The sequence below is a fragment of the Salarias fasciatus genome, chromosome 8, assembly GCF_902148845.1.
Source record: "Salarias fasciatus chromosome 8, fSalaFa1.1, whole genome shotgun sequence".
Taxonomy (NCBI): Eukaryota; Metazoa; Chordata; class Actinopteri; order Blenniiformes; family Blenniidae; genus Salarias; species Salarias fasciatus.
Genome location: NC_043752.1, coordinates 11,097,200 through 11,316,905, shown reverse-complemented (window position 1 = coordinate 11,316,905; position 219,706 = coordinate 11,097,200). Strand labels below are relative to the sequence as shown.

The window sequence follows — 219,706 nt, the reverse complement described above, 5'->3', positions numbered from 1 at the left end:
ACCTGTGGAAAAGTAGTGAAACATGTGGGGAAAAATACACAGTAGACGAAAGTAGACGAAATGGGAATATATGTCAGAAACAGAGGAGATGAAATGGGATGTTACCTGGATTCCAGCTGGGCCCAGAGTAGACGATTTTATATGTCTCTTCGCTTTGTCAGAACACTGTGTTGGACTGTCTGCAAACCAAGATTATTTCTCTAAGTTTTTTGCATTTTTAGAGTCACAAAACACTTCATTGGATGAAAGAGTTCCTGGAGAAAGCCCATGCCTGCACAGGGAGAAGGTGCTAACTTTCTCTTGTCTGTGAACCACCTGTCTCTACGATTATTTCATATCCAGCAGGAACGTCACTTAACACGCACTGCTTTGTCACCGCCTTGTTGATGCCCGCTCATTCTGCGTCCAGGTCAAACGGCCCCGGTTCAGCAGAGCGGTGCGTCGTGTCAGGCGTCGCTCTCGCTGATATCCATCACACACCTGCCAATCAGGGCCACATTCATCAGCCGAGGTGTCAGGAGGCATGGGGCAGAGAAAGTGCTCGGCCTTCCCTCCATCCATCACTCCGGCTGTAAAACGTCATTTCGCATCAGGCGTGGGTTCGTTTCACCTCGCAGACAGAATGACCAGCTGAATTCTGCTGAGACTGATTGGCTCACTTTGTCTAAACTGGAGATTGTGAGACCAGGACAGATGCCCTTAATGCTTTTTTTTTTTCTTTTCTTTTCTTTTTTTTTTTCCCCCTTTTTTCTTTTTCTGTCTCCCTGTCCCAGCCAGGTAAAGTGGAGAATTGGCTTCAGGTGATTTGGAGAAGATCTTATCTTCTGTTAACAGAGGAATGACACCATAATGGAGCAGCAGGGGTGCAATTACCTTTTAGTCTTCCTCCTCCTTCTCTGCTCCCTCCCTCCGCCTTCACCTCAGTCTTCACTGACAAATTAAGATTAATGATGGAGATAAGTAAGGAGCCTGCCCACCTTCCACAGTCACATGGTCAGGCTGAGTGCAGAGCGCCTTATGAATACTGCAAGGAAACATCTAATGTAGAAATCAAAGTGGAATTCTCGCATGAAGCCAAGGGGTTGCTGCAATGGAATAAATAAAACATTAAATACAAAAAAGAAATACAAAATAAACATGTAATGAAAAAAATACATTTTTTTTAAGAGTTTTTGTTCTGTATTCTTAATACACTATAATTTTTGTACAGTCATTTCTTCCTAGAGAACAAAGACCAAAGAATAGACAATACAGTAAAGAAAGCATCCAAAACCATAAAAAAAACACGCCACTGTGACGTGTCTGCTGTGTAAAATGCGTGATGCGCCTTGTTTTGTGCTGTTGTTGAGGCGCGGCGTCAAGACGGAGTGTCAGCACAGCCATAAATGTTCATTACCTGCAGGAAATGCATCAGTGAGACACGCCTTGACAGAAAGCACACTTATCTTACTGCCATGGTGGAGGCAAAAGGTCACGCAGTGGCAATGAAGACTCCATTTCAAAACATTATATAACTCTATTTTGATTGTATGGAGCCATTCACAGCTGTTTTTAACAGAAAAAGAAGCTGAATGTTTCTTCGACTTCAGAGCCATTTCTTAAAAAAATTGGATTACAGTGAAAAAGTATAGTTTTTCTCATAATTCAGAAATACTGTTGCTAAAAACATCACATTTGTTACATATTTTATTCAGAGACCATTTTGATTGTAAATTAAATTAACTAGTTGCTCCTTTCTGAATCCCCTTGGGGGAAATTCCTTCTTATTCCCACACTGACCAATCATATTTCTAGGATGCGGCGGTGCAGCCACATCACGGCGCTCCAGGGAGCTGATGGGGGGGTCAAAGGTCTTTCTCAGGGACCCGCATCAGTTGTCAGATTCAAACCTTCAAACTCCTGATCCCAAGTCTGCTCCCCTAACCTTACAAACTGACACAACGATGAACTTTTCAGTTATATTTGGATTACTCCACCGACAATAATCTAAAATCCGAATGTGGCCCCTGACCGCTCCCCTCGCCGCTCCATCCTCGCTGATGCCCCCGCCGCCCTGCAGCTGGAGGTGTCTGTTTCACAGGCCTCTGTTATGCGGAACCTGTGAAGGATCATGTTTCACAGGTACAAAAGTTTCCGCTTTAATCCTATCACACAGAGTGAGTGGTCAAGGGTTTAGGGCTTTCGCATAATCCCGGGTTTATCCATTCAGGTGAGCTCTGAGACTATGCAGAGAGAGAGGAAGAGATTACTGCTCACCTCTGATTTTATTCAAGCGGTGTTTGCACAGCAAACTGCAAGATGGCTCTGTTAAAGGTAATTCAGCCATTCTACACCTCAGCGCACACTGAAGAAGACTGATAATGTATGTGGTTAGAAATCACCTCTGATAGCTTTTAAAATATGTTGACCAAAGAAAAATGAAGATTTTAGTTACTATCAGGGCAACAGTGTGATAAATACTCTTTAAACACAAGTCAACCACGTAAAAAGAAGGGTTTTAGTGTTGAAATCTGAGGTCAAATGGTTCATTTGACTTGCAAAAGCTCAAAAAGGAGCTATAAAGTTCCTCTCAGGGTTGACAAATCTGTGCTGAAAGGCCTTTAATTCTCACAGCAGGCAGTTTTGCACTGAACTGGCTTCCTCTGGAGAATACAACCTGTCCCGGCGTTGCACCGTGTTCCTGCCACAGCTGCAGAGTGACAGCAGGCTGCGCTGTCCCGCAGCACTGTCATGCTGGCAGCACCGGTTTAGAGACACGTCAGAAAACAAAGGCACGATCTTAAACATCAATCACGGTGATTTAAAGTTGGAATCAGAAATGTATTCGACTCATGAATGAAGCCACACTTTGAAGACGCTGGAGTGTCTCACCACAGAATCGCTATCAAGGTAGATTTTCTTTCCAGGTCGAAAGCATTTGTTCTTAGAAATTTAATACATATTCGCAGTGGTGACAACAAAAGCAAATTGCTGCATCGTTCCACAGCTCTCTTGAAGTGACAGACTTGAAGGAAGAGTGGTTCTTTTGAAGGCGGGTAGAAGGCGTTGCAGGGCTGAGAGGTGCTGCAAAGGGCATGTCCAAACAGACTTTGGGTCCTGAGTGATGGGACACGGGAAACGGTAACGGGACACCTCGCCTTTGCGCCCATGTCAACACAGTCATGTGAATCACAGCTGCGAAGAGCGTCTGAAGATCCCGGAGACAATAGACGCCGACACTCGGCGAGCCCTATCTGAGCTCCGACTGGATCTTCCTCTGCTGTATTTGTCAGCAGTAGCTCGTGTGTGTCTGTGTGTTTTAACCAACTGGAATAGCTCAAACGCATTTGCAATAAATCTTTATCTCTCATCAAAGCTTTTCCAAGTTGATCCCGCACGGAAGGGGATACAGTTAAGATGCAATGCATCACTGGAGTTTGAAGGACTGAAGCACTGCCTCCATCACGAGCCAGGGACTGATGAAGGGAGGCAAAGTCACCAGTGTGGCCAACGCCAGTGATTTAGTTGATTTGATCCCAGGATATTTGCGCAGCTGCCAGTCGGCAAAAAAAAACAAACTAAAAAAAGAAGTACAAGTGGGCAACTAAAGCAAAACCAGTGCAGTTATGAGACTTTATTTTACAGGAATCTGAATGTCATCCTTTCGATGACAGACTCATAAAGAGAAAACATGACTTGTGTCATACTGGCTGCAGCAGCAGGAATGGAGGCATCACGTTGCAGTTACTTCATCTAACTGATAGAGGGCAGCAGAGGTCAGAGAGTCTCCTGCTCTGCTCCACAGGCTGAAGCTCAACTTCACTGTTTGAGTTTGTCTCCTTTGTACTATTTCCCCTGGTTCAAGCCCAGACTTGAAACCTTTCTGTGTGGCATCTGCAGGCTGTCCCCATGTGCATTAGGGTTTTTTTTTTCTCCAAAACTTAATTGGTCATATTTAATTGTCTGTAGGTGTGTGTGTGAGAGTAGTGTGTGTCTCCTTGTGTCCCCTGTAATTACAGAGTTCCTCCTGAATGCTAGTCCCAGCTTCTTTCAACTCGAATTTGGATACAGAGGAATAGAAAATGCCTGGATGCATTTTGTCCCTGCTCCTGTTTAGTTTCTCTTTCATGTTAGGTCATTTTGTTATTTTACTACATGCTCTGTCAATGTTTGTTAGCCAGTGTTTGGAAAAATGTAATAAACACACTATAAAGTGAGGATGGTTTTTAATACATACTTCGGATCTGACTCATACTTCATCATAAACTTACATGCGATTTTGCTCACAGGAAAGTAAAAATCTGAATCTTTATACACCAAATAAATAGGCTTTCATGAATGAAATCTCATGAAGTAAAAGTGATTCACGTACAAAGGAACTGAATTGCTCAGAAAATACTTACAATGCAACTTTCCCATCACCTGTGATTAAAACTCTGGAATATGGTGAACGGTATTTGATCTTTGTACACTGCAGTGTGTCCACAGATCACTGCACAAGCATACAGTCTGTAATCTTCATGCAAGTTTCCTCAGAGGGTACTGATGAGCGGCTTCCTCAGTCAAGGCATGGCTAATACATCATGATCTCCTTTGGTGCATCCTCTGTAGGCTTCTGCTGTTCTCTTCTGTGTGTGTAGGCCGCATGGTCGTACATGTAGATGGATCCAATGGCACCAAGATTGAGCGCAATGTTGGGGATGATCATGAAGAATCCCACCTGCATCTCAGAACTTAAGTCCTTCAGAGTTACTTCAGAACTGGAAAACTTCTCCACCAAGCTGTCCGCCATGCCGGTCACGCTGATGTTCACCACAAATAAGATGAGGGCCAACGCTGCTAAGCATACTGCCAGGGGGGAAGAGAGCGCCGTTAGCTCTGTCTCAAATCAGAGAGTGTGTGTGTGTGTGTGTGTGTGTTTGTGTCACTCACCACTGACAGAGCAGCAGGTGTACACTCCAATAGGCCCCATGTAGGTCTCATAAGGGTTTGCTACGCTGTTGTAGAGGGAGATCAGGATGTTGCCGGCAGAAAACAGCAGAGACAGGACCAGTAGGAACACGACCAAGATGTGCAGGGCACTGGAAGCACCTCCGATGTCAATCAGCGTTGGAACCACTGCAAAAACATTACAGGTATCAGAAGTCCAGTATAGTTTATTCATTCATGGATCTATTATATCACACCATGTCACGAGGAGGCCGGAACTCATTCCAGCTGACGTTGGACAGTTTTAACGCCAGACAGGTGGCCATTCAGTCACACACACATCACATTCACACCTATAGGACATTTATAAAGATCAGCTACACTCAAACACATTATTTTGGACTCAAAAGAACCACAGTGTCCAGAAAAAAACCCACTCACTCACACTCTAACTGGTGATATGCTCACCGTGAGGTGAGAGTGCAAAGCACGGGATCACCTGTTTAGGTGCTATCTAATGAAACCCAGAGTTATTCATTTATTTTTATTGTTATTTTATTGGACATTTGACAAAATGCAAAATGTGCTCTGCACAGTTTCACTTGTCATCAAGTCTTGTTTAATTACAGTTCAAATGTCTTTTTTTAAGTCATTCCTTTTTATCGAGAAGAGTAAACTATATTTTAAATTCAATATAACATTTACTTTCTTGGCTTTTGGAGACAAAACACATACTGTGAATGACAGGTGAAAATGACCTTAAATTATTGAATAGAAAATGGCACCTACAGTCAGTAATGTTTCATCCTTACCTGAGTGATGTTGTCTTATTTCAATTGAGCTACAGTCAAGCAGGTGATGTCAGGCACATTTGTGTTTGGTATTTGAAAAAATATATTTTTTTAGAAATGCTTTTCACACAAAATGCTTAAATCTCTGTTAAATCTACATTTATTTTCCCCTTGGAATCAGCTTGTCTTCACAGCCAACAATGTCAGTGGTGCCAAAGTGAGATTACCGCCTGTCAAAGGAAGTGAAAGGCTGTTTGATAAAGGAAGTGTGGGGCTGGTCTTATCATGTTTTTCATTCCAAAAAAGGCTTACGTTAAAGTCATGATATTCTATGTGATGATAGACAAAGCTAATACATTGTTTGGGATTCTATTTGAAAGCTTTAGCAACTGAAAAAAGTGCTGGATCCACAGTGCTGTGAAAAGGAAATCAGCACACCTGCATCGCTACATTCTGGTCTTATGTGATTGAACTTTGCTTGAATCTGTATTACTTAAAGGGATTCTTCAACATTTTGGCAAATTGGCTGATTTATCGTAATTCCTTAGTCATTTCGAACAGCATACTTACTTTTTTTGTGAGGGCGAGCTGTTGTTTATTCAGAGGTGAGTCGGGGAAGGTTTTCGGGACGGACACAATGGAAGTGAATGGTATTTTTGGTTCCCCTCATCACACTCATCAAATACACAATCCAACAACCCCAAAACACTTTGGTGGACACGTTATAATCCGCACATTTACTACGCTGTGAAATATTAATGCAAAATTACGAGATTGAGTTATTTATGCGAAGATTGCTAAGACGGAACTACTTACTAAACATGGCGTCTGGGCGTAGTGATTTCAAAAGAAAAAGTAGTTCCCAGTATTTGCTTAAGTGTCGTAACGCTACGATATTATTTGTTGGTGTTCCACAGCGTAGTGAATGTGCGGATTATAACGTGTCCACCAAAGTGTTTTGGGGTTGTTGGATTGTGTATTTGATGAGTGTGACGAGGGGAACCAAAAATACCATCCACTTCCATTGTGTCCGTCCCGAAAACCTTCCCCGACTCACCTCTGAATAAACAACAGCTCACTCTCACAAAAAAGTAAGTGTGCTGTTCGAAATGACTAAGGAATTGTGCTAAATGGGCCAATCTGCCAAAATGTTGAAGTATCCCTTTAAGTGACTTTTGATTTGACCCTTACCTGAAAAGTAATCAGTACTCCCAAACAGAGGGCAGTCGACTCTCTCCAGCTTCCCTTCAAACAGAGCTAATTCGATCTTAGCAGTCCCGTTGACCAGGATAGTTCCACCGCAGGACGAGTTGGATATAGCCCACTGCGCTGACATGCCGAACCCCAGCAGCCCGACGGCCACGGAGGTCAGCAGGGCGCTGGCCGTGAAGTGCAGAATCTTCTTACTGGAGGGCATTGTGACTGTATTCCAGCTGTGCGTGTAAAATCTAAATCTCAGTGTCTCCTCTCCCAAAGCTCTGATGAAGCCTCGGAAGCAGATCAGGGTCCTCCGATACTCTAAAGAGTGTGTGTGTGTGTGTGCACTTTTTTCCAGGGTGGAGTGATATATAAACTGCTGGTCATAAAATCCCTCGTTTATGGCTGTGACCTTTGGTTGGGAAGGAAAAGACAGAGCTGGTTGTCATAGTAGTTTCACCAACAATCTAAAGGTGTCAACTGTGTCATGTTTGGTCTGAGAACATAAAGGTAAATCATATTGACTGAATCTGCAGGAAGTGTTTGGTTCCTGGTGGCATAAATAAGAGCAAAGAAGAGATGGGTCTTTTGAGTTATTTAGTGAGCGTACACACCTTTTTGTGCACACTGAATGAATCATGTTCAATATTCTGGATTCAAAGTCCCACTCTCATTATTGTGGGGCAATAAAACCCAAAGCAGGTAAATTATTTACACAGAAATAAAAGTCACTGGATGAGAGATCTAATCAGGAAGTACTGAATCTATGATAACAGGCGGGCTCATTTCAAAGAAGAAGTGGTCATTTGTTCATTTCATGAAAAAAAATAAACTGAGTAAACTGAACTGGACATCTCACACTGTTTCACTGTATTGTTTCAATTAATTTCAACCTGGATTACCCCTTCTTTCCTTTTTTTTTAGTGATCCTTTGGTTATTTCTGAGGCGGCCCAGTCCTCAGGTGTCAAGAGGCTGCAGGCTGGCAGGCTGTAATTAAGTTTGCGGCCAGACTGTGGCTCCCTCTCTTCGGCAGACAGTGTGGAGCAGCCGTGTGGTCCCTGACAGCCGATCGCGTTATGTTGGAGTAAACACAAACTCCTCCTTCCCGGTGACAGGCGGCAACGCCGAAGCGTCGCCTCGCCTGTTCCCAGACAATCTGCGCTCAGGACTTACTGTAGCAGCCATCCAGGTGAGTGTGGAGATCACTTTATTCCCTCACGTGCTCTTTCGGGGTGCGCGACGCGCCAAATATCCAATGTTTTATTTATTTTTCCTCCTGTCACATGTAAGGCGGTGTTACCTGTCCGTTACGCACAGCGGCGCTTGGCTGATTTTTTCCTAACGCACCGTCCATTTTCAGGTGGGCTTTTTTTTCGGATCCGAACGCGGGCAGAAAATGCGTCTGTTTGTTGAGATTTGTCGTTTTGTTTTTGAAGCTTGACCGCTTGACAACCTGCAGCGGCGCCCAGTCGAGCCGGCGGTGCGTCAATGTGGGTTAATGGATCAGGCGTGTGGAGTTCAGCGCGGCTCACATCCTGCACGCGCTCCATTATTTAAAAATAAAGGAAAATCACAGCATTATTTTTCAAATGCGTCCAACACAACGGATATTATCATTCTTGTCTTCATATCTGACAGCTGACTCCAGGTCTCAGTGGGCTCCAGTTGCCAGTTTCAACATGTCGGTGAGCAGAGAGCTGGATATACACTTCACATTATTATGATGGATCTGCAAAGACTTGCCACCGAAGGAGCATCCTTCCCTGAGTTTTTTTTAAGTTTCGTTTTGAGATTTCACTCTTGCTTAACATTCTGCTGTGCAATGTAGGATTGGTTGTGGAATGATTAACTAGTTGTAATGCATTAGCACTGGACATGAGATTATTTAACTAAGGTGAGGTTCCTCTCAGGAGGGGCGTCAGCAACAGATTTCCATTAATGCAACAGATTCTCTAAAGCAGGCTCCTGAATGAAGGGAGGAATACATTTATCCTATCAGATCCTGGAAAAACAGAGTTAAATGAACCTGGACAAAATGAAGATTGCCTTTTTTTATTCATTAATATCAGTGGGGAACGGTGTTTCACTGACCTTTAACAAGAAAATTGACTTTGACAGCGTGGAGTAGTGGGTTCTAATCGTCTCATCCCCTGAAGATGTCACAGATTGCCTCAAAGAAATAATGTGGACTCCCTTTCTCTGATCTCCGATTTATTAAAACATTACAGTGAAGCTAAAAGCTGGCGGACACACCCACTCACACAAAATCTGTAGCCTCAAGGTCTGGTATTGATTCTACTAAATGCCATCTTCTAGTTTTGTCTTGGCACATGCAAACCTGCCGCATGAAGCTGATGAATTTGAGCTGTTTCAACTGCTGTGTCTGGTTGTGGTCAGGGTGGCGTTGCCAGAGCGGGGCAGTGGTTTGCACTGTCACGTCACCACCAGTCAGTTTCAGTCAGCCGGGGCCCGATTCGGCCTCCGGGTTTCTCTCACAAGCCAGAGACTTGCTCGTCCGGGTAATTGGTGCGTCTTAAATAGATGTGAATGTGCGAGCGTCCGTCTGCGAGCATTAGCCTTGTGATGGACTGACGACCTGCTCGGGGTGTTCCCAGCCTCTCCACTGGCTGAAGTGCTCCACTCATTTAGAGGATGATGGAACTTCAGCCTGTCTGTAATCAATAGATAAATGAGGTGGAATCATAAACTTGCAATGTTTAAAAATTACGATTTTGGATTTTAGCAGCAAGAAATTAAAGAAGAATCTGAATTTAAGAACCAGAATTTGCACGAGACTTTATTAAATGATGAACAATCTCACGGCTCCCACTAACAAACTGAAAAAGTGTCTTGATAATTGAATAAATTGAGTATACGTTTCTAACTTTGCTCCTTGGATTAAATTCTGTCCATTAGTGCCATGTTGCTGTTGCAGCCTCCTTCACCCTCGTTTGAATTCCCTCGACTCCTTTGTATCTCTTGCAGACAGCGTGTGTCTGCCCGCGTTATTTTATTATGAATTCCATTTCAATTATGCAGTTCCGACCTCAGGAAGAATCGCGATGGCTCTGGCAGGAGCTAATGAGGATGCAATGAAATAAACAAATAGTCTTTGCTCGCCAAGACAAATGAGAGTGTGTAAGGCCGCAGGAAGAAATAACGTTTGACTGCCGAGTGCTGTTGGCAGATTGATTCTCCTTTCATCTCCTCACCATTCATATTTGACTCCAGTGAAACGCTCTTCGTGGAGGTTAATTCCTATTCGCTGAAGAGGAGAAATCTTCATCAAAGGACACCTGAGATGAAGGAATCTCTGAATATATTCAAATATTCCTGGAATTTATATTTTATGCTTCTCTTATTTGTAATGTCTCACGACTTAAAAGCACGTATGTATTCGGTGTATTTGATGGAAAGCTCCAAAAGAGTTGAAGGTACCATCATCTTGGTTTCCTAATAAACCGTTGCAGCTTCTTGACAGGTTTTTCGCTGCAGCGGTTGTTTTCAGCCAACATTTAATTGGTGTTTAACATTGCCAAGATGTTCTTTCTGGTTTTTAACTCCCCGCTATCGTTGGAACTGTAAAACGCTATATTGGATTGCTTGTGAAGTGGCTGTTATTTGCGCGTGGGTGGGTGTGCTGTGTGCAGCGAACAGATGTGGTGATTAATGAAATCCACGGCGAGGTGGAGAGGAACGAATCGTGCATACCTGGAGTTTCTCGCAGCTTGCCGGGCATAAACCTGAAATTGCCGGCCCCCGGAGTTAATCCCTGCAGCTCGCCCACCCTCCTCCGCTCTATCTGCCGCTTCTCTCCAAGTCCTGGAAACAAAATCTAACTTTGAGCAGCCGTGGAGAGAATGACAAACACATTAACTATACTCTGCTTGAAGGTTGGTTCATGTACGAAAAACTGATTGGTGCGAAGAGTCATAAGTTGGTTCAGCGCTGATATTTTTCAGTAGAAATGGTGGAAGATCTCATAAATAAGGCATAGAACGATCTTTCTTTTGGTCCAAGCAGCATTTATATCCAACCTGTTGTGGCGCTTGCTTGCCTCAGTGGAAACTTGCTCAAGCACATTACGCTCCACTGTGTTGCAACCAGAGGCTTGTTTGTGCTTGCGGCGAGTGCTGCAGAATGCAAAGCCTGCTGTCTGCCTTCGGATTTTGCCATCACGCCTAAATAATTTAGCGATGACAAAACATGTAATACAGACTCGGGAAATAACTACTTAACCCCCGCTTAACCAGGCAGACTCATTCAAAACTGTTGACTAATATAGAGTTGATGCATCTTACATAAAGTTGTATTTAAATGAGGAGAAAAGGTCAAGTAGAAATAAGGAAAGTCCTGCTGAAGTCTCTGGCATGGCGTGGCACGTACTGGGTGAAGATAAGCAGCTGGAGCTGTAACAGAGTCGGGCAGATCACAGGCCGCCTTCGCCTCGGCAGAGGGCTGAACGTACAGTTATCGCAATGACGTGTGAATTCCCGTGGTAGATAGTGTTCAAGATAAGATAAAGATAAGACAAAAATATTGATGGGATTTCAGAGTGTGTTTGTTTCCAGTGCTTTATCGGTTTGAATTTAAGATTGATCGGATTAAAGTAATTATTGAAAATCAGATTAAATGTAAAATCCAGATGAAAATAATGGTAATCATGATTAATATTGATGCTTCATGGACCTGATGAAGAGATTTTAACATCGTCCTATGACTGGATGGAAAAAGTCTGTAAACTCAAGAAAAAAAAAAAAAAAAAAAAAAAAAAAAATCACCCATGAAGAAAATACTTTATTATGTAACCATCTTTTGAGCTGTTGGGTTTCCGTCAGAATAGTGGCCGACTTTGTGTGAATAGGAAAGCAGATCGCCCGGGGAGCTGCTAACTGATGTCACTCCACAAGTAGCTATATGAGCGCAGAGCTCTCCATTGTATTTCTGTCACTCGCTACATGAGCGCATAACGGAGAACGCTATAAAGCTATTTGAAGACAAGTTTTGGGACACTGAGCCGCGTCTGGACACACATCCACGTGTCTTGTTGGACAAGTCATTTCAGCCAAGACATCCCAAACCTGATCCTATAAGTGCTGTCAACAGTCAGAGTACTCAGTCATGCTGTGATCAGATGTAACTCTGACATTAAAATATATTAAACTGGACAAATCAAATATTATAAAGTCATTTGGTGGCTTCATTTATACATGGTCACTGCAGACATATTTCATTTCACTTGACTTTATCTGAATAAATGTAGTGAGAAAACAACAGGTAGCCCGAAAGCGGCAACCAGAGAGAATAAAATCCAGTTGTTTTGAATTTGTTGAAGGATCTTTGTTTGATCACGCATAAATCTGATGCGGAGTCTTGAGCACGTGGGACGTCACACCCACACATTTATTAGATAGCTTGATGTTTATGATAATGCAAAGCGTCTCCAGAGTTAAGTGAGGCTGTAAACAGCGTGAAAGCCCAGCCTGCTTCTGTACAAGTGTTGGAATTATTGATGCTTCTTTAATGGTTCAGGCAAAGCAGGACAGATTACTGGTACAGATTCGAACATGGCAAGAGGCTTTTAACTGATTCCAGAAGTAGCAAGTGTGTTTGTCCTGTGGAGATCACCCCCCCTTCTCCCACTTATCCTGTATTGTAAACTGAAGTCAAGCAGAAGATGCATTAAGACGTCGCTCTGTCTGCCGCCTCATCTTGTTTAGACAGGCAGTTTCATTCTGTGAAATACTGACGCCAGCACTGACTTTAGTCTCGCGCCTCATAAAAAGGCTCATCCGCAGCTGCTTCTGTTTTCGCTGAAGTGTTAACGCCGGATCGTGCTCTTTCGCCTTCCTGACGTCAGAAACCTTTGGCCCGGCGCTTGTTTGATGCTTTTGAAGTTCATATTCTCCAAAGCGTTTGGCTGCGGATCTTATAAAGATCACATGAGAGCCGGGTGTGACTGGTTAAGAGACGGAGTGAGTGAAGGGAAATAATGGTTTAGCTGTATCACTACAGAGGTTGTTGACAGTGCTTAATGAATAATGGATGCTTACTGAAGCAGCCCACTTCCTATTCATTCTCTCAAGGCTTCTGCACAGGGTGCTGTGTGTGTGATCGTCCTGTCCGTCCCTCAGTGTTTTCATTGTTCTTTTGAGCTACATGATGCAGTTTGGAGGCACTGGCATGACCCCAGTAAACAGCACCCATGTAGAAATGGATCATGCAAAAGGGCAGCGGCAGAGGAATTTAAACACACAATAAATCACTTATATCCTGACGTGTGCAGAGGGAAGGCAGCCCTGCTGTTATTTTATTCATTCAGTGTCTCATCTGTTTTTAGGTTTCTTTTAACATCAGCATTTCTGCAACCTGTAATAATTAGGAAAGTGCTGATCGTGTCAGGACGACCTGTATCGACGGAGACGGGCATTAATTCAGTGTGGGGCTTGTCTCTTTTTGCGTTGGGCTTAAAAAGGAAGTGGTGTGGCAGCTGGAAAGAGAGGTCAGCTCTCTTTTATTAAAGCACCTTTTAGCTTCTGACTCTCTGGGACGTTTCTTCTTCTTTTTCTTCTTTTTTTTCTTGACTGTGATGAATGTGTATGGATGAGCGCAGTCGGATACGGCGGTGCGTCCAGAGACCGGGGCCGGCCGACGCCTGCTGCATGCTGATGTGCATGTAACGCTCAGCCAAGTGCCAGAAAGCGCTAATGTATGGGCCGATAATCAAAGCTGTCCGCTGTGATATAAATGACCAAGGTTAGAGGCGGGGTGGGTCGTGTACTACGCTGGAAATTAGATGAGGGGAGAAGCCTTGAACACGCTTCACCTGAGCGAGTTCCCGTCTGCGTGCCCGGACGTTATTTCTGCTGCCGTTAAATGGTTTTATAGCGTGGCTGCTGCGTCTTTGTGTGAAATATAAAGAAAATGTTGAGTGAGGGGCTGGACTTACATAGCGATTTTTCCACCGTTTGGCCAGTCCCCAAAGCGCTTTACATTGTCAATTACATTCACCCATTCACACACACATTCACACACCAGTGGAGGCGGCTGCCATGTAAGACGCTCAGTCCATCCACCTGAAACAGTTATACATATATTTACTTATGTTACTCTGTAATTTACCTGCTTATTAAGTCACTATTTTATTTTCTCTGTCTTTTTGTTTAATTTTGATTTTCTATATTTATATTTGTCATATTTTTAAAGCAGTTTTTAGCTTCCTGTCATCATTTTATCTTTTCATTTAGCTTCCTGAAGGTCTGTAACAACACAGTTTGATTAACGGAGCGATTCGTTGTCATCAGAGATCGTTTTCCAGGTGTCAACTGTCAATGATTTTGTCATAGCTGAGAAGTCCTTTGCATTTCATTAACAGCATCGTTTTGCTTTTTAAACGCGTTGGACGGCTTCACACTGTTTCTACTGTCATCACATTACGCAGTTTCCCTCAGAAAAATAAATCAATAGTGGCACAAGTCATCAATATTAATTCGGAGTGGAGACGATAATGGGCCCGGCGCTCATGGGAAGATTGGATTGATTTAAAAACGCAAGGAAACGCTCACACGCTGACTTTGTCTCGCCGACCTTCAGATCTGAAAATCTAATCCGTGAACCATTTTGACTTTGCAGCAGGGCGTCGTGTACGAGGACAAAAATAAAAGGGTTTAAATGAAGTGGCTACATCTCGCAGCTGCATGTGCATGATCTGCTTTTGTGGTGTGCAGCGTTTCTCATGCTAATGAGTCAAACTGCGCGGTGCTGTATGCGGCTGATCATCGCAGCATTTGGTCATTCAATATGTTTTCTCGCTGGGAAAACACACTGTTGACAATAACACTTGTCTAAATACTGCCAAAGCCTTGTTGTGCTCAGCCGGAGCCGCGGCCAGATCCACACCATTTGCCTACAATGATGAGACGTTGATTTATCATAATTAGAGTCTGTTTTGAAGCCTGCCGAGATACAAGAGTAAAAAGAGTCATCGAGGAGGCTGTTTGTAGCCGATTCCTATTGAACACACTCTGAAAATCACAGAAAGGAAAGAAAACAGATTAAAGAAAAATTATACAACTGTTTCCAATGTCTTTCTCGATGATATGTTGGGTTTTCTCTGGATTCGAGTTGTGAAAACGACTCCCAGAGTGGATAAATCTGAAAAATCCCTCTCAGCATCTCGGTCTTTATGGGTGAAAACACTGAAACGATGACGCGAGGCCCACATCTCTTAACCCGGATACGGTAGCCCTGCCAACCAAAACAACAATGGTGGACTTGTGGTTTGTTTTCCTGCCAGTGAAGCCCCTGAGCTGTTTTGGCTCTACTGTTTTGTCCATGTTTGTGCTTCCTGTCCTCTCTGTTTTGAATGCGTTCCTATGGGGCTGTTGCAGCGTTTTCTGTGGTTTGGTGCAGACAGATGCATGTACCGTAGTCTTCACCTGGGAAGGGTCTGCTAGTGGTGAAAGCGAGTGCCGATCTCTGTGTTTCTGAGTTATGATGGACTGGTGAATCAGACTGAATAAAGTAGCATGAAGATGGATGAAGAAAACCTAAAGAAACCTGTTTGAAGTACTGGCTGACAGATTGAGTTTCTCGAGGCTTCAGAGAAGCCATAAAGGATGTAAACAATGTGGCGGCGATGCAGTCTGGGAAAGTTACAGCCTCTTTTATTTCTCCACACGACGTTGAGGTATGGCATGTGTTGCATATGGTGATAACACTCCGGCAACATGCGCTATCGGCCTCCTCTGATATCCGCCCACGCTGTCTTGGCCTCCTGGATTCACTGCGCCTCGTGCCGTTGTGATAGTTGTGTGTCAGATAACGAAGAGCGGCGAGCGTCATCGAGAAAACCCCTGAGTGCCTTTTTCTCCGCCGCTCCTGCAGAGCCGAGGCAGGGAGGAGAGGGAGGTTAGAGATCAGGGTAATCATAATAATGATGTGTCCCAGGGCTGGATTTCACAGTGTGGCTCTTTGTGGGTCGGGCCGAGTCGGTGGGTGGCTCCTCACACAAGCGCCTATTTTACCGTCGCTGAAGTGTGGATTGTTTGAAACTTCTTCCTCTCCACTTGCTCTCACTCTCTCTGCATCTGGAGCCTGAACTCAAAGCAAACAGGCCTGATAGGGTTCATATTTTCACTGTAGCTCTGCCATATGGCATGCTTTAGCGCAATGACTAATTTGTTATCCTGTGAGAAATGTAATGCATTCCGTTGAAAATATACTGGATGACCCAATTTATACGTCTGTGTTGTTTTTACATTTAAATCCCACTCCTGACTGCGATGGTGGTACGTGTCTTCATAGTTTAAAAACCCCTTGCCTTTACATAGGAGAGTAGGAGATTGTTATTTTATGTTGATAGCAATCGGTGCAGAGCTTTTGTAATAAGTTTCAGCAGTTCGTTTGCTATTTTCTGTGCGTATGGGTACTTTGCCATGTGGGACATGTTCATGCTTTTATCAGAAAGGCTGGGCAGTGGAGTGTGACACATGGCTGACATTACAGGCTGAAACAGATATTCTGTTTGCTGTGGAGGGAGAGAGAGAGAGAGAGAGAGAGGGGCTCAGCAAGGAGACAGGAAAGGATTTGATCATCAGATCTGTTCTCCCCGGAGAGGGAAAACGCCTTGCGCTCTCAACACACTAAGGCACTCCCTCATTTGCAGTCTTTTATGCCCGCCTGAGATGAACTAGTGTGTGATGGAAAAGATAATAGATACTAGTACAGCTTGACTTTTTTCTTGAATGTACTGCGAAGCTGGGATTTTTTGGCTGTCCTTTCTTTGATTTGAGGCAAATGTTGGGTCTGCTGTGTCCTCGGCAGCATTTAAAACCAGATCTGACACGTGGACGCCGTGCTCCGAGCCTTCAGCGATTCCAATCCGGCTTGGCTGGCGTACAGCAGGAGATAAATAAAAGGCCCGGTCCTGCTACCAATTCATTACTGTACTATCACATTCAGCAGCTGGGCCACAGCAGGGGACTAGTTAGCCGCTTAGTTAGCCAGGGAGATGCCTTCAGCCTCGTGGCAAAAAGTCATTAGTGCAGACTAGTTGGAGTCCATTTTCATTACGTTCAGCTTGAGCGGCGCGCGGTTTCGAATGTGCAGCTGCTCCAGCGAGTCTCTGGTCCTCCTGAAACCAGCCTCAACTACCACGTCTCTGCTTGATCGTGTTCATCAGCGGCGGCCGGGTGTTTCTGTCCGTGGATGTCGTTCTCCGTGCGCTCCAGAAGAATGCGGCAGAGGTGATGCAGACGCTTGTTTTCATAGCTTCCCCACCCCTGCTGTTACTATCATATCAGTCTGATATAAAATCCAGCGTGCTCCAGGCCACACATAACACCCTGCATTCCTGCGCCTGTAATTGGTTATTGTCAAAATATGCATGGGGGTTGGGTGTGAGCCGGGAAGGGAAAGTGCAGGGAGAGGGGAAAAAATAGGGGGTGGAGGAGGTATGTTTCAGTTCAGACGACAACCACAAGCTCAACTGGGTGAGATGCTCGGTGCCAAAAACCAACCCCCCCGTGATGAAGAGGAATTTTTAACACATCTTTCATTTGCATGCGTCCAATTAGGTTCTCTTCAGATCCTGCTGGGGTGACGGTGGCGGGGGACGCCACGCAGCCGCTGGGCTCTTTTCTCTTAAAATACAGCGCTTGCCACCAGCAGCATGGAGAGACTTGGGATATCAACCAATCTGCTGTCATTTGTTTTTGGTGGAGAGTCCACAGCGGTGCAGAGCAGAGGAAAAGCTTCTCAGGCTCTCTCACTAAGTTTCTCCTCGCCAAGAAACAGACAAGCAGTAGTTCAAGTAATTTAACATGAAGTAGAACATTTTCTGGTAAATGCAAGGAGTTTTTTTTTAATTTCTTTGGTTGCTTTCATGCTTTGTTTGGTGCAGATATCTGGAGCAGATGAAATATGTGCTTGTGAGGATTATTAAATGAGGTGTTCCTGATGTTGTTGTGGAGCAGAACAGCCTGTTTTCATTTTGCACATCTTACCAGAGTTTCAGTGCTTTTGATTATTGCGTTCTGACTTAATTGTGATTATATATTTTCTTTGATTCTTTATTTGCTGAGATCCACATGGGTACAAGAAAAATGTTACCGTTTAAAACCCAAATTGAAAGTCGGATTATAAACTCTGTAAATTTGAGTTATTATTAACAGTCATCAACGACATCCTTCAAGATGCCAGAGGTCAAAAATTTAAAATGTCTTCAAAGTACACAAATGTCTCCTGTGAGACAGAAATTATCCACGTTTACTGTAACCACTAAAGTCAGTAGTTATGTCACGTGAATGAATCGACCAGGAAGAGGGATAGCCAGAGGAAACCCACACACACAGGGAGAACATGGAGCCCAGACTCAAACCAGATCTGTTCTGGTTCCAGCATTAACAATGAGTTTCTCTTTGTACAAGACTAACTCCCTGATTTGAGACGGGAGTAAACAAAAGGGAGGTCTCTAATAACGAGCAGCGATTCCACTCAATAAGGAGGTGATGAGATTGTTGGCTTTGAACTGACAGCAGTGGGAGCGTCTGTGTCCCTGCCGTTTGCATCTGCGTTGTCAGTAAAGACTCTTCTAATTAGGCTCGTCGGAGCAAAACCATTTCAACCAGAGTTATCCAGTTTGCATTTTTCACAATTCATTCCTTTTAATGTGTCTGGAATTTAATAGGCGGCGTCTCGCAGTTTCGCTTTCCTGAAGCGATCGTTGTACAATGAAGAATAATAGTCTGTGCTTGTTTATTTGCTGGAGCCATCAGCGTCTGTCAGAATGAAGGATGTTATTGTTGATTTCGTAAAACTACAGCTACGTCTGGGTGCGTTTACCCGCCGAGTGATTGCAGAGGAGCGTTTTTTGTTTTTGTTTTTTTTTTTTTTTCCCCCTCCCGTGATAGGAGCGTCAGGAAAAGCTGCGCGGCTTCGAACGGCCTTGCAGCGGCTCTCTCAGTCACATCAGCTGATTGGCAGCTACTCTGATGTCATTTGTTTTTGTGGGGCAAGGACAGGTCACACTGGCTGATCTGTGCTCCCTCTCTCTCTCTCGCTCTCTCTTTCCTTCTGTCTGTTTCTCTCTCTGGTTGGGTTTTTCTCACCTCCCCTCCATCCCCCCAGGCTTCACATTTCCCTGCCTCTTGAAATAACAGCACGTTATATTTTGATTGAAAGCCAGTTGAATGACAACTCATTTATTTAATCTCGTCAGATTAAACCAAGATTCCCTCTTCTTTCCTGTCCTTCAGTGCAGTTTAGTGCTGGGTTCAATTTTGCAGCAAAGTGAGCAGCTCTTTCGTCAATCTGCCAGTCTGGCCCGCTTCGGCGCATAAAACTGGTTCAGTTTCAGAGATCTCAGTGTAAATCTGAGACTTTTTTGTGAGCGGGTGATAAATTATGCATGTAAAGCACGACGCCTATACAGACTGCGGATGTCTAGACTGCTGAGTGCCATTGTTGTTGTTAAATAGTCCCACAAAGATGATTTCTGTTAAATAGTTAAACAAATGTAATATAGAAGAATGTTAAAGGAGAAATACGAGAGTCTGTCGCTAGATTAACCCTTTCATGACAGATAACCGTGCTAAAAGGCTAATTGGAGTTATTCATGTCATAATCGGGCGAATCCAGTGTGATTGCGGGGGATTCGCAGGATCTTGGGTTTCTCTGTGTGCTGCCAGGGCTGCTGCTTGTCTAATCATTCCTGACCCTATTAGAAATCAGTCCTCCTTTGTTACTGTGCGGTGCTGTCAGTTCTCGGGAAACAAAAAGTGCCATTGTCGGGCATTGCCGTGGCTGGGGTAGCAGTAATCTGCCACTATAGCGCAGCCTCAGGATTGCTATAATCCAGATTCGGTATTAATGACAGTCTAATCCGCACATTTTTGACCCTCTGGAGAAGCTGACATGGCATCTCTGTTGTTATTTGCTTGTGTAATGTCAGGGATTTAAAAATTGAAGGGGGCTGTTTTCAGCTTATGTCATGAGGGATGCAATATCCTGTTCAGATTTTGTGTGCGTGTGCTGCGCAGCCAAGACGCTGCACTTGCTGATACCAGCGGCCGCAGCCCGATCATGTGGCTGGATTTGCCTGATATCCATGGTGTCGCTCTAAATTCAAGCAGCTTTACGGACAGCAAATGAGAATTGTTTCTGTCTATTTGGTTTCCATTCATTCCCGAAAATATCCCTTTCCTGGGAGCCTCTCCTTTTACAAATGCTGTAATTGCACGCTGAAGGACCGTGGGGTGTGTTTGCTCATCCATGCACGGCGTGCAGCGAGGGCAAATAACTTAAATGGCAAGATGGTGATCCTCCGCACAGCGTGCGCTCAGAAGGAGCTCCTTTAGTCTCTGTTCATCACAAAGGGATGCAGCGATAGAAGAGAAGATGTGTGAAATCCATCACACAGCTGCGAGCTTGGCACAGTGATCAGAAACCCCCCCCCCCCCCCCAATCAAACCCCTCCTACACTTTCTTATCTCCTATTCTCAGAGCTGTGCACGTGGGCCTTTTGTTTACAGCTCTTGACACTGATCCACACCAGTAATCCCTGTGACAGGTAGCATGACAGGCCTTCACCCCAGCAGCCCCTTAATGAAGCCAAGACTAACACCAGCGTCGACACCGCGGCCAGCCGCTGGGATGTTTTCAGAAATCTTCCATAAAGACGTTTTTCCACAGTAAATCACAAAAAAAAAAAAAAAAAAGCCTAGAAGAAAACACAGACACCAGGAACGTTTGGAGATTTCCATGCACAGTCATAAAATTTGCAACTGCCCTGCAAAAGTAATCCACACTCAGGTTGAATTGTTCCACCGTTAGTGTGTGTATTAGTGTGTGTGTGTGTGTGTGGCTTTATTTCTGGGTACTGCAATTTCCTCCCACAGTCCAAAAGCATCCGTCTGAAGTGTCGCTGAATCTCCCGTCGGCATGAATGTAAACCCTGGCGTGTTTGAATACCGTGCTGTGATAAGGAAGTCGGGGAGATTCCCGGCGTTCGGTGTGAGCGAGCGAAGGTTAATAAAATAACCGAGGCCCTGTTGACTAGTGAAAATGAAGAACTTCCTTTGTGTTTCGGCTGTTTGTTTACGCAACAGCGACCTGAGGAGTCGCTGAAAGCCGAACGTTTTGAAAATGGCTTGTGCAACATTTTCGAAACTCATGTCAAAACTACCTTCATGTGTGAAAGTACACCAACAACAGTGGATCGGATTAAAAGTGTGATATAAATGAAGCCACATGTCTAACAATAGACTGTAAAAACAAAAAAATCGACTCAAACAAATAATAAATCAGCTGATGGAAATATATCTGGCCTGTCAGTGTCGCCGGTGCTCATTTTATCAGTTTCGTCTGCACAATTTATCACCGCGATCTCACAGCGAGGCCTTTAAAAATGTAACATTATCTTGAATCAGCAGTCCTGGGTTGCATGAGGAGGAAATCAATGGCGTCGCAGTTGGAGTGTGACTTGCCATCCATCAGTCCTCCGGCTTGCCGCGGCTGCTTCTGCAGACGATTCGCTGAATGGCCAATTTCCTGTTACCTGTTAAAGATGGGGTAACGCCGCACTGCCTCAGCCCCTCTGGGTCACTGCAACACAGGTGGGGAATTACACTGGAAGAGCACGTCGCTGTTTCGGCATCAGTAATTCAAACTGCATCTTTGATTGTTTATAAAAATATCAAAATGTGATCCGTTTGCCCTTCAAGCTGCAGCCACGAGCTTCCAGTATGTTTCACATTACATGATCGTACTGCGGTGTATTTACAGAGTATTTACATGGGGACTTCCTGGAAGGCAGGGCAGGGTGGGGGATGCATGTTTCCCTCTGTCTGATGACTAGATTGCAGTATTTACTCGTGCACGCAGCCGTCCCCTCTGATCAGCTGAAGCAATGCCTTTGAAGAAAAAAAACACAAAGCGGCTGGAGGACTTTTACTTCAGGCGTGGTTTGTCACTGCTGCTCTGAACAGTGGATGTTAGCCTGTAAATCATCCTTTTCCTGTTGATTTAGGTTCAGAGGGCGTTCTTCCTATGAGCTTTCACTTCCGGTCCCAAGCAGACTTTATGTAATGCAGTTGTTGGGGTGTCCAGCTGTCCAGGCACGGAGAATTAACTCAACAGTCCTATTGTATGGAGTCTAAAAGTTACTTTTTTGTTAATCTAATTAAACAGACTGTATTTCATTGTACATTTGTACTATAGTACAAACAACAAACAGCTTGAAGTACTGTAATATGCGCTCATTTTGCATGCACAGTGCATATTTTACAGCACGGCTTTACGTATCTTCAAGTTCACCGCGTCAGACATTGATATCGATTGAGAGAAGCAAAAGCAAATGACAATAAGATGTCAAGTGTTTCTGTTATGATGATACGTGGGACACACACACACAAACACACATGCTTCCATCTTTACTCATCAGTTAACCTCAGATGCATATCTCTGGACTGTGGGAGGAAACCAGAGAGCTGATAGAAAACCCACATTTGAAAGGAGAGCCCATGCAGAACAGCTGCTAAACGGAGACTCGAACCGGACGACAGTGATAACCACCATTATTCCATATCACTTTTTTTTTTTTTTCCATAATAAGCCACCAATTCTGTATTTTTGAATAAAACTTTATCGCAGGATGAGTCATTTTGGAAAAGTAGTACTTGGTTTCCGGATGTGAGACTCACCCTCATGTGCATGCTCTCAGCTCACAAATGGGCCGTTTTCTTGTTGCCACCGTGTTTCCTAATCTGGCTTAACGCGCCTCTCCGCTGAGCCAGCGCCGAGCGGAGGATGACATGTGTGTTAGCGGAGCCGGGGTTGTCACACTTGACAGGGAGACTTTCAGCTCCAATTATGGCTCTTTTCCCCCCCGTCTCCTGTATCCTTTTGTGTTTCTCTGACTGAATCACCCCCTCCACACCCCCCCCCCCCGTCTCTCTTTCTAGTTCTCACAGTCCAGCTAATTTTATACCCGCACGTTCGCCTGTAAAACACAGCTCACACACAGGATGTGACCTCAGCCGTTCCTCTTCCTGCCTGTGGACGGCCGGTCCTCTGAGTCAGCTCCATACAGTGACAGAGATGTTGCACTGACAGAGGTAGGGAGGGAGAGGGAGATCTAGATTTGCATAAGAGGAAAAGTTGCGCAGAAATGTTCAATATGTCACACTCCGCGGTGAGAACGAGCTCCCGCGCTTCGCACCCGTGCCTTCCGCCCGTACGTGTTAATTATCCACTGAGCAGGCCGATTCCTCGCCCCTTCCAGTGTGGGTAAACACACCCGTTCCTGAAAAGAGCATTGTGAGCTCACGGCGAGACCGGCGCTCACTTTTCTCACCGCGGTTCCCGCTCTGGCAGTTTGTCTTGTGGAGGGAGTGGAGGCGTTCGTGACTTTTTCCCTCCGATGTGAGAAACCTCTCCGGTCCCAGACAGACGAGGCGCGTTGCCTTGGGCAGGAGCTGGATATGCGCACAGATCGCTGGAGAAATCCACAGGGCTTCTTTCCCCTTTTGTGTGGGCGTACATGTTTTACATGCCCATTAATGTCAGTCTGTGTGTGTGTGTGTGTGTGTGTCGCCGTGTCTTTGTGCACTTATTAGAAGACGGTTTGTAGCCGCCTGTGTGAGGGAAATGTGTTTGTTTCGCCCTCCGTTGTCCTGGAATAGCACAATTTCTCAGTCATGAATATTTACCACGCGGGGAACTCTCGGCTGGGGACTTGTTTAATCCTAACCCTGCTCTGTCTGAACTGCTCCCAGGCGCCGGCGAGAGAGAAAGCTTTTGGGAAAGGATGTGAGAGCAGGAAGCAAAGAGAGACGCCACCACCGAGGGGGCGTGTATCTGATCGCTGAACGTTGTGTGTTTTTCATGCTGCACCTATAATGAATCGCGGCCTCCTTCGGGTCGTAGGTCATCTCTGCGTCTCTGGACTCAGAATTCAATCGACAGTCATTTCACACAGATCCTTCTTCAAATTGCAGTTAAACCACATCATTTAATGCACACAGTGAAGTGTGTAGGTGGCTTGAATAACTTAAAGATGTGGAGTCCCACACATTCTAAACATTACTTTGCTCCTTTTTCTTTTGAGAGGAAACATAATAAGTGGAAAGTATCTTTATACAGAGACAGCTCAGTTTGACAACTGATGTGTTTATAAGCAAAAAGCTGCTTTGCTGAATAATTACCAAACATGTTCACAGTAACAATCATGTCATTTGGGGCTTGAAGAATCCAACAATCTGAAATTTATCACAGCAAATGGGTCAGTATTCAATTCATACCAAGATATTTTGACACTAAAACAAGGCAATGCGTCATGATTTTTAGGAGACATATGAAAAGTAACAATCCAGACTCGAACCTGGTGTTTCTTATAAGGGGAGAGAACCATCCACTACACCGCTGTCTGACTTCCTCACCTTTGAGACCAGCTGTTTGGAAGTTGTGGAGCAACTGAAACCAACAACATGACAGTTTGTGAAGTAAATTACAAAGTGTAGAAAGTGCTAAGATCATTAACACCGTCCCAGGCAGCACATGGCGGAAAGCTTCTCCATTATTTAAAGCTGTTAAAAATAGAAATACCAGCAAGAAAAGTGCATCTGTACAAATCTTTACAACCTTTTTCCTCATCACGGTTGTTAAGATGTCTTCAGTGGTGCAGTGATTTCCTGTCAGTGGCGTCAGTCAGTATCGATAATCTTACGTCTGATCAGAATGATTCAATGTTGCAAAATAAGTCATAGCTTTGTTGTCATTGTTATGTTGTTTTTTCAGTATAAATATTGGAAAAGACGGATGTTTTCATACGCTGTACATTCATACTGCACTGTGCCTAGGGATGGGTACCGAATTTCGGTAATTTTTTGGTACCGACCGAATTCCCGCTGAAGTACCGAGTATCGATTCACGGGAAATCCGTCGGTACCACATTTCGGTACCTGAACGCACCTTTTTTTTTTTTTTTTTTTTGACCCTGAACGCACCTTGACATTATACATCGGCAAGAGCGGAGGACGCGGTTGCGTGGGTCCAAAATCTTAGGAGTGTTTTGACTCGCAGACCGGGAGCAAATATATAATATACCGGGAGAGCGGACACGCACACGGGCCGTGAGAGCAGGCGGGGGTGGGGGGGGGGGCGTTCGGGAAACCTCCCGATGGCCACCCCGCCCCTGTTCGGAGTTGTTCGCGGGAGGGACAAGCCGCTTCTGTTTCTGCGATGGTCGCTCCCGCTGCATGTCACTTCCTAAACAATGCTCTGCGCATGCGCGGCTCGAAACAAGAGCGCGCATCGAGGCGGCGACTCGACATGATATGTCATCACGCAAAAGCGGTCCCACGTGGCGTTTGATTGGCATTATGACTGCCCAATCACGAGTTGGAACCATACAATTCTGATCCTCCAGTATAGGCTCTATGCACAACTCAGCCACTTCCTGAACTTCAGGAGGCTCCTTGTTTCCTGTCTTTCATGATAGGATGAGCTGATTAATGCAGGTGTGTCTGAAGCTGTTCCAGAGGTCAGACACACCTGCATTAATCAGCTCGTCCTATCATGAAAGACAGGAAACAAGGAGCCTCCTGAAGTTGTGCATAGAGTCCATACCTTTGAGTGTTTGTTTACTGTAGAGGTGCCTGGTGCTGCTAATGTGAAACATTTCATACAGCTATTCATTTTGAGTCTATTTTTATTGTGTTATTTATTATTGTTATTTATTTAAATTTTTTACTTTATCCCCACACACATTTTTCTCAAGTTCTATGTTGGAGTTATTTCAGTTGATGTTATTGAAGCATAAATGTTGAAAATTCCGAAGTTTTGACTATTTTTTTAAATATACAAAATAACTTTAATTACCAAATGCATATTCCCCCCCCCCCCCCCCCCCCCAAAAAAAAAAAAAAAAAAAAAGTATCGAAAACAGGTACCGAAAAATATTGGTATCGATTCGCAGGTACCGAGTATCGGTATCGTATCGATTCAGATGTGAAAGGTACCCATCCCTAACTGTGCCAGGTTTCACTTCTTTATTTCAACTTCACACCACATCTGGTAGAAAAAGACTTGAAGTCAACAAACTGTTTCTCTTCTGATACGCTGCTGATGGGAAAATACACATTTTAAAAGAGTAGAGCGCACGTCGCCTCAGAATAATTGACAGCATTATGCTGTATTGCATGTTTCACTGATATCATGCAGCTCTCGCTCATACATACATTTCCGAAGCAGCTGGGAGTCATTCGACCTTAAGCAGCTATTTTTCACTCATGTTCATGATGCACTCTGACTTTTTTTTTTTTTTTTTTTTTTTTTCAGCTCAGAAGTTTCTTCCATTAATCTCTTGGTTATTGATCTGAGAGAGCCACGGGCGAGTATTAAATCAGGGTTCTCGTTGAGCTGCCCACTGCATAAATAACACTATTGATGTAATCTGTCGCGCACACAGTCTGTAAACGATCTAGTCCTGCCCGGGCTCTGGAGGATGTTTCCAGACACTTGATTATAACACACATTTTGAAATTTGGCGGATTGGAGGTGCTGGTATATGATATTATCACACTGACATCCTGCTTGCTCTGGCGACGGGCCACTCGGCGGTGCACGGCGGCCCCGCATGCCAAGATGCATGGGCGAGTTCAGTGGAGAGGTGGACAAGCGAGGGAGTCTCCGCTTAACAAGATTACACTTTTTTTTTTTTTTCTGGCTGTCTGTCCTTTCTCTCTGGAACATTAAACCCACGATGTGCAGGTTGCTCATCAGAGACACAGCTCTATTCACATGTGATCGCAGAAGCGGAACGTATACACACACACACACACACACACACACTCGCATTCGTTTCCTGCAATGCCATTTATTATCATTTCAGCAGCTGAAGTTTTCATCTTGGGTCTGATTTTGTCTTTTTTCCTCTGTGGCTGTAAACACCATTAATCACAATATGTCTTGAATCTTCTCGTGGTTTTGCGTTTCTCCGACGCCAACTTGGTAAAGTAGAAAGTGGAGAGTTGTTCTTCTGCTCTGATTGAAGTTTTATTCTGAACTAATATTCCAACTTCTTAGTGCTGTGCATTTAATTAGTTTTCGTTTCGCAGCATTCATTAAATATTTATATAAAACGGTCTCTTTTCCTTTCAAATGTCTCTAAAATCTGATCTGTATGTATCAATTCTTCTGGAGTCTGTCGCCTTGAAACAGAACCTGTTTAAAACTTTGAAGGTCATCCACTGAAAGACAAGAAAATGAAGTAATGAAATGAATTTCAACCTATTGAAGGGGTTTTCTACTGTTTTTTCATGGTAATAATTTTAAAGAATAATCTCAAATATCTAAGTTAATGTAAAAAAAAAAACACAAACCTTTGAAAGATCAGGCTCTCAATCACATGCACTGTATTATTGCACAATATTATTACCAGTGCATCCGCTGACATCGAGTGAGAGATGGCGGTGGCGGGTCGGAGCAGACGTCTGTGAGCGCCGCTGTGCCAGACCGACGCTGGGACCCGATAGTGACTCAGTGGGTGAAGTAACATCTCATCTGTCCCCTCTGATCAGTGTGTTGCTCTCCGAGCTTATCTGGAAATGGATTTGTGTCGGGGCACACAGAGATGTCGGTGTGACGCTGTAATCTGATTGACCACGACCCCGAAGATGTGAACGGGTAAAAGACGGGCAAGTGTGTGTACGCCCGCGTGTAGGTGACCATATTAGGTCTTCCACGTATCATAAAATTTGCTTTTGTTTTTCAGTTAGTTGCAGCTTCTGAAGGAATGCCAAGGTGATACGCTGGTGCGAACAACGCCCATGTTTATTACAGACACTGCGGTGACCGCGTGACTTTGAGGAAGTGATACTCTGATCGCTTCGGACGGCCACGATGAGCTGCGGCCTTGTTTACCACACACTGCTGGCTCTGCTCTAAATGGCACCGTTCAGGCAGAAGGAAATGCCTAACTAGAACTTGTAAATGAATTAAAATGAAGCATTGAGGCGACGCTAAGTGTTGTAATAAACTGAAGTGGCCGTGTTGATGTTTTCTTGAAAAGAACATAAGGATAACAGAATAAGCTATTTTCTTTTGATGTGACTGAACATAATACATGTGTTTGACCTTATTTTTTGCACTTCACAGTTACCGTTTCCTTCTTTTTCAGTGATCAGCAGGTAATTAATTATTTCATATTGCACAGATGATTTCTAAGCTGCACTCAGCAGCTCTGGTTTGTTGCGCTCTTTCTCTCTGATGTTGTTGCGCCGCATCTGATTGCATTACAGGAAGGTTCTTCTATTATTCAGGAGTTTGGTTGATCTGACTCAACACTGTCAGACCCTTGTATTATTTATTTATGACCTTTGAGATGATCTGTGATTGTAAACACCCCTGTGCAGTGCTTTCAAGGAATTTAGGCTCAAATCTGAAACCATTTCATGCAATATTGACAAAGTCTTGATGACTGATTCGGTCCGTCATTTAGATGCCTCGCTGCCTGAGTCTGGCTTCATTAGCCGCAATTTGCATAATTTCCCTCTCGTGTAAATCCTCATACACAGCATCTTATTTACCGGGACGTCACAGAGCAAATGTTGACAGCCTGTTTCTCACGGAGCTCCGGCGGTAAAGCAGAGGAGGGATGCGGGAGACGTGTCCATTAGTTTACCGTTTCAGGCTAGAAAATGAGAGAAAGCACAGCGAAAGAGAGGCAGGGAGACCACCCCCCCCCGCCCCCCACCCCCGCCACCCCCCACCACCAGCCAGCTCCCTCCACACCTTCCCGGAGCTCGGTTAGACCAGAGTCACCATGGCAACCGGCCGGCATGCTCCCCATCGCTGTCAAATGAAAACCTTCTATCTCCAAAAATGAAGTTGCAAAGCGAAAAAAAAATGAAGACTTTCAGTTTGTTGTTTTGATTTTTTTCTGATTTATTGTCAAAATTTGAAAGACTCCATGAATTATGGGAAAAAATATTTAAATATCTCTTGATATTGGGCAAATATTTCTCCTATTGATCATTTTTTATGTATTGTCACATAAAATTCATAGTAAAAACATAAAGTCAAGTGATCACTGAGTCTTCCTGCATTGAAAAATGCATCTGCAGCTTTGTTGTCTCCTCTACACAACTTTGAATAATGTCCTCAAACTGGTGGTTTCAGGTTTCAATCAGATCTAATTTGGCGGAATTACCGGTAATTAAAATGCAGAAATCACTCAGACATTGTCTCATAATAATCAGAAAAGTTTGAACCCTGGAGCTGAAGAAGAACTTGTGATTTATGAGCATTTTGCACGAAGAAACAAATGTCCCAGATTATTTTGCTGCTCAGCGTTTCCAGGTATATAAATCCTGCTCGTTGTCCCCGTTTTCGTTTCCACCATCTCTCCTCCCCCATATCCTCATGTTTGGTTGTTCCGTCACTGAACTGAAACCTCGGCGGATGCTCCAGACGCACCGACCGACTGCAATGATACTTTTTTTCCCCCACATATTCGGGTTTTAAACACTCCAGCTTCCTTTTTAACAACGCTCTAAACCTGACAGATTTATAAATCTGGGAAATCTCTCTTTTTCTTGCTCGCCAACGATTCTAGCCTGAATACCAAGTGATGCGCACGACGAGTGAGTCTGTGCTTGATTAGAAAAGCTCATTTGCATTGTAGACACTCGGCAGAGTGTTCAACCCTCAGATGCACTGGGTGAACTTGTGAAAGTCTCCTTCAGCTTGGCTGCGTTCTGTGGAGCCGCCCGTGGGAGCTTTTTTTTTTTTTTTTTGACTTGGTGCCATCTCCTTTACTCCTGAGAAAAAGTGTTCATACTTTCTTTTGAATTCTCCTTAAAGCTAAATAGCATCACTATGCATGAAGGGCATCTCATAGATGGCGTTCTCGCCGTTTCACAATGCTCCAGGGTCTCGTTACTTAACAGCCACCTCCTGAGGGTGAGGTTGTCTTGCTTCGTACCGTTTCTGCCGCACACCTTCTCGTCGCGATGTTAATTTGTTTCTCATCTTCTCGGTCCCTCTCTCTTCAGATCTTCAAACTGGCTGCAGCTTGATAAACTACTGGAGGGTGAGCTGAATCCGGGAGTCGTGTCTCCTCTCTGCCCTGCCTCACGGTCCAACACCTCCAGCCTCTGTTTGGAGACGGCGACGACGATGTGACCGTCGGACTCGGCCACAGCCATGTGACCTGCTATTATGGATCTGAGAATCAGCATACATTGAATCAACCCTCATCCAGGTAAGAAGCCAAACTGTTTTATATGATACGCTTCATTTGCTGTGTTTTTCTCTTTAAGTAAATACTGAGGTTCGTGTGTGTGTAGTTAAACTGTTTCTACTTGTGTCAAATTTAATTATTATCATTTTTTTTTTCCAGTTAATGCAAGCCGCTCTCAATGACTAACAGGAATTCCATGAAGTTGATTTAATTTCTGAAGTTTTCATAATTGCACAAACCTCTCAATGCCATGTCTTTTCCTGTGTTTAAATGTTTCACTCGCTGCTTTCGAGTGTTTCGGTCCCTGGCAGGCTGTTGAATGGCATGTGGAGGTGTGTGACCGTGATAAAATAAGGACAAAAGGAACATGCAGCAGAGAAGAAAACAAAATCCATAGTCAAACATGGAAGGAAAGAGGGGAAGAAAAAAAAGAGACCATCTGTGTGTGTGTTAGAATGTGTGGCGCAGTCTGTCCAGCTGTGTGTGTGTGTGTGTGTGTGTGGTTTCATGTGTATGTATCTTATCCAGGGCGTTTGTCTGGAGTGTGTGAGTGTGTCTTGGGCTCCCGTTTCCCCTCTGGAGCAGAGTGGTACAGGAAGACTGGCTGGTTGGCTGGCTGCACAGGAAAGGAAACAGTCTCTATCAAGCAGCAGATGGAGGACAACTTGTGCTTACACTGCAGAAACACACACGCACACACACACACACACACACACACACACAGTCCTGCACGCTCATCAAACTATGCGCAAATACAGTAGCTTTTATTGGGAGTGTGACCCAGAATGGTGCAATGCAAATGTCAGCTGTGAGAATCCAAAGCTCTAGAAGAGAGAGGACACTCTGGGCCTTCAAATGAACTTTTACATTTTTTATTTATTTTATTTTTTTCTGCAATGACACTTTTTCCGGCTTCAAGGTTGTTCTGCACTCCCAACTTTTGTGAGAGCTTTTCTTCCTGCGTTGTGTTTCGGTGTTACGTAGTGCTGCAGTCTCCTGTTGCACTTTGACCTTCAAATCTTCCATTCACTCCTGGGAAAAAAAAAAAAAAGGCCTGGATAAAAAAAGAAGTAGCGAAAAAGGCTTATTTTTATTTGCATAACATTGTAAGAATAAAAAAATGTGGCCTGAAAGTGACTTTCTGGCAGTGTTTAACCTCAGTTTACTGATGTGGTTTGGTTTTCCTCTTCATGTCACATCTATGTTCGATCCGTTATGCCTGCTCCTGTGTGCATTCATAGTTCCCGATTCCCTGCCTGCCTCTGTAAAGAGTTATTAATGAAAGGAAAAGGCCTACCCCGCCGCCACAGCCCGCCCCACAAAGCTCAAGTCAGACGGGCTGGAAGTTGCACTTCCTTCATCCAAGAGGGAAGTGAGCACTACAAGAGGCCTGTGACTACGGCTGCTCATTCGCTCTTGGTGTGTGTGTGTCTGTGTGTGTGTGTGTGTGCGCGCGTCTTTCCCATTGGTTTAACAAGCCTACTTAGGAAGGAGGACAATGAGGCTCACTATGGCCACCAAGGCTCCATTAAATGACTCATATTCCTATAGAATTCAGGCGGAGACTGAACAACGGAGTTACACAATCTTAATCAACAAAGTGCTGCTCAGATTGTGCTCCGCCAGAGGCGTGATCCTGCCAAAGAGGATTGTGAAAAATGTGTTAAGTCGAGGTGAGCATTTGGGTTTGAGCGGCGTAATACCTGTTCCTCCTGTGAGGAAGGTCGCCCTTGAGAAAATCTGCGTTTTCTGCACCAGAGAGGCAGCGTCAAGTATCTTTTGCTTTTGGAATTTGCAAAACCATAGCCGCTGAACGCTGCAGAAACTGTGGTGCAATAGGCGTAACCAACGTTGGCCTGAAGAGAAACAGTGTGGCAGTGAAGAGTTCAGGTCTTTCAGCCAGATGCGTCAAGTCAGTTGTTGCATTTTTGGATGCAATGATAAGGAAAACAAGATAAAATATGAGCCTTAGCTACATTTCAGTCTATTATGCAGGAATTGCATCATTAAATATGCACGACAGAGTTATAATGGCCTTAGTTTTCTTTGGCAAAACGTGTTTGTCACTTTTGCAAAACTATCTAATTAAACAGAGACTTTTCATATTTAGATGTTGTTGTTTTTAGGTTATTGTGGTTGCTAGTCTGGTCATCTCAAGATCAGACTGCGCTGTTTGTAGTCTGCGAGCCAAAAAAAGCTTGACACCCCCGTCGGAGGAGAAACACACCGATGCCACAGAAAGAAATGCTTTTTGCAGTACCTGTTGTCTCTGGACTTCAGAGTGAAGCAGAGGGGCTGTTATTCCTGATGATGAATAACAGCCCCTGAAGTAAAGGGTTTTTTTTTTTTTTTTTTATATATTTTTGCTATGGCAACTGGAACTGTGTAGCAGTAAAACCCGGCTTCCCCGTGCAGACAGTCTGGGGACATGTTATGAACCAGAAGACACAGTCATCATATCCCTGTTTAAAGACTCTTTAAAGTGAAAGGTTTTATAGTCTGTCTGCGCCGAGCAGACATGCCTGTTACAATCTCTGCAGAGCAGCAGAGGCGGCTTCTCGCCCTCGCTGCATGGGTCGTTCACTCATCCCTCCTGGCCTCTCATCTCCTCTCCTCCTCCTCCTCCACCTCCTCCTCTCTTTTCCTTCCACAGAATCAAGTGGCTTTTTGTTCTCCTGCAGCAGCGCTTATCACTCGTTTCTCCACCGCTGCCCGCCCGCTCGCCCTCCTTCCTCCTCCTCATCCTTCTCTCTGGTAATGAAAGGATATTTTTGGGGGGTGGATAGATCGCGTCTGTCCTGAGCAGATCCCCAAGGAGCGCGGTTATCTGTCTCCGCTGTGCATGAAAATGGAGGTTCTGTGGAAGACCCTCCCACCCCCACTTCACTGGAGGGTGTCCTTCAGTTCCCCACCAGAAGAAAAGCTTTGTGGACTCTCATCACTGCAGCCTCTGACACTGCAATTCGTTTGGAATCACTTGATTGAAGTGGTGAAGGTTCGTCCTGCAGGATTTCTCAATTGAGTGTCATTTCTCTGCCGGATAACGCGACATAAATATGAGCCGTGCACCATCTGGAGAGACTGTCTAGTGGGCTGTAATGCGCTCTAAAATCACACTTGCAGATAATAACTGAGTCAGCTGTTATGATTGAACTTTTAACTTTATTTTAACGTTGTCCCTGAAACACTAAAGCAAAATTATGGTCTGTTAAAGAGGCACTATACCCATCAAGGGACATCTGTATCATTGATCACATTACAGTTGTTAGCCAAATGTAAGTGCTATAGTTTAATTAAATTAAAAAAAGGCCTGATTTCTTGTATAAAGTCAATGTGGGCGGCGATTCAGAGGAATTAGGAAGTAAGAATACTTCCAACAAACTCCAGATTAAATATTACATGCCAATAGCTTGAGAAAAGAATTGTGGAGGAATTAAAGGCAGATATTTGCAAAACAGTTCTCGCAGGTTTTCCCAACAACATATAAAATGAACAGGTCGACCTTAGTACCGCTATGTTTTCCCAGTTCTAAATGTTTATCACGTTTTGCCTCTGGTCAGACTTTACAGCAGCATGATGCTAAAACAACAAATTCTCCCCATTCAGCCTCAGACCTTCAACAATAACTCTACAAGTGGTCACTTGATGAACAGGGAATTTAACATTTTGACCCTCTTTTGTAAAACTAAGTGATCGACTTCATCATTTCTGCTCCTGTCTGCATATCTCTCTGCATTGTTCCCGTCCTCTCGATACGCCTTTTATACTAACACCCGTTCAGAGCAGAGTGGCGGTGATCACTGTTAACACGGGCGCTAATGAGAAGTGTCACAAAGCTGGTTTCACCGTTTTCTGCCCAGCTGCAATGCATTAACGCGGACTATCGACGGCTCGGATTCCAGGCAGTAATTGCTCTGCCTCCGAATAATTGAAAGCGGGGCGGAGGTAAATCCCAGAGGCGTCGGGGTGAAAGAAAGATGGATGCTGCGGTGTTCGTCGCTGTCAGGTTGCGAGGCGTAAGGCGCTGGGAGGACATGATGAGGCCCTCACGGGGAGATTGTCCTCTGCCTGCGCGTTTGGGTGACAGACCGCCGGCGAAATCGTTTCTGGCACGGTGGCCCTCACGCCGCCGTGTGTGTGTGCGCCCCACGGATCCTTGTTGTTTACTCTTCTGTGGGCAGGTTGTGAAAACTCCTCCATATAATGTGTTTATGCACACGTGTGAATCTGCGGATCAGGAATAATTAAAGCGGCTCCCGACTCCTAGCCGGGGCTGAGGGTGGCTGTGTTTGACACACACAAACGCGCCGACTTAATGAGACTCCAGAAAGTTGACTGAGTGGGACCTGTGATGTGGTGTTTGCGAGTGCAGACATCAGACTGGAGTAAATATTTACTACCAATTACGCTCTTGGTTTTCATCACCGGAGTGTGACTGTAGCCTCCAAGCGCAATAAACGCAGACGGCGCGAAGCGAGAGCTGCTCTCAAATGTTACAGTTATGGCTGGAATGCTTTAAGAGGATTACAAGCAATCGCTTCTGATCTCCTACTTTGTTAGTTTTTTTTTAACCAATATGCAGCAAATAAAAGACGGCGGTACTTTGGGAGTCAGACGAAGAAGCTGCCAGATCTCAATCAACAGCATGTTTTCACCTCAACCTGGCAACCAAACACGATATTTCCCCCCCCCTCTGGCGTGAGCCAACAGAGCCTTCCTTGTGTTTCTGTGCAGTGAATGCGTCTCTCCTGCGCCGGTGTAAGCCGGTGTCGTAAAGTGCACGAGCACGTCTGAATGTTGCGCCGCTCCGGGCTCAGATCTCCACGGGAGATGTTACTTTTGTTGCAACAGAGGTGGAAGGCTGACGCTGCGGACCGAAGGCAGCGGGTCCCCAAGGTCATTACCACTGCCACAGCGTCTGGGCGCCCTGGGAAGGAGGCAGGAATTGATTAATGACGACGCTGGGAGCGCAGGAGGGGGGAGGACCCACATAGGGAAGTGAGCTGTGCTGCAGAGGTGGAGTTGTTACTGTAAAACAGGCTATAGATAGTGTTGACGTGAGATACTGCAGAGTGCGACATAACGCTCAACCGCTGATGTTAATTATAGTCATCTTCAATCATCGACAAGCTTTCAGAGCAATTTGCTATCGATCTTGTTAATTTCGCTCATGTTTATTACATAAACCGATCAAAGTTTGTATATTTATACATTGAAAATTCACTCAAAGTGGAGTCATGTGCAGTGCAGGTGTGTTAATGTCTCCTTTCCACCATTTTACCAAACGTCAGAGTCCCGATTCAGAAAGAGCAACACTCAGTGGTGTTTCCAAGTAGGCTACGTTGCGTGGAGACAGTCACACATCTGTGTGAACAGATGGACATCCCAGCACCGCTTCTGCAGTCGAGGCTCTGAATGTAGTGCACTGTCCTTTAAATAGCTAACCCGGCCCAGGTCTGCACACTGCAGCTCCCCAAAGTCTGACAGCACAGAGACTCAGCGAGGTGGTGTGAGGCTGACCTCAAATACAAGGTTGAACTTCCTGAACCCAATCTCTGGTCCAAACACAGAGATTCTAAAAAAAAAAAAAAGAAAAAAAAAAGACTTTTTCTGGTGCTTTCTTCTGAGATGGCTGCACAGTAGATTTCTTTCATAAATGACCGGAACTGCTCTCATAGAAATCCTGATTTTTATTATTTAAACTAATGCAATCTCCATTGGAAACTGCATATGTAATTCTCATAATCCAACCCAAGCTGCACAGTAGGATGTTCTCCAGGTGCTGGAGTTCCTTATAATGTGTGCGTCCGACTGGAGGCTTTAAATTTCTTGAATAACTTGAATAAAGCGATACGGAAGGTGTTTTAACATATTGCACATACAGCACACGTTTTCTCCTCACACCTTGAGCACCCTGTTTTCACGTTTCTGCCACATTAACCAGCGATCACAGCTCAAATAAAAGGCATGCCTCACTTGTTGCTTGTAGCCTTCATCCCCCATTCTTTAGTAGCACCAAGACATATAGAAGCATCAAAAAAGAATCCCACGGATCACGGGTTTATTTGCGGGTTTTTATGAAAAAACTCTGCACTGAAAAACCTTCTGGCAGGAAGAATCCAGTAGATGATCTCGCCGTCTTTCCTTTTAATGAGCCATCTTTTTCCTTTTAAAACTTTGCTGCCCAAAGGGTAAACAGTCTGACATCTTCTTTTTTTGCGGTGAGGACACAATGTACCTCCTGCCTCCTGCCCACCCTGTCACACTGCCCCTGCACCCACATCCCATTTTCTAAATTCCCCAGCTGATGTATTTGAAGGGACAGAGAGGCTCTGTGCCCGGAGAGAGCACATTCAGTGGAACGGACAGCGCGGGCCACGCCGCATTTCCTGTCAGACGCAAAGCCGGCCACATTTCCCGTCTGATCTTGCAATTGTACCGAGCTCGTCCTTTCTGATGGCGAGGACCGTGCAGGGGCTCATTAGGGAGACAATTGTAGGGAGCTGCAAGGGTGTCATTATGTCACTTGTGTGTGTGTTTTTTTTTTTTTTTTACTTATAGTGAAGGAATGACTGGCAAATGCACTTCCAAGGCGAAAAATCATCCTTCCTTTAGAACAAATCACGTCAAGAAGAAACATTTGTCAGCTTGTTTGATTCAAGACTGGACTCGGTATGAGTCTGTATACCTGCATTGCCTTTTCTGTGTGTGAGAGACAATTTAAAGAGACAGAAGCGAGCTTTGCAGTGGCCTGCTTGCCTGTCTCTGTATTCTGACTTGCTGGAGTTTGTGCGTGTTTCTTGTTTGCACGCTGAGAGGTGTGCTGGTGTGCGTCGGAGGCAGGTTGTAATCAGTACAGACGGAGCGGTGACTCACACTGCTCGCCAGGTGTTGGAGGTTCGTTTGAACCGATAGACAACAGTGGCCGGGTGTTGACATGTACAGTGCGACAGAAACAGGAACGAGCTCATGAAGTGATTCTTTTACCTTCCTGCTGTTCGCAGTGTTTGCCAAAGAAGTTATTGATTTTTTTTATTTTTTTTTATTTTTAAAACGAACTGTTGAAAATGGATGCAGCTAATGTTTTTAGCCTGTTCACTCTGTGTCCATCCGTCCTTTATTCTGCTTTATGGACTAAAATAAGGTGCATTGGTCTCCAGTCTGTCACAAGGCAAACACAGAAACAGACAATTACACCCAATTTTCCCACCAGTTGACCTCAAACACATGTTTTTGGACTATCTGGAGGAAACCCACCCACACAAGGGGTGGACGTGCAGCGATCACCAGCCTGGACTGGGCATTTTCTCGCTGCGAGGTGAGAGTTCTAACCGCTGCGCCGCTCTGTGCGGCCCGAATCTCTGTCCTCAGGGTGTATTGTGTGATTGCCACTCACGCAGGGGGCACGACTAATGTGGGCGATAAAAGCTGAGGGGTGTGTGTGTGTTGTGGGGTGGTGGGGTGCGAGCTGAGGTAAAATGAAAGAGAAACATCAAATAAAGATTTACAGCTGCACTATCCCGTTAAACTGTTGTAATAAAATCAGTAATGCAATGCAGACTAATTGGAATGCAAGACTATAATAAATGTTTATAAAGAGTGAGCTGCTTAAACAGACTTTTATTAGCTTTTACTTTCAAAGTGTCAACAAATGTCATTCATTTCCTGTGGATCTGCTGGTTACAATTAGGTTTTATTAAAAAGAAGAAAGTTTGCCTCTTAGTCGGATCAAATGGTGTAGAAACTGGTTGGAATTTAACATGAAAAAAAAACTGTCTTGTTCAGTTTGCTGTAGTTTAAGTGAAGCACCGTCTATGCTTGTCACATTTGGTCAGTGTGTGAGCGCAGTTCCTGATACTGACGCTCAGCCTTGCCCTTTCTGTGGCCCCGCGTGACACCTACCCGACATGACTAGAGCCAGAGCCAGCTCTGCGCTCGGCTCGGATCACACCACTGAAATAACTGGCCTGTGTCGTTCTCCAAGACAATACCCTTCCCCAAAGCCACTCGCAAATGTCTCCTCTCGCAAAATAAGGACGCCTCAGAACTTCCCCGGAGCTGACATCTCCCATGACCTATTTTCATTACGGCTAATGGCTGGTGACTGGCTGCTGAGTGCTAAATGGAGAAAGGACAATACACAGATGAGCGCACACACAATGTGATGATGACAGTTTGACCAGCGTCTGACCCGCGATAAACACGGACAATGCTAAAAGTCTAATTTCAGATTTGTCCTCCAGGCTGGTCAATGAAGAATTTTGGGAAATTAGATTGCATGCATAGTGATAAAAGGCGGCTATTAGCTGTGTCGAAGGGCCTTTCCTTACAAAGACGGGGAAAAGGAAGCCTGTGATTTCCTCAGAGATGTAGACGGCGTCAGGCTAACTGCGAAGACGAGATGGAAAAAGCTGGAAAGCAGGGGTTGGAACGGCGAACGGTCCCCCAGGAGTAGCTCAGCCACGCAGTGGGGGGGGGGGGGGGGGTTAAAGGGTAAAGCATGACAGGGTGACATCTCCAGAGAGGAAGAGAGCCAAAGACTCGGGGACACTGGCACAGGAAGCAGCCGCGCTCAGCCTCGGGGCTCGCTTCAGGCGTTCTGTTGGATGTCCCCGCTGAGTCGTCACATGGACAAACAAACAGAAACAGGAAGCATAAAATTTGGTGCAGCTTGTGTGGCGGAAAGTCCCAAATGACTCCGCAAATGTATTTCCACATCACAAAACTCCCAGGCCGTATATACACAGCCTGCGACTCTCAGGAATCACAAACTCAGCTCTATATCCTCCCCCTCACCCGAGCTTGTGACATTTAAAAGAGAAACCCTTAAAGAGGGGAGGATTAAACCTCGAGGAGTGCTGGAGAAGAGGGCGAGGGGGGGAGAGCGCCGCGCTCCTCCTCTCCTCTCCTCCCTCATTATAATTCTCTCATCAGTCTTCCCCATGAAGCAGGGGCTCGACATGTCAGGGTTTATTAATCGCTCCAGGAAATATTATTGACCCGGACCTTCTGCAGCCTCTCCTCCCGCTGCAGTCGGTGTCTCCGCGCTGCTGCCTCCACATTCCTCCGGTGGCCCGCCCGGACACATTGCAGGACACTGCGGCACGGCGTGGAGGCTTCCACACAGTGTCTTCATTGACGACGCACTTGGCCCGGGCTTTTCTTTTCACTGCAGCTGCAAAGCAACACCAACACCTCTCTCACTCTCTCTCTCATACACACACACACACACACACACACACACACACACACACACACACACACACACACACACACACACACACACACACACACCTGCAGCCTTGGGGAGAGAAAGCACACTCTGGTCTGCTTCATTATGGTCTGATAGCAGCTTTTTGTTGCTGCACTTTGCTGCGATTCCAACTTTTGGAGCGGGAAAAAAAAAAGACAAAAAAACCCTTCAAAGCTGCTAACATCTCAAGGCTTATTGGTTTTTAAATGTTACCAGCAGCTTCATAAGGAAGAGCACGTCAATCAATGTGATGTGAAACCCAGGCTGAATACTCAAACAAGGAGAATCGATCAGACGAGATGCTCCTTTATCACCCTCCTCTTCTTCATTCCTCTGCTAGGAGGAAATGAGAGGATGAGCCTCCTGTCTGTGTGGAGGAGGTCTGGACCTGACTGCTGTGCTGTGTGTGTGTTTATGTGTGTGTTTGTGTGATGCTATCAGAGGAAGCATGGGGTGGAGGCGAAGAGCCGGACATGGAGGTGAAGCCTCTTGCTGTTAGACTCTCGGTTCGCGCCTCTTAATCTGATGCAGGGAGTTTAATTTGGTTTAAGCGCTCATTCATAAAATGATGCCAGATGACATCTCGTGCTCGGGAACGACATGGTGTGCAACTGTGGGTGTGTGTGTGTGTGTGTGTGGGGGGGGGGGGGGGGGGGGGGGGGGGGGGGGGGGTTTGTAACACGCAGCTCTCTAAAACCCTATACATGCTATGTCCTGGAAATCACTTGTTTTTATCTGAGCAGCAGCAGGATGACACCTCTTATCAGCTTGAAGTGGAACTTCTCTCTATGATTACACATCGTGAGTGTGTGTTTTGCCGTGGTCAGAATTGCACTGAATTAGGAAGATTGCAACCTTTTCTATTTGCAAGCACAGAACAACTTCTTCTTCTTCTTCTTCTTCTTTTTTTAAGTTAAATTAGGCTTCTTTTTTTTTCTCTCAATGGCTGTGATGAGGAAGCTTCCAATTGTGGCAGAGCTTTTCAAACACTGGAGTATTGTGCCCCCTTGTGGAGGGGTCAGCAGCTACATCTGGGCCTTCCAAGATTACTAATGAATGACCAGGATATGATTGTGTTGTTCCATTGTGTCTGCATGAACTTTGCGCCGATGAGCACATTCCTGGAAGTGGCCGTCACGAATAACGAAAAATGCCTCAGAAGTGTCAGTGGCTCTTGTGCTCCTTCAACGGCGACATTATCCAGCAGCTAACGTTCTCATGAATCCTAACTCTGCAGACATGTCTGGCTCCAAATTTAATATCCGTCTTCATTTTGTTTTCCTGCAGCCACAATGGTCCCACTTCTGTTTTTGGTGGCAACCACAACAACATCCAATTCCACTGGCAATGGCAACCATACACAAGGTAGGAACAACAAGGCCGACTCGACACACGAGACTGACTATCGGCAGAGGAGCAGTTTTAGATCGCCGTGAAATCCCGTTCCTTCCCACTGCAGCCATCACTTTAGCCTAAGATATGATTAAGATGCGTCTTCTGCAGCGCATGCATCTGCTTGATAACAGCTTTGTTGCACAGCCTTGTTATTACCAGATCACAATGAACTTCAGCAGACCTGGACAGTCATTTAGGGCTTATGGCACATCTTTATAAACACAGCTAATGGCTGGTTGTGCGACCGTGACTCTTGGTCTCCCCTTCCCCTCAGATTTTGTGTTAGACTATCAAAATACGCTGATGCTTATTTTTGCCGAAGAAAACCTCCTGCAGCCGGTTATTAAACCGTGCAACGTCGTCTGTGGAGTGAAAGCAGGAGCTGCTTTACCTTGCATTGCCAAGTATTGATTTGATCAGGTCACACAGTATAGACGCGACTTGAACACGTGAGTGCAGCTGAGCGTTTGCACACGCAGACCTGTGAATCGCAGGCCTTGCTCCCTTTTCCTGCTTCTTTGTTGGCGGCGCTCCTTGACCCCCCCCCCCCCCCCCCCCCCCCCCCCCCCCCCCAACTCTGCCTCTCCTTCTTCCTCAGAAGACGTTACATTCCCCAGCCACCACATCCTCCCCACCGTGCTGGTCGTGTCCCTGCTGCTGGTCATCATCGCACTGCTTGCCTGGTACTTCCTCAGGTAAATTAAAAAAATTAAAAAATTAAAAAAAACAAAACAAACAAGGACTCACTCGCCTCACCTTGCCCCCTCCCTTTCCCTTCCCATTCCCTTCCCTTCCCTTCCCCGGGCCTCGCTGACTGGCCGTGAGCCAGGCTCAGGGGGCAGAGCTCGGGGTGACAAACACTTCCTCCTTTTAGTCATTGAGGCGGAGCCCCGTCAGGAAGTGCAGCCAGCAGACTCCCTCTCATGTTCAGTGAGAACAGAACAGGCTGTGACACAGGAGCTGCACAGGCGACTTAACTGAGAGGAGAACTCCTTCACTACAGCCCAGCATTTCCAAGACATCAGCTAATGAGAAAGAATAGCTTCTCAAGCTTCAGATGGTAGGATGGATAAAGACCTGAGATCTAAGTTGTGGATTATGCAGAATCGTTACTGCTGTTAGGCTTTACTTGTCTTGTGTTGTCTTAATTTAGTGTGTGTCATTTCTTTCTCATCTTCATGCATTTTTTTTTGGACTTGCAGGTTAAAAAACCAGAGAAAAGCAGTCGTCACAACAGTTGACAAGAAGATACCGAATGGCATCCGGGAGGAACAAGGTAACCTTATTAAACCTAATGGGACAGATTAGAATCTGTGACAGCAACGAGCCGGCCGTCAAAACGGGCACAATGAGGAGACGTGCACACAGCTACTCATCAAATATAGAGGAATTTTAAGATAGTAGAAGGTGCAAAAGAGATTTAAATTTATATGTCTTCATGCGGATTTACCCAGCATGACCTTGCGGTGTAGTTAAACTTCCTGTGGTTAATGTGAAGAGTGTTATCTCCACTCCCTGTTGTAGCTTTTCAGAGGGTGTATGCAGCGAGAGCACACAACATCAGTAACACAGCGTGACTCTTTTCGAGCTGCATCTTTTTTGCACCTCAGAGATGATTTGTGAGATATTTGACAGCAGACCTCACAGGAAGCGGCATGTGTGACTGCAAATGTTCTTTAGGAAGTAATTTATCTCACAATGAAAAAAAAACTGAGTGCAGAGGACGCTGTTTTCTTGTTCGTGGGAAACATAAGGTTACATAAAGAACTTTATACATTCTATCAGGATATGTGAACCAAATAATGTGTACACAGTTTGACTGTAATGTGTTTTTGTTTTCGATGATACTGGGTAGAAGTTATATGTCGATACACTGACCGTGTTTAGTGAATATAGGTGTAACAACGTCAGTGAAATAACATGTTTAATGACTGTCTGTGTGAAGTGACCTGGTGTGTGTATTGTATTTTTTAGAGCTTGGATACAGCTCTGAGTCCTTATACACCATTGTACCACCAGGTCAGGTATACAGGGTGGCGGTATCAGGAAGCTCGTGTTACTAACACTCCTTCGATACTTTTCCAACCTGTATTTTCCAAATTTGGAATGCTAACAGTTTGTGAAGTGGTGAAAAACTCCAGAGTGCTTCTCCCTGGGTTCCTTTGGTTCTATAACACCTGCACATGTACTTTCTTTATGGAGTTCAAACACACACCAATCTGTCATAATGTTTTTTTTTTTAAGTCCATGTATAGAAGCTTAATAGGCTGTTTTAATTCAGTGATTCCCAACCAGATGTGAAGGGATGCAGCCGCTACCGCCAAAGGCAACATGGGAACTTTATTGCTTTTTAATATCCTCAGACATAATAATGACCTGAAGGCTGTGTGATAATAGGATGCAATGAAGCGTAACAGCCTAAAGAAACGAATGTTAGAAACGGCTAAAAGTTTCATCAGCTGGACAAAGCAGACAACTAATGATTAAATATTAAAGTTGAAGTTAATATAAATGGGTTATAATTAAAAAGGATGAAAAGTAAAAACAGCTCAGCTTGAAAATTGATCAGTCTGTAATTTTTAATGTTATAATCAATGAGAGAACATGTTCTGACTGCTCCACAGTGGATTCTGTGATCCACATGTTTGATTTTACAGCTACTGATGAGCAGCTGGTTGTTCAGACTAAGCAGCTCACTTCCATGACCTCTTGTCCAAGCCGAAGTCATTGTTTTTTTGTTTTAAATCTAAACATATCAATATTTAACTCATAGTGTTAGGATTGTGTTTGAGAAAAGGTTGGGAACCACTTTCCTAATTCAACCCAATTATTATTTAGGATGACAAGACTTCACTCGAACCTTAATTCTCCAGTAAAAGATCAAATTGAAAAATGATAAACTCAAACCTAAATCAGTAATTTTTATTAACACAATGAATAACCCAGCATGGAAACGTGACAGCGGGCCAGAATCCTGAAGTCAGAATCCTCGCTTCCCCGCAGAGCAACAGACGGTGGTCCTCCTGCCCAGATCCCCCTCGGCCTCAAAGACCTACTTCCCCATCCCGGTGGACCACCTGGAGGAGGAGTACCGGCTCCGCTCAGCCGACGATGGCAAGCTCTTCAGGGAGGAGTACAACGTAAGCAACACACACACACACACACGTACACACACACACACACTCACACACATCCACACTTTCCCTTCCTGGAGGTCGCAGACTAACTAACAGGCAGTCATGGATTCTGAAAGTGTTGTTTACGTCAGGCCTGTGAGTCACCGTCGTCGAGGAGCAAACACACTCCACGGTTTTTAGGATTAGCTCAAACATTGTCAGTCTGAGTTCTTGTGTCTGTCTCGGCCTGCGGTTTCAGGCTGTGTTGATTTGATATCTTTGGAGAGACGAGGTAATCTGTTTCATTTAAACATTTATATTCCGGGGGGGGGGTTTGATTCAGAGTTAGAGCAGGGGTTTTCAGCGTGGAGGACGAACCCCCCCCCCCCCCCCCCCCCCCCCCCCCCCCCGCTGTGTCTGAGCCACATTCTGCCCCCTCAACTCTCACGCCACACATGTTTTGTGTTCCACAAGCAGCTGATAGTCTACAACTGTTGCATTTCTTACACCAATGAAAAATTAGGTTGTAAAATGTGTGTTTTCAGAATATTGTTGCACTTTTTCATTCTTTCTTTTTTTTTTTATTATTTTTTTAATTAAATTTGGATTATTTCACAAGAATAAAATGAAGTAAAGGTTTTGGGGAATAGCACCTCCTGACCCCCAGATTCTTCCAGCTTACCACTCCCTTTCTGAACTCTCTGGCGTCCCCTACAGGGGACCTGCGCCACATTTTAAAATAACCTCTGATATAAAACAACAGGACATGCATTTTGTCATTTTAATGAGATGTTTAAAAAATCTTGATACTTTGAGTGCTTCGTGTCCCATAAGACATGTCCATATTTAATGTTAAGGGGTTTTCCAACACAGGTATGATGTGCATTTCTAGAAGAGAAACATATTTAAACCATGACTTATTTGTGTATTTTTATAATGGAAAACTACTGCAGTTACATGTGTCACATTGTCCATGCATGAAAAATACCCCCGGGGCTATTCGTGTCCGCGATTGAGGATCTGAGTCAAAATAAAGTGCATGCTGCAACCCATAACGTATGATTTTATTCAGACATTCGTCAGCACAGACAGAGGAAGCTGAAGTTCTCGGCTGTTAATGGAGGGCTGTTTACTGTAGGTAGCAGAGGAAGCGCCGACGTCGGGGCTGAACAAAGCCCCACGCGCTGCGGAACACAATGCCCCGGCCCCGAGCTGCTGACAGACCATTTCTCAGTGCGCGGCGCTATGTGAAATCTGTAATTTCTGCTGTTGCAGTCCTTGCCGGGGGGCAATGCCCAAGGGACGTACGAGGAGGCCAACAAGGACGAAAACAAGGAGAAGAACAGATACCCCAACATCCTCCCCTGTGAGTGCACTTTCTGTTCTGCCGGAGCTCGGGTTTCTTTTGACTACACCTCCGTCTCGAAATTTCCTGTGTGTCAATGCACGTGATCTCAGTGCGTGCTTGTGACTTATTTTTTTTTTTCCAGGTAAAGTGTCAGTGTGCGTGTTCATTTACAATGAAACTCCTCTGCTTGTTTCCTCATGATTGTTCCTTCTTGCGCTTGTAGTTCCTTTTTCACTGTCATGCCATTTTTTTAAATAATTTTTTTCATGTATGGATTCACTTCGCCTACAATCTTTCTGATTTGATTCATACTGATATTAAAAGAGCCATTTCATATGTATTCTTCAGCTAAGCCATCATTACTATTTCTTTCATCATTTTATTCCTTTTTTTCTCACCTGGTTTATTCATGCAGCTCCTGGAAAGAAAGCAAATAAGCATGTTTCCCCCCCTAATAAATCATTCTATGTTCTTTTTCTCAGCCTGTGCAGCAGCTTGAGTTGCGCTCTAAGCTTTCCAATTGTATTTTCACCAACAGATGATCATTCCAGAGTGGTGTTGACTCAGCTGGATGGAAATCCCTGTTCAGACTATGTGAATGCTTCTTACATTGACGTGAGTCTCGCTGTTTTCCCCCCTCGCACACGCTTGAGAATGTTCATTTGTTATTGTGCAAAAAAAAAAAAAAAAAAGGAAGCTGATCTTGTTTTCATTTCTTGAAAATGTTCTGCTGGACAGTTTCATAAAACTTGACAACTTAAACAAGTTTCCTGCAGCTTGCGGGGCACATTCAGTCAAATTGTGTTGTACGTTTGTGCAACATGTTTAAAGTTAGTGACGCAGAGGCTTTAGATCCTTGTCAGTGATGCTTGTGTTAAAAGTTAAATTTGAACATCCTGTAGTTTCAGAGCGGCGGCTCACGTCGCTGTTACCTTCGAGTTCTATTCTTTGATCTGATACGATTCTTCTCAAACAGGGTTACACGGAAAAAAACAAATTTATAGCTGCGCAAGGTGAGTTACCTTCAGAAACAAAATAACACTTGAACTTTGCATGCATTTAATACTCTGATTTATAGCCTGATGCTTGAATAAACTATGAGAGATGCATGTTTTTTACTCAAAGGTCCAAAGGAAGACACGGTAGCAGATTTCTGGAGGATGATATGGGAGCAGAAAGTATCGACTGTTGTCATGTTGACAAATCTGAAAGAAAGAAAAGAAGTGAGTAATTTCCAGCTGAGATTTTGTCTTTATCCATGAAAGATTTAGCTTCAGAGAGACCTTGAGACAGACATGTACAATATATATTCTAATAAAGGGCTTTTCCCAAGAAAGTTGGGTTTTCCTGTTCTGTTTGATAATGTATTAAAAGAGGAGAAAAAAAGGAAAAGTTTCATTGGCTGAAATTAACAGTTCAAATTAAATTCCACAGCATGATCACAGACCCATAATCTGCTCTCTGCCATTGGTTTTTCCTCTTATCATTGATCAAAGCTCCTTCAGAGAGGGAGAACTGCTCAAAGGATCAATGAAAAGAGAACGGCAAAGATTTGAAAGACTGTGAGGATGGGATGGAATCAATGGCTGTATAATGTGTAGTAAATTCTTCCCAGGCAGGATCATAATCACCCTGCTAAGTTAGGTATCGAGTGGTTTCACCTCATCTGGACTGAAACATGGAGGCTTTTAGTCAAACTATTAACTCATTCACACGAGCTGCTTTGTTTTGACAACAATAAAAGTTAGTTGTAACCCTTAACCCGAGGATATGGTTTGTTTAACATTGAAAATAAATCTACAGTATGTGTCATGAATATAATGAAAGGAATTGTGATTTTTATGTAGCCAATACAAGTCAGAGGTTGGAATCAGAGAGCAACAGGAAGGCTGACTGTACTATTAAATAGTTGGAAGAGTATTTTTCAAAAAGAGGCTGCGTCTCAGAGGTAAAGATGTCTAGAGGTTTACAGTCTGTGTGTGATCATATTCCACGGAAATAATCTCTTTGCAGGACAAGTGCTATCAGTACTGGCCAGATCAGGGCTGTTGGACCTACGGAAACGTGAGAGTGGCCGTTGAAGACTTTACTGTCCTGGTGGACTACACGATACGCAAGTTCTGTGTACAATATGTAAGTTTTACTTGTGGCTTTCAAAGAATTGTTAGTTTTCCTTTAGATTCATCCGTCTTAAACGGTCCATTATAGGAACGCACAATTTGGGAGAACCAGCAAACCTCACCTGCATGTTTATGGACTTTAGGAGGAAGCAAATGCACACACAGTGAGAACATGCAAACCCAACAAAGAAAGTATGCATAACATTAGAAAAGTTTTTGAGAAAAATAGATGCTTATGCAGTGCCCCCTGGTGGTGAATCGGGTTTTGACCTTGAGTGTTTGTGCGTCCAGGTTGGTTCATCAGCAGTGATTTACTGTAAAAGAGAGCAGCTGAATCAACGCCACAATACACCGACGTAATTCACCAAGTTTTTGTTTGTATTTTTCTGGATGTTATCAAATGCTATGTAATTTTCCAAAGTGTGCACAATGTTATTCTCCTACTCTCCTGTTAACGCCTTGAAGACAGGCTGATATTCCACATCTTATTCAACAGCTGCAGATTATGTGTAACATGTATAAAAGACAAAGCCGCAGCCAATCGGTGAATTTATGCCAAGGTCGCTTCTAGTTGGAAAAAATGCACCATGAGCAAACAGGATGTGTTCAGAAGGTTGTCTTGTTTCACCATTTTTGACATTCGTCTCAGTCTGGATCTTTAAACCGCTACATTTTCACTGGCAGTAAAAGAAATATTCTTCTTCTGGTCTTCTCCTGCAGCAGGCCAGTGATGCTGCTAAGACTCCTCGCCTCGTCACTCAGCTCCACTTCACCAGCTGGCCGGACTTTGGGGTTCCTTTCTCCCCCATCGGCATGCTCAAGTTCCTCAAGAAGGTCAAGGCGGTGAATCCCCCCTTCGCTGGGCCGATCGTGGTCCACTGCAGGTAATGCGCCTCAGTCTTTATCACCCTGTTTAAACACTCCGTCAGCTAAGGTTGGAAATATTTCGAGTGATCGTGGGAAATCATGTGTCTGCGACCACAGCTGTGGTTTTGTTTCGCTCGTGTTCAGATGTCGACTGAGGGCTGAGCTTCTCTCAGTGCGTTGTTTCTTCTGTGTCCCCAGCGCCGGCGTCGGGAGGACGGGAACCTTCATCGTCATTGACGCCATGATTGACATGATGCACCCGGAGCAGAAAGTCGACGTGTTCGGGTTCGTCTCCAAGATCCGGGAGCAGCGCTCACAGCTCATTCAGACAGACGTGAGTCACATCCGGCGCCTGGCGTCAGTTTTCGAGATGTGACTGATTCAATAACTGATTCCCAGATGTGTTAATGTGTCGTCCCTGCGTGTCCTCGCCGCAGATGCAGTACTCGTTCGTCTACCAGGCGCTGCTGGAATACTACCTCTACGGAGACACGGAGCTGGACGTGTCGTCTCTGGAAGGACATCTGCACAAGCTGCACAACACCTTCGCCAACGGCGACCGTGTTGGCCTGGAGGAAGAGTTTAAGGTAGAAACTCACAACTTAAACTTGATGATCGATGGATGAAATATAAAATCCCAGAATTGACTGTGAAGCGGAAGCGGCTCCCAGGACTGGGTGTTGTGAATAGGATGAGCTAAATACAGAGAATGCTTTAACGGTCCAATATTATCAAATTAATTTGCTTTTTTTTGTTTGTTTATTAAAGTAACTGTGTTTCAGTGACACTTTCAATATGTCATGGGAGTCATAGAAGCAGAGAATTCAAAATTTCATAATATGTGAAAGCTTTTCATTTAAACATTATCAATAGTGCCTTTTTTAAATGAAAAATTGAATTGTTGTATTCAGCAAAAACATAAGGGTTAGTGTAATAAACTGTTATAAAATGCAACTGTGCAGTCACGAAGGGAAAATACAAATGTGGTTGCACCTAACAGGGCTGTGATTTAGAGTTTATATTCACTTTTTTATTTATTTTGCAGCCTCTTCCCACAGCTGTTTAGAAAAAATGCATAGTACACTATAAATATATGGTCAAGATTTCTACTGTGTGCATCAGAGACTAAATAAAATATCAGGTTTTAGTGCAAAACCAAACGTTTAGCAGTTAAGAAAAATGCAGTTGTGTATATATACACACTTATTATTCAAAATTCAACAAGAACAGTAACATTTGTGTGGATCTCGTCATCTGTCAACAATGATACATTTTAATGTAATGAATGAAGCATTATTAAGTCTGGTATTCAACTGAAAATTTCGTGTTAGAAATTGGGTGTAAGAGCAATCGAGTGAATATGTTGACGCAGCATAATTCCATAAAGTTCATATGTGGATGAAGTAACTTGGAATTCAGCCATTATCTGTGCAGCACAAAAAGTATTGATCTCAATGATTTTAATCTGGAAAAAATTTTTTTTTTTTTTTCAACAATGAAGCTGGTTTTGTGCCTTTAAATGAAAGTACGAAGGCAGCTTTGACTTTTTTGCCATTTTTGTTTAGAAACTGACCAACATGCGAATAATGAAGGAGAACATGCGGACGGGGAACCTCCCTGCCAACATGAAGAAGAACAGAGTCCTGCAAATCATCCCGTGTAAGACAAGAAAATGAAAAAAAAAAAAAATAGAGGATTTATTGGATTCTTGTCTCATTTATCATTTCCAGCACATGATGTGCTCCAGATTGCTTTGCCTCCAACTATGTTTAGAATCTAAACATCCCGCTTTAATTACTGCAGCATTTATGTTTCTCTCAGTGAACTGTCACTTCCAGATTGCATATATTTCACTAAACCAATATATTCCCAAGTTATCTGACGTCTGTGGTGCTGTCTCCATTCCAGACGACTTCAACAGAGTCATTCTCTCCATGAGAAGAGGTCAAGAGTTCACCGATTACATCAATGCATCTTTTATAGATGTAAATATCCTCTTAAACATCCACTTTAAAAAAAAAATTACATTAATTTACTTTCTGTATCCGTGAAACTAAAGTTTCTTTTGCTTTGTTTGGGTTCAGGGTTACCGACAGAAAGACTACTTCATCGCCACACAGGGGCCTCTCACTCACACGGTGGAGGATTTCTGGAGGATGGTGTGGGAGTGGAAGTGCCACTCGATTGTCATGCTCACCGAGCTCCAGGAGAGGGAGCAGGTGAGCTGCAGCAGCAGGCTCCATGGATCTGCTCAGCATGGAGTGGAGCATCACTGACCGCCTTTTTTTAATATTTTTTGCCTGATTCTTGAAAAAAATGAACATTAATGTCCGTTTCCTGCAGGACAAGTGCTGCCAGTACTGGCCCATGGAGGATTCCGTCACCTACGGAGATTATGCAGTAGAGCTGAAGGGAGACACTCTGTGTGAAACCTTTAGTCTACGAGACATGGTACTCACCTTTGTCCCGGTGAGCCAATTCACTCCGCACTATCACAGAGGCTCCAGTCACAGATAAAATGACTTTGACCGTTTTCCTGTTTCCACTGCACCCAAATAAATTACCTTATTAAAACACCTTATTATTATTGTCACTATCGACATTGTGTAGTTTGTACTGACATGGCGACGATGGCACAGTTTTTCTCTGATCCAAGCTATCTTAACTGTTTAACTGTGACAAACTATACTCTAAAAGAAAGAAATTACAAACTTTGATTATTGATTGTTTCATGAACCCTGAAAGTTGAGAGCTAAACATAGACGTCTTACAATAGAACAAAACCCAACTGAATAAATAAAGCATCCGGAGGACAGGAAATGTGGCGTGCAGGATGTGTTTAGGGTGATGAAGCAGGAGCCTCCCTCTCACACTTTATTAAATCTGACCCGGTCTTCACTCAGAGGCCTGGTCGTTCGTTCCTCCCATCAGTCCACTGCTCACTTCACCTACACCGACTTCACACCTGCCTTAATGCTCCCACATGCAGCTAATAAATCACATTTGAAAGGTATTATGATCTCTCTCCCGCCCGTTCATTTCCTCTCTCGCAGGAGAAGCAGACAAGGATGATCAGGCACTTCCACTTCCACGGCTGGCCGGAGATCGGCATCCCGGCCGAGGGGAAAGGCATGATTGACATCATTGCCGCGGTGCAGAGACAGCAGCAGCAGTCCGGGAACCACCCCATCGTCGTTCACTGCAGGTAGGCCGCGGCTCATGTTGAAACGGCGTCTGCAGTCCACCGAGGACTTGGATGAAGAGTGTTTTGTTTCTGTGTGCGCTGCAGTGCCGGTGCAGGGCGGACAGGTACATTCATCGCACTGAGCAATATCTTGGAGCGAGTCAAAGCAGAGGGCCTGCTGGACGTGTTCCAAACTGTGAAGAGTTTACGAATGCAGAGGCCTCATATGGTCCAAACTGTGGTAAGAAACACAGCAGCACAAATCCCAAATAATGCAGAATAATAATAATAAAAAAAAAACACACAACCAGCCTCTGATCTGTGTCTTCTCCCGCCTTCTCACAGGAACAGTATGACTTCTGCTACAGGGTGGTACAAGACTTTGTCGACATTTTCTCAGACTATGCCAATTTTAAATGACGAGATCTGCCTTAAACATGGTTTTTAATGTTGTTTTCTAAAGGTTTGTCGGTTTTGTGTGTTTCTCTTAACTTTGTCAGATGATCTTCTATTTTGCTATGCACTCGTCCTACATTAACTCCAGCTCCTCTCTCGCTGTAATATACGGTATGTCAGTGGATGTAAACTGTAAATGAGAAAAGATTAATAATGTATATTTCACACCATGTATGATAAATACTTTGTCATCACGTGTTGTTTCAAAGTTGGTCTCTGATTCCAGTTTTGTTGTATAATATTGTACTTTAAACATTTATCTAAGTGTAATTTTGAATTGACCACATAATATTTTTAAAAGTTATTGTAAATGTATTTATGTATTGACGGAGACATTCCTGTCGTGGCTTTGGAGAACATAAGAGAAATGTTGATATGTTTGCTTTTTTTCTTTTGTTGATTATAAACAGGCATCCTTTCATTTACTGAGACTTCTTAGATCAGAGACGATTCTCAAGCTTGATGCTACAAGCCCATCTAAGTGAAATATTGTTTAAAAAGAAAAAAAAGAAGAAGAAGAAGAAAGAATCACTTCAGCCATAATATGTAAAACATAGTTATGCAACAAAGGATAAGCTGATCATATCCAGGTTGATTTTTCAGTCTGATTCAGGCAGGAGTTTGTCGGTTATTCGTCACAGCCTCATGGAAAACCATTCAACTGGTTTTGTACCTCAAGAAGTGGTATGCAACTGCATTTGACGTGGATGTAACATGACTACAGTCTGCCTTCTGTCTGTAAACAGCAAAGAGAGCTTTGCTACGACTGCACATGAAAAAAAAAAGCACATAATAACCAAGCCTTTTGCCAAGAACCTATAATATTGAAGAGTATGTTGATCGCTTTATTTGTATTTATAAATGACAGACTTTTCAAAGAAATTAGTGCCATATGTACTTTTTTAAAGAAATAAGCATAAGCTGGAGGCAGAGTATCCAAATGCAGTAGAGCCAGTATGTTCCTTTTTATGATGCACAATTAAAACACAGGAAAGCATTTAAAGCGTAACTTTATCCCCGAGTCTCGTAACGGCAAAAACCATGTTACACAAGCAGTGGTGCTTCAGTGCCTGTTTGACAGCAGAGGAAAAGAAAGAGAAAATAAACCATCACAGCTGTTCAATGTGCTTTAAACCAGAGTTTCTAAACCTGAAACCTCAGCCTGTTTCTTGAACCTAATTTACACTTTGAAAAACAACTGAAGTGGTTCACTTGACTTCGACCTTTGACCTATGCCACCAGGTTTGACGTGTTTTTGAAGTGATGCAGCGAAACGAGCTCTGTCCTCATCACGATCAAGTGCAGTAATTCTGATGTGAGATCTGACTCAAATCACATTGACTATAAACTCGCCAAGTTTGTGCAGCCCCATTGGAAGCCGTTCTGTTTGGAGTTTGCATGTTGGTCCCGGTTCGTACGTAAATGATCTCTTCTTTCACTCATAGTCAGCTGTGATCGGATGAGGGTCGATCCACTCTGACCCTGCAGTATTTTAACTGGATAACAGGAACATCTCTGGTGTCTTTAACTGAGAACTTATGCAGCGCAGCATAAAGTCGGTGGCTTCATTTGACAAGGGTAAAACTGAGAAGCGAGAACGTTTCAAAGGCGGCGTCTCGTTTTTCTTTCATTCTTTGCAAACTATCAGAATTTTGAGCCAACTTTTCCTCTGAACTAGTAACTCTGATCCATGCGGTACTCCCGACGTTAAACCAGTGGTTTTGCTGACGCTGTGTGTAAATACTACATGACAAAGTGCTGATGTTGTGAAAGTCGCTGAGCAGCCAGGATCTGTCAAGTGATTGGTCTTTTTTTTTTGTGTGCTACATGTAAATGTCTGGGAGATGTGAGGTGCAGCACAAGAAGAAACAGACTTAACGGAACGACGTGTGTGTTATTTTCCCGGGACTCTGTTTTGTGTCCTTGCAGTGATTTTAAGGAAACTGACGAGGGTCCGTTCAAACTACAGCTTTTTGCCTTTGCTTTTTCTGTGGGTGATCAATGCCCTTTTGGACTCTCAATGTCTTTGAAATGCAAGTTGCAATATTAAATTTATCTCAAAAGATGTGCCGGGTGTCAGAAAATTTTAATTTCTTTTTCTTTCCCTCCAACTCCACTCCTAAATTGCCTAAACTGTGTCCTGCTTCTTTTAAAATGATTCAATCCATTGTTAGATATGTGCGTGTCCATTTTTTGTGGAATGTTTTATGGATTTTAAGTAAATGCAGTGCTCAATCAACAGTGAAATAAACGCATGTGGCATCGTTTTGTCGATCCATCTGCTGCTTTAAAACACGCAAACTAAAACCACAATTTATAGTAAAGACCCCAAAGATTCTGACAATATGACGATGTCTCATTTTCAAGCAGAATTCTAGAAACTCTGCTCTGTTTCAGTGAGTTGACTCTTTTTCATGCCTTTTGTTTCCATGAGGTTAATTCTGTGTCAAAGACTAAATATTTCACTGGTAATGTGACAAAACACATTTTCTGACTTGCGTCACTAACAGTAGAAGCCAACAGGGGGCAGCGCACTTCAATTTATATGTAAATCAGATTATCTTTTTGAAGTTACAGCAGTGACTCAGTCATTTGATGAATTAACCCAATCCTCATGAACTGACCACCAAACTCAGTTTACCTGCAGGGATAACAGTCTATTTAAATCTTTTTTTTAATCAATGTTGAATTGACAACACATGTCCTTTAATCATTGTCTATTGAGGAAACATTGGCTATTATTACTTATTCTTTGTGATTTTGGACCAAAATAATATTGCTTTAATAATTAAAAGCAAAGAATCATGTTAAATGAAAATGAAACTTTGACATCTAGTTTGACATATAAATAGTGGATCCCTCCAGCATGAAAAGCTAAATATTTGTGCAAAAGCTCAGCATTCATCTCCAGGGAAGGAGGCAGCTCTGTTTTTGTCGTCCTGTATGAACAAAAGAAATCGATCTGCTCTAAAAGCTCCGGGTGTCAGAAGCTATTGTCCCCGTGAGCGCCGCCGGTCAATAGCAGAGACGGGTCAATTTCAGCTATTTTCACCAAACCATCATGTTTCCTATTTTGAAGAAAAAACATCAAGTGACAAAAAGCCTCTTTGTTTACAATTTCCACTTCCTCAGGGACTTGGCGTCATGGTAACGCTCCTCAGCAGGAGACACTGAAGCCCCCCCCCCTCAAAACCGAAAGGGTCAAAAAGAGCAAAGAGGTCACATGAATTATGCATTAACCTTAACCTATGTCTTATTTTGATTGACTCCCAACCATGTCTATTTTCTCATTCACAAAGCTTCCTGTTGTTTTTCTACTATAATGCGGAACATGAGCCATTTGCAGGCGGGTGGCCCGAGCTGCGACCTCGCCACAGAAACGCTTTCATGTGTGGCTCAGGGAACAAACTTCTGATTATCTGGGGGTATGCACATGTCAAACAAAGCCTTCTCACTGATTCCCCTCCGTTTAAAACACGCTGTAGATTCTTCCGCTATCTCCTGAAATAACGTAAATCAACATCTCCGATCGATTTGCAGCCTCAGAGAATAGATGAGCAGCACGTCTGTTTCAGAGGCAGAGAGGAGAAAATCCACGCGTTAAAAGGCCGGGTGGATTCTTCACGTTGACAGCTCATATTTCTCTTCACTGAATAAGCATTATGTCATATCCAGCGACGCCACAATAGAAGTCAGACGCTTAAAAAAAAGTGAAAAAGTGAGAGGAAATGATCAAAAAAAAACGATTGAGTCAACAACTTCTGCTGGTGGAAACTGCAGACGTGTTACTGAGCAAGAAGACATGACCGCAGCGATTTCGTTAAGCCGCCGGCACCGTGGGTGAACTTTACCCAGTGTCTTGAAGATGAGAATAAGTTCTGAATCAAACCACCTGGCTGGATGAAGATGAATAAATAAAAGTGGCATCTGGCAACAACTTCTTGTAGGTTTTATTTCCACAGTTTGAGACAAAAAACATAGATTAGGTAGAAAAGGTCTTCTGGAGGAATTTCAAGAAAAGCAACCGATAAAACTAAACAAATGAGATAATATAGCAGAAGCCGCTCATAGAAAGGTGGAGTCAGAAGGTTGTATATATGTGGTCTGTACAGTGTTGTAGCGCGTGTGTCGGGTTTTCCCTGGGTAGTCTCGCTTCCTCCCACAGCCCAAAAGAACATGTTGTGGCTAATTGGCGACTCGAAAACTGTCCAGAGGTGTGAATCAGAGTGTGTCTCCATATTTGCTGTGTAATGGACGGTTTTCTGTTTATCCAAAACTGACAAAGCGGTATAGAAGACACATGGGTGGATGTATACAAAAGGAAATTGCATGTGCAGATGTTTTTTTTTTTTTTGTTTTGTTTTTTTTTTGTGATTTTAGTTAAGTGCCAGAGGGCATGCAATGTTATTACAGTGTCTTTTTTTTTTTTTTTTTTTTTCTAAATGAGGGGAACATACGTGTTTCAGAGTGGTTTATACACAAAGCAGCTAATGTCAACATCTTGGACATGGACGTGGGCCAAAGAACCAGTCCATTGAGGAAAAACATGCTGCTAAGCATTGTTAGGAAAACACAAAAGCTCCCTTCAGCAAAGGAAGAGAGAAAAGAAAAAAGAAGACTTTGTTTTAATTTTGTATGCTACATTTCAGGTCTCTCCTCCACCATGTCTGCACGCTTGTTTCTGGAGCCTCAGCGTGGCTGCGGCTGATGGAAAGAGACAAGCACAGGCTGGAGCAAGGAGGCTGCACCATTAATATCCTAAGAACGAACCGGAATTCCTGTCTGTCTGTCCGTCTGGATGTTTTCTGCCGCACATCTCTTCGGATCCTGGCTGGTTTCATAATGACCGGTTAAGTTCGTTCTCTCACTTTCCCTTCCTCTTCAAGTCTCTCTTTCACAGCGCAGCATCTTGCCACACTGAGAACCTTCTCGGCAGACGGCTGCAGGCTTACCGTAACTCAATCAGACGGCTCTTACTGGACTGTTAATGTGACACAGTGCCCCCCAAAAGTGCATTACAGCCAATATCCTCTTCCTCCCTTGCTATATCAGACCAATGGGCTTTCAAGTAGCTTTTTCAGGAAAACCCAGTGTGTGTGTCATGAACATTCACCTGCTCTGTGATAGCACTGCATTTTAGTTTGCTAATGTGTGTTTTATAGTGTTTAGACAACAGAGAGAGAGTGAAACGCTATGATGGAGATAAATCAAACTTGTTTTCTGTAGTTGCTCCATGATTGTGCTACTGATCAGTAAGTGAGTTATCAAAGTCATCAGCTGAAGATTAAGAGCTGCTCAAGGTTTTGTGCTACTGCAGTTACCTCGAGAGATGTTCAGATCATTTGAATGAGTGAAAAATGGGACCTGCTGGGTCAACGGTTGCGCTCAGACACGCAATTCGACAGGATGCAGAACAACCTGATACGATCAGTTGGGTGCAACACGAAGTGATGCAAGAGGACAGGATGGGACACAGTGTGACCTGATGCAGTGCGATAGCTTCCTTCTGGCCATGCGCAACAGCGTCGACGTAATTAAAAAGCAGAATATTAAAAAAAAATAATTACTCTACTGAGTGGCAAACGGTATAAGTCCACACACAACGACAGTGCACATTTAATCTAACTAAAATCTCTCTAAATAATAAACCAGTGCACCAGAAATATAAAGTGAATCAGTAATAGGTTTTTACCCTGCAAACAGGCCTTCCTTCAATCCCAAGATGTATAGATTAATCCCAATCTGTTCATGTGTCGAACTGTTCCTGGGCAAATTACTGCCCAATTAACGGCCCAAAAAAACAAAGGTGTGGAAACTGTGTCTCTCTCACACACGCACACACACCACAACAACAACACGCCAGAGGACGTGTGCGTCGCCTCAATAACCAAGGCTCGAACCTCCGTCCTGCCTGGCTGCTCCCAGCGGCGCGGAGGTCAGTCTCTCAGAGCCTGTTTGTCGCTCTGTCCTGACACGCACCTGAGCAAGCCGGAGACCAGGCAATTAGTAAACACCTGTGGCAAAAAAATACTCCCTCTCCTTTCCGGCGTCCTCCCCTGAGCCGGCCCGCTGTCCCTCCACCCTGCAGCTGAGCCGAGCCCAGCGCCGATGCTGCAGGCTTCTTACGACCACAGGAAGTCTCGCTTGCGCTTGTGGAAGGCCTCTTCCTGCGGTGAGCCGCTGCGCTCCTTTTCCACTTCAGAGTTTCAGAGGAAGACGTGAAAGGTCCGTCTTTCCAATCATTATCAATCAGAAGACAATACCCTCAACGGTGGCATCACAGTCACTGATAATTGATAATCAGTTGATTTTGATGCATTACTGCTTTGTTAAAATTGTAAAAAGAAAGACCGCTTTAACGAAAACCAATAAAAAGTTATAGGACATAAGAACATCATTATTAAAACCAGAGAGAAGAGGAAAACACATACAGTAGATTAACAACAGACCCCTGAACCATGCCATAAACCAAGTATGCAGGAGGCATAACGGACAGCTTCATCTGGTCCACAGACCAAACAAGAATGTTTAAGTTGGAAAAACAGCTTTACCGCAGCTGTCAAGCCCCATTTATATAAGGCTTTTATAGAAAAGCCACACTGTCACACATTTGGTTTTTTTCATTCTAATGTTCCTTATGTCTCTTTGAGGTTGCTGGTAATTCATCCATCTCTTATATTCTCTTCATCCGAATGAGGGTGCGGGGCGCCTGTCGCAGATTCCTATGATCAAGAGGGAAGTTACACCGTGGCGAAGCCACCAGTTAGTCACAGGGCTTACGAAGGCTATTGCACACTCACGTGCACGCTCATCAGCAACATAGTGTCACCAGTAACCGACAAACCAGGACGGAGCTACTGTACCTGATGCGATAGATTATTATGCTGCTTATTTTAATCTATTTCCAAGAACACTGTAAAATTAAGCTTCAGTGAGCGGCTATTTGTCATGTCACAGTACATGGAGAGCACAGAGAAGAACATGCAGACTCCAGAGTCTGAAGGGTCTGAACTCGAACCCAAATCGCAATAATTTGCTGTAAATACCTACCCAGCAGACCTGCAGAACCATGGAAGCACACATCCTGGGAAAAAGGGCTAAAACAGTCTCACACACAGAATACTTTATTGACGATTCTCAAGATCCATGAAAAAGCCAAATCAATCCAGTTTATCTTGTCCTAAAAACACTTACATACAATGGTTCGGCATCCGAACCATAATATTTACACAAACTGAGAAGCAGCGGACTGAATCTGCAGAGTTGGAGGCCTCTGAGCAAATATACACACATTTTCTAATGTCTCTGATGCATGTTTTAAAAGGGCGCCTCAGCCAGGAGTCTTTATGGACAGTTTCTGTCTCAAGAGGTTGAGACACTGATCCTTTAAAGCCACTGCAGACGGGGACCTTTGATCTGCTTTTTAAAATAATGATCTTGTCGTCTGCTTCCCATTTGTAAGCCAGTTAAAACTGCGGTGCCATGACACCACATTCCTCCTTCCCTGGGCTTAAGTAAACGATGCTAGGATGTGCTGTTCCACCTGATAAAATTCTGCCAGGATATTGTCTTGTTCTTTGCAAATTAAATGCAGATTGCTTTATTTAATCTACTTGGACAAATTCCCAAAAAGTTAGAAGACACACCATCCACATTAGAGGAATCACATAAACATGAACTCAGTTTTAAGGTCTGTTAGTTGCAGTTGTTGTTGTTTTCATGGATCGTCCAGGTCCCATTTCAACCAGCAGTTGAAATCGTCACGCTGTATCTGCTGCTGAAGAAAACCCTCCACATCAGGCAACATGAGCACATAAGGGGGATTCAGATCGAGGGGGCTCCAGAGCATAAGCAGCAGAGGCAGTCGTCTCACTGCGCACACCACCGGATGGATACTTACTGTTCCTAATGAGGATTTTCATATTTAGTGACAGACTGATGGAGCGTTCACACATTCGAGCTGAACAATAGGAACTTATTCCAATCTTGAAGGAAATGTAAGAGCTTGTCACTCAGAATGTCATTAAATGAGGATTACTGTTGTCATAATAATGTGGGTTTTTTTTTTTCTTCGATCACTGCACAATATCCTGAGAGAGAACCGAACAAAATGAAACCTCTGCAATCCCGCCAAATGGAGAAGAAGAAGAAGAAGAAGAAAAAAAGAAACCACTTCCCCATACCACTTGTACTAATTATGCAGTCCACTTCAGCATGCGCGCTGATCACACTCGTATATTAGCTGTTTTTTCTGCTGAGGGCTGCAAATTTTATCGCACAAGTAGCAGAGCTGAGTACCGGCGGTTTATTGTTGTGGTTAAAATGTATCCTGGTGTGTGAATTTTAATTGGAGCTCTTGTGACCGTGACTCAAATGCAGCCTTGTTAAACATTTGTCCGAAAGTCACACAAACACAGCACACAGGTACCAGTGTCCAGCTCCTGACCCCGGCGCCGTGATCATCCCATAACTCCGCGTGGAGAACGCTGATTTTGAAGTTTACTGTCCGTCTGAGGTTTATAGTGGAACCACTGAGAATTAAGGAAAGGAAAGAGATTACATCTTTAAAGAGTAGAGTGCCGGGCATGACGGATTTAAGGAGGAGAGTCAGTTCGCCAGCTGCTTTCTCTCCAACAAGCCTCCAGGTTCAGCTCCCATCCAGATCTAACACTGCTTTCATGTTTGACCCACTTATACAAGACAGAGACAATGACAGAGAAGAGGAGGCAGGAGGAAAATGATAAGAAAGACACCAGTGGAATAGAGTGGGAGAGATAAAGGAGATTAAAAAGAGAGGGGGGGGATGCAAAAAGAGTGGAGGGAAAGTGGCAGAGAGAGAGAGAGAGAGAGAGAGAGAGAGAGAGAGAGAGAGAGAGAGAGAGGGAGGGAGAGAGAGGTAAATAAAAAGCAACAGGAGGGGAGTGGGCTGAGCAAAAGGGAGGCTCTGCTTCTCCTAATAAAGCGAGTGTATGTGAAAGGAGGTGCTGAAAAACGCCAGGCAGAGCAGAGAGCTGTGTTACCAGAGAGAGAGAGAGAGAGAGAGAGTTAGAGAAAAGGGGGAAGACAGAGGAGAGAAGGGAGAGGGGCAAAGAATAGGAAGAGCATTGTGTTGCTGCTGAGAAAGAACCCATGTCTGCACAAAGAGGTAGGTGTACTGCTATGACTGGCACACACACACACACACACACACACACACACACACACACAGCAACAGGAAATCCTTTGCACCCAGTGTTCCCATCTGTTCCCATCCCATCATGTACAGTTAATGTTAGGTATCAGGTGAGTGTGTGTTCTCTTCTGAGTGTGTGACATGTTCCACTGCATGTAGCACCTGCAGCATTGTGGGGCAGGTTTGTGACTTTTCCATAGCAAGTGTCCGGTCGACCCAAGTAGATGACGGTGTGTGTGTGTGTTTGTGTGTGTGTGTGTTTGTGTGTGTGTGTGTGTTGTACATGTGAGAGATGGAGCGTCTGTGTGATTGCATGACTGAAAATAAACACGGTGGCCATCGCGGTGAGGAGATTGTGAGAGCTTTACAGTTTATGATCGGGCATTGCATGCGACCGGGGACAACAGTGCAATCTTAACTGATTAGCTAGATTCACCTAATGGGGGTTGGTTAAAGTTTAATTGCCAATATATCTGTCATTGTGACTCAGTATTTAGATTAATGGCCCCACAAGGCAATAAGATAGTTTCAGTTTCAGCAATTTATAACGTGGTTCGCCTCTGCTTGTGGAGCAGACTTCCAGTGACAATCCCACTGCTGGAAATATGACAGTTTAACTGAGAAAAAGCATCACTTTACATTAATTCAACAAGGATTTCTTCAATATCCTCTTGATTCCACTCCCACACAGTTTGACCTTTGAATGCACGCACACACAATAGTTATCAGGAAACTCAACAGTGATTACTGTAGCTTTATATATAGATTCTCCTGTGTGTTAAATTGATTCAATAAATGTTTTGAAGTGCTTACTTATCGTATTTATTCTGGGAAAAGGAAAGATATTATTTATTGGACTGTCGTAATGCTGCAGAAAATATGGCAGTTTTAGCATGATGGGGATATCAATATGTGCAGTATATTATCTTTACATGCGGCGTGCACCCGTTCGCTTCAAACTCAAAATTACAACATTTTGAATATGAAAGATCACTCTAAATTAAAGAAATGTGTGATTAAGTCTGCAGTTTACCTAATATGTGTAGTTTTGCAGTCTGGGATGAAACCACCACACAGGTGAAACGTGGGAAACTCCCCACAGGAGGTGTCGGGTTTGTTTATGTGCATATCAATCATCCATTTTGGCTGATCGACCCATGAAAACCATGCCATCATATCAGTGTTGTGCTGTTGAGGTGTAAAGTTCACTGAAGTAATCTCAAAAATGTACACAGAAGTCAGAATTTGCTAATGTTCGAAGGCGATACCTTATCAGAATGTTGAGATAAGGCAGCTGCTGTGAGGTAAAACTTCGATCCGGGGAACTTTTTCATTAACTTTGAGCGAGAGACAGGTGGATCTGCCACAGCAACAGCAGTTTATTCATCCTCTGCTTGAGATCACAGTAGATGAGCTCAGTTCGGAGCAACCACCAGTCTATCTCGGAGGGTCAGGGTGGATCTCTTTCCTGTTGCAAGCAGAGATGCTTCCTCACTTGATTCATCACATGACGCCTTTCAGAAGTTCCCTTTTCTCCGGATGCAAGCTGAGCCGTTTCACAATAGCCCTGACAGGAGAGTTCGCACAACTGCTAAGTGAGGGATGTTGTCTCTTAAGAGTTCAGACAAATGTGGACACAACAGGCAAGGCCAACGTGATGAAGTGATACTCGAAGCAGAGAAGCTGAATAACAACTCAAGGACGCTGAGGCCCGGTTCTGTGTGATGTGTGAGGGGAGGGTGGGTTTAGTTACAGGGAGGGGGGCAGGTTGCATTGATTTTTCTGAGTGCATGTGCATGTTTCCCACACACAGTCAGGGAATTTGCTTAATGTGCTCAACACAACAGTACGTCAGCGTATCCAATGATCTGTGCCAATTATTCATATTAACTATAATCCATCCGTCTCCTACGCTGCGTTGACAAACTCAGGGCTGCAGGGTAATTTATAATCCCCAACGATCTTCAAATACGTGTTTTCGGACAGTGGAAAGGAAACGCATGCATGCACAGGGAGAACATGCAAACTCAGAACCAAAAAAAAGGCTCCGAGCCGGAATTTTCTTGCCACGATTGTTATATTTCTGACAAGTTGTTGAGTCTGTTTTGGATAAGACTGACTCTACAGGTTTAAAAATGTCAAAGAATATTTTAGTAGTGGTTATTGTCCTACAACACCTCAAAAAACTTTGAATATCTTTTCATTGTCATTTAATGGCTAACTTTACACGACACTATTTCTGATGTCACATACTTTTATCTCTCCCAATCTTTCCATTTTTATCTCAGTCAATCTTATCCTTCCTCCTACATATCTTTATGATTTGTGTATCTAATCTAATCGAGTCTGGTTGACGTGCCTCTCTGTGAGATGTTTCCATGTATAGGTTTTCTGGTTTGTGTTTTGCTCTTGGACGTGAATGTGGTGTGAATCTGCCCGTTGTCATCTCGGATCAGTTACAGCCCTTCCACATCTATTAATTAGATAAAGCCATGTTTTAAAAAGGATGGCTGTGACAGCGTTCTAGTAAATACGACCATAGAAACCAAGGGTGTTGTGGGTATAAAACCCCCTCTAAATAAGACCGGACTTCCTGTCATATCCTAATAAAATTCAGAATTATGAGACACTGCTGTTAACAGCTTTTGGGATGGAAATACTAATATAAATTTTAGCCGAAGCGTGCTGTTGGGAAGCTGATATATATCGCTTGTCATTTTTACAGTTTTGCAATGTAGCTTGTTTTATTTTGGAGTAATTGTAAAAAGAAACACATACACACACACACACACACATACACACACACCGAGACACACAAAACACTGGTCTGAAAGCTTTTAAAAGCCTGACCACCAAAGCAGAACAACAAATGCGAGCCCTGCCTCGCAGGGCTGTTGTTGTCTCGTCTTTCCCTCATTAGAAAACCGCAGAGTCCATCACCACGTGTGTCACCCATTGACTCACCGCTGCATGTGAAGAAACAGCGCTCACAGCACGTGCTGGTGGAAAACAGCGGCCCTCGTCTCCATGTTCACTCTCCTCTGCATTTTTACATCGCAACATTTACGGTTCGCGTCATGGGTGTGGAAACCTCTGTTATGTCATTAAAACCCTACTGCTGATAAGACTGATAGACAAAACTGTAAACTCTATCACTTTTGGACTTTTGTGAGTCTGGGACTCACAGTGTACATCAGGTTTAAGATCAGGAGTACAGGTTATGATCATGTGGAGGAAAGTTTGTGGGAATAACAAAGAAATATGTAATTAGGGTCCTGAAAGTTGCTTTTTTGGTTCAAACCTGCTACAAATGTTACTCTAGATAACTTATTTTATTCCAACTCAGCTTTTTTTTTTATTCTGAGTGAAAGTTTGTTCAAGTTCATACTCAGCTTGGGTACATTTGCAGATGTTATGCTTCTACTGTCTGATCTTTTTTCAGCAACTTCCCTCATGTTCGAGTTAGATGCATCCTGGTCTCATCGTATTGCTACATTTTTGGGTTATGGAATTAAAAATAAACAGATGCACACGTGTGTTTTAAAATGTTGCATCTGCAGATTTACATTCCCGGGAACAAGCGACTTCACAGCTGAGTTTGTCTGCCTTGGCCTATTTGTGTGCTTTGAAGACAGGACAATTTATCGTTGGGCCTCATTTCGTGCACGGCCGTATGCGGATTTCACCGCAGGGATCCAGGCTTAAATTATGTTCAGGTGAGATGAATGCCTCATTCCCGGCTGGAAAAAGTCCCTTAATGAGAGCAGCATGGCCTAACGTGACGTCAAAAGTAATGTGTTACTGTAATAAACTAATTTTGGCAGTAACTCAGCGATTACTATGATGAAACTCGGAGCACAGTTATAATTACAGGAGTTTTAGTGAGAGCATTTGTTGTTTCTCTTGTAGACATGAAGAGATGCTGTCTGTGATTATCTCATGTCTGTATTCCTGAACTAAATCAGACTCACTGAAAGATGTGTCATGCCTGACAGTACCTGCATTAGCAGCTTTATTTATTGTCACTGCAATATCAGTGTTTTCAATACAAATATTGCAAAAGTCTGGCCATTCCTCCATGCTCTGCATGTTAGCTAATTTATCCAGTCAGATGGAACCCGACTGCACTAAATCCTGCTGATAACACATCTATTCCACTAATTATTTCAACATTACGTCATAACTGCTGGCAGCAGGTCAGAGAGCAGAAGATTCAAAGGCACAAATTAAGAAGAAAAAAAAAAACACAAAGTCAACAAACTGCTTGGCCTTCTGAAACGCTTCTGGTTGGAGCTGCAGGTGATCGAAAAGATAGAAAAAGAAGTTCTGATTTAAACTGGGTCCAAGCAGAGAAAGAGAACTGTTATTTGGAATCTCCAGGATAAAAGACACAAATGTCTCGCGCGTGTCTCCTGAAAACCTGCAGATGCAGCAGGAGCAGGATTCCTCCATGATCTCATGCTCTTAACTTGTCGCCCTGTTTTCCGTCTCAACAAGTGTGTTTGTGAGTGTGTGTTTGCGTTTGTTTAGTCAGCTTTCAGCGGCGTCATCAGCGTGTTTTCCCACTGCGCCCTGGAAGACTGAGACCATCACTCCAGTCAGAGAGTTGCTAAACAGTCAGACATCACACAAACTGTAAGGAAGTGCCTTAAGAAGACTGTACCGTGCTTCTCTGTGATCATTTTCATGACATATTTTTATGAGTTATGCAACAGGAAAGAGCTTTGAGTTGCTTTTTTTATTTTTTTTTTTTTATTTGACTGAACTGGAGCCAGCTGCCATTGTGTTACTCATTAATGCAAAGCCTGGTTGTTTTCTTCGTCGGCAGACACACTACAAAGGTTCACACATTTCAGACATGTAGCTATGGCTTTGTGGATCATAGGAAGACGTATTGGGCAAACAGATGTTGCTTCAGTCCTGCTTCGTTGGGGCTTGGTGGATCCCATTATTCCACTGAAGCATGATGCTGGTCCATGTGGCTCCGATTAGAAGACAGCTGGGTTTGTGGTTGGACCTGCAAGAGGCGCCAACATAATTCAAGAGCCATAATCCAAACATCCATCAATCTATAACATTTATCTAACTCTGGGTTGATGAAGTAGATCAAAAATTTCAAGCTTCATCAATAGGAAATTAACTGAAAGTTTGTAAATTATAGCAATTATTACGGTAGTTGGAATTTTTTTTTTTTATATCTTGCATATTAAATTTTGTCTCTCTATACAATGAGACATTACAATAAAAACCTTAGATCTTCTAATCTGCACAGTTACAAAATGCTCTCAGTGAACAGTTTACACAGCGATAGTATGAAAGCTGCTGCCAACAGTATTAAAACAAAGAACATCCTGCAACAGGTTTTCTTGATGTCGTACGGTTTCCTGTGGCTGTTTCATATCTGTAAAAAACTGGCAGTAGCAGCACTTTTTGAGCAGATTTTAATTTCAAGCTTCACTGAAACCCAAATTGAGTTTGTGGTTTCCGATGCGATCAAGAGACATTTATATTTCTGTGGTTTCTCCTGTCTTTAGTTCTTACCAGAGATTAGGCGTGCTATTTAACTGCGCTCAAAGTATTTATGGAAAAGTCAAAGGCTTTTTTCCATTTCCCTTTCTTATGCTTTTAGATCATAAAACAATGGAATAATTTCAGATGAAAGACGAGCTATTCTGGGCTTTCAAAAAGGTATACCTGGATTTGTGATGGGAAACAAAAAAAAAAAGCATTTTGGTTTAACTAACAATGACAGGAAACTGTGGTGGATGAGTGCATGAGTGTATGAGTAACACCTAACACAAAGGATAAAAGTCTGTCTATAACTGAAATAAACCTGAACGCATCCATTTTAGATTATCTGAAACAAATCAGCATGCACTTGAAATTAGGTCTCAAAATCACGAAGAACAACAATCCGAAGTGAGTTCTTTGGCTAGATTTCAGTTCCACAGAAGTGAAGCGTCTCCAGTTTCGAGCACTGCAAGCTGAAAGCTAAATTTGCGGTCTGAGTCAGCAAGTACAACAGTGATACGCCGTCACTTACATTTAGAGGAAGTGAACTCTTCCAAGCAAGAATGTAAAGCCAGGGTGGAAAGATCAATGCTGGAGAGTTTTACACTCTCTAACCTCAGTCCCCATTAAGAAATAATCCATGAACTACTGTCCAGTCATATGAATGTTCAACTGAAGTATGTTAATCTCGAAAGCTCTTTAAAGAGAACTGCACCTACATTGTATCTTATATGTGAGACGAGGAGCCGCCCAGTAAACACCAACATGGAGCTGATCTGACTCACTTTGAGCAAGATACGCACTGCAAAGCCGAGCATGTTCATTCTTGGTGTCAGATATGCTCCGGGTCCGCTGGGAGGAAACCAGCAGACCCGGAGGAAACACATGCAAGCGCAGGGAGAAACGGCAATCTCCACAAAGTAAGAGCTCTGAGCCGCAGATATTATCCCTGTGAGAGAACAGAGCCAACCACTGCACCACTGTGTGGCCCATACTGTGATCTTTAGAGGCAGATTTACGTCAAAAAGGCTTTTAATTAAGGCAAATGCTGCTTCATTCGCTTAGTAAATGTCTTTGTGCTGATATAGCTGATCTGAAATGAAAATCATTGCCAAGGTATTAAAAGATAAAGTTGTGTACATTTTTTTTTTTTAAATGTAATCTTGTGATTCTGCTAAGAAAGGGAAAAACCAACAATGGATTTGTGAATGGATCGGCTATTTGCAGGCAAGTCATGTGTCGAGCCTGCGTACACAAACGCACACAAGTTCTCCAACAACAGACACGCACACACACACACACACACACACACACACACACACACACACACACAGAATAGGAGGGGATTCCGATCCGTCACTGAAATGACATCACAGCCTGCCAGCAATAAAAACAAGGAGTCCCCACTTCCCCTCCTTCCCTCGTCCCACAGAATGAACAGAGAGAGAGAGAGAGAGAGAGAGAGGAGGAAAGAGTAGTGCTCCAGAGAGTGACGCTCATTAGTTTACAGAGAGGGAGAGAGAGTCCCTTCTAAGGGGTCCACATGCACACCGACACACGCACAAACAGGCTTTAGCTGTGTCTCCATAGTGACCGGCTTGCTGCCCCAGCTTGGGGAGGAAATGCCAAACTCGGTGCTTCAGAGCCCCCTCCACTAGAAACACACACAGCTCTATTCTAATCCTCCGTCCGGACACGACGGAAAAAACCTCTCCTCATCTTATCACCTCTCTCTGTCCTGCACATATTTTCCTCTCTCTTCCACTTGCCTGCACTCCCCGCCTCTCCTTCCCTCCCCGCTGTTGTCTTCCCTCTCTCTCTCTCTCTCTCTCTCTCTCTCTCCCTCTCCCTCCCTCTCTCTCTCTCTCTCTGTGTGCTCCCTCTCTTTCCCTCCCCTGTCAGTGGCAAGTTCATTGAAGTAGACGACAGAGGTAAGCGCTCTCCTTTGCTCTGCGTTCAGCACTGGCTTGTCGGTTTAATGCGTTTAACTGTTTTCAGGTTTACCGTCCGTCCAAAGCAAATTGCTACACTTTAGTCAGTTTGTGTATGTGTATGTGTGTGTGTGCGTGGGCGCTTGCGTGCAACAGTCATGTGCTTCTTAGTAGTTTCTCTAAGTTTACTCTCTCTGGCAATAATCAAACAATCATGTGTGTGCAAGCGAGTGGCTCTATGAGAGTGTGTGTGTGTGTACTTTGGACGTCAACGGACTATTGTGTACGTCTGTGTCTTTATGGATGTGATGAAAGTGACCGACTGAGAGAAGTGTGTCACACCCTGAACACACACCTCCTTCTCATGCTTTGAATCTGATGTGCAGTGTGATGTGTGTGTTTGGGGTCCCGGTGGTTCAGTGACTCAGTTCTGTAAAATGGACAGGAAACGAAAACTACAACCTGGTGAAGGTTGCAGATATATTTAGGTTTAAAGCAATTCCTGTAGCAGGATGCTGGAATATTGAATTACCGAGAGCTTTTTTGTTCCATGAAGTCAACAATGCCCGTGTTCCTCTTTCCACTGAAGCCACTTTGTTTCTATAAACAAATTAGCCCTGTCAGAATGATGAAGTTCTTTCAAAATGTTCTCAGTGAGGAAATGTTGCTAATCCTTCATCAGTTTCTAAATCCTTTGATGGGACTTCCCTTTAAGAAAACACCATGGCTGAAATAACAAAGTCTCTCAGTATCCTCGAAAACCCTGGCTCAAGTTCAGAGACTCCCAATAAGAAATGCATCTGTTGTCCTTGGTTACAAAACACAATTAAAAACTCAACACCACAACACGACACACTCACCCCTGCGAGACACACACATGCTCTGACATCACGCACATCTGGACACAAGACCTGCTCATGCACATCTTCTTCCTATTTATCCTCATCTTCCCTTTTCTATTTCGGCATCCCCCGTGGCCTCCCCTTTCCCGCCTGCCTGTCCGTCCCTCCGTCCGTCCGTCTGTGCTTCCGCCCCCGCTCTCAGACATGAAAGAGAAGAACCCCTGGCACACGCCTGTCACCATCATCATCACTGTGATTGGTGTCATAGCGATCGTTGCCCTGGTGACAGTGGCGGTCTTGCAGAACAAGCCTCTCCTCCAAAAGTACAAGGTATGTCAGATGGAAGTACTCGCCGCGTCCCCCCGTCTGCGGGAGCTCGCCGAGCCGCGCTGGGATCAGAGTCCAGTCTGCCAAAGCCAAATATGGTGTCTTGTCAATATGACCTCAATCTGAGCAACTGGTTATAGAAATCCACCACCAAATATGGCTGCTGAATGTAGACAAAGATATTAAATCAAGACCGTTTTTATATATATTCAGAAACCCAGTTTGTGTTGCACAGTTAATATCAATGATATTATCATGGATGCACTAAGTGACCGTCTTCCTGTTTACACTCTAAAACGCAGCGCCGAAAGTCTGAAGGTCATCCAATCATTTCACAAAAAGCTTAAAAAGGACACGTTTGGATGGAAATCATCCCGGGCGAACACACACTGAATCCCTCCCCTCTGTTTTCGCCTCAGTATGGAATCGTGCTGGACGCCGGATCTTCCCACACAGCTCTCTATTTATACGAGTGGCCGGCAGAGAAGGACAACAACACAGGCAGAGTTGAACAAATACATTCCTGCAAAGTCAAAGGTAAAGTCACAACTTCATTTTATTGACTATCACTAAACCTCTTGCCTTTTATGGAGCAGCTGTTGGGCATCGACAGTCAAAATCTATTAGATACTCCTTAACATTTACCACTTCAGATGTGGTGGATTGTTGCAACGGAAGGAACCCATTAGGGTTTTCTTCATTTACGAGGTGCAAATGTTATTTGAAAGCGTTTAGAGTTTCAGCTCAGATTTCCTGGCTCTGCTTGAAGCCGAGATCATTGAATTATAAAGAATCAGAGCTGCAGTTCTGTGGTCTGCTCGGAAGTGGGAGTTTATTAAAAGTGAGTTGTGCTAGTAAGTTGCGGTTACTCAGTATCGTCACTAATATGATGCGTTTATAAATCATTGCAAATTACTCAGAAGAACATCTTCTCCTTCTACTCTTATAAGGCCTGAGGACTTGGATACTCTGTTCTGTGTTGGAGCGGCTTTGGGGAAACCAGAGGCAGGCACTGTACTGTTTACAGAATCCTCTCCATTAAGGAGTCAGGGATGCATTTCAAACATTTGATATGAGACAGAGTTTATCCTTCACATAGCTGCCGACCAGCAGGTGGGACAGCACCTTTTTACTGCGGGTATGAAATTACAGGCTCATAAGAAATCTTTGTTTCTGAATCCATCCATGGTACTTAGTACAATGTGTTATGTAGGAAATAAAAAAAGGTCATTTTCTGTGTATCTACGTCTGATTTGGTCCTGTGAAGTGAACATTCTGAAACATAAAAAGCTGAACAAGATGTCCTGAGCCAAGAGAAGCATCAGATATCAGTCTACACACAATGACAGTTTCTGATTTCACTTATTGGGAACATTTTCTATATTTTCTCGTTCCTCTTAAATCATACAATACTAATCACAAATGATACTGCTATTTTGAAATACCAGTCTTAAAATAGTCTTTCAACCCAAAAAAACCCCTGAACAATCTGTTGTTTTCCCACAAAATACTTAAACTGCTGAACGTACTGAAGTGACTCAGAGCTGACATGAGTTTTGTGAAACACATATAATGAGGAACACCCCCAGCTGCAATTTCAGGATTAGAAACTTGCTCAAGGGATTCGTCAGTCATGTGTACAGTGAAGCAGACAGCTCCTCTGTCTCCTGAAAGGCTTTCTTGATTTTTTTTTTTCTAGGTGACCTTCAGTCTCTAAAGCTCTTTAGAAACATGCCTCGAATTCTGTGTCATGATTTCTAAAATTAGACCGAGCTTCACCCTTCTCCTGACATCTCGGTTGGTCTCGCAGGTAAAGGCATTTCCAGCTACGCGTCTGAACCGTGGAAGGCGGGAGAGTCTCTGACGCTGTGCATGCAGGAGGCCGAGCGGTGGGTCCCCAGCAAACGGCACCGGGAGACTCCGCTCTATCTGGGAGCGACCGCGGGAATGAGACTGCTGAAGTACGGCACATTTCTATAATACCATTAAAAAAAAAAAAAAAAAAAAAAAAAAGAAAGAAAGAAATCGATAAAGCTAATAAGCTATAAATTCCCATTTCTCTGCTGGCGATTATTTGATTTTAGCCCAAGTTAAAGCCTTGAAATTCTGTTTGCACGCTCAGCTAATGCACGGTTCTCTGTAGCCTTTCCCCATTCACAAACGCTTTGATTTATTTCCACATGAACCTTCCTGCCAGGGAACTGAATACTTTACTGTCACATCCATTATATACAATAGAGTCTATTTATTATTTATGTGCCGCTGTATCGATCTGAATTATGGATGTGAGTCGCTGTAATAAATTTGTCCTTTGGTATAAACGCAGCATGGAGAACAGCTCGGCGTCAGACAAGGTGTTCCAGGCGGTGGAGGGAGCCCTGCAGAGGTTCCCCTTCTCGTACGAAGGCGCGAGGATCCTCAGCGGACAGGAGGAGGGAGCCTTCGGCTGGGTCACAGTCAACTACCTGGACGATCGCCTCAAACAGGTTTAGATCTACCGACAGGCCCGCGCACGCTCGCCTGCTTTTAGACGTATTTTGTGTGCACGGGGGCCGTCCCGCTGGGCGCTGACGTCAATGCCTTTTTTGTTTCTGCTGCAGGGCTTGGAAACCACAGGCGCTCTTGACCTTGGCGGGGCTTCAACCCAGATTAGCTTTGTGTCGGATAGTTATGACGGATCAGAGTCTCCCAGCAACTCAGTCACTTTCCGGCTCTATGGAAACGATTACAACCTTTACACTCACAGCTTCCTGTGTTACGGGAAGGACCAGGTCCTGCGGATGGTGCTGGCACAACAGACTCAGGTAAACTTCTGCATCAAGTTTTCACGCCTCCTTTAATGGACTGTTTAAATCCAATCAAATCCCAGATAATTAGAGACACAATCATCTGTGAGAGACGTTATGTGCTGAGACATGCAGTAACACCAAAGATTCAATTATCCTCCTCACTCTGTCTGTGTCACGCCTCTTTATCTCACTCTCTCTCCTAGTCAGGTCCAACATCAATATTAGATCCCTGTTTCCATCCAGGCTACAATGTGACAAAGTTCTACTCTGAACTCTACGACAGCCCCTGTGTGTCAGACAGGAAGCCCCCGGGAGCCCCTGAAGCCTTTGCCCACAGGGGGGACGGCAACTTCCAACAATGCCAGGAAGTGGTCAGAACTGTCTTCAACTTCTCTTCCTGCAGATACCGCCAGTGCTCCTTCAACGGGGTCTTCCAGCCACACTTGCAGGGGTCATTCGGGGTAATGTTGGCACTTTGTGGATTCGTGTGCTTTATGACGGTGTGTTTTGAACCAGTCTGGATATAAACCACATGCAGACAAATCTTTACACTCTACTGTCATTAAAACGGTGTGAGCCGAAGGGGACAAATCAGGAATAGCTGTTACTTTTTTCCCAAATCTTAAGGACTCCATAAAACCTTGATTTACGGACACTTTATTAGGCCAGTTTTGTCTCATAGACCATGTTCAAATCTGAAACATGAATTATGCATCTTATAGCAATCAACTTTCAAATTTGACAGCTATTTCTAGTACACCAAATCAAAATCTGATCACTTTCAGAAGTATCCCCTTTGTTCAGAGTGACTAAATTCCTTTCCAGTCTGCACATAAACAGCTTGAAATTAATAAGACCACTCATCACTTAGATGTAATACAGTCGCTGTTTTGTTTGTGCTGTCTCTGGCTATTAGTCTTTTCTCTTTAAACACTGCAGTGCATGATGGTAGGCATGACTTCTCTAAATGTGCGAGGCTATTTATTTTTGTATTTCTTAAGAAATCCTAATCAAAAGAAATAAGTGGGTGGATAAAATCCTTAGTGTGGTTTTGGTTACTGACTTTGTTTCAAGTGAAATGGATTTAAACATGAATTTATGTATTAAGACCTACCAGAATTCACTGAATGATCAAGAAAATGGTTTCTGGACTGTTAATTAACACCTACGATCTGGTTTTGTCCTGTGACGACATTCACCCATAAATATTTTGGCCTCACATCTACTTGCAAAGTGAGCAGTAATGCAGTGTGAGTCAGCGGGGCCAGTCCGATCTGTCACGCGATAACAGCTCCGTCTCTTTAAACTGGTTACTTCATTCTCTTGATATGAGATCAGGTTCCGTTTTCCTTTCTCCTTCATCCTCTCCTCTCCTCGCTCTTTTTCTTACAGGCATTTTCTGCATATTATTTTGTGATGAATTTCCTGAATCTGACCGATACGTCCATCCCTCTGCAAGCAGTGAAGGAAAAGCTGCTACAATACTGTGCTACCTCATGGGATCAGGTCAGAGCGTATTTATCTCAGGAAAATAACTGTTCTGCCATATTCATCCTTTTTTTTTCCCCCTCACGTCTTATCTGTGTCCTCCAGCCTGCCTATATTGTACGCTGATGATATCACGGCATTTGAATTGAACAGATAGTGCAGCAACATCCCGGCGTAAAAGAGAAATATCTGGCTGAGTACTGCTTTTCTGGCACGTACATCCTCACCCTGCTGACAGAAGGATACAACTTTACCTCGGAGAACTACTCCAACATAAAATTCATCAAGAAGGTCAGTGGATCCTGATGCGGTTCCTGTTCCACACACACACACACACACCAGAGCTCCAACCCCGTCTGATTGAGGTCACATCCCATTGACATTAAACTTTGATGTGCTTTGTCTGTGTCCATACGAAGAGAAAACACTTAAGGAGAGTGGAGGAGATTGAAACACCTCCAGCCAACACAAACAGTTAATCAGTTCCTGCTTGATAATCAGCCGCTGGAAGCAGCAGATCCCTCAAAAGAGCAAACCTGCCCGTCGAATAATACAGAGCATTAAGGAAATGTTACTTCTTAAAGTCCTCCAGTGAGGGAAGTCGGTAATTACTGATTAAGACTACATGTTGCATTGCTAGATGTTCTTAGTGCGATCATTAGACATTTAAAGTTAATGGACTCTATGCACAACTCAACCACTTCCTGAACTTCAGGAGGCTCCTTGTTTCCTGTCTTTCGTGATAGGATGAGCTGATTAATACAGGTGTGTCTGAAGTTGTTACAGAGGTCAGACACACCTGCATTAATCAGCTCGTCCTGTCATGAAAGACAGGAAACAAGGAGCGTCCTGAAGTTCAGGAAGTGGTGAACTTGTGCATAGAGTCCATTAATTCCTGCTGTTGAGCAGCACAGACCAGATGAATTCCCTGTTTGTTATATTTAAACTAGAAGATTTTGTGGTTTTAGACTCAAAAGTGATATGAACTGATATGAACAATATACACATCACAAAAAACCTTCTGTTTTCATGCATTCGTGCTCTGAAAATTGAAATTGAGAATATTATAAAAATGAAAGAAAAGCACAATTATTTAAGATAAATTAAAAATGCAACTGAGTAATTAAAGATTTAATTCGATTTGCATATCTGGTGGCCAAAGAGCAAAAGTCAGAGGCACAAATATCAATCAAAAATGACCTGAAACAAGGAAATCGGAAAACTGTGTTAAGTCTGAAAGCTGCTGAAAGGAACTGCGGGTTTCAAAAGTGTTTGTATTTATTTCAAATCCTACTGTTATTGCAATACTCACCACATTGTTGCAGTATTCACCTGATATGGTGCAACCTCAGTTCACAACGCCGTGCTCTTCACTTCTGAGAAACTCTACTGTCAAGTGAAGAATTTGAATTTACACTTTTACTCCTACCAAAGTCTCCAAAGTAACTATATTTCTACTTGGGTGAATAATGTAATTATGAATCTACTCAGGTGATAACTTGAGAAAGTATAATAGAAAATCATCACTCAATAAATGTTTTTACAATCAACTGAACAAAGAGTTCATTTGAAAGCTCTGCGGCATTTTCCCAACATTGTTCTGAGGCCATAAAGCGCTCTGCGGTCTGATTGGGGTCGCATCCTTTTCACAACAGAACTCGGCGGGTTTGTTTTTTTCTTTGTCTGAGAGTTTTAGACCCACAATGTCAGGACATTTAAAAAGAACAGTTGTTTTGAATTATCTTCAGCGTGCTGTAATTAGAATTATATTGTGATAATCTGGCCAGCCAATTCTTTCAAACAGGAAAGGCCAGAATTAAAAAACGCACAATGATTTCACAAACCCTGTGAAGACTTCAGTTTTAAGCTGACTTGTTTTATTCCCCATGTTCTGATGTTATATCAAATTTAGGGAGAATTATAGCTCAAACACGGCCAACACTTGGACAAATCTATCCCAATCTCTCATCATGTATCTCATGAGACAGTGAGAAAAATGAAGGGATGAATTAATAACCAGTTGTCAAATATTTGATCCGATCATGATAAGATGTGTTGCTCTGGTGTGGTCCTGATTATGTAAATTTATTGACTTTATACGACCACTGGAGGATGGTTTTTCCCACATTCCCAGTACAATATGATGCTGTGGTCGACTCATGTCACAGAGGATTTGAATATGTACAGATTATTTTCTCTCGAATTAGATCTTGTAATTTATAAGACGCCTCGAGAACACATCAGGATTTTTTTTTTTTTTTAAATTCTATCACAATAAATGAAAACCAAATTGGAAGCTTAATGCAGTTCGGCTCTTGTTTCCAGATCAAAGGCAGCGACGCCGGCTGGACGCTGGGCTACATGCTGAACCTCACTAACATGATCCCTGCCGAAGCTCCCGACTCCCCGCTTCTGCCCCACGCCGGGTACGTCTCCGTGGTCACCATCATGGCAGTGGTGCTCTTCGTCCTCCTCATCCTCAGCCTGCGGCCTCTCTGGCCTCGCTGCTCCAAGCAGCCGCAGATCGTATAAACACACACTGTCATCTGTATGTTGTGTGAGTGGTGACTCAGAGGAGGAATGTCAGCCATGGCCTGTGTGTCTGAATGTGTGTGTGTGTGTGAGTGTGTGTGAGTGTGTATGTTGACATGGGATATTGTACCTGCTTTTGGAGGTTTTTTGGTCAGCACATGTTGCATAAAACACTCCTCGAGGATTTTTTTTTTCAAAAAGACAGATGTTTGACCACACCGGGAGGCAGCTCTGCATCCCTGGTTGAAGGAAATTTACTGCAATTCATTTTGTGTGTGTGTATGTGTCTGCGTGCGTGGCTGTGTGTGTGCGTGGGGGGCTTTAAGGTGTAAATTCGGAAGCACGTCTGAATGTGTGTGTGAACCCCCATCAGTCTGCATGTATGTGTCTTGAATTATAATGTGAATATATATCTGTATAAATAAAATAACACAAGTTTATATAAAATATTCAACTTGTTTGTCAATTGTACACATGTAAAACATAAATAATTATTTAATGTTTAATGTTGTATCTTTTTTTTTTAATTTACATCTTATCCACAAAGCTGCGTGGATTTCATTAAATACTCTGTTTCAAAGTGCTGCTCTTTTCATTAAAACCCACAAAACCACAATTACAATGAAAACAAGAGCGAGATACGAGGAGAAGGTGGTTACTTTGATCGACTTTAAAAGGCACAGTCAAGAAAATATTCCCAATACATTTTACAGCGGCTATTTGCTGAGATGACAAAATTTATGGGAAGCAAATAAACTTCTTCTTATTGCATGTTTTCTTCTCCAACCCTCCACCTAAACACAACATGTTGATATGTCTGGAGAAACACAGCACTTCACTGCGTGAGGAATAAATTAACCATAAAATCATAACGTGAGTGTAACTGTAGCATGGAAGTGCTGCCCCCTCGTGTTGAAAACAAGCACTGCACTATTGCTGCAGGAAAAAACAGCGAGGAGCACACACACACATGCACAGGTGATTTAGAGTCATCAATTAAGCTCAGATGTGTGTTTTTAGACTATGGTGTGTGTGTGTGTGTGTGTGTGTGTGTGTGTGTGTGTGTGTGTGTGTGTGTGTGTGTGTGTGTGTGTGTGTGTGTGTGTGTGTGTGTGGCAGACACCTTGCACAGAAAGTCCTGCGTGCTCCTCCTGAACCCAGGCACCGCTGTTCTTCTCAAGACGTCAATCGCCACCTGAATGAAGCGCGGAGGATGTTTGTTTTCTTTCCCTGACTTCCTTCTCGGAGTCCTTGACCCTAATCTACACTATAAACAAAACGCTGGTTTGGCTGATTCTGCTGGCATTTCACTATTTCCAAGAAGGCACATTTTTTTATGCAAATACCTTTGATTATACAGTGTGTGAAGAGTCGGCGTGAAATCCTCTCAGGCAAACAGAGGCGCCTTGGAATTATGGCAGCAAGACTTTGGCAGGATGTGGAAACTTGTGGGTTTTCCCTGGTTTAGGGGGGCCCATCCCTTCCTCTGTCACAGATTTATATCTGCCCGGGAACTGGAGGAAAAACAACGCCGTGCTGATAAAGGAGGCCGTATCGGTGATATGTGGGTAGCGCCTGCTTTTACGCCACAGATGTGTGTTGATGTTGGCGGTCGTGGACAGCAAACACCCATTAAACAATTATTCACGTTGGTGTGACCCAAACAGAGGTCAGATGAGAGTCCAGATCAGCAGCAAGGGTTCACAGACCAGAGTCCTAATGAGTACAGGGACTTCCCCGCGCGGCCTGTCATCTGGCTTGCTGGTTGATGGTGGATCCTGATGCTGGGGTGTAAGGCGGCGGGCCGCCGTCCTGCCGCATCGACGCGGCCTGCTCCAGCACCGAGGAGAAGGCCGGCGGCTGGGGCGTCCCGGGACGCGCCGGCTCGTGCAGCTCGTCGCTGGCGTGGTCCCGCTCGATGATGTTGGTGGTCTCTGAGTCCAGCTCCCGGACTTTTTCCAGGTAGAAGCGCTGCCTGAAGCGTCTCATCTGGGGCAGTTCGTAACACGTCTCCATCACCACCAGGACGCACACCAGGCCCACTAACAGGTAGACTGGAAGAACAAGCACACAGAGGAACGCACGATGGAACAAAGAGCCTGCAGTATGACGAAGAATAAATAAAGGCTTGGTGTATGAATAAGGACTTAGCAGCTAATGATCGCTGCTATATTAAGCTTTGTCAATCAAATAAGCCTGAATAGCAAATCGTAAAAAAAAACAAAAAAAAAACATCCTGAACCTGTATTTAACACATTCCACTGTTTTGGAAATGCTTCTGTGAATTATTTTCATGCCAGGTAAAACTGTCAAATCTTCACAGTTGTTTTACCTCAAAGTGTGAAGTGAGAAAAGGAAAATAAAGCGAGAGAGAACAGAGATTCATCAGGTGAATCTGCTCTTCCTCTTGACTTAATGAGATTTATAGCATGTTTCAACTGAGTGTTTTTTCTGTCTGGACCATAACAAAAAACAGCTGGTTTTTTCATTCTTGGTCCACAAGACCTGAAACTCATTTCTAAGTGGGACACTGTGTTAGCAGGTGAACACAGTCAAGCATTTAACTGCCCCAGAGCCGGATGTTCCTCTCAGGAGTTCATTACGATGTTTGAAATGATTCATCCACAAGGCCAAAAACATGACAACAGCGTCCTGCGTAACTGATCGGTGTGTGTTCAGGCACATTCCAATATGCGGTTTCCAGATGAGGAACACGTCGCTTTATGGCCAAATAGCTGTAAAGCTAACGACATTCCCATCTGCCTCAGCAGACATGGCTGTGTGTAGCGGGTCCCAAATGGGAATAATGGTGCCCTCTGCAATACTTTGGGGAGCTTTAAAGATATATAACAAGGTTTAAAACAACAACACTGCAATATATTGGAATTTTAGAAATTGCCAGGTTGTTACAACAAAGTTAGAACATGTGAACCACACCAGCAACCATTATACACAGACAAGCTGAGCCTAATTCAACATGCAGTCAGTGTCTGTTAGCCTCATTAAACTATTTTTAAACAAGTGTAGAACCACGATCTTCGCTTTTTGGAAATGTATGCAACATGTTTAGCAGCCTGCTCACCTGTAATGGCCAGCCGGTACAGCTGTGGGTGCGGGTTGTCTTCTTTACTGTGAGTCTCTCCAGGGACGTAATCCCCCAGGCCAATGGTCGTCAGAGAGATGAAACAGAAATACAGGGACTCCAGAAAGTTCCAGTCTCTCTCCATGGTGATGAAGATCCAAGCGGGGATAATGAGTAAGAGCAGGACCATGATGAGGGCCAGGCAGGTGGCGTGGATAAGAGCCAGCTTTGCTTTGGACATGGCCCATCGCCTGTGGAAGTACGACACCGGGCGCCGGCTCACAACGACCATGATCCTTTGAACGACAACGGAGAGGAAGAAGAGGGTGGCGGGGACGCCGAGGAGAGTGTAGAAGATGCAGAAGGCCTTCCCTTCGTCGGAGAGTGGGACAGTGTGGCCATAGCCTGAAAGCAACAGGCAGCACAGGTCAAATCCAGGGGTGTGTTTACATTCTTCAGAAGCCAGATGTTCAGTTTTACACGTTCAACCACAATTACAGAGGCTTTAGCCTCAAGCAGACATTACCAACCAGACATAGACTTCTCCCCCCCAAACAAATATCTGCTGTCCCAAATTCATGAGGGTGTTTCAGTGAGATTAGCAGACATAACACAATGCTGAGACCCTGAAGTGAGCAGTCAGTCGCACTGAGATGTTGCAGTAAAAAGGAGCTACTTTTTCAACAAATCTATTCTGTGAGGTGGAGTGTGTGAAAGAGGCGTCTGCTAAAGGCTGCTGGAAGCTTGTACCCTGAAAAGCAGCAGGCTTTTGCCCGCATTAGTTTGGGGAGTTAAAAAAAAAAAAAAACTCAAATTCAGACTGAAATTTTTCAAGACATCTCAGGCTGAAGAAAAAAAAATGCATGCCTGTACTTCTCTGCTGCACTAAAGGTAATGGAAAAATTGTGAGTTTACTTTACTCATATGTTATCACTTTACTGGTTAGGTGAGATAATGTGAGGCTGGATGTGCTCCTTTCCTTTGCTATAAATCTACATCCTGAAGGTTCTCCAAAGCATCAGGGTTGTTGTCTTCCAACTGAAGCGGGAAAAAAAGACACCGAATCACTTGGAGTTGTTTTATAAATGTCACACTTAAGCAACATTTGCATTTTGTGAGGGTATAGAACAAAACACAACAATAACTTTTCTTGAGTTTAAATGTCACAAGAGAAAAACTAAGACTGCTCTCTCTCTGTAATATTTTATGTTATTTCATAATAATGTATTGTATTTAGATGTTTTTTCAATATTACTGTGATTTTACAGCACAAAACCTGCTTTCATGTATTGTTTTTTATAGTACTCTATTTAATTTCACTTTAATCTGTCAGTCCATGCTACTTTTTTATTTCATTTTTTTCTGTTCCTGTTCTGAACTTCTTTGCTCTGTTGATTCATGCCTTTGTGAATTTCTAGTCCTTTGACATTCTACTGGCTTTTGATCTTTTTTTGTGTGTTATAGGGGCATTTTCTTGTCAAAGTTCTTTGTAAACTTTGGTTAAAACATGCTGTTTGAATTAACACATTATGATCTGGGAGCATTTTTAGAACAGCTTGGAAACAGTTTATGGATTTAAGGCTTGACATGAGGAATATCTTATTAAGTACAGACATCATCATCTGTTTATTAGGTTGCTATGTGATGATAATATGCGTTACTCAATACAATTTGCCTTTGAAATATCACTAATGGATGAGCATGACACTATGCTGACTTACTGGGTGAGCAGGAAACACTCACCAGCAGGATCTGGTGACACTGTAGCTCTTTGAAAGGCATTTTTGTCCTTTTGTATTTAATTAAAACAATCCTTAACGAGCTTCTTTATAAATTAGGATACACGAAAATGGGCGATGCTCGTTATATTTTCCACATATTTGTGGGGAATCTTCAAACCATTAAGCAAATAGAAAGAGAAAACACCCCGGGTAAGTCATGTAAGGTAAATTTACACAGGTAAGTGGTTACACAGCCTCATGATGACAGAGCAAACACGCTCTTCCCACCGTTGCTCTTGTGTACATGTTCTGCGGCCTCACCTGTGGTGGTCAGCACGGTGCTGGTGAAGAACAGGGAGGACACGAAGTCCCAGTTGCGGTGCGTGTCGTTATTCAACACGGACACTCCATAATTGCTGGCGTCCAGCGCGCGCGCCAGCAGCTCCTCCAGGCGCGCGTCGGACACGCAGGTGTTCTCGCTCAGGAAGTCCTCGCGGGCCGCCCGCAGCTCCTGGCGGAGCTCGCGCTCGTAGGGCAGCTCGATGGCGGTGAAGATCCCCGCGCCGATAACGAGGTACAGGATGTAGGCGACCACCAGCAGCCCGAAATTCAGCCCCGACTGGTGCCGCTCCGCGAACCGGGCGCAGCAGCCCCCGGTGCAGCTGCGCGCCATTCCCCCCAGAAAACTTTCCTCCGGTGTTTAAAAACACTTTCCCTCAAGTCGGAGGAGAGCTCGGTTTCTTGTCGTCCCTCTTGACCCGCTGGATGAACTCTCCTTCCTCATTCTTCTTTTGTTCGCGGCGCTGACGTCGTTCGTCCGCCTCTGAACAGGTGGAGTACCTGAACGCGTCTTAGTGCGCGAGACTGCGCTTTTTCGGACTAACCTGCTCAACAGGTTTCTCCTTTTCCTCTCATTCAGAGAGTCAGCTGTTAGTTTTTCCCAAAAGATTGCTGGAATGAAAAAAAAAAAAATCACTTTCTATCAATATGAAACCCTCTCCTGAATTATTTATATTATTATCATCAATACATCACTGTTAATTTATTTTTAATTGTTGATCTTTCACACTGGGAGCTGAAGCCCGTCCCAGCTGACTCTGAGTAAAGAGAAGGAACATCCTGGAAAGGTCACCAGTCCATTAAGGTCAAACACAGACAGTCACACACTTTCATCCACATCCACCAAGTTAGAGTCAACACTTCAAATCAAACGGATATTTATAGTCTGCAGGAGGAACGCCTGAAGATAAATCACTAATAAGGTGTTTACATAATGATAACCACATTATTCAAATATTTATTTATCATTGTTATTCAAATATAGTATAAAGAGCACGCTGTTCAAATTACTGATGATACTGCTGCGTGTGCGCGTGCACAAAAACGCGTGTAAAAAGTTTTCTCATTGTTCCTAAAACTGATGATGAATTATTTCTCCCAGCAGTGACTTTGTGTCCCACTCACCCTTTGAAATTTATATTTTTTCACCACTTGAAGGCGCTAGAGACCACACGTCCGCAACGATTTGTGTGTGTGCGTGTGTGTGCGTGCATGCTTAATATAACCAGAGGCTTCATCAGAATAGAAAGGGAAAAAAAAACAGTTGATTAAAAAAAAAAGAGCATTTATTGATAAGTTACCACCAGACATCTGCTCACCTGTCTCCATCATCAATCCATCCTCCCTCCATCCCTCTCATATCTGGTGTCTGGCAATAAATAATTATTTACAACCATTAGGAAAGCACAGATGAAAGGCAACAAGAAGTTACTGTCATTAGAGAGGCTGTCGCGGCAGTAATATACAGCGAGGAGACGGCCTGCAGTCAATACTGTTGCATAAAAAGCTGATAGATGACGGTCACTGCTTGATCGTCTTGGCTGGAGAAGGAGTGGGACCAGGTGCGTCTTCTCTTTCGCCCCCTCTCACAGCTGCAGCAAGGTTTTCCGACATGAATGAGGAGCTCTGGTTGGATGGACGTGAGACAGGTTTTTGGAATTTCCCAGCAAAAGAATTCAGTTATCTAAGGGAAGAGGATAAACAACAAAGTCGTTGAGTTTTAAACAGCTGATTATCTATCTGCTACATTTATTTATGACAGATGTGAAGTATGTAGCGCCAGTCAAGATGTAGCCTTTTGTCACTTTCCAGATCGTTTTGTATTCTGAGAAGTGACAGGTGTTTATTAAAACAGCTGTTTAGACAAAGCTATATCCAGATTTTGATGATAATCTGAAATATATTAACAGATTTATAAGTTTTATATCACTCGTCTTGAAGGTGTCTCCTCTTCATCGGTGGGGAACCATGATGCGTTAGAGGCAGGGAAACTGCTGAGTGTATTCAGTGGACAGAGGCCAAAATGTGAGGTTACGGACTCCCTGATGGCTCTGGCCTCTTTCTGCAGGATAAATTGTCCTTTTGTCAAACTAAAAAATGGCTCAGGAAGGGTTGAAGGAGCAGGGGAGCAAATTTGTGGTCCAAATTTCCCAGCTCTCAATCCAATCAGGGATCTGCAGGGTGTACTGGATAAATAAGTCTGATCCAATGGGGCCACACCTCGCAACTAACAGGACTTAAATGATCTTAAAGGATCAAGTTAACATGTAGGCGGTGAAAACCACAACAAGCCTTCAGAGTCTGGTGAAGTTCCAACTTCACAGGTCAGGGCACCAAAAAAAAAAATGGGATCAACGCTTTGTTTGGTAAATAAAATGCTAATTCCTATTCGAGCATACATGACGGGATGACTCACCTCTGCACTCGTATCGGAGGTCTGAGAAGAGAACGTGTTCTTGTGAGAACGCGAACAGGCCGAGTCTGCCTCCAGCCAGGTGGTGGTCGTACACGGCCCCCGAGTCGGACAGTATCTCCCGGCCCTCATACACCACCACCCTGCAGAGGAAAGGCACCGAAGCGCCATCATAGACGCACATCAGCCACTGAGAAACTCCATTTTCAGAAAGGAACTTAGCTTTGTGAGTTAACTCTTTTTTTTTTTCTACATTTTGTATCATATTTCTCAATTTATCCTTAGATGGAGCACATGACGTCAGTGGAGATATGTTTGACGCAGCTACAACGAAGCTCTGGAGAAATTATCCAAAATATCAATGCACGCCTGTCCTTCACCATCAAAGCACAGAAAAATTCTTTTCAGCTTCACAGCTAATAGACATACAGCCGCTGCGCACTACAATAATTCAGCCCAAACTACAAGAAAAGATTGGGAATTTTAATACTTTAACGACCAGTGATACCACAAAAAACTCTTTCTCTAGACTTTTTTTCTTAGGTTGAAAATCCTGTGGTTTTCATGTTCTTTCCTTTCTCACAGTGAGAATCCTGGTGCAGGGATTTTATTTTTTTTTTTCAGGCTGTTAGTGGGAACTAGAAGTACATGTGTCAGATTAGGAAGAACTGGGCCCAACAAAGAAAGTGAATTACACTGCTATCATAAAATAACTGGCGGAGATTGATGATATCCTCCACTGTAAGAACATCTGAGGCTGGCACTGAATGTGATTTCTGCAGACTTAAGAGGTTATTCAGCAGATTGTTGCTCCACTATGTGAACTGAGCTGGTGCTGACTGAGCCACAAACATTTGATTTAGAAGAACCTGCCCACAGATTTTAGATTGTTTTTGAGATCAATTTTGCTCAAGATACATTTATTTTAGACCTTCACAGTGCACAAAGAAGCAAGTTTTAAGTCACTCCCGGACTGTGCAGACTTTCGAAAACTGGTCAGCAGTATTGTGCGATATTTGGAATGAATGGGCAACAAAATGACGTCAATTATAGCAAATATGTCATCTGTAAAATGAGATGAATGTTATTGCTGCTGGAGAATTATTTTAATTCATTTCCCCTCAACATACTATATGCTGTGTATATATATATACATATATATATATATATATATATATATATATATATTGTAGCCTTGTTTGTTCATAGCTTAATGTGAATTTAGACATTAATGTGATTTATTCTCTAACGTCACGTTTACAGATTACATTTGACGATGAAAAAACAACTACAAACAAATGTTCTTCAGTCATTTTTGTCCCTTGTGCTTGATATTCTGGGATTGGTTTCATTGAAAAATCAATTTCCCATAATAAATCTGAACGCTGTGAGCTCATCCCGCTGGGTTTATTGAGGCTTTGAAGTTATACGAGTACCTGATGAACCCGGTCTTGGGTCGGTGGATAAGGTGCATGCGGTAAGCTGTGTAGTCCCTCCATCCAATTTTATTGGGGTCATGCCACAACGTTCTGACCTGAAACACACACACACACATGCACGCACACACACCAGAGCAGACAAGACCATAAAGCTACCTGAGTATCTGATCTTTACAGTGTCATTGTCATAAATCATGGTTTGTTAAAGGTCACTTTGGAAAAGCTTCATATTTTGAAATAACATATTTTGCTCTGTAAATAGAACGTGAGAAGGCAGAGGTAATGCGAGGCTGGTCCACCGTGCCTGGTTTCTGCTGTGTCCGGTGTGCCACAGGGCATTGCGCAGGTACTCCCCGGGCCCCGTGGTGGAGTTCACCAGCTTGATGGAGACTCCGGCGTTGGCATAAGCCTTGAAGGGCTTTTTCTCCCAGTAAGCTTGAGACACCTGCGCTCACACAGGGACGAGGAGGGAGCGCGGAGTGAAGGTTAAACTGACGTCTGCAGACAAGTGCATGCTTGAGCACCGTCGCACAAACAGAAGCATCAGAACTAAAACCTTCTTTGTGATGCGTTTTTATCTTTTTCACAGTTCTGCAAACATTACTGTGCAAGATACTGTGAAACAGTAATCAATTACAACTAACTCCTTTAACAGTATTTAATTTATACTTTAAGATAAGACAAAATAGACTTTATTTATCCCGCAGTGGGGACATTACAGTGATAGAAAACTGATAATAACAGATAATAAAGTGAAAAAATAATTAATAGGGGCAGTAAAACAAATTAAATATGAATTAATATACATACAATTATAACACTCTTTACAAGGAAATTGTAGCTCTGATGAATCATATGAAATAATGGTTACCAGTTACTTAACTGTGGCAGTAATGTCTGCGATCATCTGTAGTTTACTGCAGCAGCTGTAATGTAGTGCTGCTGCGTGGCTTCAGTCTAATGACTGATTCACTCACACACAGTAACATGCAGATAGCAGCACTGATGCATCGAAGTAGAGCTCAATAACACCAATGTAGATGCTGTTTATGCTTCACGTTCACCTGTTTCCACATGACGACATAGAAGCGTCGGCTGGACTGGTAGGCGAACACGACGCCGGCGTAGTCGTCGTCTCTGTTAGTGTTCACATAAAATGTTACACTGAAGTCCACCGCACTGAACCTGTGATAGCCTGATCAAGCAGAGGGAGGTTAGGGTTTGTGGATCCATCGTGATGGATTTTACATGCTCTTTTTGTGTTGAGCTTCACCTAAAGCGATCCCAGGGTCTGAGTTGGCAGTCTGCAGCAGCTCGGTGCCTTCACTCCGGATCACCCAAAGGGGGTCAGACTGCGTGGTGCCTTTAGGGTCCAACAACACAACCTGGAACTTCCTGAAATCTGTGGAGCCTATGTCCTGGTTGAGCGGACAGGGATCCAGCGCATCAGGAACGCTGTCGTTGTCAAAATCATTAAAGCATACGTCTCCACTGCCATCGCCTGAGAGGAAAAAGATACAAACAGCAGGTGTAACAAGATTCTTCTTTGTAATCTTATGCCAAAAATGGACAGAAGACTTTAATGTAATTTACCAAGAAAGGTCCAGCATGATGGTAAACACATTAAACCTTTTTTTTATGTTTGAATAATCATACTACAGAGAGCCATAACCTATTTGTTTTTATGGCCAACATAATAATTACAAAGCGGACATGACATTTTACTGGATGACTGCAAATCCACTAAATCCCTACAGTTTATCTGCAGACGTACAATAGATCAGGCCGTGAGCTTCTGGGGTAATAAAGTAAGAAAAGACGTCACTGACCGTCTGAGTCCAACTGGTCCCTGTTGGGCACCAGTCTGCAGTTGTCGCGGTCGTCGGGGACGCCGTCGTTGTCGTCGTCGTGGTCGCAGACGTCTCCCCTGCCGTCGCCGTCGTGGTCGGCCTGGCTGCTGTTTGGGACGTAGGGACAGTTGTCCAGGGAGTTCTGGTGGCCGTCCTCGTCGATGTCCATGTTGTCGTCGCACATGTCGCCCACAAGGTCGCTGTCGGAGTCCAGCTGCAAACACACACACAAACACACAAAATACTGTCACAACACAACACTGTCATGTGTTGCTTTGCAGCCTTTGTGTTGTTTTGTTGCAGAACCTGCAGCGGGTTGTGCAGCAGGGGGCAGTTGTCACACTGGTCTCCAACGCCATCCAGGTCCGTGTCTCTCTGGTCAGAGTTGTAGACAAGAGGACAATTGTCATATTCATTCAGGACCTCTAGAAATAAATGGAAACACACACACACACATAGATATCTCGATTGGGTTAATGTTTTCTTTTTTGTGGGGTGACACATACATCTTAATAAATCAAGACTGCCTGCATTGTAGAGAAATCAATCAGCATTTCAAGAACGACACATTTTTAGTCCACATATCACATTTGCATGCATTTTATTACATTATTGATCCTGATTCCAGTCTGTAGTGTTTGCCAATACATGTAAATCCTGCGACTGCTGTTAAGGATGACATTTAAGCTGCCTTCTTTGGGTTTTTTCCTTACAGATGGTCCATATTTCATCATATCTCTGCAAGAGTTCAAACTGTTGTTGCAGATGGCTTCACAGCAAATCTCCAGATGGCCTATAAAGGTATCCTTTGAGGATCGGTATTAGGACCACTGCTATTTATTTTGTACGTGAAGAAATATCACTTGGCAGCCGTTGTACCGGTTGTCGTGACGCCATGTAGGTTAACTTGAAGGCAGTCAAATTTTTTGGTGAGCGGTTTCAGCATTTGTTTTCTGCATGCTTTCTTTTTGCCTGTATTTATTTTCAAAGTAAAGATAATTAATTCAATCAAAACAAATTCAAACGGTAAAAAATTGGACAAATATGGGACAGTAAGGAGAGAGTATTGAATGGGCAGAAGGGAGAGATTTGGAGTAGAGTGTTGGAGAGACTGGAGAAAGTGGGGAAGAGGAGGAGGAAGGGAGAGAAAAGGAGGAAAGTAGGGGAAGAACTGGCAGACGGACAAAGAAAGAAGGAAGAGACAGAGAGTACAGGAAGGGTAGGAGAAGAGTAGGAAGGACAGGAAAAGATTAAGGAAAGAGTGGGAGAGAATGAGGGGGGAGTGAAGGGAGGGGGCAGCAGGTCATTGGTGTATTAGACATAATTACTGGCTGAGGAGCAAAGTTTTAATAGGTTTTGTTGTAATCCACTTCAAATTTGATCTGTTTTATTCATCATGCGGTTGTGATGTAGTTTTAATAGGTTGTTGGATGTCTGCTTCTTTTTTTTTTTTTTTTTTTTTTTTTTTTTTTCCAGGGCTGGCGGAGCGAGCGGCTCCTACCATCTCCATCCACATCGATGCTGCAGGCGTCTCCTTCGCCGTTGCCGTCGGTGTCCGTCTGCAGTGGGTTGCTTTCGAACGGGCAGTTGTCGCAGCGGTCCCCGACCCCGTCCCGGTCCGAGTCGAACTGCCGAGGGTTGAACGCCAGCGGGCAGTTGTCCTGCGTGCAAACACATTAATGTTAGATGCAAAGACGTAAATGCAGTGAGTTTCGGGATTAGATGAGAGTTACTCGGTCTCACCCTCTCGTCTAAGATGCCGTCGTTGTCATCGTCTGGATCGCAGGCGTCTCCTTGCCCGTCCTTATCCCAGTCTTCCTGCCCAGAGTTTGGCAGCGCCGGGCAATTATCCTGCAGCCAATCACAACACATTTTAATTGAATCACACCCCACCAGGACACAGCTCAGGCTTCTGTCAGACCATCAGATTGATTTAGGCCCACATTCAATTCAGCAAAGCAGATTCTCATCTCGCTGGGTCCCATATATTTGAGAAAATCGCCTTTTTGTACCTTTTGACAGTGATAGGTGGTGTTCCTTTTGCAGGGCAGTTTGTTGTTGGGCCAGCCATCCAGATCGGAGTCTTCACTACACAGAAAGCCATCGCCGGCAAACCCGACGGCGCACACACACTTGTACAAGACCTCAGATGACAGGCCGAGGTACACACACTCGGCATACTTGTGGCAGGTGTGTGTGCCGTCCTTGCAAGGATTGTACGGTTCGCACACCTACAATCAGAGCGGCTCTTTGAAAATCCAAAAAATCTCTGCGGGTCGTGTAGTTCAAAGCAAAGTGAGCTGGCTGTAAAATGTTTATTGAAAGAGGAAAAAAAAAAATACATGCCTGCCTGGTTTTCAGGGCTTCCTGCAGTCCAAGGCCGTACGGCTGGGTGCCTTTATAGCGAGGAGGACAGGGCAGACAGTAGAACCCAGGGTCTGTGTTTACACACTCCGTAACACACACACCCTGCACTTCACACTGGACGGGCAGGACAGAAGGAATCATTACAAGGTGTTACAGGTGCTGTGTGTCTGAACTTTGGCAGACATTAACGTCTGCTGAAATGTTCCGTTGATTACAGTCACATTACAACCAGACATTGAACTGTGACCCGTCACAGCCTCCGGGCCCTGATGAAACACAGCAGGTCGAGGGGACGACTGAATGTCAACAAGCAATTCAGAGTGTTGCAGGCGTCATCACCGGACGCCTGAGAGAGCCAGACCGTGACGTGCGTGTGTGAGTGATCACAGCGTCGTGATTCATGCACTGAACGCAAAGGCTGAAATTTTAGAATTCACTTTTAAGTCAACAAAACATTTCAAACTTTTCCATTTCAAAGCTTTTGCCTTATTCATGTTAAAAAAAAAAAAAAAAAAAAAAAAAGAAGAAGAAGTAGGACGGAACAATCGGCAATTTATTCTTTTTGGTAGCGAGCATGAAAAACTGCACAATATGAACACGACTTACTACTTCAGTCAAATCCATGCTTTGACTGATGATGTTGAATCAAATTGTGAAATTCCAACGCAGTGAAAGGTACCCCCCACAATCTCTGCATGCATTATGCAGACTAACTTTAATTTGATTTCTGATTTCATAAGACCACTGGCTGGTCAAGGACAGCTAAAGACCCACAGGCCTCTTAATGCTCAGTTCTGCGTCAGGAGGAAAATGATAAATTTCTCAAGAACACGTCTAGTTTGCACAACATATAATCCACAATATGTTCATACTGAGCTGTTTTTATGCAGTCTTTTCCTTGTTACCTCATCCTCATCTTCACAGTGAGTGCCGTTCCCTCGTAATCCCAGTGGACAATGTCCACATTCCCATGATCCATCACTGTTGGATGTGCATTTTGCTCCAGGAAAACAAGGACTTGATAGCAAGCACTGGTCTGAAATACATGTAAATGTGTATTAATGGTAACTGGTCTTTTATACAAAGCATAGTTTTGAATGACGTGTGCATCTGTGTTGATTAACACAAAAAAATATCAGGGAGAATGTTCACAGAATTCCATGCATGGAGTTTACCTATCGGACATGGCTGTTTGTTACAGGCTTCATAGTCCACCGGATCTCCAGCACAAGGCTTCCCGCCGTTCTGAGGTGCAGGATTCAAACACTGCCGGTCGCGCGTGACAAGGCCTCCACCGCATGACTGCGAGCACAGTGACCACTCACTCCAGGACGTCCAGCCTCCAGCAACTGCACACAGCCACAAATCATTTGTAGTCCAGTGAAGCACCGCGGCACGGTTTGCAGGTACGCTTGTATAGTCACCTGGGCAGACTGTGTTGTTGCAAGGCTGTGTCTCTCGGCTGATGCCCGAGCATCCTCTGCCTCCCTTCTGTGGCGGAGGATTGTTGCACAGACGGACTCTGGTGATGTTTCCGTCTCCACAGGTAGTTGTACAAGCAGACCAAGGAGACCAAAGGCCCCAGTTCCCATGAGCGCGCACTGGATGTGAGACAAGAATAGGACGTTTTTGAGAGTTGATAGATAATTATATAGAATAGAATAGAACTCTGTTGATCCATCACAGAACATTGCCTATAGTTATAATCCGCCTAGCTTCTGTACCACTTGATCAACTCAGGGTCGTGACGTGCTGGAGGCGGAGGAAACCACCCTGGACAGGTCGCCTGTCCTTCACAGCTCAAATCACACACACATACGCACACACACCTTAGCACCCACAAATAACTTTATAATAACCATCCATCCATATTCTACACCACTTTATTAAGGCCGGGGTCGAGGGACACTGGAGGCGATCCCAAATTAATAAGGCACACCGGGGACAGGTCAGCAGTCAGCAGTGTAGGGTCATCAGCATATCTCCTACACAAATTTTGGAAATCCACATGGGAAAATATGCAAACTCACTCACTTTAACTGAAGTACAATCATTGAACAAAAATATGCTGAATTAAACAATGATGGCAGATCAGATGCGAGGCAGAGTGATGCCTGACCCTTGCGGTCACACTTGGGCAGCATGCAGCTGCGGGTCTGGACTGACGGGCCGCCGCAGAATGGCTTGATCCCGTCACAGGATCGACCCCGCTGCTGGCCTCCACGTCCACAGGTGGCTGAACAGTGCGTCCACTCGGACCAAGGGGACCAGCCATCTTCATCGCCTGTATTGATCAGACATACGCACGCATGGTTATCATCATCTAAAAAAAAAAAAATGAGACGTTGGCACAAATTTAGATGTAGGAAAATTAAACTCACTGACGCATATGGGACAACAACTTCCATCAATGAAGGATGGATTGATGCAGGATACAGGTGGACACGACGCCTCCTGACACACAGCCTTCCCCTCCTGGACAAGACAGAAAAATGCAGGATGGATTTACATTTTGCAGCCATGTCATGTTACCTGATCCAGATGTTTCATTCGCTGCCAATTCCCGTAGAGGAACAATATGCTCCTGTGACTCATAACAAGTCTGGCTACTCCTTCAAACCATCATCGACAACATTATATTTCATGAAGAAAAACAGACGACTCCGGCAGAACGAAGGCGCATGAATGAGACGCAGTTAGAGGTTTGAAAAATATATATATCAGTGACTCAAGTGAGTCTTTCCAAGTAGATGCACAGATTTAAAAGGGCAAGTCTGACACGTTTGACAACATAAGTGTTTGATTTATGTTTTGCGTGAGATGACAATATCAATTCCACATTCCCATCAGTCTATTTCAGAAAAAAAAAAAAAAACACATATTGGTGACAGTGAGATAAGCACAAAGCTTCCAAGCCCCACGTGGAAACTGACGAGTCATAAACGGACTTCAGTTCTGCTTTATGTGAATATATCTCTTAATAAAAACACTTTGCTCCATTATATTTAATGGTGTCCACGCTCTGCATCAGTCTGAATATTTATGACAACTACACTTTTTTTTTCTGTTTGACGATGATGATTCAACGTTAAACCTTTGAACACAGCAATTTGTCCAAATCAAAATAGAAGTGTTGAAGCGTCAGTAAAAAAAAAAAAAAAATACATTCTGCATTGATATTCCTTTTTTTGGTGGTTTTGCAAGTTTCACACACACACTGGAAAATAATTCAAATAGTTCCTAATTTTAAAATAATAAAATCACACAAGTTTATGTTTATGACTTTCATGTAATTTCACAGTCATAATCAAACCAAAATATATTAAAATGAGGGGAAAAAAAAGACTAATCAATCACTTGTAGTAGTGATCCATAAAAAGAAAAGGCTGTAGACTCATGTTTGGATCTGCTGTATGTCTCTGACACATCCAACATTCACTTGTGTGGGAGTTTTTTTTTTTCCTCACTGTTAATTTACCGAGTTGAAGGAACATGAGATTTGCTCAGCACTGACCTGGCAAGTGCAGGAAGTGCAACTGTCAACCTCCCATTCCTCCCCGTGCTCGTATATCCGTCCATCCTGCATGCACCACACCTCCCCGTCCTTGTCTCTGTCAAGATCATTGCCAGCGCCTCCACCTCCACCTCCAGCTCCACCTCTGCCTCCACCTCCAGCTCCACCGCTGCTGCTGCTGCTGCTGCTCTTGTTGCTCAGCTCGTCCAAAGATATCCGAATATCCTCGTTCTCTTTTGACTGGAAACACAAAAATCCACATGCAACTTCTCGAAACATTGCTGGCGTGTTGAATCAAGATTCCCCCTCTAGCTACAATCCTCGGAGTTACTGAACTGCTGCAGGATAAAACATTTGTGGGATGATGACTATTAATACAGATGATGCTCTTTTGCCTATTTTCCACCAATATTACCAAAGATATTTGCCACAAACCACAGCGCTTCCTGCCAGTGTCAATATCCTGAATTAATCGTACTGGAAAATCTGTATTGGTTTTGTCATACAAATTTCCCTGATCTCATTTTAACTTTGGTTAAACACAGCACAAAAACGGTCTCAGACTTATTTTTAACAATCTAAAAAAACATTGCAGGAATTACTTTCAAATGCTTTGCTTTATTAAAAACCGATCAAATGCAATTTATTTGACACACATCAGCAGCAAATCTGATAATAGCCGTGCATCTTACTACTTTATCCAGGTCTTCTAGTAGGTTGGTGGTCACAATACGCAAGCCGTGAATCTCCGTGAGCAGGTCCACCAGCTCGTCACACGGATGACGGCAGGTCTGCGATGACACGTTGACCTTTGCGCCACCCGCACCTATGGGAGAGGCGCCTGTGTGCGTAAGTCTGTGCAAGATTAATACCGCGCTCTGCATAAATGATGCTGATGACGAAGGAAGTGGACACGCTTCAGTGGTGCATGTTCGATGAATGCAAGCATGCCGTGTGCGCGTAAGCAGATGCACGTGTGGGGATGTACCTGCATGTACAGCTGCCGCATGGAGGAAAGTCAAAAGCCAGGGGAAACCTCTCAGAGGACTCATTCCTGCTCACACATAAATCACAAATGCAGCCACCGTGAGATATAGCAAGCTTACCGCTGCATCGCCTCAGAATACAAGCAGGTCTGCTGCTGTGGAGATAAAAGAAAAAGAGGAAGATAAAGAGGGAATTAAACTTGCATACCTGTGTGATACTTGCTGCTCTGCCTCTCACCAGGATTAGAAATCACGGCTGTTAGGATCGTCCCTGTTGCAGCTCCACAGAGGTTGTGATGATGGAATGTATGTCTGTCTCCCTTTCCTCTTCCTTATTTCTCTCTGTCCTTATTTTCCTCCCAACTTGGCATTTAGAACACAGATTGCCAGAGCGGTTTCCTCAGTAATTAGTCACAGCAACATCAGAAAAAGAGGAGAAAAAAGTACCCTGAAAAAAAAAGAGGCGGGTTAGAGAAAAAAGTGAGTGAAGAACATGCAGACAGTTCTGTTAGTTCTGCAGAAATCTCCAGTGTGGTCATGTAGTTTTTTTCAGTGTGTGTGTGTGTGTGTGTGTGTGTGTGTGAGCGTCAGAAGCAGGGACCATATTTTACCTGAAATGTCTGGCGATGAACTCAGCTGCATATCTCCCAGCGAGAAACCCAGCTGGATGGAAGAAGCTGTGTCTGTTTGTGTTGACGTCTCATTGCAGGTTTCCCAGACACATCAATTAGACTCCTAACTCTCCTACCGAGACACACGTGCGCGCAAACAAGTGCTCACAGACGGAAATGCATCCTCTCATCGGCTGCCTAAGTTTCCCAATATTTGAGAAGCGAGGAAGCCGGTATCAACATTGAACTTGTGCAATGATAAAATGCTTCATTTATACTTTTTGCGTTTTCATCCAAATTTATATGTGCAGGGCTGCTTCTGACGTTCTGGCTGTTTGGAGAGGATTGTTGGCTGAGGATGAACAAACTGAGGAAACTCAAAGCATCTAGTTCTATTGTGATGCCTCTCTCTCTCTCTCTCTCTCTCTCTCTCTCTCTCTCTCTCTCTCTCTCTCTTTCTCTCGGTCTTCTTCCCGCTGAGTCAAAGTGCTATCATCATCCTGAATCATATTTTCCATCTGTACAATCCACTTGTGGAATAATGAATCTCACAGATGTGTGGAGGACATGGATGCACGCTAGGCATATAAATGTCTGTTCCCATACAAACACGCAAAATTCCAACTATTTCAAGATACCTAGAAGCATCGCAGGCGAGAACAAACGAGGACAGGCAGCATGTTTCTCCCTGGAAGTAGGTCAGTGGTGGAGACAGCGAAAACAGGTGCTGTCACAGAAAAAGCCCAAAAGTAATACGATCTGAGGGGACATAAAAGGTAAAGACTTGGGCGAGATTACTTGGCAAAGTCTAGCGTGACACTATTGGACTGATATGCTGTGTAGAAGGTACAGTGTGTTCTGGGATCTGTCTTAAAGTCCTAAGACTCTGTCTTTCACTGTGTTTATAGAGAGGAAATAGTTTTAAAGGGGGGCACTCTCATCGCTGTCTCAGAAAGGTGAGACTGATTGAAGGTTGCCGAGGCTATCAAGGAACCGCGAAAGAAACAAAATGACCTCTAAGGAGATTGTTGCAAGGTAGAAACAGGGTACTTTATGCAGTCAGGCAGCTTAAGAAAGGCTCAGACAGAGTTTCAGCAATTGGCCCATTTCTCAGTAACCGGCGAACTCCGAGGGCTTTTGCATTACATACTAAGCCCTTCGCCGGCAGCAGCAGCCTCGGCGCTGCGCGGACCAGACAATGTCCTGCGACTGCCCCACCACTCTTAGCATGGAGTGGTCAGAGAATTACATGAGCTTAAGGTAAAAGGATTTACAGTGGACAGTGGAGAATAAAGTGAGACGGGAAAAGGTCGAGGATGGACTTGTTAAAAGACAGTAAGAGTTGGTGAAATGTGGCACATGCTGTTCAGGACTGGATTTATGTACTGCCACATTTCTGTACATGTATTTGTAAATATGTCCCTGACAATAGATAGATAGATAGATAGATAGATAGATAGATAGATAGATAGATAGATAGATAGATGCTGATTCACTTCAGCCTCAGTCCTTTCTCCTTTGTTTATTCGACTCACAGCCACAGTGGGTCAGTAGAACAGGAGAGGAGCATTAATCCATTTATCAGATCATCCCAATAGTCAGCAGATTTGTTTGCCTGTCGAATGAACTGCCTCCCGCAAAACCGACACATTTGTTGACACCCTCAGCACCCCTATGATAACTTTTTTTTTTCTTTTTCAGCATTTACGCGCTATAACATAACACCCACCGAGTGGTGCTGAAATAATATCAGCTATACTCTGGGCAGTGCAGTATTTTGCAGGAGCCTTCAATGCGGCCAGTTTTCACCTGTCATACCTGGAGTGCGTCACGGTTGGTGCGCGCGGGCCTCGGGAGCGGCCCGGCCGCAGGGCGCAGCGGGGTCAGGGCGGAAGCGGCCCCCTCTGCTCGCCTCGCAGGGCTTTGCTCAGCTCAATTAGCGTGACATACTTTTCCCCTCTGTGATCGCCTGCCTTCCGCTCGGTTGCTGTGCGCAGAGGGATTATGCCCGCTCACCTCGGCAGCGCACTTCCCAGACGGCACAGCGCACCTCGGACGGACAGCGGCGGCCCTCCGCGCGCCTTTTACGCACGGGTCCAGCAGGAAAGCGTCCCGGCTGTCGGCGGAACATGACTGTGGACGGGGACATGGCTGCGTTTGTCCCTCAGAAGGAGATCGTGTACAATGGCCTGCTCCCTTACTCCGAGCGGCTGGACCGGGAGGCCACGGAGCTGCTGGCGGAAATCAAAGGGAACCTGTGCAGAGCCGTGCTGCTCCGCGAGCTGTGGCCCGGGGTCGCGTTCTGGAGCAGAAAACTTTTCTCGTAAGTGCTGAATGAAGCCTGTCATCCAGATACAGACTGCATGGAAGTGACCTAACTCACAATGAAATGCATTATTAGATACAGTTTATTTTAAATCAGCATCCATTTGGAAAACTAAATTATTGTGAAGTACTGATATTGTGAAATCTGAAGCTAAATGTATAAAAAAAATGACTCCACCATCATCCACATATGTAGAGGTTTGAAGTCTGGTGCACAAATAATGTATTATTGATCTGTCTGCTACCCAAAAACTTTGCATAAACTTCAAATGAACTTGTCACCACTTCAGATTCAATGAGATTAGTCGATTTCACATTGAGGCGGTGGGTTTTCTCGGAGCTGTCTATTTCGGCCTGCTGCTGATGTGTTTTAATGATGTGGGTCACCTGCAGGAAGCTGCCCTGCTTGAGCTGGTCACTGACTCTCACCTCTCACCCGCAGCTTTCTCAAGCTCTATGGCCGCAGGTTCAGCAAAGAAGACCACGTCCTCTTCATCAAGCTGCTGTATGAGTTGGTCACACTGCCAAGCCTGGAGCCGCACATGATGCAGGGCTACGCCAGGCTCCTCATTCAGCTGCTCAAGTGGGTGTGACACAGAAAACACACACGCTCAAGGTGTAATTTCACTGTACATGGTTATGATGCAAGAGACAGGAATGGAGCTTGGTAAATTAGAGCTCTTTCACATTAATACAAGAAGACAGCTGGGTCCTATTAGTGTTCCTCCTCCTGGACCCTTGGGCAGACTCCGGGCATTGATGGAAGGGTTACGTATCTGGAGGTGTGCAGGATCCCCCAGGAGGAGCTGGAGGAGGCGGCTGGGGAGTGATCTGTTTGGCAGCAGCTCCTTAGAATAAATGTTCGCCTGATAAAACACGACACAAAAACATATATACACAGTCAGAGGGTAATAACTGACGGCCGGCCCGGCATGAGCTTCTCCTGCCCTTTTGCTCTGTGTAATGAGATCAGCCTGCTCGGTAAACCTGATCATGGTAGAATGATGTCACGTCGCATGACATGTTAAAGGGGATTTTGTTTTGAAACTTCCTCTCTGCTGTGAGACAAAACATACATCCGAGGTCATGCTCAGAGTGATGAATCGGATTCCTTGAATATCTGAGTATTTTGATCTCTGTTGAGAAGCTGCTGCTGTGGAAATGAACTAACAAACAACATGTGGCATTTTGAAAGAGTCTTTTTTTTTTCGTTCTAACGTTAGTTTTGCATTTAGTCTTGAGACTCCTGTATATAGACATATAGAAAGAGAGATTTCACCTTCGTAAATGATTCAAACTTCTTTTCAAAGTAGTCTGTGTGCTTAAGGAAAAATCTAAAGTGTACCTGGATCGGTCTGACATTTAAAAAGATGTTTCGCTCTGGATTTAAATCTCACATTTCTTCATCACCGATGGAGTGTTTAAACCATTCAGATCTTCACTCTATTGCGCATAAATGTGCCAAACTGCGTTTTACATTTCCTTGTTAAAAATGATTGCCTACACAGTTAGGGAGCTGCTTATTATTTCGTCGTGAGATAGTTCGGTCCACGTCTTGGTCCGATGTCCGGCCCTCATGCAGAGAGTCACAGGATAAATCTCACAGCTCATGAGACGATTAATGAGCAAGCTCCGCTGCTTTTTGTGGTTAATACACTGGAAAATTGTAGCTCATTGAGTCTCAAATGGGCATTTCAATAAATTGCATAAGGATATTTCATTTTGATAAAGCAACTAAACACCTTTTTGATCAGACTATTGACGACTAATGGAGATAAACATGTAGAAATTCTATTTGAAAAGTACTGAAAGAGAGCAAATTTCACAAAATATAAACATGTTTGATGCAGTTATTGTAAAGCTGTAAGACTACACTGACACACAAACACAAGCACGTACGTGAAACATGTTGTTTTGATCGTACGTTCATCATTCTTTAAGCCCTGACCTATTTAGTCTCTCAGATCAGATCCATCACTCTTCCAACAACAACAATGGGATTTTCTCCAAGATGCTCGCATTCATCACTTCCTATTTGTCTCCAGATGTTTCCACAGTTCTCGCATCTCCTAATGTGGATGTAATTTGTCTGAGTGCTTTCCATTAGATGAAAGGAGAAAGATCTGTGCTAACCGCGGTATTGTGCCAGGTCGAGCAGCCAAGAGAAAAGATGAATTTGATGAAAATACTCAACATCAAGGATGTGGGGGTCTCCATAGATTTTCTCATTCCTTTGCATTTCGCCATCCTTTCCCCCCGATTGTCTGTTCTTTCTTTCATTTTTCAAACGTCCCCAATGAGATTCTGTTCCAAAACTGTTAGATGGATGAGAGAGGAGGAGACGAGAGGAATCCGAGGTTGTGGAAATTGTGCGTATTCTCCAGTGCAGGGACGCTCAACCTCTCTGTGAGGTTTAATCCCATAAAATTTGTGATTTTCACAAAGACAGCGATGCGAGGGTTCTCGGGAGGATTTGATAAAACCTGCTCCATTTAAAGCTTATAAAGTGCTTGTCAGTGAGACACCTTTTACTGTGCAGCCTGAAAGCCGAACGGGGTGTTTGAAGAACCACAAATCACGGAAAAAGGCACCGTCACTGCGTGGTTAGCTTGCAGACAGCCACCCTTGTCTGGTTTCAGATCCTACACATGATTCATTTTTTTTTTTTTTTTTTCCTCAATGGAGCACCTTATAGGCAGGCTGCATGGAGGATACGTCTCGCCAGCTGAGTCGACACCTGCAAATTACTAATGTCTGCAGCTGTCAGCGCAGTTAGGCTTTATTGAATAAAGGGAGTTACGGCATTGTGTTTGCAGACATGTCGGTTGGCAGCCGTCATGTTGAGAGCGGCCCGCGAGGTAGCGGCTCATTTTCCCACAATTACAGACTCTTTCAGACGCCCCGCGGTTTCTCACCTCAATATAACATTATTACCATCAGGGGGTCTTCAAAGGGCTGAACATCTGAGAAGCCGCCTGAAGTCCTGCAGAAACGCTGCGCACAGGCCGGGCGGCTGATAACCAATATTTCTTTTTTAATAGGAAGAAGGAGCTGCTGTCGAGGGATGACCTGCAGTTGCCGTGGCGACCACTCTATGATTTATATGAGAGAGTCGCCTACTCTAAAACGGAGCACCTCGGACTGATCTGGTTCCCAAAGTATGTGGTTTTACTTTCCCGTACAGCTCTAGTGATATAAAACATCATATCATTCCAATCTGTAGTTTGGTTTTGATGGTTCTGTCTGTGCAAAGCTGATCTCAGTCCCATTTTGAATCCACAAAATGATAGATTTTGAGGAAAATTTGTGTCACTTTTGCACAAGATGTGGTTTGCTGGCATGGGATGGGAGGGTGGAGGGTAAATGTTTCCTCACGCCGACTAAATTCTTTGGGTCACTGAAAAGGAATAAAATATACCTCCCTCTTACAAGTCATATAGTTTGTCTTCATTACATTTTCATTGTATTCAGTAAGTTCTCTGAATCCACCTCTAAATATTAATTTTCTTATTCGAGTTCCTTCTAAAAATTTCACATTTTCCCTCAGGTTTTTTTTTTTTTTTTATATATACAAATTTCAACCTTTTAATGTGAATTGAAACCTATTCCCTATGACGAGCAATAAAACCGTCAGTGACAGGAAACTGTTATCCAGGTTCCACCTCAACCAATCGGGATTCATCTCTCAGCACCCAGAAGGCTCTCCGCAGATCCTTCGCAGGCCTTGTACTGAACAATGTCTTGGCGAGGATCATGAGCGATCCAGGCAACTGTTTCTGACATGATTATCTGGAACAAACAGGATATTGTATCAGCTTTCCAGGGTTGGCAGGTTTGTTACTTTGAGTTAAGCCAGGCGAGCTCGTTTTCCATAACTTGGCCAACTGCTGCGTCCGTTTTATCGAATCAAATCGAGATTAAATCAAACTTTATTGTCATTAAGCTGCGCCTACAACTGCAGCGCGGGCGAAATGAGACGCCGTCTCTCCCTGGGCTCTGATAAAAATGATGGTCAAGAAGATAAACAGAAGAGATACTAGGCAGCGACTGTAAGATGATACATAATAAAAAAAGAGATTTATTCCGAGCGAGAATAGGTCAGCAATTATGCAGTGTCTTATGTGGTGAAACTGTTGATCATTCTGAACGTTCTCTCTTTAAGAACGCCTTTAAAGAACTTGGTCTCTTGCATTTGGATAACCGTGCACCATATAGATGTCTTGGTTTACATTCACAATAGATTTTATAGGGAATTTCTATCCTTCCCTGTATTTTTCCATCACCCTTGATTAGGACATGTATCTCCCAAAGTAGTTAAGATGCCGGCTCACGCCCTCACACACCTCCTCTCCTTGCTTGTTTGCAGCTCAGTGGACCATATTTTGAAGGCTTTGATCAAAAGCTGCAGACTGTAAGTCTCGTCCTCTGTGATCATGTAATTTGTGTAGCAGATAATGTATTGCTTTGATCTTCGGTTGCGCCGCGCGCCGCGGATCAGTGTGTGTGTTTTGTATCTTCAGCTCGCCTGCATCTAATTGCGCTCATGTCTGTCTGTGCCCGGTGCGCGTGCACGTGGGTTCCTCTCAGGTATTTCCCTGCGTCTTCCACCAAAGAGATGCTGGCGGAGTGGCGCCCCCTCTTGTGTGTGTTCGACGTGGCCATGCAGAAGGCCATCAGCAACATGGAGCTGTTCCTGCCCACCATCATGCCCCCGGAGGAGCACAGCCGCGGCTTTCAGTAAGTGGGCCAACTTGAACTGCCGCGTTTAGAAATAATGGGAGGTGCCGAGTGCAGTTTGTCAGAGCCACGGCTCGCGGCAAAGCATTTAGAAAGTTTACCGAAGGCCCCGGGGTCTGTCAGCGGAAATAGGTACAATATGTTGCAGAACCGTGAAAAACAAAGTCTACTTTTGAACTCATTATGAAATCTTGATATTTGTTTGAGGGGAAGTTCATTCAAAACACAGAGCCTCTGAAACGCATTCGCTGGCTTTCTACCCATTTTCACCTCCGCACCTATGACCTTCAGTGGATGCTCCAAGCTCCCCCTCCTTTAGCATTGCTAATATTTTGCGATCTTCAGATAGATCTGCTCCCGTGTCTCTGTAGTTTTCACGGTTGCGTTCCAGCCACCGAGGCTGTTTGCCGCTTTCAGTGCATTCTTTAGCATATTCACTCCCTTGCAAGCTATTTGTCTGGATTTATTTTTGGACTCATAAGCACTTTTTGCACAGTTTCCACAATACATCATCTTTAATGCTCTATTTTTCCATTTCAGTTTTATTCATTCCTCCACACAATACGCAGGGAGAGCGGAGAGTTCGTGTTTTGGAGATACAGGTGTATGTATGCACATGTATGTGAGTGAATTTAACGGTCTTTTTTGCGACTGTTTTCAGGTTGTGGTTCGAGGAGTTTATGAATCTTTGGGTGTCGGTGCAGAATCAGCCAAGTTGGGAAGGGGTAAGACACACACACACACACACTCACAGTGTTCCAGCTAAATGTTTTTGTTCCCAGGTAAAGTTTAATTAATTTTATTGAAAAATTTCACATTTGACATGTCTTTTAAATCTATAACTAGATTGAAAAAGAAAGAGAAAAAACAAGGTACATGTCTCATTGCTTTTACTGAAAACGGATCATTTCAAATGACACACTTTTCAGCCCTCATAGCAATGAGGCTTGTCGGTTTCCACACAGTGTGCAGATAACATTTTCCATTCATGCAACTTTTCTTTTTTTTTTTTTTTTTTTTTTTTTTACCCACACTTCTGGCTCACAGCATCCGGGCTGTGCATACTTCATCTTTTTGTTGTTGTTATTAGTCACTATATTTAATTCCTGGTCTGACAAACTTCGCTGCCTGGAAAACGCTCTCTGTATTCACTGCGATTGTTTGCCCTATCGTGTCTCGCAGCACCTCGTGAACCTGTTTGCTCGCCTCGCCAACGATAACATCGGCTACGTGGACTGGACCCCTTATATTCCCACAGTGAGTCATTTCCTGCATCTTCTGGACGAACAAGTACATCTGTTAAGGTGTTTTGCTGGGCACTGCCAGACTGTGTAAAGCCACGGGGAAACTCACTATTTTGTGTGTGTGTGTGTGTGTGTGTAGATCTTCACCAGGATCCTGCGTAGTCTGAACCTTCCGGTCGGGGTCAGTCAGATGGTGTCGCCACGGTATCTCACCAACTCCTATGACATCGGACACTTGGTGCTATGGATCACAGCACTTCTGGTAAACACTATTCAGAATTTTCCCTAAAATGCATCGAAAGCAGCCTGTCTGGAGCCGTAATTGGTTATTGGAGTTATTAATTTGAATTTCTGCAGGGTGGACCAGGAAACCCAGGACAGAAGGAGCTGACCTGCCTCTTCAACAGCATCGCCTCCTTTTACCACCCCTCCAATCATGGCCGCTGGCAGGTAAGTCTCTTCCTCTCCCCCCGTGCATGCTGAGAATAAGTTGTGACTAAATCTTCAGCGGCTCGCTGTCGCGCCGCTTTGATTTATGGCCTGTCACTCCGGAGTTGGCCGGCTCTATTTGCAGCAACAGCAAAGCAATAATAGGCGCGGCAGAAATGAACAATAGCAACAGGCCCGTTCACGCCGCCCCGGTGCGAATCGTGTTCCCCGCAGTCCAAACTGATGCGGCTGCTCCAGCGCCTCCCGGCCAGCGTCGTGCGCCGCGTGCACCGGGAGCGGCACGCCGCCCCCAGCTGGATCGCGCTGGTCCCGGAGGGGCAGAAGCTGACCGACGCCGACCTGCAGGAGTTCACCCGCAGCCTCACTGGAGCTGCCCTGCTGGCCATGTTCAGGTACTGCATGCTGTGGTAGCCTTCTCTGGGAATACAAATCTGGTATTACATATATTACATTGTAATGAAGTAAACAAATATATTGGAGTGGGTTTAAATAAATGTTACATATCCAGTGATAATTTTAGTGACTATTGTAGTTGTTCAGAAAGGCCGCCCTTTAAAAATAGGTTGTAAGATGACATTTCAAAGCAAAGGCAGTGTGAACCGACCTCATGTGGGAAGTCCGATAATAATTCTTTTTTACTCGTGCAGGAATAGAAACCATAGGTGTCACTGTGGGTGTAGGTGTGAGCATGCTGTTGCATAGCCCGAGCCAATTAGTGGTCTTGTTAGCCGACGTTTAATAATGGCCAGAATTTCTCCAGACTTTCATCCTCGGAGCCAGAACTGAAGTTCACAAACAGAGTGTGATTGCGTGTTTGGTTTTTCCACCACCTTCAAGCCACCACTTTTATCTCCACAATAATGTCTATTCTCAAGCAAATGTAACAGTTACCAAAACCCTGAATAATAAAACTGCTTCATGTCAGTCGTTTTCACATTTGACATGCATGTTTCAAACACAGCTGAGGTGACTCAGAGTCACAAGTCACTAGTTCCGTGCTCACTGACTCACAGCCCGGTAAAGAGTCCTCTGAATTATTGCCAGTAAGTTGGCTAACCGCTTCAGTGCGGTCAGTGCACAGACTTGGCTGAGGCCTCCGCCACCATGAGCCTAATCTGGACAGAGACAGGTCATTCGTGATTAGCGGTTTGAGCGTGTTGTTGTTGTTGCTGCTGTTGTTGACACAGTGCTGCGTGTCGCTATGTGTTCACTTGCCCTCTCCTGGTGGTTTGCAGTAAAACCGGCTGCACAGACGCAGCCTACGCCCTGCAGAACCTCGCCCTCCTCACGCCTGAGCTCGCCATACCGCCCGTACTGGAGAAGTAAGTCACCCACATCGAGAACATGTAAACTGGACAGAGAGAGGCCCCGAGCCACTGATGACCTTCTCTAAAACGTATTTTTTAAATGTAGCACAATATCAGAAATTGAAACAAAATCCTAAAAAGTCCCTTTCAAATCAACAAACAGCACTAACATTTGCACTTATTATTAGAACAGCTACATAATTATTTTCACATGTAAATCAAAGGTATACCATATTGTCAAATTTCATATGTAAAACTATGAGAGCAGAATTAAAAGGAGAAAATACCAGGATGTAGTTTACATCTGTAGAAATGATTTTGCTGTATTTCCACTCTGAAAAAGCCTCACATTGATTTTTCTTTGATTGTGGATGTTTTGAAAGTGTCGAGCGTCCACTTGATGCATCCTTGATTTTTTTTTTTTTTTTTTTTTTTGAAGGGAAGCACGACTCCGTCTACAGAAAGATTCTTGATATTTGAACTTTCCTTTGGCAGAATATGATGGCAAAGCCTCCTGAAAATGCAGCCGATTCTTTGCAGCTGAGAAACGCTCCGTGTGTGTCTTGGCTGTGTACTCAGTGATTTCTCAGAGATGAAGTTTGGGGTCTGATGCAAAGGTGCAGCAATAAGCACTAAAACCTCTGTAATATCACTTTCCTCCGTGAACTCTCTCCCCGCGTGAGAGCTGCAGATGTTGACGGCAGTGTTGAGCCACCAAACTTCAATAATTAAACGGCAGTTGTTCTGAGAACAAACGAGCGCCAGTTGTTTTTCCGTCTCGTCTCATTCTTTACTTTCCCCCCCCCCGTCCGATGTGTAACAGGACCTACGCGGCGATGCAGACCCTGACCGAGCCGCACACCCTCACCGCCACCCTCAGCTGCATGATCGGCATGGCCCGCAGCCTGGTTTCCCCTAACAACCACTACCCAGAGGGCCGAGCGCACGTGCTCCCACTGCTCATGGGCGCTCTGCCGGGGGTGGACCCCAACGACTTCAGCAAGTGCATGGCAAGTAACGGGCGTGTTGATTAGTAACGAAGAAGAATCGCTCGACAAGGAGACGATACGACCCTCGCTGATTAAACTCCCTTCTTGTATACTCAGGTCTGTCCTATTAATAATCCCAAGAAAGTGGAATGAGCGTCTCAGTTTGGAGAACGTGCGATTAATGTGTCTCAGTCTTTAGTTTGTGTGTGAACTGTAAATGAATCGGCCACTTCGTCTTGTGCGCTCATTACAGTCGGGTTATCTCAATCCGTCACGCGGGAATAAATGAAGCCGTTTGAGGAAGTTATTCCACTGACGTCTGCTGAGTTCTTGAGCCGAGAGAGACGGAGTGAAATGGATCGGCCGCTCTGCTCTCCGTTCCAGATAACGTTCCAGTTCATCACCACGTTCACCACCCTGGTGCCTTTAGTGGATTGTTCTTCTGCTCCGTCTCAGCACGACGACCTCACAGAGGTACGCAGACACACAACGCACCCGTCTGAGAAGATGGAATACACACTTTAAAGAAACAAACGTCTAAATAAAAGTTAGTATTCAGAGTAATAAAGAACTAAAGGCTACTGTTACCCATATCTTAACATTTGCTATTCAGCTAAACTCCTGTTTACTGGAGGACAGGAGGAGGAGTGCTTTATCGATCCTAAACTATCGTAATCATTCTGACAGCAATTGAAATATATATTCCTTTAATAAAAGCTATTTGCTGCCGACGTCCAGGTTTTAGAGCATCTTCCTCCTGCTAACTGATGTAACTTGATGACTGATCTGGCCATTAGTGCTGACAGCTCTACAACATTACAAAGAAACAGCTCTGTGCACCGGTGTGTTTTATTATTCAGGTTATCATACTGAGATTTTTCTTTTTTCTTTTACATTTATTCAAACTATTATTTCAGATTTTATATTCATTCATTCGGTGAGACTTAAAAGCTGTTATTTTGTTGTTTATTTGGTTTTCGTGAAAAGAGGAGGCATTATTTCCATCTTCAATTCATCCCGTTAGTTTTTGAGTTATTCTGGTGCCTTTGATTGTTAAAGAGATTATTTAAAGCATATTGAGTAACCTGGGAGAATTTTTCTCTCTTTGTTATTGAGGGATGAATTATTATTTCTCTCGTATCTGAATATTTTACCCATATAGAGAAGGCCAAACTGAGTGACCTCTTTTTGGGAAACCAAATACGGTCACTCTGAGTAACTCATTACTTTTTTTTTTTATTTTTCAGCAACAGTGCAATCGTTTAATGAAGCAACTCGTAAATGTTCAGCCGCAGGATGAAGCTGTGCTGTTTTCAAACCGTGAACTGCATTGTCACATTAATACAAATTAAAACAGGAATTTAAATCAGCTTTTCCCATTCTTGTGCACAATTGAGAGGTCCCAGTTTGATTTCAACTCCCTAATTATAAAATTATATGCAAAGTCTAAAAGTGGAAAAACTTTGCTTTTTTTTTGTGTTTTTTTTCCTTTTTCTTGAAAGGAATAATTTGACATTCAGGGAAACGCGCTTATTTGCTTCCTTGCCTGCCAGTCGATGAGAAGACTGATGTCCCTTTCATGTCTGCAAAGTAAATATGCAGATGTTAGTTAAGCATAAAAGACCGGGAACAGCTTGCCCGGCTCTGTAACCCTAGCAACAACAACAAAATCTGCCTGCCAGAACGGCAAAAAGCTCTCTAATGTGCACATTTCGGGTTGTTTTTAATGTGTGCAAAAAAAAAAATCAAAGTGTAAAAACAACATGTTGCCAATTTTCCTGGAGTCGTGTTGTTGCTGTGAGGCGGCCGGCGCCAGATTAATCCGGTTTTCATCCATCTCCTTGTGCCTGCTTCCAGTTCTCTGCGAGAAACGTCTCAGCGAGTGTCCCAAAATGTCAACCTGTATGTTTTCAAACAATAGCGGCTCATATACAGAGCAGCGCATTAGTGTTCTACAAACCGCCCGGCTAATTACGTTGATGTCTGCCTTGCAGATTGAAAAGGATCTGTGCTTTGCTTCGGCGGAGTTTGAAGACTTCGTTCTGCAGTTCTTGGACAGGTAGAGATAAATTAGCAAGTCAGACTGTCACTTAGCGGAGCTTTGTTGTCTGCGTCTGAATACGAATGTGTCTCTCTGTTTGAAATGCACCACTCTCGCTAAAACTCACGTAAAACTGCCTTTTTTTTTGTTTTTTTTTTTTTGTTTTGTATTTTCCCTCCACTATAACTCTGTTGACATTTTCTTGAGTGACAAGTGTTTCAAGTGTGTGTGTGTGTGTGCCTGTGCAGATGTTTTGCTCTGATAGACAGCAGCACCCTGGAACAGACGCGGGACGAGATGGAGACGGATACTCAGACTCACCTGGAGAGCCTGGTGGAGCTGGGCCTGTCCTCCACCGTCAGCACCATCCTGACCCAGTGCTCCATACAGATCTACAAGGTGGGACATGAAAACACCCGGCGCGTCGGATTTGGTAACTTGTATTGAAGGTCGTCATTATTCCGCTCGTCCTGAACTTCCCACTGTACCCTGACCTCGGCTAACCTCTCATTTCTTTATCGCTTCTAATTCGGATTGATAACCTTAAGAGACCCGAAAACTCATTTTCTCAACGCACGTCTCGGTATAAGCGGCGGGATCCCGCACGTGCTCGCTCCGCTATCTCCTTTTAATAAACGACTTCTGTCTGATGGTTTTATCTGCTCTCTTCATTGGCTTAATTAAAATGCGATGATAGTTGGAAGTGGGGGCCAATGCACATCTGAAGAAGCGGAATAAAATGAAATGATTGGAAAACACATTTCGTGTGGGTATATTAAACAAATTTTAGGTATAGATGTAGGATTTCTGTGTCCACCTTCTCAGTCACTATATCGTATAGTTATATTTCTTTATATTTATTGTACGATATATGATGACTAAATGTCGAACAATACAACAAAGAAAAGCTAAAGTATGTAAATGATGTGTTATTGAAGATTATAATTCTTTATCAGTGCAGAAAAAGTGAAATAATTGTGACGCTTGTGAGCGGATCGAGTGCTTCTCACAGCACAAAGGGGAAATGTCTCAAACAGGCGATGATTGCAGGACACCGAATGTCTTCATTCAGACATTAATGCACTCAAATAAGGGGAGCAGCCCAATTCCCATGATGCACTGTGAGCGTTTTAAGGAGCGCTTTTCCAGCGGAGTTACTTATCAAAACAATGATCATGATTTTTCGATTGTGAGCAGGACGGCATCAAGTGTACCTCATTTTGATCAACGGAGGAACACAATCAAGGAAACCCGTTGTTTCACACTTCAGTTCTGATATGAGCGGCGCTCTCGCGGGTCAATCATCCCAGCCTCTCTCTGTGGTGCATTCCTTTCAGGTTGCGTTGCACAAAGTGTTCAGCTTCGCCACTTCCAACATCTTTGAGACGTGCGTGTCGGGCAGGATGGTGGCGGACATGTGCAGAGCTGCAGCGAAGGTGTGTGTCTATTTGATATTATTGACTTTTCTGTAGAAAAAAAACACAAAGAATTTCACCTGTGGCATTTTCAAGAAGGTAAATGAGCTCAGTGGAAGGTCAAGTAGCGTTTTGCTCGTCTGTAAGATGCAAGTGAGCTTCAGTACTGGAAGTAAATAGGAAATAAAGATGTAGTGCAGTATGTAATACAGCTTTTAATCAGTTTTATCTCCAGATGGATGTGCATTTTTATTAACATGACCATCAGCCCTTCAGAAGAAACTACGATAATCCTCATTTCAATGGTTTTGCTAATGTTCTGCATGTTTGTGTGTGTGTGTGTGTGTGTGTGTGTGTGCGTGCCATGTGTGTGCCTGTGTTTGCAGTGTCATCCCGCTGAGTCTCTCCGTCTGTTCGTTCCTCACTGCTGCAGCGTCATCCTCCACATTACTGACAGTCAGTAACAGCCTGTGTGTGTGTGTGTGTGTGTGTGTGTGTGTGTGTGTGTGTGTGTGTGTGTGTGTGTGTGTGTGTGTGTGTGTGTGTGTGTGTGTGTGTGTGTGTGTGCGCGTGTGCGTGCAGTCCTGTTTGCGAGCGTTAGAGTAGATTCAAATGTAGTATGCGAGCACAAAGGACGTCCAAGGCCTCCTATATCCGACGCGCTCCCAGCAAGTTCATTCAGTTATTCATTATTAACTGCTGAGCAAAGGCTGCAGTTTGCACAAGAAGGATTCATTTTTCAAGTTGTTTCACGATTTACCCGACTGCGGCAATCTGAGAACAAATACAAGGTTTTAAAAGACGAGTGTGAAGTCTGCAGTGGGAAGTATGAACAGTCAAACAAAAGGAAAGAATCAAGTGTTTGGTAATCTTTTTCTGCCTGGTATTTTCACAGTTGGCTCACACATTAGACTCCACATGGGTTAGATTTTAAGAACATTCGCAAATGAATCAGTGGGCAGACTTACCCTGTAGGAATATATAGCTCTATATTGTGGACACTTCTGTTTAAGTCACAGATTGTGTTAGGTTTTGAAGTGATGGATTTAAATAAGTCTTAAAAATAACACTCAGGGGTTCACTAAAGTTCTTACAAATCGTCATGGGATCTATGTACATCGATGCAATCTTCCAAATGCTTGAAATGTTTTCCAATCTGCCTGTAAAATGAAGGTACAGATGCATTTCTCGGTGAGGTACAACCTGATGTGACCCCAGAATTCAACAGAAAGAGCTCAGTTTTTCACAGCAGCGATGCAGTTTGTAATCCAGCTTTACTGTGTGTGTGTGTGCGTGTGTGTGTGTGTGTGCGTAGATGAAGAGCAGCAGAGTGAAGACGAGCTGGATAAGGAGCTGCTGTGGAATCTGCAGCTGTTGTCTGAGGTGAGTGAAGACCCCCGGAGGACTCGGCATCTTCTCTCTAAAAAGCCGATCTTGTAACTTATTTTTGTCTCCACTCCGTCGTAAACCTAAACTCTGTCAGCGGGTCGCTCGGTCCCGTTACAGCTCTATTAGCGCGGGGGACCTGGGGTTGAATCCCAGTTGCAGGGAAAGCATCCTCCATCAAAAACGAGCCAAGTCTACAGTGCAAGCTGCTCTGGTGTCCCATATGGAAGGAAAAACAGCCAAATCGACTCTCACGGTTACTGTAGAGCAGAGCCTGCTTGGTTATTCAATGGAAACTCTTCATATTTAATAAATAGCTACATTACTTTCGTTTGTTTTTGAGCCTGCAGTCACACCGGTGTACAAGAAGAAATAATGAGCAAAAGACGTTTTTTTGCGGCGTGCGCCCCGCGCGGCCATAAATATCAGAGCGTTGTCGTTAAACAGAACATATTGATACTCTTTCCGTTTTGTTTTATTACTCCTGCGAGCCTAATGCGAGTGGGAGCGAGCCAGACGCCGTGATTTACCGGAGACCCTCATTATTTAAGACACATCTCTCGTCTGAATCGCCTTCGTGCGTGTGTGTGTGTGTGAGTGTGTGTTCATATACACTGTGTGTGTTTGTGCTTTTTTTTTGTTTTTTTTTCAGGTGACACGTGTGGATGGTGAACAGCTGTTAAAATACCGAGGGGACCTGGAGCGGATCCTGTGCGTGTGCGTGCGTCTGCGCTGCAAGCGGGCGTACACGCTGGCCTGCAGCCTGCTGGAGCACACACTCCGGTCGCTGTCCCTCATCTACCCCACCGAGTACCGCAGCACCTCCGGGGGCTTCGACACGGACCTCCCCATACGGGTACACACACACACACACACACACACACACACACACACACATGCGTGCACAAACACACTCATGTCATCAACATCTCTGACACTGAAGAAGAACGCGGTCTTACTATCAAAGGATGATTTTTAATTTGATCACATTCCAATCAAGTATTAGATTAAATATGTGATGCATTGATGCACATTGATTCAAATTAGTGACATATTCTAGTTAGTTTTGTTAAATTGTTTTCCATAATTGTTTTTTAAATCAGTGCTCATCGACACTTTGGCTTTTTGGTCACATGAGTGTAATCCTACAGTACATTTGAATCTGAAAAATGATGATGAATTTAGTTGTTTATAACCTTTTATAGAAATTCAGTGAGGAATGTATCATCTTTTTAAAGACATAGACGTGGTTTTGGTCTAATTTCAAAACTTTCCAGCTCTTTTTTTTTTTTTTTTTTTTAACACACAAATGACTTCTATTGTTTTGTTTTCGGTATAAGTGACTTTGAAAAGTCACCAAAGTAAAAAGATTTTGAAATGGTAATTTCACGTCTTTCAATGAGGACCTTATAAAAGGTTAAGTGACAAAACAATAGCCGTAATTGTTTACCGTTTCTCCTGGTTGCTGAAGCTGAATTCCCATTTCCCTGCACAGTTTTACCCGAGCCTCGACATTGCATTGTTTCCCTTTTCTTTGGTGCTTAATCATTCCTGTTTTTCACGTGCTCAGCTCACCTCTCGCTGTGTATCCTGCTTTGTTTGTCTGGTTTGTTTAAAGGCGCTCTGTTGCTGGGCGGATGTTTCCATTCTGACCTGCCAGTAGACCGCGCTTTGAAATTAGCCTTAGACTAACGACGCCATAATTCATCGAATGCTGTTTCTTATTGTACACAATCCCCTGCAAACATGTGAAGAAAAGTTCTCGACAACCTTCTCACATTTGAGCTTTTTCCTCTCATTTATAATGAAAAATTACAAATTCAAGGTTTGGCAACGGCGGCAATGTAATCGCTAGATTTAAATTAAACAACCGTGGAGGGTTCAGTACTGCTGCTTGGTAGATCTGCCTCTTTTTTATTGAAGCCGATTTTCTTTGCATGTTCGCACCGTTCACTGCAGTCCAGTGAGAGAGACTCCAGAGATCCACCTACTCAGCTGAAGTTCAAGTCTGAGGTGTTTGTTTTCCAATTATCTGCTTGGGATTTTGTTTTTTTTTTTTTTTACGATACAATACGGACACATTGCTGAACCCCAAATCTCTGTGTAGAGAAATGTTGTTTGTTACGTTCACTTGATACGAGTTCCCAAAAAACTAAAAAGAGGGCTGCAGTGGCAAGCATTGCACAAAAAACATGTTTTTTTTTTGCCTGATAGTTGGAGTTCCTGTTATTGCAAAAACAGACTGATTCTTCTTTCTAAAGCTGTTTGATTTTGCTTAAATTCAACATGTTTAATTATATGAGCTGAACTTTATGGTAACAGGAGTATGTTGATGCCATGCAGTTGCAGATCCACTCACATGCCTCTATTATCTGTTTCACTGCTGTATTTTCAGAATTCATCTCAATTTTATGACTAAAATTGTTAAAACAAACAAACAAACAAACAAAGAGATGTGTTTCTACCATTATTTTTAAGATTACTTCAAGATCTAAGAGCTTCATGTGTGATATGCTCATGCATGATGTCTGTGATTGGATTATACTGTAGAAGTGCTTTACTTTATGGACACAGAACAGTTAATTCATGGCTGAATGTGTATTTATTTAGGTTCAGTTTTCATGGGATGTGGTTCAATTTGGAGTCAGTTAATTGATGGTCCTGTTGGCGGCGCGATTTGTTTCCCTCGTCCTGACGAGTGGTGTTTTTATCGTTTAAATGTGTTTGACGAGCTTCAGCAGCAGTAGATGACACAGATCCGCGGCTTGGAGGTCTCGCCGCTCCGCCTGCCAGCAGTTCCAGTGGAAAACCTGGCAGCCGCCCCCCCCTACAGCTTTCTGAGAAGACCCTCTGTTTCTTGACTCAGGACTGGGGCAGAGCTGGATGTGTGGCTGCTCTGGGCGTGTGTTGGCACGTACCTGGCCAGGAGGAGGAGGACTTCATCTTCCAGCTGCTGTCCCTCCTCCTGCAACCCGAGCTCCGGCGAATCAAGGGCCACGTCTCTGGAGATCAGCCAATGAGCAGGTGTGCTGTTTTGCATCAGGCGCTCGCACAAACAAAACAAATAGAACTGATGAATGAGATTTCGCCGCATCCTGAACTGACCCGAACATCTGTTTCAAATATCTGGATTTGGCGGAGTTTGTTTTTTTTTCACCATGCCTAATCAAGACCACAGAGGGAGGGAGGCTGGATTTAGCTCCTCAGAGTGTCGAAATGTTACCGCAGGCCTGCCAAACTAATTTATAGCGCAGATAAACACACGTCTACTCTTACAGAATGGCTGTAATTTGATGTTTGCTTCACAGGGAGGAGTTATTGCAGAGCCTTGCCATTGTGCAGCACTGCCTTCTGGGAGCTGGAAGCATGCTGCCCCCTTTGGATGGACCGCACGTGTCTGACCTGTGAGGCCTTATTGCAGTTTACCGGAACGCGCATTTTCACGCAGGCTTGTCACGTTCGGCACCTCACGTCTCGCCTCCTTTTCAGAGTGCACTCCATGGTGGATCTGGGCGAGATGAAGCTGCACGTAGGTGTTAACTACGGTAAGGAAAAACAGCCACAGAGGACACATGCGCAAGATGCACGGGCAGTCAGTCTGAGTGGGTGATGAAGCTCATCCTGCATTCCGCGTCCATACGGGACGTCTGTGTGTCTCCTGCCCTGCAGATGATTCAAGGGAGAACTACAGACAGTCCATCTGCCAAACCATGAGACTGCTGCTACGTGAGTGAAGGCTTCACCTCCGACGGATTCTTAACTTTTCCTCCTTTGTTGAAAAGTGATTGCGGTGCGCGGTTTACCTGTGTGCTCTCTTCCCATTTCAGATCACATCCTGGAGCACTCAGAGGATGACACAAAGTCCTTGTTTGTCATCATTAAGGTGTCTTCCCCTCGTGATGCTTCCATTATTCATGTTTGAGATGTGATTTTTCTGTCTCACAGCAGGCCAGTGGAGGTCTCACTGCGCCCTTTGTCTGTCTGTCCGTCTGTCTGACTGCAGATCATCAGTGACCTCATGTTTTTCCGAGGCACTCACAAGAAGGACTTCGACTCGCGCTGGAAAAGCTTCACTCTCGTCAAGAAGTCCATGGAAAACAGGGTGAGCTGGAAAAGCTGCACAAGGCCGCTGTTTGTTGTCGCTTTGAATGAGTCTTTTGCGGGGCGGTTCTCAATGTCTCCTTTCTCTCTGCAGCTTCTCGGAAAGAAGCAGCACATCAGAGCGCTGCTCATTGACCGCGTCTTACTGCAGCATGAGGTGTGTTTACGTCCCACGAGCCTTCAGAGCTGCAAGCTTCATGTCCAATGCCCTGCCCGATACAAACCTCACTGTTCATATGTCTCAGTAGCAGAGACCTGCCCGAGAACTTCACACTGCAGTTTTGTTCATATAGAGTAAAATGTCCTCTCCTTAAAAGTTATAAGTCAAATCTGTATTTAGATGCTTAATCAACTTAAAACAAGGCTTTTCGGGCTGTATTTCACACTTTCGGATATGCTAGTCAGCACTTTCACCAGTTTCCCGACTTTAAATACATCTTCTACCAATCTTAATTTGAGCCAAAATGCCACTTTTCTCTGTCTGGTCCCCACACCTGAATATATTGAATTTATGTGTTGAAAATTGTGTTTTTGTGTGAATAGATGAGAAAGCTGGTGGTGGAGGGCAGTGAATATAAAGTGGTTCATCAAGAGCTGCTCTGTGATCTGCTGCTGCTTTCGACCAGCACGTACAGTCAGGTAAAAAAAAAAAAAAAAAAACGAAAAAAGACAGAGAACCGATGTATGTTCATTATTAAATTTTAATCAGCACATCTGATGGCATAAACATGAGTGTCTCTGGTGAAGTTCAGATCAATTTCCCAAAGTGTGAATGCACATCTGAGAGTGTGTTTGTGACCTTGCAGGTACGCAGCAAGGCGCAGAATGTGCTGATGACTGCAATGGGGACTTACAGCTTCTCATACAGAGACCTGATTCCTCGAATCCTGCAGTTCATATCGCCACAACACACCGCCGGCACAGAGCAGCAGTTCAAGGTGTGTCCTCCTGCACGCACGCACACGTTTAAGACGAACACAGAGTCAACATAGCACCTGAACATGCACAAGCATGCAAATAAACACACACACACACACACACACACACACACTCAACAAACACAGTCACATGCATAACCCATGCACTCTAGTCTCTGTCCATGGTGCTGAAACTTGAAGGTTGTGTGTTTTTTTTTTAATGAATTTCGTGGCTTTTTTGGCTTCCTGCACTTGCGTGTGGCCTTCAGCACAAGTTTTAATACTATAAGCAAGAAGGTCTTGCCCCATCCTACATATTTTCCCTTTTCGCTTCCTCCACTGCTGCTTGTAGCCCGAAGTTTGCTGACCGCTTTTTGCTGACTGCCCCCGGGGCTAGGCAGGCAGAGGGTGAGAGGGCATTTAGTGTCAGGGCACCAACATGCTGGAAAGCTCTGATATTGAAAAGATGTTTAAAAAAAAAAAAAAAAAAAAAAACAGAGCTTCTTCGCCTTCTCCTAATTAGTAAACAGTATCTTCGGATAATGTGCAATGTTTTGCATCATCTTTTGAATGCATTGTTTAAAAACAATAAGGGTCATTACTGATTTTATACATAAATAATCACACAAAGAGCCTTGGCAGTTAGAGTGTGAGTAGAAAACATGACCTGGTGCTGTTGTTACTGTTTCTGTGTGTCAGGCTGAGCCTGTGTCGCCCTGGTATGATGAAAATGGGTGTGTATAGGTTTTCTCCAGGCACTCCAGTTTCCTCACGCAGTCTAAAAACAAACCATTGAGGTTGATTGGTGGCTCAGTGGACTGACAACCTGTCCGGGGTGGATCCTGCCTTCGCCCCGCAGCTCTGATTAGCTTTGTCGTCCAGCTACCCTGAATTGGACAAAGTTGTAAATAAAACAACCTTCTCGGCTGGTTTATGTGACTTGGGGCTGCCAGTAGCTGGAGCTGATCCCAGGTGACTATTAGTGAAAGCAGGTCACACCCCGGGCAGGTCGCCAGTCCCTCACAAGACAAATCCAGACACAGACAGTCTCGCACCCTCGCAGACAGACATGAATACTGCCAGTTCAGGGTCACCAATTAACCTCAAAAGCATCCGCTGGGACGGTGGTAGTAAATTGAAGTACCTAGTGAAAACTCTGCAAACAGATAACATGCAAGCTCTGGACAGAAAGGCTTTTTATATTTTTTAATATTCTTTACCACACCAGTGTTGGAATTTTTCCATTTCCAAATATTTCAATAAGTAATACAACAAAATGCCAACTGAAGGTCTCATATCTCATATTTGTGAAACATTCTTTTGAAACGAGCTTCTGATTACTACAGAAAAAAAACAACACAAACCATGTTTTTAAAAAAGACACACTCCTGGATGTATGTAGCACAGGAAGCCCCCCCAAGCCTCCACCACGTCTCCCCAAAACGCTCCACTGCTACAAAAATGTTGAGGCTGAATTTAGAAGAAAATGAAGAACTTCCCCTTCCTTCGTCTGTTCTTTAGCATTCTAACGGAAGCGGGTGAAATCCGTGCCTGCCTGGTTTCCATTATTCGCAGTCTGCTCTGGCATTTTAATTGAAAAAATGTAAACTAGGGAGGAAGGTGACTGACAACAGCCTGAACAAAAAACACCTTCTCAATAAAATGTTGGTCACATGACATTTCTTGACTTTGAGATTATTCTCAGTGCACAGATACATCTCCAGTGTCCTTTAGAGTCAGGGAAAAGGCCACATTTCTCTCAGACATTTACAAGAGCCTTTTAAATGAGATGGACCCTGATGCACTGGCTGGAAGAAATACCACCAGCCGAAACCAGGCATTAAAGTGTTCATTATGTGTGTGTGTGTGTGTGTGTGTGTGTGTGTGTGTGTGTTCCTCAGGGAGCCCTGTACTGCCTCCTGGGTGCGCACAGCGGCGTCTGTCTGGCCAGTGCGTGGGACTGGGACTGTGTGGGGGAGGTGTGGCCGGCCCTGGTCCGCTGTGGCCTGTCCCCGTCCATGACCCTGGAGAAGCCGTCCATCGGTCACCTGCTGGACGAGGTCACCGACAGGATCCACCGCCAGCACGACACCATCGGGATCTACTTCATCGTGAGCCGACAGACCGTCACCCGGTCAACGATCGACGCTCCTCTCAAAGCGTCTTCTTCCTGACGGTGTTTGTTCCCGCAGGTGTCTGAAGGATGTGTGGAGATTGCCAATGAAATCGCCAAATCTGAAAATCCCTCGCCGTGTTTAGAGATGCCGTCTGTGGACGAGTTAAAGGAAGGGGTTCAACGCCAGCGAATCAGAAATGTGGTTGCTGCACGGTAGGAGCAGCAACACTGTTTCTTTCAAAAATATCGCTTGAATAAAGTTCTAACAGCATCTTAGTTTGTATTGTTTAATTCATTGGCATCCTGGTGAAATAACCCCGCTCACTGTTGTTGTTTCACAGGAAATATGAGAAACTAGTCAATGACCTCTTGGACTGCCTCGAGGACAGAGACTTGTAAGTTTTCTTCGCACCTATAAATGTGTTATGCATTCACAACCAGTGGGAAGATGTTCCGCACAAAATATAAATTCAACCACTGGACGATGTTAGCCTTTGCTCACCTAATTGCCCGTCGGCTTATTAAGTAAAGTTTGTTCCGATTCTGATAATAAAATACTGGTGGTTGGCGGTGGGAAGAGAGAGCCTACGGGGAATCCGTCACCTTTATTCTCCAGTCTTTTTAATAACTTCATTTTAAGTTAGAGCAGATTTGAAAAAAAAAAATGCATTTCATAGGATGCAGAGTGATGCAGTGGTTAGCACTTCTGCCTCACGCTGAGAAAACCCCTGGTTCAAGCCTGGGTTGAGCCTGTTGTTGTGGAGGGGGTTTGTTCTCGTGTCCTCAGTTGGATCAAACAGTCTAAAAGATGGACGAATGAAGACATTTTAGCTTTGAGGCTGAAAACATAATTTCGGCCTGCAGCATCGAGTTCTTGTAATTCAGCACCGGTGTCGCAATCAATAATGTAATAATGGCCAGTTATGTATTATCTGCCAATCATTTTATCATTTTGGCCCTTTTAGTGTAATTAAGCCAAAAGGATATTAGAGCCATTATTGTAATGACATTTTGACAGTTATCTGAGAAGTTATTACTCTATTAAAGCAGAACAAAAAAGAAACCTTTGAAAATGTGATAACTGCAACAATAGCGTAATAATATATGAATAATAAAATAAGAACAGAAACAGTTATAGGTGTTGTGGTTCCCCAGTTGTCATATTTATTCATGGAGGACACAACCTATGCAGAGCTCTCAATTGTATTTTATTTTTAAATTGTTGTCGGGTTACAATGTTATTGGCCGTTATTACATCAGTGTTTGCGGCACGCCAGCCTCACGCCTCCTTGTCTTTTCAAACAGCAAGCTGATGATAGCTCGTGCAAACGTTCACAGAATACTCAAATCTAAGTTATTTTGTCGTAAAAGCAGCTACCTAAACGTTTGGCATTCAGAAAATATGGAATAGCGCAGTAGATCTATTGAATAGTTTATGGAGCAGAAATGCAAGCTATATTCAGAAAATATGTTGTGTGTATCAGCAGCAGAGTGTTTCCTACTTTTCTATCCTCTGTGAGACGGGTTGTGTGTGTGTTTTCTTGTGCTTTCAGGCCCTGGAAGTTTGAGCACATGGCCGCCGACTTGCTGTCTCTCCAGCTCAGAGAGGATCACCCACTCCCTCCCGACGCCGTCCTCTACTTCACACAGGGCCTCGTTCACGACTCCATCAGCATCCGCAAGGTCTGCCTCCGTGCGCGCCTCTACGCCTGTGTGAGCCGTTGTTTATGTGGCGTGCCAATTAGCCCGGGCTCCCGTGAACCGTTCCCACGCGGCGAGCGGAGCGCAAACACCCCTGCTCCACCGCTGCCCCCGCTTCACTATTGTTCGGCGTAAATCCCCCTCTCTTGCTTTAGGTGGCAATCTCAGCGCTGGCTGGTATCCTGAAACAGCTGAAAAGACCTACCAAGAAAGTGGCTGTGAAGCCGTCAGAGATCAGTGAGTTTGTTCACTCCAGCGCGCCGCCGAAACAAGCACAGAAAGTAGAAACCCTTCACATTTAGTTTTTGTAAGGTAGAATTTTTCATTCCACTTTTTCATGAAACAATACATCATAATAAACAAACAAAAGTAGAATGTTATATCAAGAACTAGTAACTAGTCGCTAATTTACGCAGTTTGCACATGTTCAGCTCAGCTCATCCATTGTGTCTGATTGTGCTTCTTCCTCCAGCGTTTCTCAGAGAATGTGAACAATCTTTTAATTGGCCTGATCTCATTGGTGGGATTTGTTTGGGTTTGACGAGAGGACTGAGATTTTACAGGAATGAGGCTAAGAGAGTCACGGGGAGAGAGCAGGGTGGGGCGTCGCTGAGTGGAGGCACCGAGCCTGCATTCAGAGGAAAACAGCTGGCACTGACAGTCAGAGAAATATATATAAAGGACAAGAGGTGAGAGGAAAGCAGCTGCAATTGAGAGTTAGTGAGGGAAAGATAATGGATTGTTTAGCTGTGCACGTATTAAAAGCATTTAGCTGGATTGTTTGTTGTTGAAATAGCTGTGAATTTATTTGCGAAATCTCAAACATGCAGAATCTTTTAAGCATAACTGAGTTACAATGCAGCGTAACCATGATGCAGACTCACATGTAGGGGAATTTCCTCTCTCCTGAAGTGGTTAAGTCATAACGGACTCCCTGTTTAATGCATTTCCACTGTGTTCTGCAGGCGGCATTGAGGATCCAGTGGGGCTGTGTGTCGGAGATCATGAGGGGAACTGCTGGCTGCAGTACGACAGCAACAACCTGCCTCTGACTGAGGAGCAGTGGGACTCGCAGCACTTTGTGGAGAAGACTCACTGGGGCTACTACTCATGGCCGAGGTAAGGGGAAATAAAAAGAAAGAGGGAAAAAAAAAAAACCGACTGCGCGTCGAGGAGGTGGATTTAGAAGCCGGGAGGCTGATTAACGGCTTGCTTGGAAGGAGCAGCTGATTGACTTAACTGCCTGGTTAATTTGATGGCCGTCTTTGTGGCTTTGTGTCTGACTGATCTGAGGGGGCCGGATGACTAGCAGAGTGTCGAACTGACTTCCTGTCACGGCCTGGCCCAGATAAGGCTGACTGAACAACTCGGCGCTTGGCCTAGATAGAAGAATTGATGTATAGGTGGAGGGCTGGATGGCTGGCTCAGTGTGCGGACGGCTTGCTGACTAACTGACTTTATAATCATTCATTTATCCTTGCTGCTTATTTGAAGACAGTATGTGTCTATCTACATTTTTTCTCATCCCTTTGTGTTGTTATCTATAAATCACAGCAGCCTCTTCTTTGTCTGCCGCTCCTTTCAGAGAAATGATGATCTATGCAGCTTCTGAAAAGCCAAAAGATGACCTGACATATGAGGAGATGAGCGAGGTGCGTGCTTCACGCTGCTCCACACACAAATCTCTCTCTCAAGTGACGCCCCACCATCACTACTGCTGCTCCACATTATTACATGTGGTTTGTGTTTGTGTCACTCAGAGTGAAAAGATCATCTTTGAGTATTTCTCGGACCCGGAGTTTATTGACCAGCTGATGGAGTTTCTCTCCCTGGAGGATCGGAAAGGAAAAGACAGCTTCAACCCTCGACGCTTCTGTCTCTTCAAGGTGCAATTTAAATTCTCGTCCCCGATCGATCTGGCAGACCTTCTACGGCGGAGTGATACGACGTAACACCGGAGGCCGGCGCTGATTTGAACTCCACAGAGCTGCAATTTCTGTCGTCAATGTTTGTGATTCATGGTCCTCAGTCCGGCTCCGGCTTGCTTCTGTCAAACAAATGACTGTAATCTGTCTTTTTTTTTCTGGTCAGGGCGAAAAAACAAAAATGTCTTTGTTTCTTTCCATACCGAAAACACCCGCGTTTCACGTTTGACTGACAGGGGCTATTCCGTAACTATGGCGACGTGTTCCTGCCGCTGCTGTGGCCTCACCTCGAGCAGCTCGCCGGTGACCCCCACGAGAGCTCGCAGCGCTGCGTGTGCGAGATTACTGCAGGACTAATCAGAGGCAGCAAACTCTGGAGCTTCGGCAAGGTGCGGGAGACGCTCGCCCAACCACAAACACACACGCCGCGCCGCTTTTTGATAAGAAAAGTCAATATTAATAAACACTTTCATTATCGGGTCTGCGTTTGTGTGTGCGTGTGTGTGTGTGTGTGTGTGTGTGTTTCGTGCTCAGGTGGACCAGCTCTGGCAGCTTCTGTGCCCTTTGATCAGGACAGCATTAACCAACATCACAGTGGAAACCTACACAGACTGGGGCACCTGCATCGCTACTGCTTGTGTGAGTTGCTCATACGCATACAAATACACCACAGGGCACAGCGGAGGCCTTATTAAAGGGGAGTCTGAGTAAATCGCTTTCCTTTGTGACAAGTAAAAAGCACTTTCATAATGATTTTTGCTGCGTAAAGTCTTTAATTTACCCGTTTGTTGACACTCTTAGCTTATCTCTCACACCACTGATTTCTGGCTAATCCTGATGTCATATCAATGTCATAATGTGATATTGATCCATTATTTATTGCTTAATAAAATAATTATTATAGTTATGTCCTGCACTTAAAGCTTATTTACCATGATTTAATCTCAAAAGTTTATTAAAAACCATGAAACCATGCACTAGTTTCGTTCATAAAGTGGTTTGCTGTGGCAGTTTTTCACAGATTCTAATATTTTCAAGTGAAATTCATCAATCAGGTGAACTGACTGGAAGGAAAAGATAATTTTCTATCAGAGTGCCTTTTTCAATGATTAACATAACGGTTTAATCATGAATCCTTTAAATATTATTGATGTATGATTACAAAAATTAATAAATCCCTCTCTAAGATGAAGTTAAACAGTGGCAGCCCTGCTTCCTGTGTCCAAATATTTGCAAAACTAACAATATTCCCCCTTCTGTTGAGCTCCGTGCATAATTTGTACATCTACTAAATCTGTTAGTAATATCAGTAACCATATGTTCAACGACTTCATTCTGTTTGTTGGGACGAAAAATACAAAACTGCTCTGTTAAAAAAAACACTGCTTTCTACAAGAGAGCTGTGTTCACTCTGGATTATTGTTTCTCCATTTTCTACGATTCATTTTTTGTCTGAAAACTCAGTAAAAACTGACACAAACCCGCATTCGCCTTCAGTATAGCTACATTTTTTTCACCTATAAAACAGTTCAAAGTTTTAGTTTCTCAGTTATTGTTAAAGATGATTTTGCCAGTGTTGTTGTAAAGGAGGGACCTTTAGAAGAAGGGGATGAACGGAAGTACATGCCGGCGTATCCTCGGTTTAGAAGAGCAAGTTTCCGTCCTGAAATAGTTTTCCTTAACGTATTTTGTGGATGTTACCCGACAGGAGGGCAGGGACCCCAGAAAGCTCCACTGGCTGTTCGAGCTGCTGATGGAGAGCCCCCTCAGCGGGGAGGGCGGCTCATTCAGAGACGCCAGGTACGTCGAGTGTGTGCGTGTGTGTGTCCATGTGCACGGACGTCTTCATGTGTGCGCGGCGTGTGTTGATGTCATCTCCGGTATTTCTGAGGTTTCTGATTTCGGGCTGCGGCAGTAACCCGAGCTGACAGGCTCTGAGCCCATGTGCCGCAGTAACACAACAACAACCCCCCCCCCATGTCTCCCCCCCCCTCCCTCCCTCGCTTTGTCTCTGTCAGTTTGCTGTATGTGCTTCAGGGAGGTCTGGCCCAGCAGCAGTGGAGAGTTTCTGAACTGCTGCACAGGCTGCTCGCTTACCTGGAGCCCAAACTCACCCAGGTGTATAAAAACGTCCGGGAGCGCATCGGCAGGTACGAGTCGCCTCGTCTTCTCTGGATCACGTTGAAATCGGTTAATCTTGCAGTGTGTGAGTCTGCATTTTCCCCTTTATTTACAAATCCTCTCATTGTTCCTGTCCTGCTCTGTCTCTCTCTCTCTCTTCACCTCTCTCCAGTGTCCTGACCTATATCTTCATGATCGACGTGGCCCTGCCCCACACTCGGCCCACCTCCTCCCCCCACGTGGCAGAATTCGTCACCCGGGTCCTGGAACGGCTCAAGCCCCTCACGTCGGAGCTGGAGATCCACAACCACGTCCACGAGGAGAACACCCAGGAGACGGACGAGCGCACCCAGGCTGTCAAGCTGCTCAAGACGGGTCAGAATGCGGATGCGGGCGTGCAGAGAGTGTGGTGGATGGACGGACGTGGCGAAGGCCGGGGATGAAAAACATACACTCACATATAGACTGTGACAGCTTGTGAAACAGACCGACACACCGAAGGCAGATTAAACGAGATGTGGCTCTCTTTTGAGCTCACCTTTCAAATATGCTTGGAAGCGGAGTGAGGTTTGGATCCTCAAGGATGTGCGTTTAAGCTTTTCAGCATGAAGTTATGGAAAAGGGCTTAAATTCAATATTTGGGAGGCTGCCTCTAAAAGAATGTAGAATTTGTACAGGCCCCACAGGGCGGTGCTTTGACCCAAAATTTATCATTGATTTAATTTTTTTCTCTCAGTTTCTGGCTGGTCGGGCTGATCGCAGTTTTTCCTCATTGTGATTGTTTTTCAGGGGTTTTTTTCTTCCTTAATTCTCTTTAAATATTATATTCATTTCAAAGGGTTGCTTCGACAAATATGAAGACATTATGAAAGCAAAGAAGCTGTTTATCAAAGGCCCCTCAGCTTATTCAGGCTGTTAATCCTTCATTTTGTGGTATTTGAAATCAGTTGTTGAGCTGCAGAGCTGCTGTCTCCCTCTATCAAACTTCCTGAGCCATTTCTTAAAATCAGCATGGTTCCAAAACTTTCATTTCTGGGGAAGTTTTCAGAATCAGAATTATTACAAATTTGAACAAATTTGGTCAAAACTAAAATTGATGAAGAATAATCACCTTTCTTAAAAACTTCTGCTGACCCATACTGTCCAGTCTGCAGCGCATTTTGACTTTACCTGATACAAAACGTTACAAACAAGCTTAAATTGTGCAGAATCTGTGCAGAACTTTACCCTCACTTGCCCCACTTCAGTCCAGATGAGCAACCTGTGCTTAAATTACTTTATTATCTTTTTATTTTCAAATCCTAGGTTTGATCCTCGTATATAATCCCAACAACATAAACATAAACTTCCTTCTTCCCTGGGGGGACATTTCACATCTGCTTTTGTGTGTGTGTGTGCTTGTTCACCAACAACTGAATTTAGATCTCCCTTTTTTGTGCTAATTTTCTCCCATTGTTGCTGTTTCGGTTTCTGTCATTACTCTAATCTCCATTACACAGACAAATATCTGGTTATGGAATTATACAAGTCATTAGATACTAAATCATGATAGATTGTGTTTTATTACCGGAGCAATGCAGTAAGGTCACAGCAGCAAGTCTCTCCTTCTTATTATTTGGCAGGAACCCAGAATCACTCCTGCATGTGTGTGTGTATGTGTGTGTGTGTGTGTGTGTGTGTGTGTGTGCTGTTTGCAGTGTTAAAATGGTTGATGGCGAGCGCAGGGCGAACTTTCACCACTCCTGTTCAGCAGCAGCTTCAGCTCCTGCCTCTACTCTTCAAGGTAAGCGCACACACACACACACACACACACACACACACACACACACACACACGCACACACACACACACACGCACACAGGTCCCAGCACAGCATTATTACCCACTCAATCTTACTTGCCCATTAAACTCAATTTCTCTCTTCATTTACTCAAAATGGTGTGTTGCTGTGTGTCTTCCTACCTCTCTCCGCCACCCCCCCCCCCTCTCTCTCTCTCTCTCTCTCTCGCTCGCCGTTTCTCTCTCCCTGCAGATTGCTCCGGTGGAGATTGATGAGAGCTATGATGAGATGAAGCAGGATGCGCGCACGTGTCTCTCTCTCATGTCCCAGGGCCTGCTGTATCCCGAGCACATCCCTCTGGTTCTGGCAGCACTGGAAGAGGTAATATGCACACACACACACACACACACATATGTGTGTGTGTATATATATATATGTGTATGTGTGTGTGTGTGTGTGTGTGTGTGTGTATATATATATATATATATATGTACACACACACAAATATGCTCATAACAACTCACAGATATACATCCCCCCTCCCACACACACACACTGCCCCATCTACCTGCTGTCAGCCTTTCAACCCTAATGCTGCCCAAGGTGTTGTGTTAGACTAAAAACAACCTGCGCTAATTTAATTTGCTTTCTTTGTATTGCTTGCAGTTTTTTTTTTTTTTTTAAGTAATTTCTCTTTGCAAACGGCACCCCTGTTGCAAAATTAACTCACAGCTCCCATTGTGTTTCAAGTTTGATATTTGATGCTAGATGAAATGGAGGACGTGTTGCAGTGACATGTCTTGGTTTAGCACCCGCCCAGGCCTTAAGGTGCCATAAATGATGCTGTGCATGCATTTTATTGTTTCATTGCTCGCTTCCTTGCCATGAGTCAGATGAGAAAATTAACGCCATTCTTTCATTTAACAAGAAACGAAAATACAAAAATGGGGACTATAGGTGAAGGCAGGTTCCACTCTGAACGGGTTTCCACTCCATCCACAGGACAAACACATCCATACCGACAGGCAACTCTGCAATCACCAATTATCCTCAAACACATGTTTTTTGCACTGTGGGAGGAAATCAGTTTCTGCCGAAAACCCACACACAGAAAAAACAAGAAAATCTTCAAAAGATTACCAGAGAAAACACGGGAACTGAACCACGGGAGTTAAACAGACAAACCAACAGCAGCGCGGAGCATTAATACACATATACAAGGGGAGTGAAATCACACACAGCAGGCACAATCAGAGGCTGGGAAAATCAGAATGAGGGATTATCCCCGAAACCACAGACCCACACTGAGACTGTGGTGACAAGAGAAATCAGACAGAGCTGATCAGAAGAGGATTAAGACGAAGAAATTGAAGTTTAAACTTTCAGGACATTGTGACTGCGCACAGAATAGAACAGAAAACATGAAGGAACTGACATGAGGCAGGAGCTATAAACAGTCTTGGCAGACTAGAAATACCAAAAATGCAATAATTGGACCGAAAGTACAAAGGAAAGAGAATTATGGAAACACAGCCGGATCCTGAAGTGCGTCTCCCTGGTAACTTCCCAGATCCAATCTGAGAAGGAGTCAGGGTGGTAAAGTTACAGAAAAGACTCTGTTAATAACCAAACCTGTGTCCTGCTTTGTAATCCTGCTGCCAATTAGACTCTGGCTGTTTGAGGTAGAAAGATAACCGACTCACCAACAAGATCAGTGATATCCACACAATTTGGCAACCTCACCACGACTGAAACCTGTTCAAACTTTTCTCCCTCCTCTTTAGTTTCACATTTAGCTGAAACTTAAAGAAAAAAAAAAATCTCCCATAATCTAATCTAAACTTTCTCTCTGGAAGGGAATCCTAATGAATGCACCTAATGACTACAAAGGAATTACTTAACCGTGACATTTTCAGCCATCTGCTGGCTGCGGTCTTGGTTTTAGGGAAACTTTAAAGCCTTAAGAGCGTCATTGTTATGGTATCTTCCTCTGTAAAGCAGGCGAATAGTGTTTACATCAAAAAAAGCTCCTATCAGTGCTAATCTGCGCTGAAGTTGGAGACAGCTACCTGGAGATTTTCTTTCAGTAGAGCCCCCCCTCCCCACCCCCTCTGGAAACTGTCTGCTTGTTTAGTAGGCAAATGATTTTCTGTAAGAAGCCATCAATAGAATCCTCAGTGCGCACGCCGAAAGGTTTTCATGTGAGTCCGGCACGCCAGATGTAATTTACTGTTTTCAAGGAACATTGTCTGCTGTGAAGCCGGAGCCATCTGTGTTCTGAACACTCTGGAGCCCGTGCAGCCTATACTGTGAATCACTGAGAGTCCTTAATCGCTTGCAGGACCGCGTACTAATAGATGCAAAGTGTGAGAAGTCGTTCCCGTCATTTCTCCCTGTTGTCCATTAAAAAAAAAACGCATCAACTTGCCCGACGGCGCTACATTATCTGCCGTGCGCGGCTTTATGAAAGGCCAGTTCAGATTAACATATTTCAACTGTGTCAACATGTTCTGAAGCATTGTTGTGTCTGAAGGGTTTTCTTGTTGTGCTTGAAATGAAAGTCGAATTTAATTGCCTGGCAGAGACTCATAAACCGATACAAAATGAACTTCCTCTCAGAAGCTAATAACTTGTGCACATAACATATAGCTCCTGTGCACACACACACACACATGATAACTTGTGTCCACAATGTAGTTTGTTTGCAGAAGACATCATGTTCCGATCCTCCAGGTGCATCTCTGTTTCTCTCATTATCTCCTCCCTGTCTCCCTCTCCGTAGATGGCGGCCAGCAGGTCGTGGCACGCGCGCTTCTCCGTGTTGACCTACCTCCAGATCATGGTTTTCTACAACCTGTTTACTTTGCTCAGCGTGCCCGCCGAGGTCCTGCGCATCCGGACGCTGGTGATGCAGCTGCTGCTGGACGAACAGCTCGAGGTGACGCTCAGAAAAAACAAAAACAAAAAAAGGCACCAAATGCAGGTTTCGTGCTGCGCCTCTGCTAGGTGTAATTGTCAGAAGATTATAAAGGGCCTCTTATTGTTCCCTGGTCTCTTCCACGCTGAATCTTAATCCTTCTTCTCTGTTCACGGGTGTTGCTTAAAAATAACAGCCTACCTCATTCCTCACTGTAGTTACAGGGATGTTGATGAAGCACCGCGGCTGTCTGGCGCGCCTTTGTCGGCAGTAATTTAAGTGATCTAAAAATAGCGTCGTAAATCAAACTGAAGTCCCCAAAAATGTGTTGATTTATTTAGACTGTTAATCCTCCAAATTACATATCAATGTCTGCACACTGAACGCAATAAAACGGACTTCACGGCTGGATATATAACCTGTTCTGATGCTGGGTTACGTCAGCTTTCGCGCAGTCCGTGTCCCTCCGGTCCGGCTTTTAAGCCTTTAAACCGTCTGCTTGCATTGATCTGGATGTACAGCACAGGTGGAAATCGATAGCCACTGTGCTTAAACTGTGTGGTCCAAATTACAAACGCAGTTACTTCCCATAATATTTTGTTAACTGTGCGTGAGCGTGCGGCAGGTGGATGTTTGGTCTTTGTATCATTGTCTGTTCCAGTGCATCAGACATCACTCAGCACTTATTCATAATTTATGCAAAGTGATGCAGGAAGCCAGTTCTGCGAGGGAATTTTACCTCAGCTCAACTCAGCCTCTATCCCTCTTCCTCACCATCATCATCCTCCTCCTCCTCCTCCTCCTCCGCCCTGCCTGCTCGTCTCTGTCCCGTGTGCCTTGCTCGCCCCTGATCTTCTCGCACTTGCTTCTTTTAATGAATTGCGCATCCGTTTCTTCCCCAAAAGCTGCCCCCTGCTCTCCGCCGCCTCCCTCTTTTGTCACTTATGATTTTTTTAACGTTTTCCTGATTTCTCATAATTCAGGTTTTGCTGTTGTCCTTCCCTCCCTCCCTCCGTCCGCTCTCCTTCCCCCCTGTAGGTGAGGGACATGGCGTGCACCACCCTCAGCGGTTTGCTGCAGTGCCAGTTCTTCCCTCTGGACTCCAGTCTGCAGACACAGCTCCAGACGCTGAGTCAGACCTGCCTCCCCAAGGCCAGGGGGGAGCTGGCCTCCACAGGTACACAAACACACATTTCCGTGCACGTCCCCGTCACACTGCGAGGCAATCACAGTAATAGTTGCCCTATTACCCTTTTTTATCCTAGGGGAGTCGTGAACCTTGAAATTCTAAGACCCATTTAAACTCTCCCTTTTGTGCGTGTGTGTGTGTGTGGGTGTGTGTGTGTGTGTGTGTGTGTGTGTGTGTGTGTGCAGATCTGGTGCGGCGCCACGCCGGAGTGCTCGGCCTCGGCGCGTGCATCCTGTCGAGCCCTTACGACGTCCCAGACTGGATGCCTCAGATCCTGATGGACCTGAGCGACCATCTCAACGACCCCCAGCCTATAGAGGTCCCCACACACACACACACACACACACACACACACACACTCACACACACACACACACACACACTCACAGAGCCGTGCATAAACACTCAGCACGGAAAAACAGTATGAGCACAAACAATACAATTTCATTGTCCAATTGAGGAGAAAATTGTGTCTTTGGCCTTTCTTGAGGCATGAAGAAGACATACAATGTAATCCGTAGAGCAGAGTGTGAATAAAACATTAGCGAGCCACTGATGATGATAACTTTAGTGCTTCTGCTGTTGCAAAGTGAAAAGGATGACAGAGAAAATACAATAACTTACAGCCGAAAAAAAATCCGTGTCGACAAATGTTTGTAACTGGATGATTTATAAAGGCTTGTCGAAAGAGTAATTTGTGCAAATTCCAGTGTATGAAATGACAGAAATACTACATTTCATACCAACTCTGGGTAATTTCTTTATTGAAAATCTAGTTTGATTGTTGTTTTGAAGATGTTGGTGTAACACAAATGTTCACGATGTTTAAGTCATGAATACATCTTTAGTTATAGTGATCATCAGTTCATTCCTTGTTTTTTATGTCCTTGTTAGCCCATCAAACCACTCACTCCGAGCTTGTTTTACTTTAAATAATTCCTTCTTTGCATATTTAAATGGCTATATCTGGCATTTTAACATTAATAAGTAACTATTTGCTCATTAGTTTTTAATTTGTGTAAACAAATTACACCAATGCAGCAAAAGGCCGTCTGATGCTGCTGGATTATACGCTGCATTTTCCAGTATTTTGTTCACACTGGATGATCAAGGGGGAGCAGGCTTTGTTTACCTCTCAATACCGGGACTTCTTCACTTTGCAAGTCATATGCAGCACTGTTCTAGTTTCCTCCATAAAACCTAAGTGTGGATTTTATCGTAAGAATAGATAATAGCGGGTGAGCGCCTTTTACTTTTTTTTTCAATGCTCAAAACAAATGAAGCAAGAGGAAGAAGTGCTATCAACATCTTCTTTATGGCAGGAGTTTAATGGGAACGTTCGAACACAGAGAAGTAAAGCACATCCCTCTGGGCTGATGTATATTAGTGCACGAATTCGGCTCTTCTTTATATGTACATGTCCACTCTAGTGTTGATCAGACTTTACTGACACTTGGAAACGGATTGCACCCCCGCAGATGACTGTGAAGAAGACCCTGTCGGAGTTCAGGCGCACGCACCACGACAACTGGCAGGAGCACCGGCAGAGTTTCACCGACGACCAGCTGCTGGTGCTGACGGACCTGCTGGTGTCGCCCTGTTACTACGCCTAGATGGCCATCTGCCTTCCCGGGTCCGCCGCAGACTGACCGGCCACGACGACAGAAAACATAATCACACCTTTTAGTACTGCTGGGAACTCCAGGCCCCTGCGCGGTCCGATAATCTCGGCCGGGAGCTCTCCCTCTGGAACCTCGACGTGCCACTGCTGGCCTTCAGTAAAACCCTGCAGGGAAAGCAGATCTGGGGAAAATAGTTTCACATATTTAACTAACTTGGCTTGTTTGTTTTTGTCTGGCCAAGCAGCTCAGCAGCCCCAAAGGTGGCCACTTTAGACAGAAAGGTCTGCCGTTAGTTTTTTTGTTGTTCTTGCGGAATGAATACACTCAGCTGAGTTACCACACCTGCCACATACCTCAATTCAGAACGTTTCACACCTCAGTATTTCACCCTGTGGTAGTTTCATTGAGAATTTGGAGAGTTCATGCATTTATTAAATACGAAACCAAAAAAAACAAGATTTTAAACATGAAAAGTGAAAGCAATAGATTTTTCTGGAATAAATGCAGTTATGTTAAAATCCCACCATTATCATGGAAAAGTGTTTCAATGTACAGCATGTATGATATAAATTATATATTCAAGATAAATAACACGTATCAGCATGTATACCTACAATAGGTACTAACGTGTATATCTTGTAAAAACTATTATTCCTATGCAGGAGGGGGCCCCCCCAGGCGGCGCTAAAGGGGGCAGAATAAATCTGGGGGTCAAGTTATTTTTTTTTTGTTTGTTGTTTTGGTTTCCCTCAGTCTTCAAGAAGAAATCACAACTAAAAGAAATAAGTGTTGGGAGAAACTATTATTTATATTATTTAAATAAACTACTTAAAAATGAATTCATGGTACATTTAACAGAGATTAATTTAAATATTTCTGACAAGAGCTTTCACTTTGTAACAGTTGTAATGACTTGATGTTTCTAATAAAAAGGAGAACATGTATGCATTGTGTGGGAACAACAGTTGTAAAGCTCGTTCTCCCTTCCTGTGAAAACCTTTGCTGTACAGCAAAAATACATTGTTTTATAGCTCAGCGCTGGAAATGTACCATTTCCTGTTTAATAAATTCATTGCATCATTCTTGAAGTGAGGTGTATCTTGTTTCGGAGTGACGCGCTGCAGAACTGACCTTGAAAAACTCCATCTTTATCTGTGTGCATCTGCATGGTTCCCCGCGCAGAGCTCAAACCTGAAGGTTTCTTCTTGGCGTCAGTGAGCTTTAGAGATCGCAAAAGAATCACAACTTTCTGAGAAACACTCCATTTTTAAAAAAAAAAAATCATTCTAATCTAAATTAGTCCCACAAAAAGGCAGTATAATGGAACCATCATTATGTTTATGGTAATGTTTTTTTTTTTTTTGTGGTTGATTGCATGGAAAAAACAAGGCCAAGCGGAGAACGACAGAGAGGGAAGAAAAAGCTCCCGCCACGCTCGCCGTTCTGAAAGGCTGCAATTTGTCACAGCGGCGCTCTGAGCTGAACACTAACATTAACATGCTGACATGCTCACAATGGTGACGTTGACGTGCCGATGTTTATTGGGTGAAATATTTACAACGTTCGTCATCTTTAATGCTTAACTATGCCTAACAACTGCTAATTAGTACCGAGCACAAATTACAGCAGTGGAGGTGAAGTCATTATTTCTACAGGTATTTGGTCAAAAACTAAATTACAAGTCAGTAAAACAGAGCAGAATCCTGTTTAATTCACTTTTGTGATGCAGGTCAGCTGCATTTTATCTCTGTGATACTTTAAAAAACATTCATTCAAAACGTTCTCCATGTTGCTTTATTGAAACCCGCTTTGTGTTTTACACATATTTGTTTGTTCTTGTTATGAATGGACTTTTAAAACACATTTATTTGATCCGTAATGTCCTTTTTCCGGTGACACAAAGTCAACATACCGTCAGTTTTCTTCAAACCCTGAGAAAGAAATCAGCGTAATATATAAATAATCTATCAAATTCCACTCGTTAATCAGACTCAGCCTGGTATGAGAGTTTCAGTCCGTTCTGAAGACGCTCTCTGACCAGCGTTTCCAGAGAGAACAGGTGTGAGTCCGAGTCCTCGGGCAGGATAGTCCTCACAGCGTCCGCCAGCTCAAACAGATACTCGGTGTTTTTGCCGCTCGGGCCGGTGGAGCTGACGATCTGGTTGGCTATCTCCTCCAGGGGGGCGGGCCCCAGGTAGTCGGGGTTGTCGTGGGAGCCGATGTAGAGCAGCGTCTGGCTGGGCGAGGGGCCGACCAACGGACGGGGGTGAAAGGTCACCGTGATGACCTGGTAGCCGCCCTTTTCTCTGTAGTCCAGGTAGCTCTTGACTTCCTGCTCTCGGCCGGTAGGCAGCTTGTAGGCGACGCCCCAAACACACCCCTGAAGGAGAAGAGAAGGAAGAATGCGAAGGGAATCTTACTTAAAAAGCTGGACAAGTAGATATTTGATATATCCAGATGATAATTTTTAAAAAAGTAGCAAATCAATTTCATGCATTCCATAAATAATCACAAAATAACTACGGAGTCAAAGGTTTTCATTTTAAGATATAAAGAATTCCTTAATAACGAAAAAACATCATGTTAAATGTTACCAAACCCTGACAATTATTTCAGAATGTTCTCTTTTTACCAATAAAGTGCTCCAATAATCAAAGAATCACTCTTATCCTCAGCTGAAGTTGGACTTCTGGACTCTTCCCTCTCCCACATGGTGCTTATATTAAACCAATTACTTGAAAGCTGTTATAAATACTTGTAGACACACTTCTAAGTCACCTCTGAGAACGCTCTTGTGCAGAAGTCTGCATGCTACAGCAGCATCATTATGGCTGGGGCGTCATCTCCTCTTCTGAGGAGCTCTTGTTGACCTTGTGGTCGTCTTTATGTGAAATCGTGGACTGTTTACAAGAAAAGACATTTTTTCCTGCAGCTTGTGGAGTCAGTGAACACCAGAACTCACTTTTTCACTTAAATATATTTCATATTTTAGCCTCTTTCAGTCAGACATTGGCCTTTCTCATAGTTCTTAATTATCAGAGATGTTGTTGCAGCGGGTGAATTGTTCAGACAGTCATAAAATACTATTGCCGTGCAATTAAAATGCAATTTTATTAGCAGTTCATTATTTAAGCGACATGAACTGTGAATATATGTCTAATTATTAGAAGTCGCTGGTTTAATTTTTGCAATTATCAAAGTCAGACATCATAGCAACTGCCTTGATCACCCACTAATATAGTATTGATATTTTCCAAGCAAAAAAGTCACCAATATTTCCAGTAGATGGTAACCAAGCACGAGTGTAAAACCAGAATATTTTGGAAAACGTCAAAAATTACTGCATAACAAGAAAAGTTTGACGAATTAGAGGAGCCTCGGTGGACGGAGTGATTTCAGCAAATATTAAACGAAGCCCGGCCACATGGACAAAGTCCAGGAAGGGCAGAGAGTTACACAAACCACTGCTGTGTTTGACAACACTCACAGTGAGAATGACCCCAGTTTGACCTGAGCTCCGGCCCGAGTGGCTCCTTCAGTTTTAGGTGGCATTTCCCCACGATCCATAAACAAATTGCTCCAGGACATGAACCACGTGTGTGGTCGTCTGCCTCTCTCTCCAGTTCGGACCCTGCTTGACGGGTTTCCAAACCAAAGCGGAGCTCCGTGGTGTTGAAATGATCACATTAAGAAAAAGTACAGCCCACTTTCTTGAAAGGAAAGAGGAGCTTCTATCATGCTGTGCAGCTGCATTTACTGCCTTTGGTACTGGATGACTTTGACTGAATCAAAGAAATGATGAAATCTGAAGACTACCAAGAAATGTTAAGAGAGAAATGTGTTATCCAGTGTCAGGAAAAGAGGTTTAAGGGAAAGGTCTTGGGTCTTTCAGAGGGATAATAAACCAAAGCCCACATCCAGCAGCACGAAGAATTGGTTGAAAAGAGAAAGATGGACTGTTTTAAAATGACCCACAATGAGTCCTGACCTAAATCAAATTGAAAACCTTCACAAAGAGCTGAAATCCGCCATTGTAGAGAGGATGTGCCTGCAAATTCACAGCTGGAATATAATGAAGTATAAGTGTTCCAGGACAGAAAATGACAACAGAATTCTACATCCGAAGAACAAAAGACCTTGTCGATTTAAAGTCATTTTGGACATTTGATCGAGTGTGTCTATTCTGTGATTCATTTTGGTTAGATGGACTAAACTCAATAAAATCTGATGTGAAAACAGAGTAAAAGTCACCTCAGGATCCTCCACCAGCGTGACGACCCGGCCAGGCTGTAAAGGGGAATAGAAAGATGGTGAGACAAGGTAAACAATGCATTTAAAATGCATGAACCAAACAAGTGTGGAACTACTGCACTGCAGCAACAACCTGTAAGAAAAGCAATACAGGACAGAAGAAGACACAATCTCATCTCATCACTTCATACTCAGGTATAGTCACACAGTTACTAAAAGTCTGGAGGTTGATGGTGTTCCTGTGTGGGTTAAAGCAAATTAAACTCAAACTAAAACCTTTCACCTGAAATGACATTAATCTAAGACTAAAGTGTAACAAATTCCATCACATTAATGAAAGCTATTAAAATCTACTCTATGAGAAAAAGATGTGTCAATAAGACAATGAGTAGAATGTAATTCTACAATGAATGATAAACTGAAAATGACTGGTTTTCAATAATAACTTATAATACTTTAAAGTGGATTTATAAAAACCAACAACGTTGATGGTTTGGCCATTCTGAACGTAATCAAGGCAATAATGTAATAAAATATGAAATTAATAACTTAAAACCATAACTGAGAGTGTTCTCAGATAAAATATCGTATTGTCCAATCTGAAAATAGGGTTGCATCAAACATGTTTCACTTAATTATTTCACCTTGATGCTGATTATTGGAGGGCATTACTTAATACAAAATGTTTAGAAGAATCTAACATGATGTTTAAGCAGAATCATGTCGTGGGCTGCAAACACTGAGTGAAACAACAACACATTTCTGTGACTTTTAAGGTTTTTTTTTTCTTCCAAGTATAACGGGACGGCCGCACAGCCTGTGAAATAGACTCACCTTGCCAGGGACCCCCCGGTGGTCGGTGCTGCCTTGCCAGAACCGCCTGCTGAAGCCTTTTATGTAACCAACTCTCTTCTCCTCATAAGGAAAGTCTACTTTCCATATCAGGGATCCGTAACCGAAAACCCACATGATGACAGGCCGAGCGAACCGGGCGACCAGCGGGACGGTTCGAGCGGGACGAGCAGGAAACGGTTTAGTTTAACAAACCGAGATTCTTCACCGAGCTCATTTAATTATCCTTAACACATTAAAAGTGATATTTATTACGAGAGTGCTCCGGAATTACTCCGACTGTCAAAGGAATTATCCGTTAAGTCACCCTATTACATAACACCCTACTGGCATCCTGTTAAACCCTTTCAAGATAAAAGTTATCTTGAAAGTCGTTGCTGATTTCTCGGAATATTCACAACAATAATGTCATGCAGCTATTAAAATAAACTATATCACCTATTTCTTTGGTCTACATAATGTTTAGTGACAGCTGTCTCTTTGTATCTGCTCTTTTATTCCGTGTAGCTTTTAATCTGAAGGCGAAGCGGATGTGTGTAGCAGATTCATTGTATTGTACTTATTTAGATCAAATTGAAACAGGAAAACCATGATAGACTGGACTGGCGCGTGCGATCATGTGTGTGAGTATCAAATCATATGAACTTTTAGGGAGTAAAATACATGAGCATGACAATCTAAAAAGCTGAAAAACTACAGAACAGCAGCCAAAAACTTGTTTCCCCGTGTATCGTCCAGTACAGGTGTGTCAAACTCATTTGGGGCCACATACAGCCTAATTTCGTCTTGAGTGGGCCTGACTGGTAAAACAGCAGCATATTAACCTTTAGTTTTCAGCCTCTTTTCCTTGTTGCTGTGCAGAAATGTCTATATTTTCACAAAACTTCATCAAAAAGCCAATTTCATTCATAACTTCTACTGAAAAATACAGTGAAATATATTTATGAAAAATGAATAGAATAACACTTTTCTATGTGTTGCAATATGTATGTTTTCACAAACACACCCTGACAGCATGGCTTGCTATTGCTTGCTTGTGTTTGTGTTTTTGCAAAGAGACAGCTGTCTGTCATGGCAGCATTACTGATACCTCACCTCCGGTCTCAGTGTTGTCTCTCATCAGCTGAAGACATTTGTTGAAAAAAGTCAATGTTTTCTTCGGAATTTTCATAATTTGCTTTGACCGGATTGGTACCTCTTGAGATCCAACTTTGACCCACGGGCTTTATGTTTGACACCCCTGGGCTAGTATTTAATGCATGTTTATTATTGGCACAAGCATAATGGGAAAGTGATTTATACAGATAAAGCATGATATTAAATCTGCAAATTTGTATATAGTCAACCATCAAACGGTCTATTGCTTCTTTTTGGGTGTTGACTGGCCTGGTAACTTATGTAGTCCTGCCCCAACTCGGCCCCTTGAGAGCCGCCTAAACTTATATTTGAACTATATTAATTTTTTCTGTGTGTGGTTGGGCTTTGAAAATTTTCCACATTTCACATTTCTATTCCATTTATATTTCTTTTCTCTGTGCTGCTGGAACACTGCATTTTCCCCCTGTGGGACAAATAAAGGACTTTCAATCAATTCAAATCAATCTAAATTATTTAAATGTCACTGGGTGATAACATGAGACAAGGCACCAATCAAATTTGATTTGGAACTGTAAATAGCATTTCTTCATTTGCAAAAGAATAATGAAACACAATAGATGTATGACAATATCTGTACTTCCATTTAAAAGCTGCCTTTGAGTGATCGGGACTCTATGGCTGTAGCTCTGTCACTTTGCACCAATACTGTTCCTTCTTTCTGTATGAAGATGTCCTTTAGAACTTTCCTGACTGAGGAGTTTGCAACAATGTATCGTTTTAAATGACGTCATCATCTAATTTGACCCAGATATGCAAATGAGCCGCTATACAAATTAGAAGATGACGTCATTTAGAACGTTCCTAAATGAGGAGTTGACAACAATGTGTCAATTTTAAAGCTTTTTTTTTTCAAAAAGTGCATTATATTTAATTTAATCATTAAGCATTTGATGTAAATATTAACATTATTTCACGCTATGCACTTTCATTTAAATTATTTTGACACTGTAATATCACAACTCACCAATGAAATTCAATTCAGCACCAATAAGGTTCCTTCTTTCTTTGCACAAACTTCATGTCAGCTCAGGTGGACTTCGCAGGAGGAAAAACCAGGCTGAAAGCAGTGAATTACAGTTCCATAGCAACGGCGCACCAGACAAATTTACCGGTATTTTTTTTTTTTTTTTTTTTTTCAGCGTGAGAAATACAGTGTGTGGCCTGAGTACGTTACAAAAGACCGAAATGCGTGATTGTCACGCTCAATGCGTGAGACTTCAGAGCCCTGCGAGTTTGCGTGCGGCCGACTTTCCTTTGGGCCGACTTAGCTTGGGGCCGAGTTGGTCAGCTGGATGCCGACTTGACTGTATCCCGTCCTGCCCTGGATTGAGTGTGGGATGAGCTAGGAGTCATTTCCTTGTGGAGTTTTCAATGCTCCCCTTTGCATGCTTGGGCTTTCTCTCGGTTCTGCAGCTTCCTCCCACGCTCCAAAACGTATGTTTACGAATTTGTTTAAATTACCCTGAAAGCCTTTTATCTTGCTGTTCCAGGTGACAAATGTGACAGTTTAGTTTGAGGCTGTACTCTGAGGCATTTCTGTGTGGAGTCTGTATGTTTTCCTCCTTTTCCCTTTTACTGTGGTTACATCTCTGGTTGTATCGTTTGTTAAATAATTACAATAAAGTGTGTATGTGTGTGTGTGATGGAAGTATGGATGGATTGATGACATCAAATGTTTGATACCAGAGGATTTCCATCCTAACACCAGGGGGTGCTGAGTTTCTATTTCCATATTTCCAACAGTGCATCATGGTGCACTCTCCCAAATAAAATGCTCTTTGTGTATGCATGCGAGCAGTGATTCAGAACCAAATAAAGTAGACAGCTACAATCTGGCCTGTAATGTCAGCTGCATGAACAGCAGCCACGTTCATTCCTCTGCCTCAGAGTGGCTCGTCAGTCAAGGTTTTATGTAATGCGCCAAGCGCTGAAATCCACAGCTGAGCCGGAAAATGTTCCGTATGAGAGAATCTGTCAAGTATGCATTCTCGAAAACACCAAAATCCATACCTGCTGCAGTCAAGCTGGTCACTGCTAATGGCGATACATTAAAGGTCAGCTCGATGGCATGAGTTGTTCAAATCTGGAATGCTTAAGTATGCATAGAACTGAAAAGAATTCTGTTTGCTTCATTGGCAACATGTGTCATCATACTAATCATGTGTTTTAAAGCATGCATTCTCAGTAATGAGACGAAGAATTACCAGGAAAGAGAATTGAAAAATTGGAAGAAAAGAATTTTGAAATTAATGTCGATAAAAAGCTACAAACATGCTGATGAAAAGATCTGAAAATTCACTGAAAATGTCAGTATAGGAATGTAGACTGCTTGGAGTAGGCACAAGTGCTATTATATATTTAAAATGCTCATGAAATAAGTACAAGTATATATTAATCTGCTAGACTCCATAATTTAAAATCTTAACAGACAAACTCATGCCTCACTAAATTTTTACAATCATCTGAAATAGTTCTCCCACAAGAGTCTTTTTGCCACGTTTTGTCTTTGACAGGGACACATTTCTTGGAAGATATTAAATTGTGCATTTTCCTGCCTTTTGTTTGTGAGCTTTGTCACATAATGACAAACAGCGCAACCATTTAGGGAAATCTAAACAGGCTGTTCTGCATCATGTTTGTTTCCTAAGAGGAGAGGCACTTTTCATTATGGGGGATAGGTTTTATTTGTTCTGCTGAAGGAAACATGCTGTATGTGGCACCAGCAGGTGAGTTTGGCAGATTTGTTCCCCCTCGTTTGACAGATGTAAACAAATATGCTGGTTTAGCTCTGAACACAGTTCTAAAGGAATTTATTTTAAAAATTCTTTGCTCTGTTTTCGCTTCTTATTTTCTTTCAAACACAGTTATGTAGCCTTTAGTTCTGACACAAACCATAAGCATCAGAAAACATCTAAAATCCCAATTAAATCTCATGTAATCCATTTTTTTAGTTCACATTTAATCAAAAGAGTGGCTGTGCCAACATGATAATGATAATTCAAATGACATTACTTCAAAACGGTTCAACAGGGCTGGTATGTGTGTGGCTTTGCTCAGAGTATCTTCCACAATCAGTGTATTTCTGCTTTTCTTTAGTCATGTTAAATTAACTTCACTTTGCTCTCACAGGCCTTCTTCTCTTCTGACAAGCATATCCTCTCAGTTCCAGTCTCTTTTCCCTGTGCTCCTCCTTCCTTTGTGTTCCTTCTCCAAATGCAGAGCTGCTCCTAAACCCTCCTGTTCTCCTCCTGCACAGTCTTCTGTTTATTCATTAGGGAGGTGGCCAAGATAGATTTTTCCATTTTTTTTTCTCTCTGTGCTTTGCTCATTTCTACAAGCTCACTTTTGTCGAGGAAAGCTGCACTTGACTCAACAACATGTCATTTGATACGTGTTTTTTTTTCTTTTCTTTTTTTTTTTTTGCATTTCAAGAGGCGCTCCACAAATTTCACACGTCACAGTTGGTTTCCTTGACAAGCACTTCAATCCCTGTGAAAACGGTCGTCTTTTTCTGGGAGCTTATCAACAATCGTCACAAGGTAGTGACTTTTAAACCACCAGACCCGGAGGAAGTACGCAGTCAGGTGGCGTTTTGCTTATAGAGCCACCTGAGGACAGATCTGGGCGGATGGAAGAGCACAGCACACTGCTGGCGATCAATGCAGCCCTTGACCTTGGCTACAGGTTTATTATTTCATCTCAGGAAACTAGTAGCGATCCAAACCCCGATGTTTTCTTAATCAGGCTGTTCGCTGGGACAAGCTTATGATGGTCAGCGTTCTTCACCGATTTCGTTTTCACCACTTGAGCAGTCTCCGAGCGATTTGCACTCTCACACTGACACTCACACTCACACACACATGGCGACGGACACCATGGAAAGTACTCAGACTCCACTGGGAGCGCTAGGGGTTGAAAATCTACATGGCTCAAGGACACTTTAGCAGATAGAGAAGGCGATGTGGAGGATCAAACCATCAAGCATGGAATTAGAAAATGACCCACCAACAGCATCAGAGTCGCCCCAAAAGAACTATGTGTAATATTTAGAAGTCACTAAGTGTGTGACCCATTTATCGTCAATACAAGCTTGTTTAATTCCAAATCGCTGGCAGGTAAGGCTGACAATGTGGGAGAATCAATCACAAATACAACCAGAGTGCCACCAGTCAGCCTCAAAAGCGTGCTTCTGGATTATTGGAGAACACTGGAGAACCTCAGAACAAAAAAAATAAAAACCCAGACACAGGGAGGACATGTAAACCTAAAAAAGGCCCAGAGCCAAGCCTAAAGCCAGGGGGGGTGAGAGCTCGATATATTCAGAACATGACTCATGCTTCCGACTGAAAATCAGGATGAGGAAGCCTCTGCTTTGTTGTAAGCGGCCAGTCTTTTAAAAAAAAAAAAAAACGAAAGAAAGAAAAATGTGTGACTTTCAAGTCCCCCAGCTTCATAAAACTACAATACTAAATCACAGAAGTGCTCCTTTAAAAAGAGTTACACACTCCCCACCGTCTGTTTTCTTGTACTGTCTCCTGCTCTGAGTGGGTTTCCTTGTTGAGAGCAAAAATCTGGGAAAACGTGTCTGTTCCCCTCTTAGTTCTTTGTATTCTGTGCCAAGGCTTTATTCTCTTTAACCCAGTTACTCTGTGCTTTGCTAAATGGAGCTTTCAGCATTCAAAGCTTCTTTTGTGTTTGTGTTTTTCCAGCCAAAGGTGGAAGGCTGTGAGAGAAGTTCCGTTTCACAAAGGCCGGCCTAATCAATTTACAGTCAATATTTCTCCTTATTGTTCATCGTGAGTAAAACATACAGCGCCGCTACCGCCGCCGTAACTCTCCTGAAGCAGCTCTTTCCGCTGCGTCTGAGATTTGAAAGGAGATTTCTTGAGCTGGAGGAACCTTTTCTTTCCGCCGTCCAACTTCAGCATCATCTGACTAACCTCCAATATTTAGTTGCTCTCTCGCAGCGATCGAGGTCCGCAAAACCCATTCAAAGGTCTCCACTATATTGACTCACTCTGGTGGATAGTGATTTCACATTTAGAATAAAAAAAAAAAAAAAAAAAAAACAGGCTCTTGAACCCGTGACTCCATCGCAGCAGCCATAGTGAGGAATTTACCTCCTGAGCTGTAAAAGTTCACTATATGTAGCGAGCAGAGCTGAGTGGACCATTTTGGGCTGTTTGATGCTGAACTGCTCACACGACTCCAGAGATTTCCCTCACAGGCTCGGCGAATATAGGCATGCCTATCAGCGCCGGAGTGCACGCCAAAAAATACGTCTCTGTACTGGATATGACAACTAATAACGATGATATGAAGGACTGCGAGATAAGGAAGTCATTATTACACAGTCAATATTATCTATTTTGACGCCGTTTTTAAACTGAGACCTCAAAAACCTAATTTGTGAAAAATGTTGGACCAGCACAAGCATCGACTAATTAGAATAATGAAACGAGAGAGTTGTGTTAACATGGGCATGACTGATATTCTTCCTACTCCTTCTTCAAACAGTCTTGATGCGAGAAGAGAAAATAAAGATAAAAAAGAAAACTTTCATAGATGAAGAGCGCTGTGTTTTCATTTGTTTTATCTGTCAAAAAGCCAAACATGTGAACCCACGTGATTACTCAAGTTAAAAAGTTTATGACATCAATCTTTTAGACTTCTCTATTTTTTTGTTTTTTGCAACACTTGATATTGTTTGTTGTCAAAAATTAGTGAAATGTGTTTTTGTACTTCATAGAAATAAAGTAACTGTTTGTTATTGACCCATAACAAAAAAGCTATTTAGCTTAGACTTATTGAATATGAAAATGTAAAACATTTACAGTTGAAAAAAAATTAAATAAAATTAAAAAAAGAAAAAAGGAAGACATTTCCAACCCTACAAAAATGCTCAGTCCATGCTCCGCACTGGCATTGCTTGAGGGATTTGAGACATTTCCCCCAAAATTGTTATAAATCATTCTTAAGTCCGGTCAAAGCATTGGCCACTAATACTCTAAAGCTTCCTTGAGCTCGTCTCAAAGCTATAACTTTATCAACGTTATATGTGAGTGAGGACCGTGAAGTATTCAAGGCGGCTGATCAGAAGGGATACTCTTTGGATTTCTCCAGCTGCCAGATCGTCTAGTTTAAAATTAACTTTATCTTGGGAAAACCAAAGTATGTGCCAGACTCTAACACAGTTTGTAGTGACCTGTGGGATTTGCAGGATACAAATATATAAATGTATTCAAAATAAAACGTTATGGGGTTTTTGAAAAACGCATGATATCCTCCTGGAAACAGGACAAACCACTGCACACCCCTGTCATCCTATACATCAACGCTCCAGTCTTATGTGAAGTTGGTCTTTTAGATGAAAATAAAGTAGTTCTGGTGGAAGGGTAAGAGATTGTGGATATTCATGCCAAATTTTAAAATAGTTGTTATTACACTGGGGACAAACGGGCTGTGAAATTATAAGGAATCTGTTAATGTTGGCAAAAAAAAAAAAATATTTGAAATATCACTAGCCATTACATAATTATAGACATAATTTTCTCCATAGAAAAAGCAAAAAGGCCTCAAATTGGCTGGAAGAACCACTGAGGAGGAACTTTGGGTGGGGAAAGAGAAGGAGCATTACCACTCCGCTGGCAGAGCTTCAGGACTGGCACCAGGGTCCGAGGTTTAAGAGCAGAGATGAGTCAAAACCAGAGCTGGCAGGCAGCTGGCCTGGAGAGAGGGCCAAAGTGGAGTTATAGGCACATCAGAAGAGAGGCGGTGCCGGTGTCAATCTGGCCCAACAGCAACCGAGGAGATGGAGATGAGATTTAATACACGCCAGAAAGGGAAAAAAAAAAAAAGAGAAAAAAAATTGAGCAAAGACAGAGCCGATGCCCGTTCTGGAGATGAGTGGGAGTTGATGTCAGAGAGGGAGTCTCGCTTTTGCCGAGGAAGCAGGAGCTGATGACGAAGAGGAAGATGAGTAGAGTCTGAGTTGCGTCAGAGTGGAACCAACCAGATAATTGCTGGAGAGGAGCCAGCATAAAGCCGCCGGAGTCTTCACTGAAGTCAGGGGAGGAACCGGAGTGGGGGAGGAGAGCTGACGAAGAGGTGTAAGAAACCAGGGACTTTGTGCAGCATTTTTCTCCCTTTATTTCATCCCTTTTCTGATCTTAACTTTGTGTTGATTTTAGAGGCGCACAACAGCGTGAAGCTGACAAAGAAAAATTGCCCTGTCAATGAATATGTTGAGCTTGGCAGGTGAAGAGGACTGACTTGATCTGATGAAAGGGAGTCTGTCACTCTGGCTGGAGACAGAATGTTTTGCGCCGGACATTTGACAGACTCACGACTGGCAGCCGCAGAAAAGAAAGAAAGAAAAAAAAAAGCCATTGTCTGATTTTCTTGTGAATACAGTTATCAGCAGGTCATGTGCCGACCTCAGACAATTAAGCATTTAGTAAGCTAGAAATCAAATCGGCCATTTATTCCATTTTTTTTTTTTGCCCAGAAAATCTTTAGAAGCTTCTTCTGAACCAAATTATTCATTAGAGAAAATGAAATCATTTGCAAATGAAATCATTCACCAGAAGACAGAATGGCACATTTGTTTCTTGCCCTCTTCAAAGTACATCCTCTTCCTTTACTCCCCCCAACCCCCGCCCCCACCCCAAGTTTTAATTAAAATGTTCCTTTTCCCCCTGTAGCTGGTTTTAAAAACATCAATTTCTCAGCTTTCTCATTGATATTTTTCTCAGCTGTTCATCCTCAAAGTGACCAGAACAGCCTTTTAAAAACGCCCCTTGATGTTGTTTTTTTCTCCCACCTCCACATGATAATCCATAGTTTGGAAAATACAAATTTGAAATGTTTGTTCTGTTAGATGGAATCCAGTAAATGACATATGTTTCCCAGAAGATGAATCCTGGCTGCTTTGGAGATTCATACTATTTGTGTAAGCTGGTGTTTCCCAACATGTGGTCCAGGACCCCATTTGAGAAGGCACGGGGCCAGACCTAAAACAACAGCTCCAGCTCCCTGTAGCCCTATAGAGGTCAAATAGAAGGATCGCCGTAAAACTTTGAAATCATTTCCAGGGGATGAATCCAAGCGACTTCATTTCTTTTTCGAGCTCTATAGTGCAAACTTACATTTCACATTCGGTACAACAACTACATTTTTCTGCTTGGCCTTGCTGATTCACCTGTCTTAAAGGTCTTTATTGATAGTCTGAAAAGCACATTCACTTCATTTACGTCCGATTTTATTTCAATTCATAGCAATAAGGTTTTCTTTTTTTTTTTCATTTACCTTCAGTCTGCTCTCAGTTTTCGCACAGATTTATCTCAAGGTCTTTATTTTAGCAAACACTTTCTGCTACAGCCTTGCCAGGAATCTCATTCAAAGTTTCTTTCTTTCTATGATCAGACTGTAGGATTGATTGATAACTATATAGCATTCAGCACTGTGCATTCTGCTTGTATCTCACAGTTGTAAGACCAGAAATTGCAATAAGACGAGCTCCACTGGTGACTGTGCTTTATTTACAACGTGGCAACATTGATATCATGTGATAAAAGTCAGCTGTTTTCCCAAACATGAGTTACTGAGAAGAAGGGGAAAGTCCTTTTTTTTCCTACACTTTCATATTTGAACCTTTTCTTGTAAATTAAAGTTAAAATTGAAATGAAATGATCAATCACGTGAAAGAATCAGTTTCCTCTTTCGCTGATCCAAATGAATACTGTTCGACTGAAGACAGATGATCAAATGTTCATAAAATGCTATTCAGAACAGTTTGGCCTTCTGAAGTATGAGCTTATTTATTTCTGTATTTAAGAAATAAAGGTCGCCAACACTCTTGTGTCCATATGTTCTTCATGCGCATGATTGGTTCATCAGGAAAAAAGGCTAAAGATGAAGAGGAAGGGAAAAAAAATCAAAAGCTGAGTTTCAAAAGTTAACAAAAGCAGCATTTTAGCACCTCTGATGCAGATTAATTAACACATAATTGTTTGATTTTCTTTTTCTCCCCCTCATTCTAAGGTGTCAAAACAACCATTGAAACACACAGGGACAGCGAGTCATTGAATCCATTTATATCCCACACTGTTCTTGGTGCTATAGTTGTATCTGGTTTATTGATTCATCCAGAAAAAAAAATACATTGTGTGAGTTATAAGTGTTCCATTATGCATTTTCATATTCTATTTTTCCAACTAAATGCTAGTTTGCAGTTTGCATTGCTGTGAATCATTTTCATACAAGCCTTCAGTCTAATGTGTTGTATTGACATCTGAATTGGTGCTAATGAAAAATCCTCCATTTCTCACCACCGCATACTTTAACCACAGCTCCAGATGCAGCTGCTGCTGCTGCTGCTGCTGCTTGGCTTTCTTACGCCGCGATCTTCCCCTCCTTTTCATTTTATTGTGACAGTGAGAGTAATGAGTGCTGAAGTGGAGGCACAAATGGAATGAAGCCAGTTTGTAGCTGGCTATGATGAGGTGGCCTTGGGCTGTGTGATGGGTCAGATTGGAAATTTAGCCGGGCCACTCGGGAAGGTAATTGTTTTCCAGGAATGGCAAGGGTTACGCGGGGAAAGCCGGAGGAAGAAAGGAGGAATGAGAATGAGAACGGCGGAGGGAGGGTCGGTAAGCAACAGGAAGAGTCCTTTTCTCCTCCTCTTCTGTCATTTGTATCACTCTGTCCCTCCTCCTTTTCTCCTCCTGTTCCTTGTCCCTATCAGATAAACGGACGCCTTCATTCTGAAGGTGCTACGAGACATCTCCAGTAACTGTGTGTGTATTCATGTGTGTGTGTGTGTGTCGGTGAGTGTGTGTGTGTGTGTGTGTGTTTTCATGACAGTTATGGGAGCTTGTCATCGTGCTCTCCTAGATCAATGGAGCACAGTTGCCTAGCAACCTGCTGATCAGGAGGAAGGAGGCGGGAGAGAGGGAGGAAGAGAAAGAGAGCAAGAGCGGCACAAGATTAGAAATGAGAGACATGGAGAGGTCTGGAGAGGGAAGGGAAGAAGGGAGAGAAGTGGGTGAGATCAACAGTAAAGGATGCTGTGGTTGGATGACAGGAAATAAGGCCTAAGACAGTGGAGCTTAGCGTGTCGAATCCGCCTTTGTGCGTACAGTGAGAGTGGGAGGATGTGGTGGGAGTGGAAATGCAGTGCGAAGTGCGAATGTTTGAATTGCACACGTATGTGCGCGACTGCGTGCAGTGCACACGCGCGCCCGCGCAACGGTAGCTTGGGACCGAGCAGTTGATGTTGATACTATCGCGGCTGGAATAGAACATCAAAGTGCTAGCATGGTGACGCCAGCAGCGCAGTCTTTCTCATTTAGCTGCTGATTTAATTATCTTTATCTTAAAGGGGAACAAAGTGGTTAAACGCAGTGCGTTGGGAGAGAGCGGCGGCTGAGATAAACAGCGCGAGGAGGAGGAGGAGGAGGAGGGGGGGGGGGGGATGGAGAAGGAAATCTGCTGGCTTGTGAATGTTCGTATTTGACTTTCCATTGATTTGTATGAGTGAGTGTGTGAGTTTAATTCCCTAATTGGGGTAAATAATAAAGAATTTGGATAGTAGGAAAATGTGGGAAAGAGCAAGGTCGAAGAGAACGAAAGAAGAGCAAAACAGAGATGGCTGGGAGAGAGTCTGATGATCAGGTGTTGGTTGGCCTCATGAGGGAGGCACACATATGCTCTGGATCGTCCATGATATTTCCATCGCCTCTCTCTCTCTGGCAAGAGGAAAGCGGGAAGGCTTGAAGGGGTGTGAAAGGAAGGATGGGGATGGGTTGTCATTATAAATGAAAAAAAAGAAGGAAGAAAGGAGGGAGGGGAAAGGGAGGGAGAGAGGGAGGGAGGGAGAAATAGCTGTACATCCCAGAGGTATACTCTGTGACTGAGTTAGAATAACATGTGGAGGCAGAGTGGCTGTTAAACTTTATGGAGGATTGAAAATGGACAATTAGCATCCCAACGATCTCACTGTCACCTGGAACATTCTCCCCTGTTGTCATAGTAACCCTCTTCTCCCTCCTCACACTTCCTAATTCATGCTGCCCCTCACCGCTGAGGCCCGAGTGTTCCCTCTCGCACCTGCATGCTCCCGTGCACACAGACCCCCAGTGGGCCAATTCATGTGTATAATCAATACAAACTAAATTTTGTGTGCATCTGGTTTGAGCTGTTATGCTTTCTTTTCTTTTTTTTTTTGTTTTCATTAAGGTAAAAGTCTCATGCAGGGGTGTGCAGCCCAGAGCTGTGCAGCCATATGCAATGGCTGCAGCGGCTTCATCTAACTCTCACAGAATTGCACGTAACTTTACTGTTTTTTTTCCTTAATTTTCTTGCAGTTTGAGGTGACAAACGTGGCACTTCAGTTACAATCCAGTTTTTTTTTTGGGGTACTGTAATCCATAACAATGAATTCAAACCTGCGTCCCCCACACGCAAAGTCAATATGTAACCCAGTTTGTCATTTTTGAAGGTTAAAATTCGCTTGGACTGATTGCTTTTGGTGGAACGAGAGTAAAAACAGGCTCTCTGGATCCTAAAGGTTGTGCAGCCCTGGTCGGCGCTACGGCATGCATTGATGTTGAATGATGTGACGAGTCATTCCAGCTCAGTGGCAACACTTTCCTGAAGGCCTTTTTTTATGCTTAAACAGTTGGAAGTAATCACCAACAAGTCAGGATCAGACAGAAATGGGTTTCTCCGTTTGGTATTTTGGCGTGAAGGAACCTCGCGCCGCATGAGCCCCGCCACGTCCGACCTGTGGAACGTCAGCTGCGAACCAGATTTCACCGCACACAGCTCACACACTGCTTCTTCAACGCTGACGTGGTTGCATGAGTGCACATTTTTTTTCTGTGAGGACTAGTACCACAAGCATCTCTTGGATAATTGTTGATTTTTTTGCACATGATTGAGTTTTCCACCATCGTCAAGACTGAAGTCAGCCACACAGAAGACGTGATCCCTTTGAGTCTCCCTTAGTGAATTTCATGCATGAGAGATGAAAAAGGGCTAAAACTGTGTATGACACTTAAATAAAACATGAAAAAAACACTTGATCTTGGATGAAATGCTGGTACATAGGCAAATCTGAAAAAAATAATTTGCATAGATTTCATTCAGGGTTTCTACACGACAGCATATTTATCTATTTCATAGCTGGAACCAATTTTGATAAAGGAGATAATATTATTTTTTCTCCCACTTGTCTATGCTTTAGCCACCTTTGGCATGATAGAGTAGAACATATTCATAATGCTTTGGTAAAGATTTGAAATGATGAATGGTCTTTCATTCCAACAGGTTTACTTGAAGCAGCTGTGACTGCACCACCACGTCTTTCAGCACTACTACTTACGGTCAAGTTCTTCAACATGCCATGAAAGAGTGACAGTCAATCACAAAGCAGATAAAGATGAGTTCAAACGGAATTCATCTTTAAATTTTCTGTGATGTTTTTCTCTATCTTGTGGGAAAACGCTCATTTATATAGGGCCAAAGTAGGACCGTATTTAGTACTTCGGCAGTGTCTATCTGCTATACATGATTAATCACATTCACCCATTTACACACATTGAAGCAACGGTTGCTTCAAGGATTGCGTGTGTGTGTGTGTGTGTCCTTTAGTTTCAGATATGAGTGTCCCTCATGAGTGGAGTGCAGCAAATATGATATTTTACAGGCCACAAAGCAAAAGGTAAAGAATCAAAAGTTAAAGGTGACAGTGTGTTCCTTGTTACTGGTTCCCCCGTTCATTATCCACTCTGAAAGTCTGGTCCACTGCACAAAACTGCCCTGACCCTTGACCCCTAACTGTAGGGCATGAAGCGCCGCGGGCAGAAGGGAACTACATCGCCATGACAACCGGGAGCAGCACTCAGGTCAAGATTTATGGTCATCTTGATGCTCGCAGACACACATGAATGTCTGGATGATGCGCGCACACACACACACACCCACACACAAGGACTAATGAACTATGGAGCTTGAATTTTTTTTATGCATGTGTGATCAGACATGTAAGCAGACCATGCACACACACACACACACACACACACACTCTTGGTTTATTTCTGCACACACAGACTACACAGCGCATTAGACTGGCTTTGTTTGGTCCTTGTCGGTCACTCTCCATCTGCTGGTCAGATGATCAATGCTAATGCCTGCTGAGAGTTCTAATGACACGCCGATCCATACGCAGATGGACTGCGTGTTTGCGCTTGTGCATGCGTGCGTACGTGCTTGTGCACGAGCGCGGGTGCCCATGCGTGCATGTTTGCGCACACGAGCTAATGTTATTTGTGCTCAGAAATTGCAATCCTTTGATGAGGACAGGTCAGCCCTATTGTTATAAATGAGAGTAAGATTGCAGGGAGGTGACCTCTCCTCTACCTCACACACAGAGACACATCGCATACACACACACATGCACACACGTGGCTGTTTGCACTATTGGCAAGTGGAATTAGTAAATGTATGAGCTACACAGAAACTCATTACAACGCGATTAGAGACAAACCTCCCATTTAATCTCATTTAGAAAAGGGTGGTTGCCTGTCAAACACACTCTCACACACACAAACTCACTTATGTGCATGCACAGAAACACACTTGTACTCACACAAAGACCACCCTTCTAGCAAAACAGCAGTATGTCTTGTGGAAAGGATACGGTTACAGCGGCGTTCTCCCTCCGCTGACGAGGTGAGTGTTCAAAGGGCACAGAAGTCTTAAATGATATCACATTAAAAACTCATATTTCCTCACATGCTGTGCGTTTCCACAAACTAGGTAAACCTCACCATTCCAATCTGAGCTCCGAGCACGCACACACACACTCACACACACACACACTCACACACTGGATGCTGACAGATGAGTTTTTATTTTTGGCTGTATATTCTCACTGCTGGCAGTTCAGACACATATTACCCGTGCGCAAGTGCGCCAGCACACACACACACACACACATACATACAGAAAATATGTATACACACACACACACACACACACACATATACTGTGACCTTCTCTCTGCTGAGTAGGCAAAGAGTCAGGGGTCACTGCCTGCTGTCAGCTTGTCAGAGGGAGGAAGAGAGACGGGAAGTGAGAAGATGCAGAGGAAGAGAAAATATGGTCGGAGGGACGTACAGAACGGCGCTCCTCCACCTCGTCATTCAATAAAGACTAATGCAATCAGAGGCCACCCATATCTGTCACGGTTAATGTTGGCTGATAGAGTCGCAGCGATTTAAAATGCTCATGGTATAATGCATTTCCCTGTGCCTCTTACAGACTGATGATGCATCGCATCACGCTTTGATGGCTCTTGTAGAAACAGATAACCTGCTCTGCAACATGCTGAATCAAGCCTCCATTAAGTCTGGCCTTTTTTCTTTTTTTTTTTTTTTTTAATCGTAATCAGTCTGAAAAGAGTTTAAATCCAAAATATATTTTTGAAAGCAAAAGTTACCCAAACGTCACTGTTCAACCTCTCAGGAAACAGATAATCACATTGATTCAAGACCACCACGATCCTGTGTTGAGTAATACAGCATAAAATGGATTTTTATTATCTGACTTTTTATTTTTTTCGCTTTTACACTTATCATATTATGACGTCTCTAGTCAATCTCATCTGAAAAAAATTGTTTGTTTTATGAAATTTCCACAACCAGGCCTGGATTTTGTTGTGCTAATAAGCTTCAGTCTGACATGAAATTCTCAAAAACTGATTTCTACCTTCACCCTTGTGTTTCAAGTGAATAACTGGCTCAATAGAAAGAGACATTTCAGCGCAAAATAAACATCTCACTGTATGAGATGTGGATAGTTTGATCAATATTCTGTTTCATGTCCACTTTGATTTTGCCAAAGCAATCACTGTCTGAATGCGAATTATATATTTCTTTGTGCGTCGCTTTTCTGCACTAAAAATGTGCTCCTCTCAGGATTTTCTGAGGTGTTTCTCGGTGCACCAGAAAGACATGCAAGAATGTTATTATTTGATAATGTCATTTGGTCCAAAAGGTCAGCTTGGCACAGGGATGGGGGGAGGAGAGGTGAAAAAGGAGGAGGAGTATGAGAGAGTTGTGCTGGAGTGGTGCTGGTGGTGATCAGTCCAATGGGAAACCAGGTGCTGATGTTGAGATAGTTTCCATAGTAACTCCTCCTCCTCCTCCATCCTGTCTCGTTCTCTCCTTTCCTCTCACTAACACTCCCATCACACATGAGAACACACACAAAAACATGTGCACAACTGCATGCTCAGCCCTCCCCTCTTTATCCGAGGGCTGGTTCCTGTGGTCAGGCCCGCTCGCTTTAAGATCTGTGTCTTTCAAATCAAATCCAGGCTTCCGTGTTCCAGTTGTGCCGTCATACTGATATACTGTGGCTCAGCCGTGGAGCTGCCTCGCCACGGTAAATATGTACAAAAGCAAATATTTCATAGACCCAAACAGCCGTTATGCTGTATAATCCTCCTCAAACAGATACGGCTGAAGATGATAGATTCTGTTCAAAAACAGGGATCAAGAACATGCATGTTGAACAACAGTGTGCCGGTGTGAGATTGTAAATGGACGCAAACAGATTATGATGATGGGGGTGGGAGGGGGTCCATATTCCATCAGGGGGGCTCTGTTCTTCGCAGCAGAGCATGCATTTACAGTGTCACACAAGCAGACGAGCTTCATTCATTGTTTCTGTGAAGAGCGCCTTGAATCAGCAGCTCGTCGGGTCACGGTTGTTCTTTTCACAGAGACGCTCGCAGCCATCGGTTTCCCAGCTCTTACAACTCTGTTAGCTTTAGCGCTCGGTGAAGGTGTTGGTATAATAAGGTAGGGAAAAAAGGCTTTTTAGAACGAAGAAAAGCAGGGCAGATGTTCCGTCTAGTCGGAGACTGACACACAGCATTCCAGCGAAAAAGGGAGAGAATAGGAGCAGAAGCAGCAGCTGGCCCAGGGAGCCCAGGGAGAGCACCTCTGAGCTGGCTCCACACAGCTGGAGTCTCTCCCTGGGACATGCTGGAAAACAAAACTGTGTGTATGTGCACGGCCACGTGTGCTTACTACTGGGCAAGTGTATATATGAATCAGAATTAATATTTTGAGTGTGGATGCATGAATTCTGAATGTGTTCCTCAAAGGAATTAAATATGGTGGACCAATCAGCATATATTACCATATAAATTGCTCACTGCACATATGAATCACATGTAAACCTCCAGGAAATCACACTGAGCATCACCAAATGCATGTCGACAGCCGGAAACCATACGTGTATATACCTTTCAGTTCTGAATCTATGAATATGAACCAAATGAAAATGCTTTTTGAAGTGTTTCATTAGCTGCAAGAAGGTCAGCAGAAAGCGCTGCTCTCCAACAGAGACCATAGAACTTTAAACAGCAACAAAAAAAAAGAAGCCCTAAAAGCACTTCTGCTAATAATAGACATATATGCCTGCATGTGCCCGGTGGTGGTTTGACCCGTCGTGCACATGTATCCCTGAAACACATTATAGCTTCGCAGGGTGGAATGGTGGAAGTGTGTCAGTGGAGGATGATGGCAACTGGTTACTATTTTCTATCTCTACTGTAAGGGAACAAGCGGATATAAAATTGGATGTTAATATTTACCTCACACCACAGAGTTGGATGTTGTGCATTAATTTATATGCAGCATTGATGCAGCAGTGTATCCACAGTTACAAATGTGGTGTTTTGAAGCGCTTCGATCAAACTGATAGATTTCATACCAAACGGTTTTGGTATTTTTGGAATGTTTTTACATTAAGATAAAACCAGAGAAAACCAGAAAACATTGAAAAAAACCTATACACGAACAAAGAGAACCCTGTTGTTATTAGGATTGTTTAAAATAGAAGAGAATGCAGAAGTCAGGTGGCTGATTGAAGTCCAGGGCCTTTCTGTGTGGAAAGAGCATGTTCTCTTTGTGTTTGTGCTTCCTCCTCGTAAACCAGTTTTCTCCCACATTCCAAACTCATTTGTGGCTATTTGGGAGATCCTATGCTCCCTGTAGGTGTGAACGTGAGTGTGTGTGAGGCTGTCTGTCTCTCTGTGTTAGGTCTGTGATGGACTGGCGAACTGTCCGGGGTGTACCCTGTATTTGCCCGTCGTCTGCTGGGACCAGCTCCATGCAACCTTGAATTGGATAAAGCTGGAAAGAAAGTGGACGGATGAATTGAAGCCATTTTTGTACAGCCGCGTTGAAGGTATCCTCTATCATCTTTTGAAACAACCTTTGATGTCCCTTGCTTTTTTTTTGCTGTGTAAGTCACATCCATATGAAGCTTGTCCAATTAGCAAATTTATGCAAACCATCAAATAAACGAGTTATTCCTTTTAAGCTGAACCTCATACATCTCACAGGTTTGGGATGACTTTCTTGTCAGCTAATCAGCTCATAACATGTAATTAGTCTGCTCGCTGTTGTGATGTGCAGTTGTATGCATTTATGCTCAGATGGTTGATGTGTTCTTTGTGTAAGAGGAGGACCAGAGACAGACCGGGAGAGATTTGTAAATTGAGACGGCCCGTTTCCTTTTCATCCTCCATCTCCACCCCCACCCCCCGCTGCTCACTGAATCACAGTCTTGCTTACACACTCGCTCCTGTAGCGCCAGGGAAGTAAAGGCCACCGTCACTGTCACTCACGGATTTAATCAGTCGGATCTACCCCGGTTCTCGCCTCATTTTCTGCCTCCGGTAATAGCGTTTTCTGTTTCGTGCTGGCGGCGAGCGCGCGCTGTCCAAGGTGCTGCAGCAGCGCGCGGCCCCGCCCATCCTCTCTCTCTCTCTTTCTCTCTCTCTCTCTCTCTGCCCATTTCTCTGACACACACACACGTTCACACTCTTTCTCTCTCCACGACCACGTGACGCTCCCTCTGCCGAGCCTCGCTGAGAGCATCAGACTGCACCTTTCCTCCTCAGGAGAGCGGAGAGAGAGAGAGAGAGAGAGAGAGAGAGAGAGAGAGAGAGAGAGAGAGACACTGAGTCAGACAGAGGCACAGCCTGTGATAGTTTTGTCCCTGCCCGGTAGACCGGCTCTATCTGCCTCTATCGGCTGCTCTCTCTTCTCTCGCGGATTTGAGATTCTCCTCAAATGGGAAGACAAATCGATGAGGCGCGCACGGCGCTGTTGCCACGGAACCACGGGACGTGCGTGAGGTAGGTCTGGGTTTTCTCGCCACGTATGTGTGCCTACGTCGAGGAAAACCCACGGCTGGCTTGTTTTCTCTGAATGCGTTGGGGCGAGGTTGCCACATCACCGTTACAGGTGTAATGTCAATTAACCCACCGAGACCCGGGGCGACATTTTACGCGCATCCATTTCTGCCGCTCTGCGCGCTTTTCCCGTCAGACCTGGATGCGTCTTGTGCTGCCGAAACTCACAATTGTCTCCCCACGCAGATCTCGATGCATAATTAGAAAAAAAAAAAAAAAAAAAGGTTCATGGAAATGACGGCATGGTCCTCGTTCGGTGCGAGATTAAAAATAACGCGCGTCTTGCTCCAGTGCGTAATGGGTTAAAGCAGTACTGGGCAAGGCGTTTAATAAAAAAAAAAAAAAAACATAAAAAAGTAATTACCGTGTTACCGGTTAGCTGAGCGGTAGTTAACACTAAGTGTGCTTCGATGATGGGACTGAGCCCTCCGGTGTAGACAAGTAACGGGTGACTAGGAGGGGAAAGATGGAGAGGAGGTATGGCCGCAAATCGACAATCGATATTTCAACCGCATTCATTCACCCCGTCTATCGATAGCTGTGGTGTCGCCGGCTTTTTCGTCCTTTCCGAAAAGACTTGGAGGAGAAGCTATACGTGAAGCCGGGAGGAGTGTGTACGTTTGCGGGCAGTGTGCGTTGTGTTGTGAAATGTGCCCAAACTGTTAGAAACGAGCTGTGAAGCCGCTAATTCGATAAAGCGAGGCGGTTTGAGTCATCCGCCGCAGCGCACAGGGCTGCTGCTGCTGCTGCTGCTGCTGCTGCTGGCCGCGCTCTGTGGCGGAAACCTCCACACTGCCGCTGTTTATTCATTAGGAAACTGTACAAATCGTAAAGTGAGACACGGGGGGGGGGGGATGGTGACTGAGGTCTGAGGCGACCAGGTTCTACAGACCGCGATTCTGAGTGGTTAAAAATACGCTCTGTGACGCTCAGGCGGCCGCAGGTATGCCACCTTATTAAAATCTCCTGCGGCATGATGGGAGCCCTACTGAAGAGGCTGCTGTGTGTGTGTATGTGCGTGTGTGTGAGTGACCTGTACTGTATGTATGTAGTTGATGTAGATCTTTGGGTGGGCTGCCTTCAACTCAAAATCTCTGCATGCCTACCAGAGAGTGATCATCTGGGCTCGTTAATTGTGTAATGTGACAATATGGTGTGTGTGTGTGTGTGTGCGCAAAGTGCACAGACAGGAGGTAGAGAGAATGAGACAGTGTGTAATTTGAGAATAACAGCAGATTTGGATTGTGTGTGTGCTGAGTGTGTGTGTGCTGAGTGTGTGTGTGCGAGAGTTTCTGAGAGTGTGTTTACGTGTGTGACCCTGGTTGATTGTGCCGTCTCTGTTCTCTCTGTAGGTCGCTGGAGAGAGTGATGACGCGGCATTGAGAGACACACACACCTCACTCACACACACACACACACACACACACACACACACACACACACACACACACACACATTGGCCCACACACACTTTAAGTCTTGCCCTAGTAAGACGAGGATGAGGGGGGAAAAAATAATACTGCTATGACGGTGTCATTTCTCTCCATTACCAGTGTGTGAGCCACACACACACACACATACACACACACACAGGCACGCACACACACACTCACACTCCATGGGGAGTTGCCTGCATGGGGGATAAGGCCCTATCTAGGGCACAAAGATGGAGTTCACATCGTCTTTGTCACATATCTAACAGGCACATAAACACTCTCACACACACACACACACACACACCTGGAAGCTCGTATGTCAGAAGAACAGAATGAAAGCCTGAATGGAGAGAAGGCCTTAGACATCTCAGAGAAGACAGAAACACCAGGCCAAGGCCAAAGATGTCGCAACCGTGCTGAGAGGACAGAGGGAGCTGCTGTCTGACACCCTCTGCATTGGACCTGTTTCATATAGGAGCCCCCCCACCCCCCCACCCCCCACCCCCCCCGAGAAGAGTGCTGCCGAGACGCAGGGCGCGACACCTAGAAAGGGTTCCACCAAGTGCCCTACAGTTGTCACCATGAGCTGTAGGCTAGAGGGAACACCTCAGCTCTAGCCTTCCTCTCCTCCCGTGTGTGTGTGCGAGTGCGAGAGCGAGTGTGTGTATGAGTGTGATGGCGGTTTGTGTTTGGGCGGCAGCCCCTCTGCTCTTCCTGGGGCTGTGCCTGTGCAGCGTGGGGGGCCAGGCCCAAGGGGAGGTCCTGGAGTTCGGAGGCGTATCCAGCCAGTGGGGGCGGTTCCCGGTGTGGAACGCCTGCTGCGAGAGCGTGCTGAGCTTCAGCCTGCGGACTCATAGCCAGGAGGGCTTGCTGCTCTACCTGGACGACGAGGGCTTCTGCGACTTCCTGGAACTGCTGCTTCTCCACGGCCACCTCCGCCTTCGCTTCTCCATCTTCTGCGCCGAGCCGGCCGAGCTGCAGTCGGGCGTGGCGGTGAGTGACGGGCGGTGGCACGCAGTGCGTGTCAAGCGGGACTGGAGGAACACTTCACTGGAGGTGGACGGGAGATTGGAAGGATGGGCGGAGGTGAAGAGTAAGAGAAGAGACATGACAGTATTCAGTCACACCTACATGGGCGGGGTGACGCCAGACCTTCACTCCTCGCCGCTCCGCCTCACTTCTCCTTCTGTCCGGGAACACCCCGCCTTCCGTGGCTGGATCACGGCAGTGAGCATCAACGGCTCGCTGGTGACGCTGGACAGCTCGGAGGGCGTCACAGTAACAGCTGGCTGCGGGCCAGACCACCAGTGCCAGAACGGAGGGGTGTGCAGCGTGGTCAACGACCAGGCCGTCTGCGACTGCTCCGACACCGGTTTCCAAGGCAATGACTGCAGCGAAGGTAAGGCCCAAAACCATGCTGACCCATCACATATGTTCCATCCCTCACACATGCAGACACACGGCCCAGTGCACACATGTCCATACAAGTCCTCCTGCGGATGCACACCTCCAATTCCAAACACGGGGGCCTTCGACAGAGGCCTCTGCTTCCATTCACACCTTCTCAGCAACCTTCAGGTGGTGTGTATGTAGCCTTCACAGCCAGTGCAGAACATGGCTACCAACTATGTTTGGTATTGATTTTCCTATGCCTGTTAGTGACTCAAACTTTACTGTGTTTCTACAGAGTCTGAAGTTAGCCCCCCTCCCCACCAAGAAGAGCAGGCAGAGTAGTGAATCTGGAGCTGAGAGCTTGAAAAACTGTTGGTTGCTGCATTCAGTCTGTAAACTTGAGAGCCTGAAGAATAAAAAAAGAAACCTAATTCACGAAACTTATTGCAAAGACATCATGTGGTTGGCAAGCTTTGAGGGGCTCAGTTGTTGTATTTGGCAAAACGCAGTAACCATATAGATCCGTTATGGATGTGGTCCTTGGCTTGTGTTGAGAGACTTTAATTGGAACTGGGCTACGAGGCTGGAAATCAGCGGTTGTTACATGGTTGACACCTGGCTGCCTGTGTTAATGGATTTGCATTGATTCTAGACGGCCTTCAGTGGTACCATACATAGGGTGTTGAAATGATGTGTGGACAATCTATCGCCCGCCATTAATTCGAACAGCCGGCTGAGATGCTGCTTGTGTCCGACTGACTGTGCAAAGAGGTTTTTTTTGTGTGTGTGTGTCAGTACTCTTATGAGAAAGAAACAGTGTTCTGTCAGTGGGGCTCACAGTGTGACTATACTTAGCTATTAGTGCGTTATGGAAAGAAACAAAAGGAAAAGACAGTTTCACAACCAATTAATACTGAAGTTCTACAAAAAGACCATCTGGGAAGGCATATTTCCTCCGGTAAACAGTCTAGAGTTCATGATAGTCAAAGGATACATGATAAAATAAAGTAGTTGGGCTGAGCAGTCATGAGATTCTGCCTTTGTACCAGTGCACCCAACTGATGCTTTACATTTCAAATGTGAAACAGAAACGTGAGATCATGTCGTGCAAATGACAGCATGCTCAATTCTAATTATAACCCAAATGACTGTAGTCAGTCCAAGTGTGGATCCTTTTTTTAAACTAATTTTAGTTCATAGGTTTCATATAACTCTGAAAATCAGTTAAATGATAACTACCGTAATTAATATCAATAAATCTAAAATGTCCAATTTTTTCTTCTATTTTAGTGTAAAGAAGGATGAGTATATTAAAAAATATATACAGTATATCTAGTCAGTGTATCCACATTCAAAGCATTTTTCACAAAACACACACTGAACAGCCTGAAAATTTGGTTAAGATGGTGCGATAAGAAATCCGCTTTTCCACCTTGTTTCTATGCAGAACATCATCGGCAAAAGCTTCTCAGGACGCACAACATCTGCAGCCTCCAGCAAGCATGTTTTCACAAACTCACCTTCATACTGAGGGTGTGATGCTCACGTGATCTCTCCGGGGAAAAGGAGGGTTTGCTTTCAGTGCTGCGTCTTGTTCGGTGCTACGAGTCACTGCTGTGTTATTCTTGCTAATCATACCAAACAGTGAAAATCTCAATAAATATATTTGCAAAAATTGTGATTTTTTTTTTTTTTCCAATCTGCAAGGTCATCCCTCTGGGGTGATTGGACCCTCTGTCAAGTAGGGGTTTTTCTTAGCCTCCAGGCTATGTTCTTTGATACTGCTGGTTTAAGTATGTGGCAGCAGGATTGTTGGAACATTTTTCAAGAAATTAGTGAGAAGAAATCATCCCCAATTAGAGAAATTTTAATGACTGAATGTGATGGATTTCATCCACCTTCTAAAAGATTATGTTTCCTAACTCTGAATATAGAGATGCTTATTTTTTTCCATATTTAGAAAATCACAGAAGGAAAAAAAATCATTTTTTTTCCCCATGAGTGCCCTACAATGTAATCATGCTAACAAGGACTGTTTGGTCGACACAGCTTCCAACATGCAGAGTAGAGTAATGATGGACATTCCAACAGTGAAATGACTTCTTAATGAACTACCTTGCAAGAGCTAATCCTGCAAATGTGTGTGTCCTCGGATTTGCTTCGGTTCACTCAGGGCAAATCTGTATTCTTAATCAATAGCGCCGTAAATTACTGTATGCTTTTTTTTTTCTTTTGTTTTGTTTTGTTTTCCACTGGAGATACCGCTCAGCATCGCCCCGGCGATTGATTTTCTTTTAATGACGCTAATGCATCTGCCAAAAAAACGGCTGAGTGGCCTTGCAGCGCGGCCGCCGCCGTTTGTCACCGGCCCGACCTTACGCCCCACCCAGCGCCGCCGTCAACATCGCGCGTCCCTTTAGCCACCCACCACATCACACCCTAGCATTTACCGGACAGTGGGACGGCCTGGGTTGCCATGGAGACAGGACTAATAGGGAGACCTCATGCCGGGAGTGTTTCTTCATCCTCGTTTATCGTCTCCTCCTCCTCCTCCTCCTCCCCCCTGCCCCCACCCCCCAGCTACCTGCAGCTCCGTCTTAGCTCGCGCTCACTTCGGGCTTAATGTCACACAAATCTACCATATTTACATGTTTACGATGGTGACTGTGCATGTGTGCATGTTTAATGCATAAGGCGCCAGGGTAATAACTACAGTCTTTGTCAGCGCTTTTAATTTACGGAGCAGGTGGAGAAGGTGCCGTAGCTGGTGTCTTATGTTCACTAGTGCTGAAATAATTAGTCCAGCGAGAGAGAAGCAATAATTTAGGTAAGGCTGCAGCAACTAGCTGGTGCAGTGGATTAGCCGTTAATTAATCAGCAGCTGTGTGGTTAGTTAACCATTATTTTAACCACGAATGTTCATCTTTTACTGCTACTAGCATCTCCGAGTGAGAGTCTATGGCTTTTTTCTTTTTTGAGATTGATGATAGTAAGCTGAATATTTCTGAGTTTTCACTGATGTTTGAATAAAACAAGCCATCTGAAGATCTCACCTTGGGCATTTTTCGCTATTCAATAGGTTTTCCGTCACACATTTAATCTACTTCTAAAGCAACAGTGTCAAACATCTTCTTGTTTATGCTTGTAAAATGTAAGGATCGGCTGTTTATATGCGATTTACGTTGTTATAAATTTTAATGTGGGCTGTTAAGCTCAGTTTAAAGCCCTCACTTTGTGCTCTGGTAAATATCTCATTATTTTCGGGGGGCTCTAACAAGTTGTTTGAAACTTAGTGACAGACTGATTGATAGCAGAAACAGCTGGTGTTTGTCGACATGGCGCTCCCCGCCGCATGTGGCGTGTCTGTACGTTCAGGAGGTGACAGGTGAAGCTATGTTCAACTCTCAGCAGCAACTCGCTGCTGCACTGAGAGTTCAGTGTGATACAAGCCAGTCTGATCCAGTCTGCTGTTTTGCTGCTGGTTAGGGCAAAGTGAGACACACTCACGCACGCACGCACACACACACACACACACACCTGCACAAACACATGCAACGCAAACATACAAACACGCGAAGAAACCCACTGGCGCAGTGTGCAGGCTCCACCAGCTCCATTAGTCACAGCACCACGGAGGTTTCTAGCAGCGGCGTAGCTCTACAGGCTAAATAGGAGGCGCAGACATTTTACATAAAGGCTCTCGGTAGACACAATACGCTCTCTGCACTGCTACTTGTCGCTCAACAAGAGGCTACTTATATCTTTTAACGGGATGTTTTATAATCCTATAGATGGACTCGCATTTCACTTGTGAGTGAAGCCAAGTGTTATGGAAAACACATGCTGGAGTCGTTTCTCCTTTTGGCAGAGGAGACTCCTGCACCGGGTGCTTAGTCGGATGTGAGCAACGATATATCTGAGCTGAGCAAATTTTCTATTGTAGAGAATGATATAGTAACAAGAAGGGAAAAAAAAAACATATCGTCTTGAATAAAGTGACAAAATGTGTTAATTGATGTCTTTTTTTCAGTCAGTCACCCATAGTGAAATTGCAATAAGTCATGAGCATTGGTGGTAAAAACAGAGTCGCTGTTCTATAAAAAGGCAGCACTTCAGATTCACCTAACAAAAACATAAACCTTGGATGACAGAATACAACGTCTTAAGAGTTTTTCCAGTACTTTATTCTTCTCTCCCAGACATCACAGATCTGTGTTGTTCACTGTTGGTGAATGAGCTTAGAGATCCAGAGAGACGTGAGAGAAAAAAAACCCAAGCAATTAGATATTTCTCTGAAATGTCTCTACAGCTGGTCATTGTGGTTCTTTTTGGTGGAGTCCATAAAAATATCTCAGCCACACTAAGTTCATATTTATTCATTAATACCAATGAACCAATGAATAGCCATTACAAACTAATAGCATGTCAGAAGAAATCTAATTTCTGGTGCTTAGATGCACTCTGGAGAAGAAGCAGTCAGTTGCAAAGGGAGCAGGGAATAATGACTCAGGTCAAAGTCCATCCTTGACTGAAGCAAAACTTTTATGTTGATTGCCTTTTGAGGTGATGTAAAATGTGAATTGTGAGAAAGCAGATCTCTCTGGAGAAGTGGTTGATGGTTTTCTGCGTGAGTCCAGGCTGTGTATGTTTTGTAAGAAACAGGCAGTGTTGGGTATAAAGGTTTATCGCTTGTGTGGTACCTCGAAATGATTATGTTGTTTTGAACCCCGCTACCTCACTGCAGGATGAAGCTTTGAGATAAAATTATAACCCTCTGAAAATTAGAAATAAATTCAGTTATGAATCTTTAATACGGAATGAATATGCCCTGCTAGAGGAAAAAATGGATCTGTTAGAACTGTGTTTGAAGCCAGAAATAAGCAATTTGGTGGCGGCAGTGTTAGTTTCCTCTCACGTTTACAATTACACAATGTCTTCAAGGCTCCCTAATGATTCCAGTTTTATTCCTCCTCATATTCTTGCAGATTTACGACAAGCGTAGAAACATTTGCGAAGCAATAATGTGTTATTTACTGAAGATGTTTGTTCCACCTGAAAGACTGAAGTGTGTCACATACGTTATGCCCGAATGCAGAAGAAATACATCAACGTGTCAGTTGTGGAGAAAGATAATTATTGAAGATGTGCAGAATATGGATGTAGTATGTAAAGACAGTTCGAGCAGGTCTATGCAAAAATGTAATTACTGTCTGAGCCGCTGTGCCCCCCCCAGTAAAGGCGGCGTGCGCCTGGCTTGTTAGGCCTGGCCCGGCTTGCATTGTCCTTGAGGGCACATCGCTGTTAGCATGCTAATAGCTCCACCTGTTTCCGCCATGCTACTAGCACAAGGGCAGAGGCAGCGAAACCCTCAGATGAGCGCAAAGCTCAATTACCCACTCCAACACACACACTTCCATATGTACACAAACACACGATCACACACACTCTTTCCCAGTATTGGATCATGCATGCCCCTCGTCTTCCTGCACTGCTAATTCATCCCTACATGTTTACCCTGCTATTCCAAATCATTATTACTGCCATAGTCAACGTTGGTGTGTGTGTGTGTGTGTGTGTGTGTGTGTGTGTGTGTGTGTGTGTGTGTGTGTGTGTGCGTGTGTGTGTGCGCGTGTGTCTGTATGTGCGAAAAACGGAAGAGGAGAGAGGCAGCTGTTGTGGAAGTGGATGTGTGTGTGTGTACGTGCGACTGTGTGTGTGTGTGTGTGTGTGTGTGTGTGTGTGTTTGTTGCATGCTATTTGTCGGGGGGCTCTGGGGAGATGAAGCGGCTTCAAGGTAAGTTCTGGGGTGAACGGCTCTTGAATCCAAATCTACAGGTAGGAATGTGTATGTCCCCTCCACCCTGACCCCACCCTCTCCCTCTGTCCCGGCAGGAACGGGTGGGTATGTGTTTGCGTGTGTGTGTGTGTGTAGGTACATGTACCTGTACACACGCGAAGCTGTAGGCAGACTTGGCATATATTTATGTGTAGACATTTCTCTACATATAGACAATTATCGGTTTTGGCTACCAGTGCAGCATGGTATCCATTGTGGCGTTTGCGTGGACTTTTGCATGCTTGTTACCACGGTAACCCTGGACGGGTGTGCATGTACAGTAAGTAGCGATGGTAACCCAAAGGGCTGAGCATGCATGTTAATGAATGTCTGTCTCTCTCTCTCCTCGCCCGGCCGCAACACCCTTCCAGAGCACAGCTACACTCCAGGTAGGTTGTACTATCTATTTAGTATCTCTTCCTTTTCTAATACCGCTTTTCCTTCTATTCTTTTTTTTATTTATTCCTTCTTTTGATTAATTAATTTTATGCGCTCTCTTAACTTTATCATCTTATAATTCTCACCACTCTATCTTTCAGTCCTTCTTTTCTTTCCTACCTTGTTTTTTCTTACTCATTGCCCCTCCTGCTGTGCAAACGCAGTAGCGCTAGGCAGCCAGCTTACAAGGTAGCAATTGTAAATATATATATGTTGGTCTTTGTGGGTATGGGAGGGTTGCTTGCTGACATCTGGTAAGTACTACATCCCATGTGCAATTCCATCTGAAGTGGCGCTTGCCTCCAGGTTACATAGACGTAGACACACAAACACGGCGGTGTACGTGACCTAGTTTTTTGGCTGTGTGCGAACATCTCTGTGCGTACCTGTTAGCGCGTAGGATCGGTGACTGGGATAAGTAAGTGTCTTCGCTGCAAGTTTTTTTTTTCTTTTTTCCCCCCTTTTCAAAGACATTTTGTATAATTTAGATGACTCACGCACAGAAATACACACCGATACAGAGAACTCTACCCACCAGCATGTCACTGACAAACCCCTGTACTGCACAAACACATAACTGCACATACACACGCACACACATTTCACACCCCATGATCCTTTGCTATGCTGACTGTGCTCTTGTCTTCCTTTAAGGTCTGGCACACCTGATGATTGGCGACCAAGGTATGGCCTCCTCTTACCTCAATTCCTGTTGTCCTCTGCTATACCATCATCCCACCCCCTATACCACCTCACCCCCCCCCCACTCTCAAAGCTCCTGGTATCCCTCCCCACCTCATTACCACCTGGCACGGGAGGAAGTTGTCTCTCTAGGCACTGAACAAAGGTCAGTTTCCTTCTCTGTAACTGAGATGTTAAGCAGTCCCATTTGGTCTCATCAGATAAATTCAGTTTTTACTTAAACTGAAACGGACGGTTTTCAGTGGAAACAGGAAACATGGCTTCAAAGAGTATATTGGGTTTGATTTTTGAGGACAGTGATGAACCTGAGAGCAACTTCTGCTGGGAAATAATGTTCAGTCATGGCTGCTAATGTGGGAGGCAGTAATGGGTGGGGGTAGATGGCTGCTGCGCCTTGGTGCTTTGCTGGGCTCGACTTGGCAGGGCTCCATGTCATGGGAGTGGAGCTGAGGGCCGACTGACTGACTGACACCACGGATGGTTTGGATTGGTCTTTACTCTTCCGCCTCATCTCATTTTCTCTCATTTGTATGTACGAGTTTGATCGCGGGGATGTGAGTGTTGAACGTGTGTGTGGTGTGTGTATGTGTGTGTGTGTACACAGTGTAGACAGACGTGCGCATGTGTTCGACTCAATGACTGTGGCAGTTTTCACAGCAACGCACTTCCACACTTCTACATGGCTTTTCATCAGCTTCCAGCATGCCTCACTCCGCTGTAGCCGGCGCTCACATGGGCTCCCGTTCATATGTTGGTGGGCGCATGTGATTCCGAGCAGAATTTCCTGCGGTGTATGAAAGCAATGCTGTTACAGCTCAGCTCCCAAGGTGCTTGTTGTGATTGATACCAGCCCAAAAAACAAGTATCACTGGTGTGCTTTTTGAAAAATTGTTCACTGATTACCAAAACTCACAGTGCCACCTCTCTCTTGCTCTCTCTCTCTCTCTCTCTCTCTCTCTTTTTTCCTCCTTTGCAACTGCCCTCTCTCTTTCACTGTTTGGGACACCACCCTCTGTGAATTTAGGAAAGCTCAGAGGTACTCGCACTGACTTCTTCGTGTGTGTGTGTGTGTGGCTGGTGGAGTGACTGTTCAGTTGAATGTATCGAAAGATTCTCGCGAACGATTACGCAGAAACGTTTAGCTTCAAATCCTCATTTGCGGTTGCCATTTCATTTTTTTTTTCTTTTTTGGAAAGGTAAGCTTTTTGATGCATGCGTGTGCTCAGACTCGAGCGTGCATGCGCCGACGAATGAAAGCTCCAACCTACCGTGCTTTTGAAAATCTGAAGGTAGGTGCCGCTCAATCGGCCGGCTCTGCATGACGCTGATGAATACACTGATTGGCCCACATGAAGACAGGCCTGGCCGTGACAGGCTGATCTGCGTCTATTGTGCTGTTTGATTGGATAAGGGAGGACGTGATGGCGGCTGTCTCCCATTGTGACAGGGCCGTCGTTTATTCGGTGAAATGTGCTATTTAATGAAATGCTCATCGAGGCTGGCGGATGGAAATATCTTGAAGAGAGCACAAATGATGCCTCCAACCATCTATCATGTGAAATGTCTGTTATGACAAGTATATTTCTGTCGGAGCATTTGGCGATGTCTTGATTGTTAAGCAAACTCCCATTGCTCAAGTACCTGCCTTAAAATGTCTGCCGTGAATCATCCAGGTGGCAGTGAAAATTTAATTGCTTCATCTGGCTCACGCTTGGCATTTTAAATCACCTACTTAAGGACCGACACGTATTAACATATGTTTCCGGCATTATTACACAATGTATTTAGCGTTTTTGTGCATAGTGGATGCCCTCGCTGTTACGACTGTTTGGATTGTGATAGGCTGAAAGTGGAACGGTTTCTTTTTATTTCTTTTTCAAAACCTTTGAAGTCTCTTTCAGAAAGTGTACACATGGAAAAAAAAAAAAGGGCCGTGTGTACGTCCGCGTGTGTTTGTGTGAGCGGTGTGTGTTTTTTTTTTTTTTTTTTTTCGCTCTGCATACTGAGATGTAAAGGCTGTCAAATGGTGCAGACGAAGCCTAGCTTAGGTTAGCTCAGCGTAAAGAGGCTTTTTGAGGAGCCTGCAAAGCTGAAATGAGTTTCTTTGAGGGGGCGGATTGGGTGTGGGGAGGGGTGTCTTCGAAAGATATATGGCATGTGTGTGTGTGAGTGTGTGTGTGAGTGTGTGTGTGTACATGCGCGCGTGCGTGCGAGTGTGTGGGCTCGAGAAATTGAGAAAAAGAGACCGTGCCTGCGCGAGGAGAGCTGAAGGAATGAATGATAGAGGGAGTGCGGAGGGAAAGAGGAAGCGAGGGAGAGATAAAGTGAGTCGTCTGCTCTCCTGTGATGTAGAGCAACTGCCTGTATCTGCAAAGGGACAGCGCTGCTCCCGTCTGCCCTCCCAGCCCAGCCGCTCTCCAAGGGACGGCAGCCCTGATGGGGAGCTCTGGACCTTTCCCCTCCTCCATAAAACACAGTTATCATTCTCCCTGGAAATGATACCCACAGATCACTAATCACTTTGAGTGGGTTGAAAATGCACGAATTGTGGAAGGAAGAAAGAAAAGAGAGAGCCAAATTGGATTTTCATAAGTATCGAGCAGCCAAAGGAAGAGGGGGAAATGGATTTTTTTTTTTTAAGTATTGAGCAGCAATAATCTGGATGGAAAATGTGCTTAGAGCCAAGAAGCAGATTTTGCCCTTTTCTCTTCTGTCTGGCCAAGCATAGACTGTGAAGGGTTCTGGGAGAATGAGTGATTTCAGATTCTGAATGGGTTTTGAGGAGCGGCTCTCGGAGGTAATTGGTAGCTGTGCTTGTTTATGATATTTATATGTTCTTTTAGCTCCGAGGCAGGTTGTCCAGTTAATAACGGTTGTTTGTCTGCATGTCCAAGTGTTCTCGATATCAATCCAGCAATCTATGCAACACAGACAAGTGGTCAACCTCGCTTGAAGTGACCTTTAAAGATGTGCGTACGTGAACGGACGGACAAACAGACGCACACTCACACACAATAACCTTTAGAGAGTGCCCGCTGAGTAGGTGAGCGAGTGTGTGTTCAGTGTAAATATGCATGAGTAAGGCTGCCTGCACATATTCTTCACGGTCAGTGGCTGAAGCAGGAGCGGGAGCGAGGTGTGTGTGTGTGTGTGTATGTGTCTGTATGTTAGTGTGTAATCTTGTGTGAGCGCATGAGTGCCTGTTCAGGGGAGGTGGATTGTGAGTCATCAGTTGTGACTCATAAAGCGTCGGCAATCAAAGCGGCTCATTTTAACACATTGTCTTATGGCAAGAAACACACAGATGGACGCACACTTTCTCAAAATCGTCTCTCCGGTCCCTTCAACCTTCTCCTTTGTTCTTTCCTCAACATACACATGCTTGAGCTTTTTTTCCTGACAAACACAAACACACACATTCACACACACAGCGCAGCGGATGAGCTCCGTGCTGACTCCACCATATGCGGGGTTGGGAGTGGTAGCAGACGCCAAGACAAGAGGAACCAGTCAGTACCAGCAAAGTACAGCGTGTCTCCTGCCTCTTACTCATCGGCACCATCTCACAGTCCTAATAATAAATCACACAAGAGATGATTATATTTTTAATGAAGTAAGAAGCCCGCTGAAGTTACACTTTAAAACATATTTTGTAATTTCAATTATGCATAAATTCTCAAGTTTTCATCGCGCTGTAATTTTAGGTGACCGTTCTCAAAAGGATCTTTACTCGTCAGAAGATTATTCATCAATGTGAATAATTGATCAGTAATACAAGTGGTTCCAGATTCCTAAATGTAAAGATTTCCTTTTTTTCCCTTGAATTCCTATGCTTTCCCAAGCAGAAAGTCTATTTGATTGGAATGATTAAACAATCACTAATGTATATCTGTCCAATTAAAGAAAAGATGATTCCCCATATTTTGCTGTATTAATATTTATATTGGTAAAGTGAAAACGAAATGGCATAGTTAGCATAAAATAAATAAAAATTATTATACTTAAAAATAAATATAAAAATCTTAGCAGAAGTCATTACAGTGATAAATGAAATACTTGATAGTTTAACCATGACTATTTATCGTTTGTGTTGAACTACTTTCTAGAGATTAAATCTTCACATTAAACACAATCAAAGCGTCAAGTTGATCTTTAGTGAATATCGCTGCTGATCATTTTCTGCGCAAGTGTAGCTGCTCCTGCATTTATTTTTTAAAACAACAGTATTCAACATTTAATTCATGTAAACATTTTGTACAATGCACAAATATTTGCATGTAAAATTCAAATCTATTCAATCTGTGATTTTAGTTGATTGTCGTGATAAACTGCAGAGGTATTTTCATTCTTTACGTAAGTTGTATTAATACTCGTGCAAAAAATACCTTGAGTTGTTTGTGACTAGAGATTTGAATCTCACATTGTTCCCTGAGCGGAGCCTTCGACGTGAAGCTCTCAAAGGCTGCCAACTGCTCCTGAGGCGTGGGTTAAATACAGACAGCAAATCTGGTTAGAATATTGTTTATTTGAAAAATAAGAGATTTTTCATTTCACTTAAGTACAACTTAAAAAAAAAAACTACTTACTCTGAAATGTCCTTATGAACAGATGTAGAAGCCTTATTGATGTACAGTGTGTTGTGTTTTAAAGCACATGTACTGTTTTTTTAAATGTTATGTTTTTCAGAGCAGATACACCAGTTGAATAATAGATCATGATTCTGCTTGTGTCATAGTTTTCACACAAATTATATTATCTTCTAAAGAAAAGAAACTGCTCATACGTTGACTGTATAAACACTATTATTTATATAGAAAACATTGATTTTGGACCATTACTGAAGAAACCTTAGAACTGAAAATTGTTCACGTCTGCAGCTTCACTGATAATAACTGTTAACTTCAGCTAATTTTATCCTCTGTAAGTCCGAATAAAGGTTTAAATAAGAAATGAGATAGTTTGAAGAATGTAAGGAGTCGAAAGTAAAACCATTTGTGCTCAAATGTAGGAAGTAAAAGGGACAAATCGATAATCAAAAAGAACAGAAATGTGAAAAATCAAATTAGGCGCAGTAAAAAAGTAGAAATACTTTGTTACTCCTCACTTCTGGTCTGCTGTGATATAGAATCGTCAATGAAGGATGAGCGTCAGACGAACATAAGTCTCTGTTGTGGTAATCCGTCCATAATTTAGCTGGACGGGCAAGTGAGCAGCGCCCAAGTCGAGGTGAGAGTGAGAGCGATGCTTGGTGTTAAGAGGCAAGTGTCGAGTGATTGGCTGCCTGCCTCACTGACTGGCATGGATTTGGCTCCTGATGGCCGCACCTCGAGCTGTGAAAAAAAACTGTCAGAACCAAGTCGTGCCCCCTTTGGCCATCAGCAGTGGTAAAGAAAAAATGCTGCAAAGCTCTTGCTGCAAAATGTACGACTTTCCTAGATGTACCCTCCCTGCTAATGGGGCTAATTCCGCCTGGCATCTCCAGCGCTAACAACCATTATAGTATTGCTCTACAGCGCTCATTAATGCTTAACACCCATGCAGTTCTTGTAATGGAAGTCACAACGCCACGTAGCCTGCCCCCACAAAGACGCGCAGATTCCGAAATCAACACCAGGAAATCTGCAGCAGTCCCGCCGGTAAATGTATACTTTCGCTGGTAATTGTATACAATTACCATCCCGTCGGCAATTGCGGGCATTAACATTTTTTGAACATTCCCCTGCAACGCTAATAGAGAACACACAAAGCCGACGCGCTCTGTAATCGCCTAAAAATAAAGACATCAAACGGACTCCCCATTTGCAGAGGATGAAGGAGGAAGATAGAGCGGAGGCTGGCTGTGCGTGCATGAGGGAGGGCGGGAGGAGGGGGGGGGGCGGGGGGGCGGGATTGGGTAAAGGAGTGTAGAAAAGTGATGGTGAGGAAAGATAGGAGCGCACTCAGAAAGTGGGAAAAGAGAGGTGGAAAGGGAAGGTCGGAGACGGGAAGGGAGATAACGCCGTCTCTCCTTGGGCTCCCTGACTTGACACAGTCCCGCGTCAGCCGGAACGCTATTCATCAGCATTGCAGATACCTCAAAAGACACCGACGCAAACACACACAATCATCCACACGGGGGAAAAGAGAACGGCCTATCTGGTGCCGGAGTTCGTCTCCTACCTGTTCTAGCAGTCTCCATTGTGTCTGGGTAGTTGTTTGGAGCGGCGGCGCAATTGGCGATTCACTCCTGCACCCCATCTGGCATTTGAAGTTCATTTCTTTTCTTTTCGCCAAAACAAGAACAAGTATGAACAAGCACAGACACACTGACAGGAACTGTGCACACACACACACACTCAGAAACACCCGCTCCTTGCGGTGCCTGTGTAGGATCACCGGGGCCGCTGAAAAAGCTGCAGCAGTCATTAAAAACTCATTATATCACCTTTATGGGGGGGAAAAAAAGTTTTTTAACTATGCATAGTGAGGCTGCGTGTTCATATCTGCAGTGTGCGTGAAACGCCGCCGCTCGACTGTGTGGATATTTAACTTGCACAAATACATTTTTCCATTCTGCGTGCGTCTGGCCGCTCTGCGCCATGATGTACGAACGTGTGTTTGCGCGCGCGCCTGTGTGTGTCTAAAAGGGATGAAACTGACTCTGATCTTATCCAGCTTAAGACAAATACACTGTTCTGCCTGAAGACATTGTCATGGAAACAAGCCGGTTTCCCTGGGTACCAAAGAGAAGGCCAAATTCAAGCAACACGGAGAGAGAGAGAAAGAGAGAGAGAGAGAGAGGGAGGGAGGGAGAGAGAGAGAGATGAGCACAGATAAAAGGAACAAAAAGGGACATGAAATAAAAGATTGGACCTAATGGCAGGAAATGTGCCGCACATTGTTTTTTGTTTTTGTTTTTTTTCCCCCTACAATGAAACTCAAAGGGATGGATAATATAAGGTATTATTCGGTTACACTCTATTTGTGTCTCGAGGAAATTCACTTTAAAATTCACTTAAAAGATCCCATCTGCTCAAAAGCGGTTTACCTTTAACATGATGCACTGTTTGTAAAGCTAATGTCATCCCGTGTCTGTTTCTTAGCAGTGTAAATTTGATTTTCGGGTCACATTTGACTTGTATAAACTGTGACGGGTACTTTTCCATGCCCCTATTTTAGAATTCTAAACCTAAACCTTAAACAAACTACGATACTTCTCACAGCAGATTCACGTGTTAATCATTCTTTTATATCATCCAGTTACTTGGCTTTGGTGTTCTCACTCTTGGCCTAATGTTCGAACCATTACAGCACGAGATGTTATCGCACGTGTTATTGGACAGTGGAAGGTAATATGCAGGTCTTATTCCGAGATATCGAAACATAATGACTATTAATTTGAAAGGCATCAAAAAACTAGCTAATGTGTTTTCCCATGTGAAAGGAGTGGCAAAATAGACACTTTGTATGTTTTCTCAAATGCGTTCAACTAACAAGATGAATGGTCATAGCCTAAAATTGCTGTGAAAACTTTGTGTCATTGATTTAAAAGAATTAAGCAAACACCAGGCTTATAAAGTGACATAAAATAATGAAAAAGGTCTGTCACAGCTTCCTAAAATCTTGTAGCTCCTTCAAAACTGATCTTATGACAAAATAGTTGCTGAGTTTGGAAAATTTTCAGCGGTTTCTGAACACTTACTTTGAGGTTTGGACATCTGTGTGTGTGTGTGTGTGTGTGTGTGTGTGTGTGAGATTTCACTTTGGGAAGAAATACCTTCAATTTACAACAACAACAACAACAACAAAAAAGAAAAAAAAAAAAGAGTTGAGCGCTGCAGACAACCAATCTGTCGCCTGTGTCCTGACAGTAATATCCTCCTCGACAGTATTGCTCCCTGGGCTGCGATGTGATAGCCCGATCGCCGGCGTCGCCTGATGCTGTACATCACCGAGCGGACGCAGTCACAGCAGTCACAGCCCGCAGTGAACTTGGCTTTATGAATTTTCACACTTTAACTGAATAAATAAAGCCGTGCATACGTTAGCACGCATTTGCATACATATCCAATAGCAGTCATCTATCTGTCTGCTGTGGGAGTGTGTAGTTAATCCACCTGTCTGTTATTAAGAAGGGATGCTTCATGCTGGATGTTTAAGTTTGCGCTCGATGTGTGTGTGTGTGTGGGTTTTTTTTGCATGTGTGGACAGTCTGAGAGGAGCTGATAGCAGAACTGCATGGTGGGCTAAAAACGAGGTGCAGGGGAATTGCAGTGTGCTATCTCCGGAATGACAGGGCTGCCATGATTGAGGCTTGCTACACTAGGATTTAGATACACCAGCATTTTTCCCTTTTTCGTTTTCTCGAGCCGTCCGTCCATCCCTCGTTCCCCGCCACTCCCTTCCCTTGTCTCGTCTTTCTATCCCTCCACCTCGTTCCCTCTTCTCTTCCATTTTGTGCCCCTCATCTCAATGAGTCTCTCCATCGCCTCGTTTTATTCCTCCTCGCTTTCAGATCCCGCCTATGCTTATTCCCCTCTCCTCTGCCCTGCTTCTTTTCACCCCGCTCCCTCTATCAGGTGCTGTATAATGTAGGCTCCCCTGATGTGCTCCCTGCCTCCATCCGCCATTTTGATTCAGTACAGCTGTCCATGATAATGTACTGTTCACTCAATCACTCTTTTTCTCTCTCTCGCCCTCCTTCTCCGGCTCTCTTCCTGTATCTCTCTCTCTCTCTTTCTCTCTCTCTCCCCGAAACACACATGCTCAACACACATTCATATTTGCCGTAGCCCCTGCCACGCGGGGTTGCCATGGAAATGACAAATTAGTGAGTGAAATGTTAAGGAGGAGACCCATGAGAGGAGACAAAGACACACACACACACACACACACACACACACACACACACACACACACACACACGGATGCACACACGTCATATGCACACAAAATTCAAGTGATGAGGGTTTGATCATCTGAGCATTGGTACATTTGCAGCTGGTCCCTGACGCTGGAGCTATCAGATCTCTCTCTCTCTCTCTCTCTCTCTCTCTCTCTCTCTCTCTCTCTCTCTCTCTCTCTCTCTCTCTCTCTCTCTCTCTCTCTCTCTCTCTCTCTCTCTCTCTCCACAAACTGCTTTATTCATTAGAGCAGCAGTTTAATGATGGTCTCCGAGGTCTAATGTCAGTCACCTTACGTCTTTACGTTCCCGCTCCCGCTCCTCCTCCAGCCTTCATCTTTCATTTCTTATTTCATCTTTCTTCCTTTAAAGCTCCATCCATGTTTTTCCTGGTAATTTAATTACCGCATTTCTCCCCTCATTCTTTTCCTTTCTCCCTGCCCCCGTCGTATCCTCATCTCATTTGTTGCCTTTCTTTATTGTTTTTTTTTTTTTCCATCTGTAACTTAATAAACATGCAGCCTCCACAAGACCAAGATCTGTTTTTCAATGGGAGGATGAGGAAAAGCTCAAACATCACAGAGATCTGATTACATTTCTTTAAACCATAAAAACTGCCAATTCAATTTAATTATATGCTTTTCCAGCCTCACAGTGATGCAGTGACTCGTGACTTGAGTCTGTATGAAGTTTGCATGTTCTTCCTGTGTGTGCAATGGCTTTTAGAGTTCCTCGGTTTCTTATGACAGTCCAAAAATATACATTTGAGACTACTAGATGACTGTAAAATTGCCTTTGGTGCAGCACTCCATCACTTCTCTTGGTCAAATAGCCCTCACACAGCCTGGAGGTGTGTGTTTAAAGTCATTGTCCTGTTGGAAAAATAAATGATGATCCAACTCGATGTAAAACAGATGGGGTGGCCTCTCGCTGCAGGATGCTGCGGCCGCCATGCCGGTTCAGTGAGCCTTCAATTTTGAATAAATCAACATTATTACCAGCAATGACCCACCCCCCCCCCCCCCCCCCCCCCCCACCCCCACCATCACACCTCCTCCTCCATGCTTCACGGTGAGAACCATGCATGTAGAAACCATCCATTCACGTTTTCTGTGTTGCACAAAGTCACAGCAGGTGGAACCAAACGCCTCAAATTTAGACTCATCAGACCAAATGACAGATTCCCGCTGGTCTTATTGTCCGTTCCTTGTGTTTCTTGACCCAAACAAATTTGTGCTTTTCGCTTTTCCTTCATCATGGTTTCCCTGCAGCTATTTTACCTTTAAGGCCTGATTCACACAGCTTCCTCTGAGCAGCTGATGTTGTCTGCGTCTAGAACTCTGTAGCATTTATCTGGACTCTAATCTGAGGTTCTGTTAACCTGTGATTTCTGAGGCTGGAGACTCGGATGAACTTATCCTCAGCAGCAGAGGGGAATCTCGGTCGTAACACTTGATGGTTTTTGCGATGGCACTCCGGGACCCATTTAAAGTTTTTGCAGTTTTCCAGACTGACTCACCTTCAGTTCTTAAAGTAATGATGGGCTGTTGTTTCTCTTTAGTTAGCTGACTGGTTCTTGCAATCGTACGAATTCTAACAGTTGTCAAATAGAGCTGTCAGCCGTGTACCAGCCTGACAACTGATGGTCCCAGTCTCAAAGGTTCACGGCGCTTTCAAAAAAGCAAAGGGTGGCCCCTTTGAGGAATCCAAAAATATAGAACATGTCTTGAGTAATTTCACATTTTTTTTCATAATTCTATATGTGTTAATTAATAGTTCCGATACCTTCAGTGATAATCTACAATGTAAATACTGAAGACAGTAAAGAAAAAACATTGAATGAGAAAGGGTGTCTATAATGCTAAAAATATATTTTACTTATATTGTACTTGTATTTAACCTGCATTTTACAATAAAATGTATTGATGATTCATCACTAAACTACTCTGGCTATACACAACTTAATCATTGAAAATAACATTACTTTGTGGTGGTCTAAAACCACAATAAATTTAGCATAAGATGCGCAAAACAAGAAAAATAACAGAAAAAAGCAGCAGATCTTCATATTATGAGAGAAAAGTTTAAAAAATCAAACGAATACGATGTGAGTTTAATGTCATCCTAGATCAGACTGTTCAGCTGAAATTAACCTGAGGACATACAGCAGGATGATAAACAAAAAAAAAAACAGTAAATAAAGCTTTAAGTCACAAACATTTGGAGAAATGTCTTTTTCCTCTCTGGATTATTGAACCCAATTTATTCCGGTAGTGTCATTATGATTAAAGCTGTATTTAGAAAAACATTTGCAGTCACACCTTATGCGCCTGCAAACCATTATCACAGCTAAACAAATTCACTGATTCCACACATGGTGTAGTAGTGATTAAAATTACCTAAAGTAGATTAAATATCTGAGAAACTGTCATTATTTCCCTCTCATTGGAGTGTTTTTCCCTCTTTCGCTTTATTTCTCCGTTCCCCTTGCTTTGATCGACAGTGCTTTCCAACAGGATGGAGTGTGACATGTGGTGTGTATGTCAGTGTCTGTCTCACTGTTTACTCTGAGCTAATACTGACTCACTCCATTAATCTGAGGCACAACAGATCCACTCCAACCTGCCCACTTGAGAGCGCCCGCGTGTTTTAGGTGTGCCCGCGCAGCGAACACATGCATGGACAACACATGGTCCTCTTTGTGTTTGCGTCACCCAGCATCCATTTTCCTGTCTGACTTGTGTGTCTGCATGCTGTGTGTGTGTGTGTGTGGGTTTTGTGTGTGATGTAATAGAACAAGGAGTGAGTGTTTGCGGGCCAGAGCTTCCAGATCGATGCAGAGATGCTTTATGTGCTCCTGTCTGGTCTAATGACGTGTCTGTAAATTAGCAACAGAATGGTGGAGCGCCACACTGAAACCTAATGGCACCTCTGTAAATTACCGCTAGAATGCTGCTGGACGGCTGCGTGTGTTCTCATTGTGAGCAGCCACTTCCCCCCCCACCCACCCACACACACACACACACACACACACACACACACACACACCCTTTTTCCTCGCTCCACCACCTCATCTACATTTGTTGCGTGCGTGTCAGTGAGTATGTGTGATTGTGTTAACATTGGTGGCTGTTCTTTCTGTGTATATGTGTGTGTGTGTGTGTTGTTGTTTTTTTTTTTTTGTGCGCGTCTCCCTCCTCCTTCCTTTCGTTCCTCTCAGTAAAGACTAGCCCGAGGCCCTGAGTTGGTAATAGCTTTTCTGACAGCAATACACCAATATTTACAGAGACCAGCACCCACCCACACCCCAACACATTTCATGCACACACACACACACACACACACACAAAAAAAAACAACGGCATATAGTTGTCCATGCATACAATTTCAAATGCCTGAAGTTGCACACACTTTTTTTTTTTTTTTTTCTGTGTTGAAGCGCACGCACACACACAAACACACACACCCTTGCTTAATTAACATGCTGGGAGAGAAGGAATCACACACTAGGGGGAACTCACACACATGCTGGCAAACAACGTGTTGTTTCTCACTCATATATTGGCATTCACACTTAGCATTTTTTTTTTTTCTCCCATGCAGCAGACGCAAAGAAAGACAATTTGCCACAATTGGTCTTTCAATTGTGATATATTCTCACTTTTTCCTTCTCATTATTCTCCCCATGTTATAGTCACTGAAGTGCGGCCGATTCCATTTCAACACTCCTCTCTCTGCCTTTCGCTACCTTAATAACCTATTACACTTCAGTCTATTCATTATGTGGCAATCTTTCCTCCACCCTCTCCTCTCCAGCGGTTTTCACACCGAGTGTCGCTCCTGCTCCGGCTTCACCTAGTGTGCGTTAAATCCCCCCCCCCCCCCCCCCCCCCCCCCCCCCCCCCCCCCCCGGTTCTCCTTGTTATTGTGCACTACAAGATGGTGGTTGTGCCAGAGGCTCCGCGGAGCGGTGAAAAAAAAAAAAAAAAGAGGCCAACGAGATGTGCGGAGGGAGAACGGTGGCGTGCGGCCAGAAGGGAGGTGTGAGAGATATAGGGACGGCGGCGAGGAGAACGCTACAGCGGATGCAGAGGAAGGGTGATGTTTTGGTGGCGGCGGCGGCGGTGGTGGTGGGGTGGGGGCGCGGGTGTGAAGGAGACAGATAATGTCGTCCCTGCTTTCCTGTGCCAGTGTGGTAGTATGGTCGTTTCTGCACGCAGATGTGTGTGTGTGTGTGTGTGTGTTTGTGTGTAGGTGTGCATATTCGGTCCTTTGCTGGCGCGCGTTTGTGGATGTGCACTGGTGTGTGAGTAGGTGTGAGAGTGCAGATAAGTGAGTGTGAGCTTAAGGATGATGGATTGCAAAACCTTGGTCTAGTGTCCTTGGGGGTCACTAAGGGTGTGCAAGGTAAGTTGCTATTGGCTGCCTGCCTGTTACTTGGAATTCTAATTGGCCGCTCCTGCCTGCTTTGGCTGCTGCGACGCTTGCAGGCTGCTGTTCTCCATCTTCATCATCAGCTTTTTGCCATCCTCCTCCTCCTCCTCCTCCTCCGACGAACCTTTCTAACCTCCACTGCCACTGCGCATACATACGCAGACACGCACGTTCCGGCGTTTAACGAACATCATGAAATGAACCATGTTGTCAAACAAGACCACATCACTTCAGACTGCCAGCACAGCTGTTCTCTCCAAAGAGAGGATGGCAGGTTTCATAACGAGTTTGGAACGCTGCAGACTCACGACTGTCTCCCTCACATCCACGCTGTTTAATCTCTAACCCACATGACTGATCAAAGCTTGTTTACACACCACTCCATGGTACGATTAGAGGTATGGAAGGAAGTGTTTCTTCCAAGTACTGGCATCAGTGGGGCTTTGCTTGACAATAAAAACATTTTCAGCATCTTAAACAATATGTTTTGTACCGCACATCCGAATCAAATTTAACCAGGCCCAGCTGAGCTTTGTTTTACTCGGCCGGCTCTGATGAACACCCACCATTTTATCATCTTTGAGCATTTTGCGAAAAGCAGTGTGGGAAGAGCAAACATTGCCTGGATAGTGTGCTAATCACTGCGATGAGGTTTAACAGCGGTTTAACGGTTCCGCGCTTCTTTGTTCCTCCTTTCTGTTTTCTCCCCTCCGTCCTCTTCGCCCTTTCAGCTCGCGAGGAGTACGTTGCCACCTTCAAGGGCTCCGAGTACTTCTGCTACGACTTGTCGCCCAACCCCATCCAGTCCAGCAGCGACGAAATCACGCTCTCCTTCAAGACGCTGCAGCGCAACGGCCTGATGCTGCACACCGGCAAGTCAGCCGACTACGTCAACCTGGCGCTCAAGAACGGCGCAGTGTCGCTCGTCATCAACCTCGGCTCCGGAGCCTTCGAGGCCTTGGTGGAGCCGGTCAACGGCAAGTTCAACGACAACGCCTGGCATGACGTCAAGGTCACCCGCAACCTGAGACAGGTAACCAGACAACAGGAGACGAAGGCGCGAGCGGCCGAGCAGAGAGGAGACTCACAGTTATGACACTGAGAAAATGATAAACTGGAAAGGGAAAAAAACAGATATGCCCGTAGCTAATGGAAGGTTTGGTGATGGAAATCGATTAACTCTTATTTTAAATCATTTTAGATTTAAGACAAATGTGTTTCAGCTTGTTGTGTGTAAAGAAAAAAGCTTTTATCATTTTTTTGCACAGGTCTAACAAGAAACGAACGTTTAGAGTTTGAAATTTGACTCAACATTTTAGCTTATTTTCAAACATCCTTGTTATTATTATTTTTTTTTAATTCACTGATGTCTGTCTGTTTTTGTATTTCCTGCCACTGTTTCTCCGGTGGAGAGCCAGGGGCACGAGAAACAACAGAAACTTGGCAGAAGCCGAGTGACGACACTAAATGATTCATTTGTTTATTTGATAAATAATTGACGGATTAGTCATCTGAACTTGTTTGTGAGTTGCAGGATTCATTTTTGCTTCCTTGTTGAATAGTGCCAGTGTGTATTTGAACCACAGTAACTGCTGCAGATGATCCTGGGCCAGCTGAAAGGACTAAAGTCCGCAGCGAGACAGTAATCAATGTAGACGCTACGGTCAGTGGTCTGTTGTCCGACTGCAGCGATGCTGTGGTAGTGAGAAAATTCCTGAGGTTTTGGTCTTAGTTTACAGTGGGTTAACCACCAGACCAGCACTGCCTTCAGCTCTAGGTGAGTGCTTTTTCAATTGTGTGTGTGAGGGTGTGTTCCTGAAGAGCGTGAATGAGCGAGAGCTTGAACTCCCGGAGAGACGCTGAACGCCACGAGCACTCAAGTGCTTGTGGCCTACCTGTGCCCTGCCTCTACCGTTTGCCTGTCTGTACTAACTTGACTACTAACTTTACTAACCTGCTAGTGAAACTAACCACCATCCATGGAATGATTCATTCTACTAACCTAACCTGTGCCCTTCTCCTAGCGAGACCACTCCAACAAACCTACTAACCTCACCAGAGGCCTTCTAGATTTTTCCTTTTTTTGTTCCCGAAGTTGTTCTGTTCACAGTTTTTTGCTTTCCTTTCTCCCCCTCTCCTACAAAGCACTCAGGCATTGGACACGCTATGGTAAACAAACTCCATTGTTCGGTAGATATCATTCTAATTGTTTCTTAGTTTGGGTTTGCCCCGTGTCTATTTCCTTTGAGCCATAGACATCAAAACTAAACCAATAAAAGGATAAATGCGGTTGGTAATCGTTTACGCTTAAAAAGACCCCCCCCTCCCAACCCCCGCCCCGTCTTTGCCAACCACTTTTTTTCTTTAAACCCTCCTCCTCTTCCCGTATCTCGACCGTTTTTTACACCCCATCAATCTGTGACTGACATTTAGGCGTGCGCTGATTGGCTCATCCCACACCTGCACGCAGATGGCGAGCCCCTCCTCCCCCCCCCCCCCCCCCCCCCTGCATGGAGTGATTCAGAAACCCTTCCCCTCTCTGATTGGTCCTTAAAGTGAATAGAGAGGTCTTCCCCCCTCCCCTCTCCCCTCCCTTTTTTAAAAATTATTTTTTCTTTTCTTTATTTTTTCCGTCCTCCACTCTGCCACTGCATGTCCTCCATGGCGCCTCTGATTCATCTTGTCTTTTTGTAACAACTGCGTCCTCTTTGCCAGTGGTTGCATGCAGACAGAGGACCAGGCTGCATGCTTCTATATATATATATATTAACGTGAACGAATGTGTGTGTGTGGAATGAGCCGTAAATCCATCTAACACCTGTGCGTGCGTGTGTGTGTGTGTATATACATTGATATCTGTGTGTCCGTCTGTGCATCATCTCATCCAGACTCGCTGATCTAACCAACCCCCCCCCAAGACCACTAACTTACTAACACCATCATCACAACTCACCCTAACAACACAATAACATGACATAACATCATCACAACTACTAACAGCATTGAAGTCATTAACCCTAACCTCAGTAACCCAAACACAGCTTGGCCTGACACATGGAGCATTACTGTGGCTGCCAGCAGTGCAACAACTAACAACTACTAACAAGTGAATAGTACTAACACCTACTGTGTAGCACGGAGATGCCTGTGGATAATTACTAACACCTGTGTGGCCGGGCAGGTTTGCCTGGCGATGATACGCACCATTCGTGTCAGGGACTCAACAATGGAGGGAGAGTAAAGAGTGCGTAGCGTAGAATGTCAGTGTGTGACTTGCATGTGACAGAACTGGATATCAGTGACAACTAAAAGCCTCAATTGCAGGCTATTATGCAGCATAATAGGCTGATGGAATTAGAATAGCATGAGCGCTAGTATCACTTAAGGCAAAGCATTTAGGGAAGTTGTTGTTGGTGTATGTGAAGAAATCAAATTGCATCTTTAAAACGTAACACAAAAGCAGCCGAGTAACAGAGTTGTGAAGTGGAAAACCTTTCACATTAGGGTTTAATTAGATGTACTAGATGAAGATAGTTATGTCTTTCTAGTGCTGAACTAAGCGGGATGGTTTGAGGTGACCTGCAAGTTGTTAGTGTGCCGCCATACCGTCCACTTCTGGTGGTCCGCGAAGTTTGGGTTTAAGGAAATTTCATAAAATCATGAAGACGGAAAAGTATGTAGTTTTACTGTGCACAGGTGGTAGAGGGGACTAGAGTGCATCAGTAACTGCAGGAAACTGAGTAAGTGCCGTTCAGCAGTGTATCAGTACACGCTTCTAGCCTGCAAAGCAAAGAGGCAGCACTTGTTGGTTCCACCACACAGTCACAGTCAGGACTGATCCAACTGCACCAAACCAAAGTCCCAACAGCTCAACTGGCCAATTCCCAAAACCAATCCGGCCTTCTCCCCACCAGAATGCATATACATTGGTTACCAGAGTAACGGGGGCTAATTTGGCTGGTCAGCGCCTAGCTAGCGCTTAGCGCTGCCTTTGGTGTGAGTATATAGCGTGTCCTTTCCCTGTGCTTTGTTGTGTAGGTGACCATCTCTGTGGACGGCATCCTGACCACCACCGGCTACACCCAGGAGGACTACACCATGCTGGGCTCTGACGACTTCTTCTACGTGGGAGGGAGCCCCAGCACCGCTGACCTGCCCGGTTCTCCAGTCAGCAATAACTTCATGGGCTGTCTCAAAGAGGTGGGACACACGCATAGAACACACACCCTGTCGGGCAGCATGGCTCAATTTGCATGAGCCAGAACAAGCTAAATACAATCTTTAGTTCAGTTTCAATTGAGAATTAATAATGGAGACTTATTCATGCAGAATCCACAAAATGATTTTGCTCAGTTCATACATTTGTCATGCACCGCTTCTGGTACGCTCTCAAGTTTATATAAACTCTGTTTTTCATACTTTCCTTCTCTGTTCTTGCTTCCAATTCTGTCATGGATCACGCAAACTTTACATATTATCTCAAAGCACACATGCAGAAACAGAGAAATGCTTCCATTTGGCAGACCCATACTCACAGTCTCACACACACACACACACACACACACACACACACACACACACACCCTCGCCAGCATCAGAGAGAATCAGTGATGAGTGTCGTTGAGGGAGCAGATACAGCACTAAGCACTAACATGCTAATTAGCTACGCCACAGAGACGCTCCATCCATCCACCCTGCTTGAAATGGGCCACAACACTGCAGGAACAAAAAACACACACACACACACACACACACACACACACACACACACACACACACACGATACACTCGTGAGAACACGCCAATAAACACATTCCCGTGCAGAAATTCCATCACGTACTGTATGCAAAACTGTGTGCATACGGAGCAATGCATTAAAAAACAAAACAAAAAAAACAGTCAAGCGTAGATAAACCTACATATGGATTCGCAGCACTCGACACAGCCAAACGCAAAAATACATCCATCCTCATCCCTATCGAAAACACACCCTGTCTGAGCCGTCCTCACACAGAGGCGTAAACAAACAGCCGAGCAAGTCGACAGATGATGTGCCAAACAGAGAGCTATCTGTATCAGTGGTGAATGCACTCTGTGTTGCTTCATTAGGACTGATGGCGTTTAAATGAGGCCGCCGCTGTCAAAGTTAACCCTCCACTGGCACATTTACATATTTAATACGATGATATGATAATCTACGTGCGCAAATTAAGACGTATGCAGTGAATCACACGCGTGAACAGTCGTGACCCTGACAATTCTGTGCGATCGATGCGATGTAGGCAGTACGCGCGCCCGCGGGCCAACACTATTTTGCGCACTTGCAGCACTTATCTTGGAGAATTGCCCTCCTTGCCCTGCACATGGACATAAAAGCACACAACATAAAAAAAAAAAAGACATTTAAAAATGGAGGTGGAAATGCAATACAGAGAAGTTTTTTTTTTTTTTTTGCTGACAGGTCATAGAAGGAGGTCTGGATTAATAAAGCAGAGCCTGTGTGTGCTCGTCTCACTCAACATCAAAATGCTCGGCACAAGCACACTCTTAACGCTCGCACTGCTCAGTCAGAGAGTGGACTGTGTCAGGGAAAGCAAAGAGGGAGGCAGCAAAGCGGACAAGACTGAAAGTGTCTTAAGCGATCATGCAAGTGGACAGATTCTGGGACAGAGTCTGGAGAGGCTTGCTTTTCCTAATGTTCTTGCTTTCATGTAAGAAAACCCCCTAAATTCTATTTGACAGATGATTTCTGGATTGATAGATTAATAAATCCATTGTCATACTCCAGTGGAGGGCTACTAATATTTCCAACATGGTGATGTGAAAAGTAGGACCACAGTAAACATCTCTTTAATACAATAGAAAAAGAATTAAATGGAATAGAATAAACGAAGTAGTCTGTGACGGCATTGTGATAAACCACTCTTTGTGTTCTGCGTCACTCGTGTTCTTGCATTTCTTTACATTTCCTTTCATGTTGTCTTTACATGTTTTGATGGGAGAAGGAGCAGGCAGAAAGTATCTATCAGGAAATAATGAAGCTGCTGCCTTCTAAATGAAAGCAATTATAAAGCAGTCACCATGGCCTCCAATGTTCGTTTGTTTTTTATTTTATTTTGTATGTCTGGTTCCTGCTTTCTCTCTCTCTCTCTCTCTCTCTCTCTCTCTCTCTCTCTCTCTCTCTCTCTCTCTCTCTCTCTCTCTCTCTCTCTTTTTTTTACCTTTGCCTTCTGGATTTTCTTTTTGAACATCACAAATGTCCAGTTTTGTGCTAATTAGCTGATGAAACATAAAGACGAAAGGCAATTGAGTTACATTTTTTTTTTCCCCTTTCCCTTCAAGGTGGTCTACAAGAACAATGACGTACGGTTGGAGCTTTCTAGATTGGCTAAACAAGGAGACCCGAAAATGAAGGTATGCATTTCTAGCTCCTTTAAATGTTCTGTGTTTTCCTTTAAACATAGAACACTGACTTTTTTTCGCACAGAGTGGATCCTGTCCCGCAGTGAGCTTCAGCAAAGGGCGTTAATAGAGTTGTTTCTTTTAGTTTCCTAACAGCTTTGAACTGAATATATTTAATTCACTGACTATTGTACAATTTTGGTCACAGTATTCCACGCACCAGTGACTTAACATGACTTTGCCTGCGTCTGCCTCAGGTAAGTGGGGTGGTGTCCTTCAAGTGCGAGAGTGTGGCGACGCTGGATCCGGTGACCTTTGACACGCCGGAGTCTTTCGTGGCCCTGAGCAAGTGGACGGCAAAGAAGGCAGGGTCGATCTCGTTTGACTTCAGGACCACAGAGCCCAATGGCTTGATGCTTTTCAGCCATGGGAAACCCCGACAACAGCAACGCAAGGACCCGCGCACGCCTCCGACAGTCAAGGTGAAAATTATATCCATGCTTGCCGTCTAGCTCTATAACATTTTGATTTTAAGCTTAATATGTAATATATATGTTTTGGCCGCTGAGAATTTCAGGTACTTATTTTGCTTTTCCTTTTATTGGTCCAACAGGTGGACTTTTTCGCCATTGAAATGCTGGACGGTCACCTGTACCTGCTGCTGGACATGGGCTCAGGAACCACCAAGACGAAAGCCATCGACAGGAAAGTCAACGACGGCGAGTGGTACCACGTGGACTTCCAGCGGGACGGACGCTCAGGTACAACGCCAGACCGCTCCGGAAAGGTTCATAAGAAGGAAGTGGCGGATAATGAGTTAGTGTACTTAAACAATTAGTAGTAAACAACAGTGTATCTGGACCATTTGGCTGCCATCTGCCTTCTGTTTGTGTTCAATTTAACTGTGTTTATTAAATTTGTTTTTAAGGGTTTTGTATGGACCATTTTAGCACGATTGATCCACAATAGCACCGTCAAGTTTATTGTTATGTGTTGGTATAATTACCGTAACGCTGAGGCTAAAATTAAAGCTGTTTGTGTCCTGTTTTTTTTTTTTTTCTTCTTCTTCTTCTTCCTACTGGTTGTGCTTTTAACAGTGTTTAGTGTTATGAGCGCATTTTCCATGAAACCTATGCTTCCTGTTGCAAACACCGCGAGTACATAGTACATGCAGAGCGGCTTTTCTTGTCTCCGTGGAAATTTACATCTGCAGTACAGGTACAGAGCTGTTTTTTTTTGTTGTTTTTTTTTTTTTTATGTGGTAATCAGCCTGCTGTCAGGATATAGTTATTGTTTTCAAGACCTTGTTAATTACCAGCTGAGAAGCCCTCAGTAGAAGCTGCCAGTCTTCTCAATGGGGGTCTTGTTTGTGTACTGTAACTGTACTAATGTCTAAAAATAAATCTATTAATGATTTACCGGCGTCAAAGTGTTGACGGCAGCACTTTTCAACCCGGCGCGGACTTGAAGGCGCTACGTGATGGCTAAGGAGCGCCTCGGCGCTGAATATAGCGGCGCGGCGCTGAGGTGGTGGAGGAGGCGAACAAAAAGACGGCGAAGACGATGATGATGATGATGATGATGATAGTAGTGGTAATAGTGGTGGTGGTGGCGGTGGTGACAGTGATGATTATGATGAGGACGCTCGCGCTGAAGGTCACGTTTCAGGAAACAGCAGGGGGGTTGCGACTCGAACACATCATCAGCGCTGATGAACCCGGGGTCACCGGGTGGCGCCATGATTGCACATGATGATTGTGATGAGAGCGTCGCAGCCGAAGGTCGCGGGGGTCGCTGAAGTTGTCTTGACGTCCGCTCAGGAACCATCTCGGTGAACAGTGTGAGAACGGCGTACACGGCCCCGGGGGACAGCGAGATCCTGGACCTGGATGACACCTTGTACCTCGGGGGCCTGCCGGAGGACCGGGCCGGACTCATCTTCCCCACTGAGGTCTGTCTTACTTCCAGGATTGATTGATTACAGCGATTGATTGAAAAATATAGAAATCTCCAAGTGGTTTTCAACTAAAATATGGTGAATTTGATGATCTCTGCTTTAGAAATAACACAACCTTTAAGTATTTGAAGAATCTTTGAGGTGAATTGAGTAGTTAGTTGTGTTGAACATAACTTAACTTGATTTATACTGGCGTAGTAAACAATCTCCAGAATAATCAACAGTGAATTTTTTTTCTTAGTTTCTAGCAGTATTCAGGAACTCTAATCCTTTATTTTGTTAAATTTTATCCCTATCTTATCAGATCTTAGCAGGTGAGACTGAAATAGGTCCCTCAAGTTTAACAAGTAAATCACTCGACAAAAAAACTAATTGGCATATACTTACTTTAATACTTTTTGTTACCAGCAATGCAAAACATCTCGACATATGATGGTTACATGTGAATATTTTCTTACATTTCTTTGCAATTTAAGTCTTAATTTTCACTTAAAGGTGTAATGGACCATTTTCTCAAAGGTCGAAGCCAAACATCTGTTACTCGCTTTTTGAAAAACGCTCATGCACCAGACCATCCTACCTGCTCTACTGCTCCTCCCGAGGAAACGCCTATCAACGTCGGAAGCGTGCAAGCGCGAGCTCATCTTCCCCGGGCGCGCACGGCTCTGTTTACAGTTTCTGCAGTCGGCCTCGCTCATAAAGCTTATTTTCCGAAACAGTTACAGTTTCATTATGTCAGACTCGCCATCGATAAGTACCGGCTGAAGCCGAAGCTCACGGGCTACATAAACACTCTGAAAGCGCGTGCGCAGATAACGGGAACGAGCGCACTTGACGGCGTTACGCAAGCATTTCTCCAGTGTGATCGACATGTTGGAGGACCGATAGTTGAGATTCGCATCCTGGAATTCATAGGCTAAGAACATCGTCCACTATACCTTTAACTGAAATAAAAATTCAACTGTGATGGCAGCACTTCTCAAAAATATATCATTATGAACTGATTTCATGGGTGAACCTAAACAGGGCTTTTAGAAATCGAAAGTATGATGTAGTTTTGAAGATGAGAATTAGATTTCTTGACTGAAAATTTTCATCAATGAAAGGATCCAAATGAAGCTTGAAAATCCGTAATATGCTCCTAGATGAGGAACACATTATGCTTTCCTTTTTTTTTAATTAAGGTTTTGCTTGATGGAGTCATCTTTTGAGAAATAACTGCAACAGTTTGTGTGCGGATCAGCGCCGAGAGAGTTACTGAAGATTAAAATGAGATTACAGTTACTGCTTATTTTCTAAACAGTAACTATTTTGTGTCTTCTGATATAAATGTCAACATACTGTACTCATAGTCAGTGCTGTGACACATCAGCTGAGCTGTCAGCGTTGTGTGGGTCCGATTGACGAGTTCAGTTAAAGTTACAGCAGATAGTTGAGTAAGATACTTTAAAATCTTTTCTCATAGTGCTCAAAGGCTGAACTACAGTACATACAAGCAGACAGATGATATGAAGGTAAGGTTTATGTGATATTAAAGGTGTTCCTGCCCTCCCAGGTGTGGACGGCTCTGCTGAACTACGGCTACGTCGGCTGCATCAGAGACCTGTTTGTGGACGGGCAGAGCAAAGACATCCGGCGGCTGGCCGAGGCCCAGAGGGCGGTGGGCGTGAAGCCCTCCTGCTCCCGGGAGCCGCCCAAGCAGTGCCTGTCCAACCCCTGCCAGCACAACGGCATCTGCAGGGAGGGCTGGAACCGCTACGTCTGCGACTGCTCCGGGACGGGCTACCTGGGACGCTCCTGCGAGAGAGGTGAGAAACGGCGAGGACGCGAAATGTCTCATTTTCGCAAGCTGCGCTAATTAAAGTCTCCGAGCGGCGAGATTTTTTTTTTTTTTTTTTTTTTGGGTGGAAAATAAACTAAGATGTCATGATGCAGAAGGCAGTCATAATGACGGTTTTGTCATTTGGTTTTTTTGGATTGAGAACATCGAGTGATGCCAAGGAAATGAGTGGCAGAAGACAGATGGCGGAGGGTGGAAATTCAGAAATCTCAAAGTCATAAATAACTCCATCAACAGCTGAAAATATGTTACGATCATCAGTTATATGGGGCAGTAAAATTTATATTCATTATACCTTTGAGTTACGCTTTTCCTCCTTTAAAAGTCCCGTCCTAACCGATTACATCAGCCTGATAGCGCTTAACTCGATTGCGCTAAATACGTTCCCTCATAAAAATTTATGGTAGATAAAAATGTAACTCGAGTATTAAAATAAAACTGGTGAGAATGAGTTTAGGTAGGTGAGCTGATCGCTGAAGGTAAGAAGGAAAACCTCTGCTGTTTCAACAGTCAAAATAATAGCAGAGCAGGTTTTTGTATTTTTTAATTCAAAATTTCACATTTTGTGGAGAGCAGTGAAATGGAGGCAGGGAAAGAAGGAAACACAGGTGAGAGAGGAAAGGTGGGACCGAGAGAGAGGAGCGTGGATGCAGTGGCTGGGAATCGATGGGAGAGGAAATGTGCAGAGAGCGGGGAGCGCGGAGCTGTGACGGAGGGCGGAACCACCAGGCCGAAACCGCCACATGACAGCAGCTGAGGAGACGGGGAGGGATGGAAGACGGGAGCAGAAAATCTGACAGGAGAAAAGAGAGAGGGGGGAGGTGGGGGGGAGCCGATGAGGAAAGGTATGAATTCAGGTCGAGGGAGGAATGGAAAGCGGGGCGAGATTGGCAGAGGGACTGATACAGGCCCGCCGAAAGAGGCGAGATGGAGTCAGACAAGAAGAAGAGAAGAAATGTTGTTTGTGCCACAACTGCTGATGCGTCTCAAGTGATGATTGTACTATCATCTAACAGGAGATATACACACACAGACACACACGCGCGTGCGCGCTCTTTCTGAAAGGTTGTTGATATGAAAATGTTTTATTTCAGAGGACAAACATCCGCAGTGTGTGTTTATCATGGCGATGCCTTCCTCCCCTCCTTTCCCGGGCTCGCTCCTTCCTGGTTCCTCTCCGTGTGCATCGAGGGGTCACTAACTGGTGCTTCAGTGGATTAAAGGAAGCGCAGATGGAGAAGCAGATGGAGAGAGTGATTGGCCATGTTTATGCCTTCTACCTGCGGTTTCTCCCTCTCTTTTTTTCTCCCTCCTTCCCTCCTTTGTTCCCCGCGTCTCTTCTTTAATGAACGAAGACGGCCGTCACGCTCCCGCTTCGAGATGGATTTTTATTTTGGAGCCACACGTTTAAGGGGAGATTATGATGAAGGGATTAATGCTGAACATTATATAAATCTAATTTAATAAACTGAAGTTTTGTGTCAGGATTATTGCTTTTTAATCAAAATGAAGAAAGGTCTAAATTCATAGATGATAGGGGGAAAATATTAACTATGAAATGAAGCCATGTCAATCATTTATTATTATCTTATCAGAAAATTATTCGGCTGCAATTTGAATTTACATATTTTTATAGATTAAAAAAAAACGAATCTACCCCACTTTTTTAATTGAGGATATTTAATTGTGTTTTTTTAGACATTTTAAGCTGTCAGGATTTGAGAAATACTGATTAACTTGCTTTATTTATTTATTTCCTCACCATGCTGAACACGCAACAACTCAGTTAATTGAGACAGTCAACAAGTTCATCAGTATTCACAGTGATAGATTGATAGAATTCCTGTCAAATAGAATTTTTTTTGTTCTCTGCAAAAGTTTTAGACACTTTAGTCCATCGAAATTTTAATAGCATCTTGATTTATTTTTTGGTCAGTGGAGGAAATTACAGCTGACAAAGTTTTTTTTCAGTCAGTCCAGCAGACAACCACACACCCTCATGAATGATCAGTTTAGAGTCAATAATATACCTGAAACCACAAATATACAGTCGATGCTATGAAGAGCAACAACTCCCGGACGTGGTGTTTTTACTCCACAGAAAGTGGAGAAAGCCACTTTGAGCTTCACTGGGACAAAAAAAAAAACCCATCCGAGCTGGACTTCTTACACAGAAAATCTATGGCTAGTTTTCCAGGATCCCAGTTATTTTCGGAATCTGCAGGCGACTGTTGTGAGTAGAAGGTACAATTAGAATAGGAAGTGGCGTTCAATAAGGCAGTCGTCCAGAAATAAAACTCAGGGAGCGAAAACAAAGTCCAGACGAGAGCAAAACTGCAATTGAGAGGGAGCAGATGGAAAAACGAAACAATTGGTCTAACTCAACAATTGCATTGGTCATTGTGGGAGATATTTATATGACTGCTGAAATCCAAACTGTGCTGGCCTTCAGAACAATCGGAGAACAATCGGGGGCGGGGCTGATCCACAAGGAGCGCGCTCATGGCCACGCACACGTATTAGAGGAGAGGTAGAAACAGGTGTGACATGACTGGGTTAGCAGACAGAGGTAATGGGAAAGCTCTGAGACAAAGGTGAGCGGAGTTTACAGGAACGTGACAAGATACCAGTGCAGAAAATTAAAAAGGAGACACAGGGGAAATAACAGGACATGAGACCTCCATCCAAGAATATCAGGAGCCAAAACTGTGGAAGGATGGACACAATATTGATTTACTGTTTTATATCCTTACTTGTTCTACAGTTTAATTGACAAAAAAAAATAACTATTAACACCTTCCATTTTGAATCGTTGTCCTTTTGCTCCTTTTCTCACACCTACACAGTACTACAAATAGAAATCCTCCTTATATTAGTCTTGAATATCCTTCCACCTCTGCTGGAAGTTGGAAATCATTTGGAGATGTGGATATGTTTTAGGACTTTCTTTTTTTCTTGGTAATATTAACACTAATGAAAATATACAGTCTATCTGTGGAACTTGTTCAGTTTCTACCGTCCATCTGGAGCATGCTACAGGCATTCAGTGATGCAACAGTATGTGACACAGTCAGTGTGGAGTCTTTTTTTTTATTATTATTTTCATTATTGCCCTGGCATACGTAATCGAGCTTCCATGGCTTCCTCCTCCTCCTCTGTTTGCCTGGTAGTGAGTCAGGTGCTTTGGTGAGGAAAATTTAGTCAGCTGTGTCAAAAATGTGTGCACGTGTGTGTGCGTGTGTGCGTGCGTGCGTGCACGCTCTGACGGGCGCATGTGTGGCTGCGAGTTGTGTTATCTGTGATATAACGGGCCAGCTACCTTCTTTTTTTCCCCTCAAGTTAATGAGGGTTCATTTGCATTTTAGCCAAGAGCCCCCCTCCCCTCGCCTCGCCGCCGCCGCCGCCGCCGCCGACTTCTCCCTTTCTTGCTCTGTCCCTATTTTTCCCCCCTGCTCTCACTTTACTAAACCCTCCTCTGTTCACACTTAAATTCACTCACTTATTCTGACATGCACGCACACACACACACACACACACACACTATCTCTCTCTTTCCCTCCTCCTCAGCTCATCAGTATTCATGACGCCTTGCTTCTCTTCCTGTTCTCTTGTTTTTGCCTTGGCTCCGACCGTCTCCCACAGAAACAGGGAGAACGAAAATGGAGAGCAGGCGAAGGGAGAGGAGAGCGGAGAGAGATACAGGAAGGAGGGAAAGAAGGAACGGAGATAGAGAGAGATGAAGACACAGAGGTGTAGCGAGTGTGTTTAGCTGTGTATGTAATTGGCCAATAAAAAAAGCGGGTCCTCGGAGGTAAACAGTTTAGCAGTCGGGGATTGGCCCCAGCAGGTAGCAGCGAGAGAAGATTATGAATATGTAAATGAGTATGCAAAAGACATTAAAGCGGGATCACCTGAGCTTGTTACATTATGACTCCGGGGTCTGAGATGTCAATGGCGGTGGCTAACACACTCACCACCATGCATTCTGATTTAACCGGATAATAGGGCCAGCCAACCAGCTGCAGCTATTTTTACATCCTCCTCTGTAAGGCGGAGGGAGCGATGATGAATTAAGAGTGGAAAGTGATGGGATAATTTTGTACGAAGGAGGTTTTTGAGTCGCGGCGTGTCGTGGCGGGGGGAACGAGGGAGCGGAGCCACGCCGCAACACACTTTGTCATGTTTAAATCTGATTCACACACTGTCAAGCTGCCTTTGTCTCCTCCCACCTCAGGAGTTTTATTTTTTTCCTTGTCAATCATCTTTCCTTTACTTGTTTGCTGCTTCTACCACCTCGCTGTACTGTCATCTTTTGTCTTCCTCCGCCCGTCTCTCACATCCTCCCTCCCTCCCTCCCTCCCTCTCTCTCTCTTTCCGTCTGCGTCTTGTGCAGATGCCACTATCCTGTCGTATGACGGCAGTAAGTTTATGAAGGTGCAGCTGCCTGTGGCGATGCACACCGAGGCGGAGGACGTCTCGCTACGCTTTCGCTCCCAGCGGGCTTATGGCGTTCTCATGGCAACCACATCCCGCAACTCGGCAGACACCCTGCGTCTGGAGCTGGATGGGGGCCGCGTCCGACTCACCGTCAACCTAGGTACAGGCACGCACGCAAACACGTCCAGTCTCAAACAGCGTTTTAATTACTTGTCAGGGGAATGCGGCGAACACTGGCCTCCTGGCTATGCTCACAGAGAAATGTCATCAAATGTTGATTAATACACTTTTTTGTTCCTGTTAAATGAAGTTGCACCCTTCAAAGTAAGTCCCCCAGATAATTGTGCCGTATTCATACCCAGACAACAGTAATCACACGTTCCGCAGGGTTTGGCGGGCTCGGTTTGGACGGCACAGCCACACTCTCATGCATGCACGGTTGAAGGTTACTGTTTGTGTGTTGAACAGAGGGTCGAGCCCCAAGCTGCATTCTCTGCTCACTCCCAGCAGACCTGTGCATCCCCGCCATCTTCAAAAACACACTCGCACAAACAGCACACTGCGCCCACGACAGCAGGGAAGCGTTTCCGTGTCGCTGTTTAACCACTGAAGCACATGTTCAGCCTTGATTTTTCAGTGACACACTTCCAATAAAGGTTTAGTACACACACACACACACACACACACACACACGCCATTACACAGGGGTGCATGTGTTGGTCTCTGGTTGTCTGCAGCCACGTCTTTTCTGTGGTTGACGCCACACGACACACCAAGGCATTGTGGGGGGACGAATGGGGCTGAATCTTCTGAAACCTTTGTGGAGATTTGTGCTCTGGGTGGGTGACAAAAACAATGGGACGTGTCCGGTGTCGTTACACAAACACACACGGCCCATCTCAGTCTCCCAGCGCTTTTGAACGGTGACTGAAGCTGTCGCTCAGACCAGAGCAGCCAAAGAGCATGCTGCCCGTGGTGTGACACATTGCTCTCTTATGTGGAACTGTCAACAATAAAGATCCTCCAGTTTTATTGTGGACTCTCTTCTTTTTATTAAATCATTTAAACCTTTTTGGGTTTTTTTTTTGAGGTGGGAGGGAGAATAAATTCACACAATTTGATTTACTGCACACTGTTGGAGGAAAACACACAGCCCGTTTTGTGGCCCCGCGCTAAAGGAGAGTGTGTGTTTTCTCAGCAGTGTGCGTCCAAGTTTGTATACAAATCGTGCAGGGTGTGTCGATGTGTGCGTCCCCAGGGCGTGGAGAGTTTGTGTTTGTGTGCAGCATTAACCCTCTGCTCTGCTCTCCCTCCAGACTGTATCAGGATAAACTGTACAGCCAGTAAGTGATCCTCCATCTCACCTAACTCCTCCCCCTTCCTTCTCCTCCTCAGTGTGTGTGTGTGTGTGTGTGAGAGAGAGAGAGAGAGAGAGTGTGTGTGCGCTTTTGTTAATGTGTCTGTCTGGCTATCTCTCACTCTCTTTGTCATGTCAGTCCATTTGATCTTTATCTCTTATTCAACATATCTTTGTGCCACGTGTGCGTGTGTGTGTGTGCGTATGTGTGTGTGTGCGTGGACAGGGGGAGGCGCGCATATGCGAGTCAGTGGCTGCGTGTTCAGCTACACTGCAGGAGAGGTGCGATTTTTGCTGAGGGCCAGGGTTTTCCAGGTCGGCCATTTTAGCAATGAAGGATAGATGTAAGAGAGGAGGGAGGGGTGGGGTGGGGGTGGTCGGGGGTGTGTTTGTGTGTGTGGGGGGGGGGTTATAAGAAAAAAAAGCAGATGAACAAAATCTGAGCATGGGGCGTCCAGGTAAAATTAGGTGTGCTGATAAGCCGGAGCTAAAGAGGCGCAGAGGGGTGGCTGGTGGATGAATGCAGCTCGGAGCTGCGGGCTAATTACTTCTCCTTCATGCCGGAGACAAAAAGACGAGTTATCCCTCTGCCTCTCTCTGTCGCACCTTCATCCCGGCGTCTGGCGGCTTCTTCCCTTTGTTTGCTTGTTGTCTCTCTGGAAACTGTACATGATGGATTTTTTGGGGTAGTGTTTCATTTCAGGGACACGGTGTGAAAGTGTACATATTTGTGTGTGTGTGTGTGTGTGTGTGTGTGTGTGTGTGTGTGTGTGTGTGTGTGTGTGTGTGTGTGCATTTTGTGATCCCTCTCTTTGTCCATCTGCGTCTGTGTGTTTTCGCGGTGTGTTTTTCCGTGCCAGGGCGAGCGCGCGTGTGTTTCTGTTCATGCTGCTGTGAGTGGAGCTGAATCCCTGATGAAGTTTAATTCCCTCACGTGGAGTTTCTCTCTGTCACGACCACAGAGAAAGCAAGAGAGTGAAGGAGAGAGAGAGAGAGAGCGTGATAGCATAGCGGGAGAGTGGCGAATGCTCTGTGACGGCAAAGAGGTGGTGAAATGGACGACTGCAGTTGCCATAGAAACCCTACTAGCCACACAGCACTGTTGCTTTCCCGCATGTCTGCCGGCCAATTTTAGACCGGTTGTCTCAATGAACATTTCAGTAGGCAGCCACTTTTCTGGCACACTGCGAGCATACAATAAATTATACATATAATATTCAAGAGGGAGGAGAAATTTATTTAATGGCCAGGCGCCATTGAAACAGTCCACTCAGCAGTGGAATAAAAGCCTCGGCATGGGAGAGATTTGGGGCTTATCCTTCAGAAAAGCCATTTGTTATTTGCAGTTAATGAAATACGAAACACTTTTTGTCATTTTGTTTTCATTATCCTGCTATTATAATCTTTAATAGCTTGTGTCATTTTGAATAGCAACAAACAGCCTCTGTTATTTCCCGTTGGATTGTTTCTCATGGTTTTTAAATTTACCCTCATGCCACACAAACTTTTTACTGACCGCGTGTAGCTTAGCCTTAGCCTCGCCGTTTCGGCTTCGCTCTTTACACATCTCAGTTCCCACCTCTGTTTGTAACAATACTGCCTTTTTTCGGTTTTTCTGAAAAGCTTTCGACCCTTAAAAAAAAAAAAAAGAGTGATCCCCAAAAGGGATGATTTGAAACCTGATCCCTGTGAACAATACCGACCTGTGTGTCTGTGTGTGTGTGTGTGTGTGTGTGCGTGCAAGCAGGCATGCGTGTGTGCACGCGTGCCTCTCGGTTCCCAGGTGGATACAGATCACTGCCTCACATGCACATCCGTCAGTCTGCGAGTATTTCGTTACATTTGAAAAAAAGGAAGAAAAAAAAAAAAAAAAGGCGCGCACAGAACTCACACATACGAGCACGTATTCTCTCCCTCACTCACTGCTAAGCAGTGATCCATGGTAACAGGATGAGATGCTCATGCCCAGAGCACAGCTGAGTCTCCTCAGGGGAACCCAGTCCTCTCTCCAAATGCACAACACACACGGTTAGAAGAGCGAGTGCACACGCAGTCGCTTTTCACTCAATCCATTTTGATTGACTTCTCATATTTAATTACGTCTAATTACGTTTGCGTGTCATGCCTCTTATTTCGCCTTTTACCTGCGTGTGTGTGTGTGTGTGTGTGTGTGTGTGCATGCCTGCGTGCCTCCGTGATTGATGTAGGCATGCTTGACATTTTCTGCAGCAGACTCCGTTCGGGTCAGTTTACTTCTCACCTCCCCCATCATTACCTCCAATAGGTCACCGTAAGCAGACTCAGCCGCTCTCCTCAAACCGCAGGGGCTCGGAGGAGGAAAGGGAGTACGGCATTGTGTGTATGTTGAGGAGATTGCGGTGGGTGCTGTGTTCAAGGTTGGTGGGGTGCTTGTAGAGAGGCAGAGCGAGGGGACACTGAGGTTTGGGGAACAGTCAGTCTGTCAAATGTGTGCAGTCAACTATGTGAAGATATGAGCTGGTAGATGGGCAGAGAGAGAGACATCATGAGAGGACAGCTCAGCTTCTTTCATTCTGCTGCACATCAGCACCTTGGAGAGCGCTCTGGCGTTCTGCTGTGTCTCTAGTGCCACCAAGAGGCTCGCTGCTGCTTTGCACTCTGGTGGAGACAAAAAAAAAAAAAAAAAGAAAAAGGAAGCTGCTCCGCGGAAACGCACCGACTAGTAGATGCCATACATGTGGAGACGAGGGGGGCGTTCAGCCGAGGGGGGGGGGCGATTGTGCTGTCTGTGCATGTGTGGGCTGTAGGTGGTCGTCATGGCGATGTGATCTGTCCACAGATGGATTGTCTCAGCATGGGTTTGTTGTGACTCACAGTCTCCATCTTAGGCACCTTTAGCATCCATTTATGTTTATCGCTCTGTCTGTCTGTGTCACATCATCTGTCTCGCTGGCGTGTCTGCAGAGAGTCCCGTCTGTCAATCAGCGGTGTGAGTGTGTCGACACAGAGGTGGTTGTCTCCCCCAGAATATGTATGGTCCCTCCCTCTTCTGCTTTTACCTTCCATTTCCTCCCTTCCTGTCCTTTTAGTTTTCACTCATCCTGCCTTGATCTCTGCTTCTTTCTTTTTTTCTGGTGCTCTTTTCCTGTCTCTCTCTCTCTCTCTCTCTCTCTCTCTGTCTATCCTGACCTTTTTCTTCCGTAATGTTAATGGTGCTCTGGGCTATGTGTAGGTAAAGGCCCAGAGACCATCTTTGCTGGGTCGGGCCTCAATGATAATGAGTGGCACACGGTGAGGGTTGTCCGGCGTGGCAAGAGCCTCAAACTCACCGTGGACGACCTGCAGCCAGTAGAAGGTAACCACAGCAGCTCAGCTCAGTATTTTCTCTTTAAAAACAACCATTTTCATGTGGTTTGTGGACTATTACACGATAAGTTGTTGCTTGATTTGCTACATAGCAATACTATAACTCTCCTTATGATCATAAATGTTTGTTCATCTGCAGTATGAAATATAGATTTATCGTTACACAGCTCCACTTGAAACCTTGCTCTCCATAGCCCTCACCTCTGAAGTTTACCCCCCCACGCCACCAGGTCAGATGGCGGGCGACCACACCCAGCTGGAGTTTCACAATGTGGAGACCGGCATTGTGACGGAGAAGCGCTTCATGCCCGCCGTGCCCTCTAATTTCATCGGCCACCTTCAGGGCCTGACGCTGAACGGCATGCCCTACATTGACTTGTGCAAGAACGGTGACATTGACTACTGCGAGCTCAACGCCGTCATCGGCTATAAGAGCATCGTGGCGGACCCCGTCACCTTCCGCTCCCGCTCCAGCTTTGTCACGCTGCCCACACTGCAGGCCTACTACTCCATGCACCTCTTCATGCAGTTCAAGACGACGTCCCCCGACGGGCTCATCCTCTTCAACCGGGGCGACGGCAACGACTTCATCGTGGTTGAGCTCGTGAAAGGGTGAGCAGGACGGCAAACCTGATGTTATTGTATGTGATCACCTTCTCCTGATCATGCCCACTAAAATCCTCATAGAATCCTCTCTTTTTTTTCCTCTTTTTCTCGATTGTACAAGAGAATATCTTCACCACACCAGAATCACCTTGACCATGATCCAATGTATTATAATTTAACAAATTAAACATGCTGTTTCATGTATCCACAGCATCTAGTCTGCAGAAATGTAAATGCATGCGCTGTTTTTCCACCTCTCATGGATAGGCGATCATAGATTGTCCTTGATGAAGAGAAAAAAGAATAAATCTTGATTAGAAGGCTGTGAAAAATGCACAAGTCAGGCGTCTTCTTTCCACTGCTGTAATTAAACCTTCAACAAGACAGATAATGATATCCTGAAGTCTCAAACTCTGCATTATTCCTCACGAAAAAAAAAACATTCATTTGCCTCTTTTCTCCTCGCTCGTTTAACTCTCTGCTTTTCTCGTCGTCCCCCCCCCCCCCTCCAGTTACCTCCATTACATCTCCGACCTGGGCAACGGAGCGCACCTCATCAAGGGCAACTCCAACAGCCCCCTGAATGACAACCACTGGCACAACGTGCACATATCCAGAGACACAAACAATCTCCACACGGTCAAGATCGACACCAAAGTCACCACGCAGACCACCATGGGTGCCAAGAACCTCGACCTGAAGGGTATGCAGAAGCACACGCCAAGAAATGAAAGCCAGTACCTCCGTCAAGTCTTTATTAAAAACAATGAAAATCGACAAGCTCCTTCAAAGCCCACTAATTAGCAGCTCATATCAGCTTTTTTTTTAATCATTCAAAAAAAAATGAATCGATCATGTAGCAGACCGTTGCCCGGAAGATGAGTCTGGAGGTGATTTGTGTTGCATTTAGATGACAAACCAAACCATTTCTCACAATTTGGAGTCGTTGCGCTGAGCAACATTAACCTTTTTTCCAGTAGTAGCTGCATATTGCAGCAACCACATGAGGGTAGTAAGTCTGTCATAGTCTGGCCCTTGTTAAAAAAAGCAATTACAGATATTTCCTGGAAAATTAACGGGCAGCGGCATGCATAATCAATCAGCTCAAATTTATGAAGCGAAAGGTGCAGCTGAATATTCACTGGTACCCTGTTTTTTTTAAAGCAGTCTTCACTTTGGGTTCAGGCTGCCGTCCAGATGAACCAAACCAAGCAAAAGTGCCTCATATATCTTATGATTAAAATAAATAATAGAATAAATAAATTACTCCAGAAGCGGAAAGGTGTTGAATCTCATGGAGCACTCATGGGAGGTGAGAAACATTCTCCTGTCGGCCAGAAAAAGGGATTTAAATGCTGATAAACTTAAAAATTCCAACTTCAGTTAATGTCATACAGTTATATTTGAATATTCATATGAGTAACTGTATTTCCAAATGAAGTTTACTCTGTGATGGAACAGACTTTTCAAATTATTAAACATAGTTTGCTCGCTCTGTAAACCTGCAATATAATTTAATGTCTAGTATTTTATTATCACGCGATATCTTCTCCTCGACAGGTGATCTGTACATCGGGGGCGTTTCCAAAGAGATGTACCGAGACCTGCCTAAGCTGGTCCACTCACGCGAGGGATTTCAGGGTTGCCTGGCAACAGTTGATCTAAATGGCCGCCTCCCGGACCTTTTAGCCGATGCCTTGGCAACCATGGGACAAGTGGAGAGAGGCTGTGAAGGTGAGCCGCAAATATAGCGGCGGGTCTGTCCGCTCTCCGTGTCCCGACTGGCTTTTTTTTCCGTTCAGTTTTCATTGAACTCATGCTCTCTGTTATTAGGTTAACCCACTAACCAAGCTCTCTCTCTCCAACCATCTCCTTCTGCACTTTGTGTTTTCTCCACTCTCTCAGCAGTTCACAGGCATTGACTAACCATCTAACTTAACTTGCTTGTTTGCTTTTTTGTTTGGCTGACAAAAGTTACATTGATGAAAGCTGACTTGCAAGGTATATGGCTCTGCGTGGGCATGTGAGACACGTGCGTGAGCGTGGCAGACAAGTGCGTGTGTGTGTGCGCGTGTGTGTGTGTGTGTGTGTGTGTGTGTGTACGGGGTGAATGTATGTGTGCGTGTTTTTGAAACTACCCAGTGGTGTCCAGTGTTGTGCGGATCGCATTGATCCGGAGTCAAAGGTCAGAGGTGACCTGTCCTCTCCTAGCCACCGTAGTGATTTCATGGCGGTAGCGACATTACCACTGCTTGACTTGAGTTGGCCACGGCTCCACCCAGCAGCATGCCTCTCCAACCCCGACTCCCAGCCTCAGCTCCGATACTCCACGTGTGAATCATTTCACACCCTTTCCTCCATGCCTCATGCTGGAAGTGCAGTGAAGGAGAACTAAGTTTAGAGCTTTGACATTCTCCTTGTGCGTGGCTGAAGCACGAGGCAGGGAGAGACTGTCGAAAGAGAGTATTGAGACGAAGACCTTTGAACATAACTCCATGCTCTTATGTTTAACTGCTCCTCCTGTCCTCTCCCCGCTCATCTGGCCTCACCACCTGCATGCTCTCCACTTCTGGCTTTTTTCACCTGTTATCAGTCACTTCTGCTCATGTGGAAAATAAGAATCCTCTGTCACTGTGAGCCAATCCAAAACATCCGAGTGTCAGTAATACGACAAATCGAAAAGGAAATAGGAGCTATAAATAAACAGATGCTGTAATGTCGAGAACACGCCGGGTTCCAGACAAAGCAACAGAAAAAGTGTCTCTTTCTGTCCATTGCTAATGTCTGCACCCCTCCACCCCACCGTCTCTCTCACTGCAGGTCCCAGCACCACCTGTCAGGAAGACTCCTGCTCCAATCAGGGCGTCTGCCTGCAGCAGTGGGAGGGCTTCACCTGCGACTGCAGCATGACTTCCTATGCTGGGCCGCTGTGCAACGACGGTGAGTCTCGGCTGTTATTCCCTCCCCCTCAGTGCATACATCTCAGAATGCAGGGTATCTGCCATCCTATACTGACTAGCACATGGTTTTTGTGTGCTTTTGTAGATACTACAGCTTCCCCATCTGTTTACTTCTCTAATTGAACATATCTTGATGATTTACTCTCTGAAACCTTAATCCCTGAGTAAATCCCTCTTATCCCAAGAAAGCACAGTCAAATCTTACTCCTGCTGAACAACTGCAGGTACCATGTTGCTGCATTTAAAATGTACGATTTCCAACACCAGACTGTTGCCTTCCTGCGTTGCATTTATCCAAGCAGCCACGGGAGGGCAGTGTTAACTCTCGGTTGGAATATGGCACAGAAATCCTCCCTCACCTCTCTCTTTCTCGTCTCCGTGTATCATGAAATAAAAGCTCACGCTGCTTTCTCGCTTGAAATGCCATATTTTCTCCGCTGCTTTACAAGTAGCATATCTAATGGGTTTGTAGTAGCCCTATGAGTCAAACTATTGTATGATGTATTTCTGTGAGTCATTCATTACAGTCATCCTCTCATAGTTGTAAGAGTAGTCAGCTGTGATATTTTAAAGGTTGTGTTATTATTTTGCAATATGCCGCCCCCCCCCCCCCCCCCCCCCCCCCCCCCGTGAACAAATGTCCACAAAGACAATCGGGTAGAAATACAGTTTGCAACAGGGATCTCCTGATGTTAGATGCCAGACTTTGCCTGTAGTGACTGTTCAAATCTGTGTGGACCAGCTGGGACCACCTATATCTTTGGCCGTGACGGAGGCTTGGTGGTTTACACGTGGCCGCCAAACGAGCGCCCGAGCACCAGGGCCGACCGGCTCGCCCTCGGGTTCAGCACCCAACAGAAACACGCCATTCTGCTGCGGGTGGACAGCGCAAATGGCTTGGGAGACTACCTGCAGCTGCAAATTGTAAGCACATGCAACGGGAGCCAATTTACAAAAAATGAATGTACTGTATTGTTTTCACAGGTTATGATGATGGTGATTTACTGTATTACTGAGTTTATTTCAAGGTGAAAATATGAAACGGAATTGAAATTTCAGATGCACAATTAGTCCTTTACTTACAATTAGAGGCCATAATTCTCGTAAATTCTGATGTGTGTGGCAGCCTTGTGATGAAGCAGGCACAGTTTCCTCTTCCCAGGTTCAGATCATTAGTTGTCAAGTTATGATATAATTAAAATCAGTGGTAGGTCAGCTTCCTCCGGTGGCATATGGAGGAAAATTCATGAATATTTTAAAAGTGAAAATATCTCTCTAGAATAAAACAGGAAATTCATATTCAAATGGGTATTTTCTCTAATTTATTTGATGAGTAGAAACAGGTCCGTTTAGTTTCAGTGCCTGTTAAATTGTTGCTGCTTTTCCCAGTGAGGCCTTGGCCAACAGAACATGCTCGTAGTGGTTGTACTTGGAGAGCTTTATGTCTGCTCAGGTGGTGCATCCTCTGAAATGCTTTTGAGCCCCCGGATAAAATATGAGCTATATTTTATAAATCTAACAACTTCAACAAAAGCTTGAGAAGTCACTCGTTAAAAGCAGTTTCAAAACTTTTATTGTTTCAAACGAAGCAACTGTGCTGTGTTTCTATAGCTTCTGTGTTCTCTAGACATCTTGTCCCTGAAATAACGCTGACAGACACGATGCAAACTGATCGTATTGAAATGTCTTCGGGTTGCATCAGGTAGCGCCGTCGTGTTTGTCGTGATTTCACTGCGCTTTTCACATGCAGGAGTTGGAGAAGAGAAACTTTTGCGTAGGAGCAGTGAATCTAAAGGGCGTCAGCAGACTCTGTCCTTGCCTCTTAAGACAGTCACATTTCCAATTAAATGAGTTCTTATCTCTCGCCCCCCTTCTCAGGACAAAGGCAACATTAGGGTAGTGTTTAACGTTGGCACTGATGATATCAACATCGAGGAGAGCTCCAAGTTTGTCAACGACGGGAAGTACCACATAATTCGGTTCACCCGCAGTGGTGGCAATGCAACCCTCCAACTGGACGACCTGCCGGTCATAGAGCGCTACCCCTCAGGTAGGCCCTGCGCCGCCCATGCCAGCCCCTCCCTCTGACCCACCACAGCACCTCCTCCTCCCCGGGGCGGCGCTGCTTATTGCCTCAGTCCAAATTAACCCACCTTTCTGATTGATGAACCACATGTTCCTTTCGATGTTTCTATTCAGACAGCGTTTGAGAAATTTAATTGCAATTTCTTTTTTCCTTTTTTATTTCTTTTTTTTTTTCTTTTTGTTTTATGTTATTGTGTTTGAAATGAAATATGTGTGAACTGACATGAAACGTGACTTTTTAAACCATAAAATGGGGTAGTTATTACAATAGTTTGTATACTAGCCAGGTATGTCATGTTAGCCCATGTTAAATAGTGTTAAAGGTAATTTCTGAAAACAGTTAACTCAGGTGCCAGTTGTTTTTCCTCACCATAAAAGAAAATAATAACAGTTGGTGCATTTTTGGACAAATAATAATTTAAAATCATGTCATATTTTGAGATAAATGTTTTAACTAGAGAGAAAAAATAAGATAAAGAAAAAGTGTCTTTTGTTGACTAGTCTTTGTTTTTATATTTGTTGTTTTTTTATATTCAAAGTGGTAATCTTAGCTAGTCGTCTTTAACACAATGAGGTCCAGATTTAGTTGGAGTTTAGTTAAAATGCTAAATGTTAGTTGTTGTGAGGTGTGTGTGAGGGTTCTTCCTGTATGTAACTCTAAACTCAGTCAGTCAGAGTCAGTATGTGGCAGCTGTAACATTATTTCCCTGTGCTCTTGCAGATGTTAACCCCTGAAATGTCTCTTTAAATTAAACCCAATGAACAGAGAGTAAGAGTCCGCTCACTGGAAATGTTCAAAAATTCAGCTCCTCTTCTTCCAGCACGCCAAGCTTACCTTAACACAGTGACATGCTAACAATGAGCAGACCATTACTTTCTTTTCATTGCTGTTCTTTTTGTATCCAGCTCCTGTACCACGTTTGGATGTGCGTAATTACTACTGTGTTTTCATCTCTAAATTAAAGGCAACATTGATAACGAGCGCCTGGCCATCGCCAGACAGCGAATCCCCTATCGGCTCGGTCGAGTAGTTGACGATTGGCTACTCGACAAAGGTAAAAACCCTGATTAAAATTCCTTAAAACTTTGAGCTTTAAAAAATACAACTTGAAGGCAGTTGACTATATTGTGCACCATCAACTAACATCTAAAAATCTAAATCCATAACTAAGTATTTAAAAGTTGGTCAGCTGTAGTGTGTAATACTGTGTAAACTGTAGTGCCTGTGAACGTATCTTGTTAGTGTGTATCTGATAATATCAGGTTAAAGGGACGATGGAGAGAATTAAATGTGAATAAATCAGAAAATAGTACTGATAAAAGATGCTTTCTTAAGACTGGTAAATAATGTTGGTTTTTTTTTATCATCAAATTGTAAACAATAAAGCATTTACTAAAGAATATATGTTGAAAGCAATTTTGTAATCAAATTAAAGTAAATGCAAAGTATTGTGACTTGTAAGAATTATGTAAATTTGAAATGATTAATAGAGCAATGCTTTTTTTTTTTTGGAAAAAAAAAGTATGTAAAAGTTTTCCTCCTAAACTTCAGCAGAGCTCCTTAAATTAGCCTCTAGTCCCTTTAACAGTGAGCAGTGCTAGAGCTTACAACCTGTGCATGCTTCATAGGGCTGTGACAACAGTTCTCTAGATCTCCGTCTCTCTGTCTGCCTGTCTGTCGCTCCTTCAGATGTAATGTTGTGCTGCACAGCTCATCATCGCCATACCAACCATCTGTCAGCCCCGTCTTCTCAGGGCCCTCTCTGACTCCTCTCATCTGCCGACTCTTCCTCCTCATGCTGTTCTTTGCCTCTTCATCCTCCTCCTCAACTTCTCGGTTTCCCTCCCTCCCTCCCTCCCTCCTCCCTCCCTCTTTCTGTTGTCTGCTCTCGCTCTTATCTCTCTCAGTCTCGGCCTTCTCCACGGTTCTCCACGGCTTCGATTTGCTCTGCCATGCTTAATCTATCCCATCCTCTCACCATGGCTCGGGGGTGGTGGATTGTGTAACACTCAAACACTCTTTGTGTGCGTGTGTGTGTGTGTGTGCGTGTGTGCGTGCGAATTGTGCGACTGCTGGTAAACGTGTGTGCGCGACTGTGTTGGCGTGCGTCCGTACACCTCTACCTCCCGTGTGTCTGGCGTGTCCGTGCAGGCCGCCAGCTGACCATCTTCAACAGCCAGACGACGGTGCGGGTCGGCGGCGGCGAGCCGGGCGCCGCCATGTTCCAGGGGCAGCTGGCCGGCCTCTACTACAACGGCCTGCGCATCCTCAACATGGCCGCCGAGGGGCACCCGCACATCCGGGTGGAGGGCAGCGCGCGGCTGGTCGGCGACATGCCGTCCTCCTCCATCACCCCGCAGTCCAGCGCCGCGGGCGGCGGCAACCACTCCGGCGCCGCCACCTCCATCAGCGACATCACCACCACCACCGCCACCAACAGGAAGCAGGGCGCCACGCAGGTCAGAGCGCCGTCCCAGCCCGTCGAAGCCGCGCCGCCTGTGGCCACAGAAACACCTGCCGGTCCTCCTCTCCTCTGGCGTGACAATAGATCATTAAAAAGTGGTAATTTGCTGTGATAAATGTCTGTTCGGAGTCGGTAAGAGGATTAACAAGCACACAGCCGCGCTAATCAAGGACTGGAGGAAACCTAGATGTGCTCACAAGAGGGCTGTTGTTTAAGGCTCCACTCATGTCGTGTTACGATTCCTTTAACGCGCTCCGTCACAAAACACGCCGCATGAGACATTAAGAATAAAACCGAAAAACGAGCAGAGACTAGAAGACGGATGATGAGGCCCGCTAAAGGCCAGGGGACAGCCGGGAAGTTTTTGAAGGTTCTTTTTTTTAGTCGTTTTTGGCCGAGAGGAGCGAAAATCCAGCATGATGTGCACCGAAAGATTCCTCGCTGAACCTCAAACGGCGAATTACACGGCCAGCCTCTCTGGCCCGTGGGCCGCCAGGACGCTCCAACATCAAAGTATTCAGCCCGAATTCGAAGGTAGTGGGAGTCGGTGCAAGTCAGGTAGTTTGTGCTCTATGAACAGCGAAGGAAAGCGATGAGACCAGAAACTGAATTTACAACTGTTGTACATACCCTAACTCATGTCATTTCAACTGAAAAGAGATTAAATGATGTCTCATCTAACACACCAAAGCACAAAAAAGAATATCAAGCAGAACAAAAACTCAACCTCAACCTTTAAGTATTGCATAAGCTGTTGTACTTGTGTAACATTAGGCCTCATGCAGCAAATTGTTCTGAATTTTTCCCCAAAAATCTTTGAGGAGTGAACTCCAGATGCAACAAACATTTCCAAGCGAGCAGATCTCATCTTATCTTGGTGCGTGAAACTAAAAATCCCTACTTGAAAGGCTGATGCCACCAAAAAAAGGCTGACAGAAGAAACACTTCAGAAGCTGTGAAGTCGAGTTACTGTTGACAAGGCATTTTTGATTTGGAGGGGGGGAAAAAAAAAAATCTGCAAAAGATAGCTCAGAAACTGCAGCATTCGAGTGTGGTGATCTCAAAAAATCTTCAGTATGTCGGCTGAAACGAGCTAAACAACAAGTTTCCATTGTAATTATGCATCGCAATGGTGGATCAATCGGTTAAATTGTTAATTCTATTATACTTGTTGTGAAAGTCTTGCTCCACAATAAGAGAAAACATGTTTGCATGTCACATCTGGCACAAGGCTCATTGTCTCCCACGTACGTCAGATCAACCAAAATGACCTAATGGATCGAAATCTCATTTTCTCATTTAATTTTTCTGCTCCATGCACATAAATGGATTAGATGGCAGATTCTCTACTAAGTGGTCCCTCCCTGTGAAATTACTGGAGGAGAAATGTTTGTGCTAATGGAGGATGTAATAGCTTTTCCATAATATGTGTTTAGTAAACGGATGCAAATGGGACAAAGAGAAGCGCGTAGTTGTTACCGAGACGTGTTTGTGGAGGCTGAGGATGCTTTACCAGCAGGTACACCACAGACTCTGATACTCCATTGTTCAGATCACTACTGAGATGTTGTCAGGCTCTTTGTGGGCGTTTGTGTGTGCTGCAGTTCTTCTTCTGTGTTATAAAACTGCCGCACTGAAAAAAGATCTTTCTTTTTTCTTTTTTTTTTTCTTTTTTTTTTCTCCAAGTGATACAAGTTGCCATGGAGATAGGGTGCCCCACTACCCGTTGCTTGCTTTCTCTCTCCCATCCAGACTCCCACAGAGACTCGCTCCTCTGTGTATAAACCGCCAGCTGTTTCAGACATAAATAATAGAACGCAGAGGGCTGTGAGCTAAGCCTCAGGCATCAATAATGGATACGGGAGCCGGATGGATAGCGCTCCGGAGTGACAGCACTGTCACCGGGTTCTGTTTTCACACGCCGCTTCTCAATCTCTGCCTGTTTATGCGAATGTGATTCGGACGAACCGCTCCCGCTCCTGTGATGCACTGATGGCTGGGCTGAATCCGAGTGCACCGGAGTCCCTATCACTGTATGAGAACTAGGTCAGAGCAGACGATCAGCAGCATACTGCAGTGTTTGCTCCAGTCTGCCAGTCGAATCGCTCCCGTCGGCCCCCAAACTCCTCTTCATGTGTATATTTATATTTGTCTCGTTTAACACTTTATGGAGAAAATTACACATTTCGTCCTGTTCCAAGTGGAAACAGTGTCTAGATGCATAATCGCTGAGCTCAGTACAAAGATGTAGCATGTTGCTTTAATGTTTTTAATAATTTACTTTAATACCAAATTCAATTTGATTGAAATATTGCGTTCTTTTTTAGGGACTTTCTAAAATTTTGAGAAAATATCCATAATTTCATATCATTAACATATGATAGAAATGCTAAGTTACAGATTTTTCCCTCTCTTTTTTATATCCTGAGTCTCTGCTTGAGGGGAGGAAAATTCTCCTTTTTCCTCGTATCCTTGTAAAAAATGCCTACATAGAGTTTTTGGATATATTTTTTGCAAGTGTTTGACAATCCGCAGACTGCAGCTCTTCACACTGCTTCATGTGCGCAGTGCGTATCATTCAATCTGTTCCAAAAGGCAAAACACAATGGCCTTTATATTAATGTGAGGTGTGTGAAGTGTCCTTTTTCATCATTCTCACTAGTTCTAGGCATCCTGCTCAAACTTTACCCTTTAATGTCCAGCTTCACTTTAATTGTCTCAGAAGAAAAAAATGCCTGAAATAGTTAGAAAAAATAAGCTAATCAAAGTTTACACAAAGCAAAATGACATATTCGGAAAAAAAAAACACAATTAAAATGATTGAAGGGGGACTAAAATATACATAGAAGTTTTGAATAATTGTGGGATTAAAATACATTTGAAATGACAGCGTGTCGATCTTCAAGCCACCGCTGTGATAGAATGAAGGTCAATTGTTGCAAAATAACACATCTTATAGGCATCACAGAGACGACGGCGCTCGAGACGGAAATAACAAGAAGGCAGCCGCTGGGGAAGGCAACCAGCAACTCAAGCAACAAAATAAGTCCAGGATTAAAGTCGATCAAAAATTCAATTTGTGCCATTGATAAAAGAGAAAGAGGAGATGAAAAGGAAGATAACAAAATGTGCAAAGAGCCTGTAGAAGTGTTAATACAAATAGAGGATCTTGCAGAAGATTTTAGAGTTTCTCTTATTTGTTCGTTTGCCGACGGCAGCTGAGATAAAGCTGTTTTTGCAGTGCTTCATCTTTCTGGCTGCAAATACGAAACTATAAGTGCCACAGATTATGCACTGCGATGAGCAGTGTGCCTTTTCACATGACCGTAAAAATCTGTTAACCGGCAATGATCAGAAATGATGTGTTGAAATGGACTTCAGGAATGTGATGGTTGGGAAAAAAAAAAACCTCTATTTGTTTCAGTCCATTGTCAGATTTCCTTCGGAGCACGCGCAAAAGCAATCACAAGTACTATGAACGATGCATGTTGATGCAGAATGGCGTATTCAATCCATCTGGCCTTGTCTTGTTGAACATGGTGATTCCTTTGGCCTTCACGTTAACTGTGCTGAAGGTCTTCATTTCATTTAACACTCCATCCATCCTCAGTGAAATAAGGCTCCAGCTCTCTCCACTGCACTCGGTCCATGTTGCAGCTCTGCTCCATGACAGGTTCATCTGTTCCAACTCTGTCTTGTGCCAGGTGGGTTTGGGAATCCCAGGTTTTCTTTTGCCTGATGGAGTTCATCTTGAAGCGATTCTGCGTTCTCGCCATCTCAAACCCATGTGTGTGATTTTCTTGTTGAGGTTCCAGTTCTGAGTTTTCTTCTAAATTTATTGGTCAGAGACGTTGTTTGGCCAAACGATCTTTCATATGCATTCGAGACATCCATTGTGAAAAATTTCCAGTTTTGTTGTTTGTTTTGTCACAGAGAGCCTGGATTAGTGTTATGATGTTTACATGTTTACGCCTTGAAAATTTCTCAAATCGACTATGCAATATTAATATGAATCTAAAACAGGTAGATGTTCATTTATGTTGGCTTTAAAAAAGTCGCAAAAGTAAAAGAAAGAAAAAAAACATAAAACTTGAGGAAAACAACTGTTGAACGAGCCCATCGGGTGAAGGTGTTAAATTTTCAAGTCTTTCCATGAGTGCCCTATAAAGGGTGAAGAAGAATCTACAGCTCCTCCATTGAGGCTGACTAGTGTTGCCTGGCAACCAACCTGGTCTTAACCAGCGCACACACAAAATGGGAAGACGAACACAGATTGTGCACACACACACACACACACACACACACACACACAGACACACAAACACTCAGGTGGATGGAGAACAATAGGCTGGAATTGCAGCACATTGCGTCAGAGGAGGGGCAGTAGCGGGCGTCTCACAAAAGTGCCACGGGTCCGAGCGAGTCATTGATTTTCCCGCACATGCCTCACGATCGGGCGTGTCTTGAATTTTGATCCGTCTAAGTTCTCCCTTGGGTTCACCCCTACTATCAGCGCCTCATGCAGTGAGAATGTGTTATATGCTTCCTCCCCAAGTCCACAGTGTGTTGATTTTTTTTTTTGTGTGTGTGCCTGTTGAAAAGTGGAAGGAATTAATAATGCATGACGGCTGAGCACCAGAGAGAAGCAGAGAGGGAGACTGTGTGAGAATCTATGAGTGTTTATGCTAGAGGCTGCTCTGAGTCACAGAATCGGAGTTTGGGTTTGATGTTCGATGTCTGTCTGTGGACGTGTTCCCGTCGCCCGTTTCAGCTCATGCGTGTGTGTGTGTGTGTGAGTGTACCTGTGTCTGATGGGAGGGCTGATGGGAGAAACCTGGGGCTCAGCGCTGTGCTGGATTGGCTGTCGGGGAATCAGCTGACCCAGACACTTCCATACGCTCTCTGAAGGTCTGCCTGTCAGTCGCTCCCCTCCTATCTCCTCAGCTATTTTTTTTTTCTTGCTGCTGTCTTTGCTGTCTTCACATCTTTCAAATCTTGGTCTCCGTCTTTCTTTTTTTCCCCCCCTCACATGCCATCCTTGTCTCCTGGAGATACTTTTTCCCAGTCCCCTCGCTCACTTTCTGTTTTTCGCTCCCTCTTGCTCTCCTTTGCTGTCTCTCCCTACATATCTTTCCATATTTACTCGTCACTCCCCCACCTCCTCCTCTCCAGCCTCCCTCCCTCCCTCCCTCCTTCCCTCCCTCCCTCCTCTGTCTGTGGTTGAGCTCCAGTGATAGGCTGTTAATGCAGGCGGTGTATGAGTCTATCTCACCATCTGCAGTAGTGAAGCTAGCTCCTCTCCTCTCTCGTCAGGATCTCTTCATCAGCTTGCCAACTTCTGCCTGATTCTGTGCGCGCTTGTGTTTTTTTTTTTGCTTAAACAGAAAGAGACCGATGGAGCATGTTTGGCTGTTGTAGAGCGTCTGCGTGTGTGTATGTGTGCGTGTGATTTCCAGCTGTGGAAGTAGTAGGCAAGCTGTTGAATCTTCTCCGAGAGTGTGTGAGGACAGAGTGCAGCGACCATGTGTGAACTAGGCAGTCAGGGAGGCATGGACGGTCGTTGGCACTGTTCGGCTGCTCAGGTAGAAATTTTGCTCTCTAAGCATGCAGATGTCCGTCTCCTCTCCTCTCGCCCTCCGAATTCCTGTCTCTTTCCTCCTGTGTCTGTTTAGTTTCGTGCTGTAATTCTATGTGTCCGTCATTATGTCAGCATGCTGTCATGATAGACTCGGAATAGATGGGGGCAAGGAGGGAGGGGCAGCAGAGGGGTGAGACGGAGGGGCGGAGGGTCCTCGTCCATTTTTTTAAGCTTATCTGCAAACTTCAGCGCGTGATTGATGCCATTTAAGTTGTGTGGCGTGCCCCGTAGTATTCCTTGTGTTAACTGCATCCCATGCGATCAGTGGATCAATACTACTATTGACAGCTTCCCATTGAAATGGGACGGTCCACTGGAGGGGGTGATATCTCAGATCATAAGGCAGACCTTGTGAAATGAAGTGGTCTGCTTATTGTTTTCACAATCTACTGGCTTCAGAGCAGCTGTGTGTGTGTGTGTGTGTGTGTGTGTGTGCGTGTGTGTGTTTGGCGCATAGGTGTCTTTAGATTAATAATCAAGCGCTTTGGCTTGTCATTGATCGGTGACAGATGTCAGGAGTGATGAGTTTCCTACTGACTGATTGGTTTGTGTGCTGTTTGGATCCTGGCAAAAGCACAGAGCTTTATTGACTGGCTGAATTCCAGAGGCTAAGCTCACCCGAGCAGCGTTTGACAGCCCAGTGGGCAGAACTGATTGGAAAAGCAGTGGAGGAAAGAGACAGAGTCAGGCACCAATAACTTAATGTATGTTTCAGGCCAAAACTAAAGCACAGTAGGCTTGTCAGGATCAACGGCGGCACATGCAGGGCCAGGGCAGGCTTTTTTAGATGAATAAACTCATGCTTGGCTTTTCCACTGCTGATCCAGTCTCTTGCAAAAAAAAAACACAGAGGCAAGAAAACAGAGAAAGCAATGCTTAATGGATTTCTCTTTGAAACACTGCTTGTAATTTTCATCATCGACCACTCAGCACTTTGACTGGGTTCAGATTTTCCTCCGGTTCAGTTGTAATCTGCCTCTAGAGCGCGTCTCTTTTGTAGCGCCGCCGCTTTCCCTTTCTGCCTTTATTCTGTGGGTTACTAACATCCACTGCAATGCATCACAATCCAATTTTAATTTAGTGCTGGCACTGAGCGCCCAGTGTGGTTAAAACACACACGCACACACACACACACACAATCACACACGCGCCGGCACATGCACGCACACGTTCATATCTCTCCTGCCGAAGCGTCAAGGCAGGCGATGTTTAACAGTAGTTCATGAATATGCGGAGCACATTAGCACGGTGTTAAGTAAAGACCGCAACACTTTGAAGTCCTCCTCCTCCTCCTCCTTCTCCTATCTGTTTCTCTATTCTCTTTCCTCCCCAATTGCCTTCACCTAAAAATTCCTTTTATCCATCTATTTATCTTTCACACACCCCCCCCCCCCCCCCCCCCCCCCCCCTTTTCCTCTCCTCACACTCTGGCTGGAACGGCAAATCAATGCACAGGTCCCTACTGAGGGTGCACACTCCCTTTTTTTTATTCCCCATCATTTTTAACAGCCTGAACTTAGAGTTGCCATGGCAACAGGAGGAGAAGGGATGTAGAGGAAAAAGGGCGCCTTTTCCATTGAGAGAGGAGTGAGGCACGGAGGAAGAGCGGTCGCTGAGATGCTCGTTAGATAATGTGGGTTAGAGATCGACTACAAGTGGGGTATTGACTTGATGCTTATTGAAAGGTGTTGAGTAAATTGGATTTAAATCACCCATCCAGCGCTGAGCTGGAACGTGCAGTCCAAAACGCCTCTGGCATCATGCGACGCCTTCCCCTTCTCGTGTTAACTCCTGCCAATATCAGATGAAGAGGACGGAACGCGGGGAGGCAGCGAGATTGGAGGGCCAGCTGAGAAAAAAAAAAAAAAAAAAAAACAGGAGGGGGAGGGTTAAGAGGGTAGGAGATGATAACTGACTGTCCCCTTGTGGTTTATAACAGGATTCAGTGTTGCTTTCCTCCCTCCTCCTTTCTTATTCTTTCTTTGGCGTTCAGGATTTGGCCGCCTGCCATCGCTGGGAGCCATAGCAGGCAAAAGTGTGTGTGGCAAACTGGAAAACGGGTGGGCGATGGGTTGCTGTTGTGCTCTCACACATAAACAGAAGGGCCGTGGAGCAAAGGCGTTTTCTCTCTCTCTCTCTCTCTCTCTCTCTCTCTCCGGAGATGTACTGGACAACAGCTTTGTGTCTATATATGTGTATTTATGCTCTCGATGTTGTCACTCCGCAGTCGGCAGACGACCTGTTGGTGGCGTCGGCCGAGTGTCCGAGCGATGACGAAGACATTGACCCCTGTGACCCCAGTTCAGGTGAGAATCAGCCGCTCAGACTGCCTTTCAGAGCATCTCTTTCTGTCGTGTGTCCTCCACGCTCAGTTTTCTCGCTCTCTCTCTCTCTCTCCGGCTTTGTCACTCACTACAATGAATTTTTCATATCCACTTAGGTTTCTGCCTCCAGGCATTACCGAGCGCTCTCTATCCTCCTCCTATCTTCATCTCACTTCTAAGCCTTTGCTCCCTGCTCTCGCCTTCCTTTATCCATTGTTTTCTTATCGCTTTGTGCCCTCTCTTTCGTTTCCCCCTCCTATTCTCCATCGCCAGATCTCCCTACAGCCTAACAAATTCACATGCAAATTTCCTACTAGCAGCCTTTTAATAGGGTGTCAGATATTTTCTCGCCGCAACCCTCCATCATAAATTGTCAGAAGTATGTAATAAAACTTGATATAATGGGCACCTGTGCCCTCCTCTCAGCAATGAGTAATGGAATCTGTTTACACATTATATGATAATATGTAAACAGCTTTGGCGCTAAGCAGCAGCTTTCCCCAGCCAGGATGTAGCGATATGCAAAATACGCATCAAATAATTCATCATGATGATGCATTATTGCTCTAGCTCTCCACCCTGCACCTTCACATGTAATCTAAATTAATAATGTATACATGAGGTGTGGGAATCGCCACGAGTCCCATGACGGGACTTTATCGCAACGTTTCCGTCACAATACGTTGTTATTGTGGTTTGTGCAGCACTGGGGTATGAGGTGTTTCTATTATATTTTTTTGAAGTGCAAATTATTTCCCCGCAGGAAGCATCTTTCCTTCTTCTTCTTTTTTTTTTTCTCTCGCTCCAGGCATTTTTATTGCCAGTTCAATGCGTCTCAAGCAGAGAGACTGAGTTCCAGTAAGTTGTCACGTAACGCCGGTGTCCTCTCCCGCAGCCCGGCCTCCGCTGCCGGAGGTGAAGGTGTTCCCGGGGCCGTCCGAAGTGGTCCGGGAGAGCAGCAGCACGACGGGCATGGTGGTGGGGATCGTGGCGGCCGCCGCCCTCTGCATCCTCATCCTCCTCTACGCAATGTACAAGTACCGCAACCGCGACGAGGGCTCCTACCACGTCGACGAGAGCCGCAACTACATCAGCAACTCAGCCACACAGCCCAACGGCAGCGCCAAGGACAAGCCGCTGGGCATTGCCAAGATCTCCAAGAACAAGAAGAATAAAGACAAGGAGTACTATGTCTGAGGCGGGAGACTTCCGACACGCAGACATATACGCATACACCTTTATATATAATGGTATATGTACATAAATAGATATATTCTGAAGAAAAAAAAAATACACACATACACACTGACATAGACATGCTGATGATAATGTTTACTCTCGAATAATCACACCTGCACACATGCTAGCAAGCACAACATACACACGAACAAGCCCACACATACATGAAGCACAAACATCCATACACTAACACACAGACTGGCCTGAGGGCACAAGCCCTCGCTGTACAGTATTTACCAATGAGCAGAGCCTCCCAGAGAGGCCGGTTTTATGAACATAAACACCATTCCAAATGATTTAGAAAGCACCAGTTCAACTCCCAATAAAGAACCATTTTTGGGGGCAGCCAGATTAAAAAAAAAAAAAAAAAAACAGAACAAAAAAAAAAAAAAAAAGAAACAAAAAAGAAACTGTTACTTCTCTGCCACAACGGGACCTCTCCAGTTGGACTTCAAGAGGTCAAGGAGGACTTTTAAGCCAAGCACATGGCAGACTGCGAGTGTTGAGCAAGAGGCAGAGCACCAGAACAAAGAAGATGTAATAGCACCAAGACAAGCACTAAGTGTCTCTTCCAAGCTTCTTGGCCTTCCTCCCTGTTAGCAGATGGGACTTGATGAAGCACTGAGGATGCTGAGGAGACGAGCACACCGACGGTACCAGTCTATCCCCAAGCAGCAGGACAGGAATTCAGGGTGTAGCCATAGAGACGGTGAATTCTGAGTGGATAGGCTGAGGCGGGGCCGGTGCCCGTTCACGTGACGGATGAGCTGCGGCCGCCGCGCCGCAGAGCCGGTGTTTTACGGCGCCCTGTAAATCACAGACGTGAGAATCAGTGGAAAACTGACCGAAATTTTTCCTGGACAGGATACTTGAGACTTCAGATGCTACCTACAGACACCAGTCACGCGTGACTGCAGTGTCTCACACACACACACACAGACACACAAGCACATACATACATACAAGCACACATGCACACAAATTAAAATATAAACAATCTACTCATGCAGATCTACATCTAACTGCAGTGCAAAAGACCCGCTGTATCTTCATGAATGACACTGAAGATTATACAAGAAGACAATGATGGAAAAGATGAAGATCATTATAACTGTTATGGCGACGATAACGATGACTATGAAGAACATTTGGGCAGTAATAGACACTGGGGAAGGGAGGGGGGATCTTATTGCACGTGAATTATCTTACTCCGTGTGATTTATACCGCGTTGAAACTCCAGAGGTTACATCGTGAAGCACCACCATCATAAACTTACCACCTTGGCTTGAGGTATTCCTGAATACACACTTCAAATGGGTTTTTTCCAGTCCACGAGATTCAGCGATGATTTCAAAGTCCTAAATCAACTCTCGGTTCCCGATCTTCACGGACAAAAAGCGTGACCATCTCGCGTGTGTGATGCATGCCTGAGTCCCCCGAGCCGCGCCGCCGAGCGGCGGCGTGTCCCACTAAATCCAGAAGTGGTAGGTTTCTGTGGAGCGAGGAGGAAGACGAGCAAGGCGTTGCCAGGTTTCAGCGTAACGCCAGTGGAAGCCGTGGATGTGTGCGCACAACGCAGGCCGTGTCCTGTTTTGTAGTCTGTCTTAAAGGCCAACCCACACTATACCTGCTCTAGCCAGCCACCTTTCCTTTTTTTTTTTTTTTTTAAAGCATAAACCAGCCGAGGAAAAGAATCAAAAACAACGAAATAAATGTTTCCATGTGTTGCTAATAGATAGAAAAATCCAGCTCTGGATACCATTGGCTATATAACAATTTAAGTTGCCTAATTTCATTGGCTCTCCCATTTTCTCTCTCTCTCTCTTCACATCCTCATGTATTCATGCTATTTGTTAACTGATTCCTCAATATTCATTAGCAATGCAGCTGAGACAGATGGTTTTCCGATGGGCTACGGTATATTTATCTGTTTATGGACTTTTGCGGTGTCTGAGCCCGCTGCAGCTGAAGAATTGTAGCCCCAACGTGATATCAATACAAACAGTGCCATGACGTGAGCGAGCCCCTCCAGTTCTTCCAAGCGATGTAACTAAGCAGTCGGATGCATGCAGAATGGACCAGAGTGAGGAAGGACATGAAACTGACTGTGTGTGAGATTTTCAAAGTATAATGTCAAGAATTAACATTTTTCCCTTTTACTCGCTCCATCTTTAACTGGCCTTTATGACCTCCGTTCTCTCCCGACTCTTGTTTCCCTTTCTTGTTTGGTACGTCTCTCCGTCGGCCCTCAAACTTCCTCCACGTCCATCGCTTTCCTTTCCCTCCGTCTTTGTTGTGTTGCCATCTGAAACAAAGGAGGCGTCTCAACTCAATGGGATTCTACATCTAGGTGTTCATTAACCATGTTTATTTTCTATATGTACAATTTTTCTACAGTATTTACTTTTATTTTTATTGTTACGGTTCTTTGATGAACATAAAGTGGAAATTTATTATGAAAAATAGTTTTGAAGATTAATGAGTAAATAAAATATTACCCAAGTGAGCCGCCTGGAGTGCATTTGTGTGTTGGTTTTCTGCTCCCGACGTCGGCGGCGCGGTGACAGTTATAACTATCCCCGTCAGCTATGAGAGCAGATCAGGGTCTAATTAGGACTGAAGTCGTCACAACCTGCAGTTAGTAAAGGAAGTGAGGTGGTGAGGGAAAAGTTCAACGTTTTGAGTGACAGACTTTTGCACTGGGGCGGATTTAAATGAGAAGACATTGAGTGTTCTCGTTTCTGCTTTCATCAGATAGCGACTTTTCAATATACCTGCTCCTAGAAGTTGCAGATCTGATGCACTTTCCTTTTTTGTTTTTTGTTTTTTTTTTTTTTTTTCATCTCACCTTTTGTTTCATCAAAACAAGGGCAACGGTGCCTTTTCTTGTAAGTCCCACTCCCTCTAACCGAGACAGCAGACGCGCATAAATACCGCCTTGCACACACCGAGCGGCGCTTTGAAGTATGACTCAGTGCAGTAAACGATGTAAGTCTCTGCAGAATTGCTGTTTGCCGGATGAAAGATCCCTGAGATTGCAGAGCCGAGCTTGCCTCCTCAGGTGAGAGCGGCAACAAGGACCTGCTATTTCAATAAACACCTCCAAAGTCCCACTATCTTGTTCTCTCACTGTATCTCTTCCTTTAACTTCCTTTTTTTTTTTTTTTTTTTTTTTTTTTGTCTCTGCTGAAATGTCTCTGCCCTCAACAAAAGGCTTGTGTTCGGCTGCGGCCATCTGCTGCTTCCCTGACCTTGAACACAGCCAGCTGCCACGCAGATAAAGAAATAGCCATGCTATATTTATAGGGAAAATACAAAAAACTCCATCGTTGGCCAGGTCAGTCAGTCGGCAGCAGCATAAACCTTCAAAGTTGACTGAAAGAACAAATCGATACCAACAGTCCTGTGCTGTTTGTTCACAATGTAGGAAAAAATAGAGAGTGTAAAAAATGTAAGTATTGAAATCAGGATCGTACTTTATAAGGTGGGATTTCCAAAGTTGGGGCCGCACTGCTTCGCATGAAAAATTCTTCCGTGGCAGCTTTATTGGAGTTTGAGTTAGCGGCTGGAGCCGTGCCCGACTCACAGTGATGATGGTGGAGAAAGGGCAAAGCCCCACGCTGTACATTTTAACGGGCGACAGATCAACCCGGAGATTTGTATGAACTGTCGGACGCATGCACACACATAAACTTCCTTTTCCTGTCCCTCTTTTAGCGCGACGACATGGGGTTATTTATTTATTTATTTATCATATTTCTCAGTCCCTCTCCTTCCATTTCCTTTTCTTTTTTTTTTTTTCATTTTGCTCTCTGGATAGGCAAGCAGCTGTGAGAGAATGTTTCTGTGCGTGCGTGTGTGCGTGTGTGCGTGGTCGTGTCAGGAGCTCAAGGCTAAATTTTTCTTCCTGCTTTGGAATAAAACCTCAAAAAGCTCTTGCTCTTCAACTTGAAGTTCCCACAGCACGACTTGCTCATGCAGCCATCGCTTAATATCAAAACGAGAAACAACAGCTTGGACGGATGAACGTGGGGGGGAGGAACATCGCTTTAGAATAAGCTGTTTTCTGCATAGGCGTGCGCGTAATTGGCCGCACGGTGACGGAGAACGTCCTTGTGCTGTTGACGTGTGGGGAACGGGGTAGAAAGGAATATTGTGTCCATTGTTATCAACGTGTGCTCATCATTCAACACAAATGTGAGCGCGGAGACTAAACAGAAACACACCTGGACCTCAGTTATTTTTAGTCTTCTTTATTTTGAGAAAGAAGGATCGTGTTCCCCGCTTGCGCTCAGGATCACAGTTTATTGATCACTCA

The 219,706-nt window shown here is 44.3% G+C and overlaps 8 protein-coding genes and 1 long non-coding RNA gene across 37 annotated transcripts; 4 read left to right on the top strand and 5 right to left on the bottom strand.

Moving 5' to 3' along the window:
• Positions 1-4,552: 4,552 nt before the first annotated feature.
• On the bottom strand, positions 4,553-7,116 carry clrn3 (clarin 3). Its single transcript, XM_030097834.1, has 3 exons — positions 6,891-7,116; positions 4,912-5,097; positions 4,553-4,827 (listed from the first exon to the last, which is right to left on the bottom strand). The coding sequence occupies exons 1-3, from the start codon at positions 7,114-7,116 to the stop codon at positions 4,553-4,555; spliced, it is 687 nt and encodes a 228-aa protein (XP_029953694.1).
• Positions 7,117-8,007: 891 nt separating this feature from the next.
• Positions 8,008-53,941, top strand: ptprea (protein tyrosine phosphatase receptor type Ea). Of its 7 annotated transcripts, none has more exons than XM_030097828.1 (22): positions 8,008-8,086; positions 29,952-30,160; positions 40,680-40,757; positions 41,389-41,482; positions 41,990-42,063; positions 42,762-42,806; positions 43,791-43,927; positions 45,179-45,269; positions 45,790-45,866; positions 46,228-46,264; positions 46,377-46,474; positions 47,265-47,384; positions 48,092-48,255; positions 48,437-48,572; positions 48,676-48,825; positions 49,804-49,897; positions 50,147-50,223; positions 50,323-50,457; positions 50,582-50,707; positions 51,292-51,443; positions 51,528-51,663; positions 51,768-53,941. In XM_030097828.1, the coding sequence occupies exons 3-22, from the start codon at positions 40,685-40,687 to the stop codon at positions 51,840-51,842; spliced, it is 2,091 nt and encodes a 696-aa protein (XP_029953688.1). In that variant the 5' UTR covers positions 8,008-8,086; positions 29,952-30,160; positions 40,680-40,684; the 3' UTR covers positions 51,843-53,941. The 7 variants fall into 7 exon arrangements, with proteins under 7 accessions (XP_029953688.1, XP_029953689.1, XP_029953687.1 ...); XM_030097829.1 differs by having other exon boundaries at positions 41,386-41,482; positions 48,095-48,255; XM_030097827.1 differs by having other exon boundaries at positions 41,386-41,482.
• A 6,899-nt stretch (positions 53,942-60,840) lies between these two features.
• Positions 60,841-76,894, top strand: entpd1 (ectonucleoside triphosphate diphosphohydrolase 1). 2 transcript variants are annotated; one of them, XM_030097869.1, is made up of 10 exons: positions 60,841-61,023; positions 69,537-69,664; positions 70,081-70,198; positions 71,472-71,622; positions 71,988-72,147; positions 72,262-72,465; positions 72,654-72,911; positions 73,843-73,956; positions 74,092-74,229; positions 76,264-76,894. In XM_030097869.1, the coding sequence occupies exons 1-10, from the start codon at positions 61,008-61,010 to the stop codon at positions 76,468-76,470; spliced, it is 1,494 nt and encodes a 497-aa protein (XP_029953729.1). In that variant the 5' UTR covers positions 60,841-61,007; the 3' UTR covers positions 76,471-76,894. The 2 variants fall into 2 exon arrangements, with proteins under 2 accessions (XP_029953729.1, XP_029953730.1); XM_030097870.1 differs by lacking the exon at positions 60,841-61,023 and adding an exon at positions 67,841-68,492.
• Positions 76,895-77,494: 600 nt separating this feature from the next.
• LOC115393075 (potassium channel subfamily K member 1-like) lies at positions 77,495-82,117 on the bottom strand. The gene is made up of 3 exons (XM_030097871.1): positions 81,595-82,117; positions 79,553-79,957; positions 77,495-78,524 (listed from the first exon to the last, which is right to left on the bottom strand). Exons 1-3 carry the CDS (start codon positions 81,944-81,946, stop codon positions 78,220-78,222), a joined length of 1,062 nt encoding a protein of 353 aa, XP_029953731.1. The 5' UTR covers positions 81,947-82,117; the 3' UTR covers positions 77,495-78,219.
• Positions 82,118-82,922: 805 nt separating this feature from the next.
• On the bottom strand, positions 82,923-94,456 carry LOC115393076 (thrombospondin-2-like). The gene is made up of 22 exons (XM_030097872.1): positions 94,390-94,456; positions 94,184-94,249; positions 93,888-94,021; positions 93,363-93,435; positions 93,196-93,314; positions 92,063-92,156; positions 91,801-91,965; positions 91,106-91,282; positions 90,857-91,030; positions 90,587-90,717; positions 89,661-89,795; positions 89,327-89,545; positions 89,058-89,165; positions 88,816-88,975; positions 87,621-87,739; positions 87,294-87,528; positions 86,738-86,965; positions 86,529-86,659; positions 85,769-85,909; positions 85,462-85,559; positions 84,029-84,168; positions 82,923-83,296 (listed from the first exon to the last, which is right to left on the bottom strand). The coding sequence occupies exons 2-22, from the start codon at positions 94,245-94,247 to the stop codon at positions 83,289-83,291; spliced, it is 2,853 nt and encodes a 950-aa protein (XP_029953732.1). The 5' UTR covers positions 94,248-94,249; positions 94,390-94,456; the 3' UTR covers positions 82,923-83,288.
• A 2,465-nt stretch (positions 94,457-96,921) lies between these two features.
• psme4b (proteasome activator subunit 4b) lies at positions 96,922-131,423 on the top strand. Its single transcript, XM_030098926.1, has 47 exons — positions 96,922-97,115; positions 97,560-97,700; positions 100,159-100,275; positions 101,484-101,528; positions 101,705-101,854; positions 102,516-102,579; positions 103,037-103,111; positions 103,238-103,360; positions 103,456-103,548; positions 103,762-103,940; positions 104,784-104,870; positions 105,679-105,865; positions 106,229-106,318; positions 107,839-107,903; positions 108,134-108,284; positions 109,223-109,321; positions 109,687-109,756; positions 110,616-110,683; positions 111,339-111,542; positions 113,553-113,710; positions 113,995-114,090; positions 114,176-114,231; positions 114,356-114,412; positions 114,514-114,569; positions 114,690-114,788; positions 114,882-114,944; positions 115,331-115,426; positions 115,594-115,725; positions 117,606-117,815; positions 117,897-118,033; positions 118,162-118,215; positions 119,374-119,503; positions 119,677-119,758; positions 120,487-120,640; positions 121,107-121,173; positions 121,282-121,407; positions 121,683-121,835; positions 121,981-122,085; positions 123,155-123,246; positions 123,465-123,596; positions 123,740-123,942; positions 125,265-125,350; positions 125,600-125,728; positions 128,130-128,285; positions 129,303-129,441; positions 129,639-129,772; positions 130,932-131,423. Exons 1-47 carry the CDS (start codon positions 96,922-96,924, stop codon positions 131,064-131,066), a joined length of 5,439 nt encoding a protein of 1,812 aa, XP_029954786.1. The 3' UTR covers positions 131,067-131,423.
• Positions 131,424-132,355: 932 nt separating this feature from the next.
• chac2 (ChaC, cation transport regulator homolog 2 (E. coli)) lies at positions 132,356-136,464 on the bottom strand. The gene is made up of 3 exons (XM_030098057.1): positions 136,161-136,464; positions 135,327-135,362; positions 132,356-133,455 (listed from the first exon to the last, which is right to left on the bottom strand). Exons 1-3 carry the CDS (start codon positions 136,293-136,295, stop codon positions 133,057-133,059), a joined length of 570 nt encoding a protein of 189 aa, XP_029953917.1. The 5' UTR covers positions 136,296-136,464; the 3' UTR covers positions 132,356-133,056.
• Positions 136,465-155,224: 18,760 nt separating this feature from the next.
• Positions 155,225-217,894, top strand: nrxn1a (neurexin 1a). Of its 22 annotated transcripts, none has more exons than XM_030097874.1 (26): positions 155,225-155,556; positions 156,966-158,448; positions 164,649-164,666; positions 165,370-165,399; positions 166,442-166,453; positions 179,464-179,765; positions 180,878-180,901; positions 182,771-182,932; positions 185,075-185,146; positions 185,392-185,616; positions 185,748-185,895; positions 186,955-187,085; positions 188,647-188,899; positions 193,325-193,528; positions 194,685-194,711; positions 197,937-198,059; positions 198,301-198,682; positions 199,189-199,379; positions 200,237-200,410; positions 201,497-201,616; positions 202,379-202,560; positions 203,515-203,686; positions 204,687-204,776; positions 205,874-206,181; positions 214,052-214,130; positions 215,044-217,894. In XM_030097874.1, exons 2-26 carry the CDS (start codon positions 157,716-157,718, stop codon positions 215,343-215,345), a joined length of 4,464 nt encoding a protein of 1,487 aa, XP_029953734.1. In that variant the 5' UTR covers positions 155,225-155,556; positions 156,966-157,715; the 3' UTR covers positions 215,346-217,894. The 22 variants fall into 22 exon arrangements, with proteins under 22 accessions (XP_029953734.1, XP_029953733.1, XP_029953737.1 ...); XM_030097873.1 differs by having other exon boundaries at positions 185,739-185,895; XM_030097877.1 differs by lacking the exon at positions 164,649-164,666 and having other exon boundaries at positions 185,739-185,895.
• Positions 168,755-172,791, bottom strand: LOC115393078 (uncharacterized). The gene is made up of 3 exons (XR_003931922.1): positions 172,780-172,791; positions 172,053-172,055; positions 168,755-169,235 (listed from the first exon to the last, which is right to left on the bottom strand). It is a non-coding gene; the product is annotated as an uncharacterized LOC115393078 (long non-coding RNA).
• Positions 217,895-219,706: the final 1,812 nt, after the last annotated feature.

Coding starts and splice junctions, on each gene's coding strand:
- nrxn1a (XM_030097873.1), top strand. CDS start 157,716: ATGAGTGTGATGGCGGTTTGTGTTTGGGCGGCAGCCCCTCTGCTCTTC. Junction 194,712..197,936: donor CAGGATAAACTGTACAGCCA/GTAAGTGATCCT, acceptor GGCTATGTGTAG/GTAAAGGCCCAGAGACCATC. Junction 204,777..205,873: donor CGATTGGCTACTCGACAAAG/GTAAAAACCCTG, acceptor GTGTCCGTGCAG/GCCGCCAGCTGACCATCTTC.
- clrn3 (XM_030097834.1), bottom strand. CDS start 7,116: ATGCCCTCCAGTAAGAAGATTCTGCACTTCACGGCCAGCGCCCTGCTG. Junction 5,098..6,890: donor GAGTACTGATTACTTTTCAG/GTAAGGGTCAAA, acceptor ATGTTTTTGCAG/TGGTTCCAACGCTGATTGAC. Junction 4,828..4,911: donor CACCTGCTGCTCTGTCAGTG/GTGAGTGACACA, acceptor CCCCCCTGGCAG/TATGCTTAGCAGCGTTGGCC.
- LOC115393076 (XM_030097872.1), bottom strand. CDS start 94,247: ATGAGTCCTCTGAGAGGTTTCCCCTGGCTTTTGACTTTCCTCCATGCG. Junction 90,718..90,856: donor CAAACAGCCATGTCCGATAG/GTAAACTCCATG, acceptor CATGTATTTCAG/ACCAGTGCTTGCTATCAAGT. Junction 84,169..85,461: donor CCCAAGACCGGGTTCATCAG/GTACTCGTATAA, acceptor TTTCCTCTGCAG/GGTGGTGGTGTATGAGGGCC.
- entpd1 (XM_030097869.1), top strand. Junction 72,466..72,653: donor TGCTGGCACAACAGACTCAG/GTAAACTTCTGC, acceptor TCTCTCTCCTAG/TCAGGTCCAACATCAATATT. Junction 72,912..73,842: donor ACTTGCAGGGGTCATTCGGG/GTAATGTTGGCA, acceptor TTTTTCTTACAG/GCATTTTCTGCATATTATTT.
- ptprea (XM_030097827.1), top strand. CDS start 40,685: ATGGTCCCACTTCTGTTTTTGGTGGCAACCACAACAACATCCAATTCC. Junction 40,758..41,385: donor CAATGGCAACCATACACAAG/GTAGGAACAACA, acceptor CTTCTTCCTCAG/AAGACGTTACATTCCCCAGC. Junction 48,256..48,436: donor CCGATCGTGGTCCACTGCAG/GTAATGCGCCTC, acceptor CTGTGTCCCCAG/CGCCGGCGTCGGGAGGACGG.
- chac2 (XM_030098057.1), bottom strand. CDS start 136,295: ATGTGGGTTTTCGGTTACGGATCCCTGATATGGAAAGTAGACTTTCCT. Junction 135,363..136,160: donor ACCGGGGGGTCCCTGGCAAG/GTGAGTCTATTT, acceptor TCCCCTTTACAG/CCTGGCCGGGTCGTCACGCT. Junction 133,456..135,326: donor CGCTGGTGGAGGATCCTGAG/GTGACTTTTACT, acceptor CTTCTCCTTCAG/GGGTGTGTTTGGGGCGTCGC.
- LOC115393075 (XM_030097871.1), bottom strand. CDS start 81,946: ATGGCGCGCAGCTGCACCGGGGGCTGCTGCGCCCGGTTCGCGGAGCGG. Junction 79,958..81,594: donor CACCGTGCTGACCACCACAG/GTGAGGCCGCAG, acceptor TGTTGCTTTCAG/GCTATGGCCACACTGTCCCA. Junction 78,525..79,552: donor GTACCGGCTGGCCATTACAG/GTGAGCAGGCTG, acceptor TTGTTCTTCCAG/TCTACCTGTTAGTGGGCCTG.
- psme4b (XM_030098926.1), top strand. CDS start 96,922: ATGACTGTGGACGGGGACATGGCTGCGTTTGTCCCTCAGAAGGAGATC. Junction 108,285..109,222: donor GCTCCATACAGATCTACAAG/GTGGGACATGAA, acceptor CATTCCTTTCAG/GTTGCGTTGCACAAAGTGTT. Junction 120,641..121,106: donor GGCTACTACTCATGGCCGAG/GTAAGGGGAAAT, acceptor CGCTCCTTTCAG/AGAAATGATGATCTATGCAG.